We start from the raw sequence: 283322 nt of genomic DNA on the forward strand, positions 1-283322 counted from the left end.
GGGTGCTGTGTGGCTGCCAAGGCCAGGCTGTGGTGGCGAACAACTGGTGGATTGCTGTCTTACCATTAAGTGGCAGAAAGGGTTACCCAGGCAGCATGCAGGGGCTGTAATCAAATGGGGGGTGGGGGGGCTGTGGCAAGCCCTGCCCTACGGAGGCAGTAACTAAGGAAAGGGATTTGGGGCAGGGGAAGGGACGCCGGGAGCTCTCGCTTGTTCTCTGGCCCTTTGACTTTACCACAGGCCCTGAGGACTGTGTGATCAGCCACACCAGGGCACCCAGGGCTGTAGCCTCCAGCCCTGCAAGCAGGATCCGTGCCCCGCTAGCCAGTTCCCAAATACCCCCTCCCGCATCCACATGGGGGGAGCTGCTGCCTCTGTCCCTAACCTCGCGCCATGCGGCTCATGCCGGCAGCGCCCACAGGAGCCTCAGCCCTGGGCACGGGCTTAGGCAGGAGGCAGCTGCTAGCGAGTTTTGTCCTTAACATGTGTTTATAACCTGGCTCCCAGGTGGGGGGGCCTGAGCCAAGGGGGGGAGCCGCTCTGCTGCCAGCAATGGGTCTGCTCCCAGAGCAAAGCTGACTGCATTTCTCAGCACGGCCCGACTCGGGTGTCAGGCCCGGCTAAGGTGGCCAACTTTCGAATGTCTGAAAACTGGACCCCCGCTCGTCTTCCTGAGGTCCCGCCCCCTCCCCCAAGGCCCTGCCCCTGCTCCGCCTCTTTTCCCAAGGCCCCCCCCTTGACCCACCTCTTCTCCTGAGGCCCTGCCTCTTCCCTGAGGCCCCACCCCGCTCCACCTCTCCCCCTGAGGCCCTGCCCTTGACCCCCCCCTTCTCCCAGGGCCCTGCTCCCCACTCACTCCCCCCATCGCTCTCTGCTCTTCCACCCCAACTGTAGCTTGAGGAGCCCGCGGGACTTGCAAACCCCAGCTCCAGCAGGCCGCCGGGCAGTGCAGGTCAGAAGAGCGCTGCAGCCCATGGGAGCAGCCAGGCAGCCCCGCACCTGAGCAAGGACGCAGCCCTCCTGCCCGGCAGCCCCCTTCCCTGCCTACTCCTCTTCCTTCCCTTCTGGGCATGTCCCCTGCCCGCTGTTAGCCCCTTACCCCGCTCGCCATGGGCCCCCGCACTCTGCCCTGCACTGCACCCCGCCAACCCTGCTGCTCAAAGGGGTGTCCCAAGGCCCGAGCTGGTGCACAGGCTGCTGCTTCCCACCCCCTGCGCCAGCCCGCAGTAACCGGCCTTTGAGCGTCCGGGCGGTAGATCTGACCGGACATTACCAGATTCCCTTTTCGAGCAGCAAGTCCAGGCGAAAACCAGACACTGGGCAACCCGAGGCCGGGCCCTTTGCGATCTGAGCTTTGAAAGGGTCCCTGGCAGAGAGCCGGGCCGCCAGGCATTTGAAAAACAGACTCCATCAGCGTGGCCCAGGGGCCGATCCCCAAACCCCGCCACCCCCTGCCCCTGCAGACAGCTCGTTCACGGAGGAGCCCTTCGACCAGGGGGTGGGTTTCGTTCTCTGCCTCCTGGTGAGGAGGGGCCTAGCAGCGGGGAGGGCCCTGTGGAAGTGGGCGGGGGGGGGGGGGTGCGGGCAGGGGGCATTACAGTTTTGCTCCCCCACAAGGCTGTACCCCCAGCACTGGCCTCTCAGTGAGCAAAGGGCGACAAAGGATCACTACTCCCCAAAACGGGGTAGGTCTGCCTGTCCTGCAACCCCCTGCTCATCCACCCCTGGGCTTGCTTCCCCCTGCCCCGCCCATGCCCCTCAATCACATCCTGCAGCCCCCCCACCCGCCCCCCACTATCACAGCCTTGGCTTCCCCTCCCATGCCTCTCGCGCCCGACGCGCAGCCCCTCCTAGCCCGGCCCTGTGCGCCCCACCACCCCTGCTCACTTGTATACACAGCCTCAGGCACAACCTCCAGGCATGCCCGCCTCGCCCCCCAGCAATGCTGGTGCCCCTCACTCCTGACCCGCAGCTCCCTGCTATCCCAGCCCTGCATTCCCCGTGCCCCCAGCTCTGCCCCTCAAGTCCGACCCACCGCCCCCTGCTCTTCCGGCTTTAGCATGAGACGCTGCTGAGCCGAGCCTGCCGACAGCTGTGAGCTGCTGACATCATGACACCAGCATGTCCCATGCGGTTTAGCCAGAGCCTGACCCTAACCCTGCGGGGGGGCAGACACGCCACGCGCCTCACCCACTGTGCCAGGGCTGGGGGGGTTGCATTAGCAACGGCGCCTGGAGCTGAGGTTGGCAAAGGTGGGCCCCCTCAGGGTTCCTGAGCCCTGGCACAGACCGTGATTTCCAGCTCCGTGTGGGTCTGAAGAGGAGCAAACGGCCCCCTCGGCGCCATGGGGCCAGGACAGATCTTCGTCCCCGGCCTTGGGGCTGCCACACGCCCGCTCGCCCCTTATTACCAGTGACCCGCCTACTGCATTTGCTGCGGCGTCCCCAGCCCCACTTCGCTTTTAAATGTGTTTCAGGAACGGCTCCGTTCCCTGTTAAAAGGCCAGACGCGCCCAGGCCAGGGGGAGACACGCCGGGGGGCCAGACAGACCCGCCCACAACGACTCCGCCCATGCGAACGGTTTAATTAATGACACCGGCGGGGTTTTTTTCCCCCCGCCTCTCCCCCTCCGAAGCGCGGGACTGCGTGTGCGCGGCCCACCCGGGCCCCACAGCCATGGAAATATTAGGTTGACGGATGTGCTCTGTCGCAGGGGCTCCCTCGCCGGGCCCAGCTGTCAGCGCGCCGCTGATGACATTAACGCGGGCAGAAAGTGATGACAAATGCCCGTTATCAGGGAACGAGGCCTGTGACAAATCGAACGGAGCCTCCCAAGCAGCCCCATTACGCTGTAATAAAAAAAGATGGATGGCTCCCCGCGCCGGGGCCCGGCGCTAATGCGATTTCGCCTGGTCTCGCCGGGTTCCAATTAAGGCAGAGAACAGAGAGCGACCGGGAGATCTGAAGGCCCAGCCCTGTGCCCCCCCCGCGTCTCCCCCCCCACCCGAGGGCCCTTCCCCGGCCACCAGCTGCCCGAATGGAGGCTGAAGGGAAAGGGAGCAGCGAGCGCCCAAAAGCCTGATTACCTGGCTCGGCTGAGCCGCAGGCCCAGTGCCCCAAGGGCCACGGGGGCTCCAGTGCTGGGTGGGAGCCGAGCCATGGCTTGGGCCGGGGGCGGGCAGAGTGTGGACAGATGCGCTGCACAGATGGGGCTGGGCCAAGGCGAAAGGATGGCGTGCCCCCAACACGTGCACCCTTGAAGGTGGGGAATTCCCTGCTCAGCTGCTTCCAGCTCCGGCTCTTCCAGGTGAACTGCTTAATCGACTTCACAGCTGCATTAGTGTGCAGCAGGGTGGGTGCACGCCTCGCACCTGGGCGGGGAGGGGGGAGTTCCCATGGCCGAGGACGGGGCGATCAGGCCCCCCCAGGTCCCAGAGGAAGGCCTAGGGTGGGGTGGAAGGGAAGGCAGCAGTGGGAGGAGGAGCGGGCGCCCAGGATCGGGGCCTTGTGTGGGGCTCAGGGACTGGGCAGGGCAGTCAGAGAGGGACCCAGAACCCTGCAGCCCTGTGGGGGAGCAGTGTGACCATCTTTGAAATGCAAAAAAAAAACCAACCCTGTACCCACCCCCCACCACAACAGCCAGTGTTGGATCTAGCGTGAGAATGCCGCTCGATACGATTGAGACCATCATCAGCTTACCACACACTGCAGCAGCTGGCGCTGGGCACAGACGCTTTCCCCATGTGCTACCCCGGGGTGCTGGGAGAACAAGGCAACGCTTTAGACCCCCCCTTAAAAAAATGCAAATTAAATTATTTTGCTGGCAAACCCATTAAAAACAAAAAACAAAACAAAAAAAAAAACCCGACCAGGCTGGTCAAATACGAGCCAGATGCTAGCCCTACCGGGAAGGGGCCCAAAACAACCTGCCCTTCAGCATTGCTCTTGACCCACAACTTGGGGGGGGGGCGGGGTACGGGGGGGGGCAAGCGGCCCTTGTGGGGAGGTGGGGCGGTGCATCCAGGTGACGAGCCCCTTGGAGCATCGGGGGAGGGAGGGTGGCTGCAAAACCCTGGGAGGTTGGCAGAGGCATGGCTTTTTCTTTTTCCCTGGTGGGTGCTCTGCCCTGAGGCCCTGCCCTCACCCCACCCCCTCCCCCAAGACCCCCCCGCCACCTACCTGCCCACTCCTTGGTCTTCTCCATCCCTCCATCCCTGAGCACCGCCCGCCCTATGCTTCCTGAGCTGTGGCCAGCTCCAAGGGTCACCACAGCTGATGGACAGCCAGCCCCGGGGCCCCTGGAACAGCTGATGGGCGGCCAGCCCCGGGGCCCCTGGAACAGCTGATGGGCGGCCAGCCCCGGGGCCCCTGGAACAGCTGATGGACAGCCAGCCCCGGGGCCCCTGGAACAGCTGATGGGCGGCCAGCCCCAGGGCCCCTGGAACAGCTGATGGGCGGCCAGCCCTGGGGCCCCTGGAATAGCTGATAGGAAGCCCACCCCGGGCCCCTGGAATAGCTGATGGGCAGCCAGCCCCAGGGCCCCCGGAACAGCTGATGGGCGGCCCGACCCTGAGGCGGAACCACTGTGGCTGGTAGGTGTTGAGCCGCCCGTATTTTTTTTCTGTGGGTGCTTGAATCTTGGAGCACCCATGGCATTGGTACTTGGGGGGGCAGAGGGGAGTGCTGTGTTGTGGTAGCCCTGGCCCCTACCCTGTGTGGGTGAGACCAATGCAAGAGGGGCTGGGCTGCAGCCCCCTGTGACCCTTGGGGAGGTGCCCAGTAGGGCACACCAGATGCAGGGGGAGGGGGGTCTGTCTGTCTGTCTGGAGCCCTGTCCTGCTGGGGAAGTGGGGGGGTTCATTCAGAAAGGGGGGCGTTGGGGCAGGCCCGGAACTGTACAGCCTGAGGGTATCACAGGAACCCCGGAACCAGCGCAGCCCCCCCCCCGGGATTTTTTCCCTCACTCCGTGCAGGTACCTCCCCAAACACACCCACCCAAGTGTCCAAGAAGCAGCCAAGAGTCAGCTGTCATCAGCGAAATCGCCCCCTTTTATGAAACACAGGCAGGCTTCTCACAATACAGCGTAACTTGTCTCCCTCGCCCCAGCTCCCCAAGGCCCTTTCCTAGCAGTTGCAACAAATTGAGAAATTTTTAATTGGAAACTAAAGAAACAATTTTTACAAGACGGAACCATTTTTCTTCGGTTCATTTTGTAGAAAAATGCCATAAAATTTTCCAACCTTCTTCAAATTCCCCACAAATTGTTTCATTTGATATTTTTCATGGAGAATACCTACCATTCAAACCAGCCCTGTTCTGAATGGTTCGTTTGGCATAGTTAGATTGGAATGAAGTTTGCCAAATTGTTTATCGTCCTCCGGAATCTCTGTAATTCTGCTTTGCAGAGTTATTGCAGTTGTTGTCTCTGGATCAGTGACTGATCCATCTTTCTGCAATTTATGTGCAATGCCGATACTATCTGCTCGACCAGTTTTTTACTTTTTAAAGCTGAGCATTACTACTTGAGGATTCCCTGTTCTGTTCATTCACTCTGGGGCACCTGGCATTGGCCACTTGTGGTAGACAGGATACTGGGCTAGATGGACCTTTGGTCTGATCCAGTATGGCATTCTTATGTTATGTTCGTTATGTTTCCTTCTTTCTCATGCTACAAAGCTTGTCTAAGTCTTTTTTAAAGTTCAGCTTTTTATTCAGTCTATCTTCTGCACCTTGTAACCTTGCAGAGATGTATTTGACAACCCTTTGAAATACCGCAGGAGCAGAATTAATCCCAAATGGCAGTCATTTACATTCAAAATACTTAAATTGTGTATTAAAAGTTACTAGTTTGGAGTCTTACTGACCTAACTTTATTTGTCAAGTTGCATATCCTACATCTAATACAGCGATTACTTATGCTTCTGAGAGCTTATCTGAACCTCCTTCAGTTGTTTCCATTGGCTAATGGTTGCATCATATGACTATATTTAAGTGGCACTGATTTCCCACATAATTGGCCCAGTCTGTTGGGCGTTTTACCTCTTCAGTAAGTCTCAGCTTCTCAAGTCCAGTTTTTATTTCATCTGTGAGACCAAATGCCATTTTTCTTGCTGGATGGAGCACAGACATTATTACTCCATCTGTAGGATTCACCTTCCAGGCGTACGACAAGAATTCTCTCAGTGTGTCATCCATGCTCCATGCCTGACCTTCCATGGCATTTACACCAATCACCTTTGCAACTAACCTGCCCATAGCTAGGCAGGTTTTCATCCCTAATGAAGGAAATGCAATATATGCATTTCGTTATTAATTGATTGTGTTTCTTTCAAGCAAACTGAAACAGTTATTTGCCCTTGTAGCAAAAATAAATAATGAGTGAATCAATAAAAAAAATGCCTAATCCTTATGTAGCACTTTTCCCCAGTAGATCTCAAAGTGATCAGCAATCTTTAATGTATTTAGCCTAACAACACCACTGGGAGGCAGCGAAGCATTATCATCCCCATTTTACAGATGGGGAACTGAGTCACAGAGAGGCTGAGTGATTCACCCAAGGTCACACAGGAAGTCCATGATGGAGCTGGGTGTGACATTCCCCTCTGGTGTTATCGGGACTGGTGATCAGCTAGGTCACTCCAATCCAGCCTTACCCTGCTCTGCTGTGAGAACCTCCACTCCTGGGCTGTTCACGCACAGCCTCTGGCATGGAAGCTGCTCCCGGCTACTTGCAACTGAATAACACTAGCCAATATCTCCGGTCCCAGACACAACCCTAGGGACCTCCGTCTTGCAGCGTCCAGTTATGCCTGCTGGATGCTGCAAGCTTATATAAGTTCGTCAATTTAACAGAGAAATTGATATGTACCAGGCTTGTTATCCCAAGGGGAGCCTCTGACACACTTGAAACCAAACGCACTGCTTCAGGTAGAATAAACAGACAGATTTATTAACTGTAAAGATAGATTTTAAGTGATTATGAGTCAAAGCATAACAAGTCAGAGTGGTTACCAAAATAAAATAAAATAAAATAGAAGCACGGAGTCTAAACTCTCAACCCTATTAGACTGGGCAGCAACTAGATTAAGCAGTTTTTCTAACCCCACTAGATATTGCAGTCCTTTATATACAGGTTTGTTCCTTAAACCTGGGCCAATGTCCTGTGTTGGAGTCTTGTCTTCTTCTCAGTGTCCTGGTTGTTCACGGGGAAGGTGGGGGCAGGAGAAGGCCCTGTATGTGTCCACTCTGTCTGTTTTATACCCTCAGCCCATGTGCTCGGGGAGCACAGTCCAGGCATGGCTGGGGGGCACTGCTGAGTCTCTCCAGGCAAGGTTGAGCAATTCCCGTTGTGGGGCTTCATGCAGGCGAGTCATCGTGGTGTAGCTCCCTTTCTGGACAATGGCTGTGGATGGTTGTTTGATACCCTGCCCGGGGGTTGGTGACTTTCCTTGCTGTTGCCTCTGGGGAGCTAACATCTGGCGGATTCCCCAACTTCCAGCATGATTTAGTGACCACCATACTACACAATCTCATAACTCCATCTGCATCAATGATACACATCTATGGACAGAGAAATGACTCTCAGCAGATCACAACCTTTCCCCGGATACCTTACAAGGCCTGCTTTATATGTGAGATCACCATTATATGAAAATGAGAACTATGGGGGTTACAGCACGCTCCCCCAAGGTATAGAATGTCACTATGGGAATTGAGCCCAGGTCTCCCACATCCTACACAAGGGCCCCAACCACTGAACCACCCTTCCTCTTAGCCAGCTGACTGCTAGTTTACATCCTGAACATGAAGCAAGCTTTGCATTTGATTCTCCACGGGCTGCATACTGACTGTGGTATAGATTTGCCTGGGAAAAACACCGAGCTGTGTTCCCACATCTGGTTTAAAGGCTACAACTCTGCCACTAGCGGTTAGCTCGATTTGTCCAAATGGAGTACTTTGATTTGCACTCTCTGTAGCTATCTAAGAGGTCGGCATGATTGCTTTCCCCATGCCGAAGAACACAGATGCTCTTGGCTTTAATTGTGCAGCGGACCTATGACAAAAACATTTTTCTCTTACTTACATAAGTGGCATTTTTGACCAAATCTCAGCAATTTCCTGACTCGGGTGGTCTCACCCAAGTGCAGAGGAAATTTTTGCCTATTAGCAACCCTATTATTCTGGTTTTGATTCCCTTCTTTTCTATCTTTAGGTCTCTGACCTGATACAACATCGATTAAGTGCAGAATGAGCATCTAGAGCCCACATCACCTCTAACAACTCTCTATGGCTTGGGATAAGGGCATTTAGCATAGTGGAAATGGATTCTAGCCCTTTAAATAGTTTCGGAGACCGCTCCTGTTTCAGAGGTCACCAGAACCCTGCCAGAGGAGCAGTACGTCACTGGGCCTGGCACGTTGTGGGTCATTAATAACTGTGGGCCTTTGGATCCCGCTGTGCAATAGGTATTATTCCGTAAAGATCCGCAGATGTGGCAATCAGTGACATGGGTGGGATCCTAATCCAGGGAGAGTGACCACGGAGACCTCAAAATGACCCTGCAGCTGCTGAGACCGAGTGACCGGTTCATTTTGGGGGGCGTCCCTGGGTTCACTTGCTGCTCGAGGCACCTCCGGCTGGCCATCTTGGGAATCAGCTCTGCCAGCTGGCGCTCTCCCTCCGGTGGTGTCTTCTCCTGTCTCGTCTCGCTCCGTGGCCCTGCTTGCTCCCAGATCTGCAGCCTCCTCTTCGTGGCTTGGCCCTCCGGCCAGGTCACTAAGGTCCTCCCCTTCCGGTGAATTCACAGCCTTTCCAGACCCGCTGGCATCTCCAGCACCCCTATGCCATTACCCAGTGGCTGGCAGGGGAACACAGGCCTGCCCTCTACGGGGGGTTCCAGCCCAGGGACCCTATGTAACCCTTCTGCCCGTCAGAGTTGGCAGCAACAAGGGCCGGGTTCAATATCTAGGGGTTCCATTCCAATAACACAATGCAAACCGGCTCGAGCCCCCACCCAGTGACCTGGGACAAATATATACCACCCCCGCTGGGCGCCTCCAAGAGGCAATACTTCCCCTCTCGCAAGCACATAGTCTGAGTGTAGCAAAAGTCTTTTAATAACAGAGAGAAACAATGTGGCATTATGTTGGGGAAACACCACCAACCGGATTCATAACACAACCCATGAGCAAAAACAACCCCACCCCAGGCAAATTGGGGCATGCCCTTTTCCCTTTGGTTCTTGAGTCCAGCAACCCCAAAAGTCCAATGCCCCAAAAGTCTCTGTCCCTGGTCAGGGCAGCCCCAGAGTTCGAAAGTTTATCGGCGGAGCTTTACCTCCCAACCTGGGTGGAAATGGGACGGGGGTAAGAGGCACCTTACGTGATCTGAAGCTGACCGCCCCATAGCTCCATAGCGGCGCTCCGCTCCGCTCCGCTCCACCAGCCGCCCCACGAACTCCTTCACTCAGCTGCGCTCCGCTCCGCCAGCCGCCCCACGAACTCCTTCGCTCAGCTCCACGGCCCACAAGCAGCTCCTGCCATCCACACACTGCTCCGTGTCGAACTGCTTCGCCAGCCGGCCCGCAAACTGCTCCACGATATATCTTCAGGCTCCCCCACTACTTAACACAACACTCAGTGATTTCAGCGCTTAGGTGAATTCAGCTTATAATAGGGGAGCCCCAGTGCTGGTGCACTGTCAGCCCAAAGTGAGCTCAGCAGCCTGTAACTAGACTTCTAATGAAATCAAAATTAGCTCTGATATTCCACAGTGGAGAGAGGAGGAAGTGCAATTAGCATGTAAGGCCCTCACCAAGGGGCCCATGCCACCAAGTATTAATACTTGTCCCCAGCCTCTCTCCATTCACATAGTTTTGGAACCCATGACCCTTGCCTAGCGAGTGCTACTTAGATGATGGTGAATCCCTCCATCGTAACAAAAGGCCACGTACAGTTCCAAGCACAGTTCCCATAATCAGGGTAATAACAATTTATTCTTCCTGCCCCAATAACAGAGACACTGGGGATCCCACAGCAGCCAAAGTGACCATTTGGGCAGCTATGGTCTCATTCTAGGCGTGGTGGGTGTGCCTATGCAAATGAGATCGGCCCCTGAAATTCTTTTCCACAACTTGCCACACCTCACCACCAGATGTCAGGGTGGAGCTCATCCTGACACTGCTTACACTATAACAAGCAGCCAAGGTCTCTGCAGGGTCCTACCCCAGCTGCTGTTTCCCTGGGTTTCTTCCTGCCTATCTGACTTCCCCTCTCTCTGGGTTTGCCAGCCTCCCAACTCCCCACACTCAGGGAGTGACTGCAGCCTGCTTCCCAGGAGCAGCCCCCCTGTCTGTAGCCAGCTAGCTGGCTTTATACAGCCCCGCCTGTTCTGGTGCAGGTGAGCCTGTTCCTCTAATCAGGGCTTTCTTCTCCGGGTTCAAGCTGCTAGGTTAATTGGTCCATCTGGCCTCCATTAACCGGTTCCACTCCTGTGTGAGGTGGACACCCCATCACGGGGGTTGGGGAAGGGTTTTAAATGTCTGGCAGTTTGGGAGAAATGGACTTGTTTTATAGCTCAGTAGGGGACTGGCCCACCTCTATTGCAAGACTGGAAGCTACACAATAGCTACTGGTATCACTGATGAGGAAAAGGTGGCGGTTTTGCTCACAGTAAGAGGGGCTAAAACTTCCAACCTGCTGCATGCCCTGATGCTGCTTACTAAGCTGATAAGCTAAATATTTGCAGAGATTGTGGAATTTCTACAAAAATCCCCTGCCCCTAAAGAGACTGGGGCATGCAGACGGCGTCCACTGTTATAAATGGAATCCAAAGGAACCAGGTTCCAAATACGGGGCTGGATTGTGGTAATGAACAGCGAGTTGCCAATTCAGAAAGATCACGTTCAGTGGATGCATTAAGGGACCAGTTAGCACGTGGTATGGGTGACGAAGCAATCCAAAAACCAGCTATCATCCCGGTTGGATTTTGCCCTCGAACGTGGAGTGTAAATTGCTGTATCGATGTAGACAGCTAGAAGAGATGCCAGGGACCTGCAACAGCATCCTGGTATCTGTGCAACAAATAACCTGGGGGTCATGCAGAAAGGCCAGCCCTCCAAGACTGTGAGCTTCCATTGTGGAAAACCGCCTCACAGTGCAAATGAGTGTTGGTTCAAGGACAAACCCTATTGAAACGGCAAGAAAATGCACAGGTCAGTGGAAAAAGCACAACCTCTCCCTGCCCACAAGGGCAATACCAGAGAATTTCAGATTCATCCCTTCCCAGGTGACAACCCTGAGAATGTTACAGCATCCCTACAATTGGTTAATTAAGATGATGCTAAAGACACAAGCTGAAGTGTCAAAATGACTGTTTTCAAGGCCAGGAGTTCCTGAGCAGATTGCAAGGGACATCGGAACTCAGTTCCCACCGGAAGTTTCAACGGCTTGTCAAAAGAAACGGGACCAGGGATGCCACATCAGCTCCTCGCCTCCCTGCCACACATGGGTTTGTGTCTCGCACCACAGAAAGTTCGTAAGAGCTCAGGGGGCTGGAGCATTAGCGAGATGGCAAAGCGCTTTCCAGAATTCGGGCGCGCGGCCCCCCCCAAGTGCACTCGGGCACCTGGAGGCATCTAAGGTGCACAGAGCGCTCTCAGAGGCGTTACACAGGCATTAGCAGAGTCCATAGTCATCCCCATTGACTCATTTCCTGACCTGGTTGTGTGTAACCACATCTCCTGAACAGAGCTTTGGGAAGAGAGCTGCTCTGTACCACCCCAGAGCTGGGTGCATTTCAGCAAAGCAATTCCTGGCTAGAGTTTGCCCAGGGCTTTGGGCTTCTGAAGAACACATGGGCTGGACTTTAATTCCCACTTGGCCAGATCCCCCCAGACGCGGGGCAGAGGGAAGCTTGGAAGTTAGGGGAGGGAAAAGCCTAGTGGGGCTCACCTGGGCCGTATCCCGGCCATGCAGGCCTGGTCCCCATTGTAATCAGCAGCCTCAAGTGTTCTGTCCAGTCTGGTTTTCACTGTCGCAGACAGTGAGTTTTCCACCGCTGCCACCGGAAATCTCAGAGGATGATTGAGGGACAAGTCTGGGGGCCAGGCCAGGACTAGACTAGCCAGGGTGGGGGGAGGATGGCAGAGCTGCGGGGTTGGGTCTCACATCCACATTGCCAGAGCACGAGTCATTTAGGTGGCCGCCCCTTGATCTCCCGAGCCTGTCGGAAAAGACTGGAGGAGTCACAGCACAGGGTGGCCAGGCTGACAGCCTCCTGGAGGTAGCGGGCGTGGAACCTGGAGGCATGGCGTGGAGTTAAGGGAGGGGAGATGCAGCCTGAGTACCAGGGGGGACACCCAGATGGTGAGAGTGAGGGCAGCAACCAGGGACTCCGGGGAAGCAGCCCCCTCCCGGGGCATTGGAAGCAAGGCTGCCCAGCACGCAGGGTGAGGTGGTGTTGGGCCCAGCAAGAACAGAAGCAGCTGCCTGGCCTGGCCAGACCGAACGGCCTCCCAGCTGTTCCTGTCCCAGTGCCCACCAGGTGCCCGCTGGTAGAGCAGGGCAGGGCAGCTCCAGTTCCTGGGCTCATTCCCCTGCTCTGCCACTCCCCCTGCGGGACCTTGGGCCAGTCACTTCAACGCTCTGGGCCGCAAACTCCCCCCGCCACCCCTGACCACACAGCTGTAAACTGGGGTGGCTGATCCTGTTTTGCTCCCTTCGTCTCCCGTGTCTAGACAGACCATGAGCTCTTCCGGGTGTGTCCGTGACACACCTGGTCCACTGGGGCGCTCACCTCAGCTGGGGCCACACGGCCCGTCCAGCTATGAATAATGCAGAACAATAAATAAAATCACATACGCGGAGCTATTGGTCAGAGCGCCCAAGGGGGAGGGCGCAGGATTCCTGGGTCCCATTCCAGGCTTCTTGTGTGACCTGCACAAATCTCTAACTCGCTCTGTACCTCAGTTTCCCCACCTAAGGGGGCTGATGATACTGACCCAGCTCCCCAACAGGGCGTGTGACACTGACAGCACCTTGGGGGGAACAGAAGGGGGGGGAACCCCTGGAACCCAGCACTGGAGCCCCAGGAACAACTGCCCAGAGACACTTTTGTCTCCTAGCACGAGGGCTCCTGATCCAGTGTCCGAGACCTGCCGGGCCCCAGAGCCGGGCACGTGAGCAGGGGGGGAAGCCCCCCCACCAGCCAGGCCACTTTCCCGGTACCACTAGTGACCTGCCATTAGTTACAATGCCCGAGTCCAAGGGCACTGCCGGCCAGCCAGGCCAGGAGCCAGCTCCAGCCTGGCGTGGGAGGATGGCGGAGGGGGCTGGCAGGAGCCTGTGTGATGCCGATGCTGGGAATTCTCTGCTGCAGACCCCAGCGGCTCAGCGTGTGCCCTGGGATCAGGGCACTAGGACGCTCCCCAGGGCAGGGGCCTGTTCTCACCCCCACACCGCCCCCAGCGGTGACCCCGTTGGCTTCACATTGGCATGGGGCAGCTGCAGTCCCATGGGACGTGCTGCTCGCTGACCCCAACCACCCCTGGAGTGCGAGGGTGGGAAAGGGATCCCCTGCTTTGTTCTCCTCACCTGCTCCATCTGACCCCTTGCCCCGTACTGCTTGGGCCCCTGAATCCCAACCCGCAGCCCCCTGCTAGCCCAGCCCTGGGCTCCCCACACAACTCTGTGTCCTTCCTTACTTCATCATTCAACTGATCCATCTAGTTTGGGCCCCGGCAGCCAGAAGCGGCCGCTACCTGGTGAGTCGCAGGTAGGTGTGATCCGTCGTCCCCTGCCACAGAGCACCCGGGCCACCCCAGCGCTGCTTAGCTGAGCCCCTCCTCCCGGCCGCCGGCATGACCACAACGAACAGGGGCCCAGACCCAGAGGCTGCTGCGGGCACCAGCACCCTGTAGGCCCCTGGGCTTCTCCATTGCCTTGTCCTCCAGCTCCCTCTGCTGCCAGCAACCAGCTGCTGCTGCCGAAGTCCTGGAACCGGCTGTGCCAGCTGTCATAGAATATATCAGGGCTGGAAGGGACCTCAGGAGGTCATCTAGTCCAACCTCCTGCTCAAAACAGGACCAATCCCCAATTTTTGCCCCAGATCCCAAATGGCCCCCTCAAGGATTGAACTCACAACCCTGGGTTTAGCAGGCCAATGCTCCAACCACTGAGCTACCCCTCCCCCCTCCTGCAGTGGGGTCCCTCGTGCCCCAGGGCAGGTGGGTAACGACGGGCCCTGGCGGGGTGGGTCGAGTGACCTCGGGTCAGGACAGGGGGGTGCCGTGCGGCTGTGCGGCGGGGACCCTCATTCTCTGCTGCCCTGCACCCTGGGCGCTCACGGATGCCAGGACAAAGCGGGTAGGCCATGCCAGCTAGCCAGAACGGCTGCAGCTCACGGTCCCTTCACACGAGTGACTCCGCAAAGTGCAGGACGATGGAGAATCGGGCCCTGGGCTTTTAAAGACCGGCTGGAAATTTGCACACGTGTTTCTCACCGAATCCTTGGGCCAGGCTCCCAGGGAGGGTGTGGGGGTGTTAACCGGCCCATGCCAGACCATTACGCTACAGGGAGGGGGTGGGAGAAGGGTCCAGCGCTCAATCGCCAGCGACTCCCCCTGCACAACGGGGTCCCAGCTACCTCCCAGGTGAGCCGACGTTCACAGCAGCTGGCCAGCGTGCCGCAGCCGACAATGACCCCAGAGCATCAGGTGGGACAGGGGCTTTTAAAAACATCTTTTATCCATCAAACTCAATGAGGACAATAGAAGGAAAACTGAGCCGTCCCCTTTTTCCCCTACCCCAGAAGAGCAGATCAAAGGGGTATTTGAAATTAAAAGGCAGGAAACTGAGCATCAGAACCATGGACATGTTCCGGTATCTGGCTCGCCCTGGCCCTGTGGACCTGCAGAAAGCAGATGGGCTGAATTCTGCAGTGGAATAACACACGTTTTGTTTTAGGAACATAGGACTCACCGGAAGGCATCAGACCTGCCACCCCCCATGCCAGGTATCCTGTCTCCAACGGCGGCTGGCACCGGATGCTTCAGACGACGGTGCAAGAACCTCCATAATGGACAGACCTGAAATAACCATCCCATATAAACGTGACAGCCTGACCCCAAGCACTATGCACTTGGCCAAGTGGGGAGGGTTTATCACCACTCAGCTAAGTTCTGATCCTCTTTCACGTCATCTCTTATTACCCAGCCAAGTGCCCAGTTCGGGTCTGAATCCCACTCGGTTCTTGCTGAGAGCTGGTGGCAATGAGTTCCACAGGTTAATGACCCATTGTAGAGCTAAAAAAGCATTTCCTTTCCCATGTTGTCTTTCCATTTCCTGGGCTGCTCCCCCTTGGATGCATATGATGAGGCTGGTGACGGGGAGTTGCCTCTTTCCCTCCTGTGAGTATTTTATAAGCCTCCTCTCTCGTGCCCCCTCTTGGCTAAGCTGAGCTGGTAAATGCCTCGGGGCGGGGCCTGCGTGTGGGGGCTGGAAAGCACCGTGCCCAGCGGTGGTGTTAAAGCCACATGTTAATAAGGCAGTAAAAGAAAAAAGTCAGTAATTCTGGGCAGCATATGAAAAGGCAGCACTGCTGTGCCCACGCTGGGAGCAGGTCGTACAGCTCCAAGCACCTCCGGGCAGGAGCCAGAAAAAAGCAACTGAGCACAAGGAAGGGGCAAAGAGGGGACCGAGTGAAATTTACAGCCCCGGCCCTGCAAAGACCCACATACAGGCAGCTGCCTGGCGCCCACCCAGGGCTCCACCAAGGACCAGCCTTGAACCAGATCTCAGCCAAAGCGGGGGACTGGCTGTAAGCTTGTTTTCTAGCCTGGCTGGTGCCTACACCAAGGCGGGAGGTGGAGCCTTTAAGGTGCTCCAGAGGGGTCACGGGGGTGGGATGAAGAACAGGGCGATCTGCTCTTGGGAAACACCTGGTGAGGCCTGATAGGCTGTGGCCTCAGCTCCCAAGGGAACCACCATTGCCTGCATCATGACGAGTGGGTGGATGAAGCCCCAGGCTGCGTCCTTTGTAGGGAGCAACCCCGGAGCTTGCAAGGATGGTGCTAGAAGCATAGGGTCCAACACCAGATGGGCCACCGGCCATGGGACTGCCCCCAAAATCCCTGGAGCAGATCTTAGAAAACAGCCAATCGGGATTGAAAACTTGCCCGTGATGGCGAACCCACCATGCCCCTGGGTAGATTGTGCCGTGGTTGATCACCCTCACACTCACTGCTCAGAAACGATGCCTTGTTTCCAGCCCAGATCTCATGACAAAGGCGCTACACCAGCACCTCACCCGCCGGGCGTGGCTGCCTGGCCTCCCCAGCGCTCCCTGCTTTGCACACTAGACAGTCCCACTGCAGCTTGGGCAGCGGGGCTCAGCGAGGCAGGCGGGTGTCACGCCTCAGAGGGCCAGGTGCGGGAGCGGGTTGGGGGCACATGCGCTGGAGACCCAGTGCACAGCGTGAACTCGGCCACCCCATGGCCACGGCTGACCGCCAGCCCAGTGCCGAAAACAACAGCTCCGGCCAGCCTGACCTCTTCGTGGCTCAGCGACCGCCCCCATGGGACCCATTAACCTTTTAGGAACAGGGCCATCGGGGCAGACGGGGGCCCGGACTCTCCTCTCCTTTGGTTTTAATACACACACTGCGTGGGATCATATGGCCGTCACTGGTAGGAAGCCAGACAGGGCTGTGGGATTTGCAGCAGTTGCTCTAAATATGTTGCAATAACCGGCCAGTCCCAGCCATAGAAATACAGGCGATGGAAAGAAACAGGTTAACCTCCTGCTTCCGGGGTTACGATTAGAGACCAGGACGAGACCCAGAGGGGGCAGAATCGTGCACAGCCGTTGCTGTGGTGTTCCTACACCTTCCTCTAGCAGCTGGGACCAGCCATCTGGGCCTGGATTTTAGGGGGGTGGCGACATGCGGGTACAGATACAGACTCCAGACACTCAGCCATGCACACATGAGCAATTTATAGACGCCGGTCTATTTCTTTTCAAAACTTGGCGTGGGCAGGGAAATTATCCCCAAGTAACACATTTACCAGGAGCCGGAAATACTGCTGCTGCAGCGGCCGGTCTCCATTTCCCGGGCTGGCTGAGGCCTGAGTTATGGCCCTGTTGGAAAGACAGCGGGTTTGTAAATGCTTCTGTTTGTGCCGCTTGCCAGCGAAATGAGAAACCATTGATCACCGGGGCCGAGTTCGAGCCGGGAAAGAAAAGCAAAATTGGGAAATGCCGCGAGAGACAGACAGCTGATGAATGGGTCTGGGAACCTCCCCCGGCGGCTAACTGGACCTGGAGAATTAGGTGCCAAAACCCATGGGAAGACGGGCAGCTTTGAAAGCCCCAGCCAGTGCCCTATGCCCTGCCTGCCGTACCACTTCACTGGGCTTTGGATCAGGTACGTAGAAACAGGCATCCCGAGACCAGCAGTTCCCCTCTACCCAGGGCCTGTGCTCTGTGTGTCCCTGAGGGGTGAGTGTACGCGGACCAGATGTCCCGATTTTATAGGGACAGTCCTGATTTTTGGGTCTTTTTCTTATATAGGCTCCTATTACCCCCCACCCCGTCCCGATTTTTCACATTTGCTGTCTGGTCACCCTAGGTGAGCGACCGAGCACAGAGGGAAGCCAAGGGCTCATGCAGGCCGCCGGGGGAGCTGGCTGAGCCCACGAGCTCTCATCCGGTCAGTGTGCCGCTGTGGAAGGGGTCAGCGGGTAGAGGGGTGGGGCTAACGGCCAGGTACTAAAACCCCAAGGGCTGCCGGACTGGGTCAGACCATCTCGTCCAGTAACCTGCCTCTGACAGGGGATGCAGCTTCACAGTGAGCAGAACAGGGAAATTAGGATGAGATCCGCTCCCCCCACATCGTCCCCTTCCAGTGGCCAGAGGCCAGGGACAGCCGGAGCACGGGGCTGCGTCCCTGCCCATCCTGGCTAATAGCCGTCGATGGACCCGTCCTCCAGGACCTTGGCTAATTCTTCTTTGAGCCCTTTACACTTCTGGCAGGCTCTGAACCCAGCACTTCCCATGGCGGTTTGTTCAGCGGCGGAGCGGCCCCTGTTAGAAACGTGGGCCTTCTTTCCCATTTGAAGGGTCTGACTTCGGCTCCCAGCCCCTGGTTCTTGAAGCTCTGCCTTTGTCTGTGAGATCAGAGAGCCCTTCGGGAGCTGGGATTTCCTCCCATGAAGGGTGTCTACACCGGCGTCAGCTCGCTGGGGCAACGTGAGCGACAGCTAATCCCAGCCCCGGCCAGCGGGCTGGAAACCAACCCCACATGCTGCCCGGAAACAGCCCAGCGGGCTGGTCAGGCCCCCGCTCGCTCTAGATCAGGTCCCAAGCCCGGGCCCCTTCCCCAGTTCCCCACTGCTCGCCCTTAGCTAGGGAGAGCTCGTTTTTGTATTTGTGAGAGGCTCCCAGAGGGCTCAAGGTCCAATTGTGACAGGCGCTGCCCAGCCCCCTAGAGAGATACAGGCCCTGGCCCTCCCCGTCTAAACAGACAAGACAAGGGGCGGGAAGGGAAACTGAGGCACAGAGCAGCGTCATGACTTCCCCAAAGCAGCAGCAGTGCCAGGAACGGAACTGACGTTTCCTGCAGCTGGTTCAGGCCCCACATCACCGGACCAGATTCTGCTGCCCTCCCACCTCCCACGTAGCACCACTGAAAGCGAGAGGCTGACGTGGGTCTTCGCTGGCATACCAGGCTTGTGCCAGGCCCTGGCACTGGGGTGAATTTCACCCACAAGCTCTGGGCGGAGAAAACCTCGCCCATGCCCCGCCCGCTAACCCCGCTAGGAACCCGCAGCCCGTGTCTTGTCCTGGTCGATTCTACCAAGCCTGCTCTCCCCTCCCCGAGGGCTGGTCCAGACACTGAGTCAGGCTGGCCCAACGCCATCGCTCAGGGCTGTGAAAATCATCCCTCTCCGAGCGCTGCAGTTAACCGAGCTAAGCCCCGGCGGAGACACCCCGGGGTTGATAGAAGAATTCCTCCATGGGCATAGCTCGCGCCTCCCGCCCTGGTCTATTTACCACAGCGAGGGGCGAGCCCATCCCAGCGCCGTGCGACGTGCCCAGGCTGCCGGGGCACCAGTGGACGCTGCCAGTGTAGACGCAGCCCCGACCTCAGCCCCTCCCTTTAAATAACAAGTGCCGGCAAAACGCACGTCTCGGAGAACGGCCGCCGCGGCACCAACCCCAGCGCAGAGGGCACCGCCGTGCAACGCGCCCACGGGAAGAACGGTGAAGTCCCCGTTCACGGGACGGGCCACTCCTCAAAAAGGGAAGCTATCAGAGGGTTCAGCCAAAATATATGTATGTCCAAGGACTATTTTCTGTTGCAGAAGGATACACTTATTACAGAGGTTGGGATGCATGATTATAAAAGTGGGTCCTTGAAGCACCTGCCCATTGCCCTAAGTCCCCGGCCGGCCAGCCTGCGAGCCTGTCCGTTTCCCCTGATCTTACACTGAGCCTCGTTACCTTGTGCTAATTACTGGGGCCACCCAAGGGGCTCTGCATCCTGAAGGCACTTGGCAGGGGGGACCTCAGCCCCCCCTCACAACCCTTCGGCTCCTCGCAGGTAGGAAAGCAGCATTCTCCACAGGGCGGGGATGGGGAAACTGAGGCACAACCGAGGTGACGAGAAAGGTGAAGGCCACAGGTGGAGCCAGGCGCTCTCGGGTCCCAGGCCTGCCTTCTTTGGGAAAAGGGATGCTGGAGCGTTCCGCGGGTCCTTGGCCAGGGCTGGGGGGTTTGCTGATGAGCCGGGGGAGTCGGGGCCCATCTGCAGGGTTTGTGGGGCTCCTGCAGCCAAGGGGCCAGCACAGATCCCCTCGGCGCCCCACTGCAATCCGTGTCATTCCTCTCACCTCGCTGAATTCATCGATGGCCCAGCCCAGAGCAGGGCTACCGGTGCCAACCCCCACACCCAGCGCCCGCCCCCCCGGTGCACCCACCCACCCTGGGATGCCCCTGCCAGCAGCGTCCACAGCTGGATCCCAGCGCTCTGCCTCCAGGCATCCCAGGGACGTGCTCATCTCCGGAGGGGGGCAGCTGCGGGGCCTGGGCTCGCTCACTTGGGGCTGGCCCCAGGGGCGTTGCTGCTCGGCGTGTCGCTGGGCTCCGGACTCTCCTCCTCCTCCAGGTGCTGGCACATGCTGTCCACCAGGGAGTCCAGGCCCGCGAGCCCCTGCGGAGACCCAGACGGGGGGTGAGTTACCAGCACGGAGGGCCCTGCTCTGCCCTGTCAGGGCGGGGGGGGGGGCGGGTGTTCACTGAGCTCAGCCACCCCCACCGCCTGCTCCTGTCCCCTGCCCTTCCCGAGGCCCCCCCCCAGTCCCTTCGGGAGACCGTCCCCCAGCCTGAGCCATCCCACCAGCCCCCCGGCCGCCCAGTCCTAGCCCTGGCAGCCGCCCCCCCGTGCCCGGCTTACCTGGTGCTGGGCCAGCAGCGGGCGCAGGCAGGTTTTCATGCTCTTCCGGAAGGCGTAGGGGTCCTCGCTGCTGGACAGGCTGCTGGGGTCAAAGCAGATGCCCTGGAAGCAAGACAGGAGTGTGGGGAGGAGGTGAAACCCCACGCGAACCTGCCCCCCTCTCCCAGTCACCCCAGCTCCACCACCATGGCCCTGGGCAACAGATCATAACTCTGAGCCCCCCGCGCTATTCCCTGCGGCACAGCACCCCTCAGGGAGTCCCCTGCCTGCCCCCCCAGCACAGCACCCCTAGAGAGCCCCCCGCCTGCCCCCTGCAGCACAGAGCCCCCTAGAGAGCCCCACCCCCCAGAGCACAGTGCCCCCTAGAGAGCCCCCCCCACCTGCCCCCTGGCAGCACAGTGCCCCCTAGAGAGCCTCCTGCCTGCCTCCCGCAGCACAATGCCCCCTAGAGAGCCCCCTGCCTGCCCTCCACAGCACAGCGCCCCCTAGAGAGCCCCCCCACCTGCCCCCGGCAGCACAGGACCCCCCAGGGAGCCCCCCGCCTGCCCCCCACAGCACAGCGCCCCCTAGAGAGCCCCACCCCCCAGAGCGCAGTGCCCCCTAGAGAGTCCCCCCCACCTGCCCCCTGCAGCACAGTGCCCCCTAGAGAGCCCCCCGCCTGCCCCCCGCAGCACAGCGCCCCTAGAGAGCCCCCCGCCTGCCCCCTGCAGCACAGAGCCCCCTAGAGAGCCCCCTGCCTGCCCCCTGCAGCACAGAGCCCCCTAGAGAGTCCCCCCACCTGCCCTCTGCAGCACAGTGCCCCCTAGAGAGCCCCCCGCCTGCCCCCCGCAGCACAGCGCCCCTAGAGAGCCCCACCCCCCAGAGCACAGTGCCCCCTAGAGAGCCCCCCTCCTGCCCCCTGGCAGCACAGCACCCCTCAGGGAGCCCCCACCCACCACCCTGCAGCACAGTGCCCCCTAGAGAGTCCCCCCCACCTGCCCCCTGCAGCACAGTGCCCCCTAGAGAGCCCCCCGCCTGCCCCCCGCAGCACAGCGCCCCTAGAGAGCCCCCGCCTGCCCCCCGCAGCACAGCGCCCCTAGAGAGCCCCCCGCCTGCCCCCTGCAGCACAGAGCCCCCTAGAGAGCCCCCTGCCGGCCCCCTGCAGCACAGAGCCCCCTAGAGAGTCCCCCCCACCTGCCCTCTGCAGCACAGTGCCCCCTAGAGAGCCCCCCGCCTGCCCCCCGCAGCACAGCGCCCCTAGAGAGCCCCACCCCCCAGAGCACAGTGCCCCCTAGAGAGCCCCCCTCCTGCCCCCTGGCAGCACAGCACCCCTCAGGGAGCCCCCACCCACCACCCTGCTGCACAGCGACCCCTAGGGAGCCCCCCGCCCCCAGAGCACAGTGCCCCCTAGAGAGCCCCCCCACCTGCCCCCCACAGCACAGCACCCCCTAGGGAGCCCCCCGCCCCCAGAGCACAGTGCCCCCTAGAGAGCCCCCCCACCTGCCCCCCACAGTACAGTGTGCCCCAGAGAGCCCCCCCTGCAGACCAGCGCCCCCAAGGCAGCCCATCCACCCATCTCCAGCAGCACGGCGCCCCCTGGGGAGCCCCCCAACCCCTCCTGCAGCACAGCGCCCCCTAGAGAGCCCCCTCGCAGCACAGCGCCCCCTGCTGCAGGGGAAGGAGCCGGGGGATGGGCTGTGGCAAGCCCCCTGCACAGAGAGCAGCGGGTGTGACGGCCCCGGCAGAGAGTGGGCCCCACCTGGGCCGTGTAGATCGAGGCCGCGCCGACGTCCCCGGGGTGGAAGTGGTGGCGTTTGCAGAAGCTCAGGAAGCTCAGCACCTGCTGCAGGGCTCGAGCTCCCTGCAGGCTGGGCCCCTCGGGCGGCCGCCCCACAGCTGAGGAGGGCAGAGGAGACAGATCAGCGACCGGGACCCTGCAGCCCCAGGGCGACCGTCCCAGAGAACGACCCTCCCTCTCCTGGGACCAGGCAGCTGCCAGCGGCCACCAGAGAACGTGCCCGGCCAGCACCCACGGGTCAGACTCGGGGACCAGAAATGCCGCAGGTGACCCAGCAGGACCAACCAGCCCCAGCTCCCAGCCCCAGGGCCCTCTAGGGAGCCGCTGGCACCAGGCAACCTGCAGGAGGAAAGGGGCTGCCCAGAGACGCGCCACCCGGCTGGGATCCTGCCCCGCACGCCTGGGAGCCCAGGGGGGCCCACTAGCCCATATCCCGCCTCTGGGAGCCACTAGGCACTCAGGCCCTCGCTTGCCTCTCCGGCGTTTCAGGCTTTTCCAGAGCCAGACCCTGGCCGGGCTGGGGGGCAGACGGGCCAGGGCCTCCCCAAGGCTATTCCAGCCTGACCTGGGCCAGGGGCTGGGGATCTCGGCGCTCGCCTGCCTCCCGCCCCTCTATTAACGGGACGCCGGCGGGAACCTCTCCGCTGCAGCCTGGTGCCCCGCGGGCGCCCACGGGCTGCCCCCAGCTAACCCCTCCGTGCCCAGCCGGGCGCTCACCGTGCACGTCCCTGTCCTCCATGAGGTAGAGGATGGAGCCGTTGCGGTCGTACAGGACAGCGTAGGGCACCAGCAGCCTGGGGTGAGGGGGCAGGAACAGGAAATTGTGTAACATCTTCCTCCAGTCGGAGACCACGGGCACCTGGCAAACAGAGGAGAAGCTGAGGCTGTGTCCTGGGCCCCAACCAGCATCAGCTGGGGCCCCTCAGTCCCGGGCTCCCCCCCCCACAGCTCTGCCGGGGCCCCTCACTCCCGACCCGCAGCCCCTGCCAGCCCAGCCCTGGGCTCCCCCCTCCCCGTGCTCTGCCAGGGCCCCTCACTCCCAACCCGCAGCCCCTGCCAGCCCAGCCCTGGCCTTCCCCCACCACAGCTCTGATGGGGCCCCTCACTCCCAACCCGCAGCCCTGGGCTCCCCCCGTCACAACCCCTGACTGCCGACCTCCAGGATACACAGAGGTGTGTGGTTTGCAGGCTCCTCGGGGCAGGGAGCCCGTCTCTGTCTGCATTCCCTACAGCCCTGAGAACAGGGGTGCAAATGCCCATTCCTGGCCTTTCCCTCCCCAAACACGCCTCGGCTCTGGACCGAGGACACCCCACTCCGACCCCCTCGTTTGGGCCAGGCCCTGGGGTCAGCTGCCAGGTCTGGCTGAGCCGTTGCGAGCCCGGAAAAGCCGAAGCTGGCTCTTCCCCGGAGCTAAATCTGGTGCCGGTTTCCAGAGGCCGCTGTCGACGGCCATCAATAGAGCTCGGTTAATTAATTTGATGGGAACAGCAGGGACCACACTTTGCATTTAGTGAAGTTCCGAGAACTTCCAACCTCATCTTCATAATTGGCCTCATAAATTTGAGGAAAGAGAGAAATCAGCAAAGCAGGAGGAGGGAGAGGAGGAGAGAGGAACCGCTGCGCGCTGCAGATAAGAGAAGTGGCTCCATTTGGCTTCCTTATTTAATTTTATTGCACAGATCCATCTTCCCCCTCCCTCTGCCAGCCCCCACGCTCCCTGCTGGATTGACCTAATCATGATAAATTCAGATTCATTTCCCCGCCTGCACCGGCGGGGGGAGCACGCTCGTTACGCCCGCCCGGCCGCCACCCCATTAGCTCCTGCAAATATTTACTCATGAATATTAAGCTCTGCTATTAACATGCAAAACCCGCTGACGCCCCCTCTCCCCCCCACACAGCTCCTGGTGTCCTCCCAGGTCTCCTGTGCTGCGCCGGGTGCCAGGCAGGTGTGATTAACCAATGAAATGCTTGGAGGAGCCGGTGATTAAAGCTCAGCGCTCCCTGGGGATGGGGAGCAGAGACGGCGCGGGGGTCCGTGTGCCTCAGGCCCTGGGAGGTGCTGAGGAGAGGCTCAGACACTCTGTGTCGCCCTGACCCACGATCAACCCAATGGCCTAATGGTTAGTGCTGGGCTGGATGGGCCCCACTGCTATTCCTGCCCCTGGCTCCCTCTCACAGCCCCGGGGGCTGAGGGTCAGGAGTGAGGGGCACCGGCAGAGCTGGGGGGAGCCCAGAGCTGGGCTAGAAGGGGGCTGTGGGTCAGGAGTGAGGGGCACCGGCAGAGCTGGGGGACGTTCCCAGCTCCAGGACCTTCCACTCCATTTTCAGCTGCTGCAACATTTGGTTCATTTTTAATTTTCAGGACCATCAGATTCACAGCCAGTGAAGGGGGGACCCCTTCCCGGGAAGCAGGAGCCAGGAGGTTGTCGAATGACAGTGCATTAGAGCCATGTAATGTCCTCATCGCTCACCGTGGGCCGCTCTCCCAGTTCTCCTCCCACCACGCAGCCCCGCAGAGGCCAACGTGGGACTGTCCCCGGCTGGCCAGAGCGGGCCCAGCCCAGGTCCCCTCTCCAGGGCTCTCTGGGGCTCCGGACAGGGCAGTTCCTTGGCCACGTACCTTTTTCATCAGCATGCTTTCCCCGGTGACCCGGTCCCGCGCTCGGAACCAGCGATCTGCCAGCTTCTCCGTGACGTAGAACTGGCGGCCCAGAGCATAGTACAGGAAGAGGCTGGAGTTGGGCAGGGTCGTGGCCAGCTTCCGCCCATCCCGCTGGAAAGGAGAAGGCATTTTAATTAACATAAGAACGGCCAGACTGGGTCAGACCAAAGGTCCATCTAGCCCAGTATCCTGTCTGCCGACAGTGGCCAGTGGCAGGTGCCCCAGAGGGAATGAACAGAATAGGGAATCATCCAGTGATCCATCCCCTGTCGCCCATTCCCAGCTTCTGGCAAACAGAGGCTAGGGACACCATCCCTGACCATCCTGGCTAATAGCCATTGATGGACCTATCCTCCATGAACTTATCTAGTTGTTTTTTAAACCCTGTTATAGTCTTGGCCTTCACAACATCCTCTGGCAAGGAGTTCCACAGATTGACTGTGCATTGTATGAAGAAATACTTCCTTTTATTTGTTTTAAACCTGCTGCCTGTTAATTTCATTGGGTGACCCCTAGTTCTTGTGTTATGAGAAGGAGTAAATAACACTTCCTTATTTACTTTCTCTACACCAGTCATGATTTTATAGCCCTCTATCATATCCCCCCTTAGTCGTCTTTTTTCCAAATTGAACAATCCCAGTCTTATTAATCTCTCCTCATACGGCAGCCGTTCCAGACCCCTCACCATTTTTGTTGCCCTTTTCTGAACCTTTTCAAAATAATTTTTTTGAGATGGGGTGACCACATTTGCCTGCAGTATTCAAGCTGTGGGCATACCAGGGATTTATACAGAGGCAATATGATAGTCTCTGTCTGATTATCTATCCCTTTCCTAACGATTCCCAACATTCTGGTTGCTTTTTTGATGCCGCTGCACACTGAGTGGATGTTTTCAGAGAACTATCCACAAGGACTCCAAGGTCTCTTTCTTGAGTGGTAACACCTAATTTAGACCCCATCATTTTACATGTATAATTGGGATGATGTTTTCCGATGTGCATCACTTTGCATTTATCAACATTGAATTTCATCTACCATTTTGTTGCCTAGTCACCCAGGTTTGAGATAGCCTTTTGTAGCTCTTCGCAGTCTGCCTGGGACTTAACTACCTTGAGTAGTTTTGTACCATCTGCAAATTTTGCCACCTCGCTGTTTACCCCTTTTTCCAGATCATTTATGAATATGCTGAATAGGACTGGGCGCAGGACAGACCCTGGGGGACACCACTATTTACCTCTCTCCAGTTTGAAAACTGACCATTTATTCCTACCCTTTGTTTCCTATCTTTTAACCAGTCACTGAGCGATGAGAGGGTCTTCCATCTTAGCCCACGACAGTTTACTTTGCTTAAGAGCCTTGTTAAAAGCTTTCTGAAAGAGCAAGTCCACCATATAGACTGGATGGCATTTGCCAGGATAGCGACCCCCACCCCCAACCCCTACAGCTGGCTGCATTCTCCGTTCCTAGATGTCGACATTTAGCCACATTCAAATACATATTGTTTGCTTATACCCAGCTCGCCCTGTGTCAGGGATCTGTCCTGTCCATTACTTCCCACTCTCCCAGTTCGTGTGTGTTGTCTGCAAACGTTACCAGGGAAGATTTTCGGTTTCCTTCCAGGTGACTGATCAGAATGGTAAGAGGTGTAGGGCCAAGAACCGACCGTGGCGGGATTCCTCCAGAAACACCCCTGCTCAATGATGATTCCCCGTTTACATTTTGAGACCCATCAGCCAGTGATTAATCCATGTCCTGTGGCCATGTTAATTTGATACCGTGCTAGTTTTTTCTGCAAAATATCATGCGGTACCAAGTCAAGCGCCTGACATGGCCTTTGGGGGTGAAAGGAAACACAAGGTAGCCGGGAACCACCAGGGAGGGCCTTGCATCAAGCCGCCTAGAGGTACGTGAACCTCACGGAGAGATCAGGCTTCAGGGCATAAACCTGCAGGGTCAGGAAGGAATTTTGACAGCAGCTGTACAGTTAACCAGGTGCATTATGGGGATTTGGCCTGACTGTGGGTCATAGGTGTAATGCTGGCAGACCAGGCCCGAGCTCACCTGGGCACTGGCAAATACACAGCCAGAGTCCGGCTCACCTGTGGGTTAATCCTGCTAACACAGGTATTCCATTGATCAGCAGCTGTGGTGTGAGTCTCTGTGGAAAGGGGCATTAACCAGAGTGAAGAACTGCGGAGGGCCCAGGAGCTCTGGGGCTGGAGAGCGTCTCAGAGGGTGGGTTACCGCCCTGCCTGTCCACACCCAGAGTGCTATGTGCAAACGCTGGCTCAAGCTCAAGGGGAAACAACGGGGGTAAGGACATAGGAGCTGCCAGGCTGGGTCAGACCAACGGTCCATCTAGCCCAGTGTCCTGTCCTCAGTACCCTGACCGCGGCCAGCGCCAGCTGCTCCAGAGGGAATGGCGAGAACAGGGCAGTGATCGAGTGGAGGGAGCTGGCTAGCTGCTCTTCGGGACCATCAGGGAAACCGGTTGGAGGCTTGGCGTGAGCAGCAGGCTGCCTTTAAAAAAGTGCAGGACTAGAATTGCCGGGGGCTGTGGGTTGGGATGGGGGCACCGGTGAGGAGGGGGAGAGGGAGGCTGTGGGTCGGGATCAAAGGGTATCGCAGAGCTGTGGAGCGGGGGGAGTATAGGGCTGAGATAGCCGGATGGGGGGTGGGGGCTTCAAACCAATAATCTCACTGAATCAAGGACTGTCCTTGCCTAGCTGTGTACCGCACCTGGCACATTTGGGACACTCCTGTAATCCTGGGGTTCTCAACTTTTTCCATAACAGGACCCCTCCCATCTAGCCAAGACCCCCACCCCCCATAGCAGTAGGGGATGCCCTGGCAAAGAACCCTGCTGGGGGTCACAGTTACTAGCAGGTTCGGGGACACAGGGCAGCAGCCGGCTGTGGGCACGTGGGAGAGGGGCTGAACCTGAGACAGGTTCCTCGCTCGCTCAGCTCCCTGCCGGGCAGCAGTGACTCCCGAGACGGGCACCTGCCGGCGAGCTGTCGGCACTCACCATGGGCAGCACGGCCAGCCCCAGCGCCGGGTGCTCCTCCACTCGCCCCAAGACCAGGCCGGAATCCAGGAGCGAGAAGCAGCCGCCCTCAACGTCCAGGAACGTCCGTCTCAGCTTCTCCAGGAGGGACAGGCCACACGCCTTGGTGAGCCTCCCGTAGGCGTCCTCCACGGACATCTTAGTGGGAGCACTCGCACCCGCGGGCCCCAGGTCCCCGATTCTCTGGGCCTGGCTGGCCGGCTCCTGGGAGACGGACTTGCTGCTCTGACGGTCCGGGCTGACCGAGCAAACAGAACTGCCGGTGCCCGGCCGCCTCCCCAGCTCGGTGCCCCGGGGCCGTCTCGTAACCGCGCCCTCCTCTGTCCCGCCAGGACGTTCCGGCAGCAGCTCCTCTCCCGGTGGGTGTGCTGAGAGGGGGTCTGGCTCAGGGGGGGCGCCCGGGGCCAGCCCGCTCCCCACAGGATGGGGGATGTCCCGTGCCCCTTCCCGGCTGATCACCGGCTCCCTCGCACCCTCGCTCAGCGCGATGCTGCCGTCCCACCGCGGCTTGGCTGCCGGTTCCGATGCCATGGGGTCAAGCCCACGGCCTGTGCCCTCGGCCCGGCGTGCGCCCGCCCTGCCCGCCGAGAGGCCGAGAGCTGCGCTGGGAGGGACGCCTGTACAGCCCTGCTCTTCCTGGAGAACACGGTGACTCTCGGGCAGAGACACATCCCGTCCCGGCTGCACGGAGCAGAGCCGAGCTTCAGCCCAGGGGGAGCAGTCTTCTGGGATGGGGGGCTTCTCCAAGGCCAAGGGGGGAGCCGTCCCGTCCTCCAGCCCTGGCTTGGTCTCTGGGCCTTCCCAGAGCTCTAGATCCAGGACTTTGAGGCCCCTGCACCTCCCTGGCTCTCCCCCAGGCCCGCTGCCCAGCCTGGCCGTCCCGGCGGGCAGCTTGCCGTGCTGCAGGGTCAGGTCTCGGTGAGGGGGCGCAGAGTTGGTCCCGAAGCTGAACGGCAGGGTGGACTGGCCAAAGCCCTTTCCTGGGCAGGTCCCCGGGGGCAGCTTGGGGTAGGGGGTGTTCCAGAGCCGGCAGCCGGCGCCGGGCTGGGCTCCCGTCTGCAGCATAGCGAGGCCACAGCAGCGGCAGCCGGTGGGAGGGGGGGGACCCTCGTAGCCCGGCGCGGGCAGCGCCCCCGTCTCGCTGACGGCCGTCTTGATGGCGTGCTGATGGCTCCGCGTCCCCCCCGAAGGCAGCAGCGCGGCGGTGAGGTCGATGTCGGTCTCCGTGGTGATGGGGGACCCGGTGCGCTGCATGGTGACCCCGCACAGATGATGGCTCCCCGGCAGGAACAGCTGCTGGGCCCCTGCCCTCGGGTCTGGCCCTGGGAGGAGACAAAGGACAGCGGTGTCAGGCGCAGGCCTCTGGGCCAGCTAGTCGCTGGGCCTGTGGGTGCAACGCGCTCCCTGGCTCGGATCCAGCCCCAGGACCCGTCACTGACCCGTTCCCTGAGCAGATCTCCCCAGCCTGGGGCCGAGGAGAGACAAGGGGAAGTTCAGGGTCTGTTCCCACCCCAGGCAGGCTCCCAGCCCACCCTGGATCCAGGTCTGGGCACGCTGTGGATTCTCAGTCGCGTAGCAGGGGCTTTCCACTGCTCCCTGGGTGTCCCGCGTGGGCGGGTGCTGGATGGGCCACCTACCCCGGCCGGCCCTGCAGCGACGCCTCTAGGGCGAGGGGGGTTGGGGCCCCAGCCCCATTCAGTCCTCGGGCCCCTCTTGGGTCGCCAGTAAGGGGTCTGGTTAGTGCCCAGCGTGGGGGCTGTTTGTACGTGGACATCCATCCCCCCGGAACCGGGCTGAGCCCGACCCGCTTGGCACAGGTCACCGCTGGCGGTCCCCCTATCCGGTAACCCGCAGAATGTGATTCTATCTCCTGGCTGGCCTGGAGGCTGGAGGGGGCTGATCGGCGGGGAGCTGGCAGGCGATCAGGCCTCTAGAACTGGCTGCAAAGAGCCAGTAGCCTCGGGGGCTTTGACTCTGGTGCGTTTCCAAGCCCTGCTTCAATGAGGGAATTCCACAAGCCTCGTCCGCACACGGGCTTGGCAGAGCGGCCACAAGAGGGTGCTGTTCTCACGCCGATGCTCACGGGCTGGAGGAGCTGGCCACGGTTTGCCATGGCCCCTATACGGGGAGTCAATGGGACAGCACCATAGCCAAGGCTGGAAGCCCAAGGGGCCAGGCAGGGCCTGGGGGCCCCCGCTGCCTGCCTCAGCCCTGTCCTAACGCTTTCAAGAACGGGTGAGCTTCTGCGCCGCAGGGCCCCGCTGCCACGCCGGCTGCGAGCTTCCTCCCCGCAGTGCCCTGCCAGTAGCAGGGTCAGTCCCCTCCCAGGGGCTGAGTCTCCGTTACCTGTGACCTGTCCCTGCCTCTCCATCGCTCACTCTGTTCTCAGAGTTTTCCCCACTCAGGAACTTACTGGATTCTCCCCGACCTCAATGGCGCCCGGGATCTGCCCCACGAGCCCCGCACGGACACACGCTCACGGCTTGGCACCAATCCGGGGATCAGCTGCAGAGAAAGGGGAGTGTCTGTGTGGGAGACGGATCCTGAGGGGCGGGCGCTCTGCACCCTGTACGCTCCCTCAGCCAGCACAGGTGGGGCTCTAGGCCTGGCATGAGCAAGGCCTCAATCCTGCCCACCAGAGCAGGGCCCAAGCCAGATCCAACCACCCGCTGTGAGCTCCCTGGCAGCAGTGCCCTGTCAATGCCCCACCACTCCCCAGCTCAGGCCCCTTTTCCAGAAGGCCTAGATGGGACCCTGCCTAAGGCTCCTCTGGCTCTGGTTCCAGCCTGATGGGATGTGCCCGAGAATGCCCCCCCCCCGCCCTCCGCACACACACGGTGCCTATCCTCACAACCAAGTGTTCAGCGAAGCATCCGAATCCAAGCCCCACGCCCCAGACCGGCTGCACCAGAGCCTCACTGCCCCTTCCCCTGCACGGTTACCCAGGATCACTATCAGCCCCTGAACACCCCATCAGTGCCAATGTGACCACCCCAGTACCCCAGGCTGCCGAGCAGAGCCCCATCAGAACTCTGATCCCCTCCTGCACAGGCCCCGACCCCAAAGAGAATCCCCATCAGCTGTTGGCAGTACATGGCCAATGACACACAGCACAGTGGCTCCAGCTCCATCCAGCAGAGGGCAGTGGCTGCACAGCACCCTGGGTGGCTTATTGCCACATTCTCCCCCACACCTAGAGACAGCACTTTGCTGTTTTCCCACCCAAGCGCACAGCCCCAGATCCAACCCCCCCTACCCCACCCTCCACCCCCAAACTCTGGTGCCGCAGCCTGCCGCACAGATCCAAGGGCCTGCATGAAACCCCCACCCGGGCAAGGCCTGTTACCTTGGCCTCAGATCCTCCGGCCTACGTTCCGCAGCCCAAGCCCGAGCGCACCGACTCTGCGACAGCCACCCCAGCTTCCTTCCTCTCCACCCTGCCACGGAACAGCCACAGCGAGACGGAGAGGGGAGGAAGCGCAGCTGCCAGACCCTAGACGAGCAGCCCTGGCTGGACACCGCCCCACGGAGCCTGACCCGCAGTGGCCTGTCCAACCCACAACGAACTCCAAGCTGGGGAAGCCGCCCGTCCCAGGGGATCTAACCAGCTGTGGGACATCGGTGCCAACCAAGGCCAGCCAGAGCAAGCCCCAGTCAGATGGAAAGCGAAAGCAGCTCCCTCCCATACGCATGTGCAGCCAACTCCGGAGGCTGGGCTTTGCCAGCTGCCCTGGCTGTGTGCCCAGCACCAGCCCACGGCTTGTTAAGGGCCCAGGGCGGCTGCGTGGGCAGTGTCAGGTGGACGGGGTCGGTTTGCCGATAGCTCCACCGGGAGTGGGATGGGGTCCTCATGGGTTAGTGCCCCCCTGGGGTTGGCAGAGGCCGGGACTGGTGCTCCGGTGGTTTTCGGCACCAAACCCACAGCGACGTGAGCATCACGTCTGCTGCCCAACCGTGATCCTGACTCCAGAAGGGGCTTCCCGGAGGATCTCACCTCTCCCGGCCCCTCGCACAACCTCGGCCCAGAACACTCCTTTCCACCAGAGACCGGCACCAGCCACCGAACCGGGGGTGGGTTCAGAACACCCGGAACCGCAGGGTCATTGTCCGGGGGCGTCTGGGAAAGGGGGATCCAGACCTCTCGACCTCTATGAAGCAACGACACAGATGAGTTTTGAGCTCAGCTTCTGCGGCAGCAGCCCAGAGAGCAAGGTGACGGACCCTTTAGCAATGCCTCAGCAGGGTTGGGAGCCCAGGCCTGTTTCTGCCCAGACCGCCCCCGTGGCACGACAGGGGCCCAGAAAGGCTGTGAGCATCGCCTCTCTAGCAGGTTGGTGTCTTCTCCCAGAGGGGTCCGGCCCAGAAAGTGAACTCAGGCGACGTTGCCTGGCTCTTCTGGTCCCAGGGGGTGGACGGGCTGAAATCCTCCTCCCTGCACGCCGCACAGCCGCCCCGGGGGTGAAGCGGGGAGTCGACGAGGAGCGAGGTGTGAGATTGGCCCAGGGCGGGACAGGCTCATTAGCGAGGTTACAGCAAACTCGGAACGGGCCCCGGCGCCAGCATCGCATGGAGTGGCCCAAAGCGCTGGGCACACAGCGCCGGCTGTCCTCGTGCCCGGAGTCACCCCAATGACCGGGGGCTAGTCCCCCGCAGGGAACCAGGAGGACCTGCCGGGTCAGCACCCCTCACCCGATCACAGTCCCAGGCAGACGGCTGGGCTGGGCAGCTTGGATCAGATCCTGCTGCTGGGGGAGAAAGGAGCGGAACGAAGACGGACAAAGCTGCTGCAGTCGCTACGCTGGGCGTACGGCCCCCTCGAGCCAGCCCCAGGGGCTCCCACCGTCCCGGGAAACATTCAACGGAGACAAGACCGAAGCGGGGTGGGAGGAACGGCAGGGAGGTTTGCAAAGCCCAAGGAGAGGCAGCTTGGCTCAGCCCTCCTGGCCTGGGGGACCCTGCCACTGGGGGGCTCCCTCCTGGGCAGCCGAACCCCCCACATGAGTGCCGCGGAGCCAGCTGCTTTCTGGACTGTACCTCGGCCAGCTGCGTGCCCCAACCACTCCCTCTCTGGGTGCCAGGAGCCAGGGGGCTCAGATCTGCCCATCCAAAGCTCTGGCAGGTCCCTGTCCTGGGCCAGGGGGCCCTGGGCCTCCCCCACCAGCAATGGGAAGAGGGCGCAGCCGTGCAGCTTACCCACTCCCAGCCATCGATAGCCGCCCTGGCTTCCTGCTCCTGCCCCCGCTCACAAGCACCAGCCGAGCCGGAGCCGAGCAGCCAGCATGCGCTCGGCCTACGTGTCGCAACTCGCAGCCTCGCCGAGAGCCGAGCAGCCCCACGCGGGGAGGGGAAGGGCTAACGGGCCAGCTCCGACACTGCGGGGGCTTCTGGCCTCATCTCAGACTCAGTTCAGCTCCTTGAGGGGAGTCGTGGGAGAGGCTGGGCTTGCGGATGATACTAAACTGGGAGGAGTGGTAGATACGCTGGAGGGCAGGGATAGGATACAGAAGGACCTAGACAAATTGGAGGATTGGGCCAAAAGAAATCTGATGAGGTTCAATAAGGATAAGTGCAGGGTCCTGCACTTAGGACGGAAGAATCCAATGCACAGCTACAGACTAGGGACCGAATGGCTCGGCAGCAGTTCTGCGGAAAAGGACCTAGGGGTGACAGTGGACGAGAAGCTGGATATGAGTCAGCAGTGTGCCCTTGTTGCCAAGAAGGCCAATGGCATTTTGGGATGTATAAGTAGGGGCATAGCGAGCAGACCGAGGGATGTGATCGTTCCCCTCTATTCGACATTGGTGAGGCCTCATCTGGAGTACTGTGTCCAGTTTTGGGCCCCACACTTCAAGAAGGATGTGGATAAATTGGAGAGAGTCCAGCGAAGGGCAACAAAAATGATTAGGGGTCTGGAACACATGAGTTATGAGGAGAGGCTGAGGGAGCTGGGATTGTTTAGCCTGCAGAAGAGAAGAATGAGGGGGGATTTGATAGCTGCTTTCAACTACCTTAAAGGGGGTTCCAAAGAGGATGGCTCTAGACTGTTCTCAATGGTAGCAGATGACAGAACGAGGAGTAATGGTCTCAAGTTGCAGTGGGGGAGGTTTAGGTTGGATATTAGGAAAAACTTTTTCACTAAGAGGGTGGTGAAACACTGGAATGCGTTACCTAGGGAGGTGGTAGAATCTCCTTCCTTAGAGGTTTTTAAGGTCAGGCTTGACAAAGCCCTGGCTGGGATGATTTAACTGGGAATTGGTCCTGCTTTGAGCAGGGGGTTGGACTAGATGACCTTCTGGGGTCCCTTCCAACCCTGATATTCTATGATTCCCGATGGGTGTGAACGAACACCCGGGAGCGTGAAGAGCTGATGGGGCAGCTCTGCCGGTGCCCCTCAATCCCGACCCGCAGCCCCCTGCTTCTCCGGCCCAGGGCACCTCGCTCAGGTTCCTTGTACATCCCCCGTAGCCATGCCACTCCCTTGCGCTGGATCCTGCCTCTCAGCAAGGAGAGCGGCTGGCGCTTCCCCGGCTGCGGGGCAGTCGCAGGGGTGAAGGTGGTGCTCAGCAGGGTGACTCGCAGCCCAGGGAGCTGTGGCAGCTTCTCCCCCACCCCGAAGGGGCAGAGCGAATCTGTCCCACCCAGAATGGGCAACCGAGTCCTCCCAGGCCTAGCTGGGTACAGCTCGGAGCGCCCAGAGCCTTCCAGGCCCACCCCACCACGGCTCCCGTGGGGCTGGCTTCCCAGGAGCCCAGGGGCGTGGTGCTGCGAATCTGGCCCTGGCAGGAGAGCGCCCAGGGACAGCGTGGGCTGGGAGCTGCGCCAGGCGGGGCTGGGCTCGCTGTGCACGCCACCAAATGGGACGCGCGGTCTCTGCTCTGAGGGGAGAGCAGGCACCTTCCCCGGGCCCATCTCGGCTGATACATGCACCCATTGCCCAGGTCCCCTGCCCACCTCCCAGTTACAGACACAGGGGCGGGGGGGCCTCCACCGCTAACACCTGGGGCTCCGGGGGGGTTCGGCGGCTACATCCACACAAGGAGCTGGGGGGCGGTTCCAGCATTCGCACACCGAGCTCCGCGGGTACCAGTGGCAGCGTAGCCGGGGTGGCAGCAGGGGAGGCTCGGCTGAGCCGTGGGCACGTCCCTTGACACGGTTCGGTCGGGCTGCCATGGCCACACCGCTCGTCACCCAGGCACGGCCCGTGACCACCCCTCGGCCGTAGACGCAGCCCTCCGCTGACCGTTCCAGGGGAGGGGAGGACAACGCCACCGGACCCCCTGGGGGAGAGGGCAACGCACCGGCCAGCCCGGCACGCACGGGCCGAGTCGTCGCTCCCAACGCGGGAGCGCCTGCATGAGGCCTGCCGAGAGCTGGCTGGGACCCATGGGACGCACTCTGCCCATGTCCCCCGCTCTCACCCCCATGGCTAGTGTCCTGTAGGCAGCAGACAGCCGCAGCCCCTGCCCCGAAGAACTGCCAGGCTAACACAAGGCGAGGGACCTGGCTCTCAAGCCACAGACTAGAGGGATGGGACTCACGCCTCCTTCCCTCTGCCAGGATGGGGCCATCCAGGGCCGGGTAAGCGTTAGCTCAGCAGCCCCACACTGAGCCGGACGAGCACAGAATAAAGCCGGCTGCATCCCATACACCGTGCTCCCCAGGGCGACTGCTCCAGAGCCCCTGGCCTGATCTGCAGCGGTGCTGAGCGCCTGCCACCCAGGAGAAGGCGCCAGCTGGGCCAGGCACTCACCTCCGCACATCGGGCCCCCCTTTGGCCAGGCAAGTCTCGGGGCCGATCTGCCCCTGTTGACCCCCTCGCTTTGCCCCTCCTTGTGGGCCTGCCCCCGGGGGTGCCCTTGCACAGATAAAAGCTTCCTTTCTTTTTGTGCAGGTTAATTTCTAACCCTGGGGTGGGGGCGCTGCCAGGCCAGGGAGGGGCAGGCCCATGCGCAGATGACATTACAACAAGGCTAATGACTTCGGCAACGACATGCGATCCTGCGGTGCGAATTTTCTCAGGGGCTGGATCTGCAGGGGCGCCTGGACGCCCCTCCCCGGGACAGAATCCATGACAAAAGGGGCTGGGCTGGGGAGGCCGGGCTCTTTCTGGGGGCTGGGAGAAGTGGCCCCCATCAAGCTCTGGCTGCTAGAAGAGCAGCAACATCACCCCGGCTCCAGGCTTCTCGGCCTTTTGTCACCGGCTCGTAAAAGCCCTTGTAACTCCAAGGCTGGGCTCTTTGATGAGCCGCAGCCTCTGGTTGGCACCTGGGTGTGAATTGTGTCTCTGGTCCCCTCTGCAGAGGGACTGACAAAGGGAGAGAATGGGGGGTCCCCAGCTCCATCTCACATTCCCAGTCAGCGAATACCTCAAGGGCACAAAATCCAGGGCAGGTGCAGAGTGGGAATTTACCCCCACACACACTGCCCAGGGGTCTCCCCAGTGCTGCGGAGGGGGCATTCTCGCAGTGAGCAGCCCGGTCAGGCAGTGCTGGCCCAGTCGGGGGATGCCGTTAGAGATGGGACAGAGGGAGCGGAGAGGGCATTGCCCAGGGCCTTGTCCAGTCTAATTTCATGTCCCCCAAGGGACGGGTCTCCACAGCCCCACAGATCCCCCGGGGAGGGGGGGGCGGGAAGCTGATCTTGCCGGTTGGCTTCTTTCTCCTTCCTTTTTCCAACCCCACTCCCGCCCCCTGGCTACACCCCTGGAGCCCCTCAACGGTCGCTCTCCATCCTTGCTCCTTTGAAACACACCGACGCTCTTCTGTCTCTGCCATTGCTCGGCCAAGCCAGACTCAGCAGTTCCACCTGTCCTCGCAGGCCCCCCGTTTTCATTGCCACTCTCAACTCCGGCCACTGCAGGGCGGAGGGGCCTGGCCCGGAAAGAGTTAGGGCAGTAGAAATGCCTCCCTCTCTGCTCCGCACCACGCCTCTACTCATCCTGCCCCAAATCACAGCCACACGGCCACCAGTTACCCAGGACACAATGAGGACTCGCTCTGCCCTGGCCAGGGGAAGGCGCAGGTGACCTGCTGGGACAGGTTGAAATCAGTGACCTACAAGTGACAAGGCACTGACCCTGGTCCCGTTGCCTCACGCCCCTACAGCCCGAACACTGGCAAGCGGCAAGAGGGGAGCCGAGCGCCCTGGTCTGGGAAGGGCTGAGGCAGGTGCTGAGCAGAAGCAGATGAGAGCTGATGCTCTGGGCTCTGTACTGGAAAGGGCTCCGGACAGCAGCTCTGCTCCACTCCAGCCGGAGAAAGCCCAGGTGCCTGACGCCAGCCAAGGGTGCTGAGCTGTCACCGGGAGGAGGGCGGGATAAGAACATGGACAGAGCAGAACAGAATGAACTTACGGACACCAGCAAAGGAGGAGAGCGGGTGGATTTTATTGTTCTTCCCTTCCAGGAACCCAATTTCCCAGGGTCGTGGCAGATTCTCCACCACGGAGTTTTTAAATCAAGCCAGGCTGCGTTCTCCGAAGCTCTGAGCTAGGGGTATCGGGGGGCAGGTTTCTGGCCGGCCACGCAGGAGGTCAGACTAGATGATCACAGTGGTTCCTTCCGGCCTTGCAATCGGTAACAGTAGCATTCCACTTGCACCCCCATTCTGGATTTTCCATGAGCACAGCACGAGGGGCACCGATCAGCCTCCACCAGCCCACTGTGGGTGGGAGCAGACCCCCGACTGACGGGTAGGAGACAGCAGCTGTACCAAAGAGCCCGGCGGGAAGTCAGTGCGCATGTCTGGGTTAGTGCCCCAGGGCCTGCCAAGCAGCATTGTTGCTCAGTCGCTTTCCCATCCACGCCGACTCTCCGGGCGCCGCTGGAGAGAAATCAGCAGGTGGGTCACAAGCCAGCATCCATCTACATCATCAGAGCGCGGCACTGGAGACCTTCTGGAGAGGACACGGGAGGGGGAGATGAGCGATCCGCCATATGGGAGGAAGGCACGGCATGCCCACGCTGTGAGGTCCGGTGAGCTCGTGCGTCTCTACGGAGCTACGTCTGCTGATGTGTAACTACCGGGCTCCTGGGATCGGAGGTGCACTGAACTACATTCCAGAACTGGTGACACCCCAACTCCCAGGCCTGGCTGGACAGTCACAAAGTGCCACTAAGCAGCAACAGCAGCCACTGTCCACCAGGGCCACCTCAGAGCGAGCCCGGAGCAGCCCGGTGATATGAGATTAAGGAGTGCCCCCCTTCAGTGTCTGGCAGGGAACCCCCCTTCCCCGCCAGGGCGCTGGTGCCTGCAGAACTCATCGGGCAGCTGGTGGGCTCCCCCATGACACCCTGGAGGGCAGGAAGGATAGGGTTGGTCCCAGCCCCATCACCAGTCCCGCTCGGCAGGCTCCCGGTAGGGCAGCCCCAGCAGCGTGAAGACGTCCCTCTCAGTGGGGGTGGGCAGGACAAGGCCGGGCCCCATCTTGCGGCCGCCGGGGGCGCGCACCACGGCGGCATGGAGTGCATGCTCCGACAGGCTCATGCCCTTGGTCTTGGCCAGCGCTCGCATGGAGCGGTTGAAGTGGGCCGAGCCGGTGAAGTACAGGAGGGCGCAGGCGAACTCGCAGTGGGGCACCACGATGATGTCGAGGCGTCGGTGGCGCCGGCCCGGCCCAGGCAGCCGGCACACGCCCAGATACTTCTTCTGGTTGCCGCTGTCTTCTTGTCTCACCAGGTCATCGGTGAGGAAACCTGCCAAAGGAGCAGCGTGAGAGGAGGGGCCAGGCTGTGACCCCACCCTCTTCCCTGGCTCCTGCTGAAGCATCCCATAATCCACTGCACGGGTCCCTGGGCACCTCCTAAAGGGGGTGCCTGTGCGCTGCCCCTGGGTGCAGCGGGGGCCCTCACCAAGCTGCACCCATTGCACCGGGAGCACCAGCGCTTGGCCGCCTTTCTACAACGCTAGCGACGAGGATCCTGTTGGAAGCCGACCCCGCCACAGCACCAACCTGGCCAGCTTCCCGAGCTCTGTCCCAGGCCCCCCTTCACATGACCCTAGGACCAGCTGGGGTCCAGCGAGCCCAACATCCTGGCTCAGACAGGGGCCAGGACCAGATGCTGCCGCGGAAGACCCCTGCAGCAGGTACTATGGGACACCCAGCCAGAGGGAAAGTCCTCCTGACCCCCAAGGCAACAGACCATCCTGGATTCAGACCTTCAGTGTCCGATCCTCAGGCAGGGCAAGTGCCACGCGCCAGCTGCTCACCCTGACACAAACCCCTTCGCCTCCCATCTCGGAAAGAGCCAGCCAGCCTCCTGGCTGCAAGCACCTACATACCGCTCTGCCGGAGACTGTCAAGCAGCTTGCCGAAGATGCCGCGGTGAGACTGCCCATCAGGGTGGGTAACCAAAACGTCCACATCGCCGCAGGTGGCCTTCCCCCGTCGGTACGAGCCGCACGCCATGCACACCAGCCCAGGGTTCAGGGACTGGGCTGCTTCTCGCACCTTAGGGAAGAGTCACGCGAAAGGGATCAGGAACCAGAGACTAGCGCTCGCCTCCTAATGCCCTGGCCCAGACTCCATGGCTCCCCCACACCAACAGCACCACCTGCTGGCCAAAGCCCGGTGCCTGCACCGAACCTGTAAAAGGCACCACCGCCTTCTGTTCAGCTCCGCTCTGCCTACGCAACACAGCATAGCCACTCACCCTTCAGAGGCCACCTGCCTCCACACCGGGTGATTCAGGGTACGTCCGCGCAGCAGCTGGGAACTGCCGTGTAGATGGACCCAAAAACGGCAGAGAAAACGTGGCCTGCAGTCACGTGGCGGTCTCAGTGAGTCGGAGTTTGGGCTGCCAACCCCTTTGAGGGGGACGGGATGGATCAGAGTTCATGGGGGACCTTAGCAGCAGAATGCAGAGGGGGGGGAAGCAAAGGCAGGGTATGGGTGGTGGGGACCCCATTAGCCTACAGATAATTAATGGAGCCGCAGCAGGCCTTCAGCTCGGCTTCCACCCATTTCCCCGTGGCTGACTGGGTCTGCTACCGCGGGTCTGCGCTGAACAAAAGCCCTGGAGAGCAACTGAGGACGGAGCCGGCAGAGTTCAGCAGCAACTCACAGGCCGGAGAAGCAGTCACAGCCCCAGGGACAGCCCCAGCCCCTGGCTAAGTGATAAACAACGAGGAAAGAGACAAGGCCCAGAAACAGGCCAAAGGCCAGAATGTCCAGCGGGGCTTCCCACCAAACTGCTGCGCTGTGCGTGTAGATTTAATGCACGTCCCTCTCCAGGCCTGCTAGCCAAATGCACAGCCTGGCCCCTACCTCGCAGGGCTCCAGAGGAATGGGTCTCTGGCTTGGCAAAACTGGCAATCTAATGATATTAGACACATTTGCCATTAAAGTGCCACTTATTTACAGCCACGCACGGATCACTACAGGGCCTCCCATCCCAAAGGATCCCAGAGATCCTTACAGAGCACAGAAGTTGGGATTGCTTTGTCAGTGCGCTGAAATGCAGCCACCTCTGGGGTGGAACCTGGCAGTACGAGCCAGCCATTTCTGATGGCTTCATTCCGGAAATGCTGGAGCGGTGCAAAGGGCTATTACGGTATTACTGTGCCATTCACTCTGACAGCCACAAATCATTCCAACACCAGCTCTGCCCTCTGCTCTGGCTAAGAGACAATCCCAGCCTGTCCAGAACACAATGGCAGGGGCAGGGAAAGCAAGCTGGGGCTCGAAGGGGGGTGTCAATCTCAGCTGTCCCGAGTCAGTCTCCAGGATCATCCTTCATTAGGGAGAGAGAAACCCATTAACCTTTGCCCCAGAGGTGATCTGAGAAGCCAGGCCGCTTTTCTCATGCAGATCGACCCCTCCCCTGCTCCCTTTCTTGCCTCAAATGAAGATTTCTAGAGAACCACAAGCCCGGGCTGGAGTCTGAAAGCTCCTCAGATCTTGGTGTGAGAGGCAGCAGGGACGGTGGCTAATCCCGTCATTCTCCTGTCTGTCTCCTGGGGCCCAGACCCAGGTGGGGGGGAGACGCGTAATCCCCTCAAACCAACAATAGCCCCACCCCTCCTCCCTAAGGGCCAGTGTTACACCCTAGCGGGCTTGGGAAAGAGACGGCTCGCTCCTGAAATAGCTCTAATCCCGCAGTGGGGATGGCAGCACCGGTGGGGGCGTATTCTTCGCGGCCAGGCCCCGTGGCTGAGTGACAGCGTTGCACTGGCCGCTGCTTCCATGGTGATCACAGAGCAGGAGGGAGCAATGACAGAACGAGCTCTCCCCTGCTCTCTGCTAGTGCAGGGCCAGATTGGGAATTCTGGGTGGCTTTACACACCTGGGACCAAGCATGCCCCCAGGCTGAGCCAGCATCCAGGCGGCAAGGGCGAGGTAAGGCCTTGATGCAGAGTAACATTCTGCAGGGTGGGAAGGGGCAGATACAGCCCATTTCGCTCATACGAGGATTTTTCATCCAATTATGCTGACCCCGGCCTGATGACCAGCAATGGCTGCCCCCCATGAGGCACTCCCAGAATCCTTTGCAGAAGAAGTTCCAAGGAATGGGTACAATGATTTGCATGGCTCAGGAGGACCTGGGTGATGGCAGCTGGTTCCGTGAGAGATCAGCAACAGAGAACAGGCGCTGGAGACTATTCCCAGCCCCGGAGGGTAACGTGCAAATTGCCCCCTTCATAAGTTACAGGAGGCATTAGTGCCAGGGACAGATCTCTACACACACAGACAAACCAGCTCTGTTGGTAAAGGGCCACGTCACCAGCTCTTGCCATCCTGGATTACCAGCGCCAGGGATTTCAACCACAGAGATCCCTTTGAATCACAAACCAGCACCCACAATCCAGGCCTGCTGCAGTCTAAACCGCCATGGCAGGGAACGTTCCCAGCTCACGGTGCAGATTGTCAGGGCGGAAAACCAGACTCCAGCTGGCCTGGCAGTTGCTGTTGGACTGTGCTCAGCACCAGGCAGAACCCAGACCCACTGCAAATCAAACAGCTTCACCACACGGAAAGGGGCATGACACTGAACTGCTCTGTGCCTCAGATCTGCATCTGCATTAAGCGGGGAAAAGGGGGGTGGGTGATCCTCAGGGAGGTGGGGTGGGGAAGTAGGCACTTTTGAGATCCTCGGATGGAAGTCCCTGACAAAGCACTCAGTTAACCATGCCGCCCTTGGCAGCTCCTCTGAGCAGGGCAGGGTATCTGATGCAGGAAATGTCCTACGCCTTTGCTGGACGCAGGACATGAACTGGAGAAAGAAGTGGTTTGGGACTATTTAGAAAAGCTGAAGGAGCACAAGTCCATGGGGCCGGATGCGCTGCATCCGAGAGTGCTAAAGGAGCTGGCAAATGTGATTGCAGAGCCATTGGCCATTAGCTTTGAAAACTCATGGTGATCGGGGGAGGTCCCGGACGACTGGAAAAAGACTAATGTAGTGCCAATCTTTAAAAAAGGGAAGGAGGAGGATCCTGGGAACTACAGGCCAGTCAGCCTCACCTCAGTCCCTGGAAAAATCATGGAGCAGGTCCTCAAGGAATCAATTCTGAAACACTTAGAGGAGAGGAAAATGATCAGGAACAGTCAGCATGGATTCATCAAGGGCAAGTCATGCCTGATTAATCTAATTGCCTTCTATGACGAGGTAACTGGCTCTGTGGATGAGGGGAAAGCAGTAGACGTGTTGTTCCTTGGCTTTAGCAAAGCTTTTGACACAGTCTCCCACAGTATTCTTGCCAGCAAGTTAAAGAAGTATGGGCTGGATGAATGGACGACAAGGTGGATAGAAAGTTGGCTAGATTGCCGTGCTCAACGGGTAGTGATCAATGGCTCCATGTCTAGTTGGCAGTCGGTATCAAGTGGAGTGCCCCAAGGGTCGGTCCTGGGGCCGGTTTTGTTCAATATCTTCATAAATGATCTGGAGGATGGTATGGATTGCAGCCTCAGCAAGTTTGCAGATGACACTAAACTGGGAGGAGTGGTAGATACGCTGGAGGGTAGGGATAGGATACAGAGGGGCCTAGACAAATTAGAGGATTGGGCCAAAAGAAATCTGATGAGGTTCAACAAGGACAAGTGCAGAGTCCTGCACTTAGGACGGAAGAATCCAATGCACCGCTACAGACGAGGGACCAAATGGCTCGGCAGCAGTTCTGCAGAAAAGGACGTAGGGGTTACAGTGGACGAGAAGCTGGATATGAGTCAACAGTGTACCCTTGTTGCCATGAAGGTCAATGGCATTTTGGGATGTATAAGTAGGGGCATTGCCAGCAGATGGAGGGACGTGATCGTCCCCCTCTATTCGACATTGGTGAGGCCTCATCTGGAGTACTGTGTCCAGTTTTGGGCCCCACACTACAAGAAGGATGTGGAAAAATTGGAAAGAGTCCAGCGGAGGGCAACAAAAATGATTAGGGGACTGGAACACATGACTTATGAGGAGAGGCTGAGGGAACTGGGATTCTTTAGTCTGCGGAAGAGAAGAATGAGGGGGGATTTGATAGCTGCTTTCAACTACCTGAAAGGGGGTTCCAAAGAGGATGGATCTAGACTGTTCTCAGTGGTAGCAGATGACAGAACACGGAGTAATGGTCTCAAGTTGCAGCGGGGGAGGTTTAGGTGGGATATTAGGAAAAACTTTTCCACTAGGAGGGTAGTGAAACACTGGAATGCGTTACCTAGGGAGGTGGTGGAATCTCCTTCCCTTGAAGTTTTTAAGGTCAGGCTTGACCAAGCCCTGGCTGGGATGATTTAGTTGGGGATTGGTCCTGCTTTGAGCAAGGGGTTGGACTAGATGACCTCCTGAGGTCCCTTCCAACCCTGATATTCTATGATTCTATGATTCTCTAAGACTCTAAATGAGTCTGGGTCCCGTTTTTGTTTCTGTCTTTTTATTTTCATTGCTGCCCCTGCACTTTCGCCCAACTTGGGACCCAGAGTCCCAACTCTGCTTGGGGACAGGCTGGGAACCTCCTGAGAGCACCCAGCTCTGCAGGCCCAAGAGCATGGGAACCTTTGGGTGTCAGCTCCCAGCTGTTATTCCCTGTTATGGCCGTGGAGCTGGGTTACTTACAGTCTGTTCTATTTCTTTAGCCTCCTCTCGTGGCATACGCTCCAGGAAGTCTTCGTAGTGCTTCAACCCTATGGCCTGCTGGCTGGTCAGAGGAGCCTTGGTGCAGATATCGTCTAGGGTCCGGAAGCCCTGCCCCAGAGCACATGGAGACTTTCAGACAGGGAATCACTGCAGGGACTTCGCTCCTCCAATACCCCCACCGCAGGTCTAGGGAGTGTCACAGCTCAGGTGACCAAAGCGGCTGGGCCCAGACCTTACCCAGGGAAGCGACCCTACCTGTACGGCTCCCCCTGCCCGTGGAGACCCCAACGCGCACAGGACCGTTAGGTGTGCAGCTTGGACGTCACAACGATGAATGCTGCCTCACCACTTGTCAGCACAGCATCACCGCAGGCCAGCCTGTGATGCAGGTGTCAGTCTAGCACCCAGACCAAGCCTGTTCGATTCCAACATGAAACACCCCAGACGGCCTCTCTTGCAGGCCTAGCCTAGGTTCTAGACTCCCCCCCACCACACACAAAACATTCACAGGCCAGCCCGGGATACACCAACAGCCAAGCCACAGAACTGACGGCTCCCCACAGCTGTCCCATGAAACCTTCTCGCCCCCACCCCTCTCCAGAGAGCCACCCTAACACACCGACTTTGCTACCTGCCCTAAAGACCAATAAATACGGGCTCTGGCAAAGCAGAGTAGAGTGGTGAATTCCAAGGTAACAGACCCTTCCCAGAGAATGTCCTGCCATCAGCCCCCGCTTTTATAATGGGGGGCTCCTGCTTGGGCACCTCCTGTGATCTCAGCTGTGGCAGTACGGCCTAGGGAGAGGGGTCTCACACACACGCAGACCTTGAGCCATTTAACGATTTCCAGATCAAACCCAACACCTTCAACCCACTGGAAATACCCAGGCAGCCAGTGCAGTTCATAGAGCCTGAAGTCAAGTGCTCAGAGCCAGACACATTGCTTAGCACACAGGCTGCTGCATCCTGCACCCACTGCAGCTTGGACAGGATTTAAGCAGCAGCTGCGTTAGGGCATTACGAGGGGTGACAGAGCAAAGAGGGGAACCCTCTGCTTGCAAAGAGACAGTTCTGAGCAGCCATGCTGAAACACTGCAGGCAGGTCAAATCCTGCCAGCTGAACACCATGAGCAGAGGAATAGCAGGAAGGGTCTCTGCTATGGCCCGACAGGCCTTCTCTGCTCACGGTGTCTGAGAGCACACACACTCCATTGGAAAGGAGGAGACAATGACCTGTTGGTACCACATCTGGGCTGTCTTGACTCCTGCTCCCCAGATGTTGGAGAAGACCTCCAGCACTGCTACGCTCTCGCTGATGTGGTCCAGCTTACGCAGGTGGCCGCTCTCCAAGATCTCCAGGATCTTCTCCGCCATTCGCTTCCCGATCCCAGGAATCTTACAGGCTTCCTGAAGGCAAAGGCAAAAGAGCAGCTGGCTAATGGGCAAGCTGCTGAGCTGCCCCAGGGCGCAGAGACGGGAAAGTCCAGGGGACTGGTTCACACCTCTGAGCCAGGTTAGCACTCAAGCAGTGGGTGGCAGCCCAGGAGCAGCAGGGCCTGGGCTCTGCACACCTCTTGGCCAGTTTAAGGCAGGCTGACTAACTGCCACGTCGTAGGACACAGTGTAACCGTATAACGTTGATCGGACACTTCCCCAGCGCGGACGTAGCAACTGCCTCAGCACGACAGATGTGCATCCTACTCTGCCACTGGCCAAGAGCTGAGGCTTCAACAGAAGGAGAAAGGCCCCTCCCTGAGCTGCTGCAAACTGAATGAGGCAGTAATGGGGGAAGGAGAGAAAGCTGGCTACATCGCCAGGCTCAGCAAGTCGTGATCAATGGCTCCATGTCTAGTTGGCAGCCGGTATCTAGCGGAGTGCCCCAAGGGTTGGTCTTGGGGCCGGTTTTGTTCAATATCTTCATTAATGATGTGGAGGATGGTGTGGATTGCAGCCTCAGCAAGTTTGCAGATGACAAACTGGGAGGAGAGGTAGATACATTGGAGGGGAGGGATAGGATACAGAGGGACCTAGACAAATTAGAGGATTGGGCCAAAAGAAATCTGATGAGGTTCAACAAGGACAAGTGCAGAGTCCTGCACTTAGGACGGAAGAATCCAATGCACAGCTACAGATTAGGGACCAAATGGCTCGGCAGCAGTTCTGCAGAAAAGGACGTAGGGGTTTCAGTGGACGAGAAGCTGGATATGAGTCAACAGTGTGCCCTTGTTGCCAAGAAGGTCAATGGTATTTTGGGATGTATAAGTAGGGGCATTGCCAGCAGATGGAGGGACGTGATCGTTCCCCTCTATTCGACATTGGTGAGGCCTCATCTGGAGTACTGTGTCCAGTTTTGGGCCCCACACCACAAGAAGGATGTGGAAAAATTGGAAAGAGTCCAGCGGAGGGCAACAAAAATGATTAGGGGACTGGAACACATGACTTATGAGGAGAGGCTGAGGGAACTGGGGATGTTTAGTCTGCGGAAGAGAAGAATGAGGGGGGATTTTATAATTGCTTTCAACTACCTGAAAGGGGGTTCCAAAGAGGATGGATCTAGACTGTTCTCAGTGGTAGCAGATGACAGAACAAGGAGTAATGGTCTCAAGTTGCAGCGGGGGAGGTTTAGGTGAGATATTAGGAAAAACTTTTTCACTAGGAGGGTGGTGAAACACTGGCATGCGTTACCTAGGGAGGTGGTGGAATCTCCTTCCTTAGAAGTTTTTAAGGTCAGGCTTGACAAAGCCCTGGCTGGGATGATTTAGTTGGGGATTGGCCCTGCTTTGAGCAGAGGGTTGCACTAGATGACCTCCTGAGGTCCCTTCCAACCCTGATATTCTATAATATTCTATGATTCTATGAAGGAAATTACTCCAAAGTGGGGCCTGTCATCTTGCAGAAGCTCAAGGCTCCAGTCCCCTGGCTATTTTCTTACTCCAGCTTGAAGTCTCGAAAATAACACTGATGCTCAATGAATCATATTCAGGCTGACTGAACTGCTCATGTTCACAGCCTCCCATGGCAGGGACCAACTCCAGGGAACTACACGTCTGGAGAGAGGACCAGGTAGCCTTGTGATTAAGGCCCAGGACTGAGAGTTAGGACTGGTCCCTATTCCCAGCTCTCCTGCCGATTTCACTCTGCTCACAGGGTAGCAGGTTTCCGGTTACCTGGTAAGAGGTGACTGGTTTGTGGTAGCTCTTGAGTGCATTGATGGCTTTGGAGTAGCCCAGAGCCCTCCACTTGTCCCCCTGGACGGTGTAGGCTTTTCCCAGCACTTCCAGCTTCTCTGTGATGTGCCGGTTGTGATTCTCTTTCTTGCTGTCAGAGGACTGAGCACAAACCCACTTGCCAGCAGCAGGGGGCACTGTGGTACAGCTGCCATTGGACAGCCCCGATGAGGTCTCAGGGCAACGTCCTGAAATTAGTGCTTCCAGGTCTCCCTGAGTGACGCTGGTCTCTTCCCCTTCGCTTCCTTCGTCATCAGAGCCCCTCTTCAGGGAGAAACAGAAAAGCAGCAATGAAATAATGCCCGTCTCTCTCAAACATTTCCTTTAGGGTGGCAATTCTGCAACAGAAAAGCTTCAAAACAGACTCCAAGGAGAAACTGCTGAGCTTGAATTAATATGCAAACTAGATACCATTAACTTGGGTTTGAATAGAGCCTGGGAGTGGCTGGGTCATTACACATATTGAATCTATTTCCCCATGTTAAGTATCCTCACACCTTCTTGTCAACTGTCTAAATGGGCCATCTTGATTATCACTACAGAAGTTTTTTCTCCTGCTGATAATAGCTCATCTTAATTAGCCTCTTACAGTTTGTATGGAAACTTCCACCTTCTCTGTATGTGTGTGTATATATATATATCTTCTTACTATATGTTCCATTCTGTGCATCGGATGAAGTGGGCTGTAGCCCACGAAAGCTTATGCTCTAATAAATTGGTTAGTCTCTAAGGTGCCACAAGTACTCCTTTTCTTTTTGCAGATACAGACTAACAAGGCTGCTACTCTGAAACCAAACATTTCCTTGGCACTGACCCCAGCATTCCCTGGGTCAGGAAGTCACCACAGAACTATGGGTAGGGTGACCAGATGTCCCAATTTTATAGGGACAGTCCCGGTATTTGGGGCTTTTTCTTATATAGGTGCCTATTATCCCCGCCTCCTGTCCAGATTTTTCACACTTGCTATCTGGTCACCCTAACTAGGGGAGGCGGGTAATCTCCAGTGTGTGCGGGAGTCCTGTTACAGTAGTGGGAATTGCCTGTGTTCTCTAATGATCCATGGCTGTATATACACCCTTACCCCCAATCACACCTAGCTCACACCTAAAGCACAGGGGAAAGAAGCAGCTGCATATCAGGGGAGTGATGTGTGCACACAGAATGTAAAGGGCTTCTGAGGTGACTCCGATGCAAGGGGTTCCACAGATGTGAGATAATAGTGTAACCAGCAGCAGTGGAATGGCCTTTATGTGCTGTAGTCTGCAGCCACTAGAGGGTGACATTGTCACCTAATCAGTGGTACTGCACAGATGCACATGGTGGGTATTAATGCAAAAACCAGTGTTACTGCAGTATTATGGTTGTGCAGTTAAAAAGTCAGGCAATGTAGAAGTTAGTGTTCAGAAAGCATCCACCAGCTGTGTTGCAGTTCCTGGATATTTCATGCCAGGCAGCGTGGCAGAGTTGATATTGTTGCTGGAACATTAAGTGACAAAAAAGCCAGGGAGTGGGAAAACATAAACTGTGCAACCCTAATATTTCTCTAACACCGTTTTTTGCATTTTATTTCCTAGGAAAAAAAATGAATGAAGCCTGGAGCTCAGAGTTGGCAACAAGGCTTGTAAGCTCTTTAAAGCAACCTGTGCAAAATTTAACTAGCCACACCTGAATGCACAGCACACATCCCCTCAAGTGCACACTGGTAGCCTAGGTCAGTCTGTGATTTTCAAATGCTCATCTCTTTGTTAAATCAAAAACATTTTTTCCAAACCTAGAAAAGAGCCTATGGCTAAATGAGGGCTATTTCCAAGCTAAGATTCCAACCTCACCCTTTCCTGCTATGCTTGTGTCTTAAAAGAATGGTTAGAACTTTCTTTAAAGTGTTTTTCCCCCTCACCTAATCCTAAAGACGACTCAAGAAATTTTGCTCAAATGCTTAAAAAGACTGCTTTCCTGCACGGACCAGGCCTGGAAAATGTAATCACAGAAGGTAACTTTATGAAAAAGTTACAAGTCTGCAATCAAATCTCAACCACAGCAGATGCTGCCAAGTAAGCAGTACAATAAAACTCCTCACAAAGCAGGAGGCCTGCAATGGAATCTCTAAGTATATTACAATTGTCCCTAATAGTGGGGTTCGTTAATAGTGATGATTACTATGTTAGCAAGTGACACAAATATCAGTAAAGAGAGGGGAATGCTCTGAAGGGGCCTGGAGAGATTGGAAACATGGGCACAGGAGATTGTGCCTGTAAATATACCAGCTAATATATCTAAGGGACAAGGAGGGAGAAACCTTAACACAGAGGCAACCAGTGGACAGCAAGTTAGGTACTGGCTGCAGGGTTCTGTGCCAGGCCCGGCCGTGGTAACTGGGGGCAGAGACACCACACCACAGTGCGGAGGAGCAGCTCACTCTCTAGGTGGCCCTGGGACGACTATGCCGGGTTTCTGTCTGGAGAGCATCTTACCAAAAAGGTGTCAACAAACAGGAGCGAATTCAGAAAAGGGGGAAAAGATAACGTAAGGTCTGGAGAGGCTGCCTCTGTAAGGTATTATCTGACCACATTACCATAGTACCTGACACCTCTCAATCTTTAATGGATTTATCATCAACAGTCCATGAGGGCAGGAGTGTTATCCCTACCGTGGGGAACTGAGGCCGAGAGGCTAAGTGACTTGTCCAAGGTCATGCAGGAAGTCTCTGGCAGAGCACAGACTTGAACCCAGGTCTCAAGTCCCAGGTTAGCGCTCTAACCACTGGATCATCCTTCCTTGCTCTGAGAGTGACTCACGGGGAAGGAGCCTAACAACCTGGTATGTATATTCTGAGTGCAAGCGATTGGGTGCTGGGAAGCAATATGATCTCTTATAGCTATATGGGTGTTTGAAGGGGTAACCCCATGGAGTGGGGAACTGGTTAGGGTGGGTCAGGGTGAAATATGGGATCAAGTATCAGAGAAAGCTTCCTAGCAGGGAGGTGTCTTAGGCTGTGGAAGTCTCCCCAAGGATGCAGGGGAAACACCCTGTGGAGTTTTTCCAGCTTAGCTTGGCCAAAGCCCTGGGACCTGTTTGGCAGGGAATGGTCCTGCAGGGACAGACACATAAAAGGTGTTTTCCCACCTCCAGCATCCAGGAGAGGCAGAGAGAAGCAATAACAATGACCCTAGACTGAACCCATTGCTGGCACATCACTGAAAACCCCAAACACTGTGCTGCCCTTTTTGCTGGGGTAGAAACCGACACTCCTCAGCCTTGCGAGGCTAGCACGAGCCAACAGAGCAACCATGCAGCATGTGTGTGGGAGGACACTGACCTGTGTTTGAAGGCTTTGCCCCTCCACCTGTCGCTGTACTGAGATGGCTGGGCCCTGAGGCAATATGGCTGCTGTCTGTGCTTCAGCCTTCTGCTCCAGTGCTTCCTTCTCTGGCTGGGGTTGGACAGTCTCACTGCCCAGGAGCTGCTGTTGACCCTTCGGCAGATCCCCCTCCTCCAGGTACCTGCCAGGGGCCAACATGGAGCTGAGCAGATTCACACGCAAGGAACACGAAGACTTCGCAGCCCAAAGCCCAGGCTGGGAAATCCTCTCTCTTCTTTGGGGATGGGGCAAAGAGCTAGCGTTAGCTTTGCTCACCCAAGCTAGAGATTCATTGCTCTGGCTATGCCTGGCTCCCTCAAGCCTCACTGACCTGCCACGTCTAGCCCTTGCTATTCCAGCCCTGGGCTCCTCCTACACAGCTCTGCGGATATGCCTCAGTCCTGACCTGCAGCCCCCCACTATTCCATTCCCGGTCCAGTCTTGCGTTTAACTGCCAGCCTGCTCTCTGCTTTCCATCTGCAATACGCAGAAAATGGTATTTAATTGTTAATCGTTATATTAAAAACATGCCCTTGTTATCTCTAATGAATCAGGAATGCGTCTAACAGTTACAGCAGGTGACTAAGAATAAGGATTCTTGGGTTCTATTCCCAGCTGTGCTATGGACTCACTGTGTCCCCTTGGCGCTCTGTGCCTCAGTTTCCCCATCTGTGACATGAGAATGATATTGTCCCCACCAGCAAGAGGGTTGCAAGGCATCATATGTGCTCTCTGGGTGAAAGATCAAGATCTCAGCCAATTCGGGCAGGGACAGAGCTGCTGCGGGGGGCTGAATACCTGTCTGGGATGAAGATGCTGTATCCAGTGGTATCCAGCAGCTTCTGCTCTCTAATGCAGAAGCTCAGCCAGGCCGCCTTCACCAGCTGGGTCCCCAGGGGAAGCTTGGCCAGTCTGAGGAGGCGAAAGGCCCGGTCACAGTCCATGTCTTCTGCCACTATGACGTGTGTCACCTCCGAGGAGAGCTGGTTGCAGACGCGACCCCCCTTCTGAACAATCTGCTTGTGAAAGATCTCTGCCCTGGCCTGCCCGATGCCCGCTGGCAGCACGTAGGCTGTGACCGGCTTCAGCCATTCTACAAAGAAGAGGCACAAGGGCAGAGACTCAGTGACATGGAAACAGCTTCCCAAACCAAACAGGTTACATACCTTGCATGGCATTACTGGGACTGTCAGCAGTGCCTGGCCCCAGGATGACAGAGACCATGGGGTGCCCTGGCTTGACACACAGAGTTGCCTAGCCACAGCCCAGCCCCGCCCCGCCCCCTCCCCGATATTAGGGTTGCTTGGCACTGAATGACCTGATAGTACTTCAGGACAGATCTCACCCTACATCTGCAGTTAATAAACAGGGACATGGGTCTGACAGACTGTGTGACTGCTCTTAAAGGAGAGGAGTGGGTGCAGGACATACCTTCAGTGCTCCCAGTTTCCTCCTCTTTCAGGACCTTTGGAGGGACCTTCCTCTCTGAGTCATCCCTCATCTTCTTCCTCTTTGGAAAGGCTTTGACAATTCCCCTGGGCTCCATGGATTCTCATTACAGGGTGTCCCCTCCCTGGGCAGGCAGTTAACATTCCACTCACTGAATACCAAAGATAAAGACAAGAATTGTTTAGAATGCCACCATGTGGGCAAACGTGTTTCCCTAACCGAGTTCTCAGAAACAGCTGATCAGTTTTTACTGAAATTTTCCAAAAATATTCAGCCTGAGGCAGACACCCATAAAGGAAAAGTTCAGCTCAACAGCTACAGTTTGGCAAAGTTATAAGCAACTGAAAAGAGGTTCTTATAATGGAACATGTCAGATAATTACCTACAGGCATCACTACCAGCTCCGCATACAGTAATCACCCTTATAACCACTTCTCAGGTTAGCAGAGGAACAGATTCCTCCAGCACTGAAATGCAGCCACCTCTGGGGTGGGATGTGGCAACTGTTTAACACTCAGATGCCATCACTACCTAGGACAGCAAAAGAAGGAGAACCTGGTGTCCAGCTTCAGCTGCAAGTGACAATTAGCAAGGTATAAAGTAACTAACTGAATTCATATTTGGTCACCACCACCAGAGTTAACACCCCAAAAATAACATTGGATCTTGCCTCAGGGCAGGGGGCTGGACTACATGGCCTTTCAAGGTCCCTTCCAGCCCTACATTTCTACCCATCTGTGATCTTTGATGACCATCCACAAGTGATCAGGGCCTTAGTTTTCATCCCACCCAAAAGCCAGAACTCTCCGGCATCACTAGCACTATGTTGGAGCTTTGATTCTGCATGGACTCTGAGAGGGTCCAATTCCTGCAGCATCAGGGTTTTGCTTAGAGATCTCTCATCCAAGTACTGAGGCAGCCTGACCCTGAGCAGCTTGCAAGATATAATAAACCCACAGCCAGTCTGGTTCTAACAGGAACACAAGCTAAGTGTCAATACAAGGCCAACACAACCCTGTATTTGGTTTTCAACACTGTAGGGGAAGATTTAACTTAAAAAAAAATACCTGTACATTTTAAAAATTTTAATTCATGAAAATGTTTCTGTTCCTATGAAGTTTTGTCAGACGCTTCCTTTAAAAAATGACATTCTGGGGCCTGAAGTAAAATCCTCTTGAACTCTTGAGAGATTTCCACCATGATTGCAAACAGACCCGAAACCCTGGAGATCGTTATGGGCCAAGAATACTAAAAGTGGGGTTGCCGCACTGATCCCAGATTGGACCACACCACATCCCCGCCAGGCAATTCAGGGTGCAGAGCAAGGTGCTGTTATGGGGGTGGGGCCATCAGAGCTCACTGCAGGCATTTCAAAAGCAACCAGCAGGGTGGATAAAAATCAATTATTTTTTTTAAAAAATCAAATTGTTTTGATAACATGCTTTTTGAGGAAAACAATCTATCTAAAGATAGTTTTAATTAAGATACATTATAGCTCAAAGATATCTCATCATGGAATAGGGATTATAAATTCAAATTCTATAGTATGAGACAATATATTCATGTAATGTTTAAGAAAAGTTTTGTAAATGAATTCCAATAGTTCATGAATTAGGGACCCAATCTTATGGGGTTCCACAGGCTTCTGTATAGATTATTTATCTTTCTATCTACCCAATGAGACTCAGTGCTCAGTCCAGAAGACACCATCAGAGATGCTTAGTTTTGCAGCTCTCAAACTGTGGATTTGTGTCTCCAGAGGTAACATGCTTGTTAACAGCAAACATGTTTTTAAATAAATACATAATAGATAGAGGTGGGAAATAACAGACCTCAACCCTATTATCCCTCTGCAAATTTGTGTACACAGAGTCAATCCCTTACCTCTCTCTAAAAGTGGAAAGTTTCAAAAAGTTCAATGCATAGAAGATTGCTGGGGGTGGAATAGATCTGGACAAGGAGAAGTCTGGAGATAAATGTGAGAAGTAAGGGACATATGCTTGTTTTGTTAAAATATTATATGTTTGCTGTTGAAGAAAAAAATCCAGAATACTTAACGTTGTTGTTTTAGTTAAATAAAACAATGTAAATGTCTGTCTGGTGATGTTCTCCAAGAAAATCCTCCAAATATTAATAATTAACCTGTTGAATTGGAGATAGTTCACCTCCCAGTGACTTCATAAATAGCTGCTTCAATTACCTTTGGTAAATGAAATAACCAAACAATCGTTCATTTTCTGATATAGCTGTAAAACTCATCCAAAAAGTTTTCAAAATAAATACTGTTTAAAAATGTATAGTGTACACCTTCTAAAAACTAAACCTCCATCGATCTCTGAGTTGTGAAGAATATGTATTAAGGTTGTAAGAACCAACAAGAATGCACCTTTACATAGAAAACCATGATTAAATCGAGTCTTCCTGACCAGTGATTTAAATCAAATCCACCCTGGCAACCAGTGATTTGGAGGCCTCTATCTCTGGGTCCCAACCCTGAGTCCCGCGCTCAGCACTTACTAAGGACCAGACCCCTTTAGGGGACCTCACGCCAGGGCCCCAAAAACGGCCACAGCACTGTGGGAAGGACAGGCTGATGGCCTGAGCCACCCACTCCCCTGCTTGCACCCCGCCCAATTCCACCCTCGAGGGGTGATGCCCCAAAACCCCACAGTGGGGATGGGTGGGACTGGGATGGGGCCACCCCAACATCCCAGTACGGTCGGACAAGGGGCCCCCACACCTAGGGGGAGGGGAGAAAGGACCCCTGGTACCCCACACTGGGGGGAGGGACCCCAGCTTGCGGGGGGAGAGGGGGGAGAAGGGTCCCCAGCCCTGGGGGACGGGGGGAGAAGGGGCCCCCATACCCCACACTGGGGGGAGGGACCCCAGCTTGCGGGGGGAGAGGGGGGAGAAGGGTCCCCAGCCCTAGTGGACGGGGGGAGAAGGGGCCCCCAAACCCCACACTGGGGGGAGGGACCCCAGCTAGAGGGGGGAGAAGGGTCCCCAGCCCTGGGGGACGGGGGAGAAGGGGCCCCCATACCCCACACTGGGGGGAGGGACCCCAGCTTGAGGGGGGAGAAGGGTCCCCAGCCCTGGGGGACGGGGGAGAAGGGGCCCCCAAACCCCACACTGGGGGGAGGGTCCCCAGCCCTGGGGGGCGGGGGGAGAAGGGGCCCCCATACCCCACACTGGGGGGAGGGTCCCCAGCCCTGGGGGGCGGGGGGAGAAGGGGCCCCCATACCCCACACTGGGGGGAGGGACCCCAGCTTGAGGGGGGAGAAGGGTCCCCAGCCCTGGGGGGCGGGGGGAGAAGGGGCCCCCATACCCCACACTGGGGGGAGGGTCCCCAGCCCTGGGGGGCGGGGGGAGAAGGGGCCCCCATACCCCACACTGGGGGGAGGGTCCCCAGCCCTGGGGGGCGGGGGGAGAAGGGGCCCCCATACCCCACACTGGGGGGAGGGACCCCAGCTAGAGGGGGGAGAGGGGGGAGAAGGGTCCCCAGCCCTGGGGGACGGGGGGAGAAGGGGCCCCCATACCCCACACTGGGGGGAGGGGGGAGAAGGGGCCCCAGGTCCCCAGCCCTGGGGGAGGCGGGAGACCCCCCCCCCGCCGGAAGAATCAGCCCCGCCCCTCCCCCGCCACTTACTGCTCGGGCGGGCCCGGAGGAGGCCGGGGAGGGGGCGGGGCCTCGCGCGCCCGGCGCTTCCGGGTCCGGCGGAAGCGTGCCGGTTGCCATGGCGACGCGGCCTAGCCGCCATGGCGGGGCCGAGCTGGCTGGAGCGGCTGCGCGGGGCCCGCAAGACCGCGCTGCTGCAAGACGGTACCGGGGGGGCTCGGGCCCGGGCGGGACCTGGAGCCACGGACACGCGGGGCGGGGCCCAGCCCCCCCGAGCCCATCGCCAGCCCCGCCCGGCAGGCCGAGGCCGCTGGGGATGCGGGGGGCAGGCAGGGATGATGGGGGAGGGGCGGGGGGCAGGCAGGGATGATGGGGGAGGGGCGGGGGCCAGGGCCCATGGGGGATGATGGGGAAGGGGTGGGGGTCGGCGGGGGGCAGAGATGATGAGGGACGGGTGGGGGCCAGGGCCCATGGGGGATGATGGGGAAGGGGTGGGGGTCGGGGGGGGCAGAGATGATGGGGGAGGGGCAGGGGCCAGGGCCCATGGGGATGATGGGGAAGGGGCGGGGGCCAGGGCACATGGGGGATGATGGGGAAGGGGTGGTGGTCGGGGGGGGCAGAGATGATGGGGGATGGGTGGGGGCCAGGGCCCATGGGGATGATGGGGGAGGGGCGGGGGCCAGGGCACATGGGGGATGATGGGGAAGGGGTGGAGGTCGGGGGGGGCAGAGATGATGGGGGAGGGGCAGGGGCCAGGGCCCATGGGGATGATGGGGAAGGGGCGGGGGTCGGGGGGGGGGCAGAGATGATGGGGGAGGGGCGGGGGCCAGGGCACATGGGGGATGATGGGGAAGGGGTGGTGGTCGGGGGGGGCAGAGATGATGGGGGACGGGTGGGGGCCAGGGCCCATGGGGGGGGGCGGGGGCCAGGGCCCATGGGATGGGGAGGGGGCCCTGGGTCTGGCCTCACCTTGCCCCTGTTGTGTGTAGGGAAGAGGAAGGTCCATTACCTGTTTGAGGATGGGCTGGAGATGGCTGAGGAGTACGACCTGAAGACCAGCCAGCTGCTGGGTAAGTGAGAGGTTCCCCCCCTCAGCTCTTGGCCCCTGCCCCTGAGCTGGCCCCGTAGTTGCCCTTACTAATGACTCTCCCTCCCCCCCCTTGGTGCAGCAGGAATATGTCGCGAGACGGGCGGTTGGCCAGGGTGCAGCCTTTCCCCCTGCGTGCTGCAGAATCAGTTCTGCCAGGGGTTACCTGCCTGCAATGCCCAGTGACTTGAGCAGGGCCAGCCCGTCTGTGAATGAGAGCGGAGCTGGGCCCAGGCAGCTCTGACGTCCGTGCCACGGTGGGGAACCTCTCCCCCAAACAGCAGCACTGCTGCCATACGGAATTCAGCATGGCAGAATGGCACAGCCATTTGCAGTGGCCGAGGCTGCAGGGCAGGAACACGTACCCTGGTTGAAAAGGGCCACAAGGGCTTCAGTCGCCTCAGGTGGTCACGCTTTTGGTTTTATGTCTCCCTCCAAAGTCAGCCTCTCCAGCACCTGTTGTGAACGTAGAATATTGATTCAGTACCATCTCACAAAGCAGAGCTCCTGAGTCACTGGCCCCACAGGCTGAGTTCAGCTGCATGGGGAGCAGCTGGCGGTCATCTGCCCTTCGGGGGAAAGGACTATGCTGGTCATGGGAATGAGACTCCATCAGCCCCCTTGTCTGATGTAGCCAAGGCTCTGGCTGAGGTGTTTGCTGGGATTTTTCACCAAAGCGCAGCTTAAAGAAAAGGGGTGACCCTTCTTCTTTTCTCCACAGCTAGAAAGTGGCGAGAGAAGAATGCTCTGGGGAGCTGCGGCAAGTGGCAGGTTGAGGTGGGAGAGCCGACCATGTACCCAGGGGGGGCGCTGGAATCGGAGCTCATAAAGGAAAGCAGCTCCAGTGTACGTAAGGTGGTCCTGCTCACAGCAGTAACTAGACCCACAGCCTCATGAACTGCAACCAGTGAGTGGCTAGGAGGCTGAGGTTATGGCTTATCTCCGGGGATTTGTAGGGCTGCCAGGGTAGAACTCCAAACTCTCGGGACACCTCTCAGCTGGGTTAGGACTCAAGTCTTCGGCATCCAGAAGGTGGGGGACTGGGGAGAAGAGGGAAGGCCTTGCTGTTTCCAAGGGACCTGTAGGTTTCTTAAGTGGAGGACTCTCCTTTATTGCCCTGCTGGCTGCCTCAGTCTGTCTGTCGTCCATGAAGCGGCTTGAAAGGGCATCTGGAAATGCCAGTGAGTGTAAAGCACTGAGAAGGTGACAGCTCCAGTCGCAGCTATTACACACATGCAGTGCTTTATGCTGGTGGGTCAAGCCTTCCGGGAGGGGTGGGGGGATGGTCTGTCCTTGTCTCCATTCTACAGTTGAGGAAATAGAGGCCCGCAGACATGCTCAGGGCAGCACAAGTTAGTGGCAAAGCCAGACCTAGACTTCAGCAGTTGTGGATTTTTGCCCACGCTGCTGCTGTTGCCCTTCCCATGAGGAAAGGCAGTGGGCAGTTCCTGGAGAGCCTGAGGCCAGATTTCCTTGTACCAATGGGAGCATAAGTCTCCCCGGCCCCCTTACTCAGTGGGAGAGTGATCTAGAGGAAACCTACCCTCATGGACCCTGATCAGCAGCAGTGCAGGTGCAGCCATGGGAACAGTTGGAGAGAGTGCAGGAAACTCTCTGGGTGCCTCATCACAGGCTCCATATTCAGACTGGAGTGCCTGTCTGACACTCCTGGCCCCAGTCAGTAACCTTAGCATGTAACCCCGGGAGCTCATCCTAGCTGTGCCCCATCAGACATGTCTGTGTTTGCTGCAGCCCATCTTCATGAGGAGGGACACTCAGACCAGTTTCCAGTGGCGGATCCGGAACCTACCCTACCCCAAAGAGGTCTACAGCGTCTCTGTGGAGAAGGATCAGCGCTGCTGTGTTGTCCGTACCACCAACAAGAAGTCAGTAAGCACAGCACTGTCTTCAGCGAAACGTCCTGGCTTGTTTTGGTTGGTGTGGGAGAGAGCTAGAGGCGGAATAGGTGATCAGACAGGGGAGATGTTCTCTCCAGCCTCTGGAGGAGAGTGGGGGGGCCGGAGCAATTTCTTGACTGCTTTATACACATGGCTTTGCAGACCCCCTCATCCCCACCACTAGTCAACTCTTAAGCTCCCCAAACTGTTCTTTTGCTGCACCTCAGTCCTGTCCTGCAGCACCCTCTGGTATTCAGGCCTGGGTCCTCCTTTCCTCTTCCCTAGACTGGGGCAACCCTCAATTAATGCACCTCACGTATAACCAGAGGGTCAGAGGGTTCACTGATCTCTCTTCTGAGGCCAAGCTGCATGGGGAGGAGGGGCATTATACCTTTGAAAGTGTCATGCTTATTGTGCCCCAATATGGTGGAGCAAACTGCAGAGTGCATCTCTAATGGATGTGGCCAGTCCTCCCCCAGCACAGCTCCCCCTCCCCTTCATGGGGACACTGCAAGTACCACTGACCAATCCCGCTGCCTGAGGAAGGGCTTCCTCTACCCTCTCTGTACTGTAACGAACCCTCTAGTGACCATGAGATAGAATCTGGAGCTGGGGCAGATCCAGGACCCCTCCCAGCCAGCTCCCTGCTGCTCGCAACTCTCCCCAGTTCAGTAGCCTCTTCAGCTGTCAGTAACCTAGGGCTTGCTCCCTCTCCTAGATCACCAATGTAAAATTGGCCCTATCCTGATCTGGGGGGTTCCCTCTCCTGGATACATCCCTGTAACTTGATATTGAGACGCTAATCAAATTAATCAAGTCAGGGTACCTGAAGCCACAGGAGGAGACTGTACTCAAGGGCCATTGGAACTACCCAGATTGGGGGTGGGGACGCAGCCAGCTGCAGAAAGGTGCCTCAGTTACCCCCAAACAAGTCAACTTTCTGATCTAGAAGTAAAGAATGCAACCAGTGACGAAGCCAGCCTGGATCTGCTATGGGTAGGGAGGAGCTGTCAGAATAAAGGGAAGCTTAGGTCTGTCCATAGAGCAGTGGGAAGCGAGCCCCCAGCCCGGGTAGACAGACTCACATGATCTTGGCTTGAGCCAGCACACCAACAGCAGCAGGGGGGATGTAGCAGCTGGAGCCCTCAAGCCCACCGGAGCCCCTGGCTCTGAGCAGGGGTGGCTAGCCCAGGTATCCTCTGGAGCCACAGTGTCCACGCTGCTGTTTCTAGCCTGCTAGCACAAGTGTCTCTCCTCCATGTAGACATACCCCTTGATACCTGCGGCAGCCCCTGGCTTGTTAAATATAATTCCCTGCTGTATAATGACTTGGTGCTTTGTGCGCCGAATGAGACCAGCTCTGCTCCAAAGCGGTTACAGTCTGGGTTCAGACACAGGCCTGCAGTAATGGGGAGAGGAGGAAATTCTCTTTCCCTCCATGTGCGAAAGGGCCTACTTGCAAATGGGGGACATTCCAGGGGTTGCTTAGCAGGAGCTGGAGGCAGCTGCCTTGTTCTGTCCATCTCCCAACACTGTCGCTTTAGACAGAGAGAAATGAGTTTACTGGGGAGAAACCCACTCTGGAATTGCCCTGCTTAGCACCCAAGCCTTTCTAATCCAGCTCCTCGTAACTGGCTGTAGGTGGCGCTGTTGCCAAATAACTGTTCCTTTCTCTTCCGATCCACCACTTGGGACCTTTAACAAGGCCTGCTCCGAAGCAAAGGAGAACAAGTGGCGGTAGTAACCCTCCTCTGCCAAGTACCCCCAGCAGTCCCAGAGAGGGGGGTATGGGGGGATGCACTAGGAACAGGATATGGCCACCCCTCTGCATTTAATAACCATAATGTCGGTAGGATGGGGGCAGAGGTGCCTTTGCTCCCAAGGAAGTGCTGAGCATTTGGGGTTCTCAGCCTGGGGAGGTGCAGGCTGAATCCACACAACTGGGACGCGAGGGGGAAGAGCGGCCAGTTACTCAGACAGAACCACATCTCTGGGGATAAACTGATGAGCTGCCTCATACACAGCCAGGCTCATCATTTCTGCCTGGGCTCCACAGCGTGCTGCTCAGGTTTTTTCCACCTGCTTGGAGCACTGAGCAGGGTTCAGGTGACTGTCTCCCACGCCCTCAAGGTGTTGGGTTGTAGAGGGGTTTCTATGCAGAGGCAGCAACCCTTCCTTTGGCCTCTGGAGAGCTGTTTCTGCGTTTCTGCATTTCTGCTGCAGGGCAACCTGGGCCCATGCATAGAGGTTTGCACATGCGTGTACATTTGCCCATTTTCACCTTGAAACTCATTCACCAGCTGGAAGGGGAGAGAGGGGGTGGGCGGACAGGGATGTTCACAAATGCTTGGGATAGCGTGAGTGGTTGTGCACAGGAGTACTGAAGTGACAGGCCATTTCATTAAGCTGGAGGGAAGGATCCTCACTGAATGGGCAGCGGTAGATGACTGCTGCTAGGACCTAGAAGTGATTTCATCAGAGCCTCGCCTGTCAGTCACTTAACTAGTAGCCTTGGAGCTGAAATTGGCCGTGTCCAACCTCTTATCTAGGGTTTGAGCCGGCTCCCCTTCAAATCCCCTTCAAATCAATGGGCGTCCTTCCCTTTGCTGCAGTGGGCTCTGGCTCAGGCCTTGGCTGAGCACTGGCAGCGTGTCTGGTGCTGTACAGTAGAACACCAGCGTTATGAACTGACCAGTCAATCACACCCCTCACCTGGAACCGGACATACGGAACCAGGCAGCAGCAGAGACAAGAAAAAGGCAAATCCAGTGCAGTACTGTGTTAAACAAACTGCTAAAAAAAAGCAGCATTTTTTCCCTGCTTAGTGAAGTTTCAAAGCTGTATGAAGTCAATGCTCAGTTGTAAACTCTGGAAAGAACCAGAACCTTTTGCTCAGAGTTCCGAACGTTTCCAAGTTATGAACAACCTCCATTCCCAAGGTGTTTCGTAACTCGGAGGTTCTACTGGACAGTCACAGGGCCTGACTTCGCAAGAGGCTGAACACCTTTAGTACTCCCTGGTGTTGGTGGCACTCAGTGGTCCTCTGGCTCTGGGAGGGTCACAGGCCTGTGGAGGACAATGTACTAGGAAAGACAACGTGCGATGCTCCAGGCAGCACATGTTCTCAAAGGGTGACTTCTCCTCCCACAGCAGGGAGAGTCAGGAGAGACTCTACTCAAGCCAGCATGGTTACGCAGCTGTAAAGCTAGCGAGAGATCAGAATCACACCCCAAGCCCATACAGATCAAGTACAGCCCTGGGGCAGCGCCTGGATTTTTATTTGTGTTTGGTGTGTGGGTTATTGTGGCAGCATGTTAAGGAGGGAGCTGAAAGTTGTTCGCCTGCAGCTGGAACTTCAGGTCACTCAGAAAGGGCTTTGTTTCAAACTGCCATGTTACCTCAATGACAAGTACCTTGGCCATGTCTGAGGAACCTTGCTGTGGAAATAAAGTTATAAGGATCTGAAAATTGCTCTCCTTAAAGGACGTCAACTACACTGACCATGCTGCCCTGTGAGCACAAGCCAACCAGAGTGGGATCAGCCAAGAGTTTTACAGCTGTCCGTTTTGTGCTTTGGTTTTTAAATTAGTTTTCATTTGTTTCCTGCTGACTCTACGGCAAGCGTGTGCGGGGAGGAGCTAGGAGAAGTAGTTCTGGAAGTAGCAGCAGCTGAAGCAAGCTATGGAGCAGGCTAATGTCCCTTGTGGACAATTCGGATAGATCACTTGGTCCTAGGCCCCTGGTGCCCGACTCTATCCACCATAGCCAGTGGGAGCTCCATCATTGACTTCCTTGAGACGCATCAAGCCCCCTACAGATGACAGGTGCGTTGGGCACAATGCCTTAGATAGATGAATTCTTCTGGATCCTGGATCCAGACCCTGCTTGACTAGTAATAAGCAGACAGTGGCAAAGGAAATGAATCCACAGGTGGTTAATGCACCATCACAGGAGAGAAATTAACCGCCCAAGAGTTCCCACAGCACTTGACACTTCAGTTAACTCCTCATACAGGGGAAGAGCAGTTCAAAGGGGAGAGGTTCTGATTGGGGAGCAGTCCCTGCTGAATGTCTGGGCTCTCTGGCTCTAAGTCCTGCATTACTACATTGCAGTAAAGGTTTTTGTAAATAGAATTCTCTCTTCAAGTAAACCCATTTCAAACAAGACTAGCAATGAATTCACTGAAGCAACATCCAGCATCTAGTCAAGGAGTGGCCTGAGAGTGCAGTTCCAACCTCTACCACAAGGTGAGAGCCAAGGGCAGAGAATCCCAGTCACTCGAGCAGGGCTAACAAATCCATTTGCTGGCCTCTGAGCAAGAGCCACACACCCAACGCAAAGGGTGCTGGTAGCTTCTGCCCAGTCACTCCCATTCCCTCTGGCCACGGGGAAGGCTGCTCAAGTGGGATTTGCCTAAAACCTCTTGCTGTAAAATAAATCCATTAAAGTAAATTCTGAAAACAAAACCGCAAAGCCGCCTCCGCCTGCCCACCAAACCCGATTCAATTCTTGAAGCCAGAGGTAGCGGTAATGTTACAAGGAGGAGGGGGATGGCCAGGCAGATCTGGTTTCCTTTGATCTTGTCACAGATTTGAGTTTGAGGCCAGTCAAAGCCATTCTTCTCCCCTGCTCCTTAGTCCTGGGGCAGCAGAAGGCTGGTGTTTCCATTGATGGCTCCCAAGCCCTTTCAAACAGTGGGTTTTTCTGTGTACTGCAGTTTTTGTCTAAGCGGTAACACTTCCTTACCATGGCTTTGTGTTCATCTAATCTCTGCTGTTTAACCTTTGACACTTCCCTTATTATCCATGTCTGCCACCTTTCCCAAACACCGACAGCCGCGACAACACAGAATGGTTTGAGCCCTGCGGTAACAAACCGCTTGCATTCCTCCTGTGCGGGAGAGTCATTTGCCCTTTGTATCTGTTTTCACCAGGACTTGGAAAATAAACTAGCTGCACTTGGGGCAGAGGTAGAGAGACGCCGGGCTTCATGCAAAGCCAACTTAATGGAGGTGAATCCCTCATGCTCTGACAGTAGGAAATAAACCCTTTTCCGGTCAGTTCGGGGCACCTTGGGGCCAGAAACATGTCAGTTTCACAGACCAATGGGGCTGCAGGCCTTGATGGAGGATGAAAGCCTGAAACCTCAACAAGGGCTGGAGGGGGGATGGAACCATCTCCATGGAGGGTGTCAGCACCCAGAGAGAGAGGATGGTTCAGCGTCAGCCAACAGGCCGCAACGGGAGGCTTGTGGTTAAAGCCCCAGCAGCGGGATCCACCAGAGTGGAGTTCCCGGCCATACTGGGCCAGACCAAAGATCCGTCTAGCCCAGTATCCTCCATCTTCCAACAGTGGCCAATGCCAGGTGCTTCAGAGGGAATGAACAGAGCAGACGACCATCAGGTGATCCATCCTGTCACCCATGGGGCGCTCTCTGCCTTACCTCAGGCAGGAAAGTGAGGCTACGAGGACTTAGTAGTGTCTTAATGGGCCATGTGCACCTACCTCCTCCCTTCCCTGGAGAAGTCTCTGCTCCTGCACGCAGCATAAAGCTCCCCAGGCTACTCTGTGAAGCTGTTCTTGGTTCTGGCTGCCCAGCCGAGAGTGGAGAACAGAGCCGGCTGCTGCCCCTTTCTCCACCCCCTTGCCGGCCCAGACGCCCTCAGCCGGAATGCAGTGTAGCAGCAATGGCAGCATGAGGGGGACTGCACAGAGAGGTGTCAAGAAGCAGGCTGCCGACAGTCCCTTTTTGTAGGGGGCCAGCGCGATCACCCCTGGAATCCTGTGTCCCGAGAGCGGCACCACGTCACCAGAGAGCTTGACAAAGTACGGGCAGTTCCGAGACAAACAACAGAAACAATTGGGGGACTGGACGGTTTGATTCAAACAACTGAACGTTTATGGCTCCCGGAAGAGACGGCCAAGCAGTGGAGATGCTGTGACCACTATTTCAAGAAGAGAGGAATGATTTAGGATGGGCCAAGGGGAGAACTAGGCGGGATGAGATCGGGTGAATAAAGGGGTGATTTTGAGGTTCAGGAGTAAGGAGACCCTCCTGAGCCACCAGAGCTGACACCTGACTAGTTCCCCAGCCGTGGGGACATTTAAAGCCAGATGTGACCAAATACTTGACTGTTGGAAGGCAAAAGCCTGCACTGAGCCCCAGGTGATGGGCTAGTTGGGACCCAAGGAGCTTTTCATTCGGATTTCTATGGCTGTGAGTACAGGTCCTGAAGCAAGCCCCTCCCTGAGCCTGGAGAGAGCAGCAGACACGCCAAGGGACGTATGGACCAGCTAGTAATGCTGCACTTGAGGAGCGTTGGGTGCCTCCCTTCCCTTGGGAGCACTGCTGTCCCCTCTGCGCCGAGCAGATGCACTGTACTATGTGCACCTTGCCAGGCCATGCCCCGGTGGTAGCCAAGGAGGCAGAACTCCATCTCGGAGCCCTTGCGCTGAGACAGTGGGAAGCCCAAGGCCCTGCCTGCCTCGGCCCCTCGTTCTCCATCTGCTCGGCAGCTCAGGCCGGATCTGGAGAAGTCAGTTTCTGGGACACGCTTGGCTCAAAGGATGCAGCTGTGGTAGCAGCTCGCCTCTTGCTACAAAACCGTGGACTTGCAAAAGCAGCTTGAGTGAGTCTGGCCTGGGCCCCCTCCTGAGCCTTTTCAAGAGTGTCCGTTCTGTTCACTTCCCTCCATTTCTGGGTTCCCCACAGCAGACAGCTGGGGTCTGATTTGCAGAAGTGCTGAGCCCCTGCAGCGCAGCTCCTCACCACAGATCAGTGGCCACTTCTGAAGGCTTTGGCCCGAGGGAGGTGCAGGGAGGGCTCTGGCTGAGGGGCGTTGGAGCAGACGTCACCTCACTGGTGTGCACTTTGTGCAGGACAGAATTTTAGTCTCTCCCCTCCCTTGTGCTTGTGTGCAGGTATTACAAGAAGTTCCCCATTCCTGACCTGGACAGATTCCAGCTTCCCCTGGACGCGGCTGCCCTGAGCTTCACTTATGCCAATGCCACCCTGATTATCACGGTGAGATTCCAGCCCGTGTGGGAATACTCGGCCCTGAGCTTTACATCCTCCGTTTCACAGCTAAGGAAAGGGAGGCCGAGAGAAGAGATTTGCCTGTGGTCACAGGGGATCCAGTGCCAGAGCTCACCTGCCCGACAGGGGGGTCTGCGTGGCAGAATCACGGATGCTCGTACGGTATCTTTGAGAGTCAGTGAGTGTGCTGACAGTCTGCCCATGGCTAGGCAGCCCTTGGGCGCAGGGACATGTTCTCTGCCTAGAGAAGCTCAGTCTGAAGAGCACAAGGTGTTACCGAAGGGCCTTCTCCAATGCTGCCCCCAAGTCTTGGAACACGCCCCTTCCTGTGGCAGCAAACTCGTCCCCTTCCCAGCTCACTTTTTTCCTGGGAGGCCCATCAGTGTTACTGCCAGGTGCGGGGCCGGTCTCACGCTGTCTCACACACAGGGTCACCCAGTGCTTTGGGCATGGGAGGATGTTCCAGCTCTGCAATGAGACATCTGTGGGCAAACGGAATAGGAGCTAAAGGTACTCACCAGCTGGCGGGGAGGGAGTGGCTGCCTGCAGCCATCAGAGGCCAAGTGGTCCCCTTAGAGCTGCAGCTCCTTGTCTGTCCCAAACTGAGAAGGCCAACGACCAGCAAAGTCTGCTGGGAAAGGATCCTGGTCAAGAGTGAACTCAAGGCAGCGTTCAGGGCCCTCTGCTGCTCCAGAAGAACTAGGCCAGCTGGACCATCCTGTAGCTCTTGTCTGACCTGCCTGCCACAGGCTAGGGCATTTCCCCACTGATCCCTGCATCTGGCTCCTTAGGCTGTAGTTGACAAGGGAGCTCCCAGGGAGATGCTGGCCCTGGGCAGGGGTCTCCAGCTCCCTGCCCTCCAGCACCAACACAAAATCTATTACAAACCTCGGTCAAGAATTCAGCTTACACTGAAACTTTCCAGGCTGCCGCTTCCCAGGGCTCCCTCCTGCTTCGCTGCTCATTGTGGTGCACGAGGAAGTTCCTTCCCCATGGCCGGGGCGGTACCCACTTTGGGGATAAGGGGGAGATGCAGGGTTCTCGAGGTCAACCTGTCACCTTCTGCCTGTATGATAAAACCCATCCCAAATCAGGGCCAATGGTCCCTAGCCAGGGTGCTGCCCCCTTGCTCCAGCAGGCACCAGTTGGGTACAGACAGGCGGCAAAAGAGGCACTTTCACATTGCTGTCCCCCTGGATCCATGCTGCCAGGCAGGGAAGCTGCTAATGAAGATGCTTCTCTCAGTCTCAGCTTAACTAAGCTGCTTGAAGGGGCTAGCCATGCAGTGCCAGTCTGAATGGGAGCACTGAGCGGCCATGTCTCTTCCCTGCAGTACCGGAAGCCCCAGGAGATCCTGGCTGCGGAAGAAGAGCTGCAGAAGGAGCTGAAGAAGATCAAGGCAGCTAACGATGGGGATGGGGAGTGCAAGACCCAGTAGGCGATGGCTGCAGGGGATTGGGGCAGAACCGTGCACTATTTATTTTGCTGCTTTTTCTAGTAAAATGATTTCCACAGGGAGGTTGCTTGGTTTGCAAGAATCATTATGACTTGGGCTCCATCAGCCACGCCGCACTCGGGTCTGGGAACACAAACCTCAGGGCTGCTTTCTCTCCCACTCCCATTTGGCCGGCCAGCACTGAGCTACGTAGTCCCTCCAGCAGCGTGGGATGCCATGGAGAGTGAGGGAAATAATGCAGCCAACAGCTTTCTGCTCCTACTGAACGCTGCTGAGCGAGGAATGTCCTCCACTATTTCTATATGGCTCGCAGCAGTGCTGACCCAAAGCAGTCAGGGGGGCTGGGATTAGACCCTTAGGGTTGTGCCAGGAAGACCAGGCTTTGCAGGGACTCCCCTGCCTGGCTGCGTCAGGGGAGCTATCGTCATACCAGGGAAGCTCCGGCTGTCTCCCCATTGCCCTGGCGTCCGCTCCCTTTAGCTGTGTAGTTAGGAAGATGATCTTGGGCCTTAACCACCTTTCCAAACAGTGCCAGGAACTGCCTAGCCTGAACCCAGCGAGTCCCTCAGAACGCCGAGCTGTGCAGCCACAGGGAGGAGGCCAGGAAGTGGAGTATGGGGCAGGTGACTTGCGTTGCAGGGAGAAGTGACTGTAGTTATTCAAGGTGCAATTTGGCCAGCACAGTGGGGTCAATAAACCTGCTCTTTTCTGTAGCACCAGGGGACCATACATGCCCACAGGCAGTTTCCCAACTCCTCTGAAGTCACGCTGGGACCCCAGGGAAGAGCGCCACCTACAACTCTGTTCACTTCTTCTCACACCCCACCTCCTCCCTGGTGCCCTCCAGCTGACAGCAGGCTCACCACGGCCACCCCTCTAGTTCTCCCCCCCCCCCCCCCAGCCTGAGGTGCATGCCTCCAGCCAGGTCAGCCCTGCACCGGTCAGGAAGATCTAGGCTGACTTGGTCCTACATCAGAGCTGATGACTCTCGAGGTCCCTTCCAGCCTGACATTTCTGAGTCTATGAAAACAACCTCCCTCTCCCCCAAGTCCCAGGGCCCACCCCTGCAGAGTTCACGTCTGCAAGATCTACAACTGCCAGCTCCTCAACAGAGCACAATGCCCACTCCCATATTACTGGCAGACCCTTCCCCCCTTAAAGGTGCCGCTCCCTGGTTCTCCCAGCAGGGCATGTCTGATTGTTGCCACTTCAGTGATAAGCTACACAGAGCAGGGACAGCATTATTAGTTATAACCCCTCCTGCCTGGGTTTTCTTGGCCATCTCCCCATCCAGACACTGACCACGCCCGTGGCTGTTAGCATGTGGGAACTGACGAATACAGCTTGAGGTCAGTTGAGCTTCCTAGGTACAATGTCAACATTCAGAAGTCACCTGTGGTCACCACCGCCTCCACCGCGGAGCAGCAGTGCGAGCCCTGACAAGGCTGCACCTGTGCGTCCCCCGGGGTAGGAGGAGGGCCCACTCTGCAAAGCAGTTTGTGGATGGGCAGCTGTAGTTACAGCCCTACAACTGCAGCTGGCTACTGGCACAGGGCAGTTTGCGTTCTCGGCCCTGGCACACAGCCACGATGCAGGAAAATTCCTCTTCACTGGGCTGACAAGTCAGCAGGGGATGTGCACTCAAGGGCTGGCAACCCAGATTCTAAGACAATGAGAAATGGGCAATGATGGCACAGAGAAGCGAAGGCCACCACAGGAGAAACACCGCCTGCTTGCGGGCACCTCACTGTTAACTTTCCGCCATGTTGAAATGTGACCCCCTTCCTACTCCGCTGGTGGTGTCTTGGCAGGCTTCTGATCCAGGACAAAACTTTACCTCTCATCCCCTGGTTACTTATGGTTTCCTTAATAGCCTCTTGCAAGGGACTTTGGCAAGGCTTTTTGAAAGACCAAATGAATTAGATCCCCCAGTTCTTTCTCCACTATTTAACTGAATTCTGTCCGATTAGAGATGCTACTTTGTACCAGTCATGATCACACGGAAGTTGTGTACTTCCGTTACTCCCAGTTTCACCCAGTTTGCCTAAGTATGGCTCACCAGTTTAATTCACAGTAGCACCCTCTGTGCCGTTATGAAAAGAAAAACTCCATTTAGTAGCCTCCAACCTTTGGGTACAGGAGCGTTTTTTTAATGAGATTTCCTGTGTTAGCAGCTCAGCCACTTTACCCTGAAGTGCCTTCAGAATCGGGGGCTCTATCCCATCCACTCCTGGGGAGCTACGGTTTTTAGTTTAGAGAATTTGTTTGAGCAGGTCCCTCGTTTGCAGAGAAGACCTCACCGTCTGACAGAGCCTCATCTTTATGCTCTGAGAAAAGAGGAGGTCGCCTCCCCAGAGGATGTTGCGAGGCGAGTAAGGAAAAGAACGATCAGTTAGTGCTGTTATGATCGGTGCCTCGTTGGCCTGGAAGCATGGCAGGAAATGCAGGAAGGGTTGTGTCCTTTCAGCTCGCTCGCTGGAGCCCTGTCCTCCTGGTAGCCAATCACAAAAGCGTACACAGGGAATTCGTTATTTCTATCAAAGAAATGAGGAAAACCAGCAGCCGCAGGGGAGGAGTTTTATTCATCTACAGTATCACAAACCAGCGAGACCACGAGAGGTGTCTCGCACAGGAGCTTGGCTCAGCTGATCACAGCATGAAGCTTAGCAGGCTTCTCCTCCTTCACGTCAGGGATACCCCAAAAGTACAGACCAGTGCAGCCCAAGAGCACCCTCAACTTGAATGCAGAGGTGCCGCTCCCAGAGACAGGTCCCAGCATGCAGTGCTCCAGCTACTTAAAGACAGAGCAATGCATGCTGGAACCTGTAGTCTTTGTAAGATGCAGCTTTAGTCCCAGTTAGGGCATCTGTGATCTGCTCCATCTGACGCCGCATAGGTGTGGCCCCGGGCTCCTGATAAGCTGCCCGTGAGGCCACCTTTGGAGAAATCGGCTTTGCTGCTGTAGTTCCCGCAAGGTCAGGGAGGCCAAACAGCTTCAAGGCAGAGCAGGTAACAGGGTAAGTCTCTCCTGTACCCCATCCAGCTCCAGGCAGGGACCAGCTTTGAAGGTGAATGGCAAAGCTTTGTTTAGGAAGATGTCCCAGCCTGGCAGGTTCTGCACGCCCTGTGCAAGAGAGCAGAGCTGGCCATTTCAATGGCACTGCTTGCCCCACTCCGGGTTGCAGGAGCAGGCTTGTAGAGGTTAGGGGAAGATTAAGGGTTTGACAAAACATCCAACATCAGTTTTTGCCTCATCTCCCCATGAAGGCCCAAGGGCAGGATTCCGTGAGCCCCTTTCCTGCCCCGTGATCAGCATTAGCACCGTCCCGAACCAGCGCTAGCAAGAGTCAGGAACCCTTCTTCCATTTCCCTTTAACATTTTATTTAGCAAACTGAAACTGCCCCAACCCGACCGACCGCGCATGCCAGTCCCGTTAGCCGGCAGGCAGAGCCGAGCTTTGGCAGGATTCAGCCAGAGCCTGCCGAGGTTTCAGCTCCCGGATCGATTCCCGTTCTCTGTTTCGGAGGCCGTAATAAAGAGCAGTCAGGACAGCAGGGGCAGGTGCAAGGTTGGCTGCTCCTGGTTGTTCAAGGCTCTGCCCCGCTCCCAAATCAAATGCATTGCACACTCAGTCCTAGATTCGCTCTGCACTGCTCAGACGCCCGGGAGCAGCGCTGCCCAGCTGACGGGAACGTCTGCGCGGCTCTCCCGGCCGACCCGTTACCATCACACACACTGCGTCCGCAGGAAAGAAAACCAAACCAACCTGAACTGTACAAAATAAAAAGGAGTGAAGGACAATTTGCCTTTATTTAAACTAAAAGGCAGGTGAGTCGGAGACAATCTGGCTCCTCCAGTGCTCAAGGGAGATGCTTTCTGGCCGCTAAGGAATTCTTTGAGAAGTCTCCATGGCCGTTTGCCTCTCTCCCGCCCTGCAATCCCTGAGCTGAGCATCAGATCGGCCAAACTGGGAGCGGCCAGAGGCAGCTGTGGTGTGGGAAGGCCCTTCGCCCTTGGCCAGGGCATCAGGGGGCGGTGAAGTCAAGGGCGTGCAGGGCAGACGCCAGGGCGGCGTAAAGGTAGGTGGTGGTGAAGCGGAGGCAGTACACGGGGCTGCTGGTGGGGGAGGACAGCGAGAAGCTCTGCAAAGAATGAGACAAGAATCACTTTTCCGACAAGTACCTGGAGCAGCCTGTTCTGAGTCAGATAGCCGGCAGGGAGGCGGCAGCCAGCTGCCATCGTGGCTAGCAAAGGGAATTGGCACAATGGAGACAGGACTCTGCAGAGGTGAGTGTTCCCATGGGGGGTCCCCCTCAAAGAAACTCAAATTTAGCGCTATCAAACTGACACCTCTCAGCAGCCCCGAAATCCTCTGCTGGGAGGGGAGGCCCAGCTGGGCTGTCGCAGCAGAGGCTTTCCGCCTGCCACCACGTGCCGGTGCCCCTCTGCCTTGCTCTGCAGACACTAGGGCGAGAGGGGGCCTGGTCTCGGAGGCCTGGTCTCGGAGGCCACGCGGGGCCAACTGTTTCTGCAATTTGGGACCGTAGCTCACCGCACGCAGGCAGCGCACGGCCATCGGATGGGAACGACTTCTGGTCCCCACTCAGGCCAAGATGGAACCTGTGACCTCCGGGGGGAAAGACCCCGAGTCCAACCTCCGGACTCTGGGCTCTCTGGTCATCGCGCTGCTCTCGAGGCAGACTGAAAAGCCAGCAGGCAGGGGTTAGATACCAAACCGGCACAGAAGGGAGGCTCCTGGGCCCGTAGGCCAGGGCCCCATGTCACCGTCCATCACGCCTCACCTGCAAACACCTGCTCTGCCGTTTGTCCCAGAGCCGCACCACGCCGTAATAGGCAGAGCCACTTGCAATCATGTGATTCCCGTCACTCCTCACGCAGTACAGGGCACTGTCGTGGGGCTCCTCCCACTCCATGACACACTTCCTGGGGGTGGGAAAGAAAAGCAGAGGTTGCTCCCTAGCACCGGGTAGCAAGAAACCAGGCTGAGCGCCGGCTCCTCAGCCTCGGCCAGAGGAAGTCAGGGGAAGCCGGACTGGGGCTGGCCTCCGATTCCCTCGGAGGATTTGTCCCTGCGGGATGCCCAGCTGTAACCACGAGCTGCACCCAGCCCGGCTGTCCAACCACAGGGCGCGTTTACCTCGTGCTCATGCGCAGATCCCAGGACCGGATGTAGGTGTCGTAGCCGCAGGACAGGAGAGTGAACGGCGTTTCATAGACGACGTCCAGGACTCCGGCTCCTCGGTGGAAATCAGTCCCCAAGCAGGTCGCCAGCTGCCCACTGGAAAGAGAAAGAGGAGGGGGATTGCTCCCAGCACAGCACCAGGGCTCTGAGTGGTATCACGCTGCATTCGTGCGCCTCTCCCCAGTGCCATGGGACTAGCAAGAGCCCCTGAAGTCCCAGGGTCTCCAGGTATCCTGGACTCAATGCCGGTAACACGATGCCATTCCCCTCTGCGGAGGGGGAGTGGAGACGGAGGTGGCACGGGCTCCGCCCTGCCTTCTCTGGAGCTATTCATGCTCGCCCTCGTCAGGGCAGAGGGGAGATGAGACCCAGCGGGGCTGTCCCAGCGACAAGGCCTGGCTGTTAACAGCGTGCAGAAGCCCTCAAAGCCACAGCGTAGCCTCCCCAGACAGCAGACAGGAGGGGAGCCACAGGGGACTCAGGTGTCTCCACTGGGTCTGTTGGTCCCTGGTGGAGAAGGATCACAGGCCTTGCAGAGAGGGAAAGGCCAGCGGGACTGTGCAGCCCGTCTCCACACCAGGGCCGGATCAGTCCCTACAGCAGGGCTACTAGGATGGTTTAGTTCTCTGCTGGGAAACTCTTCCCCAGCCTTGGTCTCTCGGTCACAGGAAGCTGCTCCTGGACACTGACCCCGCATTTTCCGTGTCTTCTTTCCATCCTGCCAGCCCTAGCGCTGCCCAGACGCGTTCCTGGCCAGGTGTGATCCTCACACTTCCCCGCCAATGGCAGCCTGCTTTGCAGCCCCTGCCTTACTCAGCACTTGGACAAGCTGCACATTCCCTCCAGCCCCCAGATCTTCTCTGCCCTCCCTCCAATCTCTCAGAACCCTTCCTGCCCCACAGCACTCAGCACTGAACACAAGTATTCATGGGGGGCGGAGGGTCACCCCAGATCCATCCAGCGGGGAACAGCCACACCACGCCCCTCTGCAACCCAAAACTGCACTGGCCCGACGAGCAAAACAGGAACCCCATGATGCCTTTCCCACCCTCAAATCCAGCCCGACAAAGCAGCTGGTTTGTACCCTCTCTCGGCCCCTGACCCCCAGTCCATAGCTCAGCAGCTACACTAGCTCTGCAGAGCCACCGAGAGCAATAGGCCAAAGCGGGGGGGAGTACATGGAACGGCTGTGAACAGGCTGCGAACAGGGAGACACCCGGGGTTGCTGAGTACGGTGACTTGGGAATCCCTTTCCTAACGGCAGTGACCACCTGCTGCATCAAGCGCACGGAAGCTCCGAGCGGCTCCTGGCACATCCCAGACGAGGACTAGCTCATCTCAAGCTCGACCCTCCGGCCTTCCTTCGCCCACCCCACAGGCCAAAGACACCAGCCAACTGCAGCTTCTCGGCCACGCTGGGGAGACCCTGGCCAGCTGCTCCGAGGGGCCAAACCCTCCTTTTCTTTCTAGTGGCCTAATCCAAACTGGACACAATAAACCTTAGAGCACCTGCTTTTGAAACCCCGCCGCACGGCGACCGCCTGAAACAGCCTCTTGGTTCCCAGGACAATGGAGGGCTCTTGAAAGCCGAGAGAATGGGCCCCGCCAGTGGGGTCACTGGCAGCCCCCCCAGTTATTTTGTTACTTTCTGCTCCTTGATCCAGTGTCACACAGTTCTGAGGCATCCTAGCCAAATGCCTTAATTCCGTCTGTAATCTGGGCTAAAGCCTCGTCGGGGGGATAAAGACCACACAAAAGGAGAAATAGAGTCCTGGGAGATGTTAAAACAAGCAAACACCTTTGTGTCCCGGGAGAGAACTAGCTGATAAAGCAGATTAGCGGCTGGAGCAGTGGTGTCCCCCAGATCAGAAGGCGAGCCCTGCCCCGATCTTTGCAGCCAGCACGCTTCTATGATCACAGCGCTGGCTGCATGCTGGGGCCGGCCTGTTTCCCCCAGTCGCTCTCCAAAGAGCAGATTATGGAGAATAACAATTTCTTTGTGGCTGTGTAATTCCCTCCGTGACCGTGACTGTGGGCAACTACACCGGCCCTTGATGCCAGGCCCCTAGCAACCATTTAAAGAGGCCAGCCAGCCCTAGTGATGGCCCCCCCATGCAAACCTCTCGGACAAGCTTTAACATCAAGTGCATGAATTAATCCCCCCCGACATGAATCCAGGGGTGCTGGGTTATTGGACTTTGTGTTTCTCCAGGCGAGGGATCTGGGGAATCCAGCCTTCAGTCCTCACAGCCTCTCGCAATAAATTAACCCTTTACAAGAAGGGTTTCAATCTGCCCCTCAGCAGCCCTGCACCTGTGGGCAGGTCGGGAGCGTTTGCAGACTCCGGGCCGGGGAGAAGCAGGAGCTGTGCTCTGGCCTGGCGGTGTGGCTCCAACACCACAGAGCTTCGGCGTTCTGCTCCCTTCCCAAGGGCAGCGTGTCTCGATCCACCTCCCAGCTGCAGCGCTGGTCCCCACACAATCCCAGACCGCTGCGCGTTAGCTCAATGGGCACAGGAGAGAGAGGGAGGATGCTTGGCCTTATCCTTAAGGTGCTTGGGGGAGATCTTGGCTCCAGTCCTAGCTTTGCCACAGACTCCTGAAAGACCTCGGACAAATTATGTAATCTGTGCCTTGGTTTCCCCATCTGTAAAATGGGGGCGATACTTCCCTGCCTCCCCAGAGTGTCTGCGAAGCACTTGGCAGGTGCTCAGACACTGCGGTGCAGGGACCGCAGAGAGGAAAGACAGACGGAGATCCCTTTCCTGCCTGTCCCAGCTGCCCCGGGCAGCAGCTTGAGCCCAGATATTTCTGGAAGCAGTGACACCAGCTCAGAGAGGGCGGGGCGGAGGGAGGTTAGAGGAAAGACGCAATCCTGGGCCCTGGTCTCCAGTTGACGCACTGGAGGATGGAGGTGACAGATATGGGGCACAAATATGGGACTTCTATGTGGGCGTATCTGCTCCTATTAGCTCCAGCCCAGCCACTCACGTGCGCGGAAGAGGGCCAACATCTCAAGAGGAGATACTCTGCCCTGAGATCGCAGGCCTTCCCTGCTTCTAAAAGGGCTGGAAATAAACAGCCCTCCTCGGCACACCAGGGAGGTGTCCAAGGCCACACAGCGAGCCAGGGCAGAAAGCAAGAGCCCCATTTCTAAATAATATGCCTTGTCCACTAGACCCCGTAGCCCCCACATACCCAGAGAACCAGCAGGAACACATCTCCCCCTGTGAAATTTACTGGAGGGAGGGAGGGAAGGAAGTCAATATTTCAGAGCTTCCTAAGAGTCTGGAACTGGGAGCCATGAGGTTCTGATTAGCTCAGAAATTGCCACCGTCTACGCTGTCTAGGCCCCCTTCGAGTCAGACACAGTTCAGTCTGCTGGCCAAGGCGAGCTTGTCATCCCCTCGGCCCAGCTGAGAGGATACAGCCGAGCGAAACCATGCGGCAACCTCGTCTGCACTGCGCATCTTCAACCACGCAGCCAGCCCCGGCCTGCAGCGAGAGCCCCTGGGACGCGGCAGGCCCAGCGCAGCCTGGCTGGCAGGTTGATTTGATGTAGAAAGACAGCATCTCTAGTGAGGATACTTGGCCCTGATATTCCACTTCACACCTTCAGCACGGCAGCAATTAACTTAGTCACTGAGGGAGAAAAGTATTCAGCACTAAGTGTCACCCTTTGACGAGTCCCTGGGGTATTTTGGGGTCACAGCCCAGGGGCTGGCTCCTATAGGGCAGAGCTCTGCTCTGTTCCTTCCCGCTCCTGGCGCTTGGTGTGTTACTAAGGAGAGTTGGCCGGTGGCGCCTTCCACAGGCTGCTCTCCCCCTCCCGGCAGATGAGCGGTCCGGCAGGTGCAAGGGGGGCTGGATGAAGGCGCGCAGCCTGGCCCCAGGCTGCAGGAAGGCTGGGGGAAGCCAGAGCAGGACCGGGCACCTGGCTGGGGAGGGCCCAGGTTTGCAATGCAGGGGGGTGATCTCCTGGCACATACACACTAGGGGGCAGGTGGAGACATCGATCCCCAGGCCAGAAGGGAGCGTTGTATCATCCAGCCTGACCTGCAGAGCCCCGGGAGGGGGCGTGGGCATTTCCTGGCATGGACCTGCTGCGTCAGGAGGAGCCAAAGAGCGTTTCCAGCTGCAGGAAGCCCGAATTAGCAGCCGCGAGTGCCCCTCGGCACCAGCCCTCGGGCGGTCTGTAAGCGAGCCAGCAGCCATGCCACACGCAGTGCCGCACCTGGCAGGTGGGAACCCGCGCAGCTGTGAGCAGGGGTGGTGTGCAGGGAGGGAGAGCTACCCGGCCAGGGCCATCCTCGGCCTACTCCTGCCCCTGGCTCTTCAGTACCTGCGGCTCTGGAGCTCTCTGTCGCGCCTGGACGCCTGCCCCTCCGTCAGCACCTCGCTTCCCCGCCAGACCGGGCCAGGGAGGGGAAAGGTGTTGGCAGACGGAGCCCACTCAGGCTTCTCCGCTCAGACTTGAACCCGAGCCCTCCCAACTCCGAGGTGCGAAGGCGACTATCACTTAAGGGCTCAGCGACACCTCCAGGGACAGGCCGGGAGCCCCACACTCCAGCGCCAGACACCCAGGCTTCTTCCTGTGCAGAGGGCTCCTGGGCGGTGGAGAAGCAGGCAGCCGGCTGGGAAAAGGGAGCACACCGACCGCTCATCGGGGCTGCTATATCTGGGCCGCAGCCCCCATCCCTGAGGCTCTGAGCGCCCCCAGCTGCTCGAGTAATCCCTCGCCGGCTCTTGGGACTGCTTAGCATGGGTGCTTGCGCGTCCGCTGTCCCACAACCAACTGTTGGGGAGACCTTCTCCCCTCCCACAACCCCCGCCCCGACTGACCCTGCAAGAACAGGAAGGAACAATTGCAAGCTGTGTCTGTGCTGGACCAAGGAGAGTACACCCCCCCCGACCCCCCGCCACACCCACCTCCACCCCCCCCCGGAGTGCTACCTGCCTGCCTGCCTCCAGCTAGCACAGCTCACACCACCCTCTTGCTTCTGAGCACAGCACAGGCCTCTGCTCCGGGCAGAGCATATGCGGGAGGTGGGGGGCAGCACCCCCCAGTGCCACCCCCGAAGGCCAATCCCTGGAACCCTTTCAGGCCTGGGAGCGTTTTATCTGACCGGCGCTCTCCTCTCCACCTTGCTGTCCCTCGACCTCCCCTTCCTCCATCCAGTCCTTTACTGGCGCTCACCAGATTGGGGGGCCCGGGCGAAGCCTAGGCCCCCCCCTTCTGCCCCAGAATGCTGACCATAACCCCTCCATCTTGGTCTGAGGAGGCTGGAACTGGGGGGGAGCGGGAATCAATGTTCTGATGAGCCTCACTGCTCAGTACGCTCCCCCCGAGCCGCGATCCCGAGACGTTCACCCCCTCAGCATCTTTCCCACGCCAAGCGCCCCCCAATCTGAGGGCTCAGCGGCCGTCAGAGCTCCCTTCTCCACGCGGCAAATGGTCGTTTGCCGAAGGGCTTGTGCAAAGTGGGGCCCTGGTGCCTCTGCTAGCACTCAGCCCACTTTCAAGTGGTAGATTCATTACCCTGGCCCGGCTGGCCGGCCTGCACACACTTGTTATTGTGCAGCCGCATTCATTAGGTGAACATCTGCCACCGGGCCCCCGTGCTACCCGGCCCGCGCATGTCTGGGGCCGCTCGTTTGCTTTTTCTTTCCCCCACTAATGAGCCTTTAATGTGCGGGCGGCCGGGCGTGCTCTCGGGGGCGCTTGTCTGGGCTCCTCTGTAGAGGTTTCATTTATGTTTGTTTGTTTGTTAAAAATAGGAGATGAAAGGCTGGGGGGGACAGGGGGAAGGAGCCAATGGAGCTGCACTGATAGGAGAAGCAGCCAGCAGAGCGGGAGGGGGCCTGAGACCCACTCCACTGGGATTTACTCCAGGGGGAAGGTCACCTGCAGGTCTGTCGCACCGCCAGGGATAGACCTCGGATCCGACTCGAGGCCCTGCTCGCTCCTTCAGGTGCGTATTGGGAACCCACTGCCCGGTCCTGGCCAGCATAAGAACGTGGTCCCTGCAGCAACGTCACTGCACAAGCTGGGCCCCAGCCCCTGGTGCTGGGGAACAGCATCCCGCCCCCAGTGAACCCCGGCCTGGTCTAGCCAGACAGAGCGCTGGGGACGGCTCTGTCTGGGCAAAGGGACCAGTGAGCGGCCTTCCTTTCCCTGGCCCCAGCCACGAGTCAGCCCCTAGCTCGGGCACTGATCTGAAGTGGTGATGCTACTGTCATCCCAAGCCTTGCTCCAACCCTCACTCCAGGGCATTAGAGACCAGCCAGGCCGCTCACCTGCTTTTGGACAGTCTCTGTAGCAGCTTCCCGAGAGAAGGCTGCCTCCAAGGTGGGTATTTCTACATCGCCCCATTACTGCAGTACCCAAAAGCAGAGCTAGGACGTTCCCCTCTCTCTTTCTTCCCTGCCCGGTGGGGAAATCCCTCAGTTAATTACAGCTTCAGGAGGCCAGTAGGAAAGGAATGCGAGCGTGTAGAAGTCACTAAGAATGTCCAGACTGGGTCAGACCAACGGTTTGTCTAGCCCAGGATCCTGTCTCTGACAGCTGCCAGTGCCGGGCACTTCACAGGGAATGAACAGAACAGGCGATTATCGAGTGACCCATCCCGTCACCCATTCCCAGCTTCCAGGAGTTGGAGGTTTAGGGACACCCAGCCCATGGCCATCTTGGCTAATAGCCATTGATGGACCTGTCCTCCAGGAACTTATCTAGTTCTTTTTTGAGCCCAGTCATACGTTTGTCCTTCACAACATCCCCTGGCAAGAAGTTCCACAGGTGGACTGTGCGTTGCGTGAAGAAATACTTCCTCCCATTAGTTTTAAACCTGCTGCCTCTTGATGTCATTGGGTGACCCCTGGTCCATGTGTTAAGGAAACGCAAAGTTGCAGCGATGAGTTTTGCTGTATGTGGTTCTGCAGGTTAATGAGCGAGAGGTCCAGGGCCCATGTGCCCAGGAAGGAGGAATCGACGATATAGTTTCCTGCATTCTAAGAAGTGCAATTTAAATTCAGACACCAAACTTCCCTATCCAGAACTGGTACCTAGCCCGTTTATGGAACTGGTACATTTACTATTGTATGGTGCACCAGAGCTCAAAGGAAACCGTTCCCTCCCTGAAGCCAGGGTACAGCAAGGCCTGTACCTAATCCAGTGTAACATTTCACCCGCCCTGTTCAGCAGAGTGAAGAGGCTTCAGGAAGCTCCTGGCCTGGGGCAATCCAGTAAGACAGACAAGGCCTCTGCAGATGAGAGCACGCACGAATGCACGCCTGATTGTGCTGTGCGACCGCGAGAAAGGAAAGGTAACGCGGAATCTGAGCCCAGCCTACAAAATCACAAGCCTCTCGTTCCTCTAGCAGACGTGCCCGTCTCCTGGCCTGACTCAAGTCGTAAAAGGTTAAAATTCCCTCTAATTTTCAATCCCCCTGCTTTAGCTCTTGCACAAACTGTTCCTGCTTTCTCCCAGGGCTGGTCTACACTGGCAATTTACATTGGTGCAATTACCCCACCCGAGAGTTATGGCTATGCCAGCCTAACCCCCATGGTGACAGCGCTAGGTCAACAGACAAATTCTTCCATCAACCTAGTGCCTGGCGGGGAGCTGGATTACCGACAGTGACGGGAGAACCCCTCCCATCGCTTATGTCTACACTGAAGTGGCCCCGGAGACTTTCACAAGCCATTCTCCTCTTCCCTTACACTCAACCAGGGAGCAGAAACCATACCAGTTGGCCACGGTGGCCAATCAAACGGCAGTAGAAATGAATAGCAGCAAGTTCATATGGCGCCCACGGTTTGCCAACAGCTCGTCTGCAGACACTGTTTGAGCAGCAGGAACAAGTTCAAGAAAAACTCAGTTAACGAAAAATTCACAAACAAGATGCATGTGCCACGTTCATCAGATAAACAGATTGCTGCAACGGTTCAACCAGTCTACCAGAGCCGCTCTACAATACACCTGCTCTGTACATCTTTCAGACAAACTTTTCTACAGAGAGTCAGTTCAATTAAAAAAACAAAATGAAAGAGAAAGTTAAGGTTGTGAAGCCAAGCACTCACAAGTGAGGAAATGGCAGAGTTAAAGCTGCCTGTGGTGCCTTAACTCTGCCCCCTTGTGCATGTGCAGTATGATACAGTCAGTAATTACATCACCGCCCGCTCTCTCCCCCCTACAGGACTCCTGCTTTGTTCAGGGCACTGGATGGGCATTGCTCAGTGAACGAGGCTGCAGCCAGTGTGATGTTCAGGGAGCGATCTCATCCTGCACATCACCCAAACCCAGCACTACACAAGGACCCTTTTCCTTTTGTTATAGGCCACCATAGCACCTGAGCACATCCCAGACAATAAGGCATTTCTCTTTGCAACACTCCTGGGAGGTCAGGAAGCCCTGTCCTTATTTTGTAGGTGTAGAACTGAGGCAGACACACACTACATGACTTAAGGGCCAACAGGCAGTCTAGAGCAGAGACAGGACTTGAACCCATCTCTCCTAGGTCCCAGCCCAGTGCCTTAGTCCCAAGGCCATCTCTTCCTGTGCATCTGTCTCATTCACTACACAACTCCTGCAGTTTATCTAACTTGCAGCTCTCTATAGTGCCCATTACTGTACTTTCTAAAGGACAGATTTTCAAAGGAATTCAGAGCCTAAAAATGCAGGTAAAGACGTCTGAAAAATCCCCATACGCACCTATTTCCATCTTTGGGCCCTGGACACCTTTACAAATCTGGCCCAAGTGCTTAAGAAGGCAGGGGTGCTGTGAACCTCAGCCCAGTTCATGACAGCACCCTGCAGAATGGTCTCCCGAGGAAAGTGCTGGAAAGCCTAGCGCTTGGGCAATTTAAAGTCCTGGGCCTGGACAAGATACTTTCAGGAACAACCCTGAGCTGGTCCTAGGAGAAATGGACTAGGTGAGATCCAATCAGCTCACACTTTCCTGATTTAGTGGATGTTGTCACATAAGAATATTCTGACTCCTCTGCTTCTGGAACGGGTCTTTGAGACATCTAATGGGAACACGGTGCTAGGGCTCTGGGGCTTGGGGAATGCATCTAAGACAGGACCAACATTTTGTTCAGACATTGATGACAGATAACCCTTGACACATTTCCATTGGTTTAGAATCCTTTGGACAAACAAACATTTTTATTATGTTATTTTTAAAATATTCCCGTGGGGTTTTGTTTTGTTTTTAACTCTTCCCTTGCGGTGTTGGAACACTGAACACAACAGCATTACTAGGTCATGAGAACCAGCAACTGAAAGTGGCCAGGTGGGTTTCACTCTCCCAGTTGGGTGAAGTACAGAAAAGCAAACAGTAGCAAGGCCGAAAAGTTAACTAGAGAACTGAAAATGAAAGATTGGACATACCTAAGGATACAATCCACCCCTGTTAAAATCAAGAGGAGTTAGATTGGGCCCAAAGGCAGAGTTAATTCATCATGAAGCAAAAGCTTCCTTCACTCTTCCAAGGAATGATCATTATTTTCTGTAACTGTAATGTTTGGATTTCCAGAAGATCTTCTAACCAACTATAACCGAAAACAAGCAAGCATCTACCTCTCTGCACTCTGTTCAGCTGCTTTAGGTCTTTACCAGTGTTTCTTTGGGACAAATTTAGCCCAGGCTCTTGGTCTTAATGCTACAAACAATATTCCACTCACTGGTTCCGCTTTTTACATTAGTTGGATTCGTCGGCCTCCACAGCCCCTATGTGGTCACTTTCTACAAATATTCAGCATACCAAATTTGTTTCTAGGAGGGTTCAAGGAAACAATTAATTGTATGCAAACCAGAGAGTGTGGCCAAACCAAACATTTGAATTTATAAACCAAATATTCACTTGAGAAATCAGATTCTATGAATTATGCTCATCCACCAACCAAGGATGAAAAGTGATTCCATGTAACCTGCGTCCAATCAACTAACCAAGAAAGCTGGAATGTGGATTTCAAATAGCAAAATACTTGTAACCAACCAATTGTGAATGATCTACAGAATAAACAAATTATTCAGTGCAAGGGATCTGGGTGTTTGAACACATCAATTCAAGAAAGTCATAAACCTGCCCTCCAATAACGGCCAACAGGGGAAGGAAGCAAAATTGACCTAATAAAATTATGCACAATGTAGCGTTTGCCCCATTCTAGCTAGCACACTTGGAGAGAGCACTAAAACTGCCAGGTGACCTGCAGAGGAGACCAGTGGGGACTGCAGACAAGTAAGGGAAATAGAAGCAGAATAAATGCCCAGGAGAGGCAAGGCCTAGACATACAACGAAGGGATATACACCCAGGAGCCACACCCATCCTGCACTCAGATTATTTTCACTGTATCTTTGCAGCGTTATCCTGATGTTACTTTTTTCATGTACCCGAGGCCTGTAGGCCCAGCAGGGAACACATGGGATTAGGAGTCTATGGAAGTGTCTCCATCTTAAATGGGCCACAGTAGGGAGAAGTGTTCCAAGGTGCGGAGACTAACAAAGGGAAGGAACACACTGAGTTTCCAGAGACGGTTTTCATCTCCACGGTGCCCTGTTAGCAAAGTTCCCAGAGCCAGCTGGAGGGAGGCAAGCTTTTGGATACAGGGGGCAGTGACACCAGAGGTGGAGGGGATGGGGAAAGAGTGTTGCCCTCTTTTCTTCTGCTTTCTCTGAATTGGCCCACACACACTTTAAATGGTCCAATAAAAAGATACAATTTCTTTACCTTGCCTGCTCTGGGACCCTGTGAGTTTTTGTTATCCGGGTTCCCGTAAGGTTAAGTTCAGAGGATAAACTGACACGCTGGGCTATGGGAAAAAGCCAGTTTCTTCAAATAAAGCCACGATGGTGCAAAAGGGACCCTGCTGGGGCTTTTATTTGGGAAAACAAACAGAAGTGGCACCAAGCCCTTCTGCTTTACGGACCAATTTAACTATAAAACCAATGGTCTCCCTCTCGGGGGTGAGGAGGGGAGAGAGACGGGGACATGACAATAGCCTGAAACCTTGGGGGGAAAAGGACAAAAAAAGCTGTCTGTCCCCTTGTCTTTCTTGTCCCTGGCTCCTTTTCTTAGCACACGTGTGTTCTTGTAAAAACGATTAGATTGCAATTTGTATAACACGGTGACCCCCAAATTCAGACATTTAACCCCTTTTCTCTGCAAAGAATGTCAAGAATGTCTCTCTGTCTTTCTTTCCAACGGGAGGAGTGGGGGGGAATTCTCTCAAACTGTGATTTCTGGGCAAAGAGAAAAAAAGCCAGGGGAGGAAAAGAGAGGCAGGGAATTCTCAGAGCCTCTTGCACCACTTGTGTGGGAATAAGCAACTGTATGGCTCCTTTCTGGACAGAGCTCTGGAGGTCTTCTTTAGTGGTGAGACAAAAAAGATGGAGAATCCCAATCAAAACAAAGCCATCTGTTGAAATGAGCGAGTGCTAACCAGCGGCAGAGGGGGTTCCTCATTCACTCCTTTCCATTCTTCTCCCTGGCTTCTGTTGATTCTCTCTCAACCCAGGGAAAAATAAAGATTGCTTGGGCTCCTGGGGATGAAATTGATCAATGCACTAGGCACTTTCACCCCCCCCCCCCCACACACACACTTTTTGCTTGTTTCAGGTGTTGTCAAGTTGTCATAAATACATCTGAATGGAGTGAAAGGGCCAGTCTGTGCTCCAGGACACACACAAATCCAAGGGCAGAAGTTGGCCCCATGTTTGTCTGGGATAAGAAGTGGCTGAAGCTGCAGTGAGAACCGAGGACTATAGGTGGTTCAGCCTAAAGAACTTTAAATTGTGCTAGTGGGGAAGATGCATGGAGAGCCACAGGACAGCACTGGTAAGGGAGGAGCCTATAAAACTGCAACCAGGGCCCAGAGAGGTGATGTTAAAATCACCATCAACAGAGAACAAAGGAGCCCAGAACTGGTTTGGGAGCTTTTATACAGACCCCAGGAAAATCACATGTTCAGACAAGACTCATACCTTTGGATACAGCTAACCGACAGATCGCAAGAGGGGCTGCACAAGAAGCTGCTGTCCAAAAGACATGGGATCTGACAGCTGGCCCATCATACCCAGCATCCTGCCTCTGACAATGACCAATGCCTGATGCCTCAGAGGAAGGCAAGAAAAACTCAGTTAATGCCTTTGGGTCACCTGGGGAACTGGAGAGGTTCCTTCCTTCCTGAAATTCCTTCCTGATCTCTCAGGCAATCAGTTCGTGCCTGAAGGCAGAAGATCCATCTTCATTCCTAAAAGTATCCGTCTATTTTTCTTTTAACTAGAACTAAAACCTAGATCCGATCTCTCCATCCAGCTGCATAATGCATCCTTTTTATTAGGACTATTTGTATTGCGGTAACGTTGGAAGGTCCAAACCAAGACGAGGGCCCACCGCACTGAGTGCTGTACAAAGCATCCAGACAGAGGCCCTGCCGCCAACAACGTACAATCTGAACAGACAAGACACAGGGAAGGGAAGGGAACAGAGGTGACATGACCTACACAAGGTCACAGAGCAGGGACAGCTGGGAGAAAAACCCCCCACTCCACTAGACCATATTATCTTTTATTTAGAGTTTTGGGGACAATACGGGACTTCAGCTCCACAAATAATCCAAAGGACATACAATGCAGCATTAGAAACTGAGACTTTATCGAAATACCCAGCTATATGGAAAAACAAACATGCTCCACGCCAGCATGGCATAACCCCAGGCAATAACTAATCAGCAAAATCAATGTACTGTAGGAGGTTGGGTGAATTCTGGGTCTACAGACATTTTTGAGTCCCTGTCTCCAGAGCCCTAAAAGGTGGCATCCATGCCAGGATGTTTACCATCCTACAATATCATTCCCGCCTCTTGGCAACCTCTATCCATTTTTGACTATCTAGAGGGAGACGACGTAAGTGGCTTACTCTGGTGGGAGTTTCTACCAGCGAGCTCTCTCCCTGTTTTGGATGTATTACATCAAAATTACTTCATTGGTTTGATCCCCTCTCCCCCAATCCTAAAATCCTGGAGGATCCCCGAGGGCTTGTTTAAACTCTCCAAGCTGTAAGATTTCGCTTTCTGCAGGACTTTGGTGGAATTTACCAGAAGACACAGATCTAAAACTTCCATGGTGTACCAAAACCTATCCCTCGACATTAAAACTCTCTCTATGAAGAGTTAGAAATACAGCTTATAACTCGGATCTGATTCTGCAAACCCTTATTCTCCTGAGTACCCCTACACACCCAACTGGTGCCAGTGAATTAGTGGGGCTACACCGAGTACAGTCTTGCAGGATTGGACACCAGGCTTAGAAAGACTAGATTTAAAATTGGGAACCCTCAGTAATGGTCAATTTCTCTCACTATTCCTAAAATGACTAAAGCGTCCGTCCTTAATCATAATATCCAGAAAGGTGAAGACACAAACATAAAAGACGCCCCATCCCTGCTGACAGCTGCTCTGGTGGCTTTGGTCTTTATGTGAAAAGCTACAAATGTAGACAGGATTAATATGGTTTGAGACGGAAGAGACCTGTTAGTGCATCAACTCCACTCCCCTGCAAGAGCTGAGGGGGACCTGGCTCACGTTAACTGAACAGACTAAACTGGATCAGTCAACATGCCAATTAGCAGCAAATTAAGCAAGCTGCTGGTACAGCTCCTTCGGGTGGCACAACCCGCATGGCTGCTCCTGCTCTGGGACCTGATCCTGGACACACACACAGAGGTGTTTTACTGAAGCTGCCTGACCTGCAGAAACCTTCCCCCACCCTCTCAGCAGCGTGCACGGCGCACACACCTGGAACTCCCCTCTCCTCTACTCCCAGCAGCTTTTGTGAAGCCCTGCACTTTCACCTGGCTTTGTGCACGGTGCTAGCTTCCCACTGACATCAAAGGGGCTCTGCCTGGAACACCTGAAGAGGAGGCAGGGCACAGGAGGCCTGACTGGGTCAAGAAATGCAACTCTGCATCTTCCCCTCGGTGCGCCCTCTCTCTCGCTCTTTTTCATCCCTTTGAAAAGGTGGCAGAGATAAATGGAGAACAAAAAAGCTGCAGCCTTCGTCCACACCACCCCTACCACTTAAGGGGGAAGGGACCTTTCCGAAAAAAAAAAACAAAAAAAAAACCCCACATGTGCTCATACACAATGGCTCAAAAGGCCAGGCAGCACCAGCCCACTTTGTACTGCTAACAAGGGAAACCTAATTACAGGAAGAGGGCGAAGAGGGACAGATAAAAGGGATACAAAATTTCAACATCTGTTGCCATAAAGGGATAAGAAGTGGGGAAACGCAAAGTGTCAGTTTGGTGTCAGAGACGGCGTAAAGCCGATTTCAAAGGGCTTGCGAGACGGAGGGACCCAAAAGAGAAATTAGAGGGTTCTTTAAAAAAGAAAAGAAAAGAAAAGAAAACAAGCTGCCACAAATGCTTTCAAAGGAAAGCGTTGGGATATTTAAAAAGGAAGAGAGAAGCAGCGGCTGTTTAACCTTAGCTCAGTTAACATGCCTTCTCCTGAGTTTCAGGGCCCATGTGCCTCTGGGGGAGTAGCACGCTGCAGGTTTACAAAAGGACAGCGTGGTGCTTTGCATATTCCAAGTGTTCAGGACACAGGGACAGCCATACTGGATCAGAACAATGGTCCCTCCGGAACCCGCTGCTCCCTAGGCCGGTGCAGAGAACCCCAGAAAGGACAGATCTTGGATAACCTGCCCAAGGGGTTAGCTGATGGCGATGGCTGGAGGCAGACAGGGTTTCTGTTCTAAAAAGCTGTGGAACAGATCATGCCTCACAATCCCAGAGGGAGTAGGTGTGATTGGGCCAGTCATGACCCAGGGTCTCCTTACTTGCTGAGCAGCGATACTGAACTCAGTGCTGTTCCAGACAGACAAGCAGTCCTGGGCCACATCCCAAGGAGTTCAGAATCTACACCAAGTGTGCTGGGAGACTCCGAGGAAGGTTCCATCCCACAGCACCTTGCCCTTCAAATGGGCTGGCAGCAATAGTTTTTATGAGCCATGTTAGCACCTGTCGAAAAAGCAAGTTTTCGGGCAGGGTTTAACACGAAGCGGGCACGGGAAGCTGGAGGGCTGGAACAGAGAGGGAACGCCACATGGAAACAGGCCAGAAGGGTCATACCCCATAATGGGCAGAAAAAGGTCAAGTGCCTTGCTAAAGGGAAGTCAGAGGGAATCAGTGGGACAGCTGGGGTTAGAAGTCAGGGCGACCTGGATACCAGCCCTAGCCCGCCTCCCGAGGCAGAACTTCAGAATTACCGATGCTACGGAGCACCTAGTCCTGGCGGAGGCAGGCCTGTTCCCCACCATACATTCTTTGCCCTCAGTTTGGCCACAAACCAGGAGGTACCGTAACAGCATTTCTCATTAGGACGGCGCTGTAGCATCCCCAGTGCACCCAGACCAGGCTGAGTGGAGCGACCCGCCAGGATTTCCATCCAAGAATTTCGTTGGGTAATTCCCATCGTCCCACATCTGTGAAGGTGAGCTTGCAGGGCACTAAGAGCCTCCCCAAACACCTTTGGGACCAGAGTGGCAACAGCGTCAAGCAATAGGGCGACTTCCAGCCACTACAGAACAAGGCGTTAAGATGCCGTGATGTCGTGTCTTTGTCCCGAAGGACAGAGTCTAAGGGACAGCAACAGCTCTTAGTCACGCCAGGTGAAAGGACCAGGTGTGTGCCTGCAGCTGGAGTGTCAGCCAGAAGCCAGTGACGGGGCATTAAAGGGTCATTCCCCTGCCTTCCACTCGGTTCTGCAAATTGCCTCTCCTGCTCTGGTCCGATGCCACCTGCTGACCCTGTTCGGAAGTAAAGATAGTTAGTGGGGAAGGAAGGAAGGGCCCCTCCTTCCCCCACAGAGATCTTCACCCCAAACTCCAGCCCACCCTGTGCAAGGCTCAGAAGGAGTTTCCAGGTGAAGACATTGTCCTAGTCCCCATCCCTCAGTGCGACACAACAGGACACCCCAGAGAACAGAAAAGGGCCGAACACCATCATGCCAAGAACAACAGCTACAAGTATCAGACAAGGATTTATCCAGTCTGGAACTAAGAAGATGAGGATTCTCCGGTTATTTAGCTTTAAATCTTTTGTAGCAAGTTCCAACTCTCAGCTGTGGAGAATTCAAGAAACCACCCACCCCAAGGGAACAGGAATTCTCAGGAGACCACCACAGCTTAGTGTTGGACAACAGGAGCATTGACACGACAACTGGGGGCTGATCCATGCTCTGAGTTCCTGGGGGTGTCACTGTGAGAGGCAGAGGCAGGTGAAGACCTGCTCTCAGATCCACCCCGGGGATCTCCCGCATGCTCCACAGACAGGGCCCACGGTCGCACTCCAGCTGGGATGGGTGAAGAGGGAAGAATCGGCCCGATGCACTAGGCCCATTGGCTAGGCTGTCCCAGCTTTTTGATATGCCTGTCAGTCAGGCTTTGGCCTTATTGAAAGATCAAACTCCTTCATGCCTGTTCGTTACCTTAATCCTATTTTCTGCACAGTTTTATTATCTGTTTGGGCTTCTCTAGGACAGGCTGTTGGATTGACTACACCCTTACCCCTGGAGCCTGTCCCTTCACTCCTGGCAGATGCTTCCATTCGAGAGCAGCCAGGAGAAGTTCATGAGCACAAGAGGCCACAGCACCAGCTAGGGTCTCAGAGCCTGTCCACGCACCTTCGGTATCTCAAAGGGCCCCCATCCCCTCAGCATCTAAGCCTCAGTCTGGAATTGAACAGCTCACCACCCGGTTCACCAAAGATCACATGCCAGGGTTAATTTCTGGACAGCATCAATTATGACAGGTCCTTTGTTTTTCTTTAAAGATATAATAAAACTGAAAACTTAAATGATCAACTACAACTATAGAATAGCAGCGTCCAGACAGTGTCTGTAAATAAAAGGGCAGAATTGCTTCTCTCTCGGCCCCCAAACCTAACCCCCAGCTCTGACAGTGCACCTCAGTCCTGACACACACCCCACCCATCTCCGCAGCCCTGGGGTCCCCACATACCCAGCTCTGCTCATGCCCCTCAATCCTAATCCACAGCCCACCTGACATTTCAGTCCTGGACGGCTGTGCCCCCACCCTCAGCTCAGCCAGCACCCCTCAATCCTGATGTGCAAGACCTTCCTCCCTGCTAGTCCAGACCCATCACGTACAGCTGTGCTGTGCTATTATGATCTTGTCATACGTGTGCTGTTCACTCCTCAGTACACAGAGACCCCCCAGGCTGTCAACCTCAAACTTCCCTTCAGTGGCGTTCGGTTGCAGGCTTGGAACCCAGCCTGTCCAGAGCCCTAAGGCCAGTGCCTTACCAGGCTGCACTACACCCCAACAACCTACGTGCAGAGACCCAGACCATTAGCCTCTGCCGCTTATTAAGACTGAAGGAAAAGACACATTTAGGTGATCACATAAAATTACTAAATCACTATTCAACCCGTTGTCATGGTGAACTACAAGCAGAAAGTGTTACGCAGAACGAGAGCTCCGCATTTCCCTGTGCTCAGCCCCGGCATCTCAACAGCAGAGAAATGTTGGCAAACTGGAAGGAATTCAGATAAATGTAACTAAACAACTCAACTGCTTGAAAGGGCACAGTAGCTGGAGAGAGACAGGGCAGAACGTGTATCTTGACCAAAAAGCAACCAGAAAGCAGGGATGATACGAGATCTACACATACGTTCAGGAGACAGTATGGACATCGCTGAGGGGGAACTGGTTCCTGTGGCACAAGCTGGTACAACAAGGACTGCTGGGACGAAACTGAGCAAAGGAAGATGTCGGCTGGATATCAAGGAACAGTTCCCACCAATGAGATCTATTTGTCTGGGAGACAATCTCCCAGAGGCAAGGGTAGAAGTCCCATTTCTTGGGGTGTTTAAATGGGACGAGGCAAAGTGCTGGAGAATAGGCAGTAGGAAACACTCAGCATGGCAGGGATGCTGGCCGCGGTGACCATTTCCATCTCTGTCAGCTATGGGCTATTCCAAACGTGGGAATTGACAAACTGGATCGTACCCCAGGTCCACCCAGGCCAGTATCCTGTCTCTGACAGTGGCCACCACCAGATGTTCCTGGGGAAGAAAACCACAGTAGCAAATGTGGAATAATCTGCCCCCCAAATCTCATCCTGCTCTCTAACAGTTAGAGGTTGACTTAAGCCCTTAAAATAGGCTTTAATACCCCTTCCTAAATGTGTTATAATGAATTATAACTGGATAGTCTTGATATTCATATAAATGTCCAATCCTTTCTTGAATCTTGTTACATTCTTGGCCTCAATTATTTCCTGTGGCAATGAGTTCCACAGGCTAATTGCATGCCTACAAAGTATTTCCTTTTATGGGTTTTGAATTTCCCACCTTTTTAATTTCATTGAATATCCCCCTTTGTTCTTGAAAAAGCTAAATAAACTACATCAACTGGTTCTCCTTTATCTGCTCAAGAAAAAAATTGCAGCCAGTCTGTTCTTTGTACTAAAACAGGACAGGATAGGCAATCCCTTTCACTGGAACGTTGGACCACATACATGCTGAATCCCTAGCACCGGGGAAGAAGGGGACTTCCAGGACCAAAGAAGTTGCATATTAGCACCTGAATTCAAGTACAGAAAAAAGAGTTTCACACCATCTCTGCTGAACTGTATTCTGTGGAACAAAATCTGAGAGTATTTCCTACTCTCTGTATGATATCCATGTCTTTCTCTTTATCTTCAGAAGCTGGAAGAATATACAGGAGTTGTATGAGAGCTAGGGGCTTCTGAAATGTTCAATTTACTAAACACCCTGCCCTCTAGGATATGGCTAGGAAAAAGGTTACTGGACATGGTTAAGTAGGCATAAGGTTTGAAGCTCACAGGCTCATAGGGGACAAAGGTGGAAGAAGCCCTTTTAGATCACCCAACCCATCTTTGCTGATACAGAATTATCCACAATTACCGGTTTTCTAGTGCTTTGTCCAGTCATTTTAAGAGTCCCATGTCTCAGTTCCTGACTGAGATCTTAGGATGTGGAATACTTTCCATGGGGAAGTTCTTTATATGTCCATCTTAAGTTTGTGTCATTCCCCCACTCCTTGTCTCTGACATCAGTTCCCCTCCCTCCCTTCTCCCGCACCCCGATTATCACCATGCTCCCAATCTTGGCCTCTTCTCTGCACACTCCCTCTTGGCTCCACATTTGGCATGGGGTCCTTCTTTCAAGCTGAGTTGCCTCATGTCTACCCTGAAACTCTCACCCTCACCCCTTATTCTGAGGGACTGAAAGTCACTTTTCTTGAGATCTCACCTCCACACCTTCCTTTGCCCCATGGCTGACAAATGACCAAGTTGGCAAACCGCAGAGAACAGTCAGGTTACCGGCAGCCTCAGCTGTGCATTTCTCCTCCTCCCCACAAAAAATTAAACATGTACAGTAAGGTCTGGCCGCATGCTTACCTCTCTAAGTCCCAGATTCTCAGAGGAGATGTGTGTCCACAGCAAGCTGTCCCAGTCACGAAGGAACTGTCAAAAAACAAAACAGCATCAGCCATCTCCCTTTGGAGTGTGAAGAAGAGCGGTGCTACGTGGAAAACATTTCATTCAGGGCAAGAAACAGCAGAGACACCCAGAACGTTGTGATTCGGTTTGTATTATCACAGTGCCTAGGAGCCCCAGCCGTGTGCTAGGTGCATGTACAAACACAGGAGCTTGCAATCTAAGCGTAAGACAAGAGAGAACAGATGGACTCAGAGACACTGACGGGAATACAAGGAACAAATGAGAAAACATTGGTCAGCATGACAGGTAGTGGTCTCAGCACACCAGGAGCCTAACCATTGTCACGTTTTTTAGAAGCATCATGGCCAAGGAGTGTTGGGAGGAAGGATCTGAAGGAGAAGAATGGCTGGTGCTGAGGATGTCTACCCCAGATCCCCACGAGTTGGCCAAGACACACAGCACTGCGGAGGAACCCAGGACTGGAACAGCAGAGAATGCTGCAGGTCAGGACTTAGGAACGTTGGCAGAGCTGCATGGGGACCGCGGACTGGAAGAGCTGGAGTGCTGTAAGTTATAACATACGTGGGAAAGTGCATCCTCAACAGTGCCACTCAGCACAATATTCACCGTAACTGTGTATAAACACTGCATTAACACCCCCCCTCCCCATCCCCCCGGTTATTTTCTCGTCAAGCCAGGAATCAGCCAGCAAAAAGAACGTGCAGCGCTTTCGCAGCAGCTACAGGCCAGATGCCTGTTAGAAACACCCACCACTAGACCGGATTGGACTCTCCTGCCATATAACTTGGCTTCATTCACACTCTCCTACAATGTCAGTTCAAAAATCTCATGTGATGAATACAGACCCGCTGATGTACTTCTGGGCTCCAGAAGTCACTCTACAATCCCTGGTCTTGAACCAATTCGATAAGGCAGGACCCAATCCCAGACCTCTAATTGCAGAAACCCAGTCATATGGCAAGTCTCCATATTGCTCATTGTGTGCCAGCCTCCATCCTGAACCGGAAAATCATCAACTTACAACAAGACTTGCTACAAGTTATCTTTCAGAAGGTCTCATCTGTTACAAACTACCAAAATCACAATGATGGGCATAGCTCAAATGCAGGGAATGGAGTCACACCTTTAAATCCAGACTGGTATCAAGCTGAGCTTTAATGTACTCTGGGCTGGCACAGGATGCATGGCAGCTGAAAGGACAAACTGGAATAAGGAACCAGGTGTTTGTGAACAGCCAAGCTGTTTAAATAGCCAGAATAATTTTTTAAGAAATCCCTTGGATTTAATCACAGTTTCCACCTGGGAGAGGGTCTCGGGCTACTTTAACAAACTAATTAGTTCATCTTCAGCCTTCTGTGAGGTAGGCAAGCGTTATTATCCCCATGTTAGAGAAAGGGAAATGGAGGCACGGAGAAGGGAAAATGACTCGCCCAAGTCACCAAGCAAGTCTGGGGTAGAGCTGGATTGGAACCCAGGATTCTCTATCTTCTCGCTCTCTGTTTCAGCTGAAAGACCAGCCTTTCCCTGGCCATAAACTAGCACCCACCAAATATATTACCAGGAAGGGGTGGGGACCCGGCACACACTCCAGCAGTTACAGGAGGTCGGGGAACGCCTCTTTAAAGTAACTGATGGTGGCCACCATGTCACTTTAACGTAGAAAAATCAGCACTGCATTTGTTTTTCAGACGTGATCCAATATCATCACATGCTCTTGGACTGATACACTCAAGGCCCAGGTTCCCTGCCCCATGCCAACCCTCACCGCCAGTTCCTTACAGAATAGCCAGGATTAGAATGGAAATACTATGTTAGAATGTTAGAATGGAAATACTGAAATACTCTGTTAAGTACAGAGCGGCACAAAAGAGTCACTTCAACAACTCTGCAATTGACCGCCAATTTCGTAGGCAGCATTTTGGTCAATGAAGCCTAGAACTACAAAGCTAGGTGTTGGGTTTTGTCTTTTTTCCCCCCTTTAACGTAATCCATTAATAACTACTAAAGCCAATTACTGTGGTTAGAAACATAATAGCAGCTCGGGAACCAGTCAAGCGGGCAATTGGGTTCTTGAGATTTTTTCCTTTAAAAAAAAAAAAAAAAAACACAAACAAGAGAAGCCCCTTGCTTTGCAGACACAGAAGGTATGCAACAAGCCCCTTTGACCATGGCCACAGGTCTAAATTAGCATGGAGGTAAATCAATAGGAAGGGAAAGGTGGGAGGAACCGCAAGCTCTAATCCCTGCCATTCTGACCGCCAACCAGCCTGTGGTAGGGATTAGGGAGCTCTCACTGGTCCTCTTCTCCTTACTCCAAGTTGTCCCAACTCTCTAAAGCATCATCTAAAGAGAGCTGCACACTGTTGCTCCCCTGCCCGAAACCTGCAGCTTTCCCACTCTCCTGGGCCGTTCCACTCTAGTGCTCTCATACTGGATTGCAGCCAGAGGCTCCCCTACCCTTGCAGGGGCTTCCAATGTTCAGAGAGACTTCAATACCCGCCAGCCTAGAAGGACACAACCAGATTAACAACCGTTGCAGAAAAGTCTCAACTGCAAACAGCAGGGGGATGAGATTTCCCCCATGGGCGGCAGTGTGGTTGGGGGACTGTCATTGCAAAGATTAAAGAGAAGGATCGATATGGTGTCAATGGGACCAGTGGAGGAAGCAGACCCTGTAAATGACTGCTAGAGGCCAAAGAGTGAATGGAGCTCATGCAGATCTTCAGTGATGTCGGGCAAACCACTGCCCTTGCCCCGCTGAACCCGGTCTATAGATAGAGGCCTTCAAGCTTGTTAGTCCGGCTCCCTTCATCAAAACTAACTGTGCTCCAGGTGAAAGTGCAACATTGCAGCCAATGAAGTTCAATAATTTGATAAATACAAAGCAATGGATATTGGGAGGAAAAATTTAAGCTACTCAGATATCTAACAGGGTTCTAAATTAACTATCAGTTCAGGAAAGGGACCCGAGGGTCACTGAAGAGAGACAAAAATGACCAAGGGCTGGAAAAAGTCTGAAAAGATGGGGATTGTTAGATTAGAGAGGAGATATTAAGAGAAGACATGATATCCTCTCTAGAAATGCCGTGTCTAGAGAAAATACATGGGGAACTTGTGTTCTCCCTGTCACACAACATAAGAACAAGGCAAAGGGGGCATTCAATGATATTAAAAAGAGGGGAAATTCTAAACTGATCAAAGGAAATATCTTTTTCTACACAACACATAATTAGACTGTGGCATTCACTGCCCCAGGGAGCTGTTGAGGACAAGGCCTGAACAAGATTCAGTAGCGATGGACATTTATGTGAATAATCAAGAATATCCAGAGTTATATTTATAAGAATTTTGCAAGGGAGCTAAAGCCTTCATGTTTCAGGGCTTAAGCCCATCTCTACCTACAGAAAAGAGGTGAGACTTAACATGGGGGCAGATTACCCCACATCGGCTGTTGCAGGAGGCTTACATCTTCTCTTGGAGCACCTAGATCTGGCCCCTATCAAAGGCATGACACTGGACTAGATGAACCTGGGATCTGATCCAGTCTGGCAATTCCTACATTCTACTTAAACACAAACCCAGACATTCAGACGGGCTTTCCAACAGAGATGGTGCCTCTCAGGATGTTCCTCTTTCACAGGACTGTGGAAGTGTCAATGGGGAAGACTCTTCAGTCCCATCCAAAGTGCTCCCTCCAGAACTGCGAGATGAGTGATGCTGTCGGGCACTCGTGTTCACGTCATAACCGCCTAGTAGGGCCCACGGGCCAGCAGTGACTGCATTTCCATTTCTGCAAATGCCATTTCTGGATGGGAGAGTTGGGGACTTCACTTGGCATTTGTTCCCAATTATTTCACAAGCTGCACACCCCACCTGCTTTCCAATGGCTAAAGCAAGGAGCTTCTTTAGACTTATGAAGATTTTTGTATTTAACACGGAACACTCTGGATGGAAAGAAAATTCAGGTCCCCTCAAAAGCCCAGTCCATCTCCAGCTACAAACCCTACCTACCACAGAGTTCGCATTTCATGGGAGATCACCCACTCCACAAAAGGGAGAGTATTCTGATGCTACCTCTGGAGGAGATGCAAAACATCTCACGGATTTGTGGTCATTAAAGATCCAATAGCATTTTTGGCAATAGTTGGAGTATCTTGGCTAAATTCCAGTGGGGGCAAATCCATTCTGCCTCTTTAAACTCCCCCTGCAGTTTCAAATAATCACAGTCTCTCTGTCTTTACTTCCTCTCCTAACCTGCTGTGTTGACTGGCCAGAGATGGCTACATTTCAAAGGTAGGGGAAGCGATTCCAGCACAGACAGTTTGCAAAGCTCTTGGGATCAGTCATGGATACAAAGGTGGAAGACCCCTTTGCTGATCCATACCTTCTCCCCTGGCAAAGTAAAGGCTTGCAGGATCAACTCCAGTTGAGCTGGATACGCAGGCTACATGAAGACCTTCAACAGCCTCAGGTGAAAACCCCCTTTTTAGCATCCAACCTGACAGCATATTGATCCTTCTTTTCTAACACTCCATCGTGCCCCGGGCTTATGCCCTTCCCCTGTACTGTACACAGATTGCTTCCCCAGCCCCAATCTACTCTGGAGGTATCTGGATTCCAGAATCCAGTTGACGCGTGCAAGCTCCTTTTCTTTCCTTCTCCCCCTCCCTCTGGAATTGGACCTCGTTGTTCCATTTTGGAGAGGATTGTATACGGAGAACCATCAAACCGGGAAACAAAGGAGTTATTGCTCCCCAGAGCCCGGCAGCTGGGAACGGGGAGGGTCAGGCAGGGAGATGTAGGCAGATTGCGACACGGAGACAGGGGGTGGGGATGGGACAAACGAAAGGTGAATAAGAGGCATATGGGGAGGAAAAGAGTCCAGAGAGAAGGGGAGTGAGAGTCTCAGAGAAGAGGAGAGAACGCGGGAGAGGCTCTCGGTGTTGCAATGCTAACCGCACAGGTCTGCGGGTTGTAGCCTTTGGATCAGCACTGCCACGCTTTGGCAAGGGAGGCCACCGGAGCTGTCAAATCCTTCACCAATGTGCCCATCAATTGTATTCAGCTCTCCCCGACCGGCACTGGCATTTTAATTACTGTTGGGTAAACTAATTTGTACAAATGAAGGCAACTTTGCCTAATAGAATATGCAAGCTCTCTGACCTCTGACAGGCAATGACACAAGATACAAAGGAGGCAGAGGAAGGCTTTTTATCAGAGCCTTATTACTCTCTATTACTCCAATTAGTCAAGCTCCAGTGCTCCTAATTGGGGGAAAAAATTGCAATTAAATCAATTTTTGATGGGCTGAAAGTGGGTTACCGAACCGCCCTGCCTGTGAAACACTGATATTATAGCACCAAAGGTCAAAGTCTTTGTCGGCACCTGTGGGGCCCCTGCCTTCCCACCCCCTTCCCCCAAACCACTCGACGCTCCCCCCTCCGCACAGCCTGCTAAGCCTTAGCGAATCATTAGAACATGTCATGTCTGATCGCTGCTGCTGCCACTAGCCGACTAACCTAATCAGTTGACATCATTATGGAAGGCAACTCCTAAAGCATGAATATAGTGCTAAGGTCACACAAACTCAGTGCAGCCCCTGCTGAAGAGCTGGGGAGGGCGAAGAAGGGGGGGGAGGTTGGGAGAAGCAGCTGCAACAGTAACAACATTGTGAAAGATGGGAGGCGAGGAAAGAGGAGGGGGGGAAATCTGCATAGGAGATTCCAGCACCTTGAAGCATGAGGCTTTTCCAACAGGACGGACGCACACAAAAGGGAGACATGCAGACTGGCCCGGGAGAGAGGAGGCTGCTTTCTCTCAATGTCACTCACCGACACAGCAGCCTTTAATTTTATTGATTAACTCTGGCTTTCCCGCTCCATGTGGAAGGGCGTGCAGCAGGAGTCCGACAGCGGCGACTGTGTCAGATGGACACCATGGCGGGGGCTCTCGATTTCTCACCCAACAGTAAGCATTGCACTGGTTGTAGGCCGCAGCACCCATTTAGAAATCTACAGCTGAATTCAATCCGGACATTTGCATGTCCAGACTGGACTGTTATTAAAAGGTCATCCCCGTGCGCCGCGCAGCACTGGTGTGTTACTGTAGGGTGGGTCTCGAGTGCTGAGCTGCAAGTGCTAAGTGCTTAGCACTCGTGCGTTCTCGATGCAAATCTCATTGCAGGCTTGCAGCTTAGCCCTCGTGATCCACCCTACAGTAACACTGGTGCATCGCATGTGTTACGGCAGGGTTGATTTTGAAGGCAGGGTTCTGCACGCTAGTGTCATGTGGTCGGACTACTCAGGAGAGCTGGGCTGCACATCGTGCATTACTGTAGAGTTGCTGGTCGCCTGACACCAATTTATTTAACCTGCAGTGATATACAAGAGGTCAGACTACATGATCTGGTGGTCCCTTCTGGTCCTAAACGCTGTGACTCAGTGGCTCTTGCAGAACACAGCTTCCCATCTTCTCCCCGGTTTAGGGCACACTTTGCATAATCCAGCACATGCTCTAGTCCCTCCAGTGGCTCCCAGTCCCCTTCCACTGTCAGTTTAAGGCCTTGGTCTAATCTTCTAAGCCAATGATACATCAGGTCTCAGCTACAGTGCAGACTGCATCCCTAGCGATGAACTGCAGGTCTTAGGACACTTGTGGTCCTCTAGGACAATGCAGATCATAAAACCCCAAATGAAGGGTGTAAGAATAGACGACAAGCCAAGCCAAGCCAAGCCAAGCATCCAGCTGTGGAGAGCTTCCATAGGACACTGCACAAGTCCAGGGCCCAACCACTGTAAAGTCTTCCACTTTGATGACGCTTTTCCTCCATGACCAGGGCAACATTCACAACCAACACTCCTCAACTTCTCCAAAGCCCAACCTACTCCAACCAGAGCTTTCTAAAGTCGCCAGAGAGTCCTAAAAGGGCACTAGAGCAGCGGTTCTCAAACTGTGGGTCATGACTCCATTTTGATGAGGTCACCAGGGCAGAAAGCCCCAGCCCGGCTGAAAGGCCCAAGCCCAGAGGCCCCTGAGCAGGGCTGAAGGCCTGAGCCCCAAGCCCAGCAGGGCTGAAGGTAGAGCATCACAATTTTTTCGGGGGGGGGGGGGTCACGATTTTTTTTTTTAATCCAAATGGGGTCACCAACACAAAAAGTTTGAAAAACACAACATTTGCTATTGCCAGTCTAACCAACACAGAAGGCGCCCAAAATGACAATAGAGAATATGTACTAGATACAAACTGTTCAGAGAAAAGAGACAAGCATGTGCTTTGGGAAGAAAAAACACAGTTTTCAGAAAAATAAACTGAAAGACTAAATTAAAGTCAATCCTGAGCCCTTCTGATGGCCATCAAGCCCACAAATCTCTCGCTATAGCACTGCTAACATGCCCATCACCTTACGCTCTGGGTCTCAAAGTCTACAAAGTCCCCTTAATCAGTAAGGAACTAACTGAAATATATTCAACAGAGAAATAAAGGCAAAATTTAATGAAATCCTCTAGCATAGAGAATGGCCAAGTTACTAAGCCAAAGGTGACGGCATTGAGACAAGTGGGTACTTCCCTTATCATTCACTATGAAAGGAAAAAGAAAAGGAGGACTTGTGGCACCTTAGAGACTAACCAATTTATTTGAGCATGAGCTTTCGTGAGCCACAGCTACAAGTCCTCCTTTTCTTTTTGCGAATACAGACTAACACGGCTGTTACTCTGAAACCTATGAAAGGAAATGTATCCTTCAGGCTCTCCTCTGGTGCCCGCTCAAGTCAATGAGTGTTTTTTTCCCATTAAATACAGAAGCAGGACAGCAGGTGAACAGGCCCTGAGCAGTCCTCCTGCTTCCAACAAGATGACCTCACGGGAAGCGTGGAAAGGTGCAGCAGCAAATGAAAAGAACATGTTCATCCTTTGGCCTTGATTCTCCGCACCCGCTGTGCTATGCTCAGACACAGCGAGTTTCCCTGCACAGGAGGGAGCCTCCACCAGCCATCTCTGGCCATGTTAAGGCCACTTTGTGCGGCATAACTAGCCCAGGTGGTCTTAGTGGACCAGAGAATCATTAGCATTGGGAACTCTCACGAAGGTCCAACAATGGGAAGCTGTACTGAAAGCTTGGCAGCAGTTAGTGGGCCCAGTTACCCCTCTATGGAAGGAAATGGAACAGAAGCTTGTTTAGGACAAGAAAAACAGGAATGAAAATGCTGGATGAGTTAACGGCACATGACAGAACTGGCCAGAACTTGGAATAGGACAGCACCTGCCTGCCTGCACAACTTCCCTCACTGCTCTGCCAATGCACCTCCGGTTTCAACAACAGCAGCCCCTGCTTCACAGAGTTGGGTTCCCCACAATGTGCGACCAGCGCACCTCAGTCGGGGTCCACATCACTCACTCATTCCAGTGCTGGGGCCCCAAGCTCAGCTCCACCCACCCACCTCAAACTCAGCCTGCTAGCCCCCCCTTGGTATTCCAGTACTGGGCCTCCAGGACAGCCCAATTCTCTTCTTTCGTTTTAATTTCTTTGGCAACGTACTTCTACGTTATTTATCACCAAAGGGTGGTGGCAGCTCAAGATGAACGGCCCGACTGGTCCCATGAATGGAACGGTGGACGCTGGGCATGTTAGAAGTTGCTCCCTTAAGCCCTACGCAAACGTCACAGTATTTCCACAGCCAGCCAGCCAGCTTGGGGTTGAATCGCGCTCCCCGACATGCATCATAAATTGCACACAGAGAAGCTACAGAAGAGCACTGCCCAGTCGCAGTCCAGGACTCTCAGTGTAAAGAAGAACCAAAGCGTGTGCGAGGATACCCAGTGAGCTCTCAAAATTTACAGCCTCTTCTCCCCACACGAGGAAATGCTGCACTCTGGCAGAGAGCACTGAAGACACAGGCATGGAGAGACGGGCTAATAATTCATGCTGCGTTCTGCCCCACGCGCCAGGCTGGAAAGCTGGTCCCCAGGATGCGGGCATTTGCATTTCGCACTGAGAAGTACATTGTGGAGATGCTGGAAAAGCCATAACCTGGAGGTCTGAGCTGGAACAGAGAAGCCTCACATTCAAGGTTGAACTCAAGTCCATTCAAGAAATGAAACCCTTGCTTCATTGTTTAATGCAGACGGAGTTTGTCGTCTTGACCTTTCCATGCCTCCTTTTCTTCTCTTTCACTGTCTGAGTCGCTCTCTTGGTCACTAGCTCCCACCATTTTGTCCCTCTCTGGGTCTCCATTCCTCATCAAATTTTCAGAGAGCTATGGACAGGAGGGCCAGAAGAATCTCCACATAGCCCATTTGCTCTGGCCCCCAGCACTGCGAAGGACAGGATCCTAATGCTATTCCTATGTGCCGATTCACAGAACCCCAAATACCTCCAGCCTCAGAGCCTCAACTGTCTCCAGCAATAATTCATCCCTGTGCTGCATCATTTTCCTACTGCTCCATTTTCCTTCGGTCTGTGCCTGAATGCTCCCAACTTCTGGCTTCAGGCCACAGCTCTTTAATTCACCATCCACCATGCTAAGCCTGTTCCTGCATGGCTCGCTGTATCTGGGAGCACCATTCACAGGGAGAAAACAGACGTTTGGCTCTGTAGCCTGCAAGAAGCAAGTCAGCCAGCGTAATTCCTATTGGACCACAGCAGCCACCAGGTGCTACTCAAGGTCTCTCTCCACAATATGGAAGCCCCTTACATGTGGCTACTGAGCCATAAAGCCACTACCCTTACTTCCTGGAGGTCTCTCCCCAGCAATCTCCTCTCCCCAGGAAGGGATCAATCCATGTATGAGGACTAGAGTAGGAGTCCAACGACAGGTGGCCACTTGATTTTATTTTTCGCGAGGGCAAACTTCAGTTGTTTGCATTTATTGTATTCCTTTCCCCCTCACACTCCCGGACGGCATGTGACTTTTTAGATAGTAAAGTTCAGGGAAGGACCACATTTGGACAGCACCCAGACAACGGGGACCGGACCTATTCATCTGGGAGCTCTTTCAAATGAATATCTAGACAGTGCTCTTCACTCTGCTATCTCCACGATTTAGAATGTCTACAAGAACTCCATTAGTAGGATCTGCCCACACTAATCCTGCTTCTAGCCAGCAACAGTTACTTAAATTCATACATCAGAACTATATTAAAGGGAAAGTTTATCATAAGTGTATACAAAGTCTGACATAACTACTTTTCATATAAAAAGAAAAGGAGTACTTGTGGCACCTTAGAGACTAACAAATTTATTTGAGCATAAACTTTCGTGATCTACAGCTCACTTCATCGGATGCAACTTTTCATATGTGGCTTGAAGATCTTGCACAGCCTCGCCTGATAGTTAATGGCTGTTTTGTACAGAATATATGTACTCCTATGGCATCTCCAGCATCCCATCCTCAGCCACAATCCCACAAAGTCTTCTCCAGTCCTAATTTAAGCCCTTTCTCTCATAGTTTTAAGAAGTGGCAAATATCCACTAGGCAGGATATCCAATTCCACTTCATCCCACACCCACCTCCTTCCTCTCCATCTTCTTGGCCTTAGAGAACAATGGGCTGCTGAAGGAAGCTCCACCATGATGGCTGCCATCCCCACTGTCCCCTGGCACCCAAGACCTGCATCATCCTGATCCCGAGAGACATTCTAACCAAAGCAGGCCAGGTAGAGGGACCCAGATGACATCACTACCTCTACTGATTCATTCCAGCTGAATCCCAAACACAATGGGGGATGTGAGACTGTGTCTCTTCCCACCACCACCCTGCACCTTCCCTCTGACGAGAGTCCTTTTCCTTCCCTACCTTATTTCTTCTCTTTCCCATCCCTCTCCTTTTGCGTTCTGTGTCATAAGTGTCTGGCTTAGCCAACCAAGACCGCTTATTTTGCAACACTGCTGTGAGCCTGTGATCAGAAAGGCAACTAAAACCAATGCCCTAAACAGCCCAATGCTGGTACGAGTTGCCAGGTCTCGGAGTAGCTGATCAGACTAGGCCAGTGTTTCTCCAGCAGTGAGGTTGCAAGTGAGGGTCAACACTAGAGCCAGAAGCTGCATTTTCCACCTTTGCTGTTCTTTTCTGTGTGTGCGCACGCATGTCTGTCTGTCTGTCTGTCTTCTAGGAAACTGAATCAGACTAACAGCTGCCACAACAGCTCCAGCTGAATGCAACTAACTTCTTCTCTTTTCCCCAAAAAGGACAATTACCATCTTTGATACCACCTGCGAGACTGTCAAACAAGGGGCTCAGTGGTTTGAGCACTGGCCTGCTAAACCCAGGGTTGTGAGTTCAATCCTTGAGGGGGCCATTTAGGGATCTGGGGCAAAAATTGGGGATTGGTCCTGCTTTGAGCAGGGGGTTGGACTAGATGACCTCCTGAGGTCCCTTCCAACACGGATATTCTATGATTCTATGAAGGGGGGTTTTCCTTCTAAAAATTCTCTCCAGCCAAAGGGGAAGGGGATGTTGAAATAAAAGCCTTCATTAGAATTTCAAATGCTTTAACTTTTTTTCCTCTTCTTTTCTACATCTTTAACAAAAGATTTAAAAGGGATTTGTAATGCTGTGTTTGCCATGGTCCTACGCAGACTGAGGTTTCTGTGCACCAAAGCCTGAACCTGGTTTAAAGCTGTTTAATGTTGGACGGTGACTTGGTTATGTTAACACCTTTGGTCCATATATTCCAACTATATTAATACAAAATTATTATAAAATATTAATACAAAAGGTAACCCTCTGGTTACCTGTTAGGTTCATTCCCCCTGGGGCACCTGGCATTGGCCACTGTCGGTAGACAGGATGCTGGGCTGGATGGACCTTTGATCTGACCCAGTCTAGCCGTTCTTATGAAAAAGGTCAGCCCATTTTCAAGATTTTGCCAACACTTAATATATCTCCACGCAAATGCCATGTCATTGGAGTTACGACTGATGACGTATCAGTATCTGATGTGTTAAAGCCACCTTACAAGACGGCTGTCGTTCTCAGATAACCTACAAGACTGAATTTCTTGGGTTCCTAGAGTTAACATTAAACTGAAAAGAAACCTAAACATATGGAAGTAGGGAAATGAAGGGTCAGGGATGGCATGCAAATAACCTTAACTCTGCTCTGTAACAAGGCAGTGGAAAAACAAAGCAACAGAGGTATAACAGCTTCCCTGCATCCACTAGAGTGCTCCATCCTCTCCACCTGTGTGCACTGTCCACAGAGTCATTTGAATAACCTCCCAGTAGGTAAATCCCGCACTGAAGGCCACTCTCCAGTCGTCAGCATGGTGCCACGTGTCACCAGACACACAGGCATCGGTAAAGGCAGGGTTAGTGGACCCACATCCAGACAGAAACCTCAGCCCCAAGTGAGCAGGCAACCTGAATTAAATTATTTCAGTGCAGTTCTAGCAAATTTCCTAAGGGTGGTATTTTTAAAAGATAAAACTAACAGTAGCCAAATTCCATCACGCAACACTATGTGCTGAACGGCAGCAGAACGAGCACCCTAGCCAAGGTGCGCAGAAATTACTTGTTCCATATGCACTGCCCAGCATTGCATGGGGTGAGGCAGGGTTCCTCCAGACCACTGCATATCTCCTACAGATCCCAAAGCGCTTAGCCCCTGACGCCCACCACAGCCACCCACTCCCCTCCTCCTCCGGGGCTCAGCCCCCAACACCCCCCTCGCCCCTTCCGCCCGGGGCTCAGCTCCCAATGCCCACCGCACCCACCCGCTCTCCTCCTCCTCTGGGGCTCAACCCCCGACACCCACCACACCCACCCACTCTCCTGCCCCGACACCCACCACAAACACACTCACCCACTTTCCTTGGGGCTCAGCCCCCCACGCCCACCACACCCACCCGCTCTCCTGCCCCCTTGGGGCTCAGCCCCTGACACCCAACACAAACACACTCACCTGCTTCCCCTGGGCTCAGACCCCAATACCCACCATGGCCATCCGCTCTCCTCCCCCCATTGGAGCTCAGCCCCCAATGCCCACCGCGCGCACAAACACACACCCCCTCCCCCACGGCTCAACCCTTGACGCCCATCACGCACCCACAGTCTCCAGTGGCTCCCCACTGGCTAAGCACTGTTGCCCTCTCCTCACACACTGCATCTCCGACAGCACCCTGAGCCCCCCTCCGCCCCCGATGGATCCCAGGGCTCAGCGCCCGGTGCCCACACACACAGCCGTACAAAGAGGCTCTGAATTACATCATTTGAGTTTCCCAAGCCTGCCCAGGTGTAAAGCTCCAGTGATTCCTTTTTCTTTATTTACTTGTCATTTTCCCTCTCCTCCCTGCCTGCCCCCCCAGGCCCGTTCAGGCCACACAATGAGCTGAGAGATTGGGGTATGCATTGAGAGACAGAACCAGAGCTTGCAGCCGAGGTCCCCCTCATGAGAAAAGGAAAAAAAAGGGGGGGGGAGGGGGACAAATTCTAAAAAGCCGTTTCTAACACCCCCATCCCCTCCCCTGAAATGATTTCCATTAATTGCCTGGTGGGAATGACTTATTTGGGTGGGGGGGGTTCTCCCTCCACCCCTAATTGGTTTATTGAAGTTTAACAGGGCTTTCACCTGGAGAAGCTGGTAATTATTCCCTTCACTTCGCACTCATACCTGTAGCTTCACACTTAGCCCCGGACTCGCTCGGCAGGGAGGGTTTTGTTCCATCTAACTGCAGGCCCCAAACAAATGGCCCCAGCAGCGGGAGAACGAAGCAAAGTGGTAATTTCCAGCCCGGCATAATTAGCCACGGTCCTTTCAGCCATGGCTGCTGAATGGCAGGGTCCGCCGGGGAGGGTGCGCCCTGTGGGAATGGTGGGCTGGGGGCTGCGCTCAATAGGCAGACAAAAGCATTTTGGGGGATCCAGTCTGGTCCATACTGGAGGAGGGGGTGGGAGTGGGTGGGCAGGCTGTCAGAGCAGTGACCCCTCAAACCATGGAGTTTACTCAGCCAAGGCCATACTGAACCCCCCCACACACACACGTACCCCTTCCCTGGCCTTTAGCATAGGCAGAAGCAGAGATCCCCACAACAGGGACAAAGGAAGAACTCCTGAGAAGAGCCCACTGGGAAGGCATGGGGGTTAACAGTCCTACAGAGAGCCCTGTTGTGCGTACCCTCACTTCCAAGGGGCAGCGTTTCAGTAGCTGACTGGACTGCAGAGGAGCCAGGCCTCTGAGGGATGGAGGAGAACACGGGTCCCATATAGGACAGTGATGATACACAGTCTGGGAATTAGTGACAACTCTCAACCAAAGAGTACCAAGGGACCGGGTGGCAGGCTGCTTGCATCCTCCAACTTCTGCCCCAGGATCCTTGGTTCCCATCTCCACTCCAGCTTTTCGCTTGGTATGGAGATGGAACTCAGGGAGATACTAAACATGGAATCCTACTGCCTTGTTTTTACTGAGACAAGGCGGTGAGGTAATGTCTTTTTTTGGACCAGCTTCTGGTGGTGAGAGAGAGACACAAGCTTTCAACCTCCGAAGAGCTCTTCTTCAGGGCTGGGAAATGCACTCTGAAGGTTCGTCTACCAGAGATAAAAGCCTGGTGGCAGAGCTGCAGCTGGCTCGGGTTATGGGACTCAGGCTCACCAGGCTCAGGCTGTGGGGCTAAAAATTGCTGTGTAGACATTCAGGCTTGAGACTTTCCACCCTTGCGAGGTCCCAGAGCTCGGGCTTCAGAACTAGCCTGGAAGTCCACCCAGCAACGAAAGAGCCCCGCCGCCCGCCACAGGTCTTTCTTTGCTGTGTTGTGCAGGTCTCCTCAGAGAATAAGGACTGAGAGGTCAGAGATAGAGTGATCGCCTTGTGAAAGTGTTCGCCCACAGGTGACAGGGTGTTTTTGTTTTTTTATCATTTTTCTGTGAGAGCTCATTTGAGAGCATAGTGATTGTCTGGTTTCACCCACATAGTTGCTATTGGGGCATTTAGTGCACTGGATGAGGTACAACCATAGGCATATCTTGAAAGGTGTGTAGTTGGGGTGTTGATCATCATAGCAGTAGAGATACGTCAACAGGGTTTGCATCTGCTGTTCTGGCAGGGTCTGGTGCCGCTTTGAGTCAGTGTCTCCTGGTCTCTGAGGAGCTTACTTCTGATGTAGTAAGCTTACTTCTGAGCTTGAAGAGATTGAGGGAGTTTTTTGAAGGTCGGATGGGGGAGTTCAGGATAATGTCTTTCAGGATGTCGTCCCCATCGAGTATGGGTTGTAACTGTTTGATATCCCATGTGGGTTGCAGTGTGGGGTGGTAGGTGAGAATTAGGGGTGTGCGGTCAGAGGTGGCTTTATTTCTGTTATTGAAGCAGGTTCTCTCAGGGTATTTGGGTAGCCCATTTCATGATGCGATCTACTTCTCTGGTGGTGTCCTTTTCTGGTGAAGGCAGTTTACATGTGTATCCAGGACTTTCTCCTCAGACCATGTTCTGTGGCGTCTGAGTGCCTAGCTGAAGACAACCGATTTCTTGGTGTGTTTGGAGTAGTTACTGGACCTGTGAAGGTAGGTGTGGCGATCCATGGGCTTCTTGTATATAGGTGTCCGTAGGGTTCCATTGCTGAAGCAGATTGTGGTGTCCAGGAAGCTGATGCTGGTGTGTGTGTGTGTGTGTGTGTTCTAGACAGAGTTTAATGTATGGGTGGCTGAAGTTGTGGGGGAAATCTGTGACGCAGTTTAGGTCGTCTGTCCACAGGATGAAAATACCATCGATTTTTCTCAGGTGTATCGTTGGCTTCATGATGCATCTGTCCAGAAATTCTTGCTCAAGGTGGCCCATGAAGAGGTTCGCATATTGGGGAGCCGTCCTAGTACCCATGGCTTGGACACACGATTGGTTGTTGAATGTAAAATTATCATGGGTGAGGATGAAATGGAGGAGTTTGGGGCGGAGAGCTGAAGGTTGTTCATTGTCTTGTAAATATTAGAGACAGGCAGCTATGCTGTCACGGTGAGGGATGTTGGTGTATAGAGAGGTGACACCCATGGTGGCAAGGATGGTGTTCTGAAGGCGGTTGTTAATGGTGCAGAGTTTCTGGAGGAAGTCAGCTGTCCTGGAGGAAGCTGGCCCTTTGTGCAGTAAGTGGTTTGAGCGGCTGGTTTCTATGAGTCCCGGTATTCCTTCAGTCAGAGTGCTGTGGCCAGATATGATGGGTCTGCTGGGTTCCCTTGTCCGTGTCGCTTGGGGAGCACGTAGAAGGTTCCTGTGGTGGGCTCATGGGGGATGAGATTGTAGCGTTTCTTTCAGTGTTGTTTGGGGAAGGATTTGATGATATCCTTAAATTCCTGAATAAACTGTGGCATGGAGTCTTCTTTGCATTCTTCATAATAGGTGGTGTCAGAGAGCTCTCCGTTGGCCTCATTAATGTAGTAATCACTATGATGGTGCCCCTTTCGTCTGCTGGTTTGATCACCATCTGCTGATTGGATTTCAGATTTCTAGCTGCCCTCGCGGCTGTGGAGAGGTTGTGGTGGATGTGATGTTTGTTAAGGATTTCGCAGTCAATTTATTTCCTGAAGTAACTGACATAATAAAGAATGTTGTTTTTTCCATTGTGGGGTATCCAGTCAGATGATTCCTTCTTCTCATGGCTATCGCTGGGGACTGGCTATTGTGCGTGGTCATTGTTATGACAGGATTCTTTGAGGCAAAGTCCGTGGAACAATTCTTCCGGTTCTCCACATCTTAGTATGTCATCAGGGTCTGTGGTGGGGCTTTTTTACTGAGTCACTTTTCAGAGTGGCACCTCAATTATCTGGCCTTCGTTCCGCTGTTGGCTTCCTGTCCTGTGGGATCTAGATATTCCTAGAATTATAACTCATCAAAAACTATTTGAAACCAACACGCTGCAAAACAAACGTAGACAAGACAAATCACACGGCTTTCAGATGCATTCCTTCCCACCTCTGGTCCGCGATATGTCAAAACTTAGATTGACATGTATTTAAAATGTACCCATCACCATGGTATTTAGGCACCACTGTGGTTACCTAAGCTCCTCACTCAGCATTTTGTAGACCTGTAGTTATAGGAAAGTTAAAAAAAAAAACACCACCTCAGAGCTGGTGATCCTAACGGATTCGAAAAACCTGTCTGTTTCTCTGGGATTTTGCTGCCTTTTCTGAGCAGCCCAAGAGAAGAAGCAGCACAATCTTGCTATATTATGAAGTTCTAAGGATCTAATCTAGCAGCCCTTGTGGTTCATGTCTTCCACTAGCAAGCAAAAGATGTCCCCATTTGAATGCTCACTCCCTGTCATGCAATGAGGACCACATACTCAGTCTCTAGGTGAAATGGGGCTCCTCACGTTTCACTGCAATGCTCAGTGGCTTACCCAGTGGTGAAGAGGGACATCCAGAAGAGAGCTCCAGATAGCTATGACTCATCTGCACGGCGGTGGGCTGGGCATGTAGGGGGAAGGAGAGAGGTCTTCAGAGGAGGTCCCCAGAAATCAAAACATTTAGTAGCCAGGCAGGCAGGCAGATTGAACATCTTAGGCACTGTGTTTTGGTTTGGCTGGCCCCAGCAGCTCCCAATAACAGGGTTAGGTAGCACTGGTACTATGCCCTGCACACAAACACGATGATTAGCAGTGGAATCCCACCAGCAAGCCAACCATTGGCTCCAGGGCACACAAAGCATCGAACATAAAAGTTTTACAAAAAACTCTTTTGTTACAGAACCTAATACCAGCCGGGTGGATTCTGCTAGGTTCCGTGGGCCCCCAGCTCTTCCTGAAAACTACATTCCCAGGATTGTTGTTCTTCAAAAATGTCAATGAAAGCAGGGTTTTAAAAAAAAATAATCTGCCATGACATTAAATGACCAAACACCCAGTCTTGTGCTAGGGACAGAGACTCAGGAAGTGAAAGTTACTATAAGCAGAGAGTGAAACTGACCAGCCTCGTTTCACTACCCAGGCCAAGCAAAGAGCCGAAAGCAAACCCGCCATCAACAGGGTACAGTGAATTATGCAGCCTTGCCTACTCTTGTGATCTTATCACAAATCTTGCAGTATCTGGTGTTTTCCTTAAATGCTTGGACTCGAGGGATTAAATGAAACTCTAAGCTTTAATTAAATAAAATTTAAGTTTCCATACCTTATGGTTGTGGAGATACACTTGTGTCATGTTTTTAAGCCTAACTGAAGGAGTCAGAAACCATAACACAAAGCAAACTCCCAGAGTGTATCATTTTTAAAAAAAATCTCATGATTTTGTGAAAACTGGCATGATTTTTGAGTGCTTGGGGAGGGTGATGCTGATTGTTTAACATTCTCTTAGGTTTAGTAAGTGACAGTGTTACGAGTATGCAGTGTTGGTGTAGCCACGTCGGTCCCAGGATATGAGAGAGACAAGGTGGGTGAGGTAATATCTTTTATTGGACCAACTTCTGTTAGTGAGAGAGACGCTTTCGAGGTACAAAGTTTGTCTCACTCACCAACAGAAGCTGGTCCAGTGTTACTAGTAAAAGTTTGTTTGGGATTTTTTTGTTTTATTTTAACTATGCTATGACAACTGGTCAAAAGTTTTCCATTAAAACATGTTTGACAGAAAATGGCTTTTCAATCAAAAAAAACCCAACAACTGGAAAGTCCTTGTTTTCATGTTTATAAGAACACCTAATAACCCCAAAACGTTCAGTTTAAAAAATTTAAAATAGTTTTTCAGTTGCAAAAACCACTTTATTTTTTTCAAACAAAACCCAAAAAATTTAAGGGGAAGTGAAGTTTCGACCAAAAAAATTAATTTGATGAAACTTTTCAACAATTTTCCAACCAGCTCAAGCAATCATCAGCCAGCCAGCAAACAGAACCACTGGGCAGTCATTTTTACTATACATAATGGGGACAGAGGCAGGAGACTGTACTAGCTCCAGGTCTACACAGAAATATTCGATCATTGATCATCGATTCCACATTTCACCCCCCACTCCATGATACTCACATTATTCCCAGAGGAAGATTAAAAGAATCCCCCCCCCCCCCGCTGGATAAGCAAATTGGGCTCAAAGAAGGTCTTAAGAAGCAAAATGACTAGACAGGTTAAAGATAATAAGTGTGTGTGTGTGTGTGTGTGTGTGTAAACATACACACACATCCCAGGACAACGAAGCATGGGGAAACAGGTGATCCTGTAGACAAGAGCAAAGCCTCATCTGTGTTCAGCTCAGCCACGAAATGACTGCTAAAGCCTTCCTGCTAGCGGCCCTGGCTTCCCTCTTCCATCTGTGCTTTAGAGCTTAACACAGACACATTCAGGAGAGCCTCCTCCCACCAGCTCCCCAGCCTCTGGAAGGGATTGTCTAATGGTGTTTATAGTTTGTGAACTTTTTCTCCTTTCCCCAGTTGCTAAGCTAGAGGCAGAATCCTCTTCTCCAACTGCCTCGCAGGCTCCAGGGCTTGCTCTCCATGCTCACTCCACCTGTGGAATTCACCTGACATGGGTGCAAGTTCTGCATGTAAGAAGAGCGCAGAATATGCAAGGGAGACCTGCAGCAGCGGTTGCAGAGAAGAACCATGCCCCACATCCAAAGATGGTCCACTGAGCTAACAAACAATCGAGGCACCAGCATACACATTAAACAACTCTGCCTGGGAAATGTTTGGGTCCGACACGGCTCCTGCTGAAGTCAATGGAAGTTTTGCAGTGGGCGTCAGTGAAGCTAGGATCAGGCCCTTTACCTCTAACAACCGTCAGTGATACAAGTTGAGCGGTATGTGAACTACTGCAGATTAGCAGCATGGGCCCGGTTCAGAATGCCTCAGTAGCTGCATCTGCAGTCACGTACTCGGGGTCACAAAGTGCTTTCACCTGGTTTCAGCGTATGGAAAATGGGGACTTCCCAGTGGCTTCTGTATTGCTACCAAATCTTGATCAAAGTTGGGGACCTCAAGGGGCCAACAGCTTTGATAACCACAACCCCACATGCTGCAGCCAGCAGCTTTCAGAGCCACGATCCTGAATGATGTGGTCTATGCTCTACTCCCACAGGTTACAAAGCCCTTCAGCTCTACTGCAGGTGAACTTCAAGGCAGAACTGACTTCTTATTTCTAAAAAGCATCCCCCACCCCAGGCTGTCATGGACATAAACAAACAATGTCAGGGTATAACCAGAGGGTTAATTCTGCTGCCTTTATGCTGAGCAGTGCCTTCACTACACACAGTCCCACTGAAATCAAGTCTGGGTGGCATAAGCGATCCCAACGCAAAGTAAAATAGGTGATTATTTCTGTAATGTTCAATGTCGTGGAGTAAGTCATTATAAAATGTAAGTGGCTTCTTAGCTTGCACATCCCTCAGATAAAGGTGTGCCTTCCACGAGAAACGGTTTGGGACAGATGCTCAGGAGGCAGCGGCTTCTACACCCCAGCAAGAGGTCAGTTACTGGTCAAATCAATACATAAAGGTGGCACATTTTGGGTGGGAAGGAGGAGCGCAGAAGAGGTCAAAATCCAGAAATTTTTTCCCCCGAATCTAAAGTCTGCCACCTTGGAGTAGCACAGACACCCTGACAGGGTCACCCCATCACGATGATGATGCCTTGTGAAGCAAATAAGCAATTTGCCCAAGACAAAAATTAAATCTGGGAATGTTATAGGCAGGGCTGGCAGCACCACTTAAGGTCGTCTGACTCTTCCCATTGTAAGACCCTGTTTTCAGGTTGCTTGAAGTCTGGCAAACTTTAACCGTTTGGGCTGAAGTTGTCCATGTTGGGTATCTGCCTCAGAGTCAGTATTTCCGGAAATTTAAGCCAGAACAGGCCAGCCGGTTCCACAAATGAGAAAAGGGAAAAACACGTTGTTTTGACCATATTACAAATTCTTGCAACCTTTTCTTTGAAAAGCCCCAAAACCCCCATACTTTGGAGTTGGGACTAGAACTTTGTCAGGCGGTGGCCTGTGTGTCAGGGATGTGCCTTTTGCCATCTCAGAGAAAATTCACCCAATTTTGACCAATATTTTGGGAAGAAAAAAAAAAAAGATCACTCTGGGGTTGAGCAGGACTTCCCCTGCAACTGGAGCTCTGCTGTGGGCCATGCCAAATCCAGGCACCTAACAGAGAGCATTCCCCTCTAGGGCTGGCCCACACAGAGGATGACAACCTACTGCTGCTCTCAGTTACTCTGTTAGCTCAAGTGGCAGAAGTTGTAGGGTGGATCGAAAGGTTCCAGCCTTGCTAATGAACCGTGTAGGTGTTAATATGATGCTATGTGATGGAATTTGTTTTTCCAGTTTGCTTTAAAGTACCTAGGAAATAAACACACAAAAAACTATTCTAAAAGAATATTAGGGTTTCAAAGTCCAGCATTCAAACGTTAGGATATGCCGAATTAAGGTTGCCTGTGTAACTTTAATTGGGTCTCCTTGTGTGTATACATTATCACAGTCTTTCATTTCATGATCACATACTTTTTCCACAGGACCCCTGTCTCATTCAGTGCACAGGCTGGACCTGCTCTGGGGATGAATCCTGGCTGGGCAGTAGGTTGTTGTTTGTAGGAGTCCCCGTTCATTTGTTGCAGAGGCTGGAAGGTTTGCAGCGAATGAGGCAGGGAATTACAGGAAGAAAAAGGAAATTCTCATGGTTCAGGCAGTCGAATGCTGCCCTGGAAAAATGGATTCTGTCCTTACCTCTGCCACAGAGTTCCTGTGTGATGCCAGGCAAGTCACTTAAACCAGACTTCTCACAGATGATCACCAGTTGTGTGTACCCTATTTTCTGGGTCCCTGATTTGAGACCCTGCAGATCAGACCCCAGAAGTGCTGAGCACTCACAGCTGGAACTGAAGTCAACACGAGCTGTGCTTTGAACATATGCAGTGCTATGTAATCTCAAGTAGAGCACCCAAAATAAGTGGACACTTTTGACCTTAATCTTTCTATGCCTCAATTTCCCATAATCACAATGGGATTTGCTACCCACCCACCTCACCTCACAGGGGCGTTCATTACTATATGTGAAACATGGAGATCCTTTAGTGAAAAGCCCATGAGGAAATTAATTCTGTCTTCAGAGCAAGGTTTGACTAGTGTGTAGTAAGGCATAAGGCAAGGGACCAAACACTGAATAAAAACAAAATATTGAATAGGTGCTCATTAAGTGAACACCATCCATCCTGTGCACTGAATGAGGGAAGAGTCCTGTGGAAAAAACTAGTATGTGATCATGCAATTGTGGACTATCATAATGCATATGCACAAGGGGTCAAATTAAGGTTAAACACGCAGCCTCAATTCTGACATTTCCCAACCTGAGAGCTTGACTTTGTAACCTTAACAATGTTCTTTTAATGTAGACTGATCCAAGGATGGTCCCATGAAACCAAGGCTAGACTGCTTCCCTGTGGATCCTGCAGTCTCAGGACAATGTTGGAAGAACACAAATACAATCTCCAATCTTTGTGTGCCACTGGTATGTATACCTTGCTGTGACCAATTCACTTCAAAACACAACTGGCCAATAGCAGAGCATTCTGAATCAGTCTGTTGCTGGTCACTTGGCAAGAGGCCATCAGTGCTGTCAAATGAGGGAATGCCCTGGAGAATACACAGACACATACCCACTGCAGGCAGCCAAATATCTGCCTGAATTAGTAACTGGTAAAAGGGTTCCTGACGTCATTCTCCACATGCTTCTATCACCTTTCCCAGTAAATTATATCAAAGGGATATCATCCATCTTAAGTCCTGCTGTTCTGCTCAGGTTCTCTACTTATTGAAAGGTAACGATATAGAAAGGTTAGAAATGGACCAGAGTCAGGACTCCTGGGTTGTATGACCAGATACTTGGGCCAACTAGCTTAAACATTCTGGGCCTCAGTTTCACCATCTGAAAAATACTAATACTACCTAGTGCTTATATGGAAGTTTTCATGTTTCTACTGCTTCAAATACACCAAACAATGGAGATACTCCAGATTTGCAATGTTGCCATAGCACAATTTGACCCAATATCCAAAAAATCCACTCAAACTCCATGAAGTATATATTATTCCCCTTTTACAGATGGGGAAAATGAGTCAGACAAAGTGACCTGCCCAACATCACAGAGGAAATCAGTGTCAGAGCTGGGACCAAAATCTAGGAGTTCTTGGCTCCATGTCCTGAGTTCAAATTACAAGATGTCACCCACATTAGCTAGCATTTTCAAAGCACTTTGAGACCTTCAACGAAGGGAACAGAGGTCTTATTGCCTTCCTAATTTTGGATTTGGATATCCTAGTTTTTCATTGTTCTAACCCAATGCATCCCTGGAGCAGGAACCCCAGTGGAGAGGCTAGAGATGCAGACCGTTAAGGGAGTGTTTGGGGTGTACACTCCTGCTGATCAATACAGAAAACAAACATGAAAGGAAACAAAAACCAAAGGAAACAGATTTTGTTGGTCTATCCTGCCATGTGCCCAGCCCTCAAACATGCTAGGATGGGAGAGACAGGCTGCAATACAAAGCGCAGGTGTGAGCTACCAAACAGCTGCACTTCACTTTGAAATCGGGAGGGAGAGTCCCAGCAAAGCAGCAGTAGGGGCCACAGCTCTGCTAGGTTTCATGATCTGCTAATTGCTTCCTCTGATCATCCCATTTCTTTCTTTTGCCTCTGATTTTTGGGCAGGAGAGAGGGAGGGGGAGGACACAAAGACAGTCACTGGATTTTTCTTTGGTTTCATTTTTTGATGGAAACAAGCTGTCGGCTCTCGTTTTTAAGCCCCCATCTCACCCCCGCACTAATAAATCTCCAGGACCATCCGTCACCTTGGCACAGACTTCTCTCCTGAGAGGAAATGGGCTCTCTCTCTTCATTAGCAGCTGTGTCTACCAACCATAGCACGGACTCATTTCAAACCCCCTCTGATGGACGGGGAGGCTTAGAAGAGCACATAGCGCCATCTCAAGAGAGGGCGGTAGGAGGAGAGAGAGCAAGGATCTACTAATTAGACAGGGCAACAAACAGCAAAAGTTAGAAAGAATTAATACCTGGCCCCAAAATATTAATCAAAATCATCTGAAAAAGGGTCAACATGCTTAAAAGGTAGGTGTACACACCCCCTGTGTGACTGTGCACAGAGCTCATCAGGGTAGCATCTTTAAGACCCAGCATCTCTTTGCAATATGAATATTGTAATGGTCTGTCTTCTCTAGCTTACCTGCCACTGCCAGGCATACTAGACAGAGCTTGTTTTGTATTGTATAGTTGCAGGACAGTCGGGTACCTTGCTTCCCAACCCCTATTTGGTGTGCCTGGGTCATGCAAAGCTTTGAGGGAGACACCAACGCAACAAGGGTACCGATGAAGCAGCATGTGCCGCGTTGTTTGGGCATTCCAGGTATCAAGAGACCCCTGCTACCATTGAACGACGGAGGTCAATTAGCTTGGCTCTGTGCCAAGGCGGGAGCTATGGCAGGGGTTGGGGGTTTGGTGATGCCACATTTTAACGCCAACCTGCACTAGGCATTTAATAGCATGTGGGAAGACGACTTTATGGAAAGCTCTAACTCTTGAGAGAAACAGGTCCTTTTTGATACACCTTGCTCCGCCCCCCCCCAAAAAAACTTACCACCCCACAGCTCTCACTCCGGGTCTCCCTCCTGTCCCAGCCCCTCAGCCATTCCCCCCTCCTTCGGTCTCTCCACTTCCTGCCCCCATCTACACCAGGATTTCAAAGCACAGTTTGCTAATTAGACACTAGATTCAGTTCTAAACCAGATCAGGTCTCTGATGTGTCCAGGACCAAAGGACATTCACAACTTTTTCTCGAGCCACACTTGGTCCAAGTTCTAAACTAGCTGCTGGGCGCAAGGGAGAAAGCTGTGTCTGAACCATGCTTTGAAGTGATTGTCTGGCTGTGCTTCCTCCTGCGCAGAGAAGCCTGCGGGGGCAACAGTGCTTTCTGCACTGCACAATGGTGGAAATCACTGGCTAAGCACCAGGAGCCAGAGTTTGCTGAAGGGCTAAACCAGCTTTTGACAGCTGCAGCCTCTTCTGCAGGCGCACAGAGAATATTTTCTTCATTTCAGTTTATTCAACTAGTTCAGTTCAGGGACTAATTCAAAGTTGAGAAACCAATTGGGAGTTGAAAAAGGAAGGAAACTTGTTTTCTTCTTCCAAACGATAAATAAATACTCAGTGCGAGAGGATGAGATCTACTACTTCTAAAATCTTGAAGAACAGAGTGACCAAAAAACAATCAATTCAATTCACTAACTACAGATAATACTTCCTTTGTTTAATAAATCAGTCAGTTTTAAATGCAAACCATGATTTGGCAAACTTACATTTTTCCTCTCTCATGTATCCAGCATATTTAAGGTTGTTTTATTTAACTAAAAAAAACAATTTGAAAATGCTGTTTTTGTGCATTTTCAATTGAATTCCAATTTCCATTCAAAAGCAGTTTGACACAAGTCATGAGTAAAAAATTAGAAATCGAGAAAAGAAGTGCATCCTTCACTAATTCCTAACATAAAAAAATGTTTAAACATTAACAATCTGAATAAGTGTATATTAAGCTATATAACGGCCTAAACTAATGTGTACAGATATAGTGTATCCTTCTGGTTAGCAAAAAGTAGTACCAAATTATACCAACTAATGGGAATAAACTTTTCTTTAGGAAAATAACTAAAAGGTACGAATGAAAAACAAGACTCAAAGCGATGATTTAAATCATGATGAAAACCAGTGATTTAAGTCACTCTGATATAAGTCAATCCACCCTGCAGATAAACACGTTTCAAAATGCTTATTGTGGTTTACATCCACACCCCTGCTACCGAACCCCCATCTGTACTCTGCTGTGACATATAGCGGGAGAAAGAGGAAGATTAGCCTGGAATACAGGTTCTACTGAACATGGTTTAACTTCCACCTGTCTAGGGTAGCTTCCAATCCTACCATCGCTTTGCAAGCATTTAACTGTAGTCATGCAAGCAGCACACTGAAGTCAACAGAAGTACTTCAATGAAATAAAGTTACACGTTTGTATAACCAGTGCCATACAATGGACAGGTCTTTATATAAAACTTCCTAAAGCTCTAACGGTCCAACCCTACAAACCTTTGTTTATGTGAGTAGAGCCTGCGTTGCTTTAGTTCCCAGTTTGAGAGAGATGTAAGAATAAAATGACCAAAATTACGTCAGACTAAAATCTGTTACTTTTGTAACCTTGCACCAGTCTGAAACGCCAGCCCTGTGTGCTCAAAGACTGGGCTTTTTAGTCAAGATCAAGTGTAGTATCGAGTAATCGAGACTGCCGGTCAGGGAAATAGCCTACTTCCTTCCCTGATGAACCAAGAGACGCACCCCACCCATACACTTATTCGCTACACCAATACTGACTTGGACTCTAAATACACGCTGAGTGGCGTACCCCTCATCACTTATTCACTGACACTTTAAAAAACTCCCACACCCCAATCTGGGTCTATACTGGTTATGTGCTATGTATGTATCTTGTAAACCTTGTAACCAATACTTGTAATCCTTCATAACTCAAGCCTGACCCCAGGTGTACAGTACCTTCCCTCTTAACTTGTGTAAATTTGATTTTAAACAACATTAGCTTTAATAAAAATTTTAAATCTGTTCTTATCAGTTTAAACATCCTATGCCTTCTCCTCGAGGCCATACTTGACGAGCAAACACAGTGTTTCCATCACTAGCTTCCTGCAGTCCCATGATCCTCCAACGTACTGGCATTTAACCTCCTGAACCTGGGACTTAGAGTTTATGGTTTACAGCGCTGGCTAGGTGGTGTGTGCTATCTACACATGCATGTCTTCTCTTTGATATTAGTCTGTGTTCCTTTTTAAAAAGACAGTTTAAATGGTGCTTATCCAAAACAAACACCAGGTTTGGAAAAGGGCCAGTGACAATAACTGTGCGAATCACTAAACAGTCCAATTCTTAGTGACAAGATTTCCTACTGCCCCCATGCACAGAACACACTCCCTCTTTTGGGAGGCCAAGCCACTGCCCTCTCCTCATTTACATCCCTTCTTCTATGATGCCCACAGTCAATAATAGTCACATATGGCTTTAACTCCCCCCTCCCCCACCCTTTTCTTTTTTTTACTTGTACATGGCTTATCTGAACCAGTAAACTGTGCCACCTATGTGATCTCCAGGCTGTAACCCTGCACCTGCCCCTCCTGGTCACGTCGCATCCAACAGAATTTGTCTCTAGTCAAATTTGCAGTGGTTTAACAAAAGGGATGATTTAAACCATTACCTGAACAAGTGAAAAGCAGCAGGGGAACGGAGTTTGATTTAAGCCAGGCTTTTGTCAATTTACGATGAACTCTGTTTTTTTAAAAAAAAAAAAAAAATCACACCTTTAGTCAAACCAGTGCACTTTGAATACAGACAAGGCCTTTGACTGTAAACTCTTTGGGGCAGAGACTAACTATTTGATATGAAAAGCTGCTTTTTTTTTTTTTTTTTTTTTTAACACCGGCCTAAGTCTCTAACAGGTTATTTTTCAAGTTTTGCCCATAACAGGCAGGGACTTTAAGATCTGTCTCCACTTGTCTTCTGCGCACTGCTCCCCATGCACCAAGAACTGGGATCTAACACTTACCACCTCCATTCCTGATGTACTTTTAAAGCCCTAACTCAGACAAACTCACTCCTGCCACCACTCCCTGAGTCTCTCCCAAATATAGTTTTACTTTTAGAAGAACAAACAAGGGGAATGAAATTCCCTTAAGAGGCCCAGGGCCCTCTCCTTCCTTGTAATGAAACCCTGTAATGGAATGCCCTGCACTCCAATTAGGAAGAAATGCTAATTTTCTCCAGTTGAGCACCCCCTATAGATGTATCTAATTTGTTTCAATGCTTTCATCTCTCCCCTCCACTGCGTTTTCATTTAAAGGTTATGATCTGTTTGTGCCCTTCATGCCGCGCCCTGACAAGACACCCCTATGAGAGGGCTACATGCCCCCTGCAACCTTTCTAACCCCCATCCTGAACAAAAACCAAAGCTCTTTTTTTTCACTGCCTCTTTAAGAAGTGCCGAGAGGGGAGGGGGAGGTGGATGCGGGAAGAGGGAAGTCTGAATAAAATCATTTAAAAGTAAAACCTCCTGCCAGTTTGGATGCTGGTAATTTTTCTGGCAAGGTTAAGATCTCTGCACTGTGAAATCTATCACAAGGGACGATGTTGAACTGGCTGGGAGAGTCAGCATTGAAGGGCCCTATTCCCATAGGTCTTTCCTACCTTAGATTGCTCCATGTATTACAGTGAGGCTGGCAACGTGACAAGCCCCTCTGCAAAGGGTTTCGCTGTATGGAATGGCTCAGGTGCTGGCTCTCTGAGTCGGGGTCAATTCAGGCCTCCAGCACCAGCCCCTGCTCTAAAAAGGGAAGGCACTGGGGTGCAGAGCCAACGCGGGGAGGCATCTGATTCAGAGCTTGCTTGCTGCTCCCATTTCGTCTGCCAGAGACAATTTAGGGACCTTCCGGGTCCTCTGCAAGACTCCTCCTTTCCCAGGCTTTCTGGAGGGAAGTCGGGGTGGATTTGACTGGGGCAGGGGAGTTTGTTTGGGAGCCTGGGGTGGTTCTTTTTGAGATCTGTGAATTGTGGTTGCACTGGAGTGTATCCTCACCCTCGGAGAGCTCTGAATGAGGCTACCATGATACTCCTATAACTGGTATAAGCTGAGGCAATCTTATCTCTGACCAGGGCAACAGACTCCCTAGTCTCAAATACATTGGTTAGTCTCTAAGGCGCCACAAGTCCTCCTTTTCTGTTTGCGGATACAGACTAACACGGCTGCTACTCCAGAAGACTCCCTAGAGCGAGACTCAGGGTATGCCTACACTACCCGCCGGATCGGTGGGCAGCAATCGACCCCCGAGCGCTCTCCCGTCGACTCCTGTACTCCAGCGCTGCGAGAGGCGCAGGCAGAGTCGACGGGGAAGCGGCAGCAGTCGACTCACCGCAATGAAGACACCATGGTGAGTACGTCTAAATACATCGACTTCAGCTACGTTATTCACGTACCTGAAGTTGCGTAACTTAGATCGATCACCCCCACCCAGTGTAAACCAGGGCTCAGTGTTCGAGACACACAGAGACTCCGACTTTGGCCAAGGGAGTGACCACTGGTTCTTTAAGTGTTCAGTCCCTACCAGCACTTGCCCTTTTACTAGTGTTCTTCCCCGAATTCCCTCCAACTGATTGGGGCTTATGAGGGCACCAAAGCCATACAGTGAGGTCGTTCCTTTGCAGAACAGTTCGACTAGCCCAAGGATTCGAACTTGCACTCTGCAACCTATGGAAGCCACGTGAGGACATTCATCCTGCTGCCCGAGAAAGGGAGTTCCACCCGACCCAGCTGCTCCATCGGTAGGTTCAACTGTGCAGCTAAACCCAAACACCCACTAACAAACTCCTGTTACGCTACCACGGGGCAACGAGGTCTAATGAATCCAGGACTGGGAGGCAGCAACTCCTCGGTTCTAATGCCAGCGCTGTGACTTACCTGCTTTGGCCAAGTGGGTTAGTAAGCTCTGTACAGCAAGGAGAACGACAGCCAACAAGCGCTGTAAGAACGTTCACTGTTATGAATGGGCACTTTGCTAATGCTGCCCATGATGGACAGAGCCATCTCAGCCATTTCCTGCCGCAGAAAGTGAATTTCATGTATCAGCTATATGCTACATTACAAACTATTTCCTCTTTATACCCCCTGCGCCTACGAAGACTTTTCCTAAGAGCCCCCGCTGGTGACATGAATCCCCACAACTCAGCTCTGCAGTCGCTCGCTGGAAAACGGGGAGTGGGCAAGAGACGCAAAGCTGTGCTCTTTGGAGACGCAGCCCATTCCCCCTTTTCCCCCACTTCCTATCTGGTCCATGCGAACAAGCCCCGAGTGGGAAACAGCCTTCTGAAGGGGCCTGCCGTCTGGGCCAGCCGCCTTTCATCGAGAAGATGCCTCTTCCCGTTGGAAAATACAAGCATTGTGTGAAAATATTTTAATATATTCATGCACATTCCGATAGCTAGCCGGAGCGAGTGGGTCCCGGCACAGCTCCCCTCCCTGCCTTCCACATGATTTTCACAGGCGCCGATGCACTGGGAAGGCCACCTGTTTTCTCGCATGCCCGCTAGTATGTAAATGGTGGGAATATGCAGGCCAAGCGCTGCCGTTTTATTGTGCTGCCGAAAGATTTTACTAATTACTCGCCGAAACTCCAAAGCAGCGCGCCTGCTTTTTACAAAGCGAGAGAGCGGGGAAGGGGGGAGGGGAAAGGAGAAAAACCTAAAGGGAAAGAGGGAGAGAGAGAGAAAGAGAGGGAAAGAAAGGGATGCATTTCAAAGTTTCTCCAGCAATTGGAGTGGGGGGGGAAGAAAAGCTGGGCCCAATGTGAAATCACAGAGGTCAAAGGTGGGTCTCCCTCCCTTGTGAGAAAGTGGTGAATCAGGCCGGTTTATCAAACGATCATCTTCTTTTGAAACTGGGGGGCAGGGGCTGGGACAATTCTGCAGATGTGCTTGATGAGTTCGGGACAAAAATGGGCCTCTCCCCCCCCTCGCCCTCCTTTAAGGTCTCCCATCGGGGGTTGCTTCTCCCTCCACTGCCTCCAGGACCCTCCCCTCCCTTCTTCAGTGGTCAGCTGAGACCCCCACCCACTGATTGCCTTTGTATTCTTGGCCTTTGGACACACTGACAGGGTCCTTTATGAGACCCCAATCAAGACCCCCATGTCACAGGTACCTAGTAGAGATACCAGACCCTTTCAAATGAGGAACAACAAGGAAAATATGCTGGCCCATTGTCCCCGCGCGGCACTAAGGAAGATGAAAGGGGCTGGCTGCTCCCTCTCCACAGACCGCCTGCCAATCAACCCCAGTTATTAAGGTCACGATGTGGAAATTCTTTTGACCTACACCTAATCAAAGATGCACCAAGCCTTTCGAAACAATGTGGGGGGAGGTGGAAGCACTGGGGGACAGGGAACAGGGGCAGGCATTTTCCTCCCTCTGCTCCTGTAAATACAGCGGATCTTTCAAAAATATATATATATATATATATATTGTGACAGGGTCAGGCCAGATGGCTATAGGAGAGTAATAGAAGGCAGATATATAAGCCCCAGGCTAAGGTAACAGGGAAGGTTCCAGAACAATCAGGAACCTGCTGGAGACAATTAAGATAGGCTGATTAGAACACCTGCAGCCAATCGAGAAGCTGCTAGAATCAATTAAGGCAGGCTAATCAGGGCACCTGGGTTTTAAAAAGAAGCTCACTTCAGTTTGTGGTGTGCGTGTGAGGAGCTGGGAGCAAGAGGCACTAGGCGCTGAGAGTGAGAATGTGGACTGTTGGAGGACTGAGGTGTACAAGCGTTATCAGACACCAGGAGGAAGGTCCTGTGGTGAGGGTAAAGAAGGTGTTGGGAGGAGGCCGTGGGGAAGTAGCCCAGGGAGTTGTAGCTGTCGCCCAGCTGTTCCAGGAGGCACTCTAGACAGCTGCATGCCACAGGGCCCTGGGCTGGAACCCGGAGTAGCGGGTGGACCCGGGTTCCCCCCAAATCCTCCCAATTCCTGGTCAGACACAGGAGGAGTCGACCTGGACTGTGAATTCAGAAAAACAGCCAAGCTGAGGGCTGCCGTGAAGCTCCAAGGCGAGCAAATCTGCCAATAAGCGCAAGAACCACCAAGGTAGAGCAGAAACTTTGTCACTATCTATCTATCTATCCATATATTCTAGCAGGAGTTCCACCCCCACTGCACTTGCGCTGGTGTGGGTCAGGAGTGGCTCTGCTGAAGTCAAAGGACTTATGCTGGCATAAACAAGAACAGAATCAGGGCCCACAAGGGTTAAACCAGAGTGCCAACAGACCAGTGTAAGGATGGACGCAGGCGTCTAGATTCCAAGCACTGAAGGCCCAAATCCTGCAAGGCGCTGGGCATCCCCCGTGCCCAAGGACCTGATTGCCTTTCACTGACCTAGCACTTTGCAGGGGCACTCAGCACCATGCGAAATGGAGCCCTGAATAAGTATAACAACAATTCTCTCTAAGCCTACGAGGCTGGAGGCCTCAAGGAAGGCGAGGACAGGGTTATGGTGGTACATGCAGCAATGGGATGAAGTTCTGCTTAAGATAAATATCCGGAAACCTTTCTGAATGACGAGAGCTATCAATTCGGTAGAACTGTCGCCCAAGGGATGCGGCGGAAGCCCCGTCACTGGAGTCATCTATTAGACTGACTGAAGCATCTGAGTATGCAGCAGGAAACAATCACAAACTGGCAGAAAGTGAATTCCGGGCTTGGATGCACAGACTAACAGGTCTGTTCCAGCCCTCAGCTCGATGGTGCTTAGACTCGATGGCAATAAAATCATCTACACTTAAGAGCTGTGTTACTCAGACAGTACTGGGCAATATACCACATGCTCTGAACACTAGGCTGTGCCATTGCTAGTCATACAAGTAACCAGGTATTACAGGAAACTTCAATCCAATCCACTCCGCGTGCTTGAAATGTACACAGGAATTGCCAGCCCAGATCAGAGCAGGGGTAAGACAAAGGTTAAAAAACAAACCCAGAATGGACAATTACAGCATTTCCTGGCTTCAGGGGAAAGCTTCTTTGAGTAGGTGATTTTGTATCTTGACAACATGCCTCAAACGGGTTTTGTGCTGCAAATCACGGTGTTGAATGAAATCCATCGTGCTAGCAAGTGAGACTCTCCACCCTTGAAGATCTTGCTTTCACATTGCATTTTTTTCCTTTGTGCCACCCAACCCTTCCCTCCCTCTGCCCCCCCATGCATGGAACGCTATCCCAAGCCACCACTCTTCCCACATTCAGGTCCCACCTCAAGACCCTCTTCTGTCACAACAGCTACAAGAAATCAGTCAAATATCTATTTTCAAAAATTCATAGCAATACAGCCATGAGCCTCCCACCACCCTGAATCTTTTTGCTATTACACTGGATCACTTTCCCCCACCCCGTGTCTGCTTTTAGACTGAACTAGTCTTCAGTGGGCAGTCCAGAGGATGACAGTCTACTACTGCTACCAGCTAATGGGGCGGGGAGGGAGGGGGGAAGAAGAGAACGGGTTGTTATATAAGATCTTAGGGCACCGACGGTACCTTCTTATGCATTTGTACACCACCTTGCACGTCTTTGGTTCTACCCTATTACAAGTAATTACTATCAAATTCTAAGCCATATAGTTCTGAAGCTGAGATCTATGGAGAGCTGGCACTGTCCCCGTTCCCAGCTGCTTCAACAAGTCTCCTCGGAGCGGGAAACGAGCAGAAGTCGGCCTAGCTGCCTCTCATTAAGTGGCCACCAGCACACAAAGAGGAGGAGAGAGGAAACAGGAATCACAAACAGGGACTGGAACCAGCAGCTGCTACCCACCCACCAGGAGCTACCAGCGAGAGAGGCGAACCATGCTGCATGTGCTGGGGTGACAAGGAGAAGAGGACCAGACTGCAGGGAAGCACGTGTAGGGCAGGGCGAGAGACCAGAACTGCTGGGAAAGGAAGGGGGAAGGAAGAGCAAAAGCAGACAGGGTGATTGGTGTTTTCCAGAAAGGATGCAACACTTCCCTGGTATCACTCAGCAATTGCTGAAGCTGCTGCAGGGAAGCTGCACGCTCACACACAGGGCAGCGAATGAGCAGGGTGGCATCCATGAGACATGGCCCACACTGTGACAGAGGTGGGAGGAGCCCTTGCAGTAGAGATCAATTCAGCACTTGATCCAGGTCTTCACAGAGCTGTACCCGAACGGCCAAAAACTCCAGCTCTGCACGCTCCCTGCCCCAGATGAATCACAGACCAGGGGAGTATTAGTGATGGTCCTCCAACTCCATCTCCCAAGCACATGCACAGAGCAAGCTGGCAACTTTCACCTCCTTTTACTGTAAGCCACAGTGCTGTATGCAAGATCATCCGATCAGGTGACCTGGAACTGCAGGCTGAGAACCCACAGTACATGGGTTTCCCTAGCCATCCTGCCAGGTCAACACGGCCCACTTACAGATGGCATGTGGTGTGGCAGAGACAACCCTGGGGAGAGATAGGTCTGATGGTCACCCAGACCCTCCTAAAGATCAGCATTTTAGACACACAGAGAGGACCTGTTACTGCGTTGGAAAGTCATTGACTGGGCAGGCCTTACTGCTTTTGTGCTTTTAAACCAGCCAAATTGCCTGCAGAGCCCTGCGCCTGCTTCAGTGACAATCAACTCATGTGCCACCGCCACGTTGTACAGCCTCGCAGCACACACCCGCACTCCGTAACAGCACAGAACACAAAGGAAAGCTTCTTCCCTTTTAAAGGTCCCTTTGGTGGAGTCCCAGATATTTCTTCCCTTAACAGCCTGCCCCTACCACAATACCCTGCATGGCTACCACTGCCAGCAGAACACAGACCAGCCGCCAGCTCCCCTAGATTTTGATTTTTTACAAAGGAGACCAAGTTGCTAATTATGGGCATTGCGGCTTGACTTCCCACCTTGCGGCAAGAGCTCACATCCTCCACACAGCTCCCCAGGCCTTGCTGGGGAGGAAAGCGCTGGGAGTTGAACCTGGGTACAGGCATTTGCACCTGGGGCTCTCACACAGCGGCAGAGACCTAAACCAACTCTTTGAAAAAGAGGGGAGGGGAACAGACAACACACTCTTTAATTGTAGGAGTGAAACCCGCATCCTGCTGCACATCTACCTTTGCAGGTCTGTCTCCGATTCTCTTTGAACCTCTGGCGCAGCTTGTCAGGTCGCTGCCCTCCCCAGAGGAAGATCAGAAAATACAGCAATGATTACGATTGTACACTCAGCTTGCAAGCAAGAGAGATAGCAGCCTTGCATGTGTCAGGCCATGAAAGAGCTGTGACTCTGAAGCCGCCCGAAAAACAAACCCTTAATTTAAATGTTAATGAAAGTGCTGTAGAGACATCAGAGGCTCGCGTTTCTCTGCAAGAAGCAGAATCGTCCGTACTAGAATTTATGGCCCCCCTCACCTCCTTTTCTGCTCCATCAGCCAGAGAAGTTAGGGGGGGAAAAAAAACAACTAATTTTAACATTAACTCCACACTTCCACCCTGGGATGCAACTGCTAAATTATCTGTCGGCAGGACCCTGATCAAAGGTGGAAAAACAAAGGCGCGCTGTACACCCAAGCAAAAGTAAATAGCAGCCAAGGTCCAGGAAAATTACCTTCTCTCCCCCTGGAAGTGCGAGCAGAGAAGACAAAGATCACAAATTGGAAACAGAAACTGGAAGACGTAGGACTGCCAGAGCCCTGGACTGTAATCAGTGTGGCACGAAAATATGAGACAGTCGCATTTTCTCCTTTCTTGTACTACTTTGTACGTTATACAGCAAAGAGACTTCCCTTCAAGCTCTCAGAAACAGACTTCCCCCCCTTAAGCACCAAGGAAGAAACAAAAATACCCTCAATATAACACGCAACTGCACTGAATTAGAAATGGACGCATTGAATAAATTCAGCTACCTGCTTGATACAGTGAAACCTAACCAAAACAGACACGTGATGTATTAATTTTTGCAACACTTGTAGTAGTAAATATTATAGTAGCACCCAACGGCTGCAACTGGTAAAACCTCGGCTGCTACAGGAAAGATGGCAGAATGGAGGCTATGAATTATAAAGCGAAGGAAGGTAGCAAAATGCACAAACTGGCATCTGTAGGTGTGTGCGTGTGTAGGGGAAGGGGGAGAGGGAACTCATATGTATGTGTGTTCACTCAAGTGGAGAAAACAAAATAGGGAATCAATATCACACACTAATTAAGAAAATGGAAGAAGACTCGATCTCACCAAACCCTGAACTATTCCTTCCAACAAAAGGTGAGCAGGGTCAGAGCACGCAGACGTGGGCTGGAGAGCACCATTTTAGCCCCTGGAGGGAGAAGCAGAGAAAGAAAACTAGCTGAGAGACCTCCTGCATTTTATTCCTAGGGAAAGAAGAGCGTTGAGCAAGGTTCTTCTTCATCACAAGGCTTTCAAACGCGCATCGGGGCGCTCCACGGTCACTGCCTCACGGGCTCCAGCGCAAATCAGCACCATTCATTCGATGTTTTACGACCTGCCGACTCTGCAAACCCACCCAGGGGTCATAGAATATCAGGGTTGGAAGGGACCTCAGGAGGTCATCTAGTCCAACCCCCTGCTCAAAGCAGGACCAATCCCCAATTAAATCATCCCAGCCAGGGCTTTGTCAAGCCTGACCTTAAAAACTTCGAAGGAAGGAGATTCTACCACCTCTCCAGGTAATGCATTCCAGTGTTTCACCACCCTCCTAGTGAAAAAGATTTTCCTAATATCCAACCTAAACCTCCCCCACTGCAACTTGAGACCATTACTCCTTGTCCTGTCCTCTTCTACCACTGAGAATAGTCTAGAACCATCCTCTCTGGAACCACCTCTCGGGTAGTTGAAAGCAGCTATCAAATCCCCCCTCATTCTTCTCTCCTGCAGACTAAACAATCCCAGTTCCCTCAGCCTCTCCTCATAAGTCATGTGTTCCAGACCCCTAATCATTTTTGTTGCCCTTCACTGGACTCTCTCCAATTTATCCACATCCTTCTTGTAGTGTGGGGCCCAAAACTGGACACAGTACTCCAGATGAGGCCTCACCAATGTCGAATAGAGGGGGACGATCACGTCCCTCGACCTGCTCGCTATGCCCCTACTTATACATCCCAAAATGCCATTGGCCTTCTTGGAAACAAGGGCACACTGCTGACTCATATCCAGCTTCTCGTCCACAGTCACCCCTAGGTCCTTTTCCGCAGAACTGCTGCCTAGCCATTCGGTCCCTAGTCTGTAGCTGTGCATTGGGTTCTTCCGTCCTAAGTGCAGGACCCTGCACTTATCCTTATTGAACCTCATCATATTTCTTTTGGCCCAATCCTCCAATTTGTCTAGGTCCCTCTGTATCCTATCCCTGCCCTCCAGCGTATCTACCACTCCTCCCAGTTTAGGGTCGGACAGTCAGACGGGGTTCTTCCTGCAGGCTACATTCTCCTCACAGTTCCATCTATGCAACTCCACGGCATCCTGCCAGGTGACGCATGGGCAGCCAAGAGCACCTATTCCTACAGTCCCTGACTCTGCTCACTATTCTAACGGTGGTGCACGAGCCAGCATGAAATCCCAGGCCCCTCTCCCACCACCGGTTTGGCTCTGCTGAGTGAGCAGTAGGAAACAGTGACCAAAAAATATTACCAAAGTCAGCAGATCTGATTCTGATACACGGAGAGAGAAATCTGCTGAGGAAGGTGGTGCCATTTTTCCAGAGTCACTAGTCACAGGAGACAGGTTTCAGAGTAACAGCCGTGTTAGTCTGTATTCGCAAAAAGAAAAGGAGGACTTGTGGCACCTTAGAGACTAACCAATTTATTTGAGCATAAGCTTTCGTGAGCGACAGCTCACTTCATCGGATGCATACTGTGGAAACTGCAGAAGACGTTATATACACAGAGACCATGAAACAATACCTCCTCCCACCCCACTGTCCTGCTGGTAATAGCTTATCTAAAGTGATCACTCTCCTTACAATGTGTATGATAATCAAGGGTGAGAAAACCTGGATTTGTCCTGGAAATGGCCCAACTTGATTATCATACACATTGTAAGGAGAGTGATCACTTTAGATGAAAGAAAAGGAGGACTTGTGGCACCTTAGAGACTAACCAATTTATTTGAGCATAAGCTTTCGTGAGCTACAGCTCATAAGCTCACGAAAGCTTATGCTCAAATAAATTGGTTAGTCTCTAAGGTGCCACAAGTCCTCCTTTTCTTTTTGCGAATACAGACTAACACGGCTGTTACTCTGAAACCTGTCACTTTAGATAAGCTATTACCAGCAGGACAGTGGGGTGGGAGGAGGTATCGTTTCATGGTCTCTGTGTATATAATGTCTTCTGCAGTTTCCACAGTATGCATCCGATGAAGTGAGCTGTAGCTCACGAAAGCTTATGCTCAAATAAATTGGTTAGTCTCTAAGGTGCCACAAGTCCTCCTTTTCTAGTCACAGGAGAATGCACCTTAAGAGCGGTTCCTCAGCTGTTGGGAATCGTCAGAATAGCTCCATTGATTTACACCAGGTTAATTGAGAAGCTTTGGGATACCAAAAGAATAGATCACTTCAGACAAGCTTCCAGCTGAGGTGGAGTCAAGTGGGATTAATAGATCCAAGCAAAAATTAAATGATGAATAAATTAAGGAGCTATTAGCCAGGTGCCCAAACACAAACAGGGAACAGCACCATATAAATATGCCAATACAAGGAGTAAACTTTAGAAGAACTTGGCTTAGTTGAATGGCCTTTGGGAAGTCAGGAGAGAGCATCACTGCACACGTTTGGCTCTGGGGCGCACGTGCGTATCCATCCATCCAACCCTGACACAAACTTAACAGTGTATCAGACAGAGATGGCAGAGCTGTCAAATCATTCAAGTCACAAAGGGCCTACTGCTGCATCTACCCTTACCTGAGGTCAGAGCTCACCTCAGTAAAAAACATGCACACATGCCGGCTACAAATTTCCAATACATGTACATTACACAATTCCTCCACTTATCAGCTCAGCCCAAACTTCTGCCCTTTTCCCTCTGGTTTCCTGTCCTGCTTTAGACCATCAACCCTTGCAGGAGAAACACAGGATCCAGAACATAGGTCTTGGCAGGTAAATTAAAAGAAGAACAAACATCCAGCTGTTTTGTCTTTAAATTTAGACAGTCATTCATGTCTTGCTAGGCTTTGCCATGGTTCCAGAGCTCTCTGATCTCACTGATTAATTAGAGTCATATGCCATACAAATCATCTGAACAGTTTTTAATGTTATGCAAAGCTTTTCAGTTTCCCTTTATATTCAGGGAAGCTTTTCCTGTCATTCCATACATATATATTTTGTGGAGAGAAAGAGATGGCGTTTTAAAAGGAGAAAAAAAACTTGTCAGCCAGATTTTTCCTTACAAGATTAATAAGCTACACATTATGACCCTGACTGTGATATCCAAACGTTGGCAAATTCCTACCTCCAGTGGGTTGTTCAGCCTGATTGCAGTCTACGGGATCAGGCTATTTTACTCCACAGAAATTCTGCCAGGCACCCATTACAAATCATACATAATTATTCCAAGTAATGTGAAGTTTAAATAAAAAAATTTGCAAGAAAATGTTTCACACTCCAGAACCAGTGCTGAAGCCTTAGATATATTCCTGACTTCTCTTTGGAATGTATATTTACCCCAGCGCAGCATGAGGATAGGTACTATCAGACAGCCAGAATTTTAAACAAGGGTGGATCAGTTCCACCCAAAGTTTTGCACCTGCCTTAGCCTGCAAGCACAGAACTGCACCTGACGCGTTGGAGGCATTTTTGAAAATTCGGCTGTACCTGTGTAATCATTCGTGTGTTTGTTAAGTGCCAGCATGCTTGGAGGTGACAACAGAGGACAATTCTCCCTGGCCCAAACTGTTTAAAATCTAGAAGGCAAACACTGAAGGAAAGGAAGGAGTTGGTTTGGATAAAAGGGGATTTGAAACCTGGTACTTCTTAGGAAGTAAGTGCCAAAGGATTTCTGAATCACTGAAAATAAAGTTGAATTCTTTTCAGAGTCCACTCCCTCCTTTCCCAGTTTACAAGCCTCTCCATCGTATAAAAAGGACTGAGCTGCCGTGAGAGTCTCCTCAAAAAGGTGCACGGAGACAGCATGACACTAGTGCAAACCCTGTGTGTCCGAAGCCATAAACACCAGGCACTGACACTCCAGTTTCTCCATAAACTTAGCCCCAAATCGAACGGTGCACAGAGATCGCTTCTCTTTTCTGGCTTCCCTCACCTCGGGGAGACGTGAAGCATGAAGGTGCAGCTATTCCACTGGAAACCCTAGAGGCTTGGATTCACTTTGCAAATTTGAATCGGTCCATTTCATGCAGACTGGGACTGGTCCCCAAACACAAATCAGTCACCACAGTAATCAGCGTTAAACGAAAAATGTAACACGCACATTACAGAGTTCAAAAGGCAAATGAATTTGCAGTAAGTTATGAGCAGCTAGGGAGAGGGGTTTAGAGTGGAAGCACCTTTGCAACCTTAACTGCAGTGTTAGCTATCATAGCGGAGAGCCAGCTTTTGGGAGCCCTCAAAGCTGCAGACCAGTGGGGCTCCCACCTTATGGGACACCCTCAAATTCTTCCCCAAAGTCCCAAAGGTGCCACATTACTGTGTGATCTACTGCTCTCAGGGCACTGATCAGCAGAGATACTGGCTGTACTGAATGCAAGAGGAGAGATTATGCAGAGAAAGTGAGGGAGAGGAGACCAAAGGTGATGGGATGCAATTCTTTTACCCCATATAACTTTGTTAGGGAGCTCCATAATTGTGAAGCTGGTCTTACCACTAGAATGTGTGTGTACTGAATGACAACGAAGAAGTCACGCAGCTGAACATATGGTTCCACGTGCATCAAAAAGAAGAGGGTTACCCAAATAGATCAAAGTTTTGACACCCACACCCCTGACAGAACAGGTGCAAAACTTGCATGGGGAGGAGTCACAGTAAACTGCATGCAGTTAACAGGTGCATGATTTAATAAAATCACCAGAAATGACATATTGTAGGTGTTGTACGATGCTCACTCGAGAATACGGGGACAACCTGTTAAACATAGCATGACTATATTCCCCTATAAAGTCTCTTTAAACAAAAACTAATTGCTGGAATGATTGTTTTGTTTCTGCTATTTACATAGCAAGGATTTGGGAACTTGTTCAGACTTCCTAAATAAATACACCTTTTTTTTTTCCTTCTTAAAAGGTGCTTAATTGATATCCCTCTTCGCCCTCCGAGCAGTCCTCTTCGCCCACCGAGCAGAGCTAGCCCAGGCAGCACGAGCATAATGTAACCCACAATGTGCAGCAAGCGTGCCTCCGCCCAGTTCTGGGAGGACCCTCTCCAGGCCTAGGAAGGCGAGGAAACCTCCATAGCCCATTTAATCTTCCCGCTAAAGTTGCCAACAAGGGAGCCAGGAGGTGCCAGCTGTGATAGTGGGGTTTGGGGTGTGGACCTCCATTCGCTGGCAAGTTGCCTAGAAGCCCACCCCACCCGCTCTTCAGGCAGGCCACCTGCTTGCCACCAGAAGGCTAGAACTTCGAATTGCTACCTGCTGAGGATGGATTTGAATTGCTGTCCTCCAAGGGAGTTCAGTATAATGAGGGAGCCTTTTCACCTCACGCTCAATGACACAGGGAAGAAGTTATGGGGAGCAAAGTGCAGCAGTGAGACGCAGAGGCCATTCACACCATCGCCTCGAGAATCTGCTTTTCTTTGCCGCTTCCTATTTACTCTACGAATGGTGCTTTTGAGGCCATTTCCCCAGCTCCAGGGTGCTAGCACATTCCAAATCGAGGGCCTAATCCAGCTCCCCGGGACAATTCGTGTGAGCAGCACCAGCAGGACCTGTAACATTCCTTTGCTCCCCACAGATGGGACTAACTTCCTGCCCGATCCAGTTCCACTTAAGGACACCACTTTTCCTATAGAGCTCATCAGTAGCCGTTCACACAGCTAACTCCACCTCCCCAGTACAGCACCACTATGGAAAGCACACCATGAAGCTACCGTACAGGGAGGGATCTCGGTTTATGTTTTTAGGAGGTTCCAAACTAGCATCTCAGGAGAGGACGTAGAACCCGTGAATGCCCTTTATCAGACCACGTGCAGTTCTCCTAGGGAGCAAAGAAAACTCATTGCTGCAGAGAACTTAGACGTAAAGAAACACTTTTATACACTAAAAGAAAAGGAGGACTTGTGGCACCTTAGAGACTAACCAATTTAATTGAGCATAAGCTTTCGTGAGCTTCAGCTCACTTCATCAGATGCATACTGTTAGCTTGGGTCTGTCCTCAGTGGTTCCCAATCTAGGGTCGCCGCTGACCAAATAAATTGGTTAGTCTCTAAGGTGCCACAAGTACTCCCTTTCTTTTTGCGAATACAGACTAACACGGCTGTTACTCTGAAACTTTTATACACTGCGCACCCACCTTGTAACTCAAGCTTTCCTTATTTCAAGTGGGCTGCACTGTCGAGTAGACAGGGCCCAAAGTTTAGATTTTTATTTTTTAAATACAAAAAAAGAGTGGGTGCACTTACGAATTGCAATGGCGGGGAAATGATTACGTGAGCTATATACAGATAATCCCAGCAATTGACCCACACCCCATGCTGCAGAAGAAGATGAAAAACCCTTGAGGTCACTGACAATCAGACCAGGGGGAAATTCCTTCCTGATCCCACATAGGGTGATCAGCTAGACCCTGAGCATGTGAGTAACAACCAGCCAGGAAAGCACATGGACAAGAGAACGCTCGGGGCCACCCTGTCCAGCAGCCTGTTGCCAGCTGTGACCATCCATCTTTGATGCTTCAGAGGAAGGAGACCAAAAGAACTAGGCTACAGAAAAGCAAGATGGGAAACTGAAGTGCTGACTGATGGTGGTTATTAAAGAATCCATGGTGCTTTTCCAAACGGTTGGGGTTTTAACTCATGTGTCCTGGCCAACTTCCAATTTAAGAAATTGGATTCTGTCTGAATGCCCTTGCAGTTTCAAGTTGATTTGGTGGCATTCTTCGCTTCCTGTCCTAGCTGTTGTGCACGCTTGCTTCACGTGGTTAAAAAGCTTCTGTGTTTCACCACAGAGAGAGGCCTGGCTGCACTTCAATGCCTGCTGTCCAACACAGAGGGCCAGATTCTGATCTTGCATCGGTTGAACACCGGGGTAGCTGCTGACTTCTGTGGAGGAGCTCCTGATTTCACTCAGCCTGGGAGAGGGGAGAATTGGGCAAAGAATGTGTAGAATCTGGGATGAAGTGGAAGGTGCCAGTGATATTATGCTTAAACCAACGACTCCTCTGGCTGATGAACGGCACTACCCGAGTTCTATCCTGAGTTCTCCTACCCTCTTCAGCCCAACAATGCAGACTTTTTAGACCAGGTGTGCTGGGCATGTAAAGCAGGGAAGTGCAGGATCCCAACAGCTCAGGCAGGGACAACAAGCCCCCCAAATAGCTGGCCTGGCTAGAGATCAGAGACGATTTTGGATACATGCTCGTTAAACAGCAAACAATAAGTTTATTAGTGAAAATCCATCTCCCCTGCCCCTTGCCCCCTGCTCCCCCACTCCCGTACCCTCCTGCCTGCCCCTGCTCTGATCCCCTCTCTTCTAGGATGGCAGCGATTTGTTCTTAAAAGCGACAGGTTTATAGGTTAGCCGACACCTTCACTCTGTGGAATTTTAATTAACTTCTCCCATCGTCAATGTGTTAAGGAGCGGGGTTTCCATTATGCGGGGTCAGCAGTGTGTTTCGGGCCCTGCTATATCAGCCGTCAAATTGAAGAATTAATGACGTGGCTAATCGGCTCTAATTCTTAAAAAAAAAAAAAAAATGGAGGGGCAGCGAGAGGGGAGGTGGGCGGGATTCGCGGTCTCATGAAACGAGCGAGTGATCCGAGCCCACTCGTTTGCGGGGTAGCTGCTCTGCAGCCGCCCATTTGTCACCCAGCGGGGGGAGAAAGACGCTAGGTAAATATTGTGACAGAGAGTGTGCACGAGTGTGTGCGCACCGGAGAGAGGAGACAGTGTCCTGACTAGAGGCCAGCTCCACAGGTCATCACTTAGCACGCTGCAGAGCTCTTCCCAGCCACGGCAGAAGGACCAACAGATGCCGGCTGAAGGGAAAACCCACCCAGGCCCCAGCCAAGAGACTGGAGGCCAACACGGGGACCTTGGTCACCACTGATACGACAGTGGATGGCTCAGAGAGCGGCCTGCACACACACGCACTCAAAGCGTCATGGAACTAGGCACAGGCGAAGCTCACTTGGGCTGGAGGTTCAGCTCCATCACCCCGCAAGACACACCACGTGTAAAATGGATGGGGAGCTGCAAAACTGGCTTGGAAACCTAATGAGGACAAGTTCTCATAGGAAATTCCTGGCATTGGGCTGGCTTAAAATTCATCCCATTGAAACTCAGGGATGGCAGAGCCCAACGGAGCATCGTAGGGTGCAGTGTCCATTGCGATGGGGACACCGGGAACACATGGGATAGAGCTCAGTGCACAACATGGTCCATAGTCTGCAGAGTAATTTGAGATGATTTAGGTCTATAGACACCATCCGGGCATTATTAGCAGCTCTATCCGGTCCCTCCTGGGGCCAGAAAAGGAGGCAGGTTTCCTGCAGTAGGGACGACATCAAGGCCAACTCAACAGCACATACACGTGGCAGTTCACTGCCAGTCCAGTATGAAGATTCATGGGACACAGGTTCAGTTTCTCTGAGTCTATCATCATTTCACCTTCTCTGAAATGGGAGGCGCAGAGTCTTTGATCAGTAGATTGGAAGAGGCTGCATCTTCTACACTCGTTGCTGTACGCAACACCTTGACATCCTCTGCTGAACAGTGACAATCCTAAGTCCTCAACTGCATGCTCAGGAGCGGGGTTAAGTTCAGAAGAGTAGCTGGAAAACAGCATCTTCGCATTCCATTTCCTTTCCATTAACGACCTTCCCTCTCCAATTTGCTCCATTCCCAAGCCAACTGAGCCCACCCTAACCACTGGCCCCACAGGCCCAGCCTGACCTCAGGAGTCAGGAGGACCCCTTTCTGCTTCGCTCATCAGCAGACAAGAGGCTGGAGTCAGAGCTGAGCGGGCAGCCTCAGCAGTGCAGGACACAAAATAGGATCTGTCTTGTTTCTACACAGTTCCAGCTGGGCTGAGAGGAGTAAAACGCAAGCCCTGCGTGTATAGCTGAGCAGCCGTCACTCAGCAAGTGAACAAAGGGAGCAGACGGGGATGGAACACAAAGAGGCCATTTCTACACGGTCACTTTCAAGACTGGGACCACATGGCTCTGGTGGGAGGTGACCTGAGCACACTCCCCTAAGACTTCTGCCCCCGTGGAGGGCTACAGTGATTCGAACGCAGCCTACTCCCTCCCCATCTGCCTCCACCCCATCAAATTCCTAGACAACTGCACCGCTATCTTGGATATATTTGCAAATCCAGAGTACCAGGGGATGGGGAGTCGGGGGGGAAGGGGTGGAGGGGAGAGAAGTTAAGCAGAATCTGTTCAAATGACTAATAAAGGTCTTGATTACCTTAATAATGGACTAATGGCGATGGACCAGACCCGGTCCTCAGTCTGCACAGTGTGTAAACAATGCCCAGCTCTGCCAGAGGACAGGGACCAAACCTAGAGAGACAGAGAGGTGCTACGTCAGGGCACCCAGAATCAAGCAGGGAAGGGTTCAGGTGTCCAAGCCTGTGTGTGAAGAGACCCCCTCCCCCTCCCCCCCGATCATTCTGAATGAACTCTCAATAATACAATTGCACCAGCAGGAAAAGCACAGGCCTAAACTATGTCCCCAGACGACTTTATTGCCAGACTCTGATCCTCTCACAGCCCCAGTCCAGCCGAGCATCAGCTCCACTCCACGGAACAGCCGAAGTTAGGCTGCAAGCTCCTCAGGGCAGGGACCTGTTACTACAGAGCGTGCAGTGCAGAGCTTCCAGAGCAACCAGATCAGGGTATGTTCAAATACCCCTTTGTTTTCCTGGGGAGCGGTGGGGTGGGCGCGTCCCCTGCTTCTGAAACATAATTGAGGATTTCCATTTGTACTAGCTTGGAAATTAACTGCAAGCTTGTTTCACTTGTGCTCCCGGATAGACCCATCTCCGTACGCCCGGCTTTTTAAGGCCACCCCCTAGGTATCTTCAAACAATAGACATGCAGAGAGGGCAAGGCCCTTGACCTCCAGCAGCCTGGAAGAATCCCATCCCCTCCCCCAGCACTGCCAACACACGCTCCCCTTACACTGACTCACCCTTGCCATCGGGCTTTCAGACCACCGCACCCCTTGCCTTCCCTACAGATGAACCAGTTGGAGCAAAGTGTGGGGTTCTGCCAGAGCCCACCCTGATCCCTAAGCCCCATCCCCCTCCTCAGCTTGGATGGATCTCCAGACTCTAGTCCATAGCTCCCTTTTTCTCCCCATGCCCAACGTTTCACTTAAAGACTTCAAAGCTGGGGGTGTCATGTTTGTTTGTTTGTTGATAATGCCCAGAATTGCAGGCTATTCCCGTCAGCAGGGAATTTAGCACCTAGTGTCAGCAAAAGGAGCAGAAAAGCTTAACTCTTTTAAGGCGTCCCTATCTCCTACAGGTTAAAAATATTGTTCAGAGCATGCTATCTGGTGCCTATCAGTGAGGAATGTACATTAGCAGCTACTCGGAGCTTAGCTCTAATCAACACTCGGAGAGCCCTCAATAGCATCCACTGCACTTAGAGCTCCCTTAAAGTACTGCTGCGGATTCCCTTCCAGCCACCAGAAATTACAACGCGCATGAGAAAAATCACTCTAAAAATCAAAGTGACTCTGTCCATTATGGCCACATGGGAGGGTCAGGCGGGCAAGCTCATTCCGGCTGCAGAACTGAGCAAAATACAAAAAGTTAAATTCCCTTTGACCTTCAGGAGTTTCTTCCCAAGGTCATAAGAGGTTTGTCTGCTCCTGCCCCTGGGAGCTGTGAGACTGTGCTGCCCCAAAACACAGGCCCCGGGATCCTACTTGAGCACAGTTTGGTGCCAAGCCAGCTTCTAACTCATTCGAGCCAAGGCAAACTGTGCCCAGAAATTGTGTTTGACAAAAACATAGCTTTGGAACATAGGGTAACACTGGGTTAGAACTATCCAGAGTGGCCAGCCACGCCAAGCCAAGCAGGACAGGATGGTTCAATGGTCAGGGCGCTAGCCTGGGACTCAAGAGACCCAAGTTCAATTCCGTGTTCTAACACAGGCTTCCTGTGTGACCTTGAAAAAGTCACCTGGTCTCTCACAGCCTCAGTTCCTAGTCTGTAAAATGGGGATAACAGCACTGCCCTATCCTGCAGGGGTGTTAGGAGATGCTCACATACTAAGGTAATGGAGGTTGCATAAGTGCCTTAGATCTAGACCAGATGCACAAGATAGTAATGGGGGCAAATGCCCAATCAGAAAAAAGAAGAACTGAATAATCTTTGGTTTCAGAGTAGCAGCCGTGTTAGTCTGTATTCGCAAAAAGAAAAGGAGGACTTGTGGCACCTTAGAGACTAACAAATTTATTTGAGCATAAGCTTTCGTGAGCTACAGCTCACTTCATCGGATGCATTCAGTGGAAAATACAGCAACCGATGAAGTGAGCTGTAGCTCACGAAAGCTTGTGCTCAAATAAATTTGTTAGTCTCTAAGGTGCCACAAGTTCTCCTGTTCTTTTTGTTGAATAATCTTTATATATCCTGCTCGTATGATCACCTACACATCAGGAGAAACGTCTAGAGAGCGAGATCTTTTAAAACCATGGAACAGTTTCCCAAGGGAAGTGCCGGGAGCACCATCACTTGAGACATTTAAAACTCAGCTGACCACCACTCTGGGGAATTCTTCTCTGGCTCCATCCATCAACACAGCACTGCACGATCAGGGCAGAGTGCTAAGCAAATAACAAGACCCGGCCTCAAGGAGCCTAGGCATAGCACATGCTATCTAAATGACTTCACTGAAAGACAAAAAAAATGGGGTCTGCAAAGTCATTTTTACAGTCACTTTCCTGGCTGTCCCTTGCACACTTCATGTCTTTTTACAAAAAACATATCCTAGGAAACAGCTTTTTATAGCTTGGAATAACGCCGTAAATTAGAGCCCACAAAAGAGAGACCGTCCCAGACGCTTGGGATGAAATTTGAGAGAGACTAACACAAAGGGAAATACATGCTACAACAGCATTATAAGGCCAAGCCTAAACCCCCCCGGTAAGTCCATCTGGTCTGACCCTCTGTTTCTATCCCATCTCACCTTTCAAGCCAGTGGCTAGTTTCCCCAGCTCCAGCTGTACCCCTTTCCTGGTGGGCTGACATCGCAAGTGGCTCTCCAGAAACCTAAGCAAGGTTCATTGTGCTCCCAACACAGAGAGGCAAGTGCAGGGCTCAAGGTTCCATTCAACCCACCTTTAAACACGCGCAGAGCTCACCTCTCTGCTACAGCACGTGCAGTGATGGACATGACTCTTGCTCACCTTTGCTGTTCTGTCCCGGGAGCCGCTCACAATGATGCCCCCTTGACAATCCACACAGTTCACCTCCTGTTCGTGTGCAGAGAACTTTATGCTGAAGGAGCTGTGGACTTTAGAGAGGACGATATTTCCATCACTGTAAAATAAAACCCAGAGCGGGAAGTCATCATCTTTGCAAGGCAGGTAAAGCATCACCACATGAGGACTAGAACACCTGCAATCCCAGGGGAATGGATGATTCGTTACACACACACACAGACACACACCCCTCCCACTCATGCCAGGGCAGCCAGAAGCACAGGAGCAAGATTTGACCCAGAGACTGAATGAATGGTATTAACTCGGCAAAGAATTTGCTACCCTGTTATGTCAATAAAATTATAGAAACTGGAACATGTCTATGTGTTTTTCAACCTCTGCAACTTGCTTTCAGGTTACATTTCATAAGGGAGAGTCCCAGGACTGTGTGCGCACTTCACTTATACAGGCATTTACCACGACTACATGTGCTTTCTACTACCACACTTAGGTACCAAAAGATGAGCATCTTATAAACTAAATCTTTTCATTTGCTAAAGACCAGGTAGATGCAAGTTGTTTGTGTGCACAACTGTAGCTAGTGAATGCCCAGTTCTGAATACCATGCCCCTCGACGGTCGAGATGCATTGTCCTTACAGTGACCATTATTGCAAAGGAAAAAATATATATTAAAATCCCTGGCAAAATCGGCACTGCTTAGCCCCCTGATCGGCAGCATCCGAAAGGAGATCAAGGCTTGAACGGGTCATTAGCATGAGACTGTGCTCATCTCCTACCTCTGGAGAGGTCTCTTTTGGGAAGAAGCAAATCAAACGGGCAGGAAAGGAGCAGTGCAAGTAAGTTACATATGGTGGAACATGGAGCACTGGATGACAAACACACTTTTCTGCATCCAGTGCGCTTAGAAAATTAATTCCTTTTCCAGTGCAGCTGAAGAGCCCTGGCCCCACAACCAAAGCTTCTCCCCTCCACAGCACTGAGCTTACCCTCCTCCACTGACGATGTGGGAGCTGGCAAGAACAAATCGACACACATCTTCCTGGTGGCCGGAGAAGATGGCTTGAGGATGGCGTTGTAGGCCAGCACTGTCTGGACGAAACCGATAGGCCCGGATGTCTTCTGCCTGGGACAGGTAGAGATACTCGCCATCTAAATGCATCCAGGGCATCAGGCTGCAGAGACAATGACAAGGGAGACAAATCAGACAGCTGCTGGCCACCCTGGGACATATTCCCAGGCGGACAGACCCGATTATAGCATCACAGCCAGGAAACAAGTACACTTCTCAAAACATGCCAGAGCACATCACTGGCTTCTTTCTGACAAAGATTCCAGACCTGAGGAAGAGGCCAAGAGTGGAGTCTTTGGAAGAGGGGCTGGCTAAGGAATCTAGAGGCTTAGATACAAAATACTTAGGACTCCCTGCAGCCATGGCATCTTTGCAGTGGTAGCTTTTGTTCTGAGATGGCCTTTGAGTTCCTCTTCCTTCCTCCACACCCATGCAACCGTCTAGTCCAAGTGAACATCCAGCTTCCCCACAGACTCCTCTAGCCTGCCTCAGTGGTTCTCTCTCTGGTGCAATTTAACTAAATCTCTATCTTTTTCTGTAACTTTTTTTATAAGAAAAAGCAACAAGTTTTAATTCAGGATAAGAGAACAATCGGGAAGACAAAGTAGTTTGGATGGTGGCTTTATTAAATTAGCTAATGAACTGTCAGAGCCCAGCTCTGAAGGCAGCACAGAAATGAGGGTGGCAATCCTGTGACCCCGGGCCCCCCAGGACAACTTTTTGACACCCCTCCTCATGATCCCATTTGGGGTGGGGACACCCAGGGTTACAACAGCCTGAAATTTCAGATGTAAACATCTGAAATTGTGAAATTGACTAGTTTTAAAACCCACCGCCATGAAATTAATCAAAATGGTCCATGAATTTGGTATGGCCCTTCTCACTTGTCCTCAGCCTGGCTGATGTGATGGCTGCACTTACAGGAGGCCTGGTTCTCAAGCAAGGGACCTTGTCTTCCTAGATATTTTGCAAAGCACACAGCACAGCTTTGGACGCAGCGCCCACAATGAGTTGTTAATCGCAATCACCTCGCCTTACTGCTATGCACACATCTCATTCTCCCGGGAAGGAACTAAGTTAATATTTTAAGATTTGTGGACTGCGTCCAGACCAAAGGCCAGGTGGGGGCCCAGCAATGGAAGGCAATGAACAAAAGAAGTGAATCTTGAGGAGGGATGTGAAGGAGAGAAGCTCATGGACTGTATTAGCTCAAGGGATTAGTCCAGGCTTAAGGTGCAGCAAGGGAGCAGCAAAGCACCTTCTATTGTCAGAGCACAGATTAGGAGCTCGGCAGTGGTATGAGACAAGATGCAGACAGACTCTGAAGACAAATCACTCAACAGTTTAGGATCCGAAATGAAGAACACTGTATCCAACTAGAACTGCATGGGGAAGCAGAATGCATTTACCAGGGCTGGAATATGACCCAACCCCTATTGTTGAGAGAAGCACCATAGGCTCCTTATTGACAGGTGAGACTGGGTTCTCGGGTTTGGTGTCTAGTGGGCTAGGCAGCACCTCCAGTTATCCCACTGCAGTTTCATCAGCTACGTCAAAAGACAAAGCAGCCTTGTCTGTGTCACTGGTAAAACCCTAAAGACCAGAGGGGTAGGGGTGGCCTGGAACAGTCTGAAATCAAAGGACAGAGGCAAACCCAGTGTCCCCTATTGGCTGCCACGGTACAGGGTAAAAGAAAAAGGAGCCACTTGCTTGCGTTTCCATTTCAGGAGCGTTTCCCTCCGGCAGCGCCCGCGCCTCCAGTTCTGAGAGACCTTCACCCTTTCCTTCACTGGAATGCCAGCTGCTCTGCAGAGAAAGGAAGACAGACACAGTGAGCCCCGAGCACTGGTACTCACATGATCCAGCCCTGGTCACGTTCTTGCTCCAGTTCCATAAGCAACCAACTAGCACACACCGGACTAGCTGCACACTCGGGACCTGAACCACGCTGGGCAAGGCAGAGAGGAGCACGGGCTCCGTAGTACTGTCTGGAGCCATGCGAGGCACTGCAGGGGGAGAGTGCAGTGCGAACAAGCCTGCCTTTACGTTTCAGGTGTAGCCAATGTTCCCGCCAGGACAAGTGTCACGATGCAGGGGGGAGGGAAGGCAGACACAACATAGCCCTGCTCACACCTCCGCCACCCAGAAACACCGATGTGCAGTGCTGACTAGGCCCAAGGGGAGTGCTGGTAGGGGCACAAGGACTGCCTCTTGGGCAAGGGACATGGGGTGAGGCTGGGAAGACCTTCCACCATCCTCCCCGCACGTCCTGGGGCATTCATCCAGTGGAAGGCATAACCCAGCCCTTCACTAGCTGTGCATGCATCTTTGGTGCAGCAACCGTCCAATGCGCACCTGCAGGCTGGGAATTTTCTACCATCTGGAAGTTACAAAAGCTCCTGTCCTCAGTAAATCAAAGCCAGTTTTTAACCCCAACTTAAGCAAAGGTCCCACTCCACACTGAAGGCTAAATTCATGCCAAGTTCCCCATTACAGCCATTTCAGTTTGTAGCCTTATCTTAAAAACATGTCAAGAATTTTATTTTAACAGTGGGAAGAGATTATTTCTCCCCCACTCACTCCTCAGTTGAAGGGGGCTCAAAGGGATTCCACTCCCACTTGCTGAAGATTTCGCTCTTCAGGCAGAGCTCAAGCACAGAAGAGTTCAGCCTAAAGAGTGAGTGTTTTGAAAAGTTCATGGATTACAAGGCCAGAAGGGATCATTATGATCCTCTAGTCTGACTTCCTGCAAAGCATGGGCCAGAGAACCCCATCCAGCAATCTCTGAAGAAAGCCCACAACTTCTGTTTGAGCTACAGCATTTGATATATGCCACCATGTGCCAGCAATGCCCCTCTGCCGTGTACATTGGCCAAACCGGACAGTCTCTGCAGAAAAGACTAAATGGACACAAATCAGATGTCAAGAATTATAACATTCATAAACCAGTCGGAGAACACTTCAATCTCTCTGGTCACTCGATTACAGACCTAAAAGTTGCAATATTACAACAAAAAAACTTCAAAAACAGACTCCAACGAAAGACTGCTGAATTGGAATTAATTTGCAAACTGGATACCATTACATTAGGCTTGAACAGAGACTGGGAGTGGATGTGTCATTACAAAACGTAAAACTATTTCCCCATGTTTATTTTCCCCCCCACTGTTCCTCACACGTGTTCTTGCTGGAAATGGCCCACCTTGATTATCACTACAAAAGGTTTTTTATCCTCTCCTGCTGGTAATAGCTCACCTTACCTGATCACTCTTGTTACATTGTGCCTGGTAACACCCACTGTTTCATGTTCTCTGTGTATATAAAATCATCCTACTGTATGTTCCACTGCACGCACCCGATGAAGTGAGCTGTAGCCCACGAAAGCTTATGCTCAAATAAATTTGTTAGTCTCTAAGGTGCCACAAGTCCTCCTGTTCTTTCTGAGCATTTCTTAGAGGGGCTTGATTGAAAGACTGCAAGTGATGGAGAACACACTACCTTCCTAGGAAGAAGTTCTTCTAATGATTAATTATTATAAATTGCACCTTATTTCGAGCCTCCATTGTCTAGCTTCAGTTTACACCCATTAGATCTCGTTATGTCTTTTTCTACTAGATTAAGAGCCAACTATCATCAAAAAATCTCTTCTCATGTACATACTTTTTAGACTGCAATCAAAGTTACGATCATGACCCCACATACTCCGAGGCAAACAACCTACATTCTGCAGCAGATTCCATGGCTTCATCATGCACAGGAATCCGGTTACGAGCAGGTGAAAACCAGCTCATAAAAGAAAGAAACCATTCTGCAGCCTGATCCATAACACCCACTGGAATACATAAACACATGCATCCACTGCTGAACTGCGGCTGTGTCTGGGGTGGAATAAAGTAGCTATTCAACAGTGCCCAGCAAGGCTATGCAACTGTTTAGAACAAGAAGTATCCAGCATTCCACAGAAACTACAGTGAGAATTTTACAGGAGACGGAACCGAATTACTCAAAATGGAATTTGGTGAGACCAACACAGCTAACACTCCCTATAGGATAGGATATTAAACACGGTAATCTAAACTTTTGAACTAGTGACTAAACAGAGCCCCAAACCATGACTGGCAACCCTATACATAGCTTATCCCCAACAATATTCTGATAGACTCAGTGAGTTGCTGTTCCATAATTAGCAGATTCCCCTGTTCTCTCTAACGCTATTCCTAGATGACCTCCTTTGGCCCCACGGTCACAGCTGCTCACTCATTCTAGCCTGGTCTCTCCTTCCACTCTTACATTGCCAACATCTCCTCCTTGACCATGACTTGGTCAACTCTTCTCCAGCCTCCCGGCACCTCAGCTGCTTCCACTCTAGCCAAAACTGCTCCTGCTAAAAGAGTTATCTTCTGTGCCCTCTGCTCAGACGTGGTCACTCCCCTTTTTGACTCTTTTCACTGACTTCCCCTTAACTTTCACAGCAAGGGTAGATTTCTTGTCCACACCTTCCAGGTCCTGCACAACTACGCCCTGTCTACACCTCTGCTCTCCTGCCCTTACTTACATGTCCTTCCTAACGGCCATCTTGGCACTGAGGGCTGGTCTATACTGGAAACTTACATTAGCATAGCTACATCTCTCACAAATGTGAAAAATCCACCTGCCTGAGAGCCTGAGGTATGTCCACCTAACCCCCGGTGGAGACAGTGCTAGGCTGATGGAAGAATTCTTCCATTGACCTAGCTACCACCTTTCAGGGAGGTGGATTAACTACAGCAATGGGAGAATCACTCCTATCTCTGTAGTGAGCATCGACACATAAGCGGCAGCCCTGCAACTGTGCCAGGTCGCATTTGAAGCGTAGACATAGCCTGAAGAAGGGCAAAGTTTGGCTAATATTTAGTTTAATAGCCGCAATTAATTTGAGCGGTCCCCATCTCACTCATGACAACTGCAATAGATCCGCAAGCTGCCAAACGGCCACAGGAACCTTTTCCAATGTCTTCTCCAAACACTGGATGGGAAAATATCCCCCTTCTCTCTACTCCAAGAAGCACACACAGAGATGAGAGAAAGGGTCCAATTCTGTATTCTCAAAGCATGAGAAAACACTCTCTCAAGAACGATCTTGCACTGTCTCCTGCAGTTCAGGCCAGATGGGACCTGACAGGTCTTTGCTATCTCTACTTTCTGTGATGCTGTCACAGTCAGGGCTTTATTCCCAGCTCCAGGCATGATTTACCTAGGCTAATCCACACACAGAGATGAGCACTAGTTCTCAACATTTACAGCCATCCCACCAAAATGAGCTAAGATGGCAAGAAGTTTCGCTTCCAAGAGCAGCATGTGGAGTGAGACCAGCAAGCCATCTGAAGGGAGGAAAGACGTTTGCCCAGAATACGGAGGAGGATTTATTTTAACTACCATCATCAACAGAGTGCCTTGGATCTAAATTTAGTGTCTGCTGGACTGATAAGGAGAAGAAGGAGAAACTTTGCAGCCTCCTAGAGAGAAAGCAGGGGGGGGGATCCAATTAGCCCTGCCCTTCACCCTCTCCAGGGAAAACCAGCACAGGCAGCACGTAAACTTTGCATAGCTTCTTCTAGCTTTTGTCCTGCAGAAAAAAAGGAGTTGTTTAACCAGGTATGTGCAAGGCCATGAGAAACAGAGGTGTAGGAATGCTCTCTCCCCTGCTCTGTGCATTCCAGACCTGGATTCATGTGCAAGGACACTCCAAACATGAGAGAGGTTACAGCACTGTTATATGGCAGTTATTTATTTAGGTGAATTCGGCGGGGGGGAGGGGGGTAATTTGTTTTTAGTTCCCATGAAAAACAGGGCAGGGGAGCTGAGACATCACGAGCAAACACTATGGAATGGGCACATTAATGGACCTATCCTTCATGAATTTATCTAGTTCTTTTTTGAGCCCTGTTATAGTCTTGGCCTTCACAACATCCTCTGGCAAGGAGTTCCACAGGTTGACTGTATGTTGTGAGAAGAAATACTTCCTTTTGTTTGTTTTAAACCTGCTGCCTGTTAATTTCATTTGGTGGCCCCTAGTTCTTGTGTTATGAGAAGGGGTAAATAACACTTCCTTCTTTACTTTCTCCTCACCAGTCATGATTTTATAGACCTCAATCATATCCCCCCCTTAGTGGTCTCTTTTCTAAGCTGAAAAGTCCCAGTCTTATTAATCTCTCCTCCTCTGGAGGATGTTCCATACTCCTAATAATTTTTGTTGCCCTTTTCTGTACCTTTTCCAATTGCAGTATATCTTTTTCGAGATGGGGTGACCCCATCTGCACACAGTATTCAAAATGTGCATGTATCCTGGATTTATAGAGGCAATATGATATTTTCTGTCTTAGTATCTATCCCTTTCTTAATGATGCCCAACATTCTGTTCGCTTTTTTGACTGTCGCTGCACATTGAGTGGATGTTTTCAGAGAACTATCCACAATGACTCCAAGATCTCTTTTTTGAGTGGTAACAGCTAATTTAGACCCCATCATCTTATATGTATAGTTGGGATTATGCTTTCCAATGTGCATTATTTTATATTTATCAATATTCAATTTCTTCTGCCATTTTGCAAACAAGAAATCATCATCAAGTAGTTGTGTTTCTAGTGGGGTCTTGCAGGGATCGGTTCTTGGCCCTACACCGTTTAACACTTTTATCAGTGGCCTGGAAGAAAACAAAATCATTATTGCTAAAATTTGTAGATGACAAAGATTGAAGGAGTGGTTAATAATGAAGAGGACCGGTTACTGATAAAGAGAAACCTAGATTGCTTGGTAAACTGGGCACAAGCAAACAGTACACATTTTAATATAACCAAATGTAAAGTCATACATCTAGGAAGAAAGAATACAGGTCATACTTCCAGCATGGCGGACTCTATCCTGAGAAGCAGTGTCTCTGAAAAAAAGCTTAGGGGCTACGATGGATAATCAGCTGCCCACCAGTTCCCAGGGCAATGCTGTGGTCAAAGGGGCTAATATGCGCTTGGATGCATAAACAGGAAAATCTTCAGTAGTAGAAGAGAGTTATTTTGCCGCTGTATGTGGCAGTGGGGAGATTGCTGCTGGAATACTGTGTCCACACTTCAAGAGGATCTTGAAAAACTGGAGAGCGCTCAGAGAAAAGCCACAAGTAAGATTAAAGGATTGGAAAACATGTCCTATAGTGAGAGGCTCAAGGATCTATTTAGCTTAACAAAGAGAAGGTTGAGGGGTGACATGATCACGGTCTACAAGTATCTACATGGGGAACAGTAATTTGAGAGAGGGCTCTTCAACCTAGCAGAGAAAAGAAGAACACAATCTAATGCCTGGAGGTTGAAGCTAGATACATTCAAGCTAGAAGTAAGGTGCAAATGTTTTCAACACTGAGGGTAATTAACAACTGGAACGACTTACCAAGGGTCCTGGTGGATTCTCCATCACAGACATTTTTTTAAAACAAGATTGGATGTTTTTTTCTAAAAGCTCTGCTCTAAGAATTACTTTGGGGCAGGTCTCTGGCCTGTACTATACAGGAGGTCAGACCAGATGATCACAATGGTCCTTCCTGACCTTAGAATCTAGGAGTCTACAAAGTGGATTTTAAAAACAACATGGATGCCTTCAGTGTCCTTAAGGTGGGACTTTCCAGACTTCATCATATTGAGGTGAGGCAATTTCAGGGGCTCACAGACTCCCAGGTGTCCCTTACAAAAACAAGGTTACTAAAGATATAGGGGGGGAAAAACAGCTCTCAACCACAGCCTTTTGCCCCGTTTCCCCTTTGAAGTGAGAACTAATGTACTATTAGTAATACTAAGCAAACAGCAATTGGGTACATGCCCCTCAAGGGGAGGCAAAACCACCTCTCACGCAAAGTTTCCGTCCAAAGGGGAAAAAGGTCAAGTTAGAACCCAAGGATGGATTTATTAAGATAGCACTGACATCTTTAAAGTTACCTAATATTCTGCAGAGGCATAAGTAGCACCTCCTGGAATACCAAATTTCCTCCCTCGCCATGAGTTTAGAAGATCTAAATGGTTAGCCTATGAGATGATCCCTCTACCAGCAGCACAAACGCAAAACAAACTCTGCCACCGGTCTCACCAACAAGAAAGATTTAGCAACTGGAATCTAGCTAAAATCCTCCTGACTATGCGCAAGGCAGAAAAGAACACCTTAACCAGAATCACTCTGAACAACTCACCTCTCCCGCTCCTGCCATGGAAGCCAGCAGAGAGAAATCAGAAGACATTGGGAGCAGAGGTGTCATTTTTAGATAGTCACTTCTCTGACAATAACGGACAGTAACAGAACACACGGTACTGCAGGAATATTACCCTGAATGCCACTGTTGATGGCACAGCCATGATGCATTTGTACACATTGCTGGCCTAGACTCAGGGCATTACAGAATGCCAAGGGACAGCAACTCTTCTTCTAAGATTGTGGCCTTCTTTTGTTCTTTATTGTCCCCTTGCACCCCATCTTGCTGGTAATTACACCACTAAGGAAACTCTAGCAGAATCTTAAGAAAAAAAGAAAAGATTCCAATCCCTACAGCAAGCTGCAGAGAACTGAAACAAGGTGCCAAATGTATTAAAGACTAGCTACGAAGAAGCCGCCATCCTGACAGTGACAGCACTCCGCAGTTAAATGGATGAGGAAGCCAGTGGAGCCACCAAGCAACGTGGCAGGATTTTCACAAGTGGCAAGGGACTTCGGATGCCTCAAAGTTCCCGTATGCCCAAATTGAGACACCTTAAAAGGGACTGATTATCAGAGATAGGGTGCTAGGATCTTTCTGAAAACCTGGCCCCTTTGAGTGGGTCTCAAATCGGGCATCCCCCCAAAAAACCCACAACACACTAGTCACTTTTGTGAGACTTTGCTACCATTTGATTTTATGATCCATATTTGGATCTACCAACAGATCTGACTTCATGCCAACTTTAAAATCCCATCTCTCTCATATGTTTAAATGCTAAGTCACTTTCCCTGTGTCCTGGAGCTCCTTGTGGGAAGCCTTAAGAAAATGGAAGAATGAAGACAAAACTTTTAAAGCCTCTCTGCAGGTAGCGATCAGAACACGGTGGAGTTTTCCTTTTAAGTAAAATGGCATTTGCATTTCTCAGTGGCGGACAGTTACCAGCAACATGGGATGCAAGAGGAAGGAAGGAATCTTAACAGACAAGAATAGGTGCCCCCAGATTTCTGTAACCCCTCTCACCTATCTCCAAGGTGCCCTCCAGTCCTGTTCCCAAGAACTGATATTGTTTTTAAAATGACAGAGCACCCAGAAAAGATTAGCCCCCTGTAAATAAACATCTCCTGTGGCTGTTAATGCGTGTAGGAATCTCTAACCTGGCCCTGGGGCCTGGCCAGATTCTCTTTTTCCCAGCCTTCCTTCCATAGCCTGGGGCTCATTTTTCTCTCCTCTCTCCCCCTCCCCTTGTCTTTGCTTTCCGGCACTTAGCCACCACTAAAATTCGATGCATTCCTGGGCATGTGACCCATTTTAAACACCCCCACCACCACCCACATGCAGCTTTTTGTCCCCAGGAAACCTTCTGCAGCGAGTAAGTTTATGATCAGTAAAACCAGGCCAGAGAAGAAATGTAGAGCTTCCCCAGTTCCCCTTTCATTTTCCCAGCGCCAAAAAAGTAAAACCAGCCTGTGCAAGGAGGAATTCCATTTTTAAAAGAGCTCTCACCAGAGCTTGCAGGGCCAGATAGCGCTCTGCATTCTGATCTAAGAGGCTGAGAAGTCAGGTCCGGCACAATAGCCACATCATCACTTCAGACTCTCCCAGACAGATTTTGGGCTCCGTGCCCAGATTCATTTCCATTCACGATTCTGAAACGCCTCCTTCCACACAGGTAAAATTGCTCCCAGGTACTGATCCCAAATCACTCGCTCAGCCAACGATTTAACACCCACACTTCCCCCATGTGCTGCCTCCAGCAGACACCTCCCGCACACGCAGAGGGCCCCAGCCTGACACACTGGCACGCACTAAGCCCAAATCATAGAATCATAGAATATCAGGGTGGGAAGGGACCTCTGGAGGCCATCTAGTCCAACCCCCTGCCCAGAGCAGGACCAATCCCCAACTAAATATAGCTTGCAAGGTTCCAAAAAGGTCAATTACGGCTCAAAAAGGATCTTCCGCTTTATGTGGCTGGTCACCCACTTAGCAGAGGGACATCAGTCCAGATCACCTTGAGATGGGAAGGGGATTGTGCAAGAAAGAGTCAGGTGCAATTAGTGCCTGCCACAGCTGGCCTCTGCTTAACCCACGCTACGTGCTAGCTACTTCAGTGATTCCTGCTAGCAAGCCGTCCTCTGCTCCTGTCATGCTTGCCAACATTCCCTATGGAGAAAGGACAGCGTACTTTGTTTTTTAAACAGTAAAATATCTGCCATTTAGTCCCACTGTCCCTCCAGACAGCTCTCCTCGATCCAGTGCATATCAATGGAGCTGGAAAGTGACCATCTATTTGACTTCTGAAACATTTGTATTTACACAAAGCACAGAGGCAGCACAGAGGGCCGAAGGCAGGGGCAGAATTAGAAGGGGGAGGCAGAATTGGAGGCCATCGCTTAGATACCAAGGTACTCCTGTTATTTACTCCTTCCCAGAACACCAGAACCAGGGTCATCCAAGACATTAATAGGCATCTGGTTGACAATAAACAAAAGGAAGTACTACTTCACACAACACACAGTCAACCTGTTGCTAGGGGATGTTGTGAAGGCCAAGACTATAACTGGGTTCAAAAAAGATTTAGATATGTTCATGGAGGATAGGTCCATCAATGGTTATTAGCCAAGATGGTCAGGGATGCAACCCTATGCTCTGGGTATCCTTAAGCCTTTGACAGCCAGAAGCTGGAAGTGAACCACAGGGGATGAATCACTCAATGATTCCCTGTTCTGTTCCTTTCCTCTGGGGCACCTGGCATTGGCCACTGTCAGAAGACAGGATACTGGTCTAAAAGAACCGTTGGTCTGATCCAGTCTGGCCATTCTTATATACCTATCATCTTTGCAAACACCTGTACAACAAAGATTAGATAGTGATAGCTTTCAAATGCTGGCAGGCATGAGTCTATAAATCAAAGGATAGTTTAAGGCGAGCAGCAGGACAATTCCCTAAACAAAGCTCTCAATTCTTTTTAAAAACACACAAGTTTGAAGGATGATATTTCTTCATAATTTAAAAAAATTAAGATACCTTATTTAGCACACTTTCTAAGAGCATCCTTCTGCTATGAAGCCCTTCAAGAATAATCAACCAACCCTCCATAGGGCAATGATTTCAGAAAGATTTGTTCTGTGACGACTTTGGACCTTCACCAAGTCTCATGCACCTACACTGTATTGTCAGATTAATTACGTGCCCGATCCTGTGTCCTTCGACTGCACAAGTACTTCCAGCTGCAACAATGGGACTACACACATAAAAAGGGTACACAAGACTGGGCCAGTGAAATCAGACGAGCAGAATCAAGACTTTAACTTGTAAATTCTAAAGAAATTACAGCCCAAGATGCAATGGCTACAATGCTTTATAACCATGGGAACCAACTACAACTTATAAAACACCGCACATCAAAAGATACCTGGGTGTCTTTACCAGCAGCTACCTAGACTAACAAACCCACTCTCAAAATCCTGAAGTTTGCTCTATAGTATTTGACCACAGCAGGATCTTTCCTCTATCAGGTGTGCACAGAACTGGAAGTCCCGTGTAAAGAGAAGAGCTTGTTGCTGGGTTGTAAGAAAAAGAAAATTTCTTATCATCCACTAGCTTTCCAGGATAAAACAATCTCGACAAACCCACTATAAAAGATTTTAATTTCCCCCTTCTGACCTCACCCCCCACCCCACAAAAAGTTTAAATATTCTGCTCAAGTTATGGATTTCCTCTCTTTCTTGGCAGAGTTACCAGAAGAAATATAATATTCCTTACGGGCCATACTTCCCAGCTGCTGAAGTGAAGGAGTGGGTCAGTCCCTTCAGTACCACTGCCCCAGGTGATCCCAGGCCACTCCTCTGCAGTGACTGCCCTGGGCCCCCTCAAAAAAAAAAAATATCACTCAGCCAAGAGTGAATAAGTTTCCTCCGAATGCTTCCCCTCTAGCAGTGTTTGGTGATCCCCAATAACCACAGTCTCCCGCAGTCATGAAAGATATTTCTGCAACTGCAAGTTCTTCCAGCCTTTTATTGGGAGATTCCTACTTGCTTTGTAAAAAGAAAAGGAGGACTTGTGGCACCCCAGAGACTAACAAATTTATTTGAGCATAAGCTTTCGTGAGCTACAGCGCACTTCATCAGATGCATTCAGAAGTGGGCTGTAGCTCACGAAAGCTTATGCTCAAATAAATGTGTTAGTCTCTGAGGTGCCACAAGTCCTCCTTTTCTTTTTGTGGATACAGACTAACACAGCTGCTACTCTGATACTTGCTTTGTGTAATTTCAGCATGAGCTGAAACAATGGTGCGTGTAAGAACAGATACTGTCATACATAAGATGTGATGGCCTCTTGCTTTATTTTTCCAGGAGCATGGACTATCCCTCCCAATAACAATGCACACTCCCAAAGGCGCTGGCCATTTTTAATCACCAACTTCACTCTGCATTTGTGCCATATGCAAATATGCACACACAGGTTCGCTACATTTCTCTTTCTTTTAGCGCTGACAAAAGGTGCCACAACTGAGGGAAATCCTGTCTATGCTGTATCTATTCTGAGGATAAACAGAAGGTTTCCCTACACTGGCCATCACCAATCAGCCTCAAACCTAATTTGGAGGAACCACATATAGGAAGGAGAGGGAGGTTTACTTTTTATGACCCAGTCAGTCCTTCACCTCTCAGCTCAGACTGCTAACAAGGGGGCCAACTGTGTTTGTTGCTTGTGAGATCTGAACTCCAGTCCACTAGGAACTGAACTGAGACCCACCAACTCATAGGTCACAAACAGCCAAGAGAGGAGAACTATTTATCCTAGATGCCCCTATTGCTATCCTCAACAAACTGACTTGCTATATAAACAGCTCTTCCCGCAGAGCAGGGATTCTCAAACTTCATTGCTCTGCGATCCCTTTCCGAGAACAAAAATTACTACACAATCCCAGGAGGGGGGACCAAAACCTGACCCACCTGAGCTCCACTGCCCCACGTGTGGAGGCCAAGGCCAAAGCCCAAGGGCTTGGGGGCCTGTAACCTGCACCCTGCTGCCTAGGGCTAAAGCCCTCACGTTTCGGCTCCAGACGGTGGGGCTCGGGCTTCGGCCCCAGGCCCTAGCAAGTCTAAGCCAGCCCTGGTGACCCCATTAAAAATGGGCGCAACCCACGTTGGGGTCCCGACCCACAGTTTGAGAACTGCTGCAGTAGAGAAATTCCCCTTTAGTGCGTGACCCACATTTAGCTTATGGTTGGGACAATGTTTTCTTTTTTTCTATTTGACATGGGTTCAAATAGCTAAGAAAGGTGACAATTCTGAAATGGAAGAAAGCCCTAGAGATAACTTGAACACAGCAGAAAAGGCAAGCAAAGAGCAACAGAACAGAGGGCACATGATGACAGATGCCACCATATATTATATTATCATCACTACACTGCATGTCCGAGGGGGCTGGAACAATTTTTATAGTGAGGATGCTGAGAGCCATTGAACCAACCTGTAAACCCCGTATATAATGGAAACCACTTAAAGCCCAAGGGGTGCAGCAGCCCCCCAGCACCCTAGTTCCTGCATCTATGTCCATGTCCATCATTTATTATCATTATTATTAAATGGGTATTAGGGTAGTATCCAGAGGCCTTGATCAGGATCAGGGCCTTGTGCTAGGTTCCGTACATACCTAAAGGTTGACACAGACCCTCACTCAAAGCTGCCAGCTATTTAATAAGCATCACTGAATCTGGATATGGAGAGACATGTCCATTCCTCTGATCCATCGCCCTTCACGTGCAGAACTGTTCCCTATTATGGAGGCATAAAGCGTGGCTTCACAGTTAAAGCTGCAGCAGGATTTTGCTTTTGACAGGAGCTTAAAACCTCTTGAGAAGCTGCCGTAACAGTATTACTGTGAGCGTGTGAAGGTATTTTCCACTAGTCAACCAGCCCTAGTAGTAAAGTACATTCTCTTAAAAATTTATTTTAAAAAGTTGAGTTGCAATATGTTACAGTTAGATAGAGTGAACAAACAGGATCTTTAAACTGCCGGGGCATAGCGACAAGTCTTTTCACTCTGCTCAACAGGCTTAGTCCTGGGCTAGCACAGTAGATGCTGGATACATTTTTTAAGCCCTGATCTATGCAAAAGCTCCTCTTCCGCTTCAGCCTCAAGATCTTACAAGAAACAATCTCAGTATGTGCCCAGACTAGTGGGAGTAATTTACAGACCTGAGAGCTATCCTGACTGATCCGTGTATCGTTCATTACTAAGCTTAAAAGGTGTTGAGAGGGAGGGGGGAGAAGATGACAAGAAGCATTGTCTGCCCACCATGGCACGGTAACTGCATGCCATGCCTCTGGGCTTCACAGAAGTGGCAGAGACTCTGCTGTACGCTCCCTGGAGTAAGCCTCTCTGTAGCTTCTGTCTCACTTCACTGCCTGCTTCCTTACTGGACTTAAAAGCCAGAAGAACTCTAAAACTTCTGCTTTACAGGGTCTGAAGGGAGATAAAGCAGCTTTGCACCTCCACCCCCCAATGCCTCAGGAAGACGCCTCCTGTCATTAATGCAGTTTGCATTTCTACACTTGCGCAGATCAGCCATTTCCTGCTCTTGCAGGTGTTTGCTTTTAAAAAAAAAAACATGTAAAGTGAACTCTACTTTTTATTAACTCACAGAAACTATTAAACACAATATTTGCAAATGGCTGAAGACAATAAATATGTCCATGAAAGAATCTATTATGCTAAACTGGAGAAAAAGTGAAGTCTCTTAATGGGTAATGCAGGAATGAGGAGCGGGGAAGAGGTAAATATGTAGCAGAACATTTCTAGTATTTTTGACAATTATACATCACGAAGTACACACTGTGAAGTTGTGTAGGCCATCTTTCACTTTCCTTTTAAAATTCCTTCATAACAAGGAGGAAAGAAGTTTATGCCACTGGTTACTTTGCTTTTTTTTTTCCTTTCTTTAAATATAATAGTAGGTCCTCAGAATTGGTTCTTTGCTTATAAACAAGTTTGAGGGAAAATAAGGTCCAGTAGCGAGGCACTGGATGGGGGTGTGGAGACCTGGGTTCTAGACCAGGCTTTGACACTGACCAGCTGTGGTACCGAGGGCAAGTGGCTTCAACTCCATTGCCCTTACTACCCTGAAGAGCTTGCAGCCTAAACAGAGGACGCAAACAAACCGTATCTATTTAGACTGTAAGCGCTTCAGGGCAGGGTCTCTGTGTGCTGTGCAGCACCAGGCACAACTGAGGTTGGGATCTCTAGGCACTGCCATAATAGATAAAAAGAGCGGGAGTACTTATGGCACCTTCAAGACTAACAAATTTATTTGAGCATAAGCTTTCGTGAGCTACAGCTCACTTCATCGGACGTAGCTCACGAAAGCTTATGCTCAAATAAATTTGCTAGTCTCTAAGGTGCCACAAGTCCTCCTGTTCTTTTTGCGGATACAGACTAACACGGCTGCTACTCTGAAAGCTGCCATAATACACAGTAATTGTTCTCATCCAAAACAATGGTTTCATACCACTTCTCAGTTAAGGTTCAGCTGCAGACAGTTATTAAGACAGGACTTTTACATGACACACTACCGTACACTTTTAACCAGGAAGTGTCCTGCATCCAGCTATTGCATCTTGTCATTAACCTAGGCCCCGATCCTGCAACGCATTGTGCCAGGGCAGACCCTGGTATGTGCATGGAGCCTGGACCCTTAGGCTGCAAGCTCTTTAGACTGTATTTTTACTGGGTTTGTACAGCAGCTACCACAATGGGGCTGCTATTTTCACTTGAGCCTGAGATCTCTAGGTACTTCTGTAATATAAATACATATAAATACAATCCTAAATTTGGGGTCTCATCCCGCAGCTGCTCCACAAAGAACCTGCCCGGTGGGTCAATGGGAATTTTGCCTACGGAGTTTGCAGGGTCACATTCCAGAACCACACAGGTCAAAAAACAAAATACACTGTGATGCAAAAATTTTAAAATGTTTGTTTGCATGCTGATTGACCAAGGGCCTGATCCAGCAAAGCACTCATGCACATTCTTAAGTGTTTTCCTGAATCAGGCCCCAGAGTCCTTAATACACAATGGGTGTGAATTCGTGAAGTTCTTTCCTATTTTTTCCAGGGATAATTTTATTAAGAACATTGTTCAAGAGAAACTAATTTATTTTTGTGTGTGTGTGTGTTTGTTTGAATCAACACACTGAATATGAAACATCACTTAAACACACATCTCCTAATTAGCTGTGTTTACCCGAGGTGGCGTGGGTGCGGGGTTGTTAATGTTGCGTTACATTTTAACACCACCACTCAGCACCTGCAGCTGATCGTGTGAAACAACTAAAGTCTGAAATTGAGTCAATTTCTTTTAATCTATGTGACAACCACTTTAGCAGGGTTTTTCTTTTTATTTTATTTTATTTTATTGGCCTGAATATGTGTCCAGACACAAATATGATGGGCACAGTCAACCTGAAATCTAGGCAGTTTCAAAGAATGAATTCAAAGGCGTTTCAGTTACTGCCTCACCCTGCTGCCAATGTTTATGGTTTTACAATCACATTTAAAAAAGGGGAGGGGGGCAGGGTCTCTCTTTCCCATTGCTCTATGAAAGGTTCATACAATAGTGAAACTGTCAACACAGTCAAACATACAAACTAACACAAAAATAGCTTTGTTTCTCTGATATTTCAGTTACAGTAATCTTCAGTTATACGTAAAGGTACACAATTTTGAGAGACGTGTCATTTTCAAATTTGTGTTCCTTTAAGAAAATGAAGAGAAAAAACAACCAGTAAATTACTGAGGACATCCCATATTTCAGACCCAAATTTATCTCTATTCCACACACAGTGTTATCAAATGTCTGTTATAAACAAGTTATTTAACAGCAGAAGTAATAACTCATAAAGCTATAGAAAATGGAACTTCTGTACCATAAAAAGAAAAATTGCACAGAATTGTACACCTTCCACACTAGCATTTATCTTGTGCTAACCTTTCAGGGGGCAACAGTTTGAGATCTCTGCTAGAACTGTGCAGTTCAACACATTTATTGGAAAGGGCACCACCATCCTTTGCTCTCTTTCCCCACTGAATGCGTCCGATTAAGTGAGCTGTAACTCACGAAAGCTTATGCTCAAATAAATTTGTTAGTCTCTAAGGTGCCACAAGTCCTCATTTTCTTTTTCCCTAGTGAACGTAGTTGTGCAAACTCCTTGAAAACAAAAACCTTAATTTTAGGCAATGTTTCCATTACTTCTCTAAAGAAAGTGACGGAAGCCCCATTACTTAGGTAATATAAAACAAAACTGGCAAATCTCCAGAGAGTAATCTTGCATTAGCCAGAGTGGGAGGAGTAGACAAGATGGCCCAACTATCTTTGGTCTCTATCACCACTCCATTCACCCTGTAATGGTTTAGTTTAAGCACCTACTCTAATAGTTAAGTTTGCAACCAGTGAGCCACCTACCAGACTTCTGGCTAGAATTACCAAACCACCACCACCATTCCTTATTTATAGACACTTATCCCTACATCCCAAGTCTCTGGCTTCCAGACACACACAAAGACCAGGGGATAGACAGTGAGGAAAAAGCTAGTAAACTTAAAGCATGGAAGGTCTGTTAATCCAATATCAGTAAAGTATGGGTGCAAGTTTGGCAACTGTGTGCCGCAGTGCTATACGGAAGATATATATCACCCCTTTCGTTCCACAGCTCTTCAAGAGATAGATCTGCACTGACACACCATCGCTGGGGAGAAGGGAGGCAACAAGCTGGTGTACAGAGGTGTGGAGATTTTGACAAAGAACACTGGGATAATCCTCACCCAAGATGTGTTATGAGATCTTTAATCTCCATGCAGAGCCAGCAGGATCCTGGCTTTTAGCTCTCATCCAGAAGATCAGCACACAGCAGATGCCGTGATACTCAGTTTGCATCCGATGAAGTGAGTGTAGCTCACGAAAGCTTATGCTCAAAGAAATTTGTTAGTCTCTAAGGTGCCAAAAGTACTCCTTTTCCTTTTTCAGTTTATCTACCTCAACAAAGAGTAAAGAACATAAGAGCAGCCATACTGGGTCACACCAAAGGTCCATCTAGCCCAGTATCCTGTCTTCTGACAGTGGCCAATGCCAGATGCCCCAGAGGGAATGAACAGAACAGGGAATCATCAAGTGACCCATCCCCTATCGCCCTCCTTGAGGTTCCATGTTTTTCAAGCCTGCTGGTTAGCTATCTGATACTCCTTGAGGTTGCTGCATAAGCAGCTTCTAGTGTCATCTGGTGCAGTGGTTCCAACCTTTCTTCATTTGTAGACCCCTAAAAAATTTCAAATGCAGGGGAAGACCTTTTGGAAATCTTAGACATAGTCTGCAGACCGCCCTGGGTCCAGGGACCACAGGTTGAAAACCACTGATCTGGTGTATTGTCCGTGTCTGACTGTAAATTCCCTGGGCCCAGGACTATGCATCCATTTATACAGCACTGACCATACTGTCAGCATTCAAATAGTACTCATCATGCAGAGGTATTTAAAGAGACTTTTTAAAAGGATGCCCCAGAATATCAAATAAATTGTCCAAAATGCACCTAAGAGAACACCAAAACCCTGGAAGTTTACATAGGTTCAAGCGCCCTTGCCCCTACTTACAAACATCCTCCACTCACATCCCGCCCCTGCCCCCCAAACTTACTGAATCTTTTTGTAGCTGTTTATTGGCCTACATTCCGCTGTGCTGCACCTGCTCTGCTGTATACCTGATCCCTCCTGCAGCCGGAGCGGCACTGCACCACCTTATTCTTAATGAAAAAATACAGAACTTCATTTCCTCAGAAGACAAAATAATATATCAGAGCAGACAGACTCCAGAAGCCACAACGCACAGCTGTCCCACAGCCCTTACTCCCGCTGACTTCAAAGGGAGCATTGCCTGAGCAAAGAGTGTAGTCCTGGGCTGTGATGGCTAAGTGGTTTAGGTATTAAACTTGAACACCAATTGGGTTTTCCTACATAGGTTTGTATCGCACTCAGAGTGGCTGAGACTTTAACACAGACCATAGAATTATACAGGAGGTCAGGCTAGATGACCCAACCATATCTTCTGATCTTAAAATCTAGATGTGGGAACTTCCCACATCCCCCATTAGCCCCCTCCCACAATCTAAGCTCTTGTTTGAGCTGTTGGTGCTTGGATATATTTTTGTTCAGGAACATTTTTATACAGATCAGTAGGAAATGTTTTTTAAAGAAGCATGCTAATTTTTAAAGAAGTTTATTATCTACCTCTTGTTGTCCCAAAAGTAATAAGGAAAGTAAATTAGAGGGACGAGGTGAGAGAGGTAACATATTTTATTGGACCAGCTTCTGTTGGCGAGAGAGAGACAAGCTTTCGAGCTTACACAGAGCTCTTCTTCAGGTGTGTGTACACTCGAAAGCTTGTCTCTCTCTCACCAACAGGTTTCAGAGTAACAGCCGTGTTAGTCTGTATTCGCAAAAAGAAAAGGAGGACTTGTGGCACCTTAGCGACTAACCAATTTATTTGAGCATAAGCTTTCGTGAGCTACAGCTCACTTCATCGGATGCTGTAGCTCATGAAAGCTCATGCTCAAATAAATTGGTTAGTCTCTAAGGTGCCACAAGTCCTCCTTTTCTCTCACCAACAGACACTAGTCTGATAAAAAAATATTACCTCCCCAACCTTGTTTCTCTAATATCCTGGGACTGACATGGCTACAACAACACTGCATACAAGAAAATAAATGTCATGTGGCTGCTTAAGACAGCATTTCATACATTGTATAAGGAGCGTAATAGATTTTAAAGAGAAGCAAGCAGCACCCCAAGCCCCAATCCTGCAAGCGGTTTCATGTAGGCAGATATCTGTGTCCACGCAATGCCACACTGAATAGGGCTCCACGCAGAAAAGGTTGACAAATCCTAAAATATGCTACAAGCTTTACATCCAAGAAAGAAAATGAGGTTCCTGCCCTGAAGAGTTTATAACCCATAAACCCCAATGGGTCCTACAATACATGAGTCCTGAAGAGTCATTTCTTCTGTGATGGCCACAAGTGGCTAGTTAATAATAAAAACAAAAACTCAGATCTCTCTTGTGGGTTTCTCAGTAGATCCTGTCTTCCGTATCCTTACATGCCTTATCCAGCCAAAAATACACGTAAGTAACTTCACGCACATGAGTAATCCCATTTACTACAAAGGAACATTTGCACAAGTAAAAGGTTAGCTCGATTGAGCCTTTACGGACAATTTGTGGGCAGAGAATAGGAGAGGAGATTAAATGAGCAGCATGTGAGACACAAAGATTTGTATGTTGTAAACAAACAACAGCCTTTACTGGCTACTAATTACACCTGGGTTATTAAAAGCAAGAGAATTCAAAAAAGCCCAATTTACTATTAATGCACTTTGTTTACTTTTTGCATTTCTTTCAGTTGAGACAAAAAAAATTATTTTCTCCTTCATATATAGTCAGTTTAATTTTTGCTCACATATAATGATGTGCTGTAATGCTGGGGTTTCAAACATTTCTGTGGAATATTTTGTTTTATCTTTATCTATTTGTATTACAGTAGTGCTAGAGGCTCCAACCAAGACACAAGCCCCACTGTGCAAGGCACTGTACAAAGACAGAGAAAAAAAAAAAAAAGACAGGCCATACCTCAAAGAGCTTATAAACTACCCCCAAGAGCTATCTGCATTATTATTTTAATAAAAAGGAGGACTTGTGGCACCTTAGAGACTAACAAATTTATTACAGCATAAGCTTTCGTGGGCTACAGCCCACTTCATCGGAGGCATAGATGAAGTGGGCTGTAGCCCACAAAAGTTTATGCTCTAATAAATTGGTTAGTCTCTAAGGTGCCACAAGTCCTCCTGTTCTTTTTGTGGATACAGACTAACACGGCTGCTACTCTGAACCGATTATTTTAATGCGGCCTTCCGTTTGGACAAAGCTTGTTTCCACAACAGTGCGGAGCAAGTTTACCTGGACAGCATTCTGCATGGTCAATCTCACTGCCGGACGGACCTTCCACAGAGCACCAAGGAAAAGAGAATTGTTTGTTCTGTTATGAGGCAAAGGGGAGTGTAAAATCAAAAACACTGGCAGCATGGGGCGTCACCGGCCGTTACACACAGGGAGCGAGGCTAATATCTGCCTGAGAACAGCGTGGATGTTTTGTGTGCAGGTGTGCGCTCACCTCTGTGTCAAGCGTGATAACCTACTTACCTGGCCTACATGCTGCTTTTTCTTTCTCTCTGTCCCGCCCCCTTTTGGAGCGGCAAAGGAAGGGTCTGGTTTTCATGATCACCGTGTTTCGGGGGAGCGGACAGGGATTTGATGACTCGGGCAGGGGGGGGGTATGTATATATATGCACGGGCACACATAGATATTTCAGGGCAGGGATGGGGTCTCCCTACTGTACAGCGCCTAGCACCGGGTGGGGCTGCACTGACATCGCCCCTCCCCCCCACCATGGCTCTTTAACCCCAGTTAGCCACGGCGGCGGGGGGGGGGGCCGCTGTCCCAGCTTGGCCAGACCCCCCCCCCCGTCGGGCCACGCTCAGCCTGCACACGCGGGGGTAAGCGGCTCCATCCCCTCCGACTGGGCAGGAGACGAGGGGCCTGGAGCCCCCTGGGGCCGGATCGGGCCCTCGGGCGCGGGCAGGCGCCGCCGCGCTGCGGGAAGAGCCCCCCCTCCCCCCCCGCTGCGCCCTAGCGACCGCGCCGGCCCCTGGCAACCAGCTAGGCCGCGGCCGCCCCGGCCTCTCCCCCCCGCCGCGGCCGGCCCGGGGCGCCCCGCGAGGCGGGCCCGGGGAGCGCTTACAGGTCGGCGCCGAGCCGCGTGAAGCCGGCGTTGAGGCAGCCGCGGGCTATGCGCCGCCAGAGCGGGTCCCGGCCGGCGAAGGCGCGCAGCCGCCGGCAGACCTGGCCCAGCCGGCCCAGGGCCCGCGCGTCCAGGTAGGAGCAGATGAGCAGCAGCAGCTCCTCGGGCAGGGCCCACAGGAGGGAGGGGCGGGCGGCCCCGCATCCCCCCTCCGCCTGGGGGGCCCGCGGGCTGCCCTTCCGCCCCATGGAGCAGCCCCTGCCCCTGCCCCTCCTCCGCCGGAGCCGCCGCCGCCGCCGCCGGGGGGAGGCCGAGCCATGGCCGGGGGCAGCCCCTCCCCAGTCACATGGGGCAGGAGCAGCGGCCTGTCACTGCCCGGGCAGGCAGGGCCTGGCCCCCTGGCTCCTTGCCCCACTCCTTGGGCCCCGGGGGCTCAGAACATCCGGGGGGCCCCGGGCCGGGCTCGCCACCCACCCCCCCCGGGCAAGGCGGCCGCCCACGGGCCAGCCCCATGGTCGCCAATAACGGACTCGTGCGCCTCAGTGGCTGGCCAACGCCGCCAGGGCGCAGAGGGCGAGGGGTCGCCTCCCGCCCCCGGAGGAAATGCGGGGCCTCCCCCCCACCCCGTATGCCCGGGCAAGGAAAGACTCATTCACGTGAATTAACAATACTTTTAACACTCTCATGCGGGGCCCCGAACGCCAACGTGGCACGCGCTTACTGGGCCGGGAAAAGAATAATGAATGGTAATTAATAACTGTGTGATTAGTGCCATCCTGCAGGAGCCTGGACTGATGGAGAGAGACGTGGATCGCTCCTGACCCAATGCGGAAACGCAGCCCCGCACGCACTGGGGCAGGCACATGTTATATTATTTATTATTATTAATTTACTAGTGTGATACGTTTTCATAGCGTCTTCCACCCAGTCTGGAGTGTTTCATACAGGGAAGGCTCCTAACCCAAAACAGACATGCAGCCCCACTCGCCCCACTGGGATAGGCAAATAATACTCTTAACAATATCATACAAGCCCATAGCACTTTCCACCTGCCCAGAGTGCCATATACAGAGATTGCTTACCAATCACAGAACTCCAGACATGCCCCACAGTTAGAAAGGCAAATAGTTATTAACTAGTATCATATGATCACCTCAGAATATAATAGGATGACCGCAAGAGAAGGCCTTTATTCAATACTTAGGTCTTGATCCAGAAAAGCAGTGAAGTACGTGCTTAACCTTAAGCACTCAAGTAGTCTTATTGACTAAATTAGCATGTCTGGATAACTTGCATTCAATAGTTTTAAAAGAGCTGGCCAAGGAGCTCTTTGGAGCATGGATGTTGCTTCTTCATAGGTCTTGAAACACTGAGAAAGTTCCAGAAGAATGGAAGAAAGCAAATATTGTGCCAAAAATTTAAAAGGGTAAACAGGATAGCCCCATTAATATAGGCCTGTCAGCCTACCTTTGATCCCAAGCAAAATAATAGAGTGACTGCTACAGGACTTAATAAAGAATTAAAATAAAGTAATATAATTAATGCCTAGCAACATGGTTTTTATGGAAAATAGATCTTATCAAACTAACTTGATTTTTTAATGAGGTTACAAGTTTGATTGATAAAAGAAATAAGGCTGATGTAATATTCTTAGACTTCCATAAGGAATTTGACTTGGTAAAATTTGCATGACATTTTGATTAAGAAATTAGAATGATGCAAAATCAACGTGACATATTAAATGGATTAAAAACTAGCTAACTGATATGTTTCAAAATATAAGTATAAATGAGGACTCATCATAGAGCAGGTGTATTTCTAGTAGGATCTCAGAGGGGTTGATTCTTGGCCCTATGGTGTTTGATTCTTATCAATGACCTGCCACAAAACATAAAATCATTACTGATAAAGTTTGCAGATGACACAAAAATTGGTAGAGTGGTAGGTAACGAAGAGGACACGTCACTGATACAGAGCGATCTGGATCTCTCTGTACGCTGGGCACAAGCAAACAATATGTGTTTCAATACAGCCAAAGGTAAAGACCTACATGTAGGAACAAAGAATCTAGGCCATATTTACAGCATGGTAGACTATCCTGGGAGGCAGTAACTCTGAAAAAGACTACGGGGTCTTAGTTGCAAATCAGCTGAACATGGGTTCACAGTGCAGTACTGTAGCTAACAGGGCTAATGCGATCCTTGGATGCATAAACAGGGGGATATTGAATAGGAGTAATGAGATTATATGACCTCTGTATTTGGCACTGGTGTGACTGCTGCTGGAACACTTGTCCAGTTCTGGTGTCCACACTTCAAGAGGGATCTTGATAAATTGGAGAGGGTTCAGAGAAGAGCCTTGAGAATGATTAAAGGATTGGAAAACCTGCCTTTCATGACAGACTCAAGGAGCTAAATTTATTTAGCTTATCAAAGAGAAGGTTAAATAGTCTATCAGTATCTACATAGGAAACAGAAATTTGCTAATGGAAGGCTCTTCTGTTTAGCAGACAAAGGTTTAACATAGTCAAGTGGCTGGAAGTTGAAGCTAGACAAATTCAGACTAGATATAAGGCACAATTTTTTAACAATGATAGTAATTAGCCACTGGAACAATTTACCAAGGGCTGCACGAGATTCACCATCACTGTTTTAAATCAAAATTGGATGTTTTTCTAAAAGATATGCTCTAGCTATTGGACATGAAGCAAGAATTAATTCAAGAAAGGCCTAGGGCCTGTGTATGCAGGAGGTCAGACCAGATGATCACAATGGTCCCTTCCAGCTTTGGAATCTATGAAGTTAAACATGTATGTGTAGGTGTTTGCAACTCTGGGGCCTTAATGTCCTGTGACTTGCAGTCCAATAAAGAGGTACAGAACTAAGAAATATTTGCATCAGCTAAAGGTCTGTTTGCAAGCAGTAATTATGCAAAGGATCAGATATAGGACGAACACAGTACTCTGAATAAAACATTGTGGGGTATGCACCTTAAAAATAAGTAGGGCTGTCAAGCTATTAAAAAAATTAATCACGCGATTAAAAAAATTAATCGTGATTAATTGCACTGTTAAACAATAATAGAATACCATTATTTAAATATTTTTGATGTTTGCTACATTTTCAAATGTATTGATTTCCATTACAACACATTGCACTGTAAAAAAACAAAAGAAATAGTATTTTTCAATTCACCTAATACAAGTACTGTAGTGCAATCTCTTTTTCATGAAAGTTGAACTTACAAATGTAGAATTATGTACGAAAAAACCTGCATTCAAAAATAAAACAATGTAAAATTTTAGAGCCTGCAAGTCCATTCAGTCCTACTTCTTGTTCAGCCAATTGCTCAGACAAACAAGTTTGTTTACATTTTCAGGAGATTATGCTGCCCGCTTCTTGTTTACAATGTTACCTGAAAGTGAGAACAGGCTTTCACATGGCACTGTTGTAGCTGGCGTCGCAAAATATTTACATGCCAGATGTGCTAAAGATTCATGTGTCCCTTCATGTTTCAACCACATTCCAGGGGACAGGTGTCCATACTGATCACAGGTTCTGCTCAATAACAATCCAAAGCAGTGCAGACCAATGCATGTTCATTTTCATTAACTGAGTCAGATGCCACCAGCAGAAGGTTGATTTTCTTTTTTGGTGGTTCGGGTTCTGTAATTTCCACATCGGAATGTTGCTCTTTTAAGACTTCTGAAAGCATGCTCCACACCTCGTCCCTCTCAGATTTTGGAAGGCACTTCAGATTCTTAAACCTTGGGTTGAGTGCTGTAACTATCTTTCGAAATCTCACATTGGTACCTTCTTTGCATTTTGTCAAATCTGCAGTGAAAGTGTTCTTAAAACAAACAACATGTGCTGGGTCATCATTCGAGACTGCTATGAACATGAAATATATGGCAGAATGCGGGTAAAACAGAACAGGGGACATACAATGCTCCCCCAAGGAGTTCAGTCACGAATTTAGTTAATGCATTTTTTGTTTTAAATGAGCATCATCAGCATGGAAGCATGTCCTCTGGAATGGTGGTTGAAACATGAAGCATGAAGGGGCATACAAATGTTTAGCATATCTGGCACGTAAATACCTTGCAGTGCTAGCTGCAAAAGAGCCATGCAAATGCCTGTTCTCACTTTCTGATGACATTGTAAATAAGAAAGGGGCAGCATTATCTCCTGTAAATGTAAACAAACTTAGCAATTGCCTGAATAAGAAGTAGGACTGAGTGGACTTGTAGGCTCTGAAGTTTTACATTGTTTTGTTTTGGAGTGCAGTTATGTAACAAAAAAAACTACATTTGTAAATTGCACTTTCACAACAAAGAGATTGTACTACAGTACTTGTATGAGGTGAATTGAAAAATACTATTTATTTTATCATTTTTACAGTGCAAATATTTGTAATAAAAAATAGTACACACTTTGATTTCAATTACAGTGCAGAATACAATATATATGAAAGTGTAGAAAAACATCCAAAATATTTAATAAATTTCAACTGGTATTCTATTGTTTAACAGTGTGATTAAACTGTGATTAATCGTGATTAATTTTTTTAATCGTGATTAATTTTTTTGAGTTAATCGCATGAGTTAACTGCGATTAATCGACAGCCCTAAAAATAAGCTTTGTGTACTATTATAGATTTTTACCCTTCAACATAATCGCAAAGACTAAGGGCTCATCTACACATACAGTGCTTCAGCAGAGTAGCTACATTGTGTCTGGTGAAGACGCTCTATGCCCATGAGAGAGAGCTCTCCCATTGACTTAATAAAACCACCTCCATGAGAGGCGGTAGCTCTGTCAGCGGGACATAGCGCTGTCCAGACCAGTGCTTATGTTGGTGTAAGCAACCCCTGAGTGGCATTCACCCCCCTGAGTGACATAAATTATGCTGACATAAGCCGTAGTGTAGGCATAGCCTAAATCTTGTCAGAAAGATGCTATCACCATTCTATTATTTTAAGAAAGAAAGAAAGAAAGAAAGAAAGAAAGAAAGAAAGAAAGAAAGAAAGAAGCAAGCTGAATGGGTCCAGTGCTGGAAGCATGTATTCCCAGGCATAGGTCATACTACTATGACTTCAGTGGGACTGTCTATATTAGAGTTATCTACCCATATGACATACAACCACAAAGTATCTAAACATTTATTACCTACAGACTGCTCATAATAGTAGGGACTAGAGGTAGTGAGTGTTTGCAGCATCAGACCCTAAGAACCCACTGGAACTACTCTACTTGTGTGTAAAAGCAAGCATGTAAAAGTGTTTGCAGGATCAAGATGTAAGGAGGCACTTGAGGATCTTGCCTGTGACTAATAAACATACATCTATCATTATCACTTTTGTTTTATTGTTTATATTGCACTCACCTGAGGCCCCATTGTGCTAGGCACTGGATAAACATATAGCAAATTACATTTCCTGCTTCAAAAAGCTAACAAGCTAAGGCCCCAATCCTGTCATGGGCAATGACTGCAAAGAGCCTCATTGAAGTTAGCAGGGCTCTGGGCTGGCAGAGCAGGAGCAGGGCCTAAATGAGCAGTTTCAATCTGAAAGCTTCTAACGTAATGGTAAAAGTCAATCAACTGCAGCATGTAAGAAATACCATGTCAATACCTGCCCATCATTTGCTTGCTATCTCCTTCTCACGGGCTTTTATTCATCTCTGTACTGCCCTCCAATATACCTTTCCAGCTAAAGACACAGTCAAGTGGACAGGTTTTTGTTTTGTTTTTCTTTTCACCCAACGCTTTTGTATATTTCTGAAACTTAAGACACTGCATATACTACCACAGTACTTATCTGTAACACCATCGCTTTGAGGGATTAAAGCAGGTTACTTGTTACACACTTAGATCAAGCGTTATCTGAGTAGAGAGTCTACCCTGTTAGGGATGGCGGAATCTGTTTTTGATCTTGAGTTGTTTTGATTTTCTCTGAGAGCGGTAACATGTTATTTTAACTTCTGAATAAGGTGTGCTACCTGACTGAGTCTCCTCTTCTTTGGCAGAAAGGATTAGAAACCTCCACAGAACTTGCACTCTATTAAAGCAGAGTGCTCTCCATTGAGCAGCAAGGAGCTGAATTGTTTTCAGATTACATGTGTGTGTGTGTGTCTTTCCCACATCAAAGACTTTGATGGAAGCTGTTCACACTATTGTCAGGAATGCAGGGATTGGCGCAAAGGTGATTAGCAAAATTGCTTTTCTGCAAGAGGAGCACAAAAAATTATTGAGGGATTAAAGAGGATAAAAAGAAGGTTATGTTGAATAAGAGGTGAAATCTTCTGCTGGTTTTCTCCAAATCATGCTTCATGGATTTGGTTTAGTCTCCATAAAAATAAACCAGAACAAATCAGAATTAAAAGCTGCTTTGTACAAGGTGCCATTAAAGGGGCAAAAATCTCATATAAAACTATATACATCTATTGTTCCCTATCCTGTGAGGTACTCAACATCTTCTGCAAGGAACTGAGAGCCCTCAGTGGGAACTGAGGGGAATTATCACATCTCACAAGCTATTACACATTTCCAGGATGGGGCCCTTTATGACTAATAACTAAGATTATCAAAAGAGAAATAATTTTATAAATCTAACTTTTCTGTCATTCTGGATGTTGTTTGGTTACTTTTTGCGCTACACTCAGCTTGTAGTGATATTAGGCGGATGGTCAATTTCATTTTCCACTTGCCATACAAGGGCAATACTTATATATTGGCCTCAGCAACAGAGCTGGTTGAATAGTTTAAAAAAGATATATATATATATATATAGGTCAATGAAACCTAACAGCAAAGCTTCCAAAAGCTCTGTCTTGGCAAAGCTGCAGTGTAATAAAAGTATATCTTCAGCTACAGTCATAAAACTGCATCGTCTCCTTTTTTTCAGATTTGGCCTTGACAGTTCATTTATTACTAATTTATTTTGAATGATTATTATTCATTAAGTGCCAAAACTGCAGTCATTCCTTTACTTTGGATTCTGATTTTGTTATTGGTTTGTTTTGTTAATTTGCTACCTTCTTGAAGTCAATCAGCAGATTTTATTTATTTATTAACCTTGTTTTTCAAAGAATTATCTGAAGTATCTATTTAGAAAAAAGGTCATTTTAACAGTTTTCCCAGCAGTAACTCCCTCCCGCTACCCCCCTCGGCCACATAAGATTGTCACTCACCGTACAGCTGTGGGATTCTGAATGATTCAATTTAAAATGCTTTTCAATTCCAAATGCTAGATTTCTGCTGGAGCAGTATGATTGCCGCACACAGACTGAGAAACTCCCCAACCCTCCAGGCTTCAAAGGCTGGTCACCCTTGGTGTCCAGAAGGAATGGTTTTGAGTCTTGTGTCTTCTAGGGGCTATCTACAAACATATTTTAGGGTTTTTTCTTTCCCACTTGGAGCCTGTTGGAGTCAATGATAAAACTCCCATTGGCTTCTTTGGGAGCATATACAGGGCTGAGTTCAGTGAGATGTTCTTTCTAGGGGTTGTCACCCCACTCTTCACTTATTTCACAGGGAGTCCAAAGCTTTAGTCTTCAGCAATTAGAAATTCACAGAACCAGGGTTGCTAGAGTTTCTAGGCTTGCTTCTCCTTATTGTAGAAGATGGTAAGAGTCAAAGGAACACTTCAGAGACATTCCTTTCTTGTAGACTGGACCTTTTTCACCAGGAGGCTGCAGCTCTTCTGCTGCTAGTTCTTATTTTGGCTAGTTCTTATTATTCGGCCATACACTCAGCAGCGATTTGGTTTGTAGGTTGAATGTGACACAGATTCCTATATAAAGCAATAGGAGCTTATTCAGGCCTGGAAACCAACATTTTGATGCAATTCTCAATTTATCCCATGCTGATTCCTAAAGGCACTATCCTCTCCTCCAAAACTCTCCGAAAGACCAACCTCTTCCATGAAAACCATTCAAAAGGATTGTTTGAGAGGCAGCTAGGGAGAACTGTGTTGTCTTGTATTTCTAAGTAAACAAAAATATCTAATAATAATGCATATATAAAAATAGTGTAGAATGAATTGTATCCCTTCCCGTGCCAATTGTTTTGTTAGGCCCCAATCCTGCATGAGTGCATTGGTCCATGCTAGCAGATCTAGTTGCAAGATTGGAGCCTTAGACTGTAAACGTCTTGGGGCAGGGACAGCGTCTTTCGATGTGTCTCTGCAGTATCTAGTACAATGGGACCCCTATTCTCTTCAGGGCCCTTCGGTGTTACTGTAATGCAAATAAATACTAACTAGTGCTTAATCCTTACAATAAATATATGTAGATGAAAATATAAAGCCAATGCACTTGATTTTTAAATGGGACTAACCTAGCCTCTAATTTTGTGATAACAATAAACTGCAGGAACAAATAATTGCAAACATAGTTTATGGGCCAGAGGAGGGGACTTAGATCCCCACTTACACAGGTTTCTTAGGATCATGCAAGTCCCACCTCTCCTGTAGAAGGACTACTTTTGGTTTATTTGTTTAGATCAGTAAAAAAAATCCCACATCCCAAAATAAAGAATGTTTTCCTTTGGAACTGCAAACATCCTTGATAGCTTTAACATCTGCTGGACAATGTATGGATGAGAGGCAGGCAGCTCACACAGTTCTGTGACAAACGTGTGTACAGCGTGTCGGATTATAAATCCAGGAATAAAGAGCAATTAAACCCCCTTTTCCAGCCCACCTGCCACGAAAAAAGGCCTTTCACTTTGAATTGATCTATTTAAATAGAAACAAGAACTGGGAAGGAAAACGCCAACATCCCAAAGTCTCAAGTCAAAACCTCTCCATCTGATAAAGAAGTTCTGTCCGCTGCAAGCAAACTGATTCACTGTCTATCTTTCTCCAGGATGTGTGCACTACCCTGTGTGAGAATGCTTGTGGTTCAGCCAAAACATAAGGTTATATGGCTCAGGAATCGTTCAAGTAACATTTGTATCTGTCACTAAGTTGATCTTAAGCCCCACATAACCCTTAGATATGTTTTCTCTTTTGCCTGCACGTTAGAGTGCTTGATGCAATATTTGGATGAGAACTCCAGCGAGATCAGCTGTGCCACCCAGCAGCGCTAGAGCTCTCAGAGCTCCACCTTGAGTGCAAAAGTCTTTCTGGTCTTTGGAATGTGGAACTAGAGGAAAAAACTTTAGACCAATTTCCCCCTGGAACAACTCTAATGAAATCAGTCGAGTGACATCAGTGATAAATTTGGCCCTGTGTTTTTAGCTTTGCTCTGTGATTGCGATGGACTCACTGTTGATAGTTTCTCTGAATTATTTGAGTTACATAAAAATGCAGTTAGAAATTCAAAACAAACATCCAGTGCAGAATGCCTCATAATCCAGAGCACACATTGCCTAATGGTTACTGCAGGAGAACGGGAGTCTAGTCTCCCAGGTTCTGTTCTGAACCCTGATACTGGTGTGAGTATTGCATGCCCTTGGGCAAGTCACATTGCCTTTCACTGTCTCACTTTCCCCAGCTATCGAATATAACAAGATTTACCACTTCACAGAGAGGTTGAGAGTCTTGAGGTTGTTTTAGTACCATAGGGATGAAAGTACTTTTAAAAGGAAAAAATAACCCTGCTTTTCAATAGGGCCACAACCCAGCCTCTGCTGGTGCACATGTGATTGTAACCAGGACTTTCCAGTACGAACACCAGCACCTGTACTTGGTTTATTCAAATACCTGAGCAAGCAAGTTATAGAACCCGAATGTGCTAGACCCATTTGTCCAATGGACTTGCCCCCGGGTGTTTGCGCATGTAAAGTGTACATGCAGGTGTGTACACAGGCAGAGTTGCATGAGCACAAGCAGAGCCAGGATTCAAACAGCAGGGCCTTTGAGCCTTAACCTGACACTCCCCCTTTAAAATCAGAGACACTGACATCAAAGTTTTCCACTCACCAGAAGAAACAGGCTATTCTGCACCCTTCCAAGCTATGTTTCTCATCTCCCCGCCATTCCTACTGCCTTGTCTCTCTTGCTTTTTCTAACACTATCCCTCCCTCTCCACTTCAAACCATGGGAAAAACCTAGGAAAAGCAGCTTGCTGACTAAGGGGCCATTTCGTTGCATTGTGTTTTCCAGCTAGACCTGAACAGACTGAAATCAATTCAGCTCTCTCGCGCTCTCCCTCCCTCATGTCTTTTTTTTGTTTCTCTTAGATTGTGCCCTTTGCCTTAAGAAAGCCCAGTTTAGTTACATCCCCATAGCAATCAAGTGACCAGTAGTTTCTGTTTTTTGTAAAAACACAGTGTCCTTTTCATGGGATTCAGGTTCCTCCTCAGTTTGAAACCCGCATTGAGCAAGGGCAACAATCTGCAGAATCTTTGATCAATTCTCATGTATTCATTTTAAATATTTCTAATGGTCACATCACCCAGAGAAATATGTGCTTTTGGACTAATATTAAAACATTGTATCAACCACCCATTATATTACTGTCACTGAGGCCAGACTGAACAGAAGTACATGCAAACATCTGTGTCTGATCTGTGTAGCTATATATCCTGAGAAATACACTTATTATTGTTGAAGTCCAAATGTTTCCATTCTAAGATCCTTTTTGCAATTCCTTCTAACTTCCTAAAGTTTTCAATATGAATTTTTCCAGTCTTGATCCAGTACCACAGTTATGCGTGCAATATAAGAACAAGAATAGCATAAAATAAGGTTTTTGGAAGTTTGAACAAGCAAGGTTAAGCACAGTCCACCTGCTGCACTAAATGAGGCACGGTCCTGTGGAAATAATTATATGTGATCATAGAATTAAGGGTTATATCATATTGCATACTCACAATGGAACAGCATTAAGGGCATGTGCAACCTTAACTTTGTCGTCTCCGGATTCTTTTGAGTGCTTAACTGGGCAAACTTTGTGGTTTCTCAGCGTAGATTTTCTTTTTTCTTTTACAATGGAATATAGATTTACAGGCAGAGATCCTCAGCGGGTGTCAATTGGCACAACTCCATTGCAGTTAACAGAACCAAGCCACTTGACACCCGCTGAGGATCTGAGCCAGAGATGAGATGTGTGCGACGCCCGCAGCACTGAAATGCTGTTCTAGCCCTAATAACAGTGGATTTTAACAATAATAATAATAGTGGATTTTGTTTTATATATAATTATTTCTTTTAATTTAGAAGAAAATATTAAAAGTGCTTAACCCCAGCCTTGCGTATCTCTACCGCTTCTTTAAGAAGATAAATCCAGCAGCCATGCCTAACCATGTAACATAAATGACCAGCTAAACTCACAGAACACTTACAGCTTGAAAGATGAAACTGCTGCACCGTCCCCAGATAGTTCCCATCCCCCCACAAAAAAAGCCCTGGTCCCAAGATGAAAGCAGCTTCTCCAACCAAGGTGTGGGCAGAGTTGCAACGTTCAGGCCCTCCCAGCTGATGTCATTCCAACAGCTTCCTCTTTTGTAAATCCCAGTAGCTCCAGCTCCTCCACTGACCACAGCTGTGGCAGTACGGCCCAGGGAGAAAGGTGTCTCCCAGGCAAGCAGGTCCCAAGCCGTTTAGAGCTTGATAGGCCAAAACCCACCACCAAGAAACCCTCCTAGAGCTGAAAAGGACGCAAGTGCAAATCACGGACTAGTGTCACATGGTCACAGAGGGCTACACTGCTTACCGAGGGGCTAGCCACCCGCTGCTCCAGCTTTGGTGTCCAGGTGCATGTTAAGTACAGCCCCAAATACAGCACATTGTCTAATGTTGAAGTATCATTTCTATTCAAAGAGACAGTCTGATGTTTTAAATCGCTGAGCACCCCGCTGAAGATGGGGAGTGCTAGTGAGTACGGAGCACTTCTGGAAACTGGGCCTGGATTGCAGTCTAACTTTCGGCCCTTCAGGTTGCACGTGCAACTGTAACTCGGCCCCTTGTGCTTATTCACTGTGATAGACTCTCTGGCTATATCGTCCCATTGGATTTCACAAATAAGACAGAACCCAGTTTTTTATACCACTTCAAACACACTCTTTCTTACTGACAACAGTTTTCTTGTCAAAACTTTAACCACTTACACATTTTAACTAAGTTCTTTTGCATGTTTGACTAATTCTGCCAGTGCCCTGGACATTAGCTGTTTGTTCCCAACCAGCAGCACAGGCTTGCTGAGACATTTCAGGAGTGGAGGTGGTTAATTATGAAGCTAGTTTTGCACATCTGGCCACTCCACCTCTGGCTGTGGCCCTCCTTGCACTCAGGCATGGCGCTGTGGGCAAGCCCTGCCTTGGGCGTTCCCTCACCCCGGTATAGACAAGTCCAGAACAGACCTTCTGGGCATTAACAAGCATCCCCCTCAGAGGGGCTCATTTATTAACAACAAAGAGTAACATACGCATAAGCAAAACCAATTGTTCAGGCCCCTCTTGGGAAATCCAGTCTCTCAGGGTCAGTCCAACTAACTGCTTGGTCCTTGGGGCACCCATCCCAAGACCCTCGTCTGAAGCCAGGGCTTCTAGGCTGCTCCTGCTCCCTTCCATTGGAGAACAGCCTCCAGTTCCTTCTCTTCAGGAAACTTCTGCTCTCTCCACCGTGGGAACAGTCTCTCTCTCTCTCGGGAGCCCTCCCAGTTCCTTCCCGTGGAACACTCTCCCTCTGGGGTTGCCGTCCCCCTCCAAGCATCTTCTCCTCAGAAACACCCTCCTGTTGGCAGTACCGCCCCTCACCGAGCTTAGGCACCCGTTTTATAGGGTGCAGTTGCTCTTCTACAGAACAAGCACCTGGGGCAACCTGTTACTGCCAGGTGGGTCTTCAGAGAGCTGTCATGGGCAGGCAAGGTCCTGACTCCCCTTAAAGGGACAATTGCCCTATGACAGCACAGCAGTGCAGACTTCCAGGTGGAAGGAAAAGGCTGAGGCCTTGAACTACTAAGATAATTTAGCAGCAATTTTAGATGGCTTATATATGCCAGCAAGTATTTGTTCTTGTTGTTTGTATTTGATATACAGTATAGTCTGTCAACACAGTTTGCTGTGTACTTTTCTGATAAATGAGTTCATGAGGCTGTACTGTGTGTATACAGAGTAGTGCAGAATACTGCAAGATGTTATCTAAGGTTGTAGAAAAATGGTCTGAGACTATATAGTATAGAAGGAGAAATAGCATGTGATCATAGAAATCTAACCTAATGCATACACACAAGAGAGCAGAGTGCATTTCCTGACTGCAGGGCTTACCCGAACATACTTAATGATCTTTTAACACAGCATTTGTGTGGAATTTCCTAGGTTGTTTTTTAAAATGGCAGAAAATAGAAAAATCATAAAAAGAGAGACGGGACTAAGGTTTAAACTGACCTGGGGCCAATTTTTCAAGTGTGCAGCAGATTTTCCCAAGAACTTGGCAGCTGGAGCTGGTCTGAAAGTCTGACCCTGACTGAGGGTGCTGAGCCCAGCTGGAAATTCCAACCTCTCTCTTCAGGCCTTCAGAGCTCTGCTAGCTTGCAAAATATTGTCCATAATGTGTGTAAACGCCATAGTGTGGGACTGTTGGGCTAGACACTACTGGAATGCTCTGCCTTACGAGGTCTGTGAGAAGGAGCTCCTTTCCTGTACATCTTGGGAGATTGTCTGGGGAGAAGACCGACAATTTTAGTTGGTGTTGGTCCTACTTTGAGCAGGGGGTTGGACTAGATGACCTCCTGAGGGAGGTCTAATCTTCTATAATTCTATGATTCTAAGCCCCTTCTCCTGCAAAAAATCTAGATAATGCCCTACAAATGCTGGTGAGAGAAGGTTGAAACCAGGAGACAATCTAAGAAATAAAACATGAAAGATAAAAAGGGATTTGGGCAGGAAGGATTCGTTCTCAAAGTCATAACAAGCAGATAGGCAAGAATGACCACACCAGCGCACAGAACTATGAACATAACATAAAGGCAGCAGCTAGACATTGTTAGGAAGACAGAGGAGAGAGGGATACAGTGAGAAAGCAGGGAGATGGCGTTGAGACACTTTGGGGAGGGGGCAGGTTCGTTGGGCCAAGTGACCTTTTCCCATCCAGCAATTTCTTCTGTCCCAGTGCAGATTGACAATGGAATCCCAATGGCAGCACAATATGACATCCCCGTTAATACCGAACGAGATTCAATGAGATCGTGCTGTGCTGCTGCGTCCATGGGACGCTGTGAAACAAACCAGACCCGGGTTTCCGACTCGCCGCCTTTTCTGTTGTTGTTGTTATTGCTGTTTGTTTCCATTCACCCCCTGCATTCTCCATTTTTCCCTTTCTTGACTCTGATGGGGGCTCTTTTTGTGCACAACAAGCCCTTCTGATCTCTTTGAAAGGCAAGCTCATGTCATTCTTCCAGATCATCATTGTATGACATGTTTTTATATCAGGCTGACAAAGGAGCTATTTGATCAGGGGGTATGGTGTGTGATTGTAAGAAATTCAGCTAGCCGGTGGCAACCATTGTTCCCCAAAGCGGCTCCCTGACCCCATTCTATTCAAGGAAAAACTCCCTTGGAGTGGCCTCTATTCATTGAGTAACACCAGTCCGCGGTCTCACTCCAGGAGCATGCTCAATTCAGAGGTATGTCACCGATATCGCCCATCAGCTAGCCTTTAACTCTTTCATCAGCATTAGGTTTCCAGCACAGCAGCTGTTATCATGGGGATGAGCTTGGGAGGTGGGCGGGGGGGTCAGTGATGCATTCCAGCTCACTCTAGCTCTCCTTATCTTGGAGAAATTTAACCTTCCCTTCAAAAGTAGGTTTGGAAATTACCCATCTGCTGCTTTGCACAGAGCATGGCCCGAGTTTCATGTCCTTGATTCCTAGCTGCCCATTTTGTTATGCACATTTTTAAATGAGTAGGCTCTGTATGGGCCTGAGTTGACGCCCATACGAGTCACTGGGTGCCTTTCCATTGACTTCACTGGTCTTTGGATCAGGCCCTAAGTAAACAGTTAAACACCCAATCACCCGATCCTACAACCCTGGCTTGCACAAGTAGTCCTTATTCATGTGAGTAGCCCTTGGTTGCAATGGGACTACTTGCAAGGTGAAAGCTGCAGGGCTGAGCCTCCAGTTTGGCCTTTGGAGAAGTTTCTGCCATGCTTCCTGTCTTGTTCTTAGCAAGAAAAGCTTAATGACAGTGACCTCTGAGATAGTCTATTTAGTGAAATTCCTGCTCCTCCATTCTAGCTGAGTACCCATGCATCCAGATGGGACCTGATCTAAAGTCCATTGAAATCAGAGGAAGATCCCCATTGGCTTTAGGGGCTTTGGATCAGACCCACAGTGCTCCATCCGTAGCAACTACAAAGCATTGCCACCTGACCACTGTCCTGTGGTCCATGTGAGGTGAGATCGGGGGCTTAGTCCAATTTCAACTGTCACTTATGCTTCAAAGTGAAGGGCTAGTGCAAAAGGGAAAAGGACAAAGACTTGGTATTCAGGTAATTTTTTGATGTTGAGTATTGTGTAAACATTCCCAAAGGGAGGATGAAAATGACAAATGTTCCATGAATGCAGGTGCACAGGTGACCAATTGCTGCTTGAAGAAAGTACATGAAGTTTCATTTTATCTGGTATGTCATGACTTTGCTACATTTTTCATTGCAGAACTCATTCACTAAGAGATAAATACATCCTCTGGTGGATCGCCACTTTCTCCAGCCATTGTTCTTTAGATTTCATGGCTTCTCAGAGTCTCGAGGCAGCTGGTCACTTCAGTTACATGTAGGACCTCCTAGTGATGTATCAGATTTCATTCCTGAGCGCTCTCTGGTTTGCAGTACAGTCATAGTTTCAATATCATGATTGGACTTACCCCATCACTTGTGAGTGGGCGGCTCAGTAACAAGGTTCCCAGCTTCTAAGGTGGCCTCAGCTTGGCTCTGGATCCTTTGCTTCTTGGTTTGTCACCAGCTTGATATCAGCACATCTCTGGGGTTAGGGATTGCTAATGAGCTTGTGCTCCCTCTGCTGGTGCAGAGCACAAAATACTGGTGAGTCCGTCAGCAAACTGCGGCTATTTCCTTTTTTGGTTTTCTCGTTTTCTCAGAGGCATTGACGGAATTTTTTAAAAAATATTTATAACCCCAAGGTTGTTCTCCACCGGGTGAGAAATAAGAATAAGAATACTTTGTTTGATAGCACCTTTTCAACTGAAGTTTTCAAAGGTCATTGGAAATGTATGTTAATTAAGCCTCATAATGCCTCCCTGAGTAGTGGGTTCAGCATCATTATCCTAATCTTACAGACGGGAAACCGGAGGCACAGACATGGTCGTGGATTTGCCCATGGTCACGCTGCAAACCAGTGCCAGAGCCAGAGAATTATTCCCAAATCCTCTGCTCCAATTCCCTAGAATACACCACTCCCATTGGTCCTCACCATTTTAAGGTTTAAATTCCATGTTGAGCCTAAGCTATATAGCAACGTCCCTTTAAAATGCTAGTTCTCCCTCCCTGGTGTCTTTATGAATGAGGAGTATAAATCCTCAAAGAACTCAGCAACATGAAGAAGTCCATTTTTCTCTTCATGCAGGCATGTACCCCTCGATGAGAGTCACCCGCTTGCATAGATAAGAGACCCCAAAGAAAGTTGCTTGGGTTGGAAGTAAGTTGCCACGTCGCAATTTCTTCACAACCTCTCCTAGCACCGAGAGACAATCCTGCCACCCAACGACCAGACTAGCCTATGATCAGCTGACTTACGAGGAAAGATGGGAAGACCCAAACATGAACGCTGACAAGTGCTGATTCTGGTGGGGAGAGAGGAGGTCAATATACATTTCAGATGTGTCAGCCCCAAGGAAGGAGCAGAATTGATGAGGGTGTAGAAGGGTGTATATAACTAGAAATGATCAGATGAAACTGAGCAAAGGAAAATGTAGGCTAAATATTAGGGAGCAGTTAGTGACTACTAGAGAACAGCTGCAAGATCTAATACTTGAGTAGACCAGACAAAGCCCAGGAGAAGATACTTCAAGGAATAATCATGTACTGACTAGGGACTTCCTATGTCAACTTTCTGTGATTTTATCATGCTGCAACTTCTTCCTGACATTTAATCCACGCATGTGGAGATGTTACTGCACCAATGGTTTCTCAAACAAAAGACCATGGTGAAGAGTAAATTAAAAGCATTTCCTCAGCAGATTTACTGTTGTTATTGGTCATTTCAGTGTTTCCTGCAGCAGTGAGCAATCTGGGGTTTAAACAGGGTGAGTTGGTTTCTGGGAAGGTCATACTCTTTCTCAGCAGCATTTGGAATTCGGACCTGCACTCAAGTAGCTCAGGAAGGAGACCTCTTCTCTTCTGTGATGGGAATGTGGTTCACCTCTAATTCTGGATTCCAGCAGAGCCCAGCGTTCTGATCCTGTAATATCAGCCCATTAAGAATATCAGAACGGCCATACTGGGTCACACCAAAGATCCACCTAGCCCAGTATCCTATCTTCCGACAGTGGCCAATGCCAGGTGCCCCAGAGGGAATGAACAGAACAGGGAATCATCAAGTGATCCATCCCATTGCCCATTCCCAGCTTCTGGCAAACAAAGGCTAGGGACACCATCCCTTCCCATCCTGGCTCATAGCCATTAATGGACCTATCCTCTAGGAACGTATCTAGTTCTTCTCTGAACCCTGTTATAGTCTTGGCCTTCACAACATCTTCTGGCAAGTTGTTCCACAGGTTGACTGTGTGTTGTGTGAAGAAATACTTCCTTTTGTTTGTTTTAAACCTGCTGCCTGTTAATTTCATTGGGTGACTCCTAGTTCTTGTGTTATGAGAAGGAGTAAATAACACTTCCTTATTTACTTTCTCCATGCCTGTCATGATTTTATAGACCTCTATCATATCCCCCCTTAGTCGTCTCTTTTCCAAGCTTCTTCCCTGCCAGCTCCAATCTTGTAGACTAAGGCTCAGCTATATTAAAGAGTCCCACTCTGGCTAGTCCTTTCGAATAGCGTGTTCAGTTAGGATCCACACCAATTACCATTGACTTCAATGGATTGGGCCCTCCCTTCTTTGATATTAGCCAACTGGTTTTACTGTTGCAAAGTGACAGTTCCTGAGGACTGACTCCTCCAGAATAAACTACTGCAAGCAGAGTTTTTCACAGTGAAAGACAAGTAATGATGATAACGCCTTAGAGGTATTTAGCATCTCCCAGCTTGAAGGCCCCCAGAGCTCCTTACAGACCATGGGACAGATTCTGATCTCAATCACATCAGTGTAACCCAGAGTAACTCCTCTCTACTCAGCAAAGCAACTCTGTATTTATGCCAGAATAGCTGGATCTGGATCTATACAGAGATCCCTTCACTCAGCATCTCTGAGATGGAATGGGTTGGCAGTTAACAGGAGGCAGCCAGCACTACACAACAGAATAACCCTGGAATAGCTGGTTTCAGAGTAACAGCCGTGTTAGTCTGTATTCGCAAAAAGAAAAGGAGGACTTGTGGCACCTTAGAGACTAACCAATTTATTTGAGCATGAGCTTTCGTGAGCTACAGCTCACTTCATCGGATGCATGCCGTGGAAACTGTAGCAGACTTTATATATACACAGAGAATATGAAAAAATACCTCCTCCCACCCCACTGTCCAGCTGGTAATAGCTTATCTAATAGCTTGCCCATGTCAAAGCGTTTTGGCTTCACCAGTCATTTACCTGAGTGAGACTCCTCTGAAGAGTCAACAGCAAAGGCTGCAGTTTGTCACCTCTAGAAACCTGAGGTGTCAGGAGATTTTAAATCCCCCATGTGCTTCCCTGTGAATTTTTAGTGCTAGGTTTTCTCTCTCCCCCCACAGCTGCTCATTCTAAGTGGAATGTGCTCTACCAAAGACCCTTATGGTCAGACCTTTCCCCTCCCAGCCCAAGTAAGCTGCGATAGCAGGTAAGGAATCTTTCGGCTGCTTATCTGATTCCAGCTAGAACCCAATGAAGTTCGCCGTTTGCCCATTGGTAGCTCTGTCACCTTCCCTGATTGCCTGTGTTTGCTCACCTGTCATCAAAACAGGAGACTTCCAGGATGCTTTCAAATCAACCATTACCATGGCACATGCAAAAGAAATGCAGTGGTGCCAAATATCGCAATTTCATTGAGAGTTTCATGATCGCTGGTGTTTTTCTGAAAACTTCAGCTCCTGGAGTCATGTGATTAGCTGAAAATCCCAGGTGGTTTTTTTTTAGTAAGTTTCTCACCTTCATAGTTGCTGAGAAAAGCTTATAGATATGAAAACTGAGGAGTTAAAAACCAGAAATCAAATCAAATAATCCCAGGATTCATTATTTCTAAAATCTCATGATTTTTGAGCCAACCTTGTGATTCGGAGTGGCGGGGGGCGGGGGGGGCCTGACTCATGACTTTTGAATGGGAGGATTGGCAGTACTGTAAATGGTATTATATTAATGCCACTGTACCTGCTGCTGGTGTTCGAGAACCCAAGGCATCCCATGTTCCTACCATGACCATGAAGGAGCCATCTACATTGGTTGGCCTTCAGGCTTCGGAAGGTAAAACTCTCTGTTCTTACCGTTGGCTGAGAGGAACTTGGCTGGAACACAAGAGGCCATCCTTCCGGATACAGTCATCAAGCACCAGTAAGTAATCCCTCTGCGCTGGTGTCAAGTGCAAGGTGAAATCGTGGCTCTGTTGGGGGAGAGAGGTGGTGAATTTGTCAGCGCCCAGTAATGATCTGTCTGAGTGGGAGTGAAGTGAGGACACTTCTCTGTGCCTCATGGTGTGTCAGCTACCAGCTTCCTCCAGGGGCCGCCCACTTTGGGCCTAGTCAGTGTTTCTCTGCATCAGGCAGTAGGGGTTACCATGAAAGGGATTCTTTTATTATTTAACATTTCTATCCTGGTGGCACCAAAAACCTGGAATCAGGTCAGTCCACAGTGTGCCGGGTGCTGTACAAACATATACATTTCTGAGGCACTGCCTCAGAAAGCTTCCCCTCTCTCCCCGCCTTCTCCACGGCACTCCCGGTCCCTGCTAGCTCAGCATGCCGTAGAAGATCGAGTTCAGCTCTACAGAGGACCGATGCTGCTGAATCCTTTGACTCTATGGCATGGATGAGTCCTGCTCTTACTGTGATTATTTTGGATGGGGGAACCTTGCAAATATTGCTTGCAACTCAGTTTAAGCTGGTCTTTTATACACCGGGCCACATTCTGCTCTCACTTAAACTGGTGTAAATTCAGACTGATTCCGTTGAAGCCAAAGAAGTTTCTATGGATTTACACCACTGTAACTGAGAGCAAAACCTGGCCCCAGTCTTTATAAACCAAATATTTTAATGGCCAGATATCAGCTCCTTCTAGAATCTAGACCCGTGTGCGTTTCACAGTGAGGTCCAATGTCATTAGACAGGTAATTTCCCTTTGTTTTACAGTCATGTTTCAGATTTTCCAGGTAATAGTCTCAACAGGCAAAGAAACAGGAGGAAGCTCTGTCTCAGATGCAGATCCCCTGGGCCTCAACCATGCCTTTGTCCCTCAGAATTAATCTTTTGCAACAAGCCCTGCTGACTTAGAACTACAGCCTCGCATTCAGACTTGTGACCCACTCCCTGAACCAGCCCCGGCGTCCAGTACCGGATGCTGGGTCCAGTTCTGGTGTCCTCACTTCAAAACCAATGTAGACAAATTACAAAGGGTTTAGAAAAGAGCTACAAGAGCAATTGGAGTTCTGGAAACCCTGCCGCAGAGTGAGAGACGCGGAAGCTCAGTCTATTTAGATGGCTCTTTAATCTAGCAGAAAAAGGCATAACAAGATCCAATAGCTGGACAAATTCAGACCAAAAAAAGATGCAGATTTTTAACAGTGCGGGTAATTAACCATTGGAACAACAGCTGCATGGTGGAGTCCCCATCATAAGACTTTAAATCCAGACTAGATGTCTTGCTAACAAAGATGCTGTAGCTCAAACAGAAGTTATCGGCTCAATGGAGAAATTATTGGGTGAGATTATCTAGCTTGTGTTTTGCTGAAGATGAGACTAGATGATCTGATGATCTTCTCTGACCTAAGCTTATGTCCAAATAAATCTGTTAGTCTTTAAGGTGCCACCGGACTCCTTGTTGTTTTTGTGGGTACAGGCTAACACAGCTACCCCCTGCGACTTATCTGACCTTAACATCCAAGAGTCTATGAAAACGGGTTCCTTTTGGTTTGGGGTCTGAGCCAGAATCAAAACTAGAAGGATGGGGTCTAGGTCTAGGGCTTCCCTCAACATTCGAAGGGGGTCAGGGTTGAAAGTTCTGCTCTTTGCCGCCTGTATAGCTCGGAGGAGAGTTTTTGCTAAGCCCACCAGAAAGGCCCGGCTCACCGTTGAGGCCACCTGGTTTTTAAATCAGATTTCAGCACTTCAGTACCAGCCAATTTTTTTAACTGACTCCAAGCAAGTTTCTTGTTGTTTGTTTTAATTTTGACACGAAATAAAATGCGCATTTGCACCCTCCTGTTCCTGCCCCCTTTGTGCCTCCAGCTGGGGCTTGTCTACACAGGCTACTGTTTGGAGTTAGACCAGTATGATTACACCAGTCGTTAGACTGCGGTCATTATACTGCTACAACTTCCTGGGAGGACACTTAGGTGTAAGAGGGCCTTTTTTTAAGCTTAGCTTAACCTGCCAGAAGAAGAGTATTCACGTGGCGAGTTACACCTGCATAACTACAGCAGTTTAAATTCCCATCTTCCCTTACACGGATATAATTGTCCCGTGGGGGCAGGCCCTGTCATTTCCCCCCCCCCGCCCCCTACTTCTTGACCGTGTCACACCTAAGACCAGTGGGCAACTGCCAAGTGGCACAAAGACTGTGAGTGGCAGAAATGCACGTTAAAAAAATCCCTCCATTCGCCTACGTCAGTGCTTATATCACACCCATGAACTCAGCCCCTCTCACCACCTGCTGGCAGCCTACTCAAGCCCTATGGGGAGTAGGGAAGAGCATCTCAAACAGCTTTCAAATGCCCGCCCTGGCCGGCCCACAGAATTGAGAGCGCGCCGGAGAAGCCATGTCCAGCTGTCTTGAGTTCGCACCACATGTGGGCTTGGAGGATGCAGAAATAAGGATGGCATTGTGGTAAGGGCACTGAAATAGGACTCAAAAGATCTGGGTTCAAATTCCCAGCCCTTCCAAGACTCCCTGGGTGACCTTGGGCAAGTCACTTAATCATTCTGTGCCTCAGTTTCCCCATATGGAAAATGGGAGGTAATACTACTTTCTTTTCCCTCACATGTCCATTTAGACTGTGAGCTCGTGCCATGCACAGCAGAGTCCTGGTTGTTACCGTAATACAAATAATAAGTACTCGTAATCATGTGAAGGATCCAGGGAAAATACTCTGGAAAGTTTGTATCTGTTTCTTGTGCTGAACTCCCTGCTAAGGTTTTTGCTCAGTTGTCATGGCTGCTGAAAGCCAGGCGCCTAGTGAGGGAACGTTTTAAATGTCTTTTAAAAAACAACAACCCTGAAACCAACAGCAAAATCAACCTGGTCTGTTTATAACTGACCTTTTCCATTCTTCCAGACAGAGTCTGAGCAGGCCAATACCATACAGCTAGGAGCCAACTACAGCAGGCAAAAAGTATCCCTCGCCACCTCCTGCCTGGATGCGTTTGACTGACAGCTGGAAAGAGGAAGAGCGACACTGAAAATGTGCAAAAAGAAAAGGAGTCCTTGTGGCATCTTAGAGACTAACCAATGTATTTGAGCATGAGCTTTCATGAGCTACAGCTCACTTCATCGGATGCATGCCGTGGAAACTGCAGAAGACATTATATACACAGAGACCATGAACCGATACCTCCTCCCACCCCACCCTCCTGCTGGTAACAGCTGATCTAAAGTGATCACTCTCCTTACCATGTGTATGATAATCAAGTTGGGCCATTTCCAGCACAACATTATCACATCTCGGGCATTTAATGCAAGTAGCTAAATTCCTGAGCTGGGTATACAACAGCTTTGCTCCTAGGACTGGAAGTCTGTATAGCTGGGTTCTAATTCTTGGCTCGTCCAGTGACCTTGGCTAAAGTCACTTCCCCTAGCTGTGCTTCAGTTTCCCGATCTATAAAACGGGGTGAATAATACTGACCTACCTAACACCGGCACATGGGGATGGGGAAGCTTAATGTTTGGAGATCCTTGGATGGAAGAGGACAGTGTTATTTTTATTAGATACGTATAATAAAACCCCCTTCCTTATTTATATTGTCTGTAGGGAATGTCTAACCCGCAGCGAAGGCGTGGGGGCTGGACTGCTACAAGGCTGTTACTGCCATGAATCTGAGAGGACCACAACGTCCACGAGAGGGTGATGACACGAGGGCACCTTGTCAATAAAAAAATAGATCTAGTTCTTGGAATGACCTGGGCCTAAGTCAGTTGGGCATTTTGAACGGTTTCCACGAGTCCCTTAGCCATGGCTGTGCTCCCGTGTGGTCACTGAGCATTTCTGGGCATGTATTTCACAAGGTCAAGACTATTCTGCCTCTAGAGCATGTGTCCTCTGTATTTACAAAGTATTTCCAAACAGGTGGCTGTCTTCCTCCTCCCAGACCCTGGACATGCTACAGCTTGAATCGGTGACTTTGATCGTAAGAAAAACATCCAAGCAAAGCCCTTGAAGTAGCAGCACTGTGGTGTTAGACCCGACCAGCCAGTCTGCAGTGCACGATGCAGCACCAGACACGACAGCCACTGAGTGTGGGAGGGCGAGGGGGGCCGGCAAACAAGTCTGAACAAAAGTAAGAACTGACCATAAGCCTCAAACTAAACTAAACTCCACCTGAGCCCCAAACCCTGAACCTTGTCTGAGATTTGACGAACATTTCGTTAGGTTTAGACAGCGTTTTGTTTTCATTTCTGCTGATGCTTCTGCACTGCCTTGTTCCAGACAAGACCCGAAGTGGAAATACCACGATACCAGCATCAAGGCTGTTGTTGCAGCATTTCCAGGCCTGTGGGAAGTGATGGAATCTCACGAGAGAACCTCTTCTCATAAGAGTTCCCAGCCAGCCTTGCAGATCCAAGTGGGGCAGATGTTCTTGGAGAAGCATCTGAACTTCTGGACACCCACCCGAATTGGACAAATGAAACCTTGCAGGTTCTCCTGCCATGAGTGAAAGCCCCAGGTCGGAGCTATCTCCATCAACCTCTCCCAGATGGAATGCAGTGATGTCCCACTGGTACAAAGAAAGGGCCATACGGGCACAGAATGCGTAGTCCTCCTGCAGTGCCTGATACCCAATACAGTGAAAGGGCCCAACCAGTGGCTGCTGATTCAGTGGAAGAGTAAAAACCTTCCCTAGCACCCAGCTGATTTTTCTTTACGTGGGTGGGGGGTGACCTTCTTGACCTCTCAGGGTCCTACTATGATGTTAGTGCATGAGATCCAGGCTGCAGTGTTTATTTTTGAGCTAGCTGCCTTCACAAAGCCCTGGCTGATGGGATTTTACAGCACAGGTTGGCTCCTCCAGCCCAGCCACAATAGCTGAGGAATCAATCATTACCAGCACTTAGCTGTTAGATGGTTAACAGCCTGAACTGAAGCCAAACTGGTTGTTAATTGCAATAACAACTGATTTCAAGGGGTTGTTTCCCTGCAACCAACACGCTCAGCACTTTACTTTGAGTTGATATTAGCAAGCAATAAGGAAAATCAAGAGAAGTTCACAAGCCATTAGCAAAGGGCTCTCTCCCCCGGCTGGACATCAGTTTCTCATTCTGCGGAAAGTGGACTGCAGCCAGCTTGCTGAACCATAGCACACCAATGAAACTGGATCTCTAGGTCACATCTTATGTATTGCACAGAACCATCAACCACCAGGCAGTAAAGATGGTCTTATCCAGCTAACTGGGTCTCCCATCCAATGGCCAGACTCCTTTGGCCAAATATCTCCTTGTGTAATTCCACAGAGCTCACCAGGATGAATGTGGCCCAGTGCGTGAACACATCCTGCAAGTCACCACAGCCAAAACTCAAGGGCCCCGTAGGCAGAGGTTCTGCCAGAGAAGCCAAAGAGGGCCCTTCCCTTCAGCAAGCTGGGGAATTTGTCCTGAGCTGCTCCATGGCAGACATTGCTCTTTGCAGAACTCCAGGATGGCCTCAGAGTTGCAGTGACCTGTGGCTCCCACAGATCTCTTGGTCCTGGTGGGTATCACTCCTGATCAGTCCAGCACATGACGAAGGTGCACACAGAACAACCCTCCCCCTTCCCAGGGACAGAGATGGTTCCATTGCTGTAAAGCCTTTGAGTTTTGTTTCTAAGGAGCTGTCTAAACGCAGCTCTGCACTGGTTCTGTTAACCCGTAGCAAATCTTTCTGTGCACACGCTGCTTTCAGTGGAAGAGCAGCATCAGCCGGCTCTGCCCACAAAACTGCACCACTTTAACTAACGGGGTGATTTTAAACTGGTGCAACTTCATGCGTGGACGCTCGTCAGTTCATGGAAACCTGGCTGATATCAGGTTAGCAACGTGAACCTAGATACCATAAGCACATGACGATAGCCGCCATCCCCATAGTATCTGAGCAACTCAAGCTACTCCCATTTTACAGAAGTGGAACTAAGACACAAAGAGACTAATTTCAGAGTGGTAGCCATGTTAGTCAGTATCAGCAAAAACAAGAAGGAAGCCTTGTGGCACTTTAGAGACTAACAAATGTATTTGGCATAAACTTTCGCGGGCTAAAACCCATTTGCCCCAGGTCACACTGGGAAGCCATGGTGTGTTGAGTTGAGTCCCATGATAACACCCTAACCACTGGACCAGCCTTCCTTCGCCACCTGTCACAAGCTGACCCAATCTAAATCACCAGGTGTGTGTCAATACAGGGGTGCAACAGTTTAACTAGATCAGCTTTTAAAGAGGTTGGAAAGATTCAGTTTTTATGCATGAATGTTGGTAAACATTGATTTCGCTGTCTCACCCACACACAAACCAACCAAAAATGTTTCCAGTGCTAATCATCCAAACATACAGGCAGGCACAGTGAGAAACATGCTGCTTCAGGAAGCACTCGAGTCTGATTTAAGGCTCATCACTTTGTACATTTTGCCGGGTGAGGTTGACAGTTTGTGGTTTATGAAGCTTTCGCTTTTTGAATCTCCGGGGCTACTGCCATTAATTATTGTTGGACCCCTCTCCCCATTGCCTGGCACTCCCATCATGTCCCACCACTGTGAAAAGTTACATACGGATCAATGATTTTTTAAAGGTTTGAATATAAACCTCAATATTATCCGCCACAATTATTTTTTTAAAAAAATCAAACTCTGCCAAGCCTAGTTTTAATTTAAACCAGCACAACTTGTGCGGGTAGGACAAGGCCTTCTTCAACTGCTTCCTAACCAGCTTGAGTTCAAATAGCCCTGCCTGGCTGCAATGGAAATCAGCACTCCCGCCCAGCCTGTTGTACCAGTTTAACTAAATCAATTTAAAAGCACCCTTCAGTTACATCAGCTCAGCCCTGCCTGTTGACAAGCCTTAAAACCCAGTGTCATGGGGGCTCGCAGCTGAATTGTTTATAGGTTTTAATTAGAGACGAGCCTATCTTATTACAACGATGTAGGCTGCACCCTGAAAAGTGGACGTAGAAATGGCAGGATGGCGTCCCAGTTTGCCGTCTCTCTGGGTCTTTCGGCTCAAACATGTTTTACAGGAGAAATATGTGGTGTTTCCTAACTGCCACCCCTGGACCCCGAGTTATGATCATTGTGAGTGCTGCTGCTGAATGGCTATGAAACGTACATCCAGCTAGTCTGTGCTACGCAGCCTGTCAGCCGGCTTCCTGACCTTCAGCCACTTGTTTGTTTCAGCCACCTGTTCCATCTGGTCCTGTACAAAGCAAGCTCTTCTGGGAGGGAGGGAGGGGCAAAAATCATAGCAATGGTATTATTCCATTACTAGCTGGAAATGGTAGAATTGTGAATAAATAATGCAGAAAAGTCAGAAGTGTTCAATAAATATTTCTGTTCTGTGTTTGGGGAAAAGTCCGATGATGTAGGCATGGTTTATGACGACGGTGAAATACTTTTAATTCCAACAGTATCTCAGGAGGATGTTAAACATCAGCTACTAAGGTCAGACTTTTTAAATCAGCAAGTCCAGAAAATTTGCATCCAAGAGTTTTTAAAGAGCTGGCCAAGGAGCTCTCTGGACCAATAATTTTGATTTTTTCATTAAGTCTTGGAACACTGACGAAGTTTCAGAGAACTGGAAGAAACCAAATGTTGTGCCAGCATTTAAGAAGAGTAAACAGAATGACCTGGGTAATTATTGACCTGTTAGCCTGACTTCGATCCTAGGCAAAATAATGGAACAGTTGATACAGAACTGGATTAATAAAGAATGAAATTAGGGTAATATAATTCAATAAATATGGATTTATTGAAAATAGAGCTCGTCAAACTAAAATACCTTTTTTTGATGTGATTACAAATTTGATAAAGGTAATTGGGTTGATGCAACATACTTAGACTTTTGTAAGGCATTCACCGAGGTACCATGTGACATTTTGATTAAGAAACTAGCATTATACAAATACAACATGGCAACACATTACATGGATTAAAAACTGGCTAACTGATGGGTTTTCAAATGTCATTGTGAGCAGGGAATCATCATCCCATCTGGCTTTATAATCTATGACTGCACCCCAATACAGCTCCCAGGGTGTGTCTGTCTGCACTGCAGTGTTAGCTTGGGCCCTTACCCAGGTGCTGCCAGGCCTGCCACCTGGCCAGTTTTTCTACTGCCTTCCCCAGTGTCCGTTGCCAGTGAAAACGGGCCAGGGTTTCTTCCCCTGGGAAGCTGCCGTACATCAATCTTGTAAGTACCAGGCGCAGGTCCCAGGGCTGGGAGCGCTGCCAGCATGGTGCTTGGGTCCCACTCTCTGGGGCAGGCCCTCAAAGTGCCAAGACTGTGGCAGCTCAGCCTCCTTCTCTACAAGACATGGGATGGGTGAATCTGAGTCTCGCCAGCAGAGAGGGGACCAGGGTGGTTGAAGCAGGAGCCTCCTGGGAGGGGTGAGTTTGGGGGCTCATGGGTGGGGAGCAGGCAGGATGGTAGGAGGGGTGGCACCTGAGAAGGGTCAGGCAGCGAGGGCAGGGGACAGTGACCGTTTTTCTGCATCCCCATCCCACACAAACCCTCTCACCTGAGTTTGGTTCTTTCACCCTGAGCTAGCTGGCCTGGCTGGAGATGGCTTAGAGTCCGGGTTCCACTTTCCCTCGGGCTGGTAGCCTCCTGCTTTGCAGTGCAGATGCAGGCAAAAACCACACGAGTGCTACTAGTCCTCCAAGGCCTTCCCACCATCCCCCTGTGCCCGGGACAGACACGTTCTCCCGCGATTCACTGGGAAAGAATCGTAGAGCGGCTCAGCTCACTGCAGCACCAAGAGCCCCGGGCGGTGCCCCCAGGAGTTCCAGCAACACGCCCAGGAGCGCTGCACCGGTGAGGATGCAATAACTCGGGCGGGGCTGGGCCGTGGGCTGCTCGCACCCAGGGTAGGCTGACCTGGGGCTCAGACCTGGGTGCTGATCACTGGAGTTAACTCCGCAGGGATGACATCCCCTGCAGACTGTGGGTCCCAGCACGTGACATGACCAGGCTCGGGATAGAGCTGGCATCTCCACAGGTTACCCCGGTGCCCTAGAGATGGGGGCAGCTGCTGCAGAACCATGAGGTCAGATGATCCACAGTCTACCCTGTGTTCCCCAGAACAGGCCCTTTCCCGCCCCTAGTTTAAGTGTATTTGGGGAGGGATCACACCTTAGATCTGGTGAGCTATTGCTCCCACTATCCTTCACCCCCAGGGGGGAATGCAGGCCGTGTGTATCTGGGAGAGGTGCAAGATGGATATTGTAAGTGGGATGCAGGGTCATTAATTAGCTACCCATGTAGGTGTTTTGAATATGCAAAGTGCTACAGAAGTGCTAAGTGTTATTATTATGGCCAGGAAAGTGGCTGTGAAAATGCCAGCTTATTCCACATCCCCACACCCCGCGCCTTCCGCTGGCCCCAGTGACAGCCACCCTTTCACCAGGGCTGGGCAAACCCTGCCAGTTCGGAAATTCACCTCCGGCTGGAATGTCCTACGGGGCAGGTTGGACTGTGTGGGGGCAGAGGGGGGGACTGTGAATAAAGGACGGTGGGGGCAGGGGGAGAAAAGAAATGTGATGGAGGAAAGAGAAAAAATGAAGAAGAAAGCTAGCAGGGCGATGAACAAACCCACAAGGGAGAGAAAGGGTCCAGTGGAGAATTAGATACAGACTGTATAGGGCCCTGCACTCCAAGAACTGGTAAGGAGGTGGGGGCAGTTGATCTGGAACCCAGAGAACAGGCTGCCTTCCCCTTACCCACTTAAACACTGTCTGTCTCTCTCACACAAACACAAGAATCACTCACGAAAAAAATCACAAGTTTCAAAGTTTGCTGACAATACTAAATGACCTACGCTAGTTAAATCCAAAGCAGCCTGCAAAGATCTAGGCTACGTCCACACTGGCACTGACTGCGATGTCATTGATGTCGCGCAGGGGTGTGAAAAAGCCCCCCTCCTGAGCGATGTAAATCCCACCGAGCTAAGCGTGGGTGTGGACTGCACTGTCGGCAGGAGCCATAGCTACTGCCACGCACAGCTCTGGGGTAGCTGAGCCAGCAGGAGAGCTCTCACCCGTCCGTGGACATGAGAGACGGTCCAGCCGGGCAGCTGCCGCCCCTGTAAACGCTCTCGCACACCAGTAGCCTCACAGAACCCGGTGACTGAGCAGCAACGGGGCAAATGAAATTCAAGGCTGATAAGCGCAGAGTATGGTACACTGGAAAAAATAATCCCAACTCTATGTACAAAATGATGGGGTCTCGATTAGCCATTCCCACCCAAAAAAGTGGGAGTCATTGTGGGTAGTTCTCTGAAAACATCCACTCAATGTGCAGCGGCCGTCAAAAAAGCAACCAGAAACCATTAGGAAAGGGTTAGATAATGAGACAGACGATATCATGATGCCACTATACACGGGCAGCTGGTGAAGCCCGGGCTTGGGGAGGCTAGTCCCTGTCCCATCCCTTCTGCCCGAGGCCCCCCCGTCCTACCAAAGCCCCCCCATATGGCCACCAGTCTCCCCCCACAACCTCAGAGCGCCAGGCAGGTGGGCACAAAACATCCCCCCAGCCCCAGAGCACAGGCCAGCCCCCATTACTCCCAGCCTGGAGCCCCGGCCACGCAGGGAAGAGCCCCCGCACAGCACAGCACCAGGAAGCAGGAAAGGGCCATGCAAGGCGGTTGGGGAGGGCCAGCCTTCCCCGGCCTTCAAAACCGGCTGCCCGTGCCACTATAGAGATCCCTGGTACGTCCACACCTTGAACACGGGGTGCAGATGTGGTCGCCCCATCTCAAAAAAGATACATTGGAATTGGGAAAGGCACAGAGAAGGACAACAAAAATGATGAGGGGGATGGACCTCATGAGGGCTATGAGGGGAGATTAAAAAGACTTGGACTTTTCAGATTAGACTGGAGACGACTCCGGGGGGAGATGAGGGAGGGCTATAAAATCGTGAATGGTGTGGAGCAAGTGAATAGGAAAGTGTTATTTACCCCTTCCCATAACACAAGTACCAGGGGTCACCCAATTACATTAATAGGCAGCAGGTTTAAAACAAACACAAGGAAGTCCTTCTTCACTCAAAACACACAGTTAACCTGTGGAACTCATTGCCAGGGGATGTTGTGAAGGCCAAAAATATAACTGGGTTCAAAAAACAACTAAATAAGTTAATGGAAGCTAGGTCTGTCAATGACTGTTAGCCAAGATGGTCAGGGCCACAACCCAATGCTCTGAGTGTCTCTAACTAAGCCTCTGATTGCCAAAACAGGGACTGGATGACAGGGGATGGATCACTTGATGATTCCCTATTCTGTTCATTCCCTCTGGGGCACCTGGCACTGGTCACTGTCGGCAGACAGGATACTGGGCTCGATGGACCTTTGGTCTGACCTAGTCTGGCCGTTCTTATGTTCCTAATTACAGGGAACAAGAAATGTTTAAAAAACTCAGACTCATTTGTGAGCCCCTCTTGAAAATAGCTTCATGAGGTTCCCTAAATCACAGACCCCTCCCCAGCTTTACTCCTGTTAGCCCCGTTGGAGTGGAAACCGCCCTGGGAGGGTGAGCTGGATTCTCTTTGGACACGCAGGTCACCCGTTGGCTCAGACTGCAGGATCTTCGCGACCTGCAGGGGTGTCAGAGGCACAAAGCAGCTTGCTGGGGTTTCAGAACCAGCACCCGCGGGGAATGTGTTGTCCTAGCAGGTTGAGTTTGGGAGCTTGATCCTGCTGTGCGCTGAGCGTCCCCAGCCCCTGTTGCCTTGTGAACCAAGCCAGGTTGATCTAGAATAACAGAGAGTGAATCAATATGGGACACCCCTGCTGAGATGTTTTGAGAGTCCCTTTTCTGGCTATAAACCCCCTTTAAAAGGAGGGGGGTTTAGAAAGTGCAGCGGGTGCGATCAGCAAACCCCGGAGAGGAATTGCTCTCCAACAAATGAAATGTGTGTAATTAATGGGCTAGGGGGCTGGACAGGTCTTAGATGAAAGCATTTCCTGGACTTGTCCTTCATTTGCATGGCATCAGAAGCTGTTCAGAAGGTGTGACTTTTCCCACAGGGAGCCCTCAGCTCCTTGGCACAATAAAGCCTGGAGTTCTTAACCAGAATTAATTAAAGGAGGGGGAGGGGGAATGGCAAGAGAGATGCTTGAAAGCTGAGCCCAATGCAATAAACAAAACACTCCGGCCTCTCCTTCCTGAGCCAAGATGGCCCAAACAGGCTCCCGTCTGCGGGGTACAGTGCCCTGGAGCCAGCCCCGCTCTCCGGGGGCCGGGGCAGGAGCACAAATATTTTACCAGTTAGCTGCTTGGCAGAGACCAGTGAGAAGTTGGGTAACAATCAGAGACGAGCTTCCAGCTGCAGTGCTGGGAGCTGGGCCACAAATTCCCCCAGAGATCGGGGCCAGCCACGAAGTCTGGGTCCCAAGCTCTGGGGAGTTCAGAGAGGAGTCTCTGCCATGGGCTCGAAAGACCCCTGGGCGGATGAAACCCTGGAGAAAACGGGCGCAACAGGACGTGGGAGCCACTTACGCCAGGGCTGGCTAAGGAGAAGAGCCATTCGGGGTGGAAGCTACAAGCTGTCCTGAGGACCAGGGACATAATGGGACCCCAAGCAGGCCTTTGTCACAGGTGAGCTTTGCAGCCAGGATTTCAGGTGCAGAATACGCTAGGGGTGAATAATGACAGGAATGAGTGCACGGAGCACCTTGCAAACGGCCATTAATTAGGCCTCACAAACAACATCTCCATGTGGCATGACCACAGCATGGAGCCAAGCGGGGAGATTGCTCAGGGTGGCCTCAGCATCCAGCCAGCACCGTGAGAGCCAGGAACCACCCGGTGCGACTCGCCCAGGGACGGCTACCTTTGCTGAGCGGCGAAGAGCTCCCAGAGTGTCTCCCTGGGTGGGATACCAGTGAACGCTGCACCTGGTTAAAGCAGGGGTGAATTTGTCTGGTGAAGTCTGATTGGCCAGCTCAGCGAAATGACATCACTGTCACCTGACTCATCCGACCTAGCTCGGGTCCGATGTGGCCCCGTCACCGTAGTACCAAGGACCAACCTGGCGACAAATCTCTCCTGTGGAGCGTCCCGCCGTGAGCAGGAGACGTCTGCTCCCTCCCTGCAGCGAGGGGCATGGCTCAGCGCTCACGTCACGTTCCCCGGCAGTCCCCAGCCTGGGCCAGGGAAGCGAATGATCCAACCCGGGGAGCAAATTCAGTGATGACTCCTGGCCATATGCCACCTCCAGCCCATTGTGCACACGCTAAGCATCAGGCAACAACCTCCCAGGCGTGCCAGGGGACGGGTCAGCTGCTGGATCTCGGCCCAGCCCAGCCCCTGGCATTCTCAGAGGCCCTATTTGCCCAATTTTCACTCCTTTTTGTCGGGGAAAGGGGAGGCCCACGGGTCAGGAGCACAGTGGCTGTCGGGTGGCAATTTCCCACCAGGCTGCTTCAGCCCTTCCAGGTTAGAAGGTACTAACCTGATCACAGGGAGGGGACGCTCGTCTCCTCCAGCCCATCAGCAGTGCCGTTCACACAGTCCCTCCTCTTCGCTCTCTCGCTGCCTACTGCTTAATAATCACACGCGGCACTTCACCCATCTTCACCTCGCCTCACGTGCCTCTCTGGAACCATCCCCATTTCACAGATGGGGAAACCGAGGCACAGGGAGGGGAAGAGATTCCCCTAGTGAGGCGTTGTCAGAGCAGGGTTTAGCTCTCAGAAGCACCTGCCTCGTAGCCTGGCACTCGGACTATTAGGGCACAACTGTAATGGAGGTGAACATTACACTGGTGTAAACACACCCTCTGGCTACACTCCTCTGCTTCCTGTCACACATAGCACTCTAGTCCCAGGTCGGCCACCGTCTCTCTGTGGTGCTTAAATCACTTCCCCGTGCCTCAGTTTCCGCATCTGGAAGGGAACAATAATCCCCCCAGGCTTCATTAATGTTTGCAAATGCTGTGGTTAGCAAGCCCTAGCAAGGCGCAGAGGGGGCTCACGCTGTGTCCTCGCTAAAACGGCCGAGCGCACTATTCTCTCGGGGACAAGAACCCCAGGAGTCTTCTCCCTGTTGGAGTCAGAGGTAGCACTCACCCCTCGTGCTCAGCGAACGGGGTTGGCGTCTCACGGGCCAGGCGCTGCCGTTGCACTGAGCCATCCCTGCAACAGCGTCCCTCTTGTGCTGCAGCACGGACGTGAGGGGCGTCCACTTCGGAGCACCTGGAATCCAGGTGGCCCTAGAAGAAATTCCCTGTTAAATGAACCTTAGAAAAACCCACCCAAACCCAGGCTGCATCAAAAAGCTCCCACCAGCCCCCAGCGGCGCGTGAGCCCAGAAACTTCAGTGCTTGAAGCAGGATCGTCTCCTGCATGAACCAACCTTCAAAGGGCCCTATGCTTTCTAGTACCCAGACCCCAATGTCTCAGCCCTCCCCTGTCTCACGGGCTTCATGGCCTCTGGTTAATTATTATCTGTAAGTATATTTGAGACACTTCAATGCCATATCCTTGAAACCAGAAGGGGGAAACCTCATTAGTTTCCTTTGCCAGTGCAGCTCTGCTTTGATCAGCCATGAGGATTTTCCCCCGATCCTTCCCTTTGAAACCGGAGGATGTAGAGACCAGCAGGTAGTAACCAGGAGCCAGTCTCCCCTGGGCTGTGCTTCACGCCCGTGCACCACGGGTGCAAAACGCTACCAGCTCAGCCCCACTTTGCACCAGTGCAAATGACTCCACAAGGCAATGGCAGCTTGGGCCCAAGCTGGCCTGCAGGGTCCACCAAAGGGGTGAGCCTTCGGCGCCTTCCCCTCAGGAGCCTGGCTCACCCAGCTAATGCCCTCAAAGTCAATGAATGAAGATTGCATGAGGAAGGGCCCTGAGCTGCTTCTTATTCAGTGTAGATTTGGCTTTTTTAATCTGGGCCTGGGTTTTCATGGCTAGTGACGCCGAGCTCTGTGCCTCAGCTTCCCCATCTGCAAAATGGGCTCAATGGGAGGGGGTAAGGCGGAGTCATTCGTTAATTTATTCAGGCAGGCAGTAGTAGAGGACTTCTTCCTTTACCCGAGGAAGGCAGAACAACATTCAGTGGCTGGAAGTGGAAGCTGGATCCATTCAAACTAGACAGGAAGTAAATGCAGAATCTGGGGGAGGGATGTTGGGCTCATTAACCATGGGAACAACTTACCTAGAGCTGTGGCGGTTTCTCCATCGCCTGGCGTCAGGCTCGAGTGTCTTGTAACCCAGCCGCTCCAGCTCCCCCAGACGTGACAATCAGGCTGCAGGCACCCCTGGGAGAGGCCTGTGCTCTGCAGGAGGTCAGCTGGGGGGAGCCGAATGGTCCCGGTTGGCCTCAGGCGACCCAGGGCCAGCCCACGTGCGGCAGATGCCAAGCGCTGAGTATGGGGCAGGAAGCGATTCCCAGATTAGAGCCAAAAGAGCCCCAGAGAAACAACCAAGCAGCCCCGTCTCCGTCTCCTCCCCATTTCGCAGCAGGTACTTGCTGCGGGCGGGAGTCGGGGGGGCTGACGGGCGACCGGGGCCAGGAACGGTGAGGCCCATGTGTGGCCGACGTTCTGTGGCCGGTCAGACCAGCCGCGCGTCGGTCCCATCTGGCCTTTGTGTCTCTCGCTCCAAACCCAGCAGCGCCCCCCAAACACCCCCAGCTTTGGCTCTTGTCGGCCCCTCCTCGGCCACTGCCACAGAGGAATGACCGAGGCAAGGAACGCAAGCTATGGGCTCAGCCCCACGGAGCCCTGCTCAGGCCGGGGCTGCGGATCATTAGCGGATGGGGGACAAACCTCGCCCTGAAGTGCCTGGGTAGCGCCCCGCTGAGGGGACCCCACGAGAACGCCTCCGGGGTCGACCAGCCAGACTCCTCTCACCCCACTGCCCTGCACAGGGGACCGGCCCCTCCTCTAAAATCACTGTCAAAATAAGAAGGTGGGAAGAAACCTGCCGGGCATGAGTCTGGAGAGCAAAGTGTTGCCTTGTCTAGGGCGCGGGATCTTTGCCCATCCTGAGGCCCAGCGGGACGGAAGCCAGGCCTGCCTGCTGCGAGACGCCTGGGGCCTGCCCCACAGGAATGGATTTCACCCACCAAATCACCAACCGGCTGCCATTAGAACCAGTAGGCTCTACTGTGGAGAGCCTGGCCCATGACCTCAGTGAGCAGGGGCGGCCTCGTGCCAGGTCCTGGCCAGCAAGCCTCTGCCCTCACTGCCTTAGCTAGCCCCCATTCTCCCACCTTCCCCCAGCAAATACACCATAGATCACATGGGCCACTGAGTCCGAATATCCCCCCAAAGGCGGTCACACACACACACGCACACCCCCGAAGCCAGGTGGGGGTGGGAAGCTTGCAGCTCTTTTGTATATACATGAATTCCTTGGTCTCCATAGCCAGGAAGCCAACGCCACATCCCACCTGGCCAAATCTCCTCCTCCGCCCCAGACCAACTGTGATCTCAGCCAGGACTCAGCCTGCTCCGAAAGCGAAAAAGCCCCTTTTCTCCCGACAAACTCTCAAGTCCTTGCTGACCTCAGTACAGGGCTCGCTTACTTTGGTGACTTGATCACAGTGGAAAAGTATCTTCACAGGGGAGAAAACACCAGGTGCTAAAGGACTCTTTAATCTAGCAGAGCCAAGTACAACAAGGATCAGTGGCTGGAAGCTAAAGCCCAACAAATTCCAATTAGAAACGAGGCGCAGATCCTGAACAGGGAGGGTGATTAACCACTGAAACAACCTGTCAAGGGTAGCGATGGGTTCTCCCTCTCTTGAACCTTCTAATCAAGACTGGCTGCCTCTCTGGAAGACGCTTGAGCCAGGATGAAATTCTACACCTGTGCTACACAGGAGGTCAGATTATGATCGGCTGGTTCCTTCTGGCCTTAAAATCTACGACTTTAAGTGGGGGCTGAACTCTTCAGAAAATCTGCTCCCAATCGCGTATGCTGAGCCCTTGGGACTCTGGCCCTAAAAGGCTGAACTCAGCAGCAGATCACTAAACCCCCCTGGTCCCACCAGTTCCAACCAGGTCCCGCATTTTCAGGCCTCACCCTGTTCCTCTCTAAAAGACGTCCTCCCCCTACCCTGCCCTTGAGCCCGGAAAGCAGACAAGCTCGTTCGTACTAATACAAATTTTAATGCACATATTAAATAAATATTTCAATCATTTCATATTAAATTTGTACACGACAAAAAAAAAAAAATCCTCAAGGAAACAAAAACAAGCAATCACAAAGACCGGATAAGAAGCCACCCGGGTTCCGGCTTTGATACGGTGTCTCTGTTCTTTCTCCCCATTAATAATCTTTTTAATATTATTTTTAACCCTTTGCAGAGTCCTCCTCCCAGGGCTTGGTTCAGAGCCAGGATGGCTGGAAAATTTCCCATCAATATTTTCCCCCCACAGGGAAACTGGGCATTTGACAAACTGAAGTTTGCCGTTAAAAATGGCCACTCTCCTCAGAGCAAACCCGTCTGTGGTGGCTGGGAAATTTGGCCTCAGAATGGAAAAAACCATTTTTTTTAAATTCAGCCAAAAACTGCTGAAAGTGTTTTGGTTTTTGGAATTTTTGTTTTAGCCACAAAAAAAAAAGGGCAGTTTTCAATGAAGAGTCACAATAGTTCGTGGGGACAAACCTCTCGTTCAGTCACCACCCCCTGCCCTGCCATCGCAGCTTTAGAAAATTCCCAGGTTCCTTTTGTTAACAGAGGTGCCATCTCCACCCAGGATTTTGCCTGGGGGCATCTCTATCCCCGCATCCGCTCCAGCCTCTTGCGGAAAGATGGGGAGCTGGGAAAGCAGCAGCGTTGTGGGATCAGAATAGTATCAAACCACCCCTTGTCCAGCTAAAGAAATAGCTATATCAATAGTGGGAAGCCACAGGCAGCCCAGTTACCACCAGAAACCCAACAGGCACCTGAGTAGAGCTGGGGAAAGAACCCAGGAGTCCTAGTTCCTAGTCTTCAAATCCCTCCCCCACCTCTTTTATTTCCCATCTTTTTTCTTTTCAAATCAGCCTCCAGTTCTTTATGTTAAGTCGTACTTTGGTCCCAGACTGGGGTGGGGTTTTGTTGTGGCTTGTTTGTTTTAAACCGATTTTTTCGCCCCCTTTCCCCTAGAGCTACAGAAATAAAACACAACCTCCAACCGGCTAGAGTGAGTCTACAGGAAGGGGCTTTCCCCGATCATGAGTCCTTGAACATGTCATTGCTTTTTTAACGTTGGAATACAAAAATAGAGCCTCTTTCTTTTCTCTTCTTGTGAAAAACAAAACAAAACAACTAGACCCGGTCATTTTTTTCCTCCTTTTTTTTCCTTTTTTTAATAACCATATAAAAAAAAGTCTCTAGTCACAGTCCAGCACATCCCTAGGCAGAGGAAAAGGGGGCGGGGCTCAGGAGGCAGGGGGCGGGGCAAGTCAGGGGCCCAGCCGAGGGCTGGAGTTTCGAGTCCTTTTACTTCTCCGGTTGAAGGGGTAATTGAGGAACTCAAAGCGTCTGTGGGGCTCAGTGGTCTGGTGGCCCTTGGGGAGCCTCTTCATGAAGTGTACCTCGCGCTGGTGCTGCCGTGTCTTGGAGCCCTTGCGGGGCCGGCCCTTGCGGGTGAAGGCCATGTACCAGCCCTCGTACTTGGCGTTCTGCAGCGCCGTGTAGTTGTTCTCCAGGACGATCTCCGTGAAGACGCAGTCTTTGCCTTTGCCGTTGCTCTGTGGAGGGGAAGAACGGGGACACAGATACAGTCAGCAATGGTTGGACTTCACTGTGGCCAGCCCCAGCTGCTCACAAAGCAGGAACCAGGCCCCCAAAATCATGAGACTGGCTTCAAAAAAGAGCTTTAAAAATAATAAATGCGGGAGTCTCCTTCTGAGCCTAGAGGGGTCACGTTCCCAAGCTTGTCTCGTCTCTACAACCACCAGGGAGAGAGAGACTAAAAACTTCCCTGTTTAAAAATGAAAGCTGGGATTCTCCTGTGATCCCCCAGCCCCAGGAGCTGGGCTTTAAGCAAAACAGCCAGTATCAGGAAACTCACAGTCGAGTCACACGATTTGGCAGTGCTGCGGTTTGTGCTGCCCGGAACCAAAGGACGTGGCCGTCTGCTCAGAAGTCAACCAGAACCTCTTTGCAGGAGTTGGTGGTATTTCCTGCTTCCAGCTAGGCCAGACACATCCCAGGACACTGGGAGCCAGGTTCCTAGTTCTGCTACCTTCGTCATTTTCCCTCCCTCATGGTTCCTACAGCTCTCTGCTCTGGGAAGCAGAACAAACAATAGCAAGTAACGCTGGCCTGATGTCTTTATTTCTGGTTCCCTACGTGCTTCACAAATCTGAATTGATGTAATTGTAATTTGTGTTGCAAAAAAGCATTTTTATAACTGTTTCACCAAGGGAGAAACTGAGGCATGAAGAGATTAGCTGACTTGCCCAACACCACCCCTGGCAGAGATGGAACTAGAACTCACGAGTCCCATCTCCTTGTTGCTCTCGCCCTTGGAAACACCCCCCCATCACTCAGGTCTGTATTTTAATGCTCTAACTCAGGGGTAGTCAACTGGTTTTTGTCAAGATCCAAATTTCTTGGTCAAGTTATAGTCAAGGTCCAGACTTCAGAGAAAATAATAAAAAAATAATAATAACGATAGGAAGTAAAAGATTTTGGGGTCCATCCAAAAGCTGGCGGTCCGGATTTGGCTGGCGGTCCGGATTTGGCTGGCGGTCCGGATTTGGCTGGCGGTCCGCCTTTAGTCCTCTATCCTCTCCTTTGATTGGCTCAAATAGCATCACATGACCACTTAATTTGCAACCGAGAAGTACGGCGCACGCTGAGGAGGCCCGCACGGCGCACTTCCCAGTCCCCGGGTGGCCGCAGTCCCGGTTAGGAGGAAGGTCTCACTTCCGCTATTTAAAACACCCTCGGGAGGAGTGTGACGGACAGGACCGGATGCTGCGCTGCAGATGGGACAACCCTGGCCCCAGGCTAGGGTGATTCCTCTGGCCCTGCTGTAACGCCTAGTGCCTGAGGCCAAGGCCAGGGCATGGCAGCACATTTCCAATGAGCAGGGAATAGTCTCTCTCGCTCTGAAATGCAACTCTGGGCAGCTCCCAGGGGCTGAGCATCTGCAGCTTCCCCTGACTGCAGCTGGTAGGCTGGGAGCTCAGCGCCTGTGAAAGCTCATGCCCGTGTGACACACCCATATACACACGTCCTGCCAGGCACCCTCCAGCCCCTAGCGTGTGTCATCGCCTGGAGCATGGAAGGAGCGTCGTCACGGGAGATGGGGCTGCACCCAAACAGCTCCAAACACGGCATCCTGATCCCAGATTTCCAGTGGGGCCCTAGGGGTTGGGCTCCAGCTACAAACCCCTCGAACCTGGAGGGGAGTTTGGCTACCAATCCAGACCTAGACTCAACTGCCCTGACAGTACAAACAGTTACACTCATGCACAGTGATACCCACACAAACAGCCCCATGGGGTAGGAGCTGTCCTCACTTGTCCATACAGCTCCTAGGCCAGTGGGGCCCTGATCCTGGAGAGGGCTCTGAAGGTGCTGGTGCAACATACTCCATCACAAGGGTCTGTACTGTCTTCCATATCCCTCCCGGCGTGAGCCTTAGGCTAGGTCTACACTGGCAATTGAGCAACAAAACATTTGTGGTTCAGAGGTGTTAAACCCCCCCCACACACACCCTGAAAGACAAAAGTTTTGCTGTGGCAAGTGCCAATGTGAACAGCGCGTTGTACAATGCAAACGCTGCTCCTTGGGGTGGAAGGATTTGCCGACAAAGAGCGGCTACACTGCCCGACGTTTAGCGACGCGGCTGTGTCGTGTAGACAGAGGCATCGTGACCGCGGGCCAGCTGGGCAGGCAGAGGGAGAGAAAGAGACCGGAACTGATAGAGGTGTAAAACTCAACCCGCCAGGACTAGAAACGAGCTGGAGTCTCTAGCCCTCCTGGCTGGGATGAAACAGGCTCCTGAGACATGGAGCTGAATGGGATCTGGGGCAGCCCTGGCGTAAACCGGCGACCAGTCCAGATCTCCCGTGCTGGAGCCGCTCTGATTCTGAAGCCCAGATTAAAAGGGCTGCAAATCGGAGGCTGGAAAGCGGCAAAAGAGGCATTAGAAAGAGGGCGAAATCCTGGCCCAAGTGAAGTCCGGGGGAGTTTTGCCCCCAAAGCGGGGGAGGGGTTCACCCACAGGTTTTATTGTAATAGGCTGAATCCTTCCCGCTGGAGTAAGGACAGAGTAAAAGGGGAGTAAGGAGCCAGCATCTGGCCTGACAACAGCAGCGCCTGGCATTTCTGGAGCAGCCACTAAGATGCTCATGGACAGTGCTGGAGGACATGCGGGGATCGCTTCACCAACTGCAGAAGGGAAACTGGCTCTGGGGTGAAGCATGGAGCTGGTTAGCCACACACAGCAACACTACATAACAAGTTAGGACAGGATGCACAGAGTGCGGGGCCCAGATGGCACCAGAGCTCTCGGAAGGCAGAGTGTCATTTCCCAAGCTGGACCCCAGCGTTTATAGTCTGGGTCCTGAGACGAATGCCCTGGGATCCCCAGTGAGCAGGAGCGGCCTGAGCAAGCTGTTGGCCAGTCCGAGCTCTTGCAGCAAGGGGCAGGCAGCATCATATATACACCTGACGCCATGTGCCAGAAACGGGGAGAGTCCTCAGACTCGAGGTGAAGCCTCCCTCTCCAAACCCCTGGGCTCCCTGGGGGGCTGGGCACTGCTTGAGCTCCCGGCGCACTAGCTGGTTAGACAACGTTTGGCTCCTTTCAGGGGCCCCGCACCCTGATCTGCGCCCCTGCGCTGTGTTGCTGACGGCAGCCGCATGTGAGCAGTGAGATCAGGCACCCAAGCTGGTGGCAGGATCTGGACAGCGCAGGGAGCTCATCATCCCTCACAGCCAGATCACACCTGCAACATCCGGAAAGAAATGGCCGCGGGGAAGAGAAGCGGGTGGGCAGGGCAGGCACTTAATGTCCGGCAGCAGAGCCAGGCCAGCTCATAATGTCCGGCAGCAGAGCCAGGCCAGCTCAGAGTCAGGGAGGAGGGGAAAGGGGACAGGGCGGCATCACTGCAAGGTGGAGAGAGAAATCAGATTTAAGCAGTTGCACTAAGCCTTCCTGCTCCAGACCAGGATCTGGGGAAGGATGGACGGGGCTGGGAATGTGGGCCAGGAGGCGCAGTTTGGCGCATGCGATCGCGCGTGTACTCGCCATTCACGCAGGCAGCTAACGAGCCTGTGGCCAGCCAAGCCCCTGGCGGAGTGAGCCTGCGAGCGAGACACCTGGCGCACACCTGCCGGGCTAAGCCAGGCAGGCGCAAATCTCTGCAGAACTGCCACTCTCCCTGGCTAGCTGACGTGAGCCATGGGAATATATAACAGGACACCGTCCCCTCCTGGCTACCCCATGGCTGCGCTGGCGAGTTGAGAGGAGGAACTGTCACAGTAGCTCTAGGCCCAGCGTTACCTCCTCCCACAGGAACTTCTTCACGCCAGGCCAGGGTTCCCCAGCGCTGGGATTCCTGCATGTGCAGAACCAACTCTGGTGCCCCAGAGCGCTGCAATCAGGGGCCGGCGCAGGAATTCCTCACGAGCCAGATCCTCTGCTGGTGCAAATCAGAGTCTACAGATCGCAACGGCACGCCACCGATTTGCACCAGCCGCCGGGTTTCTTGTGTCTAAACTAGGCTCCTAAACCAGGGTCTGCCCGAAGAGCAGTGAAATAAACGTGTGTGAAGCTATGGAGAGAGGGAAGAGGAGATAATGGGCCCACAGGGATGAGAGCCCAAGAAATGCCAGTCTAGGTACATGCAAGTGGGGGCAGGGGCAGAACAGGGGGTGGCTGGTTGAGCTGGCATCACTCGCTCCTGCCAGCAGCTGTTCAGAGGGCCTGGGGACGAGAGTGCAGGAAGCAGCTACCGGTGCAGGTCTGTGCATTGCCTGATCCCCCTCGGTCCCCCCCAGATGAGTGCCAGGGAAGGAGAGTAACACAAAACCTTCCCACCGATCCTGGCCCGAAAGTGGAGTTTACCCTCCCGCTGCCCCGAAGAGCAGCTCCCCCATGGGGAAGGAAGCGTTGGGGGTTCAGGGGCCATGCACAGGATGGGCCAGCCCCACGGAGCAGCTGAACGCTCTGGGTGCTGGTCCCAGATCATCAGAGCAGGCCAGCTATTTGTGAGGAGAATCATGGAATTCGCCCCCGTGACGCCCAGCTTGACAGCCCCATCGCCTCCTTGATCCCCACAGCCAGGTTCTCCCCTTCCCCTACCCCTCAGGGGCCTCTGGATCAACACCTCCCTCTGTCCATCCCCCTCTTCCCTGTGGGGCACTGAGTTCCCAGGCCTGCCACCCCTTACCTTGCCAATCAGCTTCCCCTTCTTGTTCATGCAGATGTAGAACCCGGTCTCAGCCCCTTTGATGCGCACGCGGCTCCCGAAGGTGTCCGTCTCAACGATGAGCTTGGCTGGCAGGAAGGAGAAAGGCCAGGTCATAGCGACGGGCTCCAGCAGGCACCCTCCACACCGCTCCCCACATGGAGGGAATGCACCGATCCACGGCCCCCACACTGCCGGTACCCGCACCTGACTCTGAGCACACCAGGACCACCGTCGGCTTCCTGTTACGCCCGGGCTAGATCAGCAATCCAGCCGCACCAGAACCAGCACAGAGCGACGGCCCAGCTAGCCAGGCGTCCCACCTCTGGCCAACACTAGATGCTTTGGAGGACGCTGCACAAGCCCCAGAATGCACCTCTTGCTAGGCCAGGCTATGCCGAAGGGCCCGTATTGGACAGAGAGAGGTGCCTCACTGTCAATCTCACAGGAAGGGCACTGCCTGGGACTAAGAAGACCACAGATTCCCTGGCTGACCATGGTACAATCCCTTAGTGATTCCATGCCTCAGTTTCCCCTCTGTGAGAAGGAGATGATGGCACTTCCCTGCCTCACAGGGAGGCTGGGAAGATCAATAAGATCGTGATGCTGTGATACTGAGAGCACAGGGGCCGTGTCAGTACCCCAGGCATCTAGACTTTAGTTGGGAGCTGCAATCTAGATAGCTGGAGAGAGCAAAGTCACCCTGGATGCTAACTCAGCACCAAAAGGACAGGCAGGGAGGCAGATCTGGGAACTGAATCCAAGCCAAGGGGAAGGAAGGGGGAGCTGCTTAACCCTCCTTGCATCTCCTCCCCTTGCGGTTCAGGCCCTCGCTCCGTCACTCAGCGCGGCAGGCCCGAGCGGGCGGAGGGGGCCTCTCTCTGCGGTGACTTTGTGGCTGGCAGGGGAGACACCAACGGGCACGGCCACCCTGCTAATGTGTTTCACCTTTGCGCGAGTTGAGGGGGCATATTGATTCGGGCTCCATGTTTTAATGGAGCCATCGATCGGCGGCCGAAGGAGCGATGCAAATCGCCGATCGATGGCACGCCTATAAATAGACCTGTCACCATCTCGTCCCTGCCTCCTCCCTGGGAGCGCGAGGGCCGGAGCTCAGCCGCCCAGAGCAGGGAGCTCCCCCCAGTACTTCAGTCTTGTTGATGCTGCCAGCAGAGAAAGCTTCTTGCAGTGGGAGCTACAGGAAAGCCCAGCAGGGACCTGCTCTTAAATATCCACTGGCCTGATCCGATCTCACCCTCCTGCAAAGGGGGAGTAAGTCTCTCAAGGTCAATGACGCTGCCCGGGGTGAATGGGAGGAGTTAAGCCTATAACTATAGGATGCAACTGACATGAAACAGGAGCAGGTCTACTCTCCTGAATCAGCTGAGCAGCTGCCCCCGTCACAGCCCCCGGGTGAGGCTGGCAGGATCGGGCCCTCGTGACACTGTAGTAATCTGGGGAGCTGGTGACTAGCGCCTCCCACAAGAGCTGTCGCTGACGTTTGCACTTCATGGCCTTGAGGTTTGAGCACCCACAAGGGCCTCTGGGATCACTGAGTGAGCGCTAGGTGTCACGCAACCTACGCTCACCTGCGACAAGCGAACGGGCAGGCTTGTATTGGCCCGGGACAGGCGGACCAGTCGCCACGATCTGGCATTGTCAGCTCAGCGCAATGGATCTCCCGCCACACCTTCAAACCAAGGCTCTCAAAGCCCCTTGCAAATATTGCTTCATTGAGCTACATTAATTAGCTGAATCAGCAACAATCACCCCCGTCTTACAACGCACAGAGGGACGTAATGACGTGCCCAAGTCATTGGTGTGGCCAGGAGTTGAAGCCAGGAACACCTGGGCTCCAATCACTAGAAGAGCCTCTCTCCCCTCCACAGGACTCTGTCCTTTTGCAGACGCCTCCCATGCAAGAACTGCTCTCTCTTTTGTTTTGGCCTTGTGTTGCTTGCAGTCCGACAGCTCCTGTGTTCTGCCCCAGAGGCAGCTCCACTTCAGGGGGCGAGCGAAGCGATCAGCGCTGTGGTTTGGACTGGTTCTGGTGGTGCTCTGGGATCCTTGGGGTTGCAGGCACTGGATTGATGCGAGGGGCTGGGGCTTTTTAGAGAGGATACAAAACTACCTTTGAAAACCCCAGGGAAGAATTGCACAAAGAGTCCACGCTATTATTAACACCCCCCTGGAATGGCAGCCAGACTGGGACCAGTCTGGGACAGGGACTGCCTTCCTTGTGATTAATCTGTACAGCGCCTTGCACAGGGCATTGGAGTCCCTGGGCACTACCAGAATGCCACCACTGCCCCCGAGGTCACTGAAGCAAAGGGAAGTGATGGGTCTCTGGGCAGGTCCTGCCCTTTAACCTCTCCAGGCTAGCTAGCACCCGCATGCTGCCCGCCAGCCAGGCCCTGCCCTCAGAATCCTACGCTATTCAGTCACGACAGGACAAGTCAGAGTCTGAGCTGCCAGCCTGGCACACCAGCTCACCCTGCAGCCGCAGTTAAGAAAGCCCGTTGCAAATCATCACCAGGAGCCAGACCCCCGCTAAAAGAGGGACTTCGACACAGAGGGAAGCCTCAGCCAGGGGGCCAACTCCTCCTTTCCTGCAGGTCAGCTAGACAGATGGGAAGGCTTCAGCGAAGCAAGGTCCACTGAACAAGCGGGAACACTTGTCCAAGACCCCCAGCCTCACAATGCCAGCACAGCCTCCCACCCCAAAACGGTCCAGACTGAGCCTGATGCCCTGCTGTGGATCTGGCCTTCAAAGCCCACTGGTACCAAACCCGCTTGGACTGGGTCTCTCCCACATGGGCAAGCTGAACTTTGAATTGATGAGCTATGATGCCTATCCTCCTCCCCTCGCCCCCGTCACACCCCCTCCACCTCCTCTCCTTGGATCGGCACCTCCCAGAATGCACCAGCACCATCCAAACATCTCCAAAAATACAACTTGAGCCGAGGCTCCCTGGAACAGAGTCCCTGCAGCGGGGACCCCTTAGTGATCTGCCTCTGGAGGGGGCCAGGGGAGCGAAATTGATCGGAGAGGCAGTAAAAGGTTTAAAGAGCATTGATTTTCTTTCCCTTTGCTAATCGATCGACAGATCGGGGGGGGGGGGAGAGGAGGGAGTGGAGGAAAGCCTGAGGAAAAGCGGCACAAACCCACAGCTTTAAAGATGCACATCTCTTTCCTCTCCGCCTCCTCCCCTGATTTATAGCCCTGTTGGTTGCTTTTGCTTCCCCGCACCAGCCTGGCCGGGGAGCCGCTCTGATGCCGGGCAGCTGCTCACGCCGAGGGCCCTGTAAGCACTCAGCTCCAGAGAGCAGCTCGATAGAAACAATAGGGGTGCAAAAGAAAAGACGAATCCCAGCCCGTCCCAGGGACACGCAGATCCCAGGGCTGTACGCTGGATTCGGGCAACCTGCGCCCTTCCAGAACCAAATTCCCCAGCCCCAAAAGATGCAGCCTGGAATAAATCATACAGAAATCAGAGCACTTTGGGATCGTTGCTGGGGGATCCAGCACCATTTCTGAGTCACTTGGCCTGCGGACATTGTAATCCGGATTAAAGCCGCTCGGGGTTGTTTTTTGCCAAAGATGCAGCTCAGGAAGGATGAGGAGGGCTTTATGATCCATCCCACTTTGCCCATAATTAAAAAGTCGGTCAAATATTGACAATTAAGACAAATAACCGTGAACAGTACACGACATTAAGTCAGCAGTAAAAACGTCACAGCGGGGAAAGCGGTCAGTTGTGGAAATAAATCAACCCTTTTATTCCCATCCGAAAAATATAATCCAAATGCTTTTCATTTTTAAATTTTTCTTAAAGGGGATTTTTAAATAACAGTTGTTGGGGTTGACTTTTTTAAAAAAAAAAAAAAAAAAAAAAAGCTTAACATATTCAACTCTATTCTTTCACGTAAGTGACAGATTTATCCCAGTAAAATTATGTTTCATGCTAAAACTTTGAAGGGAAAGTGGCTACGTAAATGCTGAAAAAATGCAGCGAGACACACTTGATCCTCTAACTGGACTGCGAAGAGGAGAAAGTATTCAGGAAATGTTAAAAAAGGTGAAAGTCAGAAGAGTTTTAATAGCTCTTCCAGACATGGGGGTCTCTCTAGAGATTCATATAGAACAACCCTGAACCTCTATCTTAACATTTACAGACTTGCAACTCTTTTAAAACTTTACATCTGAAAAACTGCTTGTACTTTTTCTGGTTTAGATCAGTCTTCGTTTTTCTTCTTAGCTCTTCAAATGCTTAACCTTTTTTATTACTTTTTAATAGAGGTTTTCACACTGCCACTAGCCCTCCCCCCTCTTGCTGGCTTTGTTTAGCTTGGTCATTATTTAAATTTGCAATAGCTGCTCTTCTTTTATATATATATATATGTATGTGTGTGTATATATATATATTTTTTTTTTAAAAACAAGAAGAGATTTTTTTCATTTCCTGGGAAATAATCTAATACCCTTTCAACCTGGAGCTGCTTTATGCCAGGGCTATTTCATTTGAAAGGTTAATACAGAGCAAGATGTGGAATCCACACTTAGCTCTAACTATTAAAGTTCATCATAAAATTTTCAGCCAAACCAAAATATATATATTTTCCGCTAATCTCTCTGAGCAAGAAAGGGAAATTGCAGCTAATACCAAAGAAAAACAGTAAAGATTCGAATGTGTAGCACATATAAATACGTACACATACAACAGACATGAGCGTCTCCTGCCTCTGAAAGAACAGGAGGACTTGTGGCACCTTAGAGACTAACACATTTATTTGAGCATGAGCTTTCGTGAGCTACAGCTGAAAGTGATGATGAAGTGAGCTGTAGCTCACGAAAGCTCATGCTCAAATAAATTGGTTAGTCTCTAAGGTGCCACAAGTCCTCCTGTTCTTTTTGCAGATACAGACTAACACGGCTGCTACTCTGAATCCTGCCACTGAATTCACCAGGAGCGGGAGCCAGCCTGTACCCTCATAGCTGCGTCCCACATGGGCGCAGAGACTGCCAAAGGCCTGCATCAATTTAGAGGGTCCCCAGCTCTGCTAAGACCCCTGACTTCCTGTATGTGTTTGACCATTTGATTGTGTAATTAACACACATGATCAAAGTATTTAGACTTTCACACTTCTTGGGGCTGCTCTGTCACACTCTTTCCCCTCTGAGAGTGAAAGCTGCAGGGACTGGTGTCTTTCCATGGGTGCCCTGTCAAAGGCCCCATCTGGGAGGCTCTAGGAATGGAACACCCTTGCAGGTGGCAGAGAGAATCCGTCTCTAGACTGATCTCCAATTCCAGAGCCTCCTCGCTTTTGTCTCTGGAGCTACACTGCAGTCCTCTTCACCTCCTCCCTCCTCCCTCTCTGTACCTTAGCTCCGGGCTAGCCCGGATGGGTGTGGAAGTCTGGGGCACAGAGTATATTTAAGGGAAATACCACTCCCATTCAGAGGTTAGTTCTAATTTGGCCCCCCTTCCAACAAATCAGTAACTCATTTCTGTTTCTTTGAAGGGACTGTTTGCAGCCATCTCTGTCCTGGAGCCCAGCCTGCCACCGGCTGCAGCAGCCATCGAATGGCAGGCCCGCAACGCACCCGGGGTCAGGTGTAAAAAAACCCCCACAGCTCCTATTCCCTCCTTGTCACTTGGAACACACCTTGACACTTGGCTCACATCAGAGCTAAGTCTTATTATAAACAATTGACCCCCATGTTCTCCCTTTGCAGGACCCCACGACCCAAACGATTTCAATTATTCCTGGCTCACAAATGGGACGGGAACCATCCGTTACTATGCTGCACTGGTAACACTCCCCCATCACTGTCTGTTCCCCCGCCCCCACATGCACCCCGTCATGTGCCCTTACCATGAGCGTCCCCGTCCTCGGCCATGGCATTGATTTTCTTGTTGTCCAGGACTTGCACATGCTTCCCGCTGGTCCGGCTGTACAGCTGGTAGGTGCGGACGAGCCGTCGGCTGAGCTGGTCCGTCACCAGGCTCTGCTCCCTCACATGCTGTGTAAAATTAGGTGGGGACTGAACAGTTACCTTTAGGAAATTAAAAAATATACAACACACCATTATAATCTCTGCTCCTCCGAGGGGCTAATGGGCTGTGTGACAGTCGCTGGCCTCCAGCGGGGGGTGACGCGGCAGCTAGTTTGTATGGTGCAAAGCCAGGATCACTATGGGTTGTAGCACTCATACCGTGCTTTCCAATGTACAGCACTGCACAAACATCGACCAGCGGCGAGAAGGAAATCACTGGCTCCAGGCGTGCGCGGGCGATTATAGTTTGGCAGGGCGGATTCTGACCGTAGTTATGGCAGTTTTAGAACTAGTGTCATTCCATTGACTTCAGAGGAGTTACTACGGATTTATACGGTTGGAAACCAGATCAGACTCCAGGCTGGTGCATACTGAGGAGCAAACTCCTCTCTCATTTACGCTGTCAGCCATCAAGCCACTGACTCTGAGGGAGTTACTCCAGATTTACCTCCCAATTGACAGCAGGATCTGTACCACTACATGATACAGCGTCCTTACATCGTCCATGGGAAGAGAATGGTTCGCGCATTTTGTAACCACGGTCCTAAGGTGTCACCTAGCCATGTGCATGTATATATAGGTAATATCGTTCCCATTCGTTTTTAACAACTGCTTTTCTCTCTGGCCCTTTGCTCTTTATTTTTCTGCTCTTTCAAACAACCCCCTTCTAATTTTTGAGTCCTCGTTCAATGAAAACCCACCGATCATGGCAGAGCCCTGAACTGCTCCAAGGGAACCGTGCCTGCGACCAAAATAACCGATGGCACAGAAAGCAAACACAGCCACAAATTATCTCCCAACTGGACTCAGCCCTGTATAGCAGCCACGGCAGTTTGCAATTGTTTTTCCCTCTAATATTTATGAACGGCTCCATTTCCACCGAGCCCGGCAAGGGATTTCCCACCAGCAGCCACCCCCTCCCAAACATTCCAACTAAACAGAAACCCGTTACTGACCCAGTTCTCTACAGAACCAGCTGTGCCACTGATGGGCTTTTGTTCCCGGTCAACAATTTGGGGAGCACCAAATCTGCTTTTCCTCTGCCAGTCAAGTCTGCTCAGAATTCCCTGGCCCTGGGCTCAAATCCCTCTTTTAAGTCTGAAAGGTTTTGCTTGCCCCTGACATTTATAAAGACGTATTCTGAGCAAATGTTGAGGAGATCGCTGTTCTCAGCATCACCCGAGCCCCCCGCCCCACCTCCATGTCAAACATGAAGGATTCCTCCCTGCTATCAGAACAGCCACTGCTTCCCCAAAGCTGAGTTTATATAGATATCTCTCCCTGACAATTTAATCTCTCTCTCTCTCTCTTTGTGTGTGTGTTTCCTATGGATGTTTTTTGGATAATATCTCTAGGTTCTCTTGCCAACTCTGATGAGGGTACCATGTGGAGAAGAGGATTGCCTGCCATACGGCTATTTGGTCTCCATCTGATACTCCAAAATATTGCAACTATGTTTTAACACAACTCCTTCTCGCAGGGTTGGCTCTGTTCCCTTTGCTTTCCACCCCCTTCATGCCGGAATTGTTATTTTTCCAAGCTTCCAAAATTGTAGATCAATGTCCTTTTTAAACAAAACCTCCCACCTGTAACGTCTCGATTGTTCCCACCCTGGGTTTGAAATCTGAGGGACCGCAATTCCCCGAGGTGGATTTTGCACAGCATCGAGCTGTGCTGAGGACGGGCTGTTGAATATATTCACAACACGATTCGAAGCTTTAGCCATCAGAAAGAGTGACGCTAAAGACTGACATTATGGGCTGGGCCAAATCAGATTTTTTTCTTTTTTTTTTTTTTTAAAAGTGAAGGCGTGTGTATAAAAAAAGACCCAATAGTGGAAAACCCACAATGCTACTTGCAATTAAAATAACCAAGCCACATACAAGTGGCTCTAATTTCAAGCAATCAACCTATACTTCCTGCTTTGTCTTTTGGCTCTTCTTCTCATTTCATTTCTTAAATCTGCAGCCTGCAGTAAGTAACCTTTTCTCCTTGAACCTCCTACAAATGGATTATTTTCCCTGGACCTTGGTGTAAAATAACTCTCCTTTCTGCCTCGTGTCTCCTGGGTCAAGAGTTACCACCAGTTTCCCCCTTCTTCCGAAAACTCCCCTTGGATTATTATTATATTTTTGTTAAAAAGCAGATTTGGCTCTGGAACAATTAAACAACAAGATTGTTTTTACTGGTTGGCTTCAAAGAAAGAAAGAATAAAAGAAGATACTTACCTGAGCTTGTAAGGAGAGGACAAACAAGTGCAATAACCTAAAATGGGGGGGTGGGGGAGAAAAGGGAAGGGGGGAAAAAAAGAGGTGTGAAGTGATTGCTTTGAAATGGAGCTGAAATAAATGTGGAAAATAAAGGCAGGGGGGTTTGCACCAGGGCTGGGGGAGGGAAAGCCGACAAATTCAGCCGAGATTACTTACAAATAGCTCAATACGGAGGAGGAGGGCTCCATCCTGGACTGAGCGGGTAGACAGAGCTGTAACTTTGTCAGAGGTGGGCGGCTGGTGCTGGGGGGGGGGGAAGGGGGGGCTTAAAGGGCTTTTCCAGAACGGTCCTTTCCTTGATGGTGTTGCAAAAAAATATATTAAAGATTCAGTGGGGCCCAGGGGCGCGTCCCCCCCAAACCAGCCGGCCGCAAGCAGGGAAGGCTACTCAGTGCAGGGGGCCCCGGCTGGCTCGCCCGCCCATCCTCCTGCAGCTCCGATCGCAGGGGGGGGACGGGGACTAGAAAGGTGGTTGTGGGGCGGCGGGACGGGACGGGCGAAATCTTCCAGTGCCCCCGGGGGCAGCTCCGGGAGCGCAGGATCTGAGCCGCGAGTGGGGAGCCCGCGGTGCGCCCCAGCGAGGAGGGGGGACGTTGGGGTGCAGGTGGAGGGTGAATCGAGGGGGCTCCCCCCTTTTATGGCTGAATGCTGAGAAACCCTTGAAAGCGGCCGGCGCTACGGCGGGGCTGGTCCCGGGGCGCGCCCTGTCCGTGCGCCCAGGCGGCCCCCCTCTCCGCCGGCTGGCGGGAGGCTCCCCCGGCCCTTCTGCGGGGCTCTGCTCCGCTGCCACCCGCGACTGGGGCGGCTTTGGGTGCGGGGCAGCCGGCCACGGGGGGACTGACGGGAGGCGAAGCGAGCCCCGGCTTTAAAAGGGCCGGGCGAGGGGCGCAGGTTGGCGAGGGGCGCAGGGGCCCCGGGGCATGGCTGGCAGAGAAGAGCCACCGGCTGGATCCGAGCCCACGGGCCCCAGGCGCGCAGGGGAAGGCGGCTCGGGCTGGGCTGGGCGCGGCGTGTCCCGCTCTCCGCATGGGCTGGGGGGGTCCTGCTGGCGGGCGGCGGGGTGGGGGGCAGGCTGGTGGCGGAGGCTCCCCGGGTGATGGCCCCGTGTGGGGACGGACGGTGGCGTGTGGCTCGCTCCTCTCCCGGCGCAAAGTGTGGGAGTGAAGCTGGTCCCTCCTCTCGGCTGCAGCTCTCCAATGTCAGACCCCCTTCCCCTCTGGCCTGCGGAACCAGCCCCTCGCCTCCCGGCCTGTGCAGCGCAGGGCACCCCGCTCCGCCGCGGAGGGGCAGGGAGGAGGGGCTGGGAGCGGAAACCTGCAGGCTGCCCGGGCAGGAGGCAGTTAAAGGGGGGGGCGAGCGGGGGAGGGCGGGGGGCTGTAGGGTACAAGCGGGTGCTGGGGAAAGGGGCTTGTGGGTTAGAGCCACAGCAAGCCTGGGGGCGGGGAGTGTGCAGGGGTTGTGAGCATGCACACGTGTGTGTCAAGGAGCAGAGGTGTGCTTGGGAGAGGGACGGGATGGGGGGGGCTGGGGCTGAGCCCACACAAGTCATCAGTGGGTGCAGTGCAGACCTACACACCGCAACAGAGAAACGCCAAGATCCCTTTACAGAAAAAAGACCTTGGAAAAAACAAACCCCAGGCTAGATGGGGGGAAATACTGGACAGAAACAAAAGGAGCAGCCGGCTGGGGGCTGCTGTTCTCAAGGAAGGCTAAAGGCTGAATATATGCCGCCTACCCTGCCACCTGTGGACCCTCACTGGCCGCAGTGGTGCTGCCCTGTGAGAGCCAGGCTGAGTTTGGCTCTGAACCAGGTCCATGTGTCTGGACTGACTGAGGATTTGGGAGGGGGATTAAGAAGAGGGGGGCCAAAGAGAAGGAAAGCAATGTAACACCCCAGGCAGCTGGGAAGAGCAGAGTGTTGCAGAAGGAAGAAAACATTTTCATTTCTAACACAGAGAGAAAGGGCCAGACACCCAGGGCACTACAGAGGTGCCCAGAAATGCCCCTGTGCCCATCAGAGTCTCATCCCTTCTCTTCCATGGGATGGGGGCCAGATTCTCTTTGTGCTTTGAGATTCCCAAAGCAGAAACTTTCCCCTTCGAAACCCAAGAAAGCCTTTTGGGGATAGGGGCTGAAAGTCTGGAGGTCCTGCTTTGAGCAGGGGGTTGGGCTAGATGACCTCCTGAGGTCCCTTCCAACCCTGATAGTCTATGATTCTATGAACCCAGACACTGTTTCCGCCCCTTATCCCCAAATCCTAACCTGGCTGCAAGCGCCTTCCCCATTCGGCAGCGCTACCAACCAAGGCTCTTGTCCAGCAAAGCACTTAAAGTACCTGCTTAAAGTTAAGTACCTGCTTAAGTGCTTTCCTGAAGAGGGCTGGTTTCCTCAATGATGGCCTATCAGCTTGGCCAGAGATACATACACTGAGCGTGTCTATGAATGCATGCACAGACACGGAGATCTGCATCATCCCCACCAACCTGCGGCCTGCAGGGTTTGTAGTTACACTGTTCTGTAGCAACAGCCCAGCCCCTGCCATGGGCCTGTGCCCGCTGCAGTGCTTGGTCCATTCCCCTAGCAGTTGTTCTAAGGGGCCAGCCTGCAGATAGCACACCCAGCTCTGGCTGCTCTGTGTCTTTGTGGATTGGGGCAGACGGTGGGAGGCTGCCGTTCTAAGTGTGAGACATTAAAAGGATTACAGTGGAGAACAAGAGTTTTGGGGGCAGAAAACTGTCAACAAATAAATAAGCTGCAGGCCCCGTGGCCTTCACGCCTAATGGAACATTCTTTGCCACACTCCCCCAACACACACAAATACACACAGGCGGCACCGATGCCCAGCAACCCCAAACGACAAGCGGTGCCAGTCTTGGGATGGGGGGGTGCACGTGAGGAGCCAGCAGCAGCAAAGGAAGCCCCTGGAGACCCCCTGGCCGCCTCCCCCGACATGTTATTTACCCTCTGCTGCTATCTCAAGCCCAAACACAACAAACAGAGAGGGGGGTCGAGAGGGATCCCAGTGCTGGGAGAATTCAGAGAGCGGCACACCTTGTGCTCTGGGGTAATTCTATCCCCGCTGCCTGCTGATAAGGCCAGCGCAGCAGTGACACAAACGGCCAGAGCATGCAGAGAGAGAGAGAGAGAGAGTGTGTGTGTGGACTCACCTTCACATACAGCCTGGTGCGGGCTGGCAAAGGGAAGCGCTGGGCACTTTTTCTTGCAATGACCTCTGACCTGCCTACCTTTCAGTTTCCAGTAGAACAGGAGGGGGTTAAACCTGACCTAATGCAGAGCAGGATGGGCATTTCAAAAAAAAAGAAAAAAAAATCTCAAGTCACCCAAAGCAAAACACTCCACCCCCCCCCCCCCAGCTCGCCCCTCGGGGAGAGACCGACTCTCGCGGGACAGATGTCAGTTACGATGCCTAATGCAGGACTAGCAGGGGCTCGGCTGCAGCGGTGCTGGGGACGGGACCGGACAGACCTGTGGAAGCAGCAAGGCCCCAGAACAGTAACGTCAAGTGAACAGACTGGAGAGGTGGGTGGATTAATTGGATAGTCCAGCCTGCACTGATATGCTGCTTCGAACTGCTTTATGGTGTGCTGGTTACAACTAACCTACTGTGAACACTCACCACTGGCCAGAGGATGCTGGAGTTCCTGTTAAAGCAGCCAAGAGCCGTCAAACTAAAGTGTTTGCTTTCAGAGGTTAATTACAGCTTCTACCATTCAAACACGACGAGTCAACCTGCAAGGGTGCATGCTTAAAGGCCAGCCAAGGAGGATGCCAGGGATCTTTTTAAAGAAGAACCTTTCCTTGTCTATTGCAAAAAGAGGTGGGGCTGTTTAAACCTTACCTCTCCTCCCTCGAGCTTCCCGCGTGCTTGTTTAGATACACACACACACACACCAGATGAAGACGATTTTCCCTACCTGATCCTGCAGGCAGGCCCATGTGCCTGGCTGTGCCTGAGATGAAGCAAAATAGAATCACTGGAAAAAACCCAAAATAAAACAAAGGCAGAAGCAAGGAAGTCCTGAAAGCAGGCAATTTGAGGGTGTGTTCGTGTGTTGGAGAGGCCAGGTGAGCTGCAACGTTGCAAATCAGATGGAAAAGCCAGCAGGAAATCTGCATCCTCAGACCCTCAGTAGCACCCACAGCTGCATTGGGTCCCTATAGACAACATCCATTGGGATCCTAGACCAAACCAGCCTGCTCTCCAGCCACTGAAAACAAGCACCTAACAACCACCAGCACCACTGGGCCGACCCACCAGGGCATGTATGTTTCCTAGTAAAGAGACCCCAGCACTACACACCCACCCTGCCACCCTTGGGAGCCAGAGACCAGGACAGAGCCAGAGAAGGGTGGGAAAGGGAACAGACACTCTTTGAAATGACAATGGGCAGTGCAGGCAGAGACGGGAGTCCCATTTGAAGAGGGGAAAGGGTGTGAGCTCAGCACACAGCAAGTGGCCTGATTTGGCCAACCCACACCCTGCACGGATTGGATAGATTCTCTTCGGTAAATCTAACAGACTTTTCCCCTCTGAATCTGGGCTGCTGTATGCACCCTGATCTCAGCTTCCCCGAGTCACCCGTTATATGGAAATGTTTCTCCAGTGGGAGGGGGACAAAACTATTTCTCTAGTTCTCAATGCCCACCCCACCCCACCAACCCCAGCTCACTTTCATTCTCTTTGGCTGTAGAAGAGGCTCCGTGGCAGTGGTTCTCAACTTATTTACCACTGTGGGCTGCAGCTGCGTGCCGATTGGGCTGCAAGTGGCCCACGGGCTGCGGGTTGAGAACCACTGCTCCGTGGTAACCTTGAGTAAGACCCAGGGAGCCTTTTCTCGGACACTTGGGTCCCAACTAAGCAGCTGTCCATATGAGCGTCAGGTATGGCCCCAACATGGAGATCCCCGAGATAATCGGAGGGAGCAGAGAGGATTCCAGCCAGCAGGAGGAGAAGGAGGAGACGGCTGCAGGAAAGGAGGCATGTTCAGTGCAGGGAACCCATGAACTGGGTGTTTAAAGAAAACACCAGGTGGCAAAATCGATCCTCTGTGTTACACTGAAAAACTCTAGGCAGCTCACCTGCCATGAGCGCATCCGAGCAGGGCTCTTTCTACCACAGAGAGAGGATGGGGAGGAAGAGACAGGTGAGGGCATGCTGCTGTCTATTCACTCTGTGTGTGTGTCCTTTGGCCCATCACAGATTAGGCTACTGGGCTCTTCACACCTGTCAAGTAAGGGACAAAGAGCATGCATGGGAGAGAGAACTGTGACTCTGATAATGACCCGCTGCCCCAAACGCTGCTGGTTTGCATGAGGAGGCAGAGAAATTACCTGGCCAAAAATGTTTACCCCCTTGCTGTCTGCTCCTTTCCCCTCTGCCCTGCAGTGAGTGACAGCTGCTAATTCACTGGCTCTCCCGCTCCCTCCCCCTTTCTCGCCCTGCTCTCTCTCCTCCTCTGCCTCCTTTATCTTATCAAAGCCCATAATTACAATTGCTATTTTGTTTCCTCAAATCAGCAATCAGTGCTATCGGGCAGTGCTGGAAAGCCAGCTCCTGTCAGCCTGAAGCCTGAGTGACAGGGTGAAGGAGCTTCCACACACACACACACACACACACACACACACACACACACACACACCCCACACACACCATACATTCTCTCTGCCACACACAACACAACACAACCCCAACACGTCGGCCACCCCCATGTGCTCCACAACCATTCCACCAGCCACTCTCCCACACCAGATATTCTCTCCCACACCCCCTCCCCCCAGGTACACACACCTACATTCATCACACACCTCTCCCTGCCCTAACACAAATACACAGCCCTCCTTCTCATACTGCAATGTCTCTCTGCCTGACTCCCCTCCTGTGGGAATCTCAAGAGGAGAGACCTGTCTCATGGGGATTAAAGCTAAAACGGGACTAGAGAGCAGGTGGGATTTAGCTCCTAGGCCAACGCTTCCCCGAAACCATCTCCTCAGCTACCTCTAGGAAGAGGGAGGAGACAGGAGGCTGCCCTAAAAAGCTCTGGGAGCAGGTATGTGAAGGGTTAAAGGATCCTTGGTTAACTTAATCACAAAGTGCAAATGCCCCCGGTCACTTTGCTGTGACTCCGACACAGCGGCTGGCCACCAGCCCAGGTTGTATTTGCTCAGTTTACCAGTCAGTAAAGTGGGTTCTAGCCCACAAAAACTTATGCCCAGATAAATGTGTTAGTCTCTAAAGTGCCACAAGGACTCCTTGTTGTTTTTGCAGTCAATAAAGGCCATTTCCAATGGCTGGATCTGCAAATTTCCACCTGGTCTAATCCGGACAAGCTCTTTTTCTCTGTCACACCCCAGCAGCGTGGAGCTCACGAGGCTGTAGCCAGGCAGAATGGACTCCAGCTCCCTCTCCCATCGCTGGGGTGATGCAGGTGGGCTAGAGAGAGCAAACACATGGCTGCATCAGTGACGTCGGCAAACATGGCCCACAGAGGCCAGCGGCATGGCATCAGAAGGCTCTTTATTCAGTCATGTTTCAGGCCGCACTTTGAAACAGAATTAGGCTTGTGTGCGTTATCCTCCTTACACTGGCTAGAAAACAACAAAAAGGTATTTTTAAAGTGGGTTCCCCCCAACCCCACTTGCTTTTCACATTAGGAATCCAGGTCTTGTCTCATCCTCTGTTACCTAGAAGCGTCTATGGACAACTGAAGAACTGGTAGGACTGAGAGTGAAATCTGATCTGCTGAGTGGGGAAGGGATTTTTACTCACACTCTTAGCAAATGTGTTGCTTGTGCTAAAACCTATAACTCAAAGTTAGGAGACAAACTTGGGAGAAAAACTTTCTCTGTTCAGAATCAGCAGTGCTGATTCTTTGGTTAAGGGCCGAGAAAGCTCCCCAGACCATCTCTCTGGGTCACGCGAGGAGACCTCCAGCAAAGCCAGGGGAGACAAAATTAGATTTTCCTGCTATTCTGAAGTAAAATAAGCCCCCGCTCCTCTAAAAACCAAAATCAAACAAGGGGTACAAACCCCACCTCCCTTCTCCCAAGCCTGCCCTCATTGAAGTCAATGGCCAAACTTCCTTTGCCTTCAACAGAAGCCGAATCAGGCCTCGTGTTCATATCCTGCTATAAGGAAACGGGAAACTCTGCCCACCCCTTCATCGTGTCTTGGTACAATCCGCACAGTACAGGCAGAGCAGCAGCATTCGCACCCGGCCCCCATGCACAGCTCCGATCCCAGAGCAGACACACTCCCGGCAGTGGAGAGATGGGAGCAGGCTGCCCTGACCAGGGGAGATTTATGACAGGCGGTGCGGGGTCAGGGTCAGCAGCGAGCTAACAGGCTAGGATAGCAGGACTCAGCCAGCTCGGGTGCCCCCGCTCTTGACATGCAGGTTGAAGTGCCACTCACAGCTGTAAAATAGTTTCAATGGGGGATAAGCCAGAGGCAGCCGCACTCTCCCAACCACCCAGCATGACGCAAGAGCTGCATTTATCCCGCATGGGCGGGGGGGCAGGTCCAGCTCCCTAATAGGCACAGAAAACGACTGCCACAGCTTGCCTGCTGTTTATCATTGAGAAGGTGAGAACAGTGTGGTTTAGTGGGTAGAGCTAGGTACCAGGATGCCTGGGTTCTATTCCTAACCCTGCTGGGTGACCTGGGGCAAGTCACTTTCCCTCCTCTGTGCCTCAGTTTACCCATCTGTGAAATGGGGCTGATACTTAGGCTCATTTGGAGATCTACGGAAGCCTGAGAGGTTTGACTATTTCTTAAAGGGCTTCCCCCCACACACATTAAGAAATTTGGTCTCATCTCCCCTAGAAGGCTCTATGGGTGACTAGAGAACTGGTAAGCCTATTGTCTCATTGTTTCCTTGGACTCCCTCCCTCTGTCTGTATCCATATGTCACATCTTGTCTCACACTTGTGAGCTCTTTTTGTCCCATGTTTGTGCAGCACCTAGCGCGCTGGGGCCCTGGTCTGGACTAGGTCTCCTAGGTGCTGCGGTAATACAATTAACAATCCCCAGAGGCACCCCTCGAAATCAGGAGACACAAAACTTGGCCTTTTTCTAAGTTAAGAAACCAACCCACTGGGGATTTCTTTTTCCGCCTGAAAGAAACCCGCAAGGGCCCGAGTCCAGTTATTGCTGCGTCTTTTGCGAACCAGGAGAGTCAAAACACTCAGCCCCTAGAGCACAGCTCGTTTCACGGCTCCTCAGCTGGTGTAAGAGGGGCGTCACGGAGGTCGGGGGGCTGGGCCCATGTTTATCAGCTGGCACGCCAGCCCCCACAGCCTAAGGGCAAAATTCCGCTCTCCAAGACGCACGGCGGTTAACTGTAGCATATCTCGGAGAGCACAATTTTGCCGTAACCTCCTTGCACCTGCTGGGAACTTCCTCTTTATAGATATTAAGGCCAGGGGAGACCATTGTGACCACTAGTCCGACCTTCTGCATAGAACAGGTCAGAGCTCAACCCAGCGATTCCCACCTCCCTAGGAACGGGATGTCCAACGGTTAATTCCCCACCGCCCGTGAAAAACATGGGCCTTATTTCTAGTCTGGCCTTTCATCCTCCAACCCCTGGATCCCGTTCTGCCTCTGCTAGGTTAAAGAGCCCTGGGCTATCAGCATTCTCCTCCCCACGTAGGTACTCCTGGACCAGGATCGAGTCACCTCTCGCTGTCTGTTTCTGATCTAGTGGCCCAGGGGCCTTTCCTTGTGGGCAGGGCCACAGAGATCAGAGCCACGCCATGTGCCAAAGCTGGTATGGGCTGGATGGGCACAACTGGGGATCAAGGATTCCCCCCATCCCACGCCATAGTACCCCCTTTTGGAAGACGTCTACACTGCAGTAGGAGGGGCGACTGCAGCATGTGTAGACATCCCTGAGCTAGCTTTGACCCAGCAGTGAGACCGCAGCAGCATGGACGTCAATCTGGCTAGCGACCCAAGTAAGCACCCAGGGAGCCAGGTGGGCACATTCAGCCTGCACTGACGTCCGGGACTGCCGCACCTTCGCTGCTCCTGACATCCACGCCAGCTCCGTTGCAGCGAGCAGGATATGGCTCTGCGTGCTGCATTCACGCTGCAGTGTAGCCAGTCCCTGAGGGAGGAGCCAGTCCTGCCCCCTCCCGGGGATAGGGAAGCACAGAAACCCAGAGCTCACAGCCCTGTCCCCTGAGAGAGGAAGGGCCGGCAAGTGAGGCCGCTGGGTCAGAACAGTCGCCGCCAAGATGCCTAGCAGACCCCCGGGCTGGGAGCATGGCCCTGGCTGGTCCCCAGCCCACAAAGGTCCCCAGCCCCACAGCCGCACCTAGAATCTCTTTCCAGGCAATTTTGTTTTCCAAAAAGGGAGAGCCACAAACCAGCCCCTCTGGCCCCAGTTGGGCTGGGCTCCCAGGGCGCCCCACACCTTCCTGCTTCAGGGCCTCCTGCGGGAGTCTGCCACGCTCCACTCCCTGCGCACGGCCCCCTACGGCTTCCTCCCTTTTCCCCAGCAGCTTCCACTGCCTCCCCGCCCAGCGGACTCTGGCAGCCTTTGCCGGGGGACTCCCCGCTGCGCCCACTCCCTGTTCCTCTTGTGGGACAGCAGCCCCAGGACCGACCATCGCCAGCTTCAGCCAGCACCTGGCCCCAGGACCAACTGCCACCCCCTCCACCCAGTCCCAGAATCGACCAGCACCTGGCCCCAGGACCGACCGTCGCCACCCTCAGCCCACCAGCGCCCAGCCCCAGGACCGACCACCCCAGCCCCCGGCCCCAGGACCACCCTAGCCCCAGCCCCAGGACCACCCCAGCCCCACCCCCCGGCCCCAGGACCGACCACCCCAGCCCCCGGCCCCAGCGCCTGGCCCATTGGTCCAGGCCCCACTCCAGGAGTTAGCTCCACTCCTCCCAACTCTGCTCGCCAGCCACAACCCAGCTGGGCTGCTGTCCTTCCCAGCCAGCTCCTAGCCGCTGGGCTTCCTCCCTTTCCAAGCCTACACCCAGCGAGGCTAATCGAACAGGGCCCTAGCCCTGACTGTTCCACGGTATGGGCGCGCAGATGGCACCCATCTGTTGAGCGGGCGCTCACCCATGCAGTCACAGGGTGCGTCCTGTGCAGACAGACTCCCATGCCAAGAGATCCCCTTACTGTCCCAGGCACATGCTGCCATATTCACATGAGCATTGCAGTAGTACTGAGAGCCCAACCGTGCCAGGGGCTGTACACCCAGAGTAGGAGACACCTGGGCACCCACAGGTCCCAGAGCCCTAGGGTTGGTGCCTAGGTCCTGACATCTGCAGGCCGAGGGCTCCTGGAGCCTTTGAGCCCTGGAGTCCCTGCCAGCAGCTGCTTGTGCCCTTGGCTTCTGTTTTCTCCTGGCATCTGCAGACCACTGTGGGTCTCACCGACTCTGACCCCCCCTTGGCTTCTGGCATCTCTGCGCCTGACTCTTCTGGCCCCAGTAGCAAGGGTGAAATACCCCAGCTCCAACCACTTCACAAAGCGTGTAATGTGTCCGCCTGCTGCCAGTCACCTAGAGACCGATGCCAGAGGAGCGAGGAGCCATGAAGACGGCAGCTCAGCCTACATCGGACCAGCCGGGCGGCTGCAGCATCTCCACCGTTGTGCTTGGGGTTCCTGGGTCATCGTGAGCCATCGCAACCATCATTGTGTGTCCAAGAACCCACAGCCGCTGTCCAGCAGCCAAAGGCGTTAGTCTGGAGTCCCGTGGAGCCACCGTGTCTCTGCTAGACTCACGTTTCATCTCCTGCCTGCGCCAGTTCCACCCTACCAAGGCGTTTGCCGTCCCCAGCAGCGACTGCTGAGCTAGCGATCTGGCAGCCCAAGATTTCGACGCCAAAAGGGATTCCCTGCTTTGCTCAGCGGGCAGCTGTCACGCAGAGGGTGTGAGGCGTGAGTGAAGCCAGCACTTCCACAACCTGAGACTATCACCAGAAGCACCCTCTGTGCATAGGAACATGTAATCCCCCATGTATACACAGCAGCGTAGACACGTACAGGTTTATAACGGTCTCCTCCACACGCAGAATCTCCCAGGCGGGTGCACACACTTGGCGATCTGTGCTTATGCAGGCAAGAAAACTCCCCTGCACGTATAGTAATGTCTGTACAGTGCTTTGAAGCTGGTACAAGTGATTTGGGCTCCGAGTGAATCTCACACAATTCACACACACAATTTAAAATCCGTTTTAAAGGGCTCATGAAACACCCAAAGAAACTCCCCAAGTAAGCGAAGATCCTAAGGTCAGGGACTTTTCCCCTTCAGGCAAAACATCCTCAAAAAGCTCCACTTTACCACCCCTTAGTTTTAGGGTGACTCCCTTGAAAAAGCAGCTTTAGAGGAAATGGTAAAAGCAACCTCTGGGCACGGAGACAGATGACGTTTCACTTGCCAATTCTGCCTGTCTCCACAAGGTGGCATCAGTAATATTAGGTAGGCATGGAGAAGAGTCCCACAGAAGAGCGCGGTAGCCAGCTGTTTGTCCCAAGGATGCGCAGGTGCGGAGTGGGGTTTCCAAGCTGGGGATCGTTTCCCTTCCCAGTGCTCCCGACTCGGCCCCAGCGTCCTGGTGCAGGACCCAGGAGCTGCTGCGCGCTGCATCAAATGCCAGGCACCGATTCCTCCTCCTAGCAGTCCCGCGGCAGGTGCCGTCCTCGGGGGACCACTGGCCTTTAGCCGGGCAGGCGCCGTGCACTTTCGGAAGCCAGGGAATCTGATCCTTGTGGAAGTGAGGAGCTGAGAGCATTAGCAACGGGGTCAATTCTGTCCCCACATGCAACGGAGACCAGGGGAGCCACCGGCAGCATCTGGGGGCAGGATCCGGCCCAGCACAAATAGGTGCTCTGCAAGCAAACAGCTGAGTTGATCCCCCTCTTAGTCCAAGCCTGCAGCCTCCTGCCCCACTAGTCCAGCCCTAGGCTCCCTCCCAGCTCTGCTGCATGCCCCTCAGCCCTGCCCGGCAGCCCCTCTGCTGGGCTCTCTCCTCCCCACAGCTCTGCTGATGCCCCGCTCCCCAAGACACGCTATTCCAGTCCCAGGCTGTCCACACAGATCTGACAACGCAGCTCCCCTCTGCTACATTCCCCAGCCCCACTCTGGCTCTTCTAGTCAGCCGCCTCCCTGGGGCAGAGCCTGCAGAATTGTGGGTAAGTCTCCCACAATTGTGCACTATGGAAAAGTGCCCACGAGAGGGTGAAACTCCCCTGCCTCATGTTAACCCAAGACCAGCTCTGGGAACTGAACTACATCTCTAGAGGTAGGAGACTAGTAACAGCCAATCCAGCAGGTCATCTCGCCCTGCACTAATCCGACCTGAAGCCCGCTCTGACGACAGCACCCTGCAGGAGACACCAAATACAGCGGCTGCACAGTCCAAAGTGAGACAGGTCAGGCAGGGCAGCTCACAGTTACCACTCCTGGTTCCTGGGAGGCCTGTAAATAGCCAGGGATCTATTGCCTTCCGTCCTCCAGATCACTCCCCTGCCGGATCAGGGCCCTCCGGGCACCTTGACCTTCCCCCGCTTGTCACTGGGACACAACCTACTGCAGCAACGCTAGCCACCCATGAGGAGCATACCAGGGACTGGGACCTGAGAGACACAGCGAGGCACCTCAACCAGGGCTGAGTCCCTGCCCCGCTCGGTGCCTCAGTTTCCCCTTCCAAGGTGGCAAAACAGATACTGATGCCACTCACAGCTGCATCCACCAAATACCTGAGAAGCACATTGAGATCTGGGACAGAGGGGTAAAGTGTGGCAATCTGGGCTGGCATGCAGCTCTTCCCACAGGGGAACGTGCTTTGGGGTAACTGCTGCCCCAGGCCAGCTCCCCCAGTTCCCGCGGGCAGCAGCACCCTCTTGTTTCAGTTGGAAGCGTGTATCCCAGGAGGTCTGGTTCCCCACCCCCAGCCACGTGCTCCCCAGCCCTCAGTGCCAGGACAAGAGTGAGAGCTGCTGAGTCTGGGCCCTGCCACCTGGCCGGGGGCCAGTCTGGGACCTGCAGCGTTTCCCTGCAAAAGGGAACCACAGGGCAGAGTGGCAGAGGAATGGGGCTAGCAGCCTACGCAGAAATGCTTCCGGGCCAGAGAGTGCTGGCAGGGCCTGCACGAAGGGCCACAGGTGGAAACTGGAAACACATGGGCAGAGATTGCTGCTCGGGAAGGATCCTGCGGCAAATTGCCCAGCGAGATCCGCAGGAGCCACTCGCAACCGGGACCAGCCTAGCACGCCCCCTTCAGGCTCAGCCGAGGAGGCGCCCCATGGAGAGCAGCCCCCCAAGTCACCTTCCAACCGAGAGCAGCCCAGTGTGGCTCCTACCAGGTCAGCCACGGAGAGGCAATTCCCAGCAGAGCCCAGCCCCCAGCTCAATGAGGAGGTGGCGACTGCCAGCCAAACCACCAACGTTCCTACCAATTCCCAGCCAAGATCAGTTCGGCGCGACTCCTGCTATCAGCTTGCCTCTTTGATCAGCTTCTGACGGAGCCGAGGGGAGTCTCAGCAGCAGCAACACCCAGGTTGCACACACAGAGCAAGGCCAGCAGTGCATGGGGGTGAGTCCACACTCATGTCTGGCCATCAACGGGTGGATCCTGCCACATTGCAGGGTTCTACTGTGACTACTCCACTGACCACCACGAGGAGGTGTGGAGAGGTACCCTCAGCCCATGCAGCCTGCTCGGTCCATTCAGCAAGCCCAGCAGGTGCCTTTGACCTGGGCCATCTCACACTCTAAATTCAGAAAGCCAACCTGAGCAGAAAGCTCTCTGCCCCCACTTCGTAAGCCACCTTTTAGGTAGATGGGGAGATCTTGATGTTTCAGGAGGATGGAATGACTGGATGAGTAAGAGAAAGATCATGGGCCGTGAATGAGGTGGGCTCATTTAAATAACATCTGTTCTAATACGGTGTTGACACAGATGTCAGGGAGGCATTTGGCTTAGTGTGACAGGACAATTAGCACTATGCAAAGTCATTGCAGCCCACGTTAAATGGATTAAAAACTGGCTAACTGATAGATCTCAAAACCAAATTGTAAGTCGGAATCATTATCCAATGGGGGTGTTTTAGTGGCATCCCAGTGGGGACCTGTTCTTGTTCCAATGTCTATCTTTATCAATCACCTGGAAGAAAATGGTAAAATTTGCAGATGCACAAAAATTGGCGGAGTGGTAAATAATGACGGGGACAGTTATAGAGATCAGCCAGGATCTCTGGGTAAGATGGTCTCATCTGAACATGAGTTTTAACACAGTCAAATGCAAGGTCAGACATCTAGGAACAGAGAATGTAGGCCACAGCTACAGGATGGGGGACTGTATCTGGGAATGCAATGACAGTGAAAAGGACTTAGGGGTCATGGTAGAAACCAACTGAACATGAGCTCCCAGTGTGACACCATTGCTAAGAGGGCAACGCGATCCTGGGATGTGGAAAGCAGAAAAATATCAAGTCGCGACAGGGAGACGGCGTTACCCTGTCTACGGCATTAGTGAACCCATGACTGGATACTGTGTCCTGCTCTGACCGCCACACGTCAAAAAAAAGACATTGACAAATTGGAGAAGGTTCAGAAAAGAGCTACGGGAACATTCTGAGAACTGGGAAAACTGCCTCATAGTGAGAGACTCAAGAAGCTCAGTGTATTTGGTTCATCCAAGGGAAGGTTTAGAGGTAAACACTGTGATCAAGTCAAGTCTCTCCATGGGGAGGAGATGTCTGCTAGCAGACAGCTCTTTAATCTGTCAGAGGAAGGTCTAACGCAGGGGTTCTCAAAGTTCATTGCACCACGAGCCCCTTCAGACAACAAAAATTACTTCACAACCTCAGGAGGGGGGACCAAAGCCTGAGCCCACCCAAGTCTCACTGCTGTGGATGGGGGCACCAAAGCCCGAGCCCCACCACTCCAGGCAGGGGGGCCAAAGCTGAAGCTCAAGGGCTTTGGCTCCAGGCAGGAGGCCTGTAACCCGAGTCCTGCCGCCCAGGACTGCAGCCTTCGGGCTTTGGTGTCGGACCTGGGTAGTGGGGCTCGGGCTTCAGCCCCAAGCCCCAGCAAGTCTAAGCTAGCCCTGGCAACCCTGTTCAAATGGGGTCGTGACCCACTTTCGGGTCCCAACTCACAGTTTGAGAACCGCTGGTCTAATGTGATCCAGTGGCTGGAAGTTGAAACTAGACAAATTCAGACTGGAAATAAGGCGTACATTTTTAAGTGACAGTAATTAATCACTGGAACAACTTACCAAGGATTGTGGTGGATTCTCCATCGCTGGCAGTTTTTATATCAAGAGGGGATGTTTTTCTTGACGCTCTACTCTGGTTCAAGCAGGAATGAATTCAGGGCTGTCCGATGGCCCGGGTTCCGTAGGTAGTGAGACTAGATAATCACAACAGTCACTTCCAATCTATAAAATCAAAACCTTCTGCAGGAACATGTTGATTTCAATGACATTTTTGCTGAAAACAATGTGGCAACGAATCATTTGAACTCCCCCCTTTTGTTTCAACAAGGTAAAGGCATTTCACTTTGACTTTAGAACGTTGATTCATTTCATTTAGAAGTTTGTACTAGATTAAAATCGTAATTTTAATAGTTTATTGGGGCTTAAATTATGTTTTGACTTTTTCGCAATGAAACGGTTTTACCTGATTGAAACAAAACGATTCAATGTTTCAGGATTGCATTTTTTTGGAACCTCCGAGCCATGAGAAATTTCAGCATTTTCATTCCTGTTCGGAACAAAAACAAAAGACAAAATGTTGAAATTTCCCAACGAACAGAAATTCTGTTTTCTGACCAGCTTTCCCACCTCTTCCCACATAGCCTAGCGCCTAAAGCAGGGGTTCCCTACATGCTGTGCAGAGATGGAGCCCAGCTAGATCCCGAGTACACAGGAAGGGCATCTTAGGGTGGAAAAGGTTGAGATCCCCTGGCTCAGAGGCCCTACCTGAGATCAGATCTCCAGTGCGCAAGGTGCTGTACACGCTCATAGTCAGAGAGAGTCTCTACTGTGAAGAGTTCACAATCCAAACAGACCAAAGGTGCATTGTCATCCCCAGGGCACAGATGTTCCTCCTTTGCCACTTGAGCTAAAGGAGACCCCCCACTAGCCGTTACCAATGTATGGCCTATGACCCAGAGTTGAGCAGTTCTCACGCTAACCAGGAGAGGGCAGTGGTGCCTCACACGGTACCCACCTATCGCGACAGGCGACAATACGCTACTCACCCTCAGGACAACGAAAGCTCCCGGGCTCCAAGGTCCTTCCAGTTCCGTAGAGTGGCTCCTTGTGCAATGGCCTTTCCCCCAGAGAGAATCACTGTGCCTTGGCGAGAGCAGCAGCTCTTCCGACCCGAGAGTTCAGCGACGCTTTCCGACGGGCCCGAGGGGATGCCAGAACCAGGCAGTTGCACACAGGAAAGGAGCAGAGACCTGGACACCACATCCCCCAGCCTGGACGCCAGGGAGCGATGGGTGGCCAGTGTCACGTTAAGTGACAGTCTCTACCCACTTCCCCCAGCCTCACACATTCTCCCGAGGGCACCTCCCAAAAGACAGACGAAAGGCAGGGAAATCGGGGCCTGGGGCAGGTTTATGGCAGGGCTAGGACAAGGTGTGGGCCATTGCCACCCAAAACACACAAGCCCAGAGGCCCCTCAGCCAAGAGAGATTCCTGCTCTCCTTCCTCCCGCTCCCCTGGGGCTTCTCTCCCCCCGCGTCTGCCGAGCCTGTACAAAGGGACCCCTGCGTTAATGGTGCGTTTCAGAGTCAACGGCAGCTTGTCCATGGCTGAGCAGAGCTGAGCGCCCCGGGCATTCCTGCTGCTCTTCGTTAACCCTCCCCCCCACACAGGTAAGGGATACCTTTAACACCGCACCCCCCCAATGAGATACATGGGAATGACCTTGTATTCTATACCCACAGCACACAGCTGGCCCCGGGGCAAAGCATGCAGGGTGGCTCTGGGCTGGGGGACACAGCTCCTTCTGCTAGTTACTAGCAACACGTAAGTCATGTATGCCACGCACAATGGCCCGTCAGGCCATGAGACCCCCACAGTGTCCCCCCCCACCCATCCCGGCCTGCCCCCCACTCTGCTCCCACATCCCTGCACCTCAGTTGGAGATGTCAGAGGTGGAGTAGCCCCAGTTAGCTCATTCCCTGGCTTGCTCCCCTCAGTCTATCCTTCAGGGCTTTAGCCCAAGCCGTCAGGCTCCCACTCCCTTGGGACTAGAACAGGGTTCAAAAAAGAACTAGATCAGTTCCTGGAGGACAGGTCCATCAATGGCTATTAGCCAGGCCGGGCAGGGATGGTGTCCCTAGCCTCTGTTTCCCAGAAGCTGGGAATGGGCGACAGGGGATGGATCACTGGAGGATTCCCTGTTCTGTTCATTCCCTCTGGGGCACCTGGTGCTGGCCACTGTCGGCAGACAGGACACTGGGCTAGATGGACCTTTGGTCTGACCCAGTCTGGCCGCTCTTATGAGACTATTTCACCACCTGGCAGACCTCGCTGCCCGGTGGCGTTCCTGAAGTCCAGCCTTCATTTTCCTAATTCCGTCCTGCGCCCAAGAGTCACTGGCTACAGTTGCTAGGTGCTGTCACCACACACAGGAAGGCTCTGTCCCCTGTGTACCCTCCAAACAATGAGCAATGGTTAAATCAGTTCCTCTCCCGCCTGGGAACTTGCCCTCTTCCAATATGTACAAGTTCTGTTCCCCCCTTAGCCAAGCATGACAAGCGCCAGCCCTTTTAACCTCTCTCCACAAATCAGACCTTATGGCTCGTTTTCCGTACTCTTCACTAAACTCTCTCCCAACTCAAGGGTTTAACTTGGCAGGTACTTAAGCATCAGAGTAGAAAATGGGATTAGCCATGGCATGTTTCTTGCCCCCCTCCCAGGGTTAAGCTAACCAACAGACTTGGAGCTGAGGAGGCAATCCTCCCTAGTATATATTGGCAGGGCCTTGTGGGCGGGGAGGGGTGTTTCCCCCGTCTCTGTTTAATAGTTAGTCTAGACTGTATAGATACGTTATCAGCATTGTTTAGGCTCAGTCTTGGTCACCAGCACCAGGTGAGTAGGTTTACACTAAGCAATGCCGGTGGCAGCCGCATGGGCTCACACCCAAATTACGGCCTTGTATCCCTGCCAGGAGGGGTTGAAGTGACGCTGTTTGCAGCCCAGTTTGCACCGTTCCTGTATTTACTGGGGTGGAAGGATTGTACGTCGCACCGTTGGTGACGTTGTTCCCGGAGGTTAGATTTGGCAAAGCAGTTCCCTGGGGCATGTGGCTTGGGGCTGAGACAGTTGGGATACTGGAGCGGGAAGTATCATTTGGGTCGTGCTGGTAGAGACGAGTTCAGCTCACGCAGCTGAGAGGTTTGCTCCCCCCTCAAACTATCTTTGAAGGCTTGGGGTTCAAGCAGGGTCGATAACACGCACGCCAGCAGCAGCCTTGCCTTCTCTTATCGACGCAGTGGCCTTGGGGAGGGACATGTTATTGGCCTGTAACTCGGGAGGCAATGACACGCCAGCAGGGCTTCCCTTTGCCCGGGGCACCAACACGCTGTAGCAAGTTAATTGATGGATTCCAATGACGGCGCGTTAGTCTTTGGAAATGAAGCCCATTCTGGGAACCGCAGCACGCCCCCTGTAAGCTCCGAGCTACCATGCTCAAAGAGCAAACTTGAGATCGCACTAGAAATCTCCAGAAAAATCACCTTGCCAGAGCCATCTGGCTGCAGCCATCAACTCCTAATAGCACAGGTGGTCCTGCAGGCGGAAGGCCCAGCCCTTCGGCACAAGCCTGACGATCTAGTGGTATGGACCCTGGCCTTCAGAAAAGCAGACTTGGACTCCCTCAGGGAACTGGTGGGCAGGATCCCCTGGGAGGCTAACATGAGGGGGAAAGGAGTCCAGGAGAGCTGGCTGTATTTTAAAGAAGCCTTATTGAGAGCGCAGGAACAAACCACCCCAATGTGCAGAAAGAAGAGCAAATATGGCAGGCGACCAGCTTGGCTTAACAGTGAAATCTTCAGTGAGCTTAAACACTAAAAGGAAGCTTACAAGAAGTGGAAACTTGGACAGATGACTAGGGAGGAGTATAAAAATACTGCTCAGGCATGAAGGAGTGAAATCAGGAAGGCCAAAGCACAGTCGGAGTTGCAGCTAGCAGGGGATGTGAAGGGTAACAAGAAGGGTTTCTACAGGTATGTTAGCAACAAGAAGGAGGTCAGAGAAAGTGTGGGCCCCTTACTGAATAGGGGAGGCAACATAGTGACAGAGGATGTGGAAAAAGCTGAAGTACTCAAGGCTTTTTTTGCCTCGGTCTTCACAGACCAGGGCAGCTGCCGGACGGTTGCACTCGGCAGCACAGTATGGGGCAGAGGTGAGCAGTCCACTGTGGTGAAAGAACAGGTTAAGGACTATGTAGAAAAGCTGGACATGCACAAGTCCATGGGTCCAGATCTAATGCATCCAAGGGTGCTGAGGGAGTTGGCTGATGTGATTGCAGAGCCATTGGCCATTTTCTTTGAAAATTCATGGCGATCGGGGGAGGTCCCAGATGAATGGAAAAAGGCAAATATAGTGCCCATCTTTAAAAAAGGGAAGAAGGAGAATCTGGGAAACTTCAGACCCGTCAGCCTCACTTCAGTCCCCAGCAAAATCATGACCGACCTGATTGCCTTCTGTGATGAGATAACTGGCTCTGTGGATATGGGGAAAGCAGTGGATGTGATATATCTTGACTTTAGGAAAACTTTTGATATGGTCTCCCACAGTATTCTTGCCAGCAAGTTAAAAAAGTATGGATTGAATGAATGGACTATAAGGTAGATAGAAAGCTGGCTAGATCATTGGGTTCAACGGGTAGTGATCAATGGCTCGATGTCTCTTGGTCCTGGGGCTGGTTTTGTTCAATATCTTCATTAATGATCTGGAGGATGGCGTGGACTGCACCCTCAGCAAGTTCACCGACAACACTAAGCTAGGGGGAGAGGTAGATACACTTGAGGGTAGGGATAGGGTCCAGAGTGACCTAGACAAATTGGAGGATTGGGCCAAAAGCAATCTGATGAGGTCCAACAAGGACAAGTGCAGAGTCCTGCACTTAGGCCAGAAGAATCCCATGCACCGCTACAGGCTGGGGCCTGACTGGCTAAGTGGCCGTTCTGCGGAAAAGGACCTGGGGATGACAGTGGACGAGAAGCTGGCTATGAGTCAGCAGTGTGCCCTTGTTGCCAAGAAGGCTAATGGCATATGGGGCTGCATTAGTAGGAGCATTACCAGCAACTCGAGGGACGTGATTATTCCCCTCTATTTGGCACTGGTGAGGCCACATCTGGAGTGTTGCATCCAGTTTTGTGCCCCCCACTACAAAAAGGATGTGGACAAATTGGAGAGAGTCCAGCGGGGGGCAATGAAAATGATTAGGGGGCTGGGGCACATGATTTATAAGGAGAGGCTGAGGGAACTGGGCTTATTTAGTCCGCAGAAGAGAAGAGTGAGGGGGGATTTGATAGCAGCCTTCAACTACCAGAAGAGGGATTCCAAAGAGGATGGATCTAGGCTGTTCTCAGTGGTGGCAGATGACAGAACAAGGAGCAATGGTCTCAAGTTGCAGTGGGGGAGGTCTAGGTTGAATATTAGGAAACACTATTTCACTAGGAGAGTGGTGAAGCACTGGAATGGGTTACCTAGTGAGATGGTGGAATCTCCATCCTTAGAGGTTTTTAAGGGTCGGCTTGACAAAGCCCTGACTGGGATGATTTAATTGGGGTTGGTCCTGCTTTGAGCAGGGGGTTGGAGTAGATGACCTCCTGAGGTCCCTTCCAACCCTAATCTTCTATGATTCTATGTGCCGGGGGGAGGGAGAATGCGGGAAGGGAACTAGTGAGGGTGGTGTGCTCATGGGGGACTGACAGACGTGCACACGTGTGACGTGCAAGAACCGTGCATGCATTACACCGATCCTCACCAATAAAATGCTGATCCCCTCCCATGGAGGCAGTGTGGTCTAGTGCTGGGAACTGGGGCCTAGGAAGGCCTGGGTTCTAATCCCAGTCCTGCAGCTGACTTGCTGTGTGGCCTACAGGTAGGCTGCTTCCTCTCTCTATGCACACCCCTCTCAGCTATGCAAAATGGGGCTGCATGGCCTCGCTGGGCTGTGAGCTGGGGTTGGAGTGCGCCAGGAAATCAAGGCGAACTGGGTGCCCAATGTGCACATGGCTCTGTGGGTTAGGCTTCAGCAGGCCAGGGCATCAGCATGGCCCCATGGGGCATCCAGAGCCAATGCCTCTGCCTGTTCCTCCCCGCAAGCTGCTAAGGGAGAGAGTCCCTTCCCCCTCCACGGCTGCCTCCCAGGAGAGAAGTGATGGGAATTCCCAAGCGTGTGTGTCACAGTGGGCCTGGCTAGGTGCTGAGAGGAGAGCAAACCTGGGGGCAGCCCCCAAGGGATGGCCACAAGGAGCCAACATGCATGGATCGCAGACTCAGGGCTCTTAGCTTGTCGGTCTGCAGGGGAAGGCGAAGAGGTTCCAGGGAGGCTGCTGTGGATCTGCCCTAGCCTGCCAAGGGTTTGGGAAACTCCGTCCCTCTGGTTGCTGCTCACGCCAGAGATAGCTGCAAATCTCAGGCCACAGGGCTGGAGCCATGTCCAGGCCCTGGGAATTGGCTTATAGTTACCATGAGCCGACTGGATGTTCCTAAATGCTGGTCAAGGCGAACCCCGGGGGTGGGGAAGGAGCCCACCCGGAGCTGTAACTCTAGCCTCGTTTGTTTGCTTCCAGCCTGAACGCCCATGTGTGTCAGGACCCCCGGCCCTGCAGCAGCTGAATGCTGACCCCAGGAGTTTGCAAAACACCAGGGTTATGCCCCTTGTGACATCCCGGCCCCCGGGACAGACAGCTCCCCCCAACCTCAGCCCAGGAATGCCAACTGCAGGGCGCCCCTCGTGGCGTTCGGGGGGAGGGGGGCAGCAAAGGAGAGCCAGTCCCTGGCGGGGGTGTTAAATGGAGGGACACAGTCACCCCATGGCGCTGAGCCCAGCCCCCCTCAGAACTGCCAAGCCTGCTCTTTGGGAAGCTGGGGGGTGGCCACACAGCACACAGACACATTCCCTCCACGCTGCCCCTTGCTGACCCGCCTGACCCTGGGTTATGAGGGGAGTCCATCCAGGGGGCAACACCCCATGCCCATCCAGCCTTGGACCTCTCCTCTATGATGCCAGGACCCCCGTCCCCTGGGTGGAGGAACCCCCCATCCCCAAACACAACTCATTTCACAAAGAAGCTCCAGCTATCCTTGGCCAACCTTCCTTGTTCCAGCCCCGTGTTGTGCAGGGTGCCATGGGCTGATCAGCAGCAGCTCCCCACCCCAGAGGTGGCTGCATGTCAGAGGTGCTTTCAGCACATCTAAGGAACTTTTATGGACCCCACCACCGCTGTCTCTGAGTGCCTCCCAGTCTCAATGGAGGCCTGACATCCCCACCAACCAGATGGGCACCTGGGGTATGAAATTGAACCTGCTCTTGCCAGGCTAGTGCTCCAACCACTGGACCGTCCTACCTCACGCACAGCCAGCCGGTGAAGCGGCTTGGGCCCCATCAGAGTAAAGGCCCACTGGAAAAGGAGCAATGCTATAAAGTCTGCAGGACCAAAGAAGAATCATTCAGTGCCTCTGCCTGGTTCCTGCTCAGGACGAGGAGTCCGACGTGGCGCCTAGGCCCAGCCATGCAGCAGGCAGAGCAGAACACGGGCTCCAGCCACCCCCAGGTGGGCGTGGGAGAAATACTCCCCAAACCACTCAGCTTGGGGCCCAGCTAGCGAAGGATGGCAGAGACCCCGGTGTGGGGCGGAGCGTACCTCTCCAGGGGTGTCCGGCACCTCTGTGGACTGACGGCCTCACAGCAAATTTGGGAGCAAGTTTGAATCTTAGACCATGGTTCAAACTAGACGCAAAAGCATTGGGCTGATCGCTTTTCTTCTCCTTTATCTCCTGCTGTCTCGGACTCCTGGGTTCCAGCTGGGCTTGGCAGCAGAAACTCTGGAATCTGTGGCTCTTGGGGCAATCCAGGCTTCACCCCACCCCGCTATGTGTCAGCTTCTCTCCTTTTGTTTCCTGCTCATATTTTCAGTCGCTTTAGATCAGAACCTTGTCTTCGCTTCTCCGGAAGACATAACCTGCAGCTGCACCCACCACCCAGCTGGGTTATCGGGGCAGTGCCAACTCCCAGGGGGTGTGTCCCTCCAGCCCCCTACTGAGAAACTCACCCCCCTCCCAGCAGCTACAGCACCTTGTAGCTGCACACTGGGGCCACCACGGACGCAGCAGGGAGAGCGCCCCCTGCTGAGCCCTGTGCCCTGGTCCCTGTAGCACAGCACCCCCGAGTGCCACCGTGGGGCATGGGGTCAGGGCTAACAGAGTGGATCTCTGTTGCATCTCACTGTTCCAGGGCACTGGAAATTCAGTCCTCTCTCAGCTCTCTGCTTTATGGGCTTCTGCTGGTTTCTCTGGCTAAACGCTTGCTTTGATGCAGCATCACGATTATTTTATAGGGCCCGTGAACATACCGAGGGCTTCAGAGGAAACACAAAGTTGGTCCCCTGGCCCAAGCAACTTGCAAACTGAACAGAGGGCTGGGCAGACAGGTGAGAATGGAGCAAACTGCAGGGAGGGGAAGGCGCCAGCTGCTAGAAAGGGACCCGACCCGTACTGCTGTTAGGCAACGCGGGTCTCTTGGCGGTTCAGAATTTTCCTTTGCTGCTCTTTTTTCCGTGGGCGACCCTGTGGGAAGGAGCATCCAAGCGAGATTGGAGCAAGGTGGGGATTGAGGCCCAGCAAGTTGATTTCAAGCGGGCAGGCCGTGCCACCAGCCACTGCCACGAAAGAGGCACAGGGATGCCTGCGGGCAGGTGAGGGGGCATTGAGGCCGCTGGTGCTGGTCAGGTGTGGGAGGGGTCACAAAAAAGGAGGCCAGAGGCTGCATGATGGCTGGCATGAGAACGAGAACAGGGAGGGAACTGGGGGGAGCCAGAGAAGAGTCTCAAACAGGGGCTGATGGGTCGGGGTGATGGATTTTGGCAGCAGTGTTTCGGGGGGCAGCAGGCCAGGGATGAGGAAACCCAGATTTCAGTGGACTCCTCTGTCAGAAGCTGACATGCCCCCCTTTAAGAACACTGCCCCTGGCCAGTCGCCTCTAGACCCCCAGCTCGGAGTCAGCACATGTTTCAGCAGCTTGTCTGAAATGAGTTGGACCCGTTCTCAGCCCAGTTCCTGGTTCACGCCTCCAAGAAACCAGGATTCATTTCGGCCTCTGGTCAAGAGTCTCAGCAGAGAAGCCAAAATCTGAATGGGCCACAGAGACCAACCTCCCACCTGTCCCTTGTCAGCATGACGGGACAATGGGCGCAGAGGGACCTGGCACTGCCAGGTCGTACCCACTGTGCAGGTAGAGGGCATACATCTCTAGAGCTGCCAAGACAGCTGCACCCACCGAGACTAAATCACCTTTTGAGAGGGGGCGAGGGAGAACCAGCATGGGACCGCCCCAGAACTGCTGCAGCCTTGCGCAGACCCTCGCCTTGTCCCGAGGAGGAATACCTGGGCAATCCCAGATGGAGCGTGTCACGCAGGTGAAGGATGATGAACTGGCGGGCCAGGGAGTTGCCATCAGAAAACAAATATCATTTTAGCTTTAAAGAAGGAAAAAAAGACAAGCCTGGACGTCTGGAACAGAGACACCGAAAACCATTTAAAAAGTGCACAGGAGAAAGCAACGGCTAAAGCAAAGGCCAGGCGCCCCCACGATGACTTTAGCAGCCGCATTCCCCCGGCACGTCCCAGCTCAGCTCTTTGAAAAACCCCTCTCTTTCAAGTGACGGCCTTCTTGTTTCCCTTGTTACTAGCGCTGCGGTCAGATGCCCCCCACTCTGGAAAGGCACTTAAAGATGCAGGGATGTTTGCATTTCAATGCCAAGGAGTTCAGACGGGATCGGGATACCGAGCCCACCCTCAGCTCTTTCTCCCCCACTTTGGTGCAGGGCCAGAAGGCAGCTGTGTATTCTTTCTGTGCTTGTGTCTTCAGTTAATACCAGGATCATAATCAGGGTATCTGGGGGGAGTGAGGAGGAGGTTTATGGACTAGCCCCACCGCTGCTGCTGTGAACTCCAGCTGAGACAAGAGCCCGGGACCAATGCTTTCGAGATGCTTTCAAAACTTCCTGGAGGGGAGAGGCAAGAGGCAAGCAACGGCACATTGCTTTGCATTTACCCAGCCCCCTCCGCCCAGGCCCTCAGCAGTACCTCCCATCTCAGTTTCTCCTTCAAAACTGGCCAACATCCAACTGACGAAGTCTCACCTCCAAGAAACATGGAGGAACGTGCCCTGCATGTCGTCTGGGTACTCTCGGCACCTTTGATACCATCCGGAAATAAGGAGTTGAGCTGCCCACCCTGGACCGACAGATCACCTTCCCCAAATATGGGCAGAGCAAAAACTCAGTGCTCAGATTACAAAACCCAAGGAGCTAAATGGAACCCTTCCCCAGTGAACACGGCATCACAAGGACCGTTATAAATGTAACCCAAGGCACACAAGCAGAATGGAAGGTAAGCGAACAGCAGGGACCAGATTGAGCGGCGAACATGGAGAGGCCATCGCTACACCAAGATGGAGTACAGGAGTACAGGAGCTGCAGCATCATGCATGCAGATCAAAGCAATCACTTTGCAAAAGTTGGATCACTCTGCGTAGCATAAACCGCAAAGAAATGCAAAAGCGAAACACGCCAGGCCAGGCCCAAAACCTTAGCGCTAATTTCTGAGCCAAAAGAATTAACCTGGACATAGCTGCAAAAGCCGTATACCAGGAAACTCTGAAAGTTACCCTCACTGCTAGTTGGAGAGAATACTAGATTCGGCATTGCCCACCCTTGTAGTATTTGGTGTTTTTCTTAAAGACCCAGCGCCTGGAGCCAGGTGATTTTGGGAGGCTCTCAGTTTTCATTAAAAGAAGGAAGTCGGGAAGAAAAGCACGGACCTGTGACCCACATGCAAGGTAAATCAAAGGAACCCACGGTGTACTGATTTGCTTTTAAATTTCATGTTTGGGGGCAGGGACAAGACAGACTCATGGGTTTTGGACACTTGAGACTGGTATCACTTAGAGTCCGAAGAGATGGTGGTCGGTCACTTGCCAGGGCAACAGTTATACCATCCACCCTCGGGTCACAGGTCCTAGCAAGCTTGGGGAGACACAGCGACGCCTAAACCAAGCCAAGGAAGAAACTGGCTGTTTCTCGAGAGTGCCCAGACAGCAGCTGACTGTGCTCTGTGCCCGGCCCCCAAACACACAAAGTCAAAGAAGCACCAATGAACCGAGACAGCCCCACCCAGCAGGCGCCTGGTGCATAGCGAGAGGGGATGGAAATACCATGGCAAAGAGCCCTTTAGAAAGGCATAGGCTGCCAGAGCCGTCAATGGGAAGGGTTTCTAAGGTGTCCAAGCCCAGCACAAGCTGAGGACCATGCAACCATGAGAACCAACATGGAGTGCATCCTAAGTAGAGATGGTCTCATAGCCTCCTTCGTTGCAGGTGTGGGGGGTTGATTTTTTTGGGAACGGGAGATTGCTGTTCCTTCTGTTTCCTCCCCTCCTATCTCTCCAGCTGTGAGTTGGTCATCGAGAAATCGATGATTTCAACAACAACAACGAGATTTTTTGTATTTAAATCAGATTTTTTCTATTGTTTATCAATCACAGTTAGTTATTATTTTTTAAAATAATCCTGTTTAAAAACAAAATCTGAATTTAATACAAAATATGTGAAGGTCTAAATGTCTTATAATCTCTCAATTAAAAAATAACACTGCCATGAGCCTCTACCAAAACCTCTGAGTTCAAGGCAGCTTTACTAGATAACAAAAGAATCGGGATAACAACGTCAAACTGTCTCAATATGGCACAATAGGTCCTGTGCTGTATTAAGGGCTTGATCCTCTTGGGAATGCAGGGGCTGTGTTATTGGGTGCTAGATACTGGCAAAGTCAACCTAGGCGCTGGGACCCAGCCTCTGACTCCAGGAGACACCGTCACGCATCTCATTCAGACCAGCCACTGAGCCCACGTGGGTGGTCTCATATGCCTACGTTATAGTTACTCCCTCTCTGAGCGCCGATTTGCTCAGTTCTCAAAATTATGAATATTTATGACCCCTCCCCTTCAGCAGGGAAACTGACTTACTCCAGACAAACATAAGCAAAACATTGAAGGCTGTGATGTTTAACCAAAATACTTTGTGTGTGTTTAATTAAATTCCAGTTACCATCCTAATGCAGCTTGACACAAACCATGAGCAAAAAGTTAATTATCCAGTAAATAAGCAATAGATCACTCACCATTTCCTAATGCACTAAAAATGTACAAGTAATAAGAATCTGAAAATATTAAGCTATATAAATTGCTTACATAAATATCCAGTTCTTTTCCTAGCTAAAAGATGTACCAAATCTAATGTAAAGGGTCTTTTTAGTTATAAATCAACATGTTTTAATGGTTATGTCAGCTACAAAAAAGAGAACACACCTTTCTATAGAAAATAAGGGAAGTACAAATGGAAAAGTTGATTAAAACGGATGATTTAAATTGAGGCTTTCCATTTAAATCGGTGATTTAACTCACCTTGATTTAACTCAGTCCATTCTGCTGAGATGTTTTCACTGTGGGGACGTGGGAGAGAGAGAACAGAGAGGGTCCCATGTCCCTTCTCCAGCTCAGCCTCTGGGCCACAGTCCAATCTGGAGGGGGCAGAGTAGCTCCCATTTAGACAGGTACCTCCCCAAACCTACCTGGAATTCCACATGGCGGAGGCCTCGCCTATCACTGGCAGGCCAGCGTGGGAACGAGCGTGAGCCGGCGTGAGGGGAACGACTGGAGTAGCCAGCGAGACACCAATGATGCCAGCTGCGGGGGGCTTGTTCAGATCAGCGCTCTGAGCCTGGCTGCCAGGCCCACTGTTCTGCAGACCTTGTGGTCAGTGACTGGGCTGGAAATCTGATGGGAACATGATCTCTTGGGTCATAGCTGGCTCACAGCTGCCGGGGGGAACCTGGGTGGGGTGCAGAGGAAAGCATGGAAAAGGTGCCAGGAGGGGAGAGGAATTGTGGGGCCAGGCCAGGCTTGCACCAAGTTTCAGAGGATGTTTTTTGGGGGAGAGGGGCTGTTGAGGGTTGTTATTTTACCCAGGCTGGTTTGCCCGCTGCCCAGGCATTCAGGGAGAATGGCATATCACACCCAGACCTCCTGCTGCAAGGGGCCAGGGAGCAGTGGCCAGTGGACTTGGAACCTGCTCAGCCAGGCGGTCCCGTCAGCTTCCAGGATCCTGGAGTCCTGAGACGAGAGCTGGGAGGAAAATCATCACCGGGAGAGTTTTCTAGGGAAAAACACAATTTTGGTCCAGCAAAACATTTAGATTTAGACACGTCAATTTCAGTTAAAATTCGACAGGAAAATTTCAACCCGATTCCAAATGGAGCTCGAATGTGGCTTCCCAGCTCCCGCAGCTCACGGTTTTGGCTCAAAGAAGTAAAAAATACATAACCAACCTTTCCTTGTGTTCTGTCTGCGTCTATTATCGTCACCGGCTGGTCGGGCTACTATGCTTTCACCATCACCAAAATGAAACATTTCAACCAAGTCGTTGCAAAGCGTCTGAATTGAAATGTTCCCGACTCAGGGCGAAAACAAATGTCCAATTCCCAGCATTTCCCACAGGCTGGAAACGCCGTTTTCTGACCAGCTTAAGACACCTTTAAAAATGCCCAGAGCAACCTTCCTCCCGCCCACCCACCAAACCCCCTCACAGGCCTCACCCCAGAGCTGCCTTCCTCCCACCTGCCAGACTCACCCCAGAGCCACCCGCTCTCCACAGGGCCCATCCTCAGCCTTCTCCTGCCTCAGTGTCCCCTCTCCTGAGAGCCTGCCCTCCGCAGCCCCTCACTCTCCACAGCCCCATGCCTCAGTGCCCCCCACCCTTTCCCTCCTCACCTCCTGCCATAGCCCCCACCTTCCACAGCCCCCCACCATCCACAGCACCCCCACCTGTCCCCCTTCACCTCCTCCCATAACCCCTACCCTTCACTTCCCCACCTCCTCTCATAGCCCACCCCCTCCACAGCCCCCCCACTCTCCACAGCACCTGCCTCAGAGCCTCCCACCCCCCACATAGCCCCTACCCTCTGCAGCCCCCCCACCTGAGCCCCCCACCCTTCACGTCACCACCCCTCCCATAGCCCCTTACCCTCCACAGCCCCCCACCTCTGAGCCCCCCACCCTTCACCTCCTCCCTCCCTCCCATAGCCCCCTATGTTCCACAGCATCCTCCCCCACTTTAAAGCCAGCCTAACCCTCCACAGCCCCCCACCCTCTGCAGCCCCCCCTCCACAGGCCCCCACCTTAGAGCCCCCCACCCTCCACAGCCCCTGCCCTCCACACACCCCCACCTCAGGGCCCAGCCTAACCCTCCACAGCCCCCTACCTTCTGCAGCCCCCCCATCTTCTGCAGCCCCCCCCAGCCCAGCCTGCCCCTCCCCCTCCCTGGCCAGGTGGCCTGCAGCGGTCGTTAGCTCTGTGTAAACAAGACCTCCACCTTCAAACAGAGGGGCCCTGGGACCTGTTAGCCAGGGGGCCTCCCTGAACCGCCGCTAATGGAAACTCCAGCAGGGCTGGCTCCCCCGACGGGGAGGCGGGTGTGACGGGCACCCACTCCTCACCCCCCACCCACACCATCCCCCAGCCATGCCCGGACATACCCCCTCCAAACACTCCGCCCCTCCGCCACCCCCTCCCCATCAGGCCGTCCTGTCCAGCCCCCCAGTACCCACCCCCCCACACACACCCCGGGCACCAGAGAGCAACGTCCTCCAGCGTCTAACAGGGACCCTAGAGAGCCCCCCAGCAGCATCCGTCCCCGCCGTGGGCAGCCCCTCTCTCTGCCCCCCCCCCATCCCCCGTGCACACGAAGAGCCCAGCTGTGAACCCGGAGCAGGAGGAGGACCGAGGCCGAAGCCGAGGGGGGCTGCGGCCTGGTGACCTGAGCTCCGCGGGGGGCTGCAGCCCTCTGGGGGCTGCTGTGCTTATAAATCTCCTGCCCTCACCTTGCCGTGCCAGGGGGCGAAGGGGAGCAGGGAAGAGAAACCGTAAATGAATTTCCCAGACGCCAGGGAGGAGCCCTGGGCCTGGAGCACAGCGGAGCCGCGGAGAAGGCGAAACAGCTGGGCAGACGGGCTCCCACTGGAGTCCTTGGGCGGCTCCCCTCCCCGGGGAAAGGGCCGGCCATGGCTCCCCTGGCCAGAGAACAAGGACCGCCCGACAGCTCGCCCACGCCCCGGATAACGAGATGGCGGGGGCTGCAGCAGAGGATGGGGGGAGAGGGGAAACCAGGGAGGGATCGAGAGAAGGGGAGACCCCACCAGCCCCCTCAGCCCAGTGCCGGGCTGGGGGCCTCTCGGCCAGCTGCCCATGGGTGGGGGGAGCATGCCAGATTCGCCTCCCTCCCATGAGCTCTCAACTGTGCTGACCCAGGCCCCCCAAGCTTTGCCCATGTCATTACACAGGCTCTTAACCCCTTGGCGGCACCGGGCTTCCATGCCCCCCTGCAGCGGGAAGTGGTGCAGGCTGACCTCCATTTGCAGCAGCCTGCCGTCCCCTGCGTGCTATGCTTGCAGCCCTTCGGTTCAGCCCATCCCTCCTGAGCAGCCTCACAATGCCCGCGAGAGGCAGCCGTCCTGCACCGGGCGACCCCAGAGCCCTCCGACCCCCAGCCACGAGCACAGGAGCCCCCGGGCTGCAGGTAAGTACCAGGCCGAGCTAGGAACACAGACGCGTGGGTAACCAGCTGCAGGTTGCTCACCGCAACCTCTTTGTTTGCGGATTGAGAAACCGAGGCATGGAGCAGCTACGGTGATGGGCTCAAGAGAGGGGCTTGGACCGGTAACGTGACAGAGAGTTGGCCCCAGGGCCTAGAACGGAACCGAGGCTCAGACCCGCAGAACCATCCTTCCTCAGCTTCCTCCCCAGCGCCAAGCACCCACCTGGGGGCACCATGGCCCAGCTCCTTCCAGCTGATCAGATTCAGCTGGGCTGGGGGCATGGGCACCTCCCCACCAGCTCCCGGCATCTGGGGCTTTGGCTTCTCAGACAGGTGGGAGGCAGAAGGGGCCTTTACAAGGGACCTGTGCTGCTCGGACGTCCTCTCCCTGTTCTCCCACCCCCAGCACCGGCTGGGGAAAGGATCACACGGGCTGCTGAGACCAGCCGGCCCCAGGCTGCTGCTCCAAGTGTTGCTGACTCCGAAGCTTTCTCTTGCCTGCTGCCTCACCTCTCGTGGAATGGGCCCTGCCGACAGGATCAGCCACTCGGGGGAGGGAGGGAGCAGTGACCAGGGCTGGGGGGGTCCAGCGATGGCCCAGGCTTCCCCTCCAAGGCCCATATGGGGATGGCTCTTTGCCCGGCCCATACTCCCCTGCAAGCCGCCAGGGGTCTCAGGGCCAGAACATCTGAGCCCATCTACACTGCAGCCCAGAGCGCTGACATGGCACGGCGAAGCAACTCACCCACGGGCACGCGGCAGAGCCAGGTCTCCTGAGTCCCAGGCCAGTGCCCGATCCGGTACAGCCACCCGACTCCCCCATTCCAATCTGCCCAAACACCTGCCCTCACCCCCCACCCACACTGCCCCACAGCACAGCGAGCACGCAGGGAGGAGCTGGGAAGCACCAAGGCGACGCAGCTAGCCAGGCAGCCCCTGCCCTTTCATCTCGCCGCACGGGGTCCCCCTTACATGGGCTGGCTCAGTACCTGGCCTCGCAGTGTCTCTCTGCTTCCGGGCCCCCCAGAGGCCATCGCACCGCCAGGATTGCTAGAAGGCCCAGTGCGGCGACAGACTCCAGCATGCATGTCCCTGGGGCGCAGCCTGGGGATTAAGCATCTTTCAAACATTGCCATGGTATAAGGTACACGGCCGCTGCTGGAAGGCAGCCACCTCTGGGGTGGCAGCATCCCCATCTGTACTCGCCCAGAATGCCAACCTCGCTGCCCTTGCTACTCTGCCCCCGTGCTGGCCCCCACTCACGCATGGAAATGCCTCCCCAGGCCAGCTCGCCAGCCCCAACCCGCCCCACCCCACCTGAAGGCTTCCGCAAGGGCCCCAGACACTCACCCGCAGCAATGACGTGCCCTCTCCTCCCCGTCCGCTGCGACCGTCGCTCCCCGCGCTGTCTCTGGCGTGCGCCTCGCAGGGCTCTGGCCCAGCACTGACGGGGCCTTGAGCTCAGCACCCAGGGACTGAGGCTTTCACAGCCCCCGCTGGTCTCTGCAGCACCAGCCTCAAGACAGGCCCCGCGGCCGTGAGAAGAAAGAAAGCATCGTCCATCCATTCTAGGGGCCAGCGTGGCCCCACTGAAGGCAATGCCGGTCTTGTCCTCTCCCAACCCAGGAGCCCGGCCCCCCAGTCATCTGCAGATTGGCTTCACTGGCAGAGTTTTGGGGGTTCGGCTCAGTTACGTCTCCTGGGGCACTTGCCTTTCAAGCTTACCTCCATAACGCTGGGCTGATCCTTTAAAGGGACGTGGGCGCTGTCCCACCTGTGCCCAGTCGTCTGCTTCCCAGGGGCCGTGGCCCGGCTTGGACCAGCGGTTGGGTTGGGTGATCAGGTGTCACGTGACTGCAGTGCAGTGGGGCGGGGAGGTTCCTATAAGAAGGAGCTGGCTTTGTCAGGGAAGGTCCAGAGCAGGCCAGGCAGAGTAACCTGGGGGGGCCTGCTGCAAGGATAAAGAGGCACCTGCAGGGAGTCCAAAGGGGGCTCAGGGCAGAGGGGCCCAAGGAAGAAGCTCTCCCTACCAGCCAGAGGGAAAAGTCTGGCTAGAGCTGCTACAGCAAGGGACACAAGCAAAATCTTCCAGAGGGACGCAGGGGCCCGGGAAGGGCACAATGGTCTGGTGAGCCTGGCGTCAAAGGTTGGGAGATTCTGGCTTTGAGTTAAACTGTTATGTCAGGCTAATGAACCAGACCCCAGAAGCACCCGCAGTGGTGGTTGGTTGGGCTGAAGGAGGAGGGGAACCAAAGGAGAAGCAGGATCCAACACAGGGCAGAAGTTCGATCCCGCTACAGCTAGAAATTTAAATAAAAGCCGAGATTCCCACCTGGCCATGTGAATCCTGGAGCTGGGGCTTTAAGAAAAGCACCGAATATCACCAGACCTGCCGTAACCTTGCAGGAGTCAGCAACCCCGGGAGCCCAGCCTGCCAGGAATAACCCTGCGAAGCGTGTTCTGTATGCCAGGGATAAAGGAGAGGGGATGCTGGCCGAGTCCCACGCTGGGGGTGAGCGAGCAGGGTTCTCAGCCAGCCACACCAGCTCCTTACCCACAGACTCACCCCTGGCTGGAAGGCAGACGAAACCCCGGCTGCACCCAAACACAGCTGATGTGTTTAATTAACAGGGGGAAATCGGTTATAAAGGTGCAGGCCACCCAACCAGAGCACAGAAGCACTATCACGTGATGCTGCATCACAGAGAGGTGGAACCTGACAACAGTGCTCGGAGCTCATGGTAGCCCCCTGCCCAGCTGCCAGGCGAGGCCGGAAGCAACTCTGCAGCCAGGAGTCAGCTGCAGAAGCTACATGCAGAATGATCTCGCGCGCGCCAAACCGGCCGGCCAGAATCCGTGGCAGCCCACAAACAGGAAAGGAAGAAAAAGGCTCAGTTCTAATCAGCAGCTCACGGGGGTTGGACAAAATAGCCCAGCCCTTGGACCTGGGCATCTCCAGCTCGCCACATTGCTGCAGGGATCCCAGTCCTTGCTGACGGGGTGGATTCCTGACAGCCAGGCTCCTGGGCCCCATGGCTAAGTGCACTCCTTCCTGCTCTCCTCCCTATTTTCCTTCCTGTCCATCAGCCTCTTTATCTGTCTCCCCGGCACGGGACACCAGGCTCTGCTTTGCTAATCACCACTGGTGGTGACAGAGCCGCAAACTTCTGTCTTTGGACACCGATAACCTCCCTGCTGCAGTTCCATGTGCTCTGGCTCGGGGAGCGATTCCCCGCCCAGGCAGCCTCCGCGGAGAAGGTGGATGGGCCGGGAGCTCTCCCTGATCGATTGGAAACACAGCAGAGGGATCAGAAAAGACAGGAGCGTAGAGCCAGAATCCCAGGGTCGGTCCTTTCTGGCATGTCAATGGAAGCGGGAAGATATGAATGCAGATGCCCCCTGCTGTACTTGTGCCAAGGATAAAACAGAGGATGATTTTCAGTCTCCAGCATTGACGAAGCAGCAGGTTTCGCTGGGATTAAATTCAGTTGCAATGGAAAGAATGCAGAGTGGCCAGGCTGGAGCCAGCCTCGTCCAAGCTTCCTAGATCTCGCTCAAGGACGCTCTCCGTTCCAGGGAAGCAAAGAACTAAGCGATTATCCCCTCCCAGAACTCAGACCAGGCACCGATAGCCTCACAGTCTCAGACTTGTCTTTCAAGTGTGAACCTGACAAAGCAAAGGAAAGGTCAAGCCTTTGGCCAAGGACATAGGGGCAAATGCCATCGCTTCATGGATAGGGCCATGGGATCGTTACCTGGTTTCACTACCTCAGCGACAGGCATTATGGGAAACGCTAAAGGAGATGGATGTGTCGATCAAAGAGGACTTTGGGGGTCGTGCAGGAGCTGGAATGAACTACCCAGGACCCTCTTAGGAGTCACTTCTCAAGGGATTTTCCCTCCTGTGACTCAGCCCCCGCTGCTGTCCCCTCTGAACCACATGGGGTCGATTATTAACCCCCCCCCCCCCCGAGAGGGCAGCCGGATGCCCCATTGGCCTTTAAGAAAGTGTAGCAGGATGGATTGACTGCGGGAGCGTCCCTGCGTGGCTAGCCACGGCGTAGCAGCTCTGTTCCACTGTGCCCCCTGGCACCGGTCACTCCGGCCTGGTGGCGGCCCACACCATCTCGTGACTCGGCCCTCCAGCCAGGGCAGGGTTTAGTCCCATGCTCCTTTCGGGGATCTGCAGCCCCAAGTCCATATAAAACAATACCCAGCGTTCCAGTCTCTCCAGCCACTGTGCCTCGGGGTTACCCAGACGAAATCTCAGCCCCAGGATTTCTAGTCCCAGTTCAGCTCCCCGTGCCTTACTGAACCCTCGCAGGCTTGCTACGGCGAGAACCTGCGTCACCGGCTGTCTGGCTATTGCCCGGGTCCCAGCTCCAAATGGAACCTGCTTCCAGGCTTGCTGCCGGAAAAATCACCATCTCTTGTCGCCTTCACTCTTTCACTGTTCATGCTGAGGGTTTTCCCTGGCTCAAGCAGCCTGTTCCCTGGCACCCTCAGCTTCCCGGTCTTCCTTCCCAGGTCCTCCACCCTCTTTCCTCCAGGCTGCTCATGGGGGCTTAGCCTAATGCCTGCCAAGTTCCTTCTGGCTCTTGTTTCCAGGTGCCACCACCCAGGAACCTCCCATGGGAGTCTGTCCCTTCCTGCAGCTCCTCTCCGCCATCCCCCAAACTTCACCCTTCGGCTCTCCCCTTCCTGCCTCCACAGCCTCCAGCTTCCTCCTCTCTCGTTCTGGTTCCACGCTTCAGGGCCCCCTGGTGTCTCTGGGCCACCAGCCCCAGAGAGGAACCTCCTAGCTACCTCCCTGGCCTTCCTTCCCACTGCCGTGGGCTCCTTCCTTTACAAAGGCCCAGCTCTTCCTCTGCTGGGTGCGAGGCCCAGTTATGCGTGATGCAGGTGCCAGCCGTGGCCCAACGGGGCTCAGGTTCCTGTTAGCCCTGGATTAAGCCGTGTGGGGTTTATAGCCCCCATCACAGCAAGTGGAGGAGGCGGAGGGAGAAGTGCAGGCCGCAGAAGTTACTTGGGCTCACTGCAGGAAGGGAGGGGGGGGGTCCTCCGGCCTGCGTTCGGCAGGAGGTCAGACTAGATGGCCATTACATCTGGCTATGAGAAATGCAGCTGTAACGACCCCACCCCTCGGCTCTGAGCCTGTAACCACCAACGCTAAAGCCGCAGCCTCTGCCACGTCAGCTAATGGAGCAGCTCCCTTGGCTAGCAGTTGTAGTAGACTCTTCTCCTCTCCCGTGGACCGGCCACCAGCAGGACAGAGACTCACAGTTGACTAGCAGGGACTAGGCAGCCGCAACAACCAAGTCCAGGGTCATCCAGCTGGAGTCCTGCCATCACCGGAGAGCACAAGATGCTGGCGCTCCCCTGATCGGTGGGGAGGGGCGGGTTTTGACCTTAAGGACTCAGGGCTGTCAGTCAGGTGGCTCCTTTGGCAGGTATATTCCTGGGTCCAGGCACCTGTCGGGATTGCCCCCTGCTGGCTGCTCCGGGCTTTGCGAGAGGAGCTAAAGAGAATAACCCATTGCGATAGGCCAGACTTCTCCGGAGAGCGCGGCTGGGCACTCAGCTCTTCGGAGCGTTGGGCCTCGAGGGTCAGTGCTGAGCCGGTCCACATCCCCTAAGCCTGCTGCACATGTCCAGTGCCGCCTCCCCTTGCTGCTTCCCTTAGCCGGGAAGTCAAGCCACATGCCCCTCTGCGATTTGCTTCCGAAGCAGCTAATTGAGGCTCCCAGGCTGTTCCCCATCCGACGGGGGCCACAGCTGTTCTTCCAGTCGGCAGCCCCAGCGTTCATGCAAGCACATGAGCAGGCCCGTGCCTAGCCCTGGGCGGCTGGTGTGGCTGTGTGTGTCTGGGCTGCGTACGCCCGCTCAGCTGTGTGCATGTGTGGCTGTGTGGTACGTGTGTGATTTGTGCATTGATGCCACTGTGTGTTCGTCCGTGGGGGTCTATGTACCAGTACGTTCGGGCCTCTGAGCAGGGCCCAGCGGGCGTGGTCCGGTTCCATCTCCGCTGGGAATCCCTGAAACCCATTCTCCATCTCTCGCCAGTTCACCTGTTTTCCCAGAGCTTCCTAAACAGAAGGGGGGGGGGCTCTTCTGGAGACTCAGCCTAGGAACCAGAATAAGCCGTTTTACTCCCCCTCATGGAGACAACACACCACACACAGCCCGGCCTCGTGGGGGTGCGTGTTTAACTGCGCTTTTAGCCAGGGCAGCTCGTCACCTTGGGCGTCTCGTGGCCGACAGGGCAGCGTGCCCAGGGCACGAGGCGCACCCGCAGTGGAGCCCCTTCAGGCACTAAGGACCAGAACTCTCCACGCGCCTGAGCCCTCGGGCCCATTCTGAGCACCAAACGCCAGGCCGGAGAAGGCAGCACCGTGGCCCCTGGTTCTGCTCAGCCACCGGGCCGTCTCCGCGCGTCCCCCCACTGGCTGGCATCTCTCTCCACCCAACACCAGATTTACAGTGACGATGCCCCAAACCTGCAGGAACCCCAAGCGATGGCATCCCTTGCCCCGTCCTATCCAAGCCTGGGTCACAGCCTGCGTCGGCAGCCAGGAGCCCAGGGGGTCCCGAGGGACTGGGGCTGAGCCAGGGGACCTGTCACCAGCCCCCACGTGGCGCCCAATGGTTACTCCCACGGGCTGGCTGGCGGTAGCCTGCACAGAACGAGGGAAACAGCCTCAGTCCATTTCCTGGGAGAAAAACGTCCTAATGCAAATTGGCCTCTGAGCCCCTCTTGTGCCAGACAGGGTCTCTCCAGGGCAGGGGGGAAAACGTGCAGGTAGCCGGGCGAGGGGGAACCTTGGGCTGGGTCTAAACACAGAACTCCAGCCAACAGCACCGTCAGGCCAGCACACGAACCTGTCGCAAGGTTACTTAACTAGCCAGCCCCTCGGCCGGTGCCCTTTCATAATGGGACCTGGCTGCCTGACTTCACAAGTCTCCTTGGGAAATCCCAGCCTGGATCATCACAATCAAACATGGGGCGAGGGGAGCGGGGGGACCCAGTGAGACTTCAGCACGAGCACAGCACGCGGCACAGTGCCACCCACGGAGGTCCAGCAGTATCTGTATTCCGGTAGCGCCTAGCTAAGATCCGAGCCCCATTGTGCGAGGTGCTGTAAAAACACAGAAGCAGCTCCCGCCCCAAACAGCTTGCCATGTGAACAGGGAAAGGAAATACCATCACTATTCTACTGCTGGGGAAACTGAGGCAGGCAGGGGAAGGTCACGGGGCAGTGGCAGGAATAGAATTCAGACCGAGTGCTTTAACCACACGGCCAAGCTACCACGCTGCCCAGCCAACCCGTCCCACCTCACTGCTTGCTGCAGCCCCGCCCGTGCCAACATGCCGCAGAAACGGCACCTATCGGCAGAGCGCTGGAGCATACCGGGGATGTGAACGGGGTGGGCGCCGCATCAGAGCGAAATCCCTGAGGAAAGAGAGTGGCCTACAATGGAGGAACTCTCTGCCCACGCGCTGGAAGGCTCCATCCTCTGGCTACAGCGGCCAAAAGGTCGCGCTGGGGTCAGGAGGAACATCACCGATCCCCTGAGATGGCCTCAGCCCAGCCTGCCAGGCTAATGGCTTTCCAGGGGCAGCTGCGCTCACTCTGGTTTTTGCAGGTAGATGCGGCATCTCCCCCGAATCACACGCCCGCCAGGGCCTGGTTCAACCCAGCAGCAGGAGCCTGGCCCAAACCTTAGCTCTAGAGAACAGGATGCCTGCAGGCTCCCGGGTGCCAGGGTCAGAGTGCACCCTGAGGAAGGTGGTGGGTGACCGAAGTCCCCCTGGGTGCGAGGAGCACCAGCAACGGGCGATTCAGGGGAATCACTCCAGATATTTATGTTGTGCCCATCCTTGTGGTGTCTGATCCATCGCCTCCCCGCCTGGTGCCGAGAAGCCGGGATATGGCGACGTTGCCAGCACGAGTGATCTTCCTGGAGATTCTTCCCCAGCCCAGTGGAAGCAGGAGGGAGGAGAAGACGGATGCCCTGAGCTGCCCTTTGGTGGGCTGGCGGGAGAGAGGGGAAGGTCTCAGCTACGCAGATCAGAGAGCAAAGGGAATGGCAGCAGAATCGCTCCAGATAGCACCACGCAGTTGCAAACTCAGACCTCCAAGGTGGAGCACCCACTGGGAGAGAAACTAGCCTGCCCTGTCCCAGTGTGGGACGGACAGATGGACGGACGGACAGACACCCAGCCATCCTGGATCTACCCAATGTTGCCAAGCAAGCAGTGACTGCAGGAGAACCCATGGGCCGACTGACTGCACCGTAACAAGGAATGGGACCACCAAAGCCAGCCAGACACGCTATGCCACCTGGGCCTTTAATCCACTGGTTAAACTGAAAAGCTCGGCAAAACACCATGATATAGGAGCTCCTCTGCCCATCACAGGCTCCGGTTCCCAAAGGTTCCCCCAAGGCTCAGCCCTCCGGGGTCTTTGCCCTGTCCAGGGATCCCCGCAGGAGCCTTTCTGCACCATGCACGTCTCTAGCTCTCCTGAGCTCTCGCAAGGTGATCGCCTGCGTCCTAGTCCCACAGCCACAGCTGGAGGCTGCTGATCAGTCATGGGGGGAGCTGGGCCCGTCACCCTGTGACCCCGCTTGGAGGAAGCCAGGAATCGGGGGGGAAACATGAAAACCCCGTGGCATGGCAGGGGGCCGCTGGGAATCCTGAAGGCGCCTGCAATCCAAGCAGTGTGTGAGAAGGACGAACGCGGGAGACGAGCCAGAGACAAGGTGCACACAGCCTATTTCAATCGAGCCCCGGCTGGGGCCGGTTTGATTGCTGGGCCGGGTCCCCACCGGGCAGTGGCCCAGTCCAAGGTCTGACGGCCTGAAGCGAGCGGGACAGGAAGGCTCAGCAGAACGCCAGCCCTTGTACAGGACCAGAGAGGCCGATTCAGCTACTCCTGCCAGCCCTGCACATGAACCAGGCTGCCTCGGCTTGATCCAGACTATCTAAGCCATTAACTCCACGGCCCTTTTGTTGGCCTTAAAATGTAAGATGTGCCTAATCTCTTAAACCTAGACGTTCTCCATGAGCCCCAGGCTCCGCCGGCCCCCCGCCCGACAATTAAAACAATGGACTGCAGAGGCGGGCGGCAAAACCCCCGAGGAGCCAGCGAGAGCATTCTGCTTAGGCCCGTTCATCTCCACCTGGCCGTGGAACCAGACCCACGGGCACCTGGCCAAGCGAGCAGTCACGGGGCTCCAAGTGTGGCATGGACACAATCCTCCTGCAATCACAATAGGCCCGTTCCTATGACCCTGACTGCTATATTGTGTCTTTCAGCAGTGCCCAGAGAGCCCAGCCGCACTCAGAACACCAGCAGAAAATGGTTTTTGAGTGCCTGGATTTTACAAAAGCATTGGCTAGTGTCCACGGAGAAGCCCTCGGGAAGGTCCGATACGCTACAGCATTCCAGCGAAGATTGTTCCTCTGATAAACACTTTGCCTGACGACGCTGTGGCTGCATCGGGACGGTGCGCGGAGACAGGGACTGGTTCCAGATTGCTACGGGCATACGGCAAGGTTGTGTACTGTCCTCACTGCTCTTCAGCGAGGTCATCAGAGGAGAAGAGCTGCTGCTGAGGACAAGGTATTTTCTGGGCAAGAGCTAAGCTGTGAGCCTTCGATTTTGCAGATGACATGGTCCTCCTAGATACCAAGTTGGATGGAAGGAAAAGGCTCTTTAGGAGCATAAAAGCAGAAGTGGCCAAAGTGGGACTCCACATCGGCACACAGAAAACCCAGATCGTGGAGGGAGGAGAGAATGCTGTCAACACTGGCAGATGGGCACTTGATGGAGAGGCATAGGACAGAGTAGATGACTTTGTCTGTCTTGGAAGTACAATAGCTGCGAACGGCAGCTCACTGAGGAGGTGAAGGCAAGAACTGGCAAAGCCACAGTATCATTTTCCTGTTTGTCAACCAGCTGTAAGAGTGAGAAGATACAACGAACACCCTCAAATGAGATCATACAACGCGATTGCCCTCCCAACGCGAGCGTACGCCACAGAAACGCGGCAGACGGTGGAAGGTCACACCAGGACACTGAATGGGCCCCCGGTGTAGGTTAAGAGGAATCTGGGGAATTCCTTGGCGAGCGAACGTAACCGATGTGGAAGCATTGTGCCGCACAGGGCAGCAGACTCCGGCCTCAGTAACTAGAGATGGCGGCAAGGCCCTGCTGAGAGGGAAGAGAAGGTGTGGAGGACAGAGAACGACCTATCGCAGGATGATTGAAAAGGATGTTGCCGTCCCAGAGACAACTGACACTGGAGTCACAGATCTCACTCCGGACAGGCAGCTGTGGGACAATGCGGTGCCTAAGGCTGGGATCTGGGCCCTCCTGTGCCAGGCGCTGCAGAAACACACAGAAAGAGACAGCCCCAGCCCCAGCCCCAAAGAGCTTCCAGTGCACGCAGACGAGAGGTGTGGGAAAGGACGGGTCATGCCCATCTTACAGGTGGTCATCTGAGGTACAGGGCAATGATAGACCATGTTGCCAAGTGCTCCACTCCCCAGGCACCGGCACATGCTGCTGTACAGACCCAGCTCAAACCGTCAGCCGCCTCTCAGCACCTCCCCCCGTCGCCCCCAGACACCTCCAGTGCAACGGGAGATCCCTGGGCAGACCCCTCCTCTGGAGTTAGCTACCAAATTGCCTCACAGCCACCACCGGGTTAGCTCTCTCCCCATCAGATTCAATCAACCTGCAGATCCCACCCTGGGCCCCAAGAGACCCGGGCACATAGCTACGGAAGGGGAAGGCGAGCTCGGTCCGCAATCTGGGGCTGGCCCCTGTCTGGGGCGGCGAGGCCCCTGGCCCGCTCCAGGAGCCGGAAGCAAGCCAGCTTTCCAGCCTGTTCTGGAGTGCCACGGACACGGGTGGGTCATTCGTTCCGGCTCATTTCACTGCATCTGAAATATGCAGACATCCACGGTGAGAAACACCCTTTGCTCTCAGCCCGGTTTTCCCCATCCCCTCCCCACCCACCACAGGTACCAAACCCCCCTGGCCCCAGAGGAGCTCGCTTGCTCTCATACAGCTCTGTTTGTTTGCCCAAGGGATCTGAAGTCAGGGGAACCTGTTCTGATACCATCAACTGCAGAGAGGAAGCAGCTAACCTGCCCTGACCCCTCTAATCCCATTCTTCCCCATTACACTGTGTGTGTGTATACAGTGAACTGATTGCAATCTGAACGATTAGCCTTTAATCCAGGGCGGGTGGGGGGATTCCCCTCTGCAGAAGGAAATGGCACCCATCGAGCCAGGTGCAGGCCAACGTCAGACACACACGTTACCGTAGAGCCCCAGAATGCGCTGACGGGGTGGACACAGCAATTGTGATTCCCCAGAACTCGTCATTGAAAGTCCCCGATAAACGGGGACACACACTGTGAGATGCCCTGCCCAGCAGAGTGGCCTGATGCTGCAGGGGTTGATGGGCGAAGCTCCGGAGGAGCTGGTTGAGGGAAGGAGCCAGAAGTTTGAATTCCAGTCATCTTGGGTTGGAAGAGTCAGGCTAGGAAATTGAGGAGGTTTTGGCCAGAGCGAGGCCAGGCAGAGGGAGCCAGGGAAGGCGGGTGCGATGGGGAACATTCGCTGAACTGTTTTAGAGGTTGAAAGAAATGGCTGGATTCCAGTCTTGAGGCAAGCGTTCAGGTCAGTTACCTTCCGCCCCAGATCCAAGCCAGGGCCCCCGGCCGGTCCGTCCAGCCCTCATGGGACTGACTCTGGACTTTCAGCGTCAGGGCCGGTTTCAGCCCACGGGAGCGGCATTGCCTCACTTCCCGTAGGATCCCCTGTGGGCATCAAAGCAGGGCTCGCCCATGGCTCACCCGCCCACCAGGACTTCCTGCTGTCGCCCTGAAAGCTCTCCTCTGCTGGGCCGCCTGCCCAAAATTCAGCAGCAGGTGCAAACTTCAGCCCCCTTGTGGTTCCGCGCACTCCCCAGCTGGCCGCCAGCCGCTGGAGGCAGCCCTGCCCGGGGCACAGCGCGCGGCTCGTTTAGGTGTCCGTGCTTCCCCCAGCAGCTTGGAGCCTGGGCCTGGAGGTGCCACACGCCCCTTGTGAGCCCTGCTGCCACTGAGGGTCTGGGGACCCCAAAGTTGCAGTGCTCCAAGGGTCCCGCTAGCACTGGGTCTGCATCTGCCCCAGGACAAGGCGGCGTTAGCCCAAAGGGCCCGGGGACGAGTAGCCGCCCCCCACCGCCACCCCCGCATCTCTGATTCCCTGAAGCTTCCGCAGGGGCAGGCTCTGGCCATCTCTCCCATGCCTGCTTTTTTATTACTTCACCTGATTACCGCTCCTGTTAATTGGAGAGGCCAGATCAACAGCCCCAGAGGCAGCTCCCCCCTGCACTCCCCTCCTCCCGCTTTCCAGTAGGGTCTTATTAAAAATGATCTACAGCATCTTATCTGCCTTGACCCAGGCTGCTCCTACGAGGAGCGGGGAGAAGAGCCGTGGCCGTTAATCTTGGGCCAGGAGGCCCAGCAGATAAACGAGCCCTGCTGCCTTTCAAGTGCCTCATTGCTCCGTAACTCTAGCTGGAGCCCAATTAGCTGGGGAATTTGGGAACCCGGGGATCAATCTTGCCTGCTGAAGGGAGGGTGCGGGCAAGGCCGAGAGCCGGGCGTCGTATGTCAAGGTGAAAAGGAGAGAGGCAGCGTCAGCCGGGGGCTGCTCCCCGTGGGATGGGGCCGGGGAAGAGAAGGCCTCGCCTCGCCTCCCCTCCCCTCAGGGTTTCACCTGGACATGCAGGTGTAGGTGGCTTTGTGGCAGTAGAGGTAGATTGTCCCTTCTCTGTGGGGCTCTGGCTGCTTCTGCTTCCCTCTCAGCGTGTCTGGCTGGCCCCCCGCCATTTCCACTGGTCAAACCCTCCTGCCACCCTCCAGCAGCTCCTGCTCCCTCTGGGTCAGCCGGGACCATCCAGCCGGCTGCCTGCCACTGCCCAGTTCAAAGGAGCCATCACCTGACATCTCCTCTTAGCAGCCCACCTGGCAAGGAGATCTCTGGTTCCCACCTGCTCAGCAGGAAGCTCCTCAGAATAGCCCAGCTGAGGCCCTATGTACCTCTAAGCCCTGGAGGAGCTTCCCTCCGGACCTTCCCCAGATCCCGTCCAAAGCTGCCAAGGGGCACGTCTGCTGTGGGATGTGCTGGTCCCGGTGAGGCATCCCCAGAGTCAGCCAAAGGGAATGGATCCCAATGCTCACCCAGGCCCAGGGAAACGGCCGCATCACGGTGGGGATGGAGGGAGGGGAGTTGGGGACCCCTATCAAAGTCTCTCATCAGCCCCTTCCCCAGGGAATGGGGGGTAGGATCCTGCCCAAGACAATCACAGCTCCTAGGCCTCTGCTCTCGAGACCAATCCCCTCCACAGTAAAAGTTAGCTGCGGGGTCTCCCAGCACCTCACAGCGACCCACTCCAGGGACAAGACAAAAGATTCTATGCCCCATTTCTAACACATGGACTGCCTGACATCACAATCTGCAATCCACCTGAGGAACTCCCTGCTTCAGGACACTGAGGCCACCAGCTAAGGAGAGCACCAACGAGAGTTCTTAGACACTTGTCTCGATAACGGGAGAGCACCCTCACATGGGGTGAGATATACAAAGAACCAAGCGCCTAGACCTCCTCTAAAGGTACAAGCCTCCCGCTACCTGACAGATTACAGCACAACTCCGCAGGGGCAGGTTATCCCATCAGTGTCCTTAAGGAAGTTTCTTTCACCTTCTTCTGCAGAAGGAAATCTGCAGGGCCAGATAATTTGCATCCAACAGTTTTAAAAGAGCTGGCTGAGGAGCTCGCTGGACTGTCAAAGCTAAATTTCAATCAGCCTTGGAGCACAGGGGAAGTTCCTGAAGACTGGAAAAAAGTTCGTGGTCTGCCAATTTTTAAAAAGGGTAAATGGAAGAACCTGGGTTATAAAAGGCCTGTCAGATCGGCGCCAGCTACCCCCGCCCGAGCCCCCACAGTGCCGGCTGCCCCCGCCTGAGCCCCCACAGTGCCGGCTGCCCCTGTCTGAGCCCCCAAGGCACCGGCTGCCGCGTCCTGAGCCCCCTCGGGGCCGGCTGCCCTGCCCAAGCCCCCCCCACGGCGCCGGCTGCCCCCTCCCGAGCCCCCACAGCGCCAGCTGCTCCCACCTGAGCCCTCCCCCACAGCGCCAGCTACCCCCCACCGAGCCCCCTTGGGGCCAGCTGCCCCCTCCTGAAACCTCCCCCACGGCACCGGCTGCCCCCTCCCGAGCCCCCTCGGGGGCAGTTGCCCCCGCCCAAGTCCTCCCCCACAGCGCCGGAGATCAATCCCAAACAAGATAATGGAGCAGCTGATATGGGATGCAATCAATAAAGAATTAAAGGAGGGTAATGTAATGAATGCAAATCAACATGGGTTTATGGAAAATAGATCCTGCCAAATTAACTTGATTTTCTAATGAGATTACAGGATTGATAAAGGTAATAGTGTTGATGTAATAGACTTAGACTCCTATAAGGTGTTTGACTTGGTACCACACGCCATTTTGATTAAAAAACTAAAATGATATAAAATTAACATGGCCCACATGAAATGGATTAAAAAGTGGCTAAGTGATAGGTCTCAAACTGTAATTGTAAACAGGGACTTGTCACTGAGCAGGTGTGTTTCTGGTGGGGCTCTGCAGGGATCGGTTCTTAATGTTTTTAAACATTTTTATCAATGACCTGGGAGAAAACATAAAATCATCATTGATATAGTTTGCAGATGACATAAAACTCGGGGGAGTGGTGAACAATGAAGAGGACAGGTCACTGATTCTGGGTCTCTTGGTTAACTGGATGGAAGCAAACAACATAAGTTTAAATATGGCTAAATATAACTGTGTACACCTTGGACCAAAGGAGGCTGGCCATTCTTACAGGACGGGGGACTCTATCCTGGGAGCAGGGACTCTGAAAAAGACTCGGGGGTTTGGTGGAGAATCAGCTGAACGTGAGATCCCAGGATGATGCTGTGGCCAAAAGAGCCAATGAGACCGTGGGCTGCATCAACAGGGGAAATTGCAAGAGGGAGTAAAGAGGTTATTTTATCTCTGTTTTTGTCACTTGTGCGACCGCTGCTGGGATCCTGTGTCCAGTTCTGGTGCCCACAGTTCAAGCAAGACGTTGATCAGTTGGAGAGGAGTGAGAGAAGAGCCACAAGAAGGATTAAAGGATTGGAAAACCTGCCTTCCAGCAATAGACTCAAGGAGCTCGATCTATTTAGCTGAACAAAGAGAAGGTGAAGGGGTGACTTGATCCCAGTCTGTAAGTACCTGCCTGGAGAACAAATATCTAATTATGGGCTCTTCAGTCCAGCAGAGAAAGGTCTAATGGCTGACCTGAACCATCCAGTGGCTGGAAGTTGAAGCCAGACAAATTCAGACGGGAAATAAGGGGCACATTCTGAACGGTGAGCGCAATTAACCTTGTGTCAAGGGTCGTGGTAGATTCTCCATCAACGACTGTTTTTAAATCAAGGTTGGCTGTTTTTCGAACAGATCTGCCCTAGGGATTATTTTGGGGAAGTCCTGACCCCCTGGATGACACAGATCACAGGCTAGATGAGCTCAGTGGTCCCCTCTGGCCTGGACTGTAGGAGTCCATGTGGCTATGGTGCAAGTGGTATTCAGGGGCGGTGAGTTATATCTCCCCCGGCCCCGCCTGCCGCCCCGCCCCCCACACCTCCCCCCGAGTGTCCCCCACTTGCTGCCCCCGCTCACCTCCCCCGCCCCAGAGCCTGCAGCTCCCCGCATCAACTGCTGCCGCAGGGTCCTAGTGCCCCCAATTCACTAACGGCAGGGCAGGCTGCCCTTCCCCTGCCCTTCCGTCCTAGCCCTCTCCAACGCCCCAAACCCCTCATCCCCCCGCACCCTAATCCTCTGCCCCAGCCCCGAGCCCCATCCCACACCCCAAACCTCTCATCTTCAGCCCCACAGCCCTCACCCCTGCACCCCCTCCTATCCCCAAACTTCCTCCCAGAGCCTGCACCTTCACCCCCTGCTACACCCCCACCCCAGCCCAGAGTCTGCACCCAAACTCCCTCCCAGAGCCTGCACCCTAGACCTCCGCCCCCAACCCAAACTCCCTCCCAGAGCCTTAGGCAGGTGGGGGGGGCGGAGTTTGGGGGGGAAGCGGGTTCTTGGCACCACCAAAATTTCTACAAACCTGTCACCCTGGTGGTGGTGGAGAAAGAGGGGCTGGTTTCACATCTGATCTCCTGGGTGAGACACAGCGCTCAGGAGTGCAAGCCAGGCCAGTCCACTGCTGGCCAAACACAGGCCTCGGAGACCTCTCCCCTACAGCCCTGCCAGCCACATCTCACTGTTAATGAGACGCTAGCTCCCTTCAGAGCCGTGGTGCTGAGCTGGCTGGGGGCACCTGTGATTTTCTCTGAGCTCTGCCAGAAATTGCCTGTCTCGGCTGATGCCCTCGGAGCTGGCCACAAACAGCCTCCGCATTCGCCCTCTTGTCCAAGGTCAATTTCATCCCCCCTTCCCTGCTTCGCTCTCCAGCCTTTAAAGCCTGCAGGAGTCCCCCAGATCAGCTCCGCTGTGGGGTGCATCTGCCACAGGGGCCAGTCCCAGCTACTGGCGAGGGGTGTGAGGACACCCACCGTGGTGGAGACAACGGATGCAGAGACAGGCCCCAGCTGCAGAACACGGATGCAGGTTTCAAGTGCCCCAGAGACCACATGGGGGGGCTGGATCCCAGGGTTTGAATCGGCCCATTTGGGGGCGGGGAACCAGCTGCAAACTTTGGATGCAGACTGCGGTTTCTCTTCCAAGCACCCATACAGTTCAGGGTGCTTGGGCCCAGGGGATGGGGGTCGGGTCTCAGCTCCAACCCTGACCAACTTCCAGGTAACTTGCTGCAGACACCTCCCCCGCCACCTGAGGGGGAAGGTACAAGGGAGCGAGACAAGGAGCCCGTGGCCCCAGGCTGAGGCGAGGCCCGTGGGCCCCACCGTGGAGCAGCCTCAGTCGGGCAAGACGCCCCAGAAACAGGTGCCCCCTTCCCACGAGCTGGGACCAGCTCAGAGCCCTGGGTGGCCATGGCGCTGCCAGGCTGCCCCCTGGTGGCTACCTGCAGGAACTACAAGCCGGACTGGCCTGCACGGGACAGCGCCGCTGGGGGAGCAGATTGCCCTTTGCAGCCCCCCAGCCCGCACAGAAGGGGCAGCCCAGGGGCTGCAGAAGCCCCAGAGAACTTCGCTCCCGCTCAGGGCATGAAGGTAACCGAGGAGTCCACAAAAAGAACAGGAGGACTTGTGGCACCGTAGAGACTAACACATTTATTTGAGCACCAGCTTTCGTGAGCCGCAGCCCACTTCATCGGGAGGAATCCACGTTACGAGCCTGGATGGGAGTCGGGTTCCACGCAGAATCCCGCCCCTGAAAACAGCCACTCACAGCCAGGTCCCTTGGTCTCCCCCCTCCCTCCGCTCTGTCTCTGTGACTTCACGGGCTCGTGCCTCAGTTTCCCCCTGTACAATGGTGATAACACCCACTTCTCTGCATTCTTCTGCCCAGCTGCAGGGTTAGAGCTAGCTGTGACTCCTGCTCTCTCTCTCACCCAAGAGACAGCAGGGTACTAGGACAGGAGTCATTGACCATGTGAGCCCAGGTTTCCTTACACACCCAGCTGAGTTAATACACTTCAGTCCTGCCTTGCAGCACCCCCTTCTTTCCAGTGCCCCCGTCCCCTGGAGCAGCCCCTGCAGCTGATCCCGTCCTGGCTGGTGCAGCAGATTTATCAGAGATCGGTTGCACGACTTCCCTAGGGGACAGCCCGTCCCACGCAACCGCCCAGGAGATCTCTCACGTCACTGCTGAAAAGATCATTCTCCTATCCCACCGCATCACCCCTCTGAGTCCCTCCAGGGCTCCCCCTTCTCTATTGCACCAACCACAAACTGCTTGTCGGGCCCCTCACCACCTTCCCCCTGCCCCCGGGTCTGTCCTCTCTTGTTCACTATCACCATGTGGTTTCCCACCTCCCACGGGCCTGTGACACCAGCCTCACTTCTCACGTTTCCAAACATGCCCCTTTGTGCTTTTGCCCCTGCTCCCCATAAACGCCCACAAAGCCACCTCGTTATCCCTCCCCTGCCTGATCAGCTGCTGGGGAGCGGAGACCACGGCCTGCCATGCTGACCAACAGCCTCTGCACTACAGCAATGCAAACCGTAACAGGGGGCTGCTGAGAGCCCCAGGCACCTGGCCCACCCCAGGGGAGGATCGGGGCACACAGAGATCGCGGCAGCCTCTTGGAAGGATCAAGTGGTTTTACTATCCCACTAGCCCTGTACCAATAGGTCAGCCCCAGCCAGAGACAGCCCCTGGCTGCTACTAGAAGCAGAGTGGGCAGCGTGGAGGATACCCGGGGATCCTGGCCTTTCTCCTGGGGGGAGGGGACGGCTGGAGCAAGTCCTAATTCCTTGCACACATCCCCTGCCACTGGGGTGTTACTGGTCCTGCCTCCCTTTGATCCAAGGGCTGTACCCCGCCGAACCCATTCCCCATGTCTGCTGAGGCACAGCATCTGCCGGCAGGGAAGGCACCATTTCTACCCCCTGCCGCTTCTCCATGTTTCCTCTTTAGGCCCAGCCAGGCCAGGGCTGGGCTCTGGAGTCTCCCTCCCTTTTGGAAACCCTGAGCAAAGTCTGTTCGGTTGTTTGAGTTTAGCCGGGAGAGGGGCCATGACTCAGGCACACAGAACGCACCAGGGGAGGCGAGGGCTCTGCGGGAGCAAAGGGGCACTTCCAGCCATCGGCCCCCAGGACGGAAAAGCAAAGGAACGTTCAACGACGGTGAAAGGCAACGTTCTAAACCAGGAAGTGGAAATTGAAGACAATTAGCCTGTGGAATTCCCTGCCACAAGATGCCATGGCTGTCAAGAGCGTAGAAGGATTCAGAGAAAGGGCAGGACGTCCCTAAGGACAAGGAGCAGCCGAATACAGCGGGAGGACAAGAGGCACAAATGCTCCTGCTTCACCGCAAAAGCCAACCACCAAGTGCGAGGGGGAGGGAAGGGTGCTCGGAAAGTAATTCCCACATTGTCCACTAGGGGGTGTCCCGCCCCTTCCTCTGCTCCAGCTGGCCCCACGGCCGTAAACCGCAGCCGGCCCCAGAGCACCGCTAGGCTGGGAGCCGGGGAAAGGCAGAGGGGCAAGGCCCCCCTGCCCACACATACACCTGGAGCCAGAGCGGTTTCCCAGCAAAGCGCAGTCCGAACTCTGAACCTGCTGCTCTCCCCGGCAGAGCTTACCTCTCCGCCACGCCCGGCCGCAGGTCTTGGAGGCTGCGGGCACAGGCCATGCCTGGAGGAAGGACACGGGACCCTGCGGGGAGCCCCGGGGCCAAGCCAGGAGCAGCCTGGCGTCTCCACTGAGCGAGGACACAACAAGCAGGTGTCGGGAAAGCCAAGCATGTGGCTCTGCCAGGGCAGACCCTGCAGCAGGCGGGGGAGGGAAGGGGCGGAGCGTCACGGCGAGATAGCCAATCCCAGCCCACACCAACGGCGCAGTTGACACCCAATCGGAAACGTTTATTGCAAGGTGTAAATATCCCTTTACAGAGATGGGGTTTGGCTGGGGAACGAACCACTGTCCAGCGGGGGCAAGAGGGGACTCAAAGGCAGCCCAGACCCAGCACGACCCGGTGACACCCGGACGAGGCCCCAGCACCAGAGCCGGATCTCGGATGCCAAGGTCAAAGGTGCCATGTGCACACCCGGCTCACCCGGGGTATTGCACTGGGGAAAGGAGCCCTGGATTTTGGGGGGTGGTGACGAGGTTCCCTCTAAAACTTCCATGTGTAAAGGCAGCGAATATTAAAAAAAGGGCTTAACCCTCCCCCCTCAATGAATAGAAACGGGGGGAGAGATGCCACCGCCCCACTCAGCACCAGGCCCCCGCCAGCACCGCAGGGCCAGCGCCCCAGAACTGCAAGGCGAAACGGACCAGAATCAGCCTGTGAAACCCAGCACTCCAGCTGCTCTCTCCCAGCCCAGGCCTAACGTCCCTTGGCAGACAGCAGCCTGGCATCTCAGAGGGTGCAACAGAGCAGGGGCCCAGACGGACCAACCAAAGGGCTGGTTCGCACAGTGTACGGAAATAGGGAACAAGCCCCAGAAACTCCCTCTACTGAGCAACAGAGCTGGGGCGCAGGGTTGGCAGAGCATCGGACACCAACGGCTTTGCAGGCTCGCCTCCAGGCGCTGGGGATCTCAGTGCCCAGAGCAGAGCACCCCCAGCACACTCAGGGCCCCATGCATCTCCCCAGTATCAGCCCTCCATGGCCCTGTGCGGGGGCAGGGCTCACCCCAGTGCATCCCCTTAATGGGAGGGAGCCCCCCAAAAACCCGACAGGAACAAACAGCGAATTGACACGTAAACCAGAGAGGTCCCAGGAGAACAGCCGTCCGGGGAGGGCTCCAGTCGGAGGCAGGGCAGCGCCTGGGGACAAAGACAGAGGTGAGACCGGCAGCTGCTGCCCCCTTCACCCCCACCACGCAGGGCCAGCCTCTGCTTCCATTCAGGGCAGGGGGCTCTTGGGGCCTTGAACCAGAGCTCAGCCAGAGCTCACCCGACTGCAACCCCTCAGTGGAAGGGGCTGAAAGGTTCCCCCTCCTCACCCCCCTAATGAGCTCTTCCATCGGGTCTCTGGGAGCAGCCCAACCCCTGCCGGAAGCCGCTTCCCGGGCCAGGAACATGGGGGCCTCACAAGGCCACCCACGCTGCACAGCTCCCCCAGCAGCTAGGTGCAGGGTCCCCCCCATCCCAGCCAGGCCCCCATCCCCTGTACCTCTCAGCTACTGTCTCCTTTGCTGCTTCTTGGCTGGCATGACGGGGGCGAGCTCTTCCTCCTCCTCCTCCTCACTCTCCTCTTCCTCAGACAGTGCCCTCCTGTGCACTGGGACACACAGACAGGCCCCTTCCTTGTCACGCTCTCTATGCGCTGGGCCTTTCCCACACCGGGGCACCCTCTCCCCTCCCCATTCTCCCGGCTCTGCTACCCCCGACCTCCTCGCTGCCCACAGCGGAGACGCACCCACGGGGTGGGAAGTGAGGGGCCAGGGCCAGCTGCCAATGACACCATGCAACCAGCCCAAGCCCCTGAGTGCTCAGTGGGCAGCCCAGGGGGCAGCTCTGGGGCACGGTTATGGGGCCAGCCGCTCAACTGACCCACGCGCCCAGCCAGGCGGAGCGGGAGCTGGTTGGGGCAAATAACAGCACTCGGGCATCAGACTCTCCTCTGCAGACGCAGCCCTACTCGGGCAGTGACCTCTCCGCAGGCAGCAGATTCCTCCCTCTCTCCGCCCCCCGGCCTCTCCCGAAGGAACCAGCCACCTGGACAGAGCCCCCAGTCGGCATTTCCTCCTGGGCCGCGTCCTCTTCCGCGCCCGGCACCCCCCCAGCTCCTTACTGATCTGGTGCCGCCCGGTGAGGCGCACGGGGCCGGAGCCGGATTTCAGGTGGAAGGTCACAGGTGGCTGGAGCGGGAAGTTGTCCAGGCTCAGCTGCGAAGAGACAGCGAGAAGCAGCGGAGTCAGCGGCAGGGCCTGAGCCTGGGGCTCCCCCACTGCAAGGAAGGGCTCTGGGCTGGCCCCGAACCACGTGGTGCTTCCTGCCCAGGCTCCCGCAGCGCCTGAGGGGGCAGCGCAGCCAGTCAGGGCGGGCACCCTGCAGCCACGGCATTAAGGGCGGGATGAATTTCAGTGAGCGAGGAACCACGGTGCAGGGAAAGAACACTGAAGTCAGGCAAGTTCCCACACGCACAGCCCTACCGGTGCCTCTCAATCCCAGCCGCCAGCCCCCTGCTAACCCAGCCCTGGGCTCCCCACTCCCCAGCTCGGTCCTGGGTCAAGCTCTCCTCTGATGCAGACAGGCAGCCCAGCCACCAGCTAAACCAGGGCTTGGGGCTGCAAAACCACCCTGCTGCCCCACTGGAGGGGAAGGGGATTCCCACCCGCTGCAGCAGCATTTGGGTTTATCTCCTCTGTGGGGTCATACACAAACAGCTGAGCAGGTCCGATTCTGTAAAGCAGAGGGCCACAGTGAGCACAACCAGGCATGCTGGGTAAAAGGCCAGAGAACACACCCAAGGCTTACACAAATCCCCACATCCCCAGCCCCGGCAGGGATCGCCCCAGGGGGCCCTCTTACCACGGGCTGGCACGACAGCTTCAGATTGGCCACCGGCACAGCAATCTCCTGGTTCTGACGGTTACGCCCCACAACTTCCACCACGTTGCATTCGTCCTTTGCGCCGCCCGTAAGGCAGACCTGGAAGGGACCAGAGCGAGGGGTTAATGGGGTGGCCACCTCAGGGGGAGACGGGGCATCCAACCAGGGTCTGACTGCAAAGGACGGCTTGTGCCTGAATCAACTTATCACAACCTGCAAATCAGGGTCCAGCCCCAGGATCAGACCAGTGCATGGATGGTGCAAGCAGCCACCATGACAGTGGATAGGCTTGTCTCTGGGACACCGAACCCTGCTGCACCAGGGCACGAGCCCACCACTGACTGCGTTAGCTAGGGACTTCCCTCAGCGGCAGTTATTCCCTCACAGTCCACTAAGGGCTTCGTGCACCTTCTCCTGAAGAAGCTGGTGCTGACATCTGTCGACAGACAGGACGCTGGAGCAGAGACGCTGCCAGCCTGGCAATTCCTCGGCGACGTGACTTGCCCAAGGGCGGACAGGAACATACAGGCAGAGCTCAGAACAGAACCCAGGCGCTGAGCTTGCTCTAACCACGAGCACATGCCCCAGGGGGGTTGAAACATGCCCTAGGAACGAGGGGCGCAGATAAATCAAGCAGACTGCTCCCCCCAGCTCCCTAGAGCAGAGGTGGGCAAACTACGGCCTGCGGGACCGTCCTGCCCAGCCCCTGAGCTCCCGGCCAGGGAGGCTCGCCCCCGGCCCCTCCCCTGCTGTCCCCTCTCCCCCACAGCATCAGCTCATCGCTGGCCGCCAGTCCTGCCACTCTGAGTGGCATGGTAAAGGTGCCGGGGGTGGAAGGGGGGGGGTTGGATAAGGGTCAGGAACTCCAGGGGGGGCAGTCAGGGAAAGGGGAACAGGGGCGGCTGGATAGGGCGTGGGAGTCCCGGAGGGCCTGTCAGGGAGCGAGGATGTGGATAGGGTGCGGGACAGCTGGGGGGGTTGGGGCAGTGGGTCTGGGAGGGGGTGGTCAGGGGACAAGGAGCAGGGGGGTTGGATGGGTCGGGGGTTCTGGGGGGGGAGGACAGTCAACGGGGGGGTTGGATGGGGGTGGGGTACTGGGGGGCGGTTAGGGGACAAGGAGCTGGGGGGGTTGGATGGGTCAGGGGTTCTGAGGGGGACAGTCGGGGTGGGAAGTGGCAGATAGGGGGCAGGGGCCAGGCTGTTTGGGGGGGGCACAGCCTTCCCTACCTGGCCCTCCATACAGTTTCGCACCCTGCTGTGGCCCTCAGACCAAAAAGTTTGCCCACCCCTGCCCTAGAGTGACATGGTTTCCCCGCTTGCACCGCTCTCTCCGGACCGCCGGCGCTCTGCAGGATCCGGTGTAAGGGGAAGATGATGCCGTGAGCTGCCCGTGGCGGCCCGCTCTGGCTGAGCGGCAGCCCACCTCTGCTGTACAAGAGGCAGGGCCTGAATGTGAGCTGCGTTCGTCCCACGTCCTGCCTCCACCAGAAGCCGCGGCTGCATGCTGCCGAGCCCGAGCGGGACCCGGGCCGGGGAGAGGGAAGGACAGCACAGAAGCCAGCCAGAGAAGGTAAGCGACATGAGCCCTGTCCTCAGAGCCAGGGTTCCCTCTTACCATAGACAGGGCCAGGATGTGCTCAGAGTCGTCATCTTCATCCACCTTAAAGGTGTAGGATCTGGTGCTGCCCGTCAACTCGCAGCCTGGGGAATCCACGTGAGGAGTCAATAAAACCGAAGGAGCTGGGTACTTCCCCCTAAAGATCCATGGGGAGACACTAGGGCCGCGCTGAATCCCCAGCTCTGGCCGCCCTACGTTCCCTCCTGCGGCTCTAGCTGGAGGCTGGCTGTGAGTCACCCCAGAGCCAGCTGCATTCCAGTGGTCTGAGAAGGAGCCCCAGCCCGTCGGCACAGCCGGGAAGGGTGGCACTGGGCCTCCTTTAGGCGACGAGAGCTGCCGCAATGCACTGCACCCAGTGCTCTGCGTGGCTCTGGGCCAGCAGCACCCCAGTGCCGGGCTCCTGCTCCAAATAGCTCCCAGCAGGTTCGCCATGTGGGGCACCTCCAGAGCCCCTCCCCAGCGCTTGGCTGCAATGAGATAACGGGCCAGCGGGCTGCGGGGAGCCCCCCAGCTATCGGGGAGGGAGCGAACAGCCATCGTGGGGCCGGGAGCAGCTGGAGAAAGGCACCACCCGGTACCTGAGCTCTCATAGCTAAGGGCAAGCGTACCGGCAGGGCAGCCTGGCCCCCCAGTTCCTCCATCTCAGCTGGATCCCTCCCCTGCCCCGTGGGGCCCATCACAGCGTGTCCCCAGCCAGGCCTCCCTCTATACCCCAGCCTCCACGAACCCCCAGTCCTCCCTGCCCCCAAACACTCCCCCCTTCCCCACCCTGACCTGCTGCCTTCCCTGCCCCACCCTAAATACACCACCCCCACCTAAATTGCCTGTAAGCTGTGTAGCCTATTTACGCAGTGCAGGGGCCCAGGGAACCCACCGGGGGACCGGCCAAGGCCAGAGGAGGGGGCATCCTGCCCCCGGCCCCCAGCTTGCCACAGCAACGCAGCGTGGCCCAGCCCCACGTGCAGCCCTCCCCCAGCTCGGACCCCCACACCTCTGCCCCTCATCCCCGGCCCCACCCCAGAGCCTGCACCTCCAGCTGGAGCCCTCACACCCCAACCCTCAGCCCCCTCCCACACTGCGAACCCCTCAGCCCCACCCCCACCACATGGATTTTGTTAGGTGCAGTGAGGTGCCCCACCTCATCTCCTTATTAGCGCACATCAAATTAATTCCACACATGGGTGGGAAAAGTTTGAGGGAAAACTGCCCCAACTCCTCCCCGCCCCCCAACTCCGATTCCCTGCCTCCCCCCAAACACACAGAGACCCAGAGCTTCTCCCCCGACACCTGGGCTCCCAGCCTCAGGCCAACTCCCCACGTCTGCCCCCCCCCCGCGTGTGCGCTCCCCCCCCCTCCTAGCGGCCCCAGCCCCCCACGTGTGCGCTCCCCGCCCCCCTCCTAGCGGCCCCAGCCCCCCGCGTGTGCGCTCCCGAGCCTCGGCTCCCCACCCCCCTCCTAGCGGCCCCAGCCCCCCGCGTGTGCGCTCCCCACCCCCCTCCTAGCGGCCCCAGCCCCCCGCGTGTGCGCTCCCCGCCCCCCTCCTAGCGGCCCCAGCCCCCCGCGTGTGCGCTCCCCGCCCCCCTCCTAGCGGCCCCTGCCCCCCGCGTGTGCGCTCCCCGCCCCCCTCCTAGCGGCCCCTGCCCCCCGCGTGTGCGCTCCCCACCCCCCCTCCTAGCGGCCCCTGCCCCCCGCGTGTGCGCTCCCCGCCCCCCTCCTAGCTGCCCCTGCCCCCCGCGTGTGCGCTCCCCGCCCACCTCCCAGCGGCCCCTGCCCCCCACGTGTGCGCTCCCCGCCCCCCTCCCAGCGGCCCCTGCCCCCCACGTGTGCGCTCCCCGCCCCCCTCCCAGCGGCCCCAGCCCCCCACGTGTGCGCTCCCCACCCCCCTTCTAGCGGCCCCAGCCCCCCGCGTGTGCGCTCCCCGCCCCCCTCCCAGCGGCCCCTGCCCCCCGCGTGTGCGCTCCCCGCCCCCCTCCTAGCGGCCCCTGCCCCCCACGTGTGCGCTCCCGAGCCTCGGCTCCCCACCCCCCTCCTAGCGGCCCCAGCCCCCCGCGTGTGCGCTCCCGAGCCTCGGCTCCCCACCCCCCTCCTAGCGGCCCCAGCCCCCCGCGTGTGCGCTCCCCCCCCCTCCTAGCGGCCCCAGCCCCCCGCGTGTGCGCTCCCCCCCCCCTCCTAGCGGCCCCAGCCCCCCACGTGTGCGCTCCCCGCCCCCTCCCAGCGGCCCCTGCCCCCCACGTGTGCGCTCCCCGCCCCCCTCCCAGCGGCCCCTGCCCCCCACGTGTGCGCTCCCGAGCCTCGGCTCCCCACCCCCCTCCTAGCGGCCCCAGCCCCCCGCGTGTGCGCTCCCCGCCCCCCTCCTAGCGGCCCCAGCCCCCCGCGTGTGCGCTCCCGAGCCTCGGCTCCCCACCCCCCTCCTAGCGGCCCCAGCCCCCCACGTGTGGGCTCCCCACCCCCCTCCTAGCGGCCCCAGCCCCCCACGTGTGCGCTCCCCCCCCAGCGGCCCCAGAGCCCCACGTGTGCGCTCCCCGCCCCCCTCCTAGCGGCCCCAGCCCCCCGCGTGTGCGCTCCCCGCCCCCCTCCTAGCGGCCCCTGCCCCCCACGTGTGCGCTCCCCGCCCCCCTCCTAGCTGCCCCTGCCCCCCACGTGTGCGCTCCCCGCCCCCCTCCTAGCGGCCCCAGCCCCCCGCGTGTGCGCTCCCCGCCCCCCTCCTAGCGGCCCCTGCCCCCCGCGTGTGCGCTCCCCGCCCCCCTCCTAGCGGCCCCTGCCCCCCGCGTGTGCGCTCCCCACCCCCCCTCCTAGCGGCCCCTGCCCCCCGCGTGTGCGCTCCCCGCCCCCCTCCTAGCGGCCCCTGCCCCCCGCGTGTGCGCTCCCCGCCCCCCTCCTAGCGGCCCCTGCCCCCCGCGTGTGCGCTCCCCGCCCCCCCCAGCGGCCCCTGCCCCCCCACGTGTGCGCTCCCCGCCCCCCTCCCAGCGGCCCCTGCCCCCCACGTGTGCGCTCCCCCCCCCAGCAGCCCCAGCCCCCCACGTGTGCGCTCCCCGCCCCCCCCCAGCGGCCCCAGCCCCCCACGTGTGCGCTCCCCGCCCCCCCCAGCGGCCCCAGCCCCCCGCGTGTGCGCTCCCCGCCCCCCTCCCAGCGGCCCCTGCCCCCCACGTGTGCGCTCCCCGCCCCCCTCCCAGCGGCCCCAGCCCCCCGCGTGTGCGCTCCCCAGCCCGGCCCGGCTCACCGAAGACGAAGTTGCCGAGACAGAGCCCGGCCCCGGCCCCGGCCGCCCGGCTCTCCGGCTCCAGGAAGGCGGCCATGGCTGCAGTGGAAGGCCGGGCTGGGGAAGGGACGGGTGCGGAAGGCGGGGCGGATCGGATCGGCCCTGCCCAGAGCCCGAGGAGCCGCCCGCTTCCTCCCTGTGCCCTGGCCCGCCCCGCGCCGAGCCGGGGAGGCCCCCGGTGCCGCCGCCGCCTCCTCCGGGGAGGCGCCTGCCCGCCCCAGCACAAAGCAGCCAGGGCGCCGTTCTCGGGGGACCCCCAGCCAGCCAGCCGGGGGGTCTCAGCCCTCGCCGCGCCGGCAGCCACCCACAGCTGCAGCGGGGGGCCAAACAGGGGCGAGGCAGGAGCAGCGCCAGGTCCCAGCGAGCCCAGCCCTGGGGGCGCCTCCCAAGGCCCAGCTCGCCGAGCCGGGCTCGGCAGGGACCTGGGCTGTTTCCTCCCCGTTTCGCTCGGGCCCAGGGAAGGCGGCTGGGTTTACCGCCCGGCCACGGCACAAGACGCTTATGCTAAACATCGGTCACAGGCCCCAGACCTCACGAGGGAGGCATTTTAGCTTTCGCCCCAAGCCCTTTCGCCCCATCTTCACAAACGTCCAACACGTTCAGTCTTTGGGCTGAAAGTTTCCCGCTTTGGCTCCGGCCCAGCAGGAATGTATGTGTAGCCGTTCATGGGGGACAGGCCAGATCCAACACCCAGATTGTCCAGCACATCCCACCTTACACAGCTCCGGGCCAGGTGCCTGGAGGGTCTGAGAGCCCCTCAGGAGCAAATTTGCCCCCCAGCGTCTCAACATTAGACCTCATCCTGACCTCTACTAGTTAAAGATTGGCTTAAAATGCGTACAGAGTTTCATAGGGGAGAGTGCGTTCTGTTTGATAAGACACATTCAAATGTGATTGATAGCTACAAACATAAATATCAAAATAGATGTTGCCATTCTCCATATAAATGCCCCATTTGAATGTGCTCTGTGCCTCAGAGTCCCCACCTTAAAGACTTAGGTGGTGGAATCTCCTTCCTTTGAAGTTTTTAAGGTCAGGCTTGACAAAGCCCTGGCTGGGATGATTTAGTCGGGTTGGTCCTGCTTTGGGCAGGGGGCTGGACTAGATGACCTCCTGAGGCTCCTTCCAACAGGGATATTCGATGATTCTGTGAATTGAAATTTGGCCTGGACGGAGTCTCTTTTCCTTGGGTAGGGGATCAAAGTTCAAAAGGAAGTTCTGAGGGGTTGAAAAGTCACTTTTTGAGCACGGCTGGTACAGACGCAGGAGACATGAGGAGAGGGAACTCACAGAACACACACATGCAGCTAAATGCAAACAAAGGAAAACAGGCTTGGCCTCAGAACAAGGGGAAAGGTCCGGAGGGAAAAGTGTGCTTCGTGCAGGTTTAAATGGTTTTCAGTCCTTGGTGCATGGTGCGTGCAGCAGTGTTTCCGTGCAGTATGCTGTCCAACCACTCCATGACACAGCGTGGTGCACAGTTCTAGGCAAGGGGTTGTCCCTGGTAAACAAAGCAGAGACTCAAGCTGCGGGGAAGCGTGTCACTATTTTCTTGAATAAACTCCTATTTAAGATGGACAGAGGCCATAGATCATGACACTGAAAACAGTAATAATATCTAGCTCTCACAGAGTGCTTTTCATCTGTAGATCTCAAAGCACTTTGAAGGTAAGCATCGTTATTCCCATTTTACAGGTGGGGAAATTGAGGCACCAGATGGTTAAGTGACTTGCCCACGATCACCCCAGTGGCCAACCCAAGAATAGAAGCTGGGTCTCCCAAGTGTCAGTCATAGAATCATAGAATATCAGGGTTGGAAGGGATCCCAGAAGGTCATCTAGTCCAACCCCCTGCTCGAAGCAGGACCAATTCCCAGTCCAAAACCTCTGTCTACCAGGCCATATTGTTTTCCCTTGCTTCCCTGTAGAGCTCGCACCAAGCTCCTGCCACAGCTCCCCATCACCTCTCTCTCTCTCTGTACAGAGTTAAAGAAACACTATAAAACCTTCTATTTATTCTGTATACTGGCTGAGCACGTCCCGTTTCAATTGCAGGTCTACTCGACAGCATAGCTTAAGACACACTATTAATATAAAAGGAGGACTTGTGGCACCTCAGAGACTAACCAATTTATTTGAGCATAAGCTTTCGTGAGCTACAGCTCACTTCGGGGATCGGTCCTGCTTTGAGCAGGGGGTTGGACTAGATGACCTCCTGAGGTCCCCTCCAACCCTGATATTTTATGATTCTATGGCTGCTACTCTGAAACCTACGATTAATATAGTTGTACTAACAGTATGCGTGAGGCACAGAAGTATCCAGGCAGCGGCTTGCTCTGGTCAGATTCTGCATTGGGGAACTGCCTTCCTAAGATTCATTTGGATAATGTTGTCGGTACTTCCTACACTAAACCTTTCACCAGGAAGGACACAATTGAGTTGGTCTAAAAAACAGTCCTATGTACTAATCCTGGTTCTGCCACAGATTCCATGAGCAGCCTCAGATGGACCATAACATTGGTCCATGCCTAAGTTTCTCCAGGTGTAAAGCGGAGGTATAACTCACCTATTACACCAGAGTGGTGGTGAAGCTTTTCGTTTTACAAACCTGCAGCTGAGCAGCTCTATATAAGAACGTAGGACTTGCCAGACTGGAACAGACCCAAGCTCCATCTAGCCCAGTAACCAGTTTTCAATAGGGGGCAGTACCTGATATTTCAGAGAAAGGGACAGAAACCCCACAGTAGCAGATGTAAGTTAATCTGGCCCAGAACCCCATTAAAGTCTCATCTGAATGCTTGAAAGCGTGAGGTTTTCTATCCCTGCCAAAACTTCCCCCTCCTGTTAGCATTGACTGTTATAACGCTGGATACTCTTGTTATCCATATAAGCATCCCACTTCAAAGCTAAATTCTTGGCCTCAACAACGTCCAGTGGCCTTGAGTTCCAAAGTCTAAATACACATCATGTCAAAAGTATTTCCTTTTGGCAGTTGAGTTTGCCACCTTTCAATTTCCCGGAACATCCCCCAGGGTATTATTACTGATGCTGTTAAAACAGCTGCTGTGTTCTGCCACAGAAGTGGCTGGAAGGCTGGACCTCAGTGATAAATACAGTAATTACTGTATATACAGAGCCTGATCCTGGCAAAACCTGCATGCAGGACTCCAGCAGAAGTTTCCAGGAATAGGGTGGGGTTGGGTGGGAGGAGCGGGTGAAGGTTTCTATATTCAGGTCAACAGTTTGTAGCTAGTAAAGATGCTAGCCAGTAGCAAAGCCTGTAAAGGACTTTAAGACCCATCCAGGCAGTGCTCTAGGAATCCAGGGTGATGAGTATTACTCACCTGTCTCAGCTCCATAGGATGCAGGAGTCTTAACTTTACTGCCAGAGTGGATCTGCAGCCAGTTGCCAACCTAGCGCTGATCACAGGCCTTGGCTGCCTGTGGAGAGCTAGATCCATGTAAGAATGCACCCCAGGAACGTAACGGCTTTGCTGCTAGCTGGTGATTTAAAAACCAAACAGCCACACAGCGCAGTTCACCTCCTCGCTCGTGCCTCGGGGCACCCTGCCGGCTTCACAAAGGAAAAAGGTCCTTTCTAGGTGGACTCACTTGATTTAGCAGCTGTGTTGGGGCAGGAGGGGGTATCTGGTGAAACATCATATTTATAGTATTTTATTTCCTCTCAATAAAACCCAAAGAGTTATTACCCCGCTGGGACCCTAATGAGTTTTCCTGGTAACTGGCCTCTTCTGTCCGAGGTTGAAGGAGAAGAGACGGGGGAGCGGTGAGGGGAAGGAGGAAACCTCAGACTGCTGGGAATGGTGAGTGAGGGGAGTAGCCAAACAGCCACCCACAAGATGGAAGACTTTGCTGGGTCAGTCTCTTCCTGCCCTCGGTGTATGGCCAGAGCTAGAGCTTCTGGAGACTCGTATCTTTAGCTACTCCGGAGATCAATCCAGACAATGACGGCACCACGGTTTCTGCGTTGTCCTGGCTCTGTACGCCATGCTGTCCAGGCCCCAGCAGCCACCAAACCCATCTGCCTGCTGTCTCCATCTCAGCCTAGCGGGATTGCTGTTTCACCCGTCACCATGGTAGATGAGCAGTGTAGCATGCAGATGTCTGTCAGGATGCACAGTATCAAGGATGATACTTCACTCCAGCCACCGTCCCCTAATGCCAGGTCTTTGACCCCGTGAGAAAGGAACCTGCAGGGGCAAGGCAGACCAAGGGAAGAACCAGCCAAGGCAGATGGATGATCAGAAAGCTGAGGGGTGGGAGGGGTCTCTGTTGGTTAAGGGAAGGTAGCAGGCACTGCCCCTCCATCCATGTCAGTGAAGTGAAGGGAGCTGCTGGACTTGGCTCCTCTCTGTTCCTTTAGTAAATAGGACTGGCACCTTTAGGGAGAAGGGTGGCCTTGAGTCTAAAGAAAAGGGACTGGGGAATCTGGGTTCTCCTTCTGGCTCTGTCACTTCATTGCTGTCTGAGCTAGGACAAAAGGCCGGGCCTCAGTTTCCCCACCTGTAAAACACCCTGGTCTCTCACACAGGAGCGTTATGGGGCTAACGTCACCATAGCAGGGAGAGCATGTTGCGAGCCCTGGATGGCTGGAACTGTGGCAATGCAAAGTAGTGTTCTTACTGATCACAGCAGTGCCCATAGGTAAGGGGGCCCAGCAAGACTGAGGCAGATGAGAAGACACTACCTGGTTCTTCTGGAGGCGCTGGCTGGGATAGGGTGAATCCGTGCAGCAGCAATGAGCTCACACCACATTCTGTTTGGCTATCACACTCCCGCTGGAGGAGAAAGCCGCCGTTTGTGCCATTCCAGCTGGAGTCCATTCAACGAAGACATAACTAAGAGGGATGAGGAGCCAAGCCCAGCCACAGAAAGAGGCCGTAGTTCACTGGCTGATGGTTATACCAAGGGGGTTTATGATACTTGCAAACATATTGGATTTCTAGTAGCTGCTTCCCTCTGCCATCTGGCTAATCTGGAGGGGTCATGCACAGGCGCTCTGTGGCCACGCACCCCAGTGCACTGGGGATGAAAACGCCAAGTTTTGCTTTATGATCCCTTAAAGGGACACTGTCAAGCTGTTTGGCAGCCACAAATTTTGACCTCCCCCAGCTGGGTTTTGGATTGTGGTGAGTTTACATGGTGCTTCCCCACTGCAACTCGTCTCCCTCGCCCCCATGACCCTGTCTGCTGTATATGTGGGACCTGCCAGAGCATGGGAAGTTTTCATAAGGATCCTGAGAACAGGAATCAGCACAGAACAGCACACAGGGTAGAGAGACCCTCGTAAATTTCCACAGACTGGCTGATCTCAGGAAAGGAGTAAGCAGAAGTATGCTCACACTTGCAGGCATGGAGCCCTTCACTATGTTTTTGTAGGGACACCTGGGAACGCTTTATATAACCAATCTTATGGATTATGACAACTCTTAAAGACATATAAAGTAAACATTATGCTTCTGACTTCAGATGTTTAAATTATTTAATAGCAGGATTTCTTTAAAGCACCATTCAACCATTAGGGCTACTAAAGTACCTTACAAATTGATATAAAGGTTACAGATTAAGAACTATTTGCCCATCACTGAAATTCACCCACCTCTGGACTGGTATGTGGCAGCTGTTTAACTGCATATTGCAAAATTGGAGTGTAGAACAATGCAGAAGAATCTCATACCCAAATGAAATGGCAGAGACACAGAGTACAACTAAAGTTGGAATTTGACCAGGAGAGCAACATTAATGCTGCTAATGCTTGCAAAAGCTCTGTGGGATTTTAACACTCAACCCAACCTGCATGGCATTAGGGAGCTCTGTGTAGCCACAACCACACTGCTGTGTGGTGCGATCATACAGATGAGATGCAAAACCACGGTCCTGCCAATCCCTAATATATTTACAACATTGATCAACTGACATTTCCTTCTCTGTATCATAGAACCTTGAGGAACATAGGAACAGCTAGACAGGATCAGACCAGGGGACTCGTTAGCCCAGTAGCCTGTCTCTGTCAGTGGCCAGTACCAGATGCTACAAAAGTGCAGGAAACTACTAGGGATTGGATGGTTAAGAATTTGGCTTGAGCCCTGCAGCATGGGATTTAATATCCCCTTCCAAAGTTTAACATTAACTCTGGATAATCTTTTTACCTGTATAAATATCCAATCCCTTTTAAAATCTTGCTAAGTTTTGGGTCTCAGTGACATCCTGAGTCACTGAGTTGCACCGTTTGATCACACCTGTGGTGCTGAGCCAATCAGAACTGCCCCTTGGTTTTTTTAAACCCTGCCTCATGGACTGTCTCACTCAACTCCCCTCCCCACTCATCTAGCACCACTGCAGTTTTACCAGCATCTGAGCAGGAACCTTCTTCTCTGCAGCTTGTACCACCTGCGAGAGCCTTGCTACCTTTCTTGCTTCGGTCTCTTTTTTTCTGCAGTGTGTCATTTCTCTCTGTAAAGCATTTTGAGACCCTATGCAAAATAAAGTTGTATTACATTTCCATATCAATTCACCTCTAATTTATACAAAGGCCATTCCCCAAAACCATTGCCTCGCTCTGCAAGCTTTGACTCTAATAATAAACCTCCACCAGATACATTCTTTTGACCACAAACTAAACCAGGCTTTGACCTAAGACCATATTTTTTATTTCTTTTTATTCTTGACTGTTGGCCCCCATAAACTCCAACTCCTCCGCTGCTCAGAAAGAAAGACCTGGAACATAAAGAATTATTCCCCAGGAAAGAAACTATTAATTTTTTTAGCAGACAGCACTAATAATTCAAAGCTGTGAGCCGCTGCCTGAAGAAATTTCTTTTTGGCTTTGGATATTTATTGTTCCTGGGATTGGGGAGGCACAGAACTTGGTTACTTTAGAAATAACAGATAGTTGGTGTGGGTGCGTGCACTGGGCTGAGGCCTGTCAGGCTGAGAGCAAACGAAAGGAGAACCAAAGATGCATCACAAGAGATCTTGGCCAGTTTCATACAGGAAGCTCAACTACTTCTCCCAACAGGACTCTCACGCTTAAACTAAGCCAGTCACTAAGTGTATTTCAATTACTCTGAACACTGGAAAAATGGCACCCCCAGGCCCTGTAAGGTGCACACCTGGTACTGTCTCTGCAGCTAATATTCAGTGGCCTGTTGAGGTCTAGTGCAGTGATTCTCAACCTAAAAAATTTCAAATGGAGGTGGGGATTTCTTTGGAAATCTTAGACAGTCTGCGGATCCCCAGAGGTCCACAGGCTGAAAACCACTGGTCTATGGGAATGACAACCTTTTGCAGAGCCCTTAGACATAGTCTGCAGACCCCCAGGGATCCCGGGACCACAGGTTGAGAACCATTGGTCTAGGGTTTAGAGTAAGGAAAGGGGAATAAATAGGGGTTGGCCACATGAGAAAGTTGCAGTGTTTTAACTTTAGACGTGAAAAGCTGCGGGGACACTTATTTTGATTTAAGAGTGGCTTACTTCATTCCATTAAGAACTGGGGTAAGCCACTGAAACCATCTTTTGTACCAGTTTAATTATATCTATTTAATAAACAATCTAACAGAAACTACCTTCCTTTTTACACAAGCCCTTGGAGTTGTGGAAGGGATACGAAATGTCAAGCATTAGGGTATAAGCCATTATTAGCTAATGGGGGTCAGGAGAAAACTTCTACGGGCTAGTTATCTCAGAACCACCTGCTGCAGGTTTTCTTCCTCCTTTCTCTGAAGCAGCTGCCACTGGCTAGTGCTAGTGACAGGCAACTGAGTTAGAATCATAGAATATCAGGGTTGGAAGGGACCTCAGGAGGTCATCTTGTCCAACCCCCTGCTCAAAGCAGGGCCAGTCCCCAATTTTTTTTTTTTTGCCCCAGATCCCTAAATGGCCCCCTCAAGGATTGAACTCACAACCCTGGGTTTAGCAGGCCAATGCTCCAACCACTGAGCTATCCCTCCAGACAGACCATGGCTCTGAGCAGGTCTGGAAATTGCTAATCTGTTCATTATGTGATCCTGGAGAGGCTTGTTTTTCAAAGGTGCTAACCACCCACAACTCCAGTTGAAGTCAATTAGGAGCTGTGAGTGATCAGCACCTTTGAAAACAGGCTGTTAACCTCGCTTCCTCATATTAGCCATCTGTAGAATAGGAAGGATACGGAACTTTTTGGGTGTGTGAATGCGTATGCAGGGGGGGTTGTGAGGCATCATCACTGACAAACTCAGTTCAAACTTGTTCTCAACTGGGTTTCTCAACCCTGTAATTCCTCTCTATAACTTCCTGGTTCTTCAGATGTGGTGGTGCTGCGACACCTACCTAGTGTTTGTAGTAGGAAGAGAGCCTGAGACATAAGCTCTTGTATCAGAGGCCTGGTATGAGGCAGGACCTGCCCATAGAATCTGGCAAGAACAGGCCTGATATTGCAGAAATACACATTCTTAAAAAGTGCTAAGCACACAGTACTCACGCAAACACATCCCAATATCAAGGGTGGTACAAAACCATTCCCCAAGGTAACAGAAACACAGTGATCCTTCATACAAGATAAGGTCAGGATGACAGAATGTAACTTGTTTATATCAGGGTATAAAGATGTATCTCAGAGGGAGTGTCTTTGGCTACCCAAGGGGGCAATGGAAAGTCCCACCACTAACTGTGTCCATTGTCACAGACATATGTCTTAGTATCCTCATGGAGTCTGCCAGGTACTACTACCGTGCTTTGTCAACAATAAACCTGGCTGCGTGCCTTCGCATCTTAATGGATCGTGTGGTCATTGGGCGGTTCGTTTCAGGTCTGCTGTGCCGGCTGTCTGCGCACAGGAAGAACACACACACACGCAGCCAACTATCTAACCACAGTGTTAAGTGCGAAAGCCTGCAGAGCTCAGTGGCGTACATGTGTACAGAAATCAGAAAGACATGAAGAAAGGTTAGTAAAACTGCAATAGGGTCAAGTGGTAAACAACCCTGTTGGGATCATGAGGCAAAACAATCCTAAATTTGGGGAGTAGAAGTTAGTCTGGTCAAGTGCTCTCAGCTCACCGAACCCCACTGTGGAATCGTACACTGACCACACCAAGAAAAGGTTTGGTTTGAGAAATTCTGGCAGAACTAAATTCCAATATGCTGTCAAGTTAGCCCAGTAGCTTATGCATGGAGAGATGCAGAGTCAGCACCACAAGGACCCATAAATAAATGAAGTAGCAATCTACAAGATTGGTCAGAAAGTTGGCTGTCTAAAGCAGTTATTGCATCTATGCGGATTATTTTAAGATGTAGTTTAACACCTTATTTCTCGAACTCCGTTATCAGTGCTAGGACGAGAAAATTTGGCTAGACGGATTTGACAACCTCACCAGCAGGAGGAACTAAATAGCAAGTGTAAACTGTGTCTGATCATTAATATATGAAGCCTATTTAAAATATACCTTGCTACATAACAATGGCTAGAATGGGTCAGAGCAAAGGTCCATCTAGCCCAGTATCCTGCCTCCGACAGTGGCTAATGCCAGGTACTTCAGAAGGAAGGAACAGAACAGGCAACCATTGCATGATCCATCCCATTGCCCATTCACAGCTTCTGGCAGCCAGCGACTAGGGACACTCAAGGGTTGTGTCCCTGACTATCTTGGGTAATAGCCACTGATGGACCGATCGTACATGAACTAATTCTTTTTTGAACCTATACTTTTGGCCTTCACAACATCCCGACAACGAGTTCCACAGACTGACTGGGCGCTGGGTGAAGAAATACTTCCTTTTGTTTTAAACCTGCCTATTAATTTCATTGGGTGACTCCTAGTTCTTGTGTTATGTGAAGGGGTAAATAACACTCCCCTAGTCACTTCCTCCACACCAGCCATGATTTTATAAATCTCTGTCATATCCCCCCTTCATTGTCTCTTTTCCAAGCTGAAAAGTCCCAGTCTTTCTAATCACCCCTCATATGGAAGCTGTTCCATATCCTTAATCATTTTTGTTGCCCTTCTCTGTATTTTTTCAAAATTGTATTTATCTTTTTTGAGGGGGAGGCCAGAATTGGACACAGTATTCAAGGTGTGAGCATACCATGGATTTCTATAGTCGCATTATATTTTCTGTCTTATTGTTTATCCCTTTCCTAATGGTTCCTAACATTGTGTTTGCTTTTTTGACTGCTGCTGCACACTGAGCAGAGAACTATCCATGACAACTCCGAGATCTCTTTCTTGAGTAGGAACAGCTAATTCAGATCTCATCATTTTATATGTATAGTTGGGATTATGTTTTCCAATGTGCATTACTTTGAACTGATCAACATTGAATTTCATCCATCATTTTATTGCCCAGTCACCCTGGTTTGTGAGATCCCTTTGTAACTCTTTGCAGTCTGCATTGGACTTAACTACCTCAAGTAACTTTGTATCATCTGCAAATTTTACCACTTCACTGTTTGCCCCTTTTTTCTAGATCATTTATGAATATGTTGAACACTGGTCCCCGTACAAATCCTTGGGGGACACCACTATTTCTCTCCACTGCGAAAATTGACCATATATTCCTACCCTTTGTTTCCTGTCTTTTAACTGGTTACTGATCCAGGAGAGGACCTTCCCACTTATCTCATGACTGCTTACTTTGCTTAAGATCCTTGTTAAAAGCTTTCTGAAAGCCCAAGTACACTATATAGACTGGATCACCCTTGCCCACATGTTTGTTAACCCCCCTCGAAGAATTCTAATATATCAGCAAGGCATGATTTCCTTTTATAAAAGCCATGTTGACTTTTCCCCAACAAATCGTGTTCAGCTATGTTTGATAATTCTGTTATTTACTATAGTTTCAACCAATTTGACT

General features: G+C 52.6%; 6 protein-coding genes and 1 long non-coding RNA gene across 11 annotated transcripts; 1 reads left to right on the forward strand and 6 right to left on the reverse strand.

Annotated features, from left to right (window-relative positions):
• Window positions 1–19995: 19995 nt before the first annotated feature.
• On the reverse strand, window positions 19996–31445 carry LOC311523102 (uncharacterized protein). Its single transcript, XM_084632823.1, has 8 exons — window positions 31310–31445; window positions 30377–30468; window positions 27925–29285; window positions 24855–25007; window positions 22948–23089; window positions 22192–22328; window positions 20454–20555; window positions 19996–20210 (listed from the first exon to the last, which is right to left on the reverse strand). Exons 3-8 carry the CDS (start codon window positions 29215–29217, stop codon window positions 20094–20096), a joined length of 1944 nt encoding a protein of 647 aa, XP_084488949.1. The 5' UTR covers window positions 29218–29285; window positions 30377–30468; window positions 31310–31445; the 3' UTR covers window positions 19996–20093.
• A 5881-nt stretch (window positions 31446–37326) lies between these two features.
• POLL (DNA polymerase lambda) lies at window positions 37327–55763 on the reverse strand. Of its 2 annotated transcripts, none has more exons than XM_084633297.1 (9): window positions 55695–55763; window positions 52031–52199; window positions 51398–51692; window positions 50558–50741; window positions 47182–47505; window positions 45248–45421; window positions 43994–44122; window positions 39243–39411; window positions 37327–38656 (listed from the first exon to the last, which is right to left on the reverse strand). In XM_084633297.1, exons 2-9 carry the CDS (start codon window positions 52143–52145, stop codon window positions 38292–38294), a joined length of 1755 nt encoding a protein of 584 aa, XP_084489423.1. In that variant the 5' UTR covers window positions 52146–52199; window positions 55695–55763; the 3' UTR covers window positions 37327–38291. The 2 variants fall into 2 exon arrangements, with proteins under 2 accessions (XP_084489423.1, XP_084489424.1); XM_084633298.1 differs by lacking the exon at window positions 55695–55763 and adding an exon at window positions 53933–54006.
• Window positions 55764–55773: 10 nt separating this feature from the next.
• DPCD (deleted in primary ciliary dyskinesia homolog (mouse)) lies at window positions 55774–67202 on the forward strand. Of its 2 annotated transcripts, XM_084633301.1 has the most exons (6): window positions 55774–55868; window positions 56654–56734; window positions 57473–57597; window positions 58504–58637; window positions 65570–65672; window positions 67018–67202. In XM_084633301.1, exons 1-6 carry the CDS (start codon window positions 55805–55807, stop codon window positions 67120–67122), a joined length of 612 nt encoding a protein of 203 aa, XP_084489427.1. In that variant the 5' UTR covers window positions 55774–55804; the 3' UTR covers window positions 67123–67202. The 2 variants fall into 2 exon arrangements, with proteins under 2 accessions (XP_084489427.1, XP_084489428.1); XM_084633302.1 differs by lacking the exons at window positions 65570–65672; window positions 67018–67202 and adding an exon at window positions 63583–65563 and having other exon boundaries at window positions 58504–58641.
• Window positions 67203–69703: 2501 nt separating this feature from the next.
• On the reverse strand, window positions 69704–163431 carry FBXW4 (F-box and WD repeat domain containing 4). 2 transcript variants are annotated; one of them, XM_084633300.1, is made up of 10 exons: window positions 163118–163256; window positions 162276–162354; window positions 142772–142867; window positions 140979–141164; window positions 139956–140088; window positions 137004–137098; window positions 91797–91862; window positions 72300–72440; window positions 71944–72085; window positions 69704–71283 (listed from the first exon to the last, which is right to left on the reverse strand). In XM_084633300.1, the coding sequence occupies exons 2-10, from the start codon at window positions 162284–162286 to the stop codon at window positions 71167–71169; spliced, it is 987 nt and encodes a 328-aa protein (XP_084489426.1). In that variant the 5' UTR covers window positions 162287–162354; window positions 163118–163256; the 3' UTR covers window positions 69704–71166. The 2 variants fall into 2 exon arrangements, with proteins under 2 accessions (XP_084489426.1, XP_084489425.1); XM_084633299.1 differs by lacking the exon at window positions 162276–162354 and having other exon boundaries at window positions 163118–163431.
• A 36431-nt stretch (window positions 163432–199862) lies between these two features.
• On the reverse strand, window positions 199863–215799 carry FGF8 (fibroblast growth factor 8). 2 transcript variants are annotated; one of them, XM_084633980.1, is made up of 5 exons: window positions 214617–215799; window positions 214419–214455; window positions 212010–212157; window positions 206115–206221; window positions 199863–201452 (listed from the first exon to the last, which is right to left on the reverse strand). In XM_084633980.1, the coding sequence occupies exons 1-5, from the start codon at window positions 214646–214648 to the stop codon at window positions 201165–201167; spliced, it is 612 nt and encodes a 203-aa protein (XP_084490106.1). In that variant the 5' UTR covers window positions 214649–215799; the 3' UTR covers window positions 199863–201164. The 2 variants fall into 2 exon arrangements, with proteins under 2 accessions (XP_084490106.1, XP_084490105.1); XM_084633979.1 differs by having other exon boundaries at window positions 212010–212190; window positions 214617–215798.
• Window positions 215800–217833: 2034 nt separating this feature from the next.
• On the reverse strand, window positions 217834–229975 carry LOC311524407. The gene is made up of 3 exons (XR_014712548.1): window positions 229729–229975; window positions 219561–219705; window positions 217834–218431 (listed from the first exon to the last, which is right to left on the reverse strand). It is a non-coding gene; the product is annotated as an uncharacterized lncRNA (long non-coding RNA).
• A 34958-nt stretch (window positions 229976–264933) lies between these two features.
• NPM3 (nucleophosmin/nucleoplasmin 3) lies at window positions 264934–272733 on the reverse strand. The gene is made up of 6 exons (XM_084633304.1): window positions 272434–272733; window positions 269211–269296; window positions 267575–267694; window positions 266835–266928; window positions 266214–266321; window positions 264934–265864 (listed from the first exon to the last, which is right to left on the reverse strand). The coding sequence occupies exons 1-5, from the start codon at window positions 272507–272509 to the stop codon at window positions 266221–266223; spliced, it is 477 nt and encodes a 158-aa protein (XP_084489430.1). The 5' UTR covers window positions 272510–272733; the 3' UTR covers window positions 264934–265864; window positions 266214–266220.
• Between the last annotated feature and the right edge of the window lie 10589 nt (window positions 272734–283322).

This window comes from Lepidochelys olivacea (assembly GCF_965140295.1).
Source record: "Lepidochelys olivacea isolate rLepOli2 genome assembly, chromosome: 7".
NCBI lineage: Eukaryota > Metazoa > Chordata > Testudines > Cheloniidae > Lepidochelys > Lepidochelys olivacea.

Bases quoted from the DNA above. Each gene is read 5' to 3' on its own strand.
- LOC311523102 (XM_084632823.1), bottom strand. From the start codon at position 29,217: ATGCAGCGCACCGGGTCCCCCATCACCACGGAGACCGACATCGACCTC. The intron at 22,329-22,947 runs GTGAGCGCCCGG...TGCCCTCCTCAG, and splicing joins GGAGGACAGGGACGTGCACG to CTGTGGGGCGGCCGCCCGAG. The intron at 20,556-22,191 runs GTGGGGCCCACT...TCTTGCTTCCAG, and splicing joins CCTCGATCTACACGGCCCAG to GGCATCTGCTTTGACCCCAG.
- POLL (XM_084633297.1), bottom strand. From the start codon at position 52,145: ATGGAGCCCAGGGGAATTGTCAAAGCCTTTCCAAAGAGGAAGAAGATG. The intron at 39,412-43,993 runs GTAAGTAACCCA...CTCTTCCCTAAG, and splicing joins CTAAAGAAATAGAACAGACT to GTGCGAGAAGCAGCCCAGTC. The intron at 38,657-39,242 runs GTATGTAGGTGC...CTCCTTTGGCAG, and splicing joins TGACAGTCTCCGGCAGAGCG to GTTTCCTCACCGATGACCTG.
- DPCD (XM_084633301.1), top strand. From the start codon at position 55,805: ATGGCGGGGCCGAGCTGGCTGGAGCGGCTGCGCGGGGCCCGCAAGACC. The intron at 55,869-56,653 runs GTACCGGGGGGG...TGTTGTGTGTAG, and splicing joins GACCGCGCTGCTGCAAGACG to GGAAGAGGAAGGTCCATTAC. The intron at 58,638-65,569 runs GTCAGTAAGCAC...GCTTGTGTGCAG, and splicing joins GTCCGTACCACCAACAAGAA to GTATTACAAGAAGTTCCCCA.
- FBXW4 (XM_084633299.1), bottom strand. From the start codon at position 163,365: ATGGGGCGGAAGGGCAGCCCGCGGGCCCCCCAGGCGGAGGGGGGATGC. The intron at 141,165-142,771 runs GCAAGTGGCTCC...TTGTCTCTGCAG, and splicing joins CTCCTGAAATGGAAACGCAA to CCTGATGCCCTGGATGCATT. The intron at 91,863-137,003 runs GTAATCAAGACC...GTTTTTTGACAG, and splicing joins GCCATTAGTCCATTATTAAG to TTCCTTCGTGACTGGGACAG.
- FGF8 (XM_084633979.1), bottom strand. From the start codon at position 214,648: ATGGAGCCCTCCTCCTCCGTATTGAGCTATTT. The intron at 214,456-214,616 runs GTAAGTAATCTC...CCCCCATTTTAG, and splicing joins TCCTCCGTATTGAGCTATTT to GTTATTGCACTTGTTTGTCC. The intron at 212,191-214,418 runs GTAAGTATCTTC...AATTTCCTAAAG, and splicing joins TCCTCTCCTTACAAGCTCAG to GTAACTGTTCAGTCCCCACC.
- NPM3 (XM_084633304.1), bottom strand. From the start codon at position 272,509: ATGGCCGCCTTCCTGGAGCCGGAGAGCCGGGCGGCCGGGGCCGGGGCC. The intron at 266,929-267,574 runs GTAAGAGGGCCC...GTCTCTTCGCAG, and splicing joins AGCTGTCGTGCCAGCCCGTG to CTGAGCCTGGACAACTTCCC. The intron at 266,322-266,834 runs GTAAGGAGCTGG...TGTGTGTCCCAG, and splicing joins CACCGGGCGGCACCAGATCA to TGCACAGGAGGGCACTGTCT.